Raw genomic sequence first — 269,150 nt, forward strand, 5'->3', positions numbered from 1 at the left:
ACACGTGTGCTGAGTATATAATTTCTATAATTTAACACACAATCAGCACTGGTACAACAGTGTTGGTGTACAATGCAGAGCAATTACAAATCAAATGCAAGATATTTTATAAGATAAAGTCTCTGCTCAGTGACATTCAGCTGGAGTTTTGCTAGAGGCCAGGAATTCACTAGCAGGAAGCACAGGGCAGGACATTGTGAGATAGCACTCTTGACAGTCCAGTTAAGTACTTTGCTTTCAGATACTACAGGATGCAAAATCTCCTTATCTGTCCTTTTTTACAGGTTCCACTGTATTCATTGCTGCTTTCATACTGTCAACCTGGTAGCAGTGTGGCTGTATGGAGAAGTAATATGGATAGAAGGGAAATGAATTTGAATAGAAACCTACAGAAAGGTTGTGTCACGGCCATTTTTTTTTTAAATCAAAGGTAGTACAGATAGTATAGAGAGGATGCATAACTCTGGCCAATCAAATCTGGAGGCTGAGTCATTCAGCCACTTTTAAAAATCCATAACGATGATTCGTTTCGGTGCGAACAGGTAATACACACTGTGAACAAGGTAATTAAAGAGGGTATTTAGCTTACTGAACGGCTTGTGATTCCCTGTGTTGCCCTGCCGCTTTCTCCCCGCTCCGCCGCCCGCCGCCGCCGGCGCTGCCCCCGAGCGCTCGCTAGAGGGCGGTGTTTCCGCGCGGCCGCCCGCCCGGCCCAGCCGGGGCGCCCCGGGGCTGCTGTGGTGCTGTGGTGCTGTGGTGTTGTGGTGCTGTGGTGCTGTGGTGCTGTGGTGCTGTGGTGCTGTGATGCTGTGGTGCTGTGGTGCTGTGATGCTGTGATGCTGTGATGCTGTGGTGCTGTGATGCTGTGATGCTGTGGTGCTGTGGTGCTGTGGTGCTGTGATGCTGTGAGGCTGTGGGGCTGTGATGCTGTGATGCTGTGGTGCCGTGATGCTGTGGTGCCGTGATGCTGTGGTGCTGTGGTGCTGTGGTGCTGTGGTGCTGTGGTGCCGTGATGCCGTGATGCCGTGATGCTGTGCCACCCCTACTTCGCACATGGACCACCCCTGCCCAGCCACCCCGCTGCACACGGGGGTCGGGGACACACCCCGCGGGAGCCCAGGGGCGTTCCTGCTCCTAGCTGTGCCCTGACCGTGCGCGACCGAACGTGGTCTCTCAGCAATTCGCGGCTACAGGAGAGAAATGCTGAATTTCTCGCTGACATGGGCTTGTTTCCGAGAGGCTGAAGGCAAGGATAGCTAGCTGTCTTTTTAGTCTTTTGTTTCCCTCACAGCAAAATGTGTACTCAGTTTTGAGTAGTGCTATAAATAAACAAAGTAAAAAATAATAACTGGGAGGCACTGGTCTGCAGAGTAACAAAGCCCTGTGCTTTTATCTGGGCCCTGCAGAGCTGTGCCCCATCTGCCTCTATTCTACTTTTGAAAGAGAAGGAATCTGTGTGAACTGGAAGGATTTTGTATGGCTTTCAGCCCCTCTGTCTGTTCTGAGTGTGCAACCGCTCCAGGACAAACCTCAGCCCAGCTCAGCTGACCAGTGGGTGAACCCTCATTGCTGCAAACCCTCAGGAATTCAGGTGCTGGCTGTGTCCAGCCTGAGTTGTCTCGAGCCTTTGAGCTTTTCTGCCTTTGGCCTTTTCTGCTCTTTGTTCTCAGGGCTAGTCCTCCCGGCCAGATGATGGCTTAACTCAGCTGACCTTCCTCCCCCAGCAAGGCTGACACCGGTGCAGAGTATTGATCTCACTGCAGTACAGAAGGTGCAGCCGAAATACTGAGACTCACTCACCTTGTACAGTGTAGTACAATGAACTTCCAGAAAGTAAAATTGCTTGTTCAGGAGGCTGATAGAGTAAATCATTAAAAATACCTGCTGTCCATTGTGCCTCTTGACATTCATTGTGCTGTAGCTGTGACTTGTTTTATTGACTCATTATAAGGATATAATGCACTGGGGAGTCAGAAACTTGCAAAGTGAAGTATCTGCTGTCCCATAAATTGTCCCTGTAATTTTGTAACACATTACAGTTTTAAGGCAGGTCATAATGTTCCCAATCAGTTACCAAAAGGTAGGTTTCTAACTAAAAATGTCTTGAATTTGTGAGGAGCTGAGGAACTTGCTTCAAATTGGGGCATGGAAAATCAGGCCAGTTTGAATTAACTGCTGGTGGAACCTAGCTCTGAAAACACGGACTGCCATTGCCAAGTACAGCACTTGCCTTTTGAAACAGATCCAGGGAATGAACAAGCATAAAAATATTCCAGACAACTTCAGCGTGCTATTCAGCGACACTGACCCTGCCTGCACAGGTGAGGGGCATGACCTGAAGGTCCTTGCCTGGAATGCAGACACAGCAGTGTCATCACCACTGGATATGCATCTGCTTGACCCTGGACAGGTCCTGCAGCTGAATCACCAAATCTACACTCTGCATGTTATACAAGAGGAAAAATGGGGATTGGGATAAGCAAGGGTCTGTTTTCTCTCCTCCAAGTACTCTTGCATGGACTGAGTAGCTAACTGTATAAGTAAGCTGAATCATAACATGGGCTGCTTAGATTTTTGAACAGCTGATGGACCTTTTCCTTCCATTTATGAATCTGACACATATTAGCATGCTAATTTCTTTCACAAAATTTTTGAGCTGCAGCATCAAGAGCTGCAGCAAACATTACTTTGAGTTTTGTTTATTGTTAATTTTTCAAATGTCATCATGCACCAAAGGTCTGCAGGAGCCCATCACTTCTCAGGGACAAGAAGACCGCAAGAACCTTCTGATGGGGAACAGTCCGTGCAGTCTTCTGCCTACAGTAAACTTTTTTTCCCAGTATGTGGGCAACAAGACAGAATATCACAGAAATTAAAAAACAGATTGAAGCTCTCATTGTGTTTAAGATGCAGTATATATCAGGATATGGCATTTGTCTAATGATGAGTCTTATGGCTGAGGTGTTAAAAAAGAATTAGTCTGGGCAATTTAGCCACCAGACAGCTATTGATATTAACAGAAGCAGGCTGATTGACTTTGCAAGTCTCCAATTATAATCCTTGCTATAATTATGATTATGCTTCTCTGTAGAGCACTGCTGAGCCTCCACTTTTGACTCATACCAGATTCCCACTGAAGTCAGCAGGAGCTGTGCTTGAGATGGGGCTCTCACAGACAGCACTGTTTGTCCGAAAGTAAACAAGCTGTTCCTGAAAATTGCTTCTCTAAAATGGACTGATTTCCCCTATGTATGTTAATAGCTCTAATTGAACATACAGCTTTTGCTTTGGTCTGCCACAGGAACAAAGTAAGGTTTAAGGGACTGGTGGTCTGGCATATCTTCAGAGTTGTTCAGCATTGTGAAAGTCTTAATAAAACTTCTCACTCTGGCAGAGTAGGGGTTGGCTCAAGTATCCATCCAATAATTCAGTATCAAGGATATCCCGCTTGCCTGAAAATCTTCTTCACATTAGTTTTTATGCAGACAAGTAAAATGTATTTAATTGATTTCATCATCATGATTAAAAGGAGGTAAGTAGATTTACTGCAAGAGAAGTAAGTACTTGAGTTTATTGTGGAAAGCTTACACAGGAAAAATCTATCTTCATCTCCTTACCTGCTATATTATACACTCAGGAAAACTCTTTGTATTGATTGTGGGTGAAGTTGTTAATTGCCTGGCCAGTACTGCAAGCAAGGAAACATGTTTGGGAAGCAGCTTTCCGTTTTTGTAGAAAAAGAGGAAACAAAGACTATAAGCTGGGGAAAACCCGAAATAGCAAAATTAATGAGACTATCATTACTCATGTTAAGATGCACAATGTGAGAAGAAGATCTTCATATTAGGAAGTTTCTGTAAAGGTTAGCTTGCTGACAAATTGCCCCCATTATCTCTGTAATCACTTGCTAAGCCATAAAAAACATAAATCTCTCATCTTGCAAGCAGATCTGTGGAAGTACAATCCTATGGGATTTTGCATGGCACTAAAAACCTGTTAAAGTTGATCAGAGGGTGGCATAAGGCTGTGTTTGAATGTTCTTCTATTTTGTTATTTCTGGGAGAAATGGGATCTTCACCCCTTTGGTATTTGTCAGGGCATCAATGAGCATGTATCTCCACAATCAGAACTATATGGACATTTCTTCATGGACAGTTTCAGAAATATAATTACAGCTGTCCTTAAACACCATGTTCTAGACTTTCCCATGTCCTATATAGTGCTCTGCTACACGATGGCTGTGTTAACCTAAAGCCATACCAGTGTTTTAATCTTGAACTTTTTATTACAGATTCCTTTAATCTCAGACTATTTTTTTCTTACTGTCTCCTCTTTCCAAAATTTGCATTATCAAATATTTATAATCAAGCACTGAAGCAGAATGAAGAGTATCACTCAAAAAGTTCTCCACTGCAGTGGTGGCTACAGCATGTTCCCCTACAGTATTTGAGCACTTGCATACCAGAAGTGCTATTTCCTGAGAGGGCTGGGGGGCAAAGAGTTTTCCTAGTTTCACAGAGAGTAATTTGGGTATTAACCATAATACCACATAAACTGTGTGGCTTTTTGAAAGTGGTGTTAGGTGTGGGGCACAGCATGGCCATGGTCTCATAGTGAGTCTGGGGTCCTGCAAGACCTGGGCCCTGAGCACACCATACTTCTGACAGTCAGCTCAATGCCTTATCTGGCTAATCCTTAGCTAGGCTCCACAGCTCAGAGAAGCCCTTTTACTGAGTACACATTACCTTGCTTCTGTTGTGAGGGAACCCAAAATCTGAAAAGTCAAATCATCATTTTTTCTCTACCTTACTTTTCCAAAATAGTAAGGTGAGGCTTCCCTGATCTGCAACCCCTTGCAATTAATCAGGTATTGGCTGTGTCTGAGAGGTGCTCAGGGAGCTCCCACCTGGAGCCAGGTTAATTTCAGATTTCATCATCTCTGCGACCTGCAGCCACGGTGGGGGTGGCAGGAGCCTTTTCAAGAGACACGAGTGTCATCTAGTGGTAAAACAAACCCAATCAATCTCACCCCAAGGGCCACCATCTGCCCGCTGGTTTCCATACAGATCACTGGTCAATACATTTTGTTTCTGCTACACTTTTGACTACATAATGCAGAATGTATGTAGTAATGCCTGTTTTAGCTTTCATCCTTGCAGGATTTATTTTATGTAGGTTAATGGAAAACAATATGAGCCCAGGACAGCTAAGCAGGCAGTGGACACTAATGGCTCTCTGACTGAGGTTTTTCTGTCCCTGGGATGGGAAACAAAAAGGGTCTCTCTGCTTGGGTACAATGACCACTGGCATCAACTTGCTCCCCAGGAGTTGAGTGAGAATTTTACAGGACAAAGGGCTGTTTAAAACTTTATTTAGTTGTTGTATCGCATAATGTGTCCATTGAAGGAATGGACATTCACGATCTTTGCATTTTAGAGTAGATTTTTCCCAAACGCTTTTGCTTTCTTTCACACATAAATCCAGATTTATTAGTGAAGCAGAGCATAAACACAGTAATTCTCTTGTAATTAGGCAAATACAAAAGAAGAAACACCTTCTCACCAGCAGAGGAACACACAGGGAAAAGTGGCTGAGCCGTTAGCAAAATGCAGTGGAGAAATACTGGCTGGTTATATATAATTTTCCTGATGTAACTTTCTGGCAGTTCATCACAGTAACTGTAATGCAACAAATCCAGCTCAAGGTGTGCTGGTCTTTGAGGAAAAACAGACTTTGCATCTAGTCACCTAGAAACCATCATGTTTTAAAATCGCTGCCAGTAACTACTCAGTGCACATTTTCAAGTGCAGAACTGGAAACCCACCTTTTTTTTTAGGGCAAAGGTGAACTTACCATATTTTCAGTTGATGCCAAGGGCTGAGACTTAAGGAAAATCCAAAATGCTTAAATCATGAGAGTTGAGTAGGGGCTGGTGGATGGAGGAAGGGGAGCTATATGGCCTTATAGCCCAACTCCCACCATGGGCAGTGAAAGTTGGAAGATCCAGATCCTCTCCTAAGGAGAAAAACTAAGGGTATGCTTTGTTTTTGGCACTTCTCACACTTCTACTGTTTCTGCTAGAGCAGGTCTTGGGCAGTCATGCCATGCATGTTTCACTATCCTAAGAGTGAACGCATAGGAAAAAAAAAAGAACCAAAAAAAAAACCTAATAAAAAGCACTGAATCCTTTGCAAAGCTGCCAGCTGGCTGTGTAACAGAGCACTGGGCAGGACTCAGATCAGCCAGGTAATCAGAGGCTCTTGGCAAGCTGAGGGCAGTGGAGCATATGGGTCTTTCCCCTGCGTTGCTCTGTGCCCAGAGCCACTAAGGGTAGGGGGATCGAGAGCCGCCAGCTCTTGCTATTTGCCAACCCGTCAGCCTCCCTCTCCCGCCCCCCGCAAGAGCAGACCCAGCGGGGCTCATGCTCGTGCTTTCATTTGTCAGCCCGCCTGCGTCAGCAGTAATACGGAGCTCAGCTGCTCATCATCCCGTCTGATAATGTCGCGGGAGGAATTAGGCAAGGCATGCTGGTAGGAGGGAGAGAGAGGGTTTGAGGGAGAGTAATCACAGGCACGGTGATGGGAAATAGATGAGATCAGAAGAAAACCAACCCTCAAACAGGATATTCTCAGGCTAGAAGGGAATATATTTTTAGGACTGTTTCAGTTCCAGCTGTGGGGAGCCATGGGATAACAGCAGGTCACCCCAGAATTTCAGAAGGGTTTGCCTCAAGGCTGAAATGAGCGAGTTGCCACAGGGCAATTGGCATTCAGCCGTGCTGCAGAAAAGCTGAATGGGTGGGCTGAGAGGCTGGGTTGTCCCCTTGTCCACAGATGAGATGTGGCAAGAGGCAGCGGAGGGCTCACAGATGCTGTCGGTTTTCCATGGGCGCTGTGCAGGCTCTCGGTCTTCAAAGCAAACGTGGAAAGCTTTTTGCTCACACAGCTTCCGGCTGAGATTCGAAGCACTCTTTCCCCGGGAGGACAGCGATAATGAGGGGTCATGCCACAGACTGTCTGATGAGACCCAGGCACGTCCTGGCAATATGAGCAGCGCTATTCGCTGCACAGCAGCCAGCTAGAGCCCAGTCCCTGGTACCTCCCTCAACAGCAGAGAGAGCGAAGTATTCTGTCAAAAGAAGGCATATATTTAATCAATTCCTGTTGTGCTGTAAAACTCAAATTTACTTTGATTTTTGTTTTTAATTTGACTTGGTATTTTAACCACTGCTAGCACTAGAGCAACATTACGCTCCTCTCAGTTATTTCCCAACAGAATGTCTCTCTTTTCACTGTAATTCAGTAAACATTTTGAAAACACCATGGCAAGGTCAAGGATATTTTGCAAAATCTCTATCTGTATAGCCTAAATGGACCTGGAAACAGAACAGATTGTGCTCTGAAATTGGGAAAAGGTGAAATAATTCATGCCCATCAGTTCTGCGCTTGGTATGTGGCAGTAAATTGAGGCTGACTGTCCATCTCCAAATGCTGCATGTAATCTGTATTTTCAGTGCTTGGATTGTCTGATTTTGTGCACTATGCAGCTACTTTGTTTTCCCAAAAGTCACAAAGTGACCCCTGGAGGAAAGTCTCATGTCCAAAGCACCAGCGCTGGTCTGATCTCAGAGCTACAGCTTAGAAAGCTGCCTTTCATGGGCACCAGAGAACAAACACCAACAGAAGCACCATTAGAGTGATGCTGAAATCAAAAACTTTAGGTAAGATGAGTGACTGAGGGAGAATTGTCAAGAGAAAGGTGTCTGTCCTCTGCATATCCAGCCCCAAAAGGCAAGCCCAAAGAGGGTACACTTTAGTGATTGAATTCTTGGCCAGTGGCTACATTCAAATGTTCAATTGCTGTGATGACAAAACCTCTCTTGAAATTGTTGTTGTTTTTTTTTTTTGCCTGACATTCAACTTAAATTGCATTTCATTTCATATTCTTTCATAAAAATTATCCCATACTATGTATTTCCTTCTGGAATACACCTAGAGTAGTCAGGCATCCTTTGTTAACAAATTCAAGAGGGAAAGGCCTATGTTACACAAGTTAAAAAATATCTGAATGACTGATAGTTTTGGCAGAAAGCAATTCATGCCCTCTAACTGAAGATCATAAACTATCACCTGTCAGCTAGCTCATAAATCACAACATCAGAGTAAATCTGATTATTCTTCTGCTTGTAAGAATGTTTAAAATAAAATTCATTGCTATGTTTTTCACATTATTGGTTAGTCCTCTGTAACTGACTATGCACTGCAAAGCCTTTCACCAGGCAATGTAGCTCTTGGAATGACAAGTTGGGTTTAAGGAACAAAAACATTGGTGACAAAAATGGAAATACAGTTGTGTCCATCAGAAACACCCCTTGCACTAGCACCAGCCTCAGCGCCCGCTTTTGGACTCTGGCTGTTTGTTATTTTTGCTACCTCAGGGGTCTGGGAGCAGGAGACTGTTACCCAGTCACCAGGATAACTGTCCTCCCTGAACAGCAACCTCTCTCAAATTATACAGTGAAGTCTACAAACAATCACGTCAGCTCAGCACTAACGTGCTTAACACTTAAACTCTGCGTTGTTTGTCCTTATTTCACTTCAATTTTTGTTTGGGAAATTCAAGAGCCAGTCCCACCATAATCTTTCAGCCAAACTTCACTTTATTACTGCATTGTGGGAAGTCTTCTGAAGTGCATCTTAATCTCATCCCTACCTAGATTTACCTTGTTCCTCCTCCATTCTGCCCAAGGGAAGAGCTTTTTGCTGCACAGTGCATACATGTCCAGCACAGCTTTTAGTGCACTTGGAGAGCATCTTCCCTCTCTGGTGGTTTTCCCTGCAAGAACTACCAATACTGTTTTTCTTCCTCCATTGGAGCTGATTTTTTTCCTCCAAGGGCTTTACTCACTGCAGTTGCAGTAACTGGATGCAAAGGCAGGATCAGGGAGTAAGGCCCTTTGTTTTCAGCCAGACCCCACAGGGTTATCCAGGGACTTAATTCAACATATAACAACCTAGTTAATTCCCTTCTGTGAATCCAGCAATGTACAAGTGCTCCTAGGGAAGCTGTAACCAGCAGCTCACAGATGGAGAAGGCTTTGGTGGCCTAGAGGTGGATTTCATGGCAGGCTGGTCCCAATACTGAGAGTCAGTTGAGGTTCAGTGGTGACCTTACCCCTCCTCAATACAAACCTGGCATCTATTTGGCTCAGAAGGGACTCTTGTCTAAATACTTCCACAATTCTCTGCTCTGCCTGGGTTCTGCTTCTCACGTGCTGCATCCCTGCTGTGCCCCATGCAGTGATGTGCAGCCAGGAGAGGGAACCTCTCTGGGACCTCTGCCCTGACCTCAGCTAAGAAAAAGCTCAGTCCTTGGATGAGTTAGGGAATTCCATGGAACCTGGGCCTTAACAGGAGAAAGGGGAATGGAGAAAGTGAGCAAGACCTGTGAAAGGACCACATGAATATAGCCTCAGGCCAGCAGTGAATACAAAGTGGACCTCAGAGATTTTTGCCTTGACATCAGGGTATATTTTGGGCTGATGAAAAGACTAGCTCTAGTTAGCTGCTGTAAATAAAAGAGCTTAGACCAGCGTTAAATGATGAGAGACTATTGATGAAGAAAGAAAATGACTGGATACAGGCTGAAAGTCTGAAAAACAGCTTTTTCAGGATGTATATGAGACAAGAAGCAGCTGGTACAGCATCCACAAGGACTGAAGCAATGCCTGCCATAAGAAATGCAGTGATGATGGGACCAGCTGTCATTCTCCTTCTGTGTCACAGAATGAAGATGTCCAACAGCATCCAGGTAACCAGCATAGGGGCTTCTGCACTCAGGGAACAGGTTAGGAAGGGTTGTGTTTGGGCTTTCTATCCCACTGGCTATGTATGGCTAATAGTCTTGCCCTCTCTAAGGAAACAAGCCCTTTTTAAACGTTTAAACATCCTGAAGAGCAGATCTTCTCAAAACCTGTCTATTACATCTGTGCTACCTGCGGCACATCATGAGAACCAGTGCTTGGAGGTCTAACTTGTGTCCATTTGTAGATGAGTGGTTGTGTTAATGAATTGTCCACCACGCTTATTCTTTACTGGAATCTATTTATTCTCACTTTTTAATACCAGCTAGAGTCCAGTAAAATCAGAGTCTGTATATTTCTCAGTATATATCTACACACACAGGCACATGGAATAAACTGCACTCAGAACATGTAAGGTTCAAGAATAACAGGGAAGAAGTGTTATCCATATTTTATAGATGGGGTGCTGAAGGAACAGGAGACGATATGAGTTCCAGATTGTACTCAATGTCTGTGATAGATCAGGAAACTCGGGTTTAATGAGAAAACCATCACTCTCTTCCTGGAATGGAAAGAAAGAAGCTAATACACACAAATAAATAGGATTGTACCTTCTGTAGAGTATTTGTAGCATTAATATAACCTTAATTCCCTGCATGAGACAGTCTCCCTGCTTCTTCATTTTGCATTCAGCAGTCTAAAGCAGGAACCGTGACACTTATTTTGATTTTATTTTTTTTAATTTCTTCATTATAGCAGCAAATTCTACAATAAATCAGGCTCAGAAGCTCTGTGAAGTTTGCAAAGCAAGCCCTACTCAGCTCCAGGCATTTATACATGACGCATACACTCATCAGTGCTCACTGCTGTTGTTTCTCTGCCAATCACCTTACCCAATGTGAAGATGTGTCACAACACTGAGCAAACATGGAAACAGCCACTTTAATCAACCATATTTTCCCCATCTGGTAACTTTCCTTTAACATGGTAGTCCAGCTTTCCCACAGATTTTATAGAGAGAAAGTTTACAAGCAATAAAAATTAACAGCCAGTATACATACAACAAACAAATCAACAACCCCCCCCCCATAGTGTGTGCCTGAGTGGATCTAATTCAAACTGTGACTAAACTGTGGTTGATTTCCATGAGGTATTTTGCCTGGGGATATGCAGTGTGCATAGTGCATGATTCATTTCAGTGAAAACCAGACCAGGGGTGACAGGAAGAAGTTCCGAGGACAAGCACAGAAAAACAGCCATAACAGGGGAGGAAAGCCACAAAGTGAACTGCTTTGGCTTGCCCTTCAAGCACTAACAGGGCAGGGCAGTGGGGGCATTCCCTTCCCATGTGCCTGCAAAGAACTTCCCTGGTTCCCCGTAATGAAAAGGACCCAGACCAAGATGGTTAGATGTTGGGATAGTTCATGTTTCCAAGCACTGTCTCTACTTTGCCTCAGACTGCATCAGAGCTCCTCCGTGCATATCTCAAGGACATTTCTGGAAGCACTTCTTTCCTAGGAGAAATCTCAGTAGGGGTGGAGAGTGGGTGCCTTGCTAGAAGTAATCCCTGCAGTTGTCTTGTTTATGTGCTGTTAATACAGGTACGTATTTCCACTGGTGTAGATTAGAAGTATCAATGGCAACAGAACAATGAATATCTGTGCAACCAGAAGTTGACATCTTGTGTTTATCATGCCACAAAATAGCTTGGTTTCAGATTATAATATAAACAGCTGTGTGGTGAATGGAATCAGTCTGTGATCATTTGTATGTATGAACAATATTTTAAGGCCCACTTGTTTCTACATCTCATTCAAATACTGACAGGATGGATGTTGGGCAAATGGAAGAGCATACACACATTCTGTTTCAGAGAGGCTCCTCTTCCTATTCTTCAGTGTGGCTGATGGATCTGTCTCTCCTGTGGATATTCATTTTCGGTAAGATTATTGGGAAGGAGAAGACAAACCCACTGTGTTTCCCCTTTGCATGTGTATACTCTGTAACCCTTTGCATAGGTATATCTGATACCTGTTCCCCCCGTAAAATCCCCTGAGATAAAGTAGGGGTTTTCCCCATGAGGTAAATCCTAAGACCCCAAGATGTGTTAACCTGGGTTTTCCCCTTATGTCATCCTTGTGAAATGCCCCAATTTTAAAAGAATGAATATGTAAACCTCCTGTTAAATATGTAAACCCTGAACCCTTTAAATATGAAGTTGTGAATCCAATAAACTATTCCAGTTTTCTGCCTCCCCTGGGATTGTTGTAGTTATTGACTCGCTACAGTAGCTACTATGCAACTTGTATTTTTGGTTTAATGAGAACAGGAGAGTATTGTTTCCTCTTAGGTGCTTGGGCAATTTTGAGAGCTAGTGATATCTAACGTCAGGGCAGCAGAGAGGAATGTATTAGGGGCAAATGCAAAAAACTATCTCCAAGCATGAAAGCAGTGAGAAAATATATAACCCTAGGAAATATTTATGGTCCATGATGGGAATACTGGAAAGATATAAAACCCAAGAATTATTATGGTGAGAGCAGTCAGGGGTTACCTGTCACCAATCTGTAGGAACCAAGGCTTTCCTATTTCCATACTGTTGGAATTCCTCATTCTAGCCAAGTTTGCTGGCATGATGACTGCTCTGTTCAGTTGTACAGTGACCAGAGTCTTTTGTTTCTTTGAAACAACTAACCAAAGACAATGGGAAATAACTAGAGTAAATTCTTAACTAAGGAGTTTTCCTGGTATGCACTTATATTTTTGTTCATTGTATTGAAACATACAATGTTGCTAAATGCAGAAATAAAATAAATTTACAAATTTGACTTAAATAATCTCATCTCTTTTGTTCTCTGGAGATGAATATACAATGTATGTGTGATCCAATATGTACTTCATAAGTAGAAATTTAATTGCCAGCTTATTATCATCAGGACTTCTCTTCACCTTGGGATATTTCAGCATTAATCTTTGTAGCCCAGCTCTGCACAGCCAAGATGCTGGATGAGGAATGCTTTTTAAGCAGCTCCTCCAGAAACAGTTGAAAATGCCCAGTGACCATCTCCTGCAACTCCAACTGCACAATCAAAATGTCAGGACATTTCAGATCAGTTTTCTTCTGTGCACTGTTGGTGGTGGTGGTTTAGGTGCAGCTGAAACAGTCGTGCTGTATCTAGACAGAGGAAACCACAGCATTTTTGCAGAGCAAGCAAGTGCCAGGAAGTTGTGTTATATTCTGCTTTGGCATTAATTCCTAAATTCTCCTGTTCGCTTTTCTGATATAATTTTGTCTTAAAGCAATCTAACAAACAACAGGCTTCCTGAAAACTGATAAAGATTTTCTTACTCTTTTGACTGCAGTGGTGCTGTACAGTTCCAGTTCGGCTTATCAGCACAAATGTGCTCACCTTCATCAACTGCTAACCTTTCCAAAGATATCAAAGGGAGACAATAGTTTTTCTTTCCCTGATGAAAAAGATTTATGAGGTTTACCAGAGTGCTGACTTTTTCATTCTCTAACCCTTTTTTCTGGTGTTTGGGGTTTTTGTTTGTTTGGGTTTTTTTTCACCTGGTGATTGCTGGCAGGGTTGAGACCAGCTGACATTTTCAGATGACGAGCACTCCACCCAACATGAGGACCTGCTGTTATTAATTCACACAGGGCCTCACCTTATTCTAGAGATTAATCAACTGAATATGAGTAGTGAGTGATTATCACATAAATAGCCAGCTTTCCAGTAAATAAAAAAAATTTGTCCCAAGATCTGTTAATTAACTTTATCGAGAGTTGAAGATGAATAAACACACCTCAGTATCTAGGTGCCAGTAAGATAATAATTTTTGCTTATAATAATAATTATAATCCTCTATGAATCCTTACCTCCATTTTTGAACCTTAAGTTTTGAACCTTTGTGTTTCTGTCTCGACTTTGTCCTGATGCCTTTGAGCTCACACAACAGCTAATGAAGTTTCAGAGCTGCCTGTTTGCAAAGTCCTTTTCTTTAGGATGTCATTTTAAGCCCACCTAGTTCACAAAACTCCCAAGTCATCCTGCGTCTGGTGGAGGACAGGCTGACACTCAGGTGAAATCTCACAGATGCTCTGACTCAGGTTTTGAGCTCACCCAAATACCTGCATTGAGCAGAAGAGCTCTTTAGTTTTCTGTGGAGATAAGGCCTGAATGCCTGCAGGTTGGTCAGTTATTCTGCCCATCACTTTTCCATTTGGGCCAAATTTTCTGGAAACATGAAGGTCACAAAAATTATGGTTTTCCTATGCTTTCAAAGGTTGTCAGGCAGGGAAGGAGACATTTGAACTGCTACTGAAGGTACAAAGTAGTGGCAAGGGAAGACGGGTTTAGTTTTCTTTTTCATTATTTTATTTTATTTGTAAGCCAATTAATTAAAAAGGAAGATATTAAGTCACGGTAACTTTTTATCTCTAGTCCTAATACATGCCAAATGCCTGTCCTTCACATGGTTGTCATTCCAAAGATAGATCCTACAGCTCTACTGTCTTGCTTTGAAGCACTGGCTGAAAATGAGGCCTTTGCAGAGGTTTCATTATACGAAGGTTCTCAGCATTGCCATTATGTATTTTCTTTGGAACTAAATGGCAAAAAGTGCAGCAGTATGGCCTGTTGCCTTTGCTTAACTCTCATGTTTCCTGAGTCTTTATCAGGACAAACAAACAGCCACCAGCTTTTCCCCTTTTTCATGAGCTGCTATGAAAATTGATTCAGTCAGCCACATGTGCAAGTCTTCCTGTGGTTTCAGAAACAGCAGCAGTGGAGCAACATTTAATTTTCTGCTTCTCCTTCTTAACCTCAAAGGAAAAAGGTGGTAACTGTTAATTGCATCACAGCATGCGTGTGCTGGTGAGCACAGCAGTTTGCTCTGACTCTGAGTGTCCCGGGACCAGCAAACCTAACCAAAAACACAGGCCTAAAGCACCATGTGTGCAAATCTAAGACCAAACCATACTGTAGAATGCCAGTGTTTATTGTTCCTGTGGATTTGGAGGCAAGAAATCATTAACCATCCCTTATAGCTCCTGACTAACACACGCAGATATAAAAGATGTATTCACTGGTGAGGGCAATCACACACTGAAAATGTATGTGGCAGTTTCTAAAAGAGGTTGAAGCTGTCCAGATCAGGCATGTTGCAACAAATAGGTTGCACAATCTGGTTTTGAGGCATCATTTTTTTTATTTTGAAGTTATGCTGGACCTCAGGGATTTTGGTTTTTTATGGGTTTGGTCTTTTTTGTTATCTAATGCTGGCTGTAGGAACACAGTGGGTAGGTGGTGATGGTGGAAGTAGTGGTGCGTGTATGTGTGCATTAGTCTACAAGTGAAGGATTTTGTGTAAAAGGCTGCAGGGGTAAGCCTCCAGGGTGAATTCTGCAAGGTTACAAACTCTTACTGTTGCTCCTGTCAAGATTGACCATTCTCCTTCCTCCCCTTCCCTCCTCCTTTCTCCTCCCTGCTCATTCCTTGCCAAGACTAAAGCTATCACTGTAAGAGGTAAAAGCTGTAAAGGTCTGGGCTGTTATATAGCAGCTTGCAGGGAAGCTGTGATGATGGAAATACAATGAAAATTGAATGTATTCTAATTAACCTTGGGAATAATGCCATCAGGAATGTAGAGTATTCCCCTGGAAAAGTTTCTTTTAAGTGGCTGATTTTGTATTTGTCCGTGAAGCTATTATCAGACTACAAAACAGCTTTAGGGAAAGCTTGTGAGAACTGTTTTTGAATAGCCTTCCATCAGAAAAGGAGGGGTGGGAAGTCAGCTTGGATGCTGAGAGGCAGTCTGTTTCATTTAGGAAATTCAGCAAACAGCCATATAGGAGAGAAAAAGAAATGGAAAAAACCCGACAAGACTCTCTGTTTAGTGTCTCAAAAGCTTAAGGGTACCTCAGCCAACAGAACCCAGCAATTTAAGACTGATGAGTCCTTGATCGTCTCATACTGATGAAAGCTTTCCTGCACCAGAACAAATATCAAATCCTACTGCCATGCACAATGACAGAATCTGGTAAACCATTTCAGCCAAGCTGCAAAATTAATCTGAACCAGACTGACAACAGACAATGATAAGGTATAACCCTGCAGCTTTACTGCTGTTCGTTATTTTTTTATTAGTGAGTTCAGAAAATGCTTCTATGTGATTTTGAGGCGTCCATTTCAGAGAGCATTGCAAGGTGGTGTAGGGTGTTTTCCTGTACTGTCTTGCCTGCCTTAGGGCTTGTGAAACTTGTACTTAAGTCCCCCCCTTCTCCCTCACCCCTTTCCAAACCTAGAGTTAATTTGTTCCCACAACTCAGTTTGTATGAACAGATGCCTCCATTTCTGAGCTCGCAATTGCTGGCTGGGAAGTGATTCAGCTACTAAACAGTTGTAAGTGAGCATGGGAATAATCACTGGGTATTGCTGACATCTGAAGAAATAATCTTGTGTTCATGACTTTGCTAGCAAATGAAAAGGGACAAAAATAGAGGCTCAAGCTGCCTTGGAGCACGGCTGCATCTGAAGTCATCTCCAGCAAGGAGCTGTGCTCGCCAGTTCCTCATTACTGAGGACAACTTCAGATGCAGCCGCACTCTAAGGATGAGCCTTCTGCATGCAACATTGGACCTGGACAGTCAGACAACATCCCCCACGGACAATGCTGCTGACTTTCAGTGTAGGAAGAACACTGAAAGGACAGGGTCAGTTTGGTAGCTGTAGGGGTTGCCTGCATGTCTTTCCACCATGATCTTCTATCTTACCCCACAGTTCTCAGTTGGGAAGTTTGACTTATAAAGGAGCAGTGGATGGTCGTTATAATGGCAAATAGATGGAGCCACAAGGGATGTTGGGATGTGGTACTCCTGTACCTGGGAGAAGTCCTGCCTTCAAAGCTCCACATGCTGCCTTCAGTGCAGCCAAACTTTGCTACAGAAGATGCCATGAAGAAACAAGAACTGACAAACAAAAAATCCCAAACCTGTGGGTTAAATAATGAGCCAACAGAGGGTTGTAAATGTTTCTGACTCACTTTATGTTTGTTATTTTTTTAAAATCTCCAGGATAAGCAGTTAGTTTTTGCAGTCTTGAATAGGTTTTGTGCATGCAGTAAATACATTCGATTCAGTTTTAAGTATTGAGTAGTTCCCAGTTTGAGCAGTTCCTCAGTCAAAGTAACTGAAATAGCTTTTCACAATTTATTAATCATTGTAGATACATTTTTTTTCTTTTTTATTAAATTGTATTCAGTTTTACAAATAGAAATTTGGGAATTAAACTCACACAAAGGTATTAGAGAAGAATGGCAGTTTGCCAATTTTTTATGTTGTATAATCTAAAGTCCAAAAGGATGAATTCAGCAAACACCCAAAAATAAAACAAAATCTTGTGCCAGAACAGGAGCACTTCTGCAGTATATTGACTGTGGTCTTGTCTTCTGTATTCTCTCCACTGTAATATTCTGTTTAAAAAATAGACAACTTATATTGTGATGCCAATTTTTGGGTGCCACAATATAAAAAGAATATAAACCTATTGGAGAGCATCCAATGGAAGGTTAAAAAAGTGCTGAAGGGTCTAGAGAGGAAGCCATATGAGGAGTGGGTGAGATTAGTTAGTTTGTTCAGCCTGGAGAAGAGGAGACTGAGGGGAGACCTCATTACAGTCTACAACTTTCTCATGAGGGGAAGAGGAGGGGCAGGCACTGATCTCTTCTCTGTGGTGACCAGTGACAGGACCCAAGGGAATGGCCTGAAGCTGTGCTAGGGGAGGTTTAGATTAGATTTTAGGAAAAAGTTCTTCACCCAGAGGGTGGTTGGGCACTGGAACAGGCTCCTCAGGGAAATGATCACAGCACCAAGCCTGATAGAGTTAAGAAGCGTTAGGACAACACTTTGAGGCACGTGAGACTCTTCAGTCTATGTTGTGCAGGGCCAGGAGCTGGATGATCTTTGTGGGTCCCTACCAGCTCAGGATATTTTATGATTTCATGATAATTCCAGTTAATAGTAAAGGTGCATAACTCAGAATCTGTGGTCCTCTCAGGCTGATAGATCTAGATTGCACAGGAAGTCATCAAATTAAAAATCATAAACAAAGACAGTAGCCCTAAATTTATTTATCTCTAGATGGGCAAAACTATGATCCAGCATCAAAGTACTAATGTGTGATGGAACTGGAACCTCATATCTGAACTTCCTCAGACCCCCAGACCTTAATTTTCCAATGTACTTCCTGTGAGGTGACTATAACTGTGGAAGGAAATTCCAAGATCTGCTGCTGGGTTCAGGTGAGGCTTTCCAGGAGAGGATGTATTGTATGCTTAACAGTATTTGCCTGCTTTGAAGATCAAAAGCTATTATACAGATATTAGGGTTGACCTGCTTGGTGAGAACTTTTTGCCTCTACATGGAGAAAGGGATTGGGATAGAAGTTGTTCTGCTATATGGGTTCCACAGAAAAATTCTCACTGTGTACAGACAGTACTGAATATTGCCACTCTTACTGCAGATAGATATCTGAAAAGAGCCTGTTTTGTATTACAACAGTAGAACTGCATGTACTACAACTACATTAATTTCACTCCTCATACAAAGCAACCAGTAATAGTCCTGTCATCAGATTAACAGGAGGTCCACAGGGTTCAATTTCTGATTAAAAAAAGGGTTATTAGTTTTCAATTGATAATGATAAAATCCCAGCTATTCATTCAAAGAAAATAAACTATTTTGACCAGTAAAAATTATTACCAGTACCTAAAATCATTGTGATGCTTACCAGTTTCTTGTTAATGTAAATCAGTATACAATTTCATCCTGCAAGCCAACTTTAAACCAGGTGGATTATGAGAAGTGAGTATTGGCAGGGAAAGAGGTATGAACACATCTTACCACTATGAGCAAGTAAGTGGACCACTATAAAAATTAATGTAGAAATGAGGGTTTGTAAGGATTCAAATGTCATGCTTAAGATAGCATTGAAGCTGCTTGGCATAAAAGTACCTCTAGCAGGAAAGAGTTTTCTGTGAGGAATTAAAAGAGGGCAATAAAATTAACAACTCTTTAACTGTCTTTCATCATATTACAATATAAAAAACATAATTATGAATGAGAGGCATCATATGCTAATCAAAGGAAGATGTTGAACATAGACTCCATGCCACTGGACAATGTCCTCAGAACTTTTTCCTCTGTGGGTCCATGGCCAGTCTCTGGGGTACTTAACACATACAAATACAGCTGTAAGAGCCACCTCACACCTGGTCCGCTCACGCTCCTACATGGTCCCAGTAATACAAAGCAGAATGATGCATATATATGTTTCATGAATTTTATCACAGTCCTGCCTTCCTGGGAGGAGCTTGAGAACCATTCTCCTGGATCTATCACAGATCAGCTGAGGTGCCCTGCCACAGTTCCCAGCATGACCAGTATCTATCATATGGTTGTGTGGGCAGAACTGGATCCTACCCACTACTTCCTGCTGAACATGCTGAACAGAACTCATTTCCCGGCCTGGCAGTCCAGCCTGGATCTTTGAAGTGCCAGCACAAAAGACATCTTGAGCAGCATCTTGTCCCAGGCAACATAATTGTAAGTGCATTAAATTCACAGGTTGCACCGAGCTGGGAAGAACTGTGTATATGATGGAGAACAGGATTATAAATAAAAATTAATTTGAAAAATTTGATTAATTGAATAGCCCTTTCAAAATGACATGAAATGTGGAAGAGTAGAGGCTGAGGCAGCTTTCCAGAGATGAATTCTGCTAGCAATTTCAGAGGGTTACAAGTTGACCAGGAGTCAGAAACGCCACAGTGAAAAGAGAATAGCATATTTCATGCTGGAGTGTACTTAGAATCGTAGAGTCATAGAATCAACCAGGTTGGAAAAGAGCTCCAAGATCATCAAGTCCAACCCTTGATCCAACACTGCCGTGTTTACTAGACCATGGCACTAAGTGCCAAATCCAGCCTCATCTTGAAAACCTCCAGGGATGGTGAATCCACCACCTCCCTGGGCAACCCATTCCAATGCCTGATTCTCCTCTCTGTAAAGAAATTCTTTCTGATATCTAACCTAAACCTCCCCTGGCACAACTTGAGACCATGCCCTCTTGTCTTGCTGATAGTTGCCTGGGAAAAGAGACCAACCCCCACCTGGCTACAACCTCCTTTCAGGTAGTTGTAGAGAGTGATGAGGTCTCCCCTGAGCCTCCTCTTCTCCAGGCTGAACAACCCCAGCTCCCTCAGCCTCTCCTCACAGGACTCGTGCTCGAGTCCCTTCACCAGCCTCGTTGCTCTTCTCTGGACCTGCTCCAGCACCTCAATATCCTTCCTAAACTGAGGAACCCAGAACTGGACACAGTACTCCAGGTGTGGCCTCACCAGTGCTGAGTACAGGGGAAGAATCACTTCCCTGGTCTTGCTGGCCACACTGTTCCTGATCCAGGCCAGGATACCATTGGCTTTCTTGGCCACCTGGGCTCATGGTCAGCTTCCTGTCAATCCAAACTCCCACGACCCTCTCTGCCTGGCTGCTCTCCAGCCACTCTGTCCCCAGCCTGTAGTGCTACATGGGGTTGTTGTGGCCAAAGTGCAGGACCCAGCACTTGGCCTTGTCGAACCTCATTCCATTGGAATTAGACCATCTCTCCAGCTTGTCCAGGTCCCTCTGCAGAGCCCTCCTGCCTTCCAGCTGATCAACACTCCCCCTCAACTTGGTGTCATCTGCAAATCTGCTAATGGTACACTCAATCCCCTCATCCAGATCATCAATAAAGATATTAAACAGAACTGGGCCCAACACTGATCCCTGGGTGACACCACTAGTGACCAGTTGCCAACTGGATGCAGCCCCGTTCACCACCACTCTCTGGGCCCGGCCCTCCAGCCAGTTCCTGACCCAGCAGAGAGTGCCCCTGTCCAAGCCGTGGGCTGCCAGCTTTTTCAGGAGTATGCTGTGGGAGACGGTGTCAAAAGTTTTGCTTAAGTCCAGAAATCCACATCCATAGCCTTTCCCTCATCCACCAGGTGGGTCACTTGATCATAAAAGGAGATCAGGTTGGTCAGACAGGACCTGCCCTTCCTAAACCTGTATTGGCTGGGTCTGATCCCTTGTCCATCCTGTAGGTGCTGTGTGATTGCACTTAGGATGATCTGCTCCATAACCTTGCCAGGCACTGAGGTCAGGCTGACAGGCCTGTAGTTTCCTGGGTCCTCCTTGCAGCCCTTTTCGTGGATTGGCATGACATTCACCAGCTTCCAATCATCTGGGACCTCCCCAGTGAGCCAGGACTGTTGGTAAATGATGGAGAGTGGCTTGGTGAGCTCTTCCACCAGCTCCCTCATCACCTTAGGATGGATCTCATCTGGTCCAATAGGCTTATGAGGATCCAAGTGGCTCAGCAGGTTGCTTAACTGTTCCCTCCTGGATTACATTCAGCTTCCTGTCTCTGTCTACCAGCTCCGGAGGCCAGTTGTCCTGACAACAATCTGTCTTACTGTTGAAAACTGAGGCAAAGAAGGTGTTAGGTACCTCAGCCTTTTCCTCATCTTTGATAACTATGTTCCCCCCCCACGTCCAAGAAAGAATGGAGATTTATCCTTGCTCCTCCTTTTGCTATTGATGTATCTCTAGAAGCACTTCTTTTTATTCCTAACAGAAGTGGCTAGATTAAGTTCAAATTGTGCCTTTGTCTCTCTAATTTTCTTTCTACGTGACCTAACTATATTCCTAAACTCTTCATGAGTAGCCAGCCCTTTTTTCCATAGTCAGTAAAACTTACTGGAGCACAGCCTGAAAGACACATGAAGTAACTCGTGGCTGGACTGGAGTGAATGCTCAAGTAGGATTTACTCAATTGGGCCTCTTCAGGCATAAAACTGGTCCTTCCTCTCTTGTTTGAAAGAGCAAGACACGTGGAGTAAAACTGACAAACTGTAATGAATTCTGTGAACAGCAAACAGTACCAAAAAGGGAGAAAGTGAAGCCAGAGATAGGGTTATTGCCTCATTTACCAGCAAAATGATTATGACAGTTCAATCTACCTTCCAAATTCTCTTTTCCAGTCTGAATAGAAAAGCAGACAGCTTCTTTTCATGTTACCAGATGGAAACAGCAATATACACATATGAATGTTGGCCCGGTGTCAGTTTTGCCCTACACCCACCGGAAGAAATTGTGGAACTCTCATTTACTTGAGTGGAGCAGACCCAGAAGAAAATGTTACTGCATAAACCTTCTCCAGTGTATTTGCAGGCTAGTGTGCACAACTACATAGTCAAAGGCCTCTCTTCAATGGGATTATTAATTTCAGTATGTAATAAATTCATATAAACTCTCTAACAACTTCTTAGTTAAGGTTCCAAAAACCTCTGCCAAAGCCTTCAGTGAAATCTCTCTTTGGTAGACTGTCGTGGTTTGAATCTTGTTTTCCCCCAGAGGCTAAGAAAAGTGGTAGACCCCAAGGGGTGGAAACCCCTGGAAGTTTTGAAGTTCTGTCCAATGGGCGCTCCTGCAAAAATGTCAACATTCCACAAGCTCACCGGAAGAGATGAGTTGTAATTCGGGTTGTTGATAGAGAGGTGGCCATGTTGTAGAGCCACGAGGAAGGGGCTCCGAGCCCCTTGGGCCCTCTGGGGCCTCCCAGCCCCTGGCTAGGGGGGGGGGACTGCAAAGACCTGGAACAGTGCTAGACTGGACTAAGTGTCTGTAGTTAAGCCGGGAGATGTTTTCTCCATGGGCGCAGAGCAGCAGCTGGCACTGACCAGAGAAACGGTGGTAGAGAGCCAGGAGATAAGAACCTGAACCGGGGGAGCAGCAGAAGCAACATGCAGCACCAGAGAAAGGACTCCTGGAAGGAGAGCCGGGAAAAAGAGAGCCAGCAGCTGAGAGACAGAGTTCTGGGGGTAAGACTGTACCAGCCCCCCAAAACTCCTTTGAGATCCCTCTGAGAAAAGAGGAAGATGATGGACTCTTACTTGAAAGAGCCTTGAAGTGTGACATGCACTGCAGAAAGGAGCTAGAGAGCTCCGAGAGGAATACAGAGGGGGTGACCTTGACTCCCCCCCCTTGCACTGCTGCCACGGTGGCAGCCTGAGAGACAGGGCACAGAGGCCCTGCAAGGAGCTGAGTCTCCTGGAGATACCAGACTGTCACGAAGACTCCCCTGTGTCTTCGTGATATGACGTGGTGATACGACCTTGTCTGGGGTTACGAAGCCCACGGAAGATCCCTTTGCCTGCGTCAGGGGGGCCGAGAGAGGTTTGGATACCTCCCTCGTGAGTGCTGGCAGAAAGCCAGCCACAGTTGCTGCATGCATGAGAAGAAGACAGACTACTGCCTCAGAAGATGCTGCTGTTCAGAGACTGAAAGGGATCTGTCCTTCTTTCCCTCCTGGACTTTTATTTGGAGGGGGGAAGAGACCTGATCCATTGTAAATACTATATGTCATGGTAGAGATAGTTGTGATCATGTGTATAATGTGATATGGTATTTATTTGTACAGTCATTGTAATATATTCCCTTTCCCCCACTTTGAGTCTGGTGTGTTTTGTCTGGAAAAACCCATCTCACATTAGGTTGAGATGTGGGAGGGGGAATGGAGCTAGGGAATTGGATTTTGGGGCTATCTCAAACCATGACATAGACATAGCTCTCAGAAATTTGCTTTCATTTACTTTCCCACACTCACCCCTACCTATCACTGTGGTCCTTATAATCTCAGAATTTGGTTTATCACACAAAGTCCAACACTGTACAAGCCCAAAACTTCTTAATCTTTAGGAAAGACTTTGTACACAGTTTCCACTCCTTATTTCCTGCATTTTTTGTCTCAACATTTTAATTTACATATGCTTAGCCCATCCAAGCTTTGTCATATTAACACAGAATAAATATTACATAAGCAAATCTGCCTTTCTTGCATTTTGTGTCAGTTTGGGTCTAGTAAATGATATGATGTTATGATAATATTTTAGAAGTGATGATAGCATTGTATAGTGATGTCAACCCCTCAGCACAGGTCCTTGTAGTGTGTAAACTGTAGACTCTACTCAGCCATCTGCAGTGGCAGGAAAGGAACACCTGAGAAAGGAGTAAATCACATCTTCTGTTTGCAACCAGCCCACATCAGCCTAGTAATAGCGGGCTGAAAGGCAAATTCTTCTAGACTGCTAAGAAAGATGTGATAAAACATCATTTGCATGAGGATTTAGGTTGACTCAGCAGGTCTTGCAGCTATATTTTTTCCCCTTACCAGGACCTTTTTTTGTTTCTTTTACCTTCTCTTTTTCTTAGAGGTTCATTTTTAATATATTTCATATGAAAGACAAAAAGCTTTCCCCTGACAAGAACAAGTATGGAATAATATCCTTTATTTACAAAGGAATGCTCCATCAAGCACATTTGGATTGAAAAATAACTGATCAGTAGCTTAAAAATCACAACAAAAATAGTTAATGCGCCTGAACCTGAAGGAGACTACGACCAGGACATTGGAGACTGGCAGCTAAAATGGATTTCAACAGCATTAGTCATTGTTATGTTGGATCCCTTGGGACCAATAATTGGGATTCAGGCTCCTGAGACTAGCAATCTCAGTGTACAGAACAACTAGGATTTTTTTTCCCTTTTTTTTTTTTCAAATTTTCTGAAAAACAACAGCTTCTCTTCTAAATGCCTGAGCTCAGGCACTGCTGCTTTGAGTTTGTCTGCAAACCTCAAGGGTCCTGCTTCCATCTGGAAAGGTAGGCATTCAGTTCATCAGGTCCAGAAAATAACTTAGAGAGATGGCAAATCAAAGAGAGAGCTATGCAAAGCTTTCCAATTCTTTGTGTAATAATGTAAAGTAATCCAAATATCTTACAGATGTCAGAGCAATATTTAATGAAAGACTCTTGTCTCTCAGGTCCATAGGAAAACAGCTGAGGATTTCTTAACTTCAGAAGTCATACTGAAAATTATTTTTACCCCAGAATCCTATAAGATGACTTAAAAAAACCCTAGCAGCTGCTGTTTTTTTGTGAAACGATATTGGATTTTGGAAAAATTTATTACTTAATTATCTAATATGGAATCCTCCCAATATGGTTATAGTGGGAGTCAGCAGATGGCACTGTTACTCATAGCGATAAAACTTCTTTTTACAGCTGTGCAAAACTCGCTACATCTTTGAATAAATTCTGCATTGCTGCTCATTTTCTGGTGAAATGTCCTTGGCCAAAAACTAGGCATTGGCTCTCTGCCTCACCTATCAAACCAAAGAAAATACTTGAGACAGATCTGGCCTTGGAGAACTGTTCAAATTCCCAAAATTTTGGAATGTTTGCGTGCAGTCTCAGTACCTCTGTTGCAAAAAAGGATTAAGTAAGGCAAATAGGATACCTTTTTTCAGTGACCTGTCTGCTGGGAAGTTGATGGTTTCAAAGATGCTGGTGCACGGGCCATATGGAGTCCATCTCGGACGCCATGAGCACTAATGGAAACAGTGAACTGGGTAGCTGAGGTAGAGCTGAGAAACTTTAGAGGAGAGGGGGAAGGCCTTGGAAACAAGAGGAGACTCATCAGCAGGAGGCCTCTGGAAGCACTTGAAAAGCCACGGTGGAAACACAGGTGGAGTGTTGTAGGGGCTGCAACACTGGAAAACAGAGACGAGCTGCAAAAGGTAGTCAGGGAAGTGTGCCCATAGGCAAGGCCATGGTGGCCTCATAGTGGTTATTCATTTTCTGGGAGGCAGCACCTCTCAGAAGATTGCTCATCCAGTTTGAAGTATTTACCACACTGATGCCATGGATGGAAAGCAGCAGTGCATAACACACAGTAATTTTCTCAATAATTGCATCTGTCTTCATTAAGGTTGTTTTTCTCCTAAGAGTCTTGTAAAACCTCTTTGAACAAATTTCACTTGTCAATATTTTGCTCATGTTTCTGACTTCTGTTATTAAAATTGTGATATCAGTCACTTCAGTCTGTCTGTTAATGATGAGCAGGCACACAGATGCAGATACACAGGCCTTTTCCATCTCAGAATGACTGTTCCTAAGGCAAAAAGGATTTTATTATTTCACTGAGGCTTTGTGATGTATAAATCATCAGCATGGTCTATATCTGGTGAGGACAAAAGCTGGATTATAGGAATCTCACTAGGATGTTCCCGTCTGGCTTCAATTCTCTTTGGTACACGCAAACATGTAGTGATCCAGGTCCCACCAGAGACAATCTGAAATACAGCCACAGCGGAGCTAGGTGGATGGAGCTCCAGCTGGGGAGCAGAGAGAGCACTAATAGGGCTCCTTCTTCTCCTTTCTCATTTAAAAATATCTGTCTTGCTCTGTTCCTACTTCTGTCAGTTAATGTCAGCATCCCATCCACAAGATACAATGTAGAGCCTCAATGCCCTGTGGAAATTTGGACAATGCTTTCTTTCATCAGTCTTCACAAAGTGCTCACAACTGGGTAAGTTTACAGGCAATTAAGAAACACAGTGCTCTAAAAATAACAATCTATTTATAGCCTGTTTATAATCTATTGTGTTGGTTCTGTAGTGGTCACAGTTTTCTCTACTTTGCAAGATACGTTGTATGTTTATTTGTATTAAAAAAAGAAATAAAAGAGTAAATAAGGATTTCTATAATGGTTGACTTGATTAATGTTATGCTTTAGGCTCTTGGTTTTCTTAGATTCTGCAGCCAAATTGTTCATCAGCTATAAAATTTGCTAAATCAAAAGGACTAAAAAAGACTTTTAAAACTGCAAGAGGAGCCCAGGCTATATTCTCAATCTGTTTTCAAAAAACTCTTTTGCCTGTTTGTCATCTGTCCTAGGTTTTCCTGCACTAATCAATATTTGCTCCATCATTGATTAGGGAAGGGGTGCACAATAGGAAAAACTGGTAACATAGACTGAGTTGCAATACACAAAAGGAAAGAAAAATACAAGTGTGTAATAGACTTCTATTTTTATTTATAGTGTTTTGCACCCACACTAATGTTTTCTTGCAGTATTCCCACTAAAGAGTGGGAATTGGATGCTAGAGAGATTCCTATTTACAGATTACTAAACTATATGAGGAACACTGCTGTACAACATGCTGAACATATGTTCAATAAGGGCTGCAAGGTTGAAGACCTGCTAAAATCATTTGGAAACAAGTCACTTGCATGGCTTCCTTCATGTGCCTTTAGGCAATTATGTATTTAAACTTTCAACTTCTCTATCTTCTCTTTCAATGAGCAAAGGGCCACAAAAGAAATCCTTTTAAAATCTTATTCTGTCAATGTCCGGTTCTGGGTTTGAATTCGTATCTAGTTTTGGTAGGTTCAACAATTTTTCTTGAAAGAAATGCAGTCTTCCTGTGCATAAAGGAAGAGGCTGGAGGGGTGGGGGGAAATGCATATTTTTATAATTAAGTACTTTTATATATGATGATTCTTCTGTAATCATTTGGATGAGAATTGCAAGGTAATAATGTTTAAACCTTTCAGTCTGTTTTGGAACCAATAAAAAAAAAGACATCACTTTATTATACAGCAGACATTTGATATCACATGAAGCATTATGAATTTGGAGACAGCAGAGTGTATACCACTCTTCTCATCATGCTTGGTTTTGGACTTGATTGTTCAGGCCTTATAAGGATTTCATTGGTAGCACCCATCTCAGCTAGTTATTTTGCCTTTTGCCATAGCTGACAGCTTATGGAGCAAAATCTCAGGGGCAGTATCTGCTTGCAGGACAAGAGGAATGGCTATTTTACTTCAATAGAAAAGTACTCATTTCTGGATTGTTATTTGCTGGGCAATAAAAAGTTGGAACAAGTTATCAGCAAGGCTTTGTCTGGATGTGTATCAGATGTTTCTGGGTTAATGTGAATCGTTCACGGCCAAAGCCAACTTGCAATTTAGAAGGAATTTCTTAAATAATCCTACTTTATCTTCCCTCTCCACATTTAAAGATAGTATAGTATCATAGAATCATTTAGGTAGGAAAAGACCACTAAGAGCACCAAGTCCACCCATTAACCCATCACTACCATGTCCACCACTAAACCATGTCCCTAAGCACCACATCTACATGTCTTTTAAACGCTTCCAGGGATGGTGACTCAACCACTATCTTGGGAAGCCTGTTCCAGTACTTGACAACCCTTTTGGTAGAGAAGTTTTTCCTAATACCCAACATAAACCTCCCCTGATGCAACTTGAGACCATTTTCTCTTGTCCTATTTCTTGTTATTTGGCAGAAGAGACATAATATGTGTAAAAATCATTATGCAAGAGCTCAAGACAAAGCTTTTGGGTGCAAGAGCTTTTGGGTGCAAATGAGAATCCAGTCCTTCAGCTGTAAGGGTTGTCTCTGCACTGAGCAATACCTGCCTGCCTGAGCAGTCTCCATCAGGAGGTTGAAAAGGGCTGGGACTTGGAATTTGATTTTTGCTGTTCTCCACCGATGTCCCTGGATAGCACACCCTAGCTGGCTGGAGTTGAAGTGTCACATATGGCCAGGATGACTGTTGTCTCCTAGCCAAGGAGTCATTTCTGACAAGGCCTTGGGACACCAATGAAGTGAAGGATGTGGATCCCTATGTGAACTGTGGAGACCCAGGTCTAGGGTGTGTAAAAGCCAGGGGCAAAGCAAGCCTTTTAAGGTTCTCCAGAGAGACTATTTTCATCAAAGATATGGGGACAGAGATACCTGTTTAAGTACTGGTAGCACTTTTTACAGGCCTGGCATGGGATTTATCTCCTGTCAACACCTCTGACTGGGATTTCAAAGACATCATTATATGAAACTATGCAAAGTAGAGGGCTATCTCATCCAAGGAGGTGGCTCAGGAACAGCCTTTCTGAATAAATCAGCCAGATCTCTCACAGAGGTATTCTGTAAATTTATGATAAAGGCACAGGGCTTCACTCCCATTTCTGTTGTTTTGTGATTCAGCCTCTTCCCTTCCCAGTGAAGGTTTGGTCACAGCCATTCTGTTTGGCACAGTCTTGTATTATCAGATTTTTTGCAAACCTCAGCCTAAGGGCCTAAGGGTCCTGAATCATTTCTTCTCTATTGAAATATCCAAGGGTTGTTTTAGATAAGAGCCTTGGCTTGTAGTGGGTTTTACAAGAGAGACAAGCAGGAGAGCTGTCCCAGGCCATATTTTGCTGCAGTGCTCAGTTAGTCTGTCTGTGCAATTTCAAAACTGCTGATTCATTTCCAGACTTTGAAATTAGTGACCCCCAACATGGCCCCTTTTCTAACCCGAGGAACATTTTTTTAATGGTATGTAGACAAATGACATGTTAATGTAAATCATCAGACTTAAGCTAGAGTTAATATGATTTGCTGTATGGAAGGCAAAACAAGTAGATTCCTTCAAGGCTGTTCCTCTGATTCAGACTCCAGTCATAGCCTCCTTCTGCAGCTGCCAGAATGTGAGCAGTGGTCAGAAAATATTGTGCTCCAGCATGGGGAGTGTAACAGCTTATAAGAGCAATACCTGACCCATCCCTCTGCAGTCTAAGCCAGTGCATAAAGGCAGCTTTGCTAGGGTGTTTTCCAGACTCTCTCCTTCTCCATTAATGCTTTTGAGTTGGATCATGTGCAGAATTCAGTGAGGCAGAAATATCACCACTTCTCCCTCTCTACATTTTTTTTCCCTCTGGGGTAGCTTGCTAAAGGGAGGTGGGAGTGGGGGATGATCGGGGGTATGAAATTCAAGCCTGTCAGTCATACAGGGAAAGTTCTCTACAAGTCACACAGCTGTACACTGTAACTGAAAAGAGGTGGTTGCTGGCTAGTGAAACAGTTTCTCATCACTGGGGTTAACATACAGTATTATGGTATTATGTAGATGCATAGGAGATAGTGGTACAGAAGCCATGTTTCTGAAATCAGATTAAAAAACAGGTGTGGGGTGCAGTAGAAGCATGGGATTGGTAAATTGCCTTAGAGGTAGGGATATCTGAGCATGTACACGTGTGCATTGCTTGCATGAAGAAAGGTTCAGCTAAGAATAAAGAGAATCCTTAGGAGATGTGTCCTTTTCTTTTGAATTTCACTGCACTCTAGAAAAATGCATAGGGACTCAGCTGCTTCCCTTGGGATGTGGAGTATGTGAGCTACAACTGCCTATAGCTATTTCCAATTATAGAAAGTAGAGATCTTGCAGAATCACCTCTTGACTGCTCACAGGTGAGCTTCTGGTTGGGTGCACTAAATACTTGATCTAAACACAGCTAAGTATATGGTTAAGAACTACATTTTTGAGAAGAGAAAAACACCCAAGTAATTAACATCTAGTAGAGTGCTCTTCTTCTAGTTTCTAAATGTGTATGTTAGCTACCAATGAAGCAAATACTTGCAACTAAATGTGATAAATCTGTCTTTGGAAAATAATCAATTAAGGTAATTTAAATTTAAGCAAACTAAGACTGGACCTTGGCTCCAGGTATCAAATCCCATTTACCTATGCTTTCAGGTTGCTGTAATTTAATCCTCTAGGTTGTATGTGATTTATCAGGAAAGAAAACCCATACCTGTTATTGAGATTGATACCTAAGCTGTTAATGTAGGGTACAGTTCATAATTTTCTGAAAACAAAATGTATACATTATATTCACTTCTGAATTGAAAAATTCCTTTTTCACTCTTCCACAACCACCCATATTTAAAAGTATGGAAAATTATACAGGAAAGGTGGAGAGGATAAAACTTTGAGGTTACTGTTTTGGAGAGAGTATCCCTGCCAGATGACTCAGAATTCAAGCTGCTGCTCACTTTGCAATGCCAAGTGAAAGTCAAGTACCAACTTAGTGATGTGAAAGAGGAGATCGTATTGGTCTGAAATACTGGCAAAAATCTCAGGTGGACCTGTTTAGTTTTATACCACCATCCCATAATTTTTCTGGGCTTTCCTCCAAGGTATGCATCCTGTAAAACAAAGATGGAGCAAGAAAAAAGACATGCAGGGTCATTGTCTACAATTTTTAATAATGAAAAATAGTTTGAATGATCTATTATCCATCTTCTACAGCCTCAGTTAATCTAGCTAGAGCATTAAGTATTTATTGATGAATTTAAGAGTTCTGACTAGACAGCACCCTTTCCTGCCCTAAAAGGAAAGAGGTCTTCTGACATTACTTCACATGAAATTTTTGTAAATCAACTAGGGAAATGTGGACTTTAGGAAATTGGGTTGGATGAAAAATTTTTTATCTCCAGATAAGCTGCTTTCTGGTTGGAGTTATTAATGTTACAGTTTCAAAGTTGATGGAGATATCAAGCTGGATTCTTTGTATGAAAGGGTGTTTTCTTGGTTTTTACATAGCATTAAGGAATAATGGATCTCGATACTTCAAAAATAGAGCAAAACCTTTTGAGTTCATGGAATATTTTGCTCAGTGAGCTTTAATTGCAGCAACAGAGGCAGAGATCAGGTGTTAGGAAAAGAACAAAACTCGAAGCAACAAACTCAAGTAAAGATAGAGAGATATATTCTTAGGCTAGAGAAGCTGCAAAGGTCTTTAAGAACAGATTGGACAAACATTAATCAGAAATTACAAGACTGAAGCTGAATCTGGGCACACACTCTGTGACTTCATAAAGTCCTTTCTAGCCATCTCCTTGTATAGTGCTGTAACTTATGATAAAGCTTACATTTGAAAAGCACCACACACATATTGCCTTTATGGAAAGGTTAACTTCTAAATGGCTGAACCACAGGTCTTTTTCCTAAGAAATTGGAAAATGCTAAATTGATAATGATGTACTGAGTCATTCTTTCCACTGCACCATCAAATGACATGCTTGCATCTGTCAGCCATATGCCATTCCAGTCCTTCCTGTCTTGATTTCATTAATAGCACTGGGCCAAACCAGGCAGAATTCCTGTTTGTGTAGGCAGGTGACCTCTCTCATTAATATCTTCTTGCTTTCTGTTTTACTGAGTATAACCCCAATAATATGACATTTCAAAATCACATACTTCATTAATAGATTCAACTTAGAGTTAGTTCCTAAATGGCAGAAATAAGAATGCCCTCTTTCTTTTCAGTTCCCTGCTTCTCAGACCTTACAAGGTCCCCATTTATTCTATGATCTTCCTGGGATGCTTGTTCTGTGCCTTATCCTACCCAGTGGGATGGCAAATCCTAGGAGGAGCAGTTGTAATACTGACAATGATCTTGTCTGACATGAATATGAACTCTATGCTTTGTCTGGAAATAATTATGCTAGTGAATTGATCCTCTACAAAACTGATGGCTTGACCTCCCTACATTGAGTTATTCCCTTAGAAAAGTGTGGGACATAAGGGGAAGGCTGTTTTTGTAATGCTGGATGATAGCTCAGAGATACGGAAAGTAATTGTTCTCTGGCAAAAAGAAAATCTCAGTAGGACAGATATGCTAATAGACCTTTGCTGCTTTAATGAAAAGGCACCTAAATGTCTGCTGCTGTGCCCAGAATGCTCTTGGAAGATAAAGACCAGGCTCTAAAATACAGCTAAGCAACTTGAATATGACTGCAGATTTGGGACTGGGGGTAAGAGTTGTTTTCTTTGAAATGGTAAATTACCATTCCCCATTTTATCACCTTGCTAAGAAGGCACTGCAAGGGGTTTAATTCTTAAACTTTCTCCCAAACATTTCTCAAGCTTTTCTCTGTGCCCAGGAATTTCATCTGGAAACCCTTGTGATTCAAGTAGGTACTGCAGTAATTACCCCATTGGTGCTGCACTTCTTCAAGCCATGGTGGGTGGACAGGCCAAGGGTAGGTTTCTGGTTTTTAAATACTTGGGAAGTGCTGGACAGTGGTAAAAAGGACAGAAATCTCGACATGTACAAGAAGCTTAGTGGTGCACTGCTGCAAAAATTATGGTGCAATGAGGAAGTTCTTTATGATATATTACTGAGAGGGCTAATTCATACTACACCAAGACACTTCCTCCACAGGTGGAAGAAAAGCTTTTGGATCTACTGAATGTTCTTCATCACAGAGGACACCAAGTCCATGGCTTTTTTTCCTGTTTATGTTTAAATTATTTTCTGAAGGGGTCTTTTTTTTCCAAAATTATGGTTTCCTAAACCTTTCTTAATGTTCAACATAGTCCTGTAGTTTTATAGTCTCTTCACATTACCTTTACAGTAAAGTTAATATGATAGAATGACATTGTGCCAGAATCTCTCAACATTTTTTTTTATTTAAAAAAATACAATCAAAACTACGAAACAAATATTTTGCTCTCAAAAGAAAGGGGATGTTCAATCATTTCAAGACTCATCCAAATGATGTGGAGGTGAGTCGTTTTCCTTTAGGAGTATTTTTAGAAAAGACCTAGTCTCCACTTAAAGCAATTTTTTATACCCTTTCTCAGTCCTCAGTTTCACCACTGACAATGTTTTTTCCTGGCATCAAGTCTCTGGTTAAGAGAGATTTAAAATCCTTTTCCAAAACGGAGTAGACATTTGACTCTCCTATCTAAATCTTTATTTACATACAGACTACTTCTGCCTTGGGAATTTTTCAGCTCTTTGAGAGGGAATGGTATTATTTTTTCCATTTATATCTCAAATTTATTTTTATCTCAGATTTTATTCATCTTTATCCATGGCTGTTTTTCCAGGAAGAAAATGTTGACTTTAAATTTCTGTTTGTTGCAGAAATGTACATAAAAAAAACTCCTTAACAACAAATGTCACTTCCTTTGACATTATATTGCCCAACTGTTGTTTACTTTGCAAAAGAAATAAAACTTCTGAAGGTAGATATAAAAGTTCTTATGCTTACGGCAGAGCTAACAGATTTTGAAGTCTGACGTAATGTGGTCAATTCTATTTGAATCAGTTCCATTTCAGCATTTCTACTTAATAAAACCAAACTGACAGAAAAAAATATTTATTTGACTTTTGAGAGGGTAGACATGATCTTTTCTTTTTTTTTTTCCTTAAACTGACAAACTGGCAGAGTAAGAACTGCATCTGCAAAGAGATTTTGTTTCTGTTCAAGTACAGAAGATGCAGGCTAATGTGTAAAGCCTGCCCTGAGATTAGCCAGGCTATCTCTGGAATGGGAAGAGGTTGAACTGAAGTGGATTCTTCAGCTTTTAAGCAGGGGGAAAGAAAAACAAACAACTAAACAACATAATTCACAGTGTATACTTGTATATGTGCAAAGTAATAGCTCTTGCAAAAAGAGAATTTGCTTGGATTCCCTGCCCACAAGGTTTTGAGTGGCTGTCTTGCTATCTTGACATGAGTTCCTGAACTCTGTTTTAGATATGGACCCCCAGCACCCTCTAGGTTCTCTTCTGTGCTGCAGGGAATAGGGAGGGAACAAATTTGCTCAGAGCAGGTTGCTTATGATGGTGGAACAAGTGAATGGAGTGAGGTCTTGCCCAGAGATAAGATTATATTATTTGTATATATTGGTATATTTTGGAAGAGGATAAATCACTTCTACTCAGGTTAATGTAACTTGTACAAGTGCTTATAGCATTACAATTTAGGAGTGAGCAGTAATTGATAGTATTTTTGAACTACCTCAAAAAGTGTGGATTTTCTGCATGACTTAGCTAGAATATTTGTATTCAAGTGCTGTGTAAAAGGGCCTTTCATCATGTAAAAGTAAATGCCAGATTAAATCATGTGAGAACCACAAAAAGTTCAACACTCTGAATGGCCTCATATGCTCATAAACTGAGCTATGTTAATTGGGTGCAGTTTCCTGAGAACAGAGAACAGGAGAGCCGGAAAGAATCTCAGCTGAGCTGGTCAATGTCCAAGAGGCTTGAATAGGTACTGAGATAACTGTGTCTGAAATAAGGGAAAGATTTCTAACATCCTCTCATGAGATGAGAGAAAACTGTAGCATCTTCACACAGAATTTAGATTGGCTATTTATTTTAAGGAGAAATAATTAAGTTTTATTGGGATTATATTTGTCACAGTTTATATCTGGAGACCATATGTATTTTTTACTTCAGCTATTTAGTGTGGAGTTGGTGGTGTGTGATGTTATTCCTGAAGTTTACTTGATTAACTTGGACTGAACCCATCTTGCTGCCCTTTCTTCTATTTATCAAAGTTCCTATGTTATTGTTTCATTGCAAAGTAACCAACAGAAATATTAATATCATAAACACTTCAGTCTCCATCACATTCAGGATTTCAATTGGATCAAATCTGTCACCAAAACCACTGGGGAGTGTAAATCAGACAAACACACCTTCACTCACCCACAGCTTCTCACTGGCTTTGAAGGAGTCACACATTTCTTGAATGGAATTTCTAGAGGATTGTGGAGGGTGGCAGGGATACTAGACAGCTCCATCAGTAGATGATGTAATCTGTAACAGAAGAAATGCACTTCAGACTGTTGAGATTGGTGTTCTCTTGTCTCTTTACTACACACCAGTGACTTACTGTTCACAGCTGTATAGCTGTCTCCTGGAGTGGGTGGGAGCTGTGCATCCAGCCCTTCCCTGGCCACATGAGCTTTGGGCACACATCATACGTGTTACACAACACGTAGTCTTCAGAAATTGGTGATAAAAGGCAAGTCAGAAATATACTCATTTGGATAGGTAAGTAGGCTGCATACTGTCTATAGGTCTTTTTAAAGTTCTATACACGATACTTCAAATGCAAGGGCAATAGGAAGTTAAAAACTTAGTTCATGGAATAGATATTCACTCTAGAAACATGGCTTACTAATACTTCACGTCTAAAAATACTAGAATATTGCTGAAATTTTTCAGCTTTTCTGGCATTTTCACAGGGAACAACAATGAAAAAATTGGTCCTGTGTCATGTACCCATAGCTTCTTCTGCACTGGAGAGGCTGTGGTAATGTAGATGGAGATGATGTGGTAATGTAGAAAAGAGGGATTTTCAGGATTTTGAGCAGAGCATGACATGTGTGAAGGGCTGCTGTTCTTAGATTGGTTGAAGAGAAAGACCAAAGTGTTTGAGCAACAGGGCTTGCCAGGATACTAAGGCAGAAACATAAGAGAAAAATCTGTGGGATGGAATTTGCAACAGTAGCATGGAATTTAAGCGCAGATTTATGACAGTGAATGTTGACCATCTCCTTTCCACACCGATTCCTTGCTCCCCCCTCTCCTCATTCTTTTCTTTGATGGAAAATTCCTGTCTTCTCCCTCGACCTTAAAGTAGCATGTCCATGTGCAAAGTGGCTTGGCAAGTGTCTCTGGAACATCTTAGGTTTAGAATTGTGCTGTGAGGTTTTGGTATGCTGCTATTTGGTACAGGACCATGGTAAAAAATTAGTGGCATAGACCATCCCATCCCCATTCCCAGGAGCAGTCTCAAGTACTACCTAATTAATGAGGACAGAGAACACCAATATTCATATTCTGAGATTCTTTGGTAAGTGTTCCTGGGGAGCTGCAGGGAAGTGACAGAAGCTCTACTGATATTTAGCAACTAAAAATCTGATCATCAATTGCTAAGAGGAATGTACAGCAAAGAAATTACAAGGGATCCCTCTTCTTTTAAAATCTCTTCATCTGTTACATGCATGTTTTTGTAGAGATGATATTCAAATCCATGCTATCTCCTTCCTAAAAAGCTGTAGGATGTGGTAAATAGTATTTATCATTAAATCCAGATAAGCTGCTGTTCTGGGTCTGTAGTTCAGATGTATCTGGATTAATCCAGAGGTGAGGTGTCATGCATCTTAATATGACAATAGAAAAACCCCTACAAGGTAGACTAAAGGTCTGGCTTACTATCTTAGTTACTGCAGTGGCCACACATGGAGGTATGTGGAAAAGTGAAAACAGTAGAAACATGGGTAACCTTGAATATTCTTCCAGCTACAGCTCTTATTGTCTTAAGAAATGCTTTAAAATGAACCCTATCCTTTTATTTACTCTGAACTTCACTCCAAACATCTTTCTTTAATGCCTCATTTATTTTATTGGCAAAGAGGGCAAACAGATTATCCCTTTATAACCTATCCATGAGTTTCATGATTTTGTACACCTCTGCCATAACCCCCTCTTGCCATCTCTTTTTGTGGCCAAGCAGCCAAATCCTGTATCCTTAGTCTTTGTTGCTTCCCACCTCTGAATCTATTCCGGACTCACACAAGAGATGAGAAGACTGCACATAATATCCATGATCTGAATGAACCATGATATCATGTAGGTCTTATTTCATTCTAAGCCTGAACTCTAAGCTTTTGAGCACTGCAAAGAATTGAGCTGATGTGTTCATGGAGCTTTCTATTACATTTATATAGATATATGTTTGTGGCAGTTAGGCAGGGACCCACCAGATTGAGTGCAAGCTGGCAAATCGTTTATTACCAGTCAAGCACACGTTTTTATACTCCTCGAGGTTACATAATCATAGAGCACGTGCTATTTCCCCAACAATCATTCTCCAATCCTTCCAGTGGGCATATGCAGTCCAGCACTCTCTTCGAGGGCCTGCTACAGAGACTACATTTCCCATCCTTCCCTGCGATAATCTTCCTGTAAGGTGTTAACCCTTTCCCACAAATGTTAGGTTTCTATTTCTGTCACAGTCTCAAGATACCACTTGTGAGTGGTAATGGTCAGCAAAATGGTGAGGACCATTGTTTATATGTGAATCTGGAATAGTGCTTTTTTCTTCTGTGTATCCTTTGTTACCAGGGGCCCCTGGTGGTCTAGTGGTTAGGATGCAGCACTCCCACCACTGCAGCCCAGGTTCAATTCCCAGTTAGGGAAACTCCCCCAGGCAGATGGAGCTTGTCAGCCCTGTAAGGCCATCCATCTAAGAGAAGGTCACTCTAAACAAACCTACATCCTGAGGACCTCACTGCCACTGTCCAAGCTTGCTCGGCCCTGGCAGATGAGCCTCCAGATTAAAGGGTGGGCTCAGTTCAGCACACACTGTGTCTCACCTAAAAAATCCATTGGGCAGGCTGGAAGGGTAATGACCTTTCCCAAATCTTTGCTTGTGAAGACTGGCCATACACATCCTTTATTACCACCTATACTGAATTTTCCCTGCTCCTTTATTGTCCACTCAGCTCTCTGGCCCTGCTGTTTTTCTGTGGGCCTTCATCCTTAATGTTTACAAAATAAGAAAACTTTCTCACTGCATTGCTGAGCCTCTCTCAGGTACTTCACCAGAATGGGAACTAGCATGAGTTCAGGTAGAACCGCTAGTCAGGAAGAAATGACCATTTACTTTCAACTTCTGTTTCTAACTGCTTTCAACTGATTATTTGTCTATGCTATTCCTCTTTTATGCTGTATTTGCTTGTTCCTACCACTTTAATAAGATATCCTTTTGGAAATCAAAGTAGATATTTTCAGCTTTATCAATCTTATCCATAGAGTTTCTTGCCCCCTTCAAAATACAGTTTTGCAGGGCATTACTTTTCTTCAAAGCCATATTGACTTCTGAAGTTGAGCATTCAGATGCCTATTAATTCTGAGGTTTTTTGCTTGAAGTTGCTACTTATTTCCCCACTACAGGTCAAGAGGCCTGAAGTTCCTTTGAAATTGCTCATTAAAAATTGACATCACGCTTTGAGTGTTCCTCAGATAGTGATGCAACGAGAGACTGCACACTATCCTTGATAATTCAGTTATTTCATCCTTGAGTTCCTTTAGAGCTCCTGGGTGAATACCATCTGGTCTTGGCAATTTGTAAAGTTCATTTTGTCAATTTGTTTCATAAATTACTCTACGGTTACTTCAATTTCAGACAGATCCTCTGAGTCACTCATTTATAAAAAACTCAACTCTCAAAAGACCCCCATCATTTTTTTAGTTCTGACACAGGACTCTTCCCAGCTTCTCCCAGAATGAGAGCCGTGCAAGAAATAATAAGTCTTCTCTTCATAGTTTCTGCTCTTACATTATGATCAATTGACTCTGCAATCAGTCTTACATCTTTGTAAATGTATTCCTGATACTTCTTATCAATTGAGCCTTGAAGTGTTTCCATCTGTCTCACTGTGTGTTTAGGTTTAATCTGCAGGACTTCATGATTTTTTTATTCTGTTCGTTCAGGCATACATCTCCAACTTTGTGAAGACTGCCTCTGCTAATGGATCACATGGCAGTATTGGACCCTTTTTGCTCCCTTCTCAAGGATTTTTCTGTAGATGTTGTTTATTGGCCCCAGTCTTTCAATATGGTGGCTTTACACATCTTTCAGTGTGTGGATGTGATTCTTCACTTTACCAAGTTTTTCTTTAATTTTACACAGAATACTGACTTTTTGCAAGTGATTGTTCTGCTTTGAGGAAAAAGAGATTTTTCATTTTTTAATGTCTGAGTGATTGAGTCAGGAATTCCTTGCTTTTTTACCTTCTAGGTATCAGCTATAGTTATGTACCCACTTAGCTCTTCTGTGTGCCCATGGAATACTGTAAACAACCAACCAACCAATCAAAAAAACCCACCCCTGTCTGTGTACACATGTATTTTATGTATATATGAAATATGCATACACATAAATGAAAGGGTATTTGTGTTGTGTTCTGAATCAGTAGCAGCACATGGGATGAATTGCTTAATTCTGGATCATTCTTATGACTTCATATCATATAGCTCCTGATGAGTTTGTTCCATAACCTTATAATTTTTTTAGTAAGTCTCTCTCATTGGATTACAGTGACTGTAATGAGCAGTTCAGATAGCTCATAGTTGTTAAGCACCAAGCAGACCTTCAGCAAAAAGGAAAAGATAAGTGTGCAATTTTAAAAATACACAAGAAATTATTTGCTGCATCATTTGCTTTGCAATTATTTGATTTTGTCATCCTAAAACAGGTATTTAGGAAGAGTAGCGGTCTAACCTGAGCTTTGTTTCCTCTGGTTGTATATGGCACATCTTGGAGCATATCTTTACAGGGATCTTAACATAAAGCTAAAGTGACTCAGTGAGCTTTCATCTTTATAAATTAACAATTTTATCAGTTACTGAAAAACACAAGCAGTATTATCTTATCTGCTGGTAGCAGCTCTCTGCATGTGGGCATCCTGAAATATTGACATCTATTTGAACTATAAGGATCCTGTGCAGTTACATTTTTGAGGCTGATTAAAGCGCTAGAAGAGTTGCATACTAGTTTTAAATGTTATTATTAAAAACAAGTAAAACCGTCTCATTGTATGTCTGCTTTCCTAACACTATGAGTCCAGATGAATTGTGGGCATATCCTTGTGCACAACACATACATCCTCATCTTCCTGTGAAATGTGAGAAAAATGCCTAATAGTGAGATGAGTGAAGGAAGACAGTGATGACAGGTTTTACATCTAATTACATCTAATGCTTTCATCCTACTGGCCCACTGTAGTGAGCTTTGTGCCCTGTCTGTGCACTAAAAGTGGTCAGAATGCATCACAAAACAAGTCCAAAAAGATCCACTTGCCAAAACCAACTTTTTTTCTTTGTTGTTTGGATTCCGTTGAAATGCTTAATCTGAAGAAGGTCAAAACACAATTTAGTTGTGATAAGGTTGAGGCATTTTAACTCAGTTTTATCCAGCAATCTCATCTCTTGTATTCAGTGTTAGAAGTTCTATTTTAGTGTTTGAACCAGCTTTTAATGCTGCGTTGTGTCGTGACCAGAATAGTAGGCAGGGTGTCATGCAGAGGACACCCGCTGCGGGCACCCCTCTGAGAGCAGTGCCAAACCAAAGCAAACATGCCTGAGTCCCTCCAGCTACTGCTGTCATCTGAGACGAAGGAATATGATTGTTCCCTGTAAATACGTCTTGACACAATATGACCAGCACTTTCATGTACATGGACTGTATTATATAATACAGTGTGTAGACATTCATAGAAAACTTTGCAATCACTGTCGTATTTTCTTTGCCTTGATCAGATGTTAATTTACAAGGACTTTCTGGTCTCTTTCAGTGGTGGTAGAATCATAACTTAACATTTCTTCTGGTTTCTAATTTTAATACCAGCATAAATACTACTGCAAGTAAGAAGTTTATTTTTCAGTGAGATTGTTTAATTTTCTGTTGTGTGCCTTAATGGCTTGCAGCTGTTGATAGACCAGTGAGAAACTGCAATGGTATTTTCAGCCTCTGAAATAAGACTTTTCGTGAAGTTAAATTTGCCTGCTTGTTTATAAGATGCTCTATGTATGGTGAAATTGGATTCACTTTGCCTGAACTTTGTTCTCTGAAACTAGTTTAGGCAAGTTGGCTTGGACAAATGTAGTTGATGCAGAGAGGAAAGTATTTTCAATCCTTGAGCCCTCCCATGCACTGAGGCTGCCTCCGTTTGCTCCTGTGGAGCAGGCTTTGTTTATTTATTGGCTACATGTCCAGCTCATAAATGGCTTTAAGATGGGTGCATAAAATCAGAAGTGTAGTTGAAGGATTAGAATTTCAGCAATCCTCTGATAGAGCAAATATATGCAGGTAGACCTCTAGTCTTTCATTTGCTAGCCAAGACATGTTATTTTCTCAGGTGTGGCATAATATTATGCCATCTTTTTACTTTTGATCTGCGCAAAAACAGTGTTGTCCACTGCTCTTAATGTATAATCCACAGCAGACTTCCTTACAAGCTGCATCTTGTTGTGTCAGCCTTATCGACAGGCAAACAGCTATTATTTGTTGAATATAAAATATCTACCCATGTTAATATGCCTGGCTTCTTTAAACACATCTGGTCTGAGCTTTCCTGATACATGACTGCACCATTTTTCTCTTCCTAAAATGCTAAACTGTTTCTGGAAGAAGGTTCTTCTCTCCAAATGAGTGGTATTTCTGAGGCAGTAATTAACAGGGAAAGCTTCTCTCCCTCACAAAGCAAAGGACTTCAAGTGTTCAGAGACTACGCAAAATCATGAGAGACACTCCAAACCTTGTATAAACTGAAGAAATCTTTTAAAATGTAGACTAGTGTGTTAAATATATTGGCTAGAGGCTGCCCCTTGGGAAAAGAGGTCAAAACCACTTCATATAATCTTGGAGGCACTCTAGAGGTAAAAACAAAAAGGCACCTGAGGGAGTCACAGTCCCACCTTGATTGTCTGCCATATAAGCTTCCCATTAAAACACATTTTGGTATTGAATGACACTGAAATGTTAGCACCTGATAGTTTGCTTCCACAATTATACTTTTGTCTCCTCTCCCTATAGTTCTCAAGTTATTTAATGGTTAAATCATTGCTTTATGTCTGTGGTTAAATTGCAGCAAATAATCTTTGAGGTTTAAAAGGGAAAACAGAATATGTCTAACAGTTACTTACACCTGGTTATGCAGAAATATGAAAATATTTTCAGCCTCTTTCCAGTAGAGATTTCAGTGCTCAAAGTGATTCCTGCTTCCCTCTTGATGTGGCACTAATACACCCTTTTGGAAGGCCTGTGAACATCTGAAAGACGAAGGAAGTATTCCTTATTCAGCAATGAAGATCTAATGACCTCCAGCACCTGCCAGCTCTGGGGATTATTGCTTGCTGTGGTTTGAAGTGGTAACAGAAGTAAGGAGTCATTAGCAGAAAATGTTTGCTGCTTTTTGTTTTTGTTGTTGTTTGTTTCCCCCTCGTTCTTCATTTCAGTAATCCCAGCTATGGAAGAAATGTTCACTGCCAAATAGTTCTGCTGGGTTAGGGGTGGTATGTCTGACTGCACTGCCAAAGAGGTTAAAAAAACCCAAAACCAAAAACCCAGAACAGCCTGCATACAGCCATCTCAGAAACGAGGCAAATTAACAGGTGAGAAACCTCAAAAGCAGAAAGTTGAGTGTAAAATGGCGTGAGTTAAATTACTGTGCAGCAGATGATAACATTTCATACACAAGTACTGTCTGCAAAGCATGTTTATCTTGTACGATGATTTTTTTTAAACCAAGTCTGTCTTAATTACAGAGAAGAAATTGCTGAGGAATTATTACCATTGAGTTTCTGAAAGAGGCATTTTCAGTTGCAAGTGGTAATTATAAAACATAATTACACTTAATTTGAGTTACTGTAAATTAAATTGTATTTCATTTACAACTCAAGTCACTCTTTCAAGATTATTACTAAGTGGGCAGAGTGAGTCAGACCTGAAAAGAGAGTTGACTTTATGAACTGGGAACAAAATTCTAAATTATATTTCAAAATTTCAATTTTAACTAAATAATTAGTGTCACAAGAGGACCAAAGTTGAGAAGAGAGAAAGGGCTTTGTAGTAAAGACCTTTAATTTTCAATACACTGCTTGATATATTAGTCATGAATAAAATCTGGCCCATTTAGTAACTTTTCACAAGTTATTTGGAGGGTCTTGCTTGAAAAGGGTGAACAAGATTAGGCTGCTCTGAGTGCAGATACAGTATACAGCTAATTAAGGTCTCGAACACCCTAACACAAAATAACTTTTACATCAGCATCTAAAAACACATTGTATTTAATATACATATTAGAAATATGCAGTCTGAGAGAAATTAAGAGAGAGGGAAGCAATGTGCTTTTAGACTTTCAGGCTCCTTCTCGATCATTCTAATGAAACAAGAAACAGCCAGTCTTCTGGATTTAGAGTCTAATGGGAACATTTCTAGCCTAAGTGTAGAAGAAACATATCCCCATCAGCCAGGTACTTTTTTTCCCCCAGATATCTTTTAAATTAGTAACTGAAATAGCATCTTTCCTCCTTCTGCCTACAGTTACCTATTGAAGCAGCCTGGCACTCGAGATTTTTTCCCATGTTTGCCTCCATTGGGGGATTGCTTGACAGACTTAATTTATTAATATTGCTGCACTGAGTCTGATCACTCCAGCAATGCTCCACGGCAGTGCAGTGGTACCACCCGGCAAACTGCTGCCTGGCCTGTAAAAACAGCTCCAAAGCCATTCATTCCAAGGCAATATAATGAAGTTGTACAGAGAATCTGATTGCTACCAGGCTCTTTGCTTATTAGAATATTTTTTTCTAGGAAAACTTAAAATTGTAGAACTATTAACACTGGAAAAGACCTCTAAGATCACCTAGTCTAATCATTACCCCAGCACTACCAAGTTCACCACTAAAGCATGTCCCCATCCACATGCCTTTTGAATACTTCCAGGGATAGTGATTCCATCACTTCCCTGGGCAACCTGTTCCAGTGTTTGTCCACTGCTTCAGTGAATAAGGTTTTTTATAGTATCCAATCTAAACTTCCCCTGGTACAAGCTGAGGCCATTTCCTCTTGTCTTATTACTTGTTATCTGGCAAAAGAGACACACCTCCACCTCACTACCACCTTCTTGCAGGGAATTGTATAATTCACCTTGTAAATCTTAGCACTTGCATGCATGCTTTGGCCATGTCCCTCTGTGGTCCTGGAAAAGCCCAGCAGAGCTGCTCTGTGACAAAGACAAGAGGACCTGAAAACCATGGAAAATAGCACTGTACAGAGAGAGACACACAGGTGTTCTAGCTGTTACTAACTATAGTTGCAATCTGGTAGAGTGCACATTATTGATTTAAAAAACCGGGCTCTATATTGCCTAATGCAACAACCTTCTCTTCAATTTTTTTGTGACCAAAAACCTTTCACAAGTCACCACAGCTGAGCTCTGGTACCCAGTTTACAGGGAGCGGGGAACCCAAGACTAAAGAATCGGTTTTAAGGAATTCGCAGGAAAAAAAATTATGATCAAGTTAGTTTTTTCAGTAATGTTCAAAGGTAGCTGATCAGAATTATACAATGCATATTACCTGTCTCACTTCTAGGGAAGGAGGCAGCTTATTTTTTTTGGCATATTAAACTCTGATTTTTCCCAGTTTAACTTCCTTTATCGGTTCATTACAGATATGGTATATATAACTAGGATACTGTGTAAGGGTACTGAATCTCCTTGAGTTTATCTTCTGGACAATAGGTAGTGTAAGCACCCTGTTGTGTTACTTGCTGTACTAATTAAATTTTGTACCACTGAATGTAATTTAAAACAAATTATTTTCAAGTACTTATTTCAAATCAATTAAAAATGGAAATAGATAATCATACTTTCTCAATATGAAAAAAAAAAAGAAATATGGTGAGTAATTAGAACATTTTAACGTAGAATTCTACAAAGCTGCTTCTGTAGCTCAAGTTTTTCCCCTGGATGGCTCAGTATGTACAGAATCAGAGTTCTTTCAGCTGGCAAGTACTTCCTTTTAATCAGTTAATGAGAGGCAGTGTTCAGCTACTCTTATATTTTAGCGTTCTAGATCCTGAGTTCCTATACTAACAACGTTTTTCCTAATTGGAAGCAATCTGGGAGTTTGCTGGGATTAGCACTAGGACTGTGACTCCCCAAGTTGAGTTGTTTTGGAACTAAGGTTCAGCACGGCTTCAGTCTTTGTATTCAGCAGTGAAGAGAAGATTAGTGTCTTCTGCGCAAGATGTCTGTCTGGGTTGGATTTCTGTTCCCCCTTCTCTTATGCACTGTTTCTTTGTAACTTTTTTATACAAAATGCTATACTTAAATTTATTTGTCCAAAGGCTATCTGAAGTTGTGAGTTGACTTTTTCTTGACTAGTTAAGGTCAAGAGGTAGACAGCTGGTAAAATCCTGACCCAGATGAAGATAATGGTTGTTTTGCTATTGGCATTGAGAGACAACATTTTCTTTCACTAAGCTTTAGCACAGGAAGGGATACCTGTGTAAGAGATGAAGTAGAGACGGGTGTACTGAATTGTACTGTCTAGTGGTAATAACCAATCTAATCAGCCCAACAGTCAATACTAACAACTGTCCTACTGAACTGGTTCAAAGTATATCTAGAAAGAAAGGGCATCAAGAAGGATTGGGGATTTGGGGGGCTTTGAGGGGGGATTTTAGTTTGTTTGTTTGGGTTTTTTTAAGTTTTGGGTAACAATTCTAATTCATCCCTAATTTTGCTTCAATAGGTACATATAGGCTCACTTATCTTCGTTTTGCTGTATCTCTACTTTGTTTTTCTTTTTAAGCCAATCACATACAAAATTAATCCTGGTATGTCTTTTACAGTCCTTTATTCTGTATTAAGCCGATGCAGTGACGAATGATCCACAGTTTGTTTGCAGGACCATATTAAACATACAGTGTTCCTGTTTCCCTTTATTTGCCATGAATTTTCAGGCTTGGTCCTACAGTTTAAAAAGCAAAAGCAATTGCAAGAGCTTCAACTCCTGTCTGGTCCGCTGTGCAGCTGAAACAGATATCTAATTGCCCTCCACTGAAATGCTTTTCTAAGATAGAATGACCTTTACTGTCCCTTTCTCTCAGACGGAATGCACTCCTGATATCCAGCTGTTGGAGAGTGTGTCTGCAACAGTTTCTACACAAGCATGTCCTGCTTCCTTCTTCAGAAGTCCAAAAACAAAGCCAGGCCTCTTGAGTTGCAGCCCCTAGAGTGACATTTCCTTCCTTCTGTACTACGTGACACATCTGTTTTGTTTCCCTTTGTCCAATCCAATAATAATCCAGGACAATAGCAAGTTCCTACAAGCTAATGTTGGATAAACTGAAATTTTATTTTTTTTCTAAAGAGAATTGTTTAAAGATAAACAACTCCTTTTTCAGTCATGAACTTTGTGAAGTGTGTCCTTTGTTCCTCTTCACTTTACAGAGAACATATTGAGATATAAAAACCTTGATAAGCATTTCCAGAAAAATTGTATTTCTCTTCTCCTAAAGTACCCCATTCTCCTCCCACCTTTCTTTATAAATAGAAGAAAAATATGCTCCAATAAGATGGTTAAATATAATAATGCAATATCTGTGTTGTTTTGGCAATATGTGCATTGTAACTGATAGAGGTGATACTAGACAAAAAGCACTATGATGATATCACATTAATCACACTTTTTCTAAACTTCTTCGCTATTTATGAAGCTCCTTATGATCCGTATGCAGAAACCATTTTCTTTCTAAGACTATATGCACCTGTATTGGTACAAGGCCATCTAAGCAGCCTGTCATATATTCAAATAACTCTTAATATGCAATAACGTTAGAGCTCTATGTAGTTTTACAAGTACTCAAACGTGAGATTAGATGAGGTGGATAGGAAGAGGCAGCCAACTGAGAGCACAACAAGTTGCAATTGATATCCTTCAAATAAATTATTCACATCCCAAGCTTTTAGCTATAATCTCACTTATACAGTACATAAGTGTCTGTATACAAGTTTAACTTTCTCTAGCAGCAGAGAAACTTTTGCAGTACTCCTAGGCACATGCTGTTTTACCACACACTTCTTGATGGGGTGAGATTTGCAGCAGAAATTCAAACGTGCTTAGCTAAGCCTCACTGCCATCAATCCTGCCATTTACTAAAGTATGCTGGTAGTAAACTATCCAAGTATGGGCTGGATAGCTAAGTCAGTAATCGAAGCCTAAGTGGCTGACATAGCTTCAAAGCAGCTGTGTATTCAGGATGTAGAGATTCCCTTTTCATGATCTTTTTCTGATTCTGAAGAGTATGTTGCCTTGAGAGAGCTGAGTGCTAACCTAACATGCAGTAGGCATGTACTTTTTTTAGGGTTTACAGTAATATTTTTGTTGCTGTCTCACTGTAGCAAGACACCCAGAAATGAACACTGTACAAATATGCAAGCTCCTTCTACCCTCGTATGTTGCTTTTATCTTAGATTTTATAATTTCTGTTTAAAAAAAAAAAAAAAAGATAAACAGGGCAGAAGAATTGCAATGTATTGAAAGAGTTGCTACCCATTTTTCGATATAATATAGTCAGGTACTACCAAGGGTCTTATCTATGTATAATTAGAATTTGAATGTGGTAGGACTCTCAAGAAGAGCAATTGGAAGGGGTAGAATCCTGTTTTTAAAAATGACTGGTTTATGTTTGAATTAACCCAAAAAGAGATTGGATATTACTACCGTGTTTCAACAGCAATAAAAATGCTGAGGACACTTGCAAGAGAAATCCTCTTACTTGTTGTGCATAGTATAAGGTCTTTCTTGTGCATTAGAACTACCATAAAGCACAGCTCACATCCAGTTAAACTAAGGAGTGGTCTAGCCCTCCCACCCCTTCCAAGGGAGTGGAGGAGAAATGACCGTTTTCACACTCCACTTTGAAAAGAAGTTTGAATTAATGAATGTTAATGCTAAAGAATCTGGCTAATATGCATCACAAATTTGTTTCCTACAAACAACTGCACAAATGAATATTCTATAATTAAAGCAATATACAATCATTATTATATACTGAGGTGGATAGGAAGAGGCAGCCGACTGAGAATACAGCAAGTTGCTATTGCTAATGATATCCTTCAAATAAATGAATCACACACCAAGCCTTTAGCTATAAGCTCGCTCACGTAGTACAGGTCTCTGAGAGAAAAGGACAGAAATAAATTGTGTTTTGCATCACTTGGCATCTCAGTATAATCAAAGCCCTAGATCCAGGTAAGTATGCTATTGAATTTTAAAGTATTCTTATCCCTTCCCAAAAACATCCGTTTACATGTATCAACTTTGCAGTCCTTGTTCTGCTGCTTGAGCTCTGCTTCCAAGCTACAGGGAAAATTAAAAGCTCAGTTCAAGCCAAATATGATCATAAATGACAGTGATACCAGGATTTTTGTGAAACTTACAACAATAGAATTAGAAGGAATGTCTGAATTTGATAGGTGCTGCTGAGAGGTAAAACTTTCAAACTACTTGAGTACCGAATGAGAGGTATGATCAGGATTTTCAAAGTCATGATGGTGTGTAGACAGGAAGGTAGATGCTAATTTGGGATTTTCAGAAGTATCTGGGAAACCTGGCTTCCTAAAATCAGTGTTTACTCATGTTGACTGTAGTGTTTTGTTCTGCAGGTGTACTGATGATAATTTTTGTGTCTGTATATGAAATGAATACAACTGTCTCAGTTCTAGGTGAAAAGGAGCTCTTTCAGTATGTTTTAGTTTCAACTAAAATTTAAGCACCAGTTTAATTTGTCTTCAATTATCGTTTTCAACCTCTTTCCGATCAGAAGTTTGACTCCGAGCTGACCCATTTCAATTTTATTCTGCACTACCTTTTACAACTGGTAGCTTGTACAGCTTGTTTTACCTTGTACAACTGTATGCCAGACCATGAAGCTGAAACTGTTGTTTCAGAGACCCAGCCTTAAGATTAGTAGCCTGGTTTAATGATAGCTTAGTAAAGTATATCTGACAAATGTATCTATTTAGCATGTTTACCTGGAAGAGGGTTAGAAGCAGAAATTGGACACTATCCCTTATTTTTTTTTGTTGATGTTCAGCTCTTCTGTTTTACCTCTACTGCAGTTTTTCACTGACTTTTTCTCCTCATGACCACGCATAATGCTCAGTAACTCTCTCATAATTGCATCAGTAATGATAATATCTTTTTCGGATTTGTATAAATCTTAGGTGTTCCAGATGCTATTTTTCCCTAAGGTTGCAAGTTATGGTATGTACCATGTAAGTGAGTAACCTAAAAGCAGAAGGAAGTACCGCAACTGGGGTGTGGGGAGGACAACACACCTGAAGAGTGAAGCGACCTTAGAGCTTGACTATATTTTATTTCTCTGTTTAAATTGGCACGAGGCATTCAAAATAGTGATACAGACATGCTGAAATCAGAAGTGGTTCAGAGCCTAGAAACACATAATCTGTCACAGGACCACTGCTAGATATGTGTGCAACTTTGTACTAATCCCCATGCTGCTTCTCTACCTTGGGAAGTCTCAGGAGTGGTGACTTGGGCTCCAGAAGGGGCTTTCTGCTTCTGGAACTAAGCATTACCACCACGCCCAAAGAGGAGAAACTTCCTTACAGGAAACCGAAGTCTTGCCAAGTGCCGTCAACCTTTCCAGTCATTTAAAGAATGCTTTAGGTTCTTGATATCTTACTGTAAGACTGATTTTCTCCCGATTTTTAATAGTCAAAGTACAAGGGGTTTTTTCTTGCTGTAGAACACCAAAAGAAACTTGCCCTTCCTGCCCTGTAGCCCCACAGAGAGCAGCAGTAATTAGAGCTCTGAAACATTTTCTGACCCAAAGTGCACTACCAAAAATACCTGGCGTATTCACAAGTGACTATGACATATCCAACACCCTGTTGCACAAGGTCTGAACCTTTGCTTGGCAATCGGGGTGATGCCACCCCCACCACCCGGGCCTATTGTGATGACAAAGCAGGTAGTGAATAGTAGGCTGCTTTGCAATTTCAGCAGCCTGTTGTCTGGAGAGCCATTCTATTCTGATGCCCAGACATGTGATGTCCCACTGTGCACAGAGCCACTGTGCAGCAGATGGAGCAAAGCTCAGCTCCATGCCTGAACAGCCTGTGCTCTGCTCAGATCTGCTAAAGTTACAAAATTTGTATGTGAGTCTCAGGAAAAGTGTGTCTAGAAGATAAACAGGTTTCTAATTAAACGCTACAGTCATTCTCTGGCTCCCGCTTTTTTTTCTTAGAGTGCTGCTTACAAACCAGATTAATCTTTTTGTTGATTGATCAATTCACCAGACTCTGTCCCTTAGCAGCTGTGGGGTGTTTTAGAAACATGAAGTAATTCATGGGACAGTAGATAAGGTTATCCTGGGGTTCACAGATCTGGAGGACTTTTGATCCTCTGCTGTGGTGGAATTATTTCCAATGAAGGGTGTGTTTTTCTGTTTGCCAAAGCTTCTATCTCCTTGTCTTCTCCTGAACTTGGAGTGCAGCCATGCTCAGGGCCAGATGTCTGAGTTTGCAGGCCTACTTTCAATTTCAACAGCAGTCAGTACCCAGCTTCATTAATAATTCAGGTTTTTCCTTCTATTAGGAATCAAGAGCTTTTCCTCAGTAATCCTTAAATCATATTTAGTCAATCTTATCAATTTTTTCATATTATTCTAGGTGGTAATACTGTCTCTGATTGGGTTCTGAAGGTTTTTTATTCCATAGTTTTCACTTTGAGCATCCTTTTAAAAATGTATTAAGCAATGTGATCATTCCTTTTGAGTGTCTGCTTTTTTTTTCAGGTCCTCTCTTGGGACACAAATGTGTTTAGGAAGCTTCTTGTTTCAGAAGAATGGGTCCTGTTTAGCTCTGAAGTGAAGGAAAAAGTTTTTTTACGTTTCGGGGGGGTATTTTAGATTTACTTGAATTAATAGTTGAATTACCATGTGATTGTGCTATAGAAGACCAAGTTCAAGATGTACCTTCTATTTGGCTTGGAAGCAGAACATTATTTTTTATTATTTTTGTGAGTTCATCTCAGAATAAATGTATTCCCCAGTTTCAGACTGGCCCTTCATAAAGTTTAATGTGGCAGACTTATAAAGTACAAAGAAAGAATTTCTGCTGTGACATTCCTTATCTTTAATAATTTATGAAGTCTTGTCATGAAGTTTGGTTTTCTTTGACATTCTGTGCTTTTACTTAAGCAGGACAAATGAAAAAAATAAGACCCCAAGAAGAATTATTTCCAAGGTAAGCATATTGTCCAGGTGCATAAGATGTTTGGATATTGTTTCATTGAAGGCTCACATTCAGCTGACCTAACACAGAACGACATGCTGGCACTTCTTTCTCCCTGGCACCTATTTCCCAAGAATCTGATTTCTTTCATTGTAAGTAGTCTCTGACATGGTCACTGAGAAAGCTGTAAAAGGTTAATGTTGTTGCCATAGTACTGGCACTGGGGTGCTATGTCTGCTGGCATTTTCAGGAACCTGGGAGAATGGCTTTGCAAAGTATGAGTGCTCCTTTCATCAAAGTGCCCTGTCATGGTGTTGTACGTGCCAGCCTCTAATGTGTTCCTTCTATGAGTGTGTGGAAAAGGCCTGGCAGGGAAAATTCTGCCCTACTGCAAAGGTGGCTGACTATGGCAGTGTTACAGAAATGCTTTTCCTGATCATCAGAGAGGACAACAGTGACTATTCCACACTTGGAAACAATCAGATCTTTCTCTTCTCTCATCACTTCTAGTTGATATCCATGCCTTAAAGGAGAAGATTTTGCTATCTGTCCTGAAATGAATAAGCTTTGTCTGTCAAATGATGTTCGCTAGTGCAATTCCTATGACTCCAGTCTGAAAGGTCATCCATTTCTTCCAATACAATAGTCTAATCCTATCACATCTCTGCAATGCCTCCCAACTTCACAGAATCAGCAAACTTGACCAGCATGCTCCAAATACTCACAAGAACATTATGTAAGATGAGACCAAAAGACCAATTGCTGAGAAGCTGCCCACCTTGTTTCCTTCCAGCTTGATACTCCCTTCCAAGCCACAATTTTAACCCATTCCTTATAATTCTCACAGGTATTCCATATTTTCTCCAGTTTAAGAACTTCCTATGGTGTAGTAATTTAACTATTTTCTGATCAACCATTGTGGCAGTTTGACCTGGCTCTCCCGCCAAGTCCAAGCTGTCCCCTTCCCCCTCCCACTCTCCCAAGCGAGGGGAAAAAAAAAATGAACCACAGAAAAACCAAAAGAAGTCCGAATGAAATGGAATTATATCAAAAATATAAATTTACATATATTTACAATTATATATACAATTTGAATATATTGTACACATGATAGGGAGCTCCCGAGGTGGAAAAAAAAGGGAAAAGGGAGAGTTACGTTAAAGGATGATATAGAATACTTCCTTACATTTCTGACCCCTGTTGCTAAGGAAGGCCTAAAAAATCCAAAAGCCAACCCACTACAACCATGTATTTCCCTGTATGAATACTAATTATCTCAGCAGAGGAGAAAATCAGTCTAATCTGATCTAAAAATGGCAAATTCAAGTTGTCTCCTGTCCCATTTGCTATTGCCGAATTCTTTTCATGTCTGTAAAAATTCTTTTCTTTAAAATTCATTTCAGCTTTGGTACAAACAAAGTAAAATGAGTCCATTGCTGCCAACATATTTTATGTCACCTTTATTAGATTAAAGGCATTGTGTTTGCTGTTCTTCAGTCAGGTAACACTGCTGACCCCCATTTCCCTTGTAAATGTGGCATATTGCACATTGCTTTCCCCAAAACTCTGGGGTGTAAATTGTCCTTTGTCTTCATCTGAAGTGCATTACTTTTGCGAGTATTTTACTTGTACCTGCCTTGAGAGTCTCACCTCATGGCTGGGCTTCGCGAACGAAGATTTGGGGAGGGCTCTACCCACATTTGTTGCAAGCGCGCTGGTGGCTAAAAAGGCCAATACGAGATAAGCATGTCTGGTTGCAAAAGGCACAGCAGAAAGACTCCTTAGGTGGTATATTCTGCAAGGCACGATTCTTTCTGCGTGTACTTCATGTATATATACTAAGTATCAAGTTCTTGCTTTCTCTAAATACAAATTTGAACTAAAATCTTAGTGTTTTGGGACCAAAGTTAAAATACCTTTACCTTTTATGTCCCTCTGTGGCAGCATGGATGGGCTCTGTAAGGGCTCAAGAAAGCAGTTACCCCCTGTAGGCGCTGAGTCAGCTGAAGGGAGGGCTCCTAGCTGGTGGATTTAAAAACCATGTCTCTTAGGGAATATTTCCAGACAAAACTGAATTCAGTAAAAATCTTTACAGGTGAAGGAGGTTCTATTTTTCAACTCCAAGTTGAAAAAGGTATGGAACCCAAAACCTGGCATCAGTTGCTACTTTTACCCAGTTTTAAAGGAATACCTGTGGCAAACATTGCCTAGATTGGTAGGCAGCAAGAGCCCATGTGCTGACCTTTCCCAGGCTTAAAAACAGCAAGGTGATAAAGACAAAAAACATCCATTTGTTTAAAAGAAAAAAAAACACTTGAGGACAGATGTCTCAGAATGTGCCATTGTGTCTTTGTGCCAGTCTCAACGAGAGACAGTAGAGGCATCTGTGCCAGTAAAAATAAGCCTGCAGTTCACTTCCTTTCCACATTTGCAGAAGCAGAAGCTGGAATCTGTTCCAGCATATAACCAGGAGAGACTGCATCTTTTCTGGTGCTCTGAAGTCCCATTCATGCAGGCACAGTTCTGGGCAGAAGTCTGAAGTGTGTCACAGTGAAAAGCTATATGTGAGTATGGCATAGTACCCTGAGAAGCTGTAAAACCTACTACATCTTGAATAATCTTACATAAATTGAGCTTTTAGGCTATCTGTGGTCCACTTAAAATGACAAATATAAATTAATTTTTTAAATGGATGTTGTTGGGGGGTTTTTTTGGCCAATGTCTCAGGGGAAAAGAATGTGGAGAGTAGAAAGTCTCTAACATCCTACTGGGAGGGCAAGATTGGGCTCCTTTCTCATCAAAATGAGAACTAGCAGTGTAAGTTTATTTTCTACTGCAAGTACAAGTAGAAGACTTGTGGGCTCCTCCTGCAAACCTCTCCTTTGCAGAAGCAAAATCTTCAGTAGCATAGCATGATATACAAGAGAATAAGCATGATTGCATTGTTGATCTTCTGTGTGCCTTGCCTGAGGGGACCATGTTGCAATTGTTTAACAGCCTAATTGCAATACTAAAATGTTCAGGGTGGGCAGTGTAGACTGGCTTTATTATAAAAAGTGAATTAATAAACAGAATGGAAAAAACCAGTAGCAGCAAGTCCAGGAAGTTGACCAAAGTGGTGGAGGGTAGCACCTTACTTCTTTAATACCGTGAGATTGATTTATAAGACTACAGTTCTGAATAAATTCTGGTTCCCCATGGAGAGCTTTGATTTTGCTTAATAAAAGATGCCCTTTGCATTTTGTTTTTATCTTAAATTGTATCTAGAATATGAGAGGAAGAGAAGAGCGTGTACATTCTTCTATGTGCAGACATCAGAATAACAATTCAGCATTTTCTGTACAAACAAAGACTCTCAGCCATCACCTTCAAAATAAATTATACCAATTGCTCCAAAAGCACTTTGGCAAACTTTGGGGCCTGCAGCACACAAAATTACTTATTTTAGTGTTCGGTTAAAAAACCAAGACTTAGAATAGGCACTGGATAACAAAATGCTAGCAAAGTGACCTTTTTGTCAGCAGTTATGAGAGCTTATGCTGCTTGACTGAGCAGACTGGACAGTCAGAATACTCTTTGACTGTAGAAAATTGGAATGAAAGATTTAATGGAAGTGGCAAAAGACTGCATTCCTGCATGGAGTATGTGCACAAGAACAAATTTGCAAAGGAGTGATCAGTGGTATAAAATTGCCAGGAGTTTTCTGAATTTGGAGGAAAAATGTTCAGTAGACTTGAAATTTCTCGGCCAAACTGAATTCTGATGTGATAGAGAAATTTTTTTTTGCTCTTCTCTTGTAAGTGTTTAATACATCAGTACTTAAAAAGTTAGGAAACCTCACTTACGCAGTGATCTATCAGATCTCTTCATAACTGGGAAAGTAAAATAATCTACCAGAGGTAATACTTTAGGTGTAAATGCAAGATTTGTGTCACAACAATTATGCACACATAAGTACAGAACGGGAGAGGTGAGCAGAATGCATACTGACAGTCTGACTTGTCCAGAGGAAAGTTCTCCCTGACAAGACAGAGCTACTTTACTGTTAGTTTCAACTCATAATATTGCAGTATTCAAAATCTCAAACATCCTGACATACCCCTGTCTGATACATTTACTTAATATTTCTTCTCCTACTCTTCTGTGGAGCTCATTTTTTCTGAGGCCCTAGGTAGAGAAAGACAGCCTTATTTCAAGTTTTCATCAGTGTTTCTGCTGAATGGTGATCAAATAAGGTAGAAACATTTTGTTGCAGGTGTATGGAAAATGTTTTTTTCCACTGTGTAATGAAAGGGGCACTTGGCTCATTCTAATCCACAGAGCCTCATAAGGCAACCTGCTGACATTAGGTCTCTTCCATGTGTTATAAGAAACAGCCGATCTAGTAGAAATGTTGTTATCTCAGCTTTCAAGAAGCACTTAGCCTTTGAGTCTGTACTTTGCTTTCAGAGTCCAGTATGAAAACTCAAAAACTTGCATCGAAACTCAGCTCTTATCGCCAATTCTTCTCAGTCATAAACCAGAGTTGTTCCTGGAAACGCAAACCTGGTCAAGGTTCACTGAAGTTTAGTCCAGTCTTATCATAACACTGTGGCTCCTGGTGAATCGTAGCTGAACTGTGGAGCTGTGCTGGGACTGTCAGGCATAGACATGAGAGCTTTGGAGATGCAGTGTTTTATCTGTTACCGAGCGTGTGCTGCAACTAACTCTAAAAGTTATTAGAAAAATGTTATTTCCAAATAGGCTAAAGGGAGATACCTCAAAAGCTACTATGAATCATATCAGGAGAGATTTCTGATAAGATTGTCCCAAACAGCCTCATCTGGGGGCAGATGTGAAATGGGGTTTGCAAGCCCTAAGCAAGGACAGATGGCAGCACAATGTCATTCATGGAAAACTGATGCTTTATTGACTGAGCCCCTGTTTAAGGATTAGTTGGAAAAGGATATACATGCCTTACAAAAGCAGATTTTCATAGCTGTGGAGACATCTGACTTGACATTCACAGGCAAATTATGACTGGATCTGTTTTCTTGATTTTCAGTAATGCAGAGCACATGTGCAAAGTGGGTAAATGTACACAGGGAGAATATAACACTGTGTGTATAAGTGTTGGAGACATTTCTGAGTATATAAATTGCTGTGCTGATGAGTGCTTGACAGGAAAGGTACTATTTGTTATTTACATTTGAACATATTACCTATGAGACTTCGTATTTAAAAAGAGGCATGTCATTCTTCTCTGCTGTCTGTGAGTTGGGCATTAAAATGACATCACTTTCGTCTCCAAGTGTTTGATTCTGCAAAAAATGCGTTGGCCCTAGTGTGGTGCTGTTTCCAGAAGCCTGTTATTGGGGCTCCATTATAAAGATTTTCATAAATATTAAGTTTCATAAAATAAAACATTTCCCTTGACAATGTCAAGCTTTCAAAAGAGTTTAGAAACTCTCTTTTCCATTCAATGCAAAACAGAAATATAGCTTTGTTGTTAAAGCCAGATAATAATTGACCTATATTTCACATATCTTCATTTCTAAAAGCTGACAAAGGCAATGTGCTCTTAAAGCTGATAAGAGCTTATATTAGAACTGGGTTTAAACTTTTTGTGGTGACCCTCTTTGCAGAGATTTTGAAGTCCAAATAACATTGATAAAAGCGGCTGTACCTTGAAACAGTAGTTTTAAAGGGGAAGAACAAGTCCTGTTTATTACTGACAAGTTATGGGATTCTATCCTAATTAATGTCCACAAGTAAATAAACAAACTAAAGCCTTCACTTCTCCTTGGCAAGACATGAGCTACCTAAAACGACAGGGAAATCACAAGGTTTCTGAATCTTTGTCAGTAGCAAGAGTAGAGAGGGAAAATCAGAAGCTCACGGTGAATCAAAATAAGATGAAACCTTAAAAAAACAGTTTTGCAGTAGTGCAGAAATTATTCTACCGTACTTCCACGGCCTCCAGAGTTCATATTTTAACCTGACCTAAGGCTGCACAAATGCTTTAATAATTCCAGTCCATGAAAGATCAGACAATCATATCTTTCTTTGTTTATGGTGAGACTTAAAAAATCAGTTTAAAAATTTCAAAAGATCTTCGATGTGAATACAATAAATACTTGCAAGCTTATCTCAAATATAAATAAGTCTGCTCTTTTGTTACCTCTGATTCAGTCTAGCTTAGATTTTTTAGAAAAGTAGTCTCTTCTTAAAAATATCACATTTCCTTGAAAAAGCCATTGGTTTCAGGTGTTCTTGTGAACTTGAGATTGGTTAACTGCATATATAATTAAAACATAATAGAGTAAGGAAGATTGTCTGCATCACAAACAAAATCTGTGCTCTCCTTATAACAAGTCTAGCTGCAGAACTGAACTAAGCGTACACAAGGATGGGTTCTCTCGCAAGGTCAGTGCTCCCTGACAGCCTTGGAAAAAGAAAAACTGCAAAATCATGTCCAGTAAACTACAACCTATGTTAGGAAACAGGCTCCTCCTGTAGCTAGTTTTACAGAATGAATCAGATCTCCAGAGTGTTGCTAGTGAGTTTCCTCTCTCAAGGTGGCACAATCTGTCCATGGAGCATGAGGTGATTATATGTGTAAATAAGGTGTGGGAACAAAGTCTCTAAAGACATGTAAGTTGTATCAGGACTTCTAGAGCCTTAAAAATAGTTATAGGTGGGAATAGGAGGTTTTTTATTTGTTTGTGTTTTGGGGTTTTTTTACTAAATTTAAGTGAAATGTTCCCAATCTGAAAGTGAGCATAGGATTCATGAAAGAGCAGAAGAAGGCTGTAAATGGCTGTTCTTTATGTACCACACTTTATCACAAGATTTGTTGTTTTGATGTGTTAAATTAAAAACAAAATTCTTTCTCCCCCTACTAAGTATTCCAGTCTAAGAATAAAAAAAAAATCCATTAATTAAGGCAACCAATAAGGAAGAACATGAATAAAATTATGATCAAGGAGAGAAATTTGATCTAATTATCAGTCATGAGTGCATATTGAAATGCAGCGTGTGGGTAAAACCTGCTGGCAACTTGAGGCTGGGATACAAACACCCTGAGAGTTTGCTTTGCCAGCCTGTCTCACCTCATTAGGAACTTCCTGCTTAAAAATGAAGCAATTCCTATTCATCAGAAAGAATAGCTAAATTCTTGCTCAGGAGTACATATTATTTTTGATACCATGATGAGTTGTGAATACTCCATATCATAATTTCTTTTTTTCTTTTAAAAATGCATGTTACTAAACTTGGTTTATTACCAGGGAAAGTCTTCCAGGTTATTTTCCACTTCAAACAAAAGGAAAAACATTTTATATTTAAAATTGACTGTAACTGACTGTTCCCTATCAAACTTTCTGAGGACATCCCCAGACACTGTGTGTTGGCATTGTGGGGAAAAAAAAAAAAGGAAGCTGGGAATTTAAAGGAGATCCAACTCAGAGATGCATGTATGTATATTGAACAGTTGGAAAACACTCATATTTTGGTGTGAACAGGTAAATGGTTGTTTAAATATGATTAAGGCTTCAGATGAGTATCCAGTACTGAAAGCATGATTGAGATTGATCCATAATTACTTAAAAGAGCATTAGACTGTGGCCCAAAGGACCCTTTAATCATAGATGTAATCTGTTCTGCATTCACAGCTTGAGGGGTGACAGATATCTGGGCACTGGGAGCATTGTGTCCTATTCTTCCTGATGAGGGCTTCCCCTGCCTCACCTTGGCACTTGGTCATACACATGAGTTGAAGGAAAGTGGCTGTTCTTCCAACTCAAGTGCTGTATTCCAAGTATTATCAATACAAATCAGTCAAACAGTGCAACTGATAGCAGATCACAAACAATATATTGTGAAAAGAATGTATTTCTTGATACCTATTTTCTCACCCTTGAAAAAAGCATATTCCATAAGAAAAGCTTAAGCCTTTTCTCAGAAAAATTCTAGTATTGTTTCTCAATTGTTTTTCTCAGTCCAGTAATATCCCAGTTCTGACTCACTTTCAGTTCTGCTTTAATGCTTGAAACAATAATAGTCTTTGATCTCTTAGAAGGACACACTTCCCAGACAACAATGTCAGAATAAAACTAGGAAAATAGTCTATCACCAAACCTTCCAGATATCTGGTTTTTCACCAGGTCATTCATAACAAGAGACTGTGTTTCTGAGGCAGGCCTATCATCTGCGTCTGACTTTTTACCTCTCTACTCTCCATCTGGCACTAATATAAACAAGAGAATGTTTCTTAAGAGTGCCTCAACTGAAATAATCCTCTCCAATCCCCTCCTGAGTTGTGCTTTTCATAAGATAAACTTACAGGAAATCAGTTTTACTTCTTCCTCTAGCTTCAGTTGGAAAATTCCCCTCAGTTTTGGGTTGGCTTAAGTCTTCGAGTTGTCTCTGCAAAAAAAGCACAGCTTACTCAGATACAAGTTTCTCTTCAAAGCCCTGTTACATCTTTCCTTCTTGCTGGTACCTGGGAATTTGTGTGTCTCAGCAAGTGCAGGTGACCTCCTATCCCTTCAGCCTCCTGGTGGTTTAGTGGGCACTGTAATACTGCTGAGTGCAGGCAGACTGATGATGGGAGTAAAGGACATTGGTTTCTCTGACCCTGTGAATTGTACAGTACAGCAGGAAAAAAGTTTGTAGCGGTAAGAATAGCACATATTTCTCTTCTGGTCCCTAAACTCTTATGAGCCCATTTATAGGGTATCCAAGCTCAGATGCCAGCAGTAGCATGACAGGTCCCTGCCCAACCTGTTGAGCCAGCAGGATGTGATCTTCCTCTGACAAGTGATGCCTGCAGCACTTGACTGTTCAGAGAAGGATGTCATGCTGGTGCAGCCCTGAGAGTGGCCCTGCCAAGCCAGAACCCTTTCCCACAGTGTAACCAGGGCTGCCTTAGCACAGCTGTGCCTATGGGGCAGTGCAGCTGAACACATACCATGGCAAGGGGTCAGATGGCTCTACACCTCCTCAAGAGCTGTTTTCTTAAAGTTAAGTCACTTGTCTGAAGGAAAGAGTTGCTGTGCTATTAGCTCTTTAAGCACCTGCAGTTGGGAGTGGTGTAATGAACTCTGGCTTATTTAATGCCTTGCCATTGTGGGTCTCTTGTACCCGCCTGCTTGGCACTTGCAGGAGGGTTGGCCAGTGGCAAATGCCCAACAAAGGCTTACCAGTGTGTCACAATATTATTGAGGGGAAAGGTTTTTTGCTGTCTCATGCTCATAGGTCATGCCCTATCTCCAGAAAACTGCCAAGAGGAGAAATTGTGAAGATATTGAGGGAAAAGAAGAGAAATAGTGAGATTTGAATCAGTGATAAATCTCTGGAGAGGTATAGACTTCCTCTAAGTTATCTTCTCTAGGTACTAGTCTATTGTGTTTTATTTTTGGCATGATCCAGCTTCAAAAGTTTCCAATGGCTTTTAAAATTCTCTTGCAGAAATTGTTTCTAATATTTCTGGATTACTGGCGCCCTGCTCCCTGCCTTACTGAGTTGACTGCAAGAAAAAATTGCTTCTCCAGGCAGTGACCAGTGCTGCCCCAGCAGCAGTGGTGCCTCAGAGCTGCTTTATGGCAGTTGGCAGGGAATGCTGTGCTTCCAGGTCCTGCTGTTCCTCCACATGTAGAGATAGCAGAGCTGAAGAGGAAACTTGCTTAGTGTCTCAATGCACAGGCAGCACAGAACGCCAAATTAACAAGCTCTGGTGTCAGTGTTGTTAAAGTGCCTATGAAAAGAATAGAGATTAAATGAGCTGCTGATCCCACAAAGAAAATGTCAAAAGGTTTTTTGTGTAAACCTGTAAAATATAAACACAGTGTATCATCATCTATTTGACACTTCTTTTAGTGAAAGCTAAAGAAGAAGATTTGGGAAGGGCTTTACCCACGTTTGTTGCAAGCACGCTGGTGGCTAAAAAGGCCAATACGAGATAGACACATCCGGTTGCAAAAGGCACAGCAGAAAGACTCCTTAGGTGGTATATTCTGCAAGACACGATTCTTTCTGCATTGCCTTTTGTCCTCAAGAGTGATCCTGCGTGCTTTTTCGAAAGCATCAGCAATATTATAGATGGTGTGTCTCCAGACCTCCAGATTGGAGGCCAGAGTAGACCAGTTATGTTGATCAATCTGGCCAACGCTGAGATGTTGTTTCAGGGAGTCCTTGTATCTCCTTTTTGGGGCTCCTCTCCTATGGCAGCCAGTGGCAAGTTCACTATAAAGCAAGATCTTAGGGAGGTGGTGGTCCTTCATCCTTGAGACGTGTCCTGCCCAACGCAGCTGTTCCTGTGTCCTGTGTACAGCCACAGCATTCAGACTGTGCTATGGACAGCATGGGAGAATGGAAAGACATGTCCTGTGCTGAAGAGCTAAAAATCATTATAGGTGCAGAAAGTGGAAGGAGAAGAAAAACAGACTTTGTATTAGACGTTTGCTAAAAGGAAAGAGAGCTCTGATAAAAAACTGCAGGACTAAGATCTTAATGCAAGTAAGTTTTACATTTTCAAAATGTATTTAGAGGTTTCCTGGATGCCTGACTCCTTGAGAAGGGTGACTGTTTACACTGGGGAAAAACAATCTTCCTTAATGTGATGAGTTACAAATGCAGGAATTGTTGGCATCCAAAATCATTGATTTGTTTCACAAATTTTCACTTATGTACAAAGATCCAGATTAAATACACCATGTTCTTGAAAACATATTAGCAATGTTTTAAAATGGTTCTCACTGGTTTTAGCAAAGGATTGTAGGCTTTTAAATAAAGAGATAACACACTGACAAGAAGTCAGTTCATGAACATCAGGGAGAAAAATATTTCAGACTTGACAAACAACAACAAAATGCCTTAAACTCAAACCCACAGGACCTAAACTTTGAACTCAGATCAGACCCGAAGCAGGAAGTCAAACACGTGACACCAGGATGTAAGCCAAGCCAGCAGCCTGATGAGCTGATGCCCTGCCTGGAGGGAAGGCCAGTGGTGCTCATGTCATATATAATACAGGCTGAAGGCTTCAAAATGAGTAGAATGCACTAACCTGGAGCAAATCCGACCACAGCACTTTACACCAGTTTGAGCTGTCAAAGTCTTACTAGAATCTTCCCCTAGAGTATCAGAAGCAGGTTCGCTCCCAGCCACAAATCCAGCGACAGCTCTGTATGTGGCTTGCACGGTAAAAGGGCTAGTGACTGCATGGCTGATGGGGTAAGAGTAGAGAAGGAAAATACTTAGATAAAACAGTTTGGAAAGAAAAAGCTTAAAATATATATGAAAGCTAAAGAAGTGTGTAAACAAAATGCAACCCGCTTGAAGCATATAGGTCCATGACTGTTGTTACAATAGAGCTGTCTCCTCTGCAGCTGCAGAGGAACCAGTTTGCTGCCTCTGTGCTGGAGTGGCCTGTGACCTGCAACTGAGAAGAAATCATCTTACTGGTGAGGGTAGGTGCCAGCCTGCCTAGGAGCAAGGCCTGTGCCTTACAGCCATGCCCACTTCTGGCTCTGATCTTGTTTCAGAAGAAGAGGTCAGCCTTAGGGTAGCAGCCACAGCTATAGCCTGCATACCTACAGATGTCCTATGGCAAGCATGCCCCGTGGGGCTTGCGGGGCTTAAATGTGTGCATGCAACAGGGCAGAAGAACTTTTCCCCAAGTAAAGCACAAGGTTAGTTAGATGCAAACTGTGATACAGTTATATATGTATGCTAATTGCTCCAGAGAGTTATCACCCCAAGCTGCTTCGAATGTCATGCTACAGCCAAGATTTACTTTACTTGTGTCTCTTGCAGGTGTCTTCTTTACCAGAATTTCTGTACCCAGTGCAAATGGTTTTCTAAAGTCTGGATCAGTTGTAACAGCCCAAAGTAGCTCTCTACAACTACCTGCAAGGAGTTTGTAGTGAGGTGGGAGTCAGCCTCTTCTCCCAGGTAACGAGTGACAAGACCACAGGAAATAGCTTCAAGCTGCGTCATGGGAGGTTTAGATCTGATATTAGGAAATTTTCTTCACTGAAAGGGTGGTCAGGGAAGTGATGGGATCATTGTCCTAGGAAGTGTCCAAAAGGTGTGTGGATGTGGCACTTGGGGACATGGTTTAGTGGTGGACTTGGCAGTGCTGGGTTACTGGTTGAACTCTGTCTTAGGAGTCTTTCCCAACCTTAATGGTTCTATCGTTCTATAAAAGTAACCCAAGTAACAAATACTCAGTCTCAAATAGAAAGTTTAGAAACAGGTTCCTGGGAAAAACCCTTTTTTAAGCCTGCCCTTTGTCTTGTATCTATTTTCTTTCTCCAAAAGCTATAGCTCTGGTACTGCTTGTTGTTAGAGCTGAAACTAAGGAATTCACCTTTATATTCTGTTTTTCTTTGTGTGCTCTGGTGATTAAAGAGAACACAGAACTCACTGAAAGCAGAAAAACAGAAGTAGTTTACAGAAGATCTAGCTAAAGTTTAAAAATTCAGTATTTACAACTTTAGGTGATTGCAGGAATTTGCAGTTTAATTTAGCCAGAGACATCATGGCACAACTGCAGTTGCTGAGTGCCTCTTAACAGAGTGCTTTTAGGGTAACAGCTTCTCTTCTTCCCTCCTTCACAAAGAGAGACTACATACAAGACAAGAAAAAATTGGCATCCTTGTGTGGTATTTTTGCACTAGGTATTCAATGCTTTTAAAAGGTCCTGGTATTGCTTGATAGATGTACCAATAACAGCAAACTTTTAAAAGTAGTTTGTGTTCTCTTCATGCTTTTAAAATTTCTGCTCAAGTGTTTTTCATATTTTGGAATATTTCACAGTGAGCAAATATCTGAGAAGGTCAGAATTGCACACTTATGGCTCATATCTTCTTTCTACTGCAGAGGGGATGGTTTAACTCAAAGGAGGGAAAAAGATCTTGATTTGGAAAATACTTGTATAGAAAACAAGTCACAGAAGCAACTGAACACACAGGATTAAAGTACATGCAGGATTGCTCAGAAATGCTACTTAAAAGATAGTGATAAAAGACTAATTAAAAGAGCAGCAAAACATTAAAGGATTATGTAATCTAAAGCTAAAAGAACACTCTTGTTTAAAAAAATGAGAAGAAAAAAAACCTTACTTGTACAGGAAGAGGAGACTCTTCCTTGTAGTAACCAAATAAAGCTAACATTATGCTTTCTATTTTTGCCATATGGTAATGTTTGTTGACTTCCAAACACACACCTCTCACCAAAAAAACCAAAACCAAATAGCTTTTCCAGCTTCCCAACCTGAGTAAGCATTGTTGCCAGTTACTCTTCCTCAAAGGAGTAATGACTACATGTAGTCCAGGCCATCAATTGTCCTCAATAACCAATTTTCACTCCTTTACCACCTGCTATATCTCATGGTGTGTGCACATATAGCATCCCTAATTCTCACTTAAATGTATTACCATAAATGCTGGGAAAATTATAGTTCTACCAAAAGGTAGAGGAAAATGGACCTTCAGTATTCCTTTTAATTTGTTGTGAAGTCAGACCTGTGCAGCCCTCAGACTGCTGGCTGATACTCAAGTTGATGAGATTTTTAATGAACTGATAATGGTTGATCCTTTGCAAAACAAGAGCTGTATTCTTTCTAAGGTCAAACCAAATCAGTGTTGTCTTCTTAACTGCTATCTATTCAGATGAGAAAATTACAGATTATGGGTCATTTCACTTTCCCAGGTTTTCTACCATTATGTCCCTGGATGACCCTGGTTCTTCTGGTTCCTTCCTAGTCAAAATTGAATTATATCCCCTGCTTATGGCTAGTGTTTTCCAACATCCCTACTATTTCTTCAGTACAATTTCCACTGGGAATCCAGCTTCAAAATCAAGCTTTGTTAGAAATAGAGAATCTTTACTTGATATTAGCTTTCCTTGAGAAATTCACCTATGAAAAATTCTAGCAATAACTTTAGACCTTTAATATTTCTGCTCTTTTTGTCTGGGTCATAAATGTTGCAAAGAAAAATTGCCACTTGAAATGTAAATTCATGAACATTTGTCTTGTAAGTTAGAAGAGCACAAAGACATTGAGAAAACATATATATTTTCAAAAAGGGAGAAAAATAAGATTTTCTTTTTTCTAAAAATGTTCCACTGTGCAAAATATAAAATTCTTTTCTTAAACCAGAGGAATTTGAAGTTCTTTTCTAAATGCAAAATTCAAAACAGACTTAATTATATAATTTCCCTCAAAGCTGATACTTTGCATGGCTGAATGGCTGGCAATGTAACAGAGCCTGTTCCTCTGAATCTTCACACCTTGGGGAGTTATTTAAAAAAAAGAAGACCCTTGTTTTCTTCTTTCAGCAAGTGGCTATAAATGACCGACAGGTTTTCAATAATAGCAAAATGCAGGTCTTCCCTTGCTAGTTTGATTTCAGACAACCTGGATGCCGAGAAGAAGTCAGTGAGTTCAGTATATGCATATTTATGTGAAGTGAGAGTTCATTCCTTATCTCTGTGGCCGAGAGACACCTGAACATATAACACAACACCCATATTGTCTCCATTCCCAGCCAACTGCTTTCCTCATGATAACTTTAGTTTTGCTGTGCCCACTATCAGAGGATGAGTACAACAATCTTCCTGTCAATCATGTACTCTCAGAGTTTCTTTTAGGTCAAGTTTATGATTTGGTAAAACCTGAAGTCTTCACAGGACTGGTCTGGGGACTAAAAACAAAATTAATTTCCTCAAATGGCAAAAAAACTCCTGACAAATGCGGAGACATATATTTAATAAAAGGGTGGAGAAAAATCTGCTAGCTAACACTTCATGGTTCATGCTGCAAAGGTAGAGGAATGGAGATGATTCCCATCTTAATCTGAAGTTATGGTGGAGTACCTCAGTGGTGCCACAGATAGCTGATCTCCCAGCCTTGTCTCACTGGCTTGTACAGTGAGAGCAGAAACTGTGGCACACAGGAGGGAAGATGTTGTGACCCCTATGCACGAGGGCTGTTTGCATTCCTTTCTGGCTCACAGAGCCAGTTATCTAGATGAAATTAAGAGATTAAAGTTACTTTATAATGGCCAGGAAAAACAGGCCCCTGAACTAGAGCTATTCCCTGGATGTAGTTACATAAACAACATAAGGCTTGTTTTTTAGCCATCCAGGACGGGCCAAGATTTTCCAACTTGTTTGCTCATGTTGGTCTGCCACTGCTGAGCTCAGCACCAGGCTTCAGTTTTACAAAGTTCAAGAGGAAGTTTAGATCTGAGATTTTGGGTTGGATGCAGTGAGAAGGAAGTCAGATTTTGAATGTTAAGAGTGGTCCAGCCAACTATGGAAGTGCTGACTGCTCAGCTCGTAGCACTTGTCATTTCCATATGCTCTGAGTTTCAGCCAACTACTAGAAGAATAAAAGAGGCTATTGCTATTTGTCATACAAATATAGGTTTGGGTGCAGGCTGGGTGCTCATTAAATATAAACCATTTACCTGCAGTCTTGTGGCAGAAATTAGAGAATGAAGGAAAGAATCCCAGCATCCCAGTATCTTCAGACTTGATTCCTTTCCTTTTAATTTTCCATTCTGCAGGGCTTCACAATAGAACTAATGAGGTGACATCACTCTAATAGATAAATTAATTTAGATTCTCACCAGAAAGCTGGCAGTCAGAACCAAGGAAGACAAAGGACCACAGGAGGAGCAAGAAGGCCACCATCTGCACAGAGAGGTGCCCAGTGCCAACTGGGCCCAAGGCTAAAGGATGGAGGAGAGATGACCACTTTTCTGTGTGCTTGGCTTTTTTTGTTTTCCTAGCTGCAGATGGGACGTACCCAGCATTTGGAAATCATTGCAACTGCTAGGCAAGAGGAAAGACAGAGAACCTGGTACTGCAAGCATGTGGCTGGAATTTGTCTGGGGTACAATTTTCGATGTCTAACCATGCATGATGCAATGAATTACATCAGTCCTGTCCTTCTGACTGTATTTATTTTAGAGAGTTGGAGGGTTTAATGTTGCGAAAATATTGAAGAGTTACTTCTTCGTGCTTAACTTTCATCAATTTGTTATCTGCCACTTTTATCAAAGCAATATTTTCCTAGTCTGAAGAATTCAAGACTGTGATGATGTGTAGGAAATATCAGAATCTTCTCTCTGTATAACCCCATTCAGTCACTAGGAATCTAGGTATCAGGGGAGACTGCTACCATCGCATCTTCAGTTCAGACATAGCCTGTTACAAATTGTGCTCTCACACAGAGTATTTACTTCCAGCTTCTTTTGTTGTTCTTTTTATGTAAAATAAGTATTTTTGAATGTAAATATAAGATTAGGGCTTGCATATGGAAAATGTGATTAGTGAGTGTGCACCTACTAGCATGCATAGTATTTTCATTAATCAATGGTGGCAGTCATTTTGTTTTCATGGGTTTTGGCAATCCATTTGATCTATTCAGAGAGACTTTGTATCTAAGGAGTTTGCTGGAAAATGGAATTTTGCAAGAAGATGCTGGAAAAACACATTCTTTCAACCAGCTAAATGCTGTCACTGACAGTTACTCTCACATTATAAGCAAACCATGTGTGAAAGCACAATGCAAGCCACCCCTCTTCTGTCTGGTGAAGGTTCACAGCAGTATATTGCACATATTTCAAGCTTTATTTCTTTAGCTCCCTAAAGCAAGTTTCTGACTGTTATCAAAGAAGTATTTGGATGCCCTCTAACAAGAAAACCTGACAGTGAGACTAGGTGCTATTACCTAACCTATTGCCAATTATAAACTAAGATTCATTTCTTGCTAGGGAGATGTCTCTGACTTTACGCCTGCGTCATTTGGCTATTGGCCCAAATAAGCATACATATGATTGATGTGTCAGTGGTAGTTTTCTTCTTGATGAAAATTGAGTGTTTGACAGTATTGCCTTAGCATCTCCTCTTGATAATGTTAATCACAAAAAAGTGCGATCTGTCCCTTCTAGTTGTTGCCATCAAAAAAGTTATTCCAGATTATTCACCTAGGCTCTTACCACAAAACATTCAGGTACTTCTTAAGAATAAGTTTTTCAACCTTTATCTCCTTCCACCAGCTAAGGAGATATGTGCATGACAAGAGCAGATATCTAACTTTCACATGACTACCCATAAATGAGGTAGTTCTTCCTTAGAGTGAGCAACCCAGTTCTGTCTTAAAGTAGTGGTTTCTGTAGCTGGGATGTAGCCTTTCATTCCGTATCCTAAACAGCTGGGACAGTTGAAAAGTCACATAGAGCTAAAACTGCAAAAGCATTCACCTTTGGGTTTCCATGATAGTTTGAACCCAAAGTCTTGAATCTGGTGCTTAAACTGCAAAATCCTTGGATGACCTCTTCTCCCAGGGGAAGATGGCACTTTGGTGTGATGTTTCCAAAGGCTTGAGCATTGATGTTGTAAATAGGAAATGCTTCAGACAAAATTTTGGATTTTAAATCTTTACCGTGTTCTGAATCACAGAATATGCTGAGTCTGAGGGACCTGTGAGGATCATCAAGTCCATCCCTTAGGACTATCCCCAAGAGTCACGTCATGTGCATGAAAGCATTAGACCACTTAGCCTAGTGATATGGAATACCAGATCAGTTCTCAGAGCTGAGACCCTAAAGACTCAGGAGGCATAATTCTTTTCTTTTAAAACACCCATCGCCGAGAGTCCTATTGGTTTGAGCTAATCTCAGCCAGGCATGTATTTGATGACAAATAATCAATGAATGAAAAGTATTAACAGGTCTTAGGGGGCTGAACTCAAGTTATTGCTTTGAAACTTTTGAAAGGTTAGATATTTTCTTGCTGCCCAATGAATTCAGGTCGGTGTGATGCAGGTCCACATTCAAAAGTCTGGATGGGAGCACTGTATTAGATGAGGTCTAGTAGTTGGGAGGTTTTGTGTATCCCAAGGCTAGAGACAGCAACTGCAATCTGAATTAACTCATAATTACAATACTCACTGCTACCGGATGGAGTAGATATGCATATGTTCATATGGTAAGGAAGCAATACTCAATATCATTCTCCCCTTTCTTTCTCTGTAGCTTTAAACAAGTACAACTTCCAGCACTTTTTTTGGCTGAGGGTCAAATCTACTTGAGTATATGTTTTCTGCAGAGTGTGCTGAGGATGGCTGCTAGATCTGGTTCATTACGGCCAAGAAGTTTTTGAATTGAGGAGACTGTCCAACTTATGGATTTAAATAAATTTGCTGAGCCTTTGAGATAAAGAACTTTCTCTGGAGTTAAGAAGAAGCAGAACTCCAGGGAACTTAACAATGAAAATATAAAATAGATTTATTTTTTTTTAATTTCTTAATGAACTAAGCACAAAATTTGAGGAGATCCATCAAGACTCTCGAACTCTAGAAGTGACTAGTTGTCACATCTCATGGACTTGCTCCTTTGGCTCTCAATAACATCTAAGTATTAGGAAAATAAATTCTTAAAGTGATGAGTTTTAGGTTCTAGGGCAGTGGGAGCCCCATAAGCACTCAAGAAATACAAAAGAAAAGAAGTCTAAAGCCCTCACTTTGCCCACTCTTAGAACTGTTTTATTAGGTATATCATTTATGACATCTTCTGAATGACTGTTCTGCTATAAGTGTGGAATATTTTTTCTAAATCTAAAGTGTTTTTTTGGCATCACACATGTATTGAAGCCTTCTTGCACTTTGGAAGAGGAACAATAAAAGTGGCATGAGACAACATAACACAAAGAATAAAGAAACCAATTTCTTATCATTTGTCCCTTAAAATAATATTCTGTTCAGGTTCATTCCTCATTCTGCTTGTAATACACTTACAGAGTTAAGAGAGAGGAATACTACTCTATTGCATTTCATAGCATCCCGAGAGGAGTGCCCAATCTATTCCTTTTTCTTACTATAAGTATATTTTTCTCATACTATTCCACCACGCCACAGATACAGTTATTTCACTGAGGTCCTATGTTTCAGTCCCTCTCTCTTTTTATTTTGTGACTTTGTACCAGATGTCAGTGGTTACTGCTAAAGTCAGACTCAGTTTTCTCAATGGTCTTGCTTTAAATCTTCCTTATCTAAAACTATATCTATTCTCATGGTTGAGGGACTGGAGCTGTGACTTTCCTTGTGGCTTTACAGGTATTCTTCAACCTTTTAAAATCATAGGAGAGTCTTTTAGAAGATGAAATTGCAAACGACTTTATTTGGAAAATACACAATATAGTCATATACATAAAAGTGTACAAAATCCATTGCATCAGCAGAGTGGCCCACAGTCCCAGTCTTAATAACTTCTTGGCTTATTGAGGGTCAAAACTCTACTCATAAAACATTCCTTGTGCATCTGCAGCTTTCCCTGTGAAATCTGTTAGGCTCAGTCGGGTTGGCTGGTTGTTCTCCTGTGTGCTTATACCTCCAGTCCAACACAACCCAAGTGTCCAGAGTCCACTCAGCCTTGACACAACCACCTTGGTTTTATTGAATATAGCCAGCCCTGCTTAATTTCTCTGTTCTTGCCAAGACTACGAGGAAAAGGAAACTGAACAAAAAAAAAAAAATCTTCTCAAACTTCTTGCCTTCCAGAAACAGCCCAGTTATTAAGTGGAATTTTTCTACAGCAGTTTATCCAACCTCTAATTTAAAAAGCACTGTTGCTGTAAAGTAATTCAAAAGAGGGTTTCTCACTAGCACCAGCTATAAAACAGTGCAGTTTTTTAATGAGTTCATGGCAAGTGCTCTGGGCACATAGATGATGATTGAATCTCACTGGATAGCTTCCCTTTTAAATTCCTTCTGCCTTAACAATTTTCCCTCCTGTTCCAAGCACAGACACAAAGAGAACAATTCCAAACCCACTAGTAAGCCAAATGTTCACATGTAAGTACCCACCATGATTTTCTCCTTCCTCCTTGTAGGCAGGACCAAATTCACCTTTGATGCCGTTTCATCAGGGTCAATAGAGTTCCACAAGACATTACTTTTAGGTAATTCCCAGTGGATAGCCAAGCAGGAACTATTGACATTGATGCTGATTCCAAAAGCTGTCCCTGGTGTTTTTAGGAGAGAGGCTGTAGTAAGGCAGTTTTGACCTTGAGCTACAGGCTTTGTGGCCTGGTAAAGGAACAAGTAAAACATTATTAAGGAAGAAAGTGTGAGAAAGAGAAGAAAAAAAGCTACAGATAGAGGAATGTGTTTGGACATGAGAAGAGATGCCGATGACCTGTCAGGAGACAGGATGGGGTGTGTGCACAGAAGGTAGAGATCAATTAGTGATGAGATACAAATGCGTGAACAAGAAAACTTAACCAATGACATATATTATATTAGCATGTGGACAGAAGAAAAGCAGATAAAAAGAACAAGTTTGTTTATAATAAAAGCTTTTGCCTGCCAACCTGCAGTCTGAGAGCATCATTTAGGCCGCCGTCAAGAGGCTGGAAAGAAAAGTTTTGATTTTTCAGTATGATGTTTCCAGCAATTATTTCCCTTCTGTGTAGAAAAAAAAATAACTTTAAAATGTGCAAAAAGTGACGTAAACTGTATACAATCTCTTCTGGGAAGGTGGAAGAGCTTCTATTACTGTTGGGAAGCTCTAAAAGACTGGGGATGTGATTGAGCTTCTCTGGCAAGGGTACACCCATCAGTAACTTCTGTTATTATATTTTTATGTCCTCTAAAAATGGCTACTTATTTGCCTTACATCTTTTTTTCTAAGAAACAGTTTGTGGAACAGCTCTCTTTAAAGAATAATTAATTTTAGCTTATATATTACAGGACTCCTTGAAGTTTCCCTGAATAGGTTTAGAAGACATCATAAGTCATTCTCTCTCCATTTCCCTTTCTCATAGTTTATTGCATTGCCTATGAAAAGGAAAAAAATCTTCCATGCCAGTGTGGAACTGATATTCAGTAACAGAATCTGGGATTGGCTCATGAGCCAAGAGTTAGCAAAACAAGGCACTGCTGTGTAGGAACAGCCCACTACCACCTGGTGACTTCAAGACCTTTACTAGGGTTTATGGAGGAGATTTGAGATTCCTATGGCTCATTCTGACAAAGAGATCACCATCAAAGTCGGAACACATATGAGAACAAACAGGTAGGCATTCAGAAAACAAAATACAGCTTCACCTCTTTTCAAACAACAACACCAGCCCCCATGAGGAATGTTCTCTGGAGATTGATATCTGCTAGTATTTAATGAGCCAAAACACAATGTGGGCCATTAACTCCTCCCAGTTGATTATCAATTCCCCGAGAAATGTCCTGCACCTCAATCATTACTGTTCAATTACACCTACTTGGGTCCTGCAGCCTTGCTGTGACATCACATTTCTAACAGCTGTGTTTGGCCAGCCACGAACTGAAACGCTGCATCCCACATTGAAAGTCAGTGGAGGGAGAAGGTCCTGGGGGCTGGTTGATGAGCAGTTGTGGTCGGTCCTCCATACCTTGGCTTTCCATCAGACTGCAGTGTACTGACAGATTTTAAGTGGAGAGGAAAGAAAGCAGTAGTCCTGTTGACTTCTTGGCTTATCTGTGGACAGTGATGAAGCCTATGGAAATCAAGAGCTGCTTCCAAGCATCTGCCCCACAGAACATAATAGCTTAGGTTAGGGGTTCCCAAGCAAATGTACTCAGAAAGCTGACTAGGTGTGTTGCATAGACAAACCTCATCTCTCATTTTGTTTTTTTAAAGCCTCATCTTTCACTTCCTATGAATAGACTGTAGAAACTGCAGCATGAATCTGCTAGCAAAAGGCTTGCTTTTGATACTGTGAAACTTTTTCCATGATGTTAAATCACTAGGTCATTCTAATGTCAGAATATTATCTATATTATATGTATATAACAGCTCATTTAGTATTTAAATGCACAGTCAATCATAGTGGTAAAAGTTGAGATGAATTGTTTTCATAGCATAGAATTGAAATGAGAAGCCTCATTTTTCAAATGGTAGATTTCCAAATGAATCAATGCTGTCATCTTTCTGTGAAATGTGTCAATTTTAATAGAACTCTCTCTTTAGTGGAAACATTATTCTGTCAGAAATTTTCTAACCAGTCATATACCCAGCAGCGACCAGCAAAAATGGCAGTACAGGCTTTGAAGGCTGCCTTGCTAGCCTAGAGCAGTGTGGTCAGTGAGCCAGCCAGCAACCTCCTTTGCCTGTGAGGAACTGCTGCTGCTGCTGTTGCTGCTGCTGCTTTCATGAGAGGCTGCAGGCAGGTCCCCCCTGCCAGCCATGGTAGTGGGACCTGATCCCACCTCATGGTTGCTTGTAAACTCCTTAGTTTTCCTCCTTCTGTGCCACCTTGCACCTAAGTATCATCTCTTCTAGTGTCTCATATCAAATTGCAAATACTCCTTTTTCAGTCAAAATGGCAAACTGTGACATCCAAGGGATTCACATCCTGCCCAGTTGCTCAAGTCTAAAGGGGCAACTAGGAAGGCAGCTTCCAGTCCCTTAGAATATTTTTATTTGCATTTTATGTGAAGGCACATTTGCAATATTCTCTTTATTCAGTGTATTAAGTGAAATGAGTCAATATTAAATAAACTAATATTTAAATACCTGGGGGAAAATTGCTGAAGTTTTGGGGATTCACAAGCACAAGGGACACTAAAAATCAAGAGTTTGTAAAGCAGATGGTTATTATGTGCTTTTAAGGGGCACACTTAAAAAACAAAAATCCTAATAATACCATGAAATTTTAACTAAATTTCATCCACTGAGAACTACATGTACAAGCACAGCAAATAACAACAAAATAATCTCGAAGTGGACTATATGGTTCAAGGAATCAGTCTGGAAAGTTTTATCCTTGTTGCTGGTTATGGATCAAGGCAGAGTACTGTATCTTCTACACATATCAAATTCTCATTAGTTAAGCATGTGTGTTAGCTGTATTTAGTGAAAAAAACTGTTCTGCAAGAAGTCTGCTGTACCGGATCTAGTTTTGAAAATTAAAAATTAAATAAGATTTCTTTTCTCAATATAAAATTGGGTTTTTTGTTCAGATGGAATTGTGCCTTGCAAGCTGTAGAAACAACATAGTATGTGTGTGAAAAAAAAATTGATTTAATTTAAAAGCATCATATTAAGAGCAACATCTGTAGAGTGAATTCCAGACAGTCTCAAAATAGACTTTTGATCTTCTGTTCTCATCCATTGCATAGTGAGAGGCTGTTGCTACAGCAGAATGCAAATAAAGTAGGTAGTCTGTTTCGCTATAACAAACCTTATTAATCTCATGTCCACTTGTACCCCTAATCCTGTATTTTGCTCATAAAAAAATAATCCTTAAGAATAAAGGAAGCTAGTTAAGCGGTGTGAAGAGTAATCGTGCTGAATGAGAGTGTTAGGCAAGCACACAGTTATTGCCCTCCTGGAACGCTGGCAGGGCTGTGCCACAGGCTCGCCCTGTCAGACCTTCATGGCAGCGGCAATGAAGTCAATGCCTGCACAGCTCCTGCCAGGGAGAGGGGGAACTGGGGTTGCATTCAGACAGCTTTTTCTTTGCACAGCTCAGAGGCCACACTTCTGCCTTCCTGCTAGAAGTTGCTGTTTCTGGTGGATCTTTCTGCTTTCTCTATTGCCCTAAACCGACCTTGTGGTTTTCTCTCCCTGCTTTTGTCCCTGAGGCCAAGCTGAGCTGACTGCCTAGAAAGCAGCAATGTTGCCAGGATGGAGTGGAGCTCATAGCAAGTCTCACCCCTGAAACCTTACCCAGTAGATCTCTGGGTCCTGCATTATGTTCATTATTATTCTGTTAGTGGTTTATTTACTGTAGTTACCTCAAAGAGGGTTTATATGAGCTGCAAATGCCTCTTAAACAGAAGTAGCTAGGAAATATTCATTACCTTCTGAACATCAGGTGCTTTGTAATCTGCTTTTCAAAAAAATAAAAACCCAAAAAACCAGAGCTACAATGCCTAAATTTTGACTCCTTCAGCAGTGACTCCAGGAAAGCTTTCTTCTACATGACTGTCCATTAGCATTCTCTCCTGTGAAAGACAACGAGAAGCTTCTGTCATCCTTGCACTTGTAATGCATAAATTGGGCTCTGCTGCTACACTTTGCAGGCTTCAGCAGCAAGGTCCCACAACATAAGCCAAAACAACTCCTCATATATGCTAATGAGGGTCATGTAGATAAGTCTTTATTTGCTGAACGTTAAACTTACCCTGAAAGACAACGTCCAAGACTTTAAAACTTCAGTGAGATAGGGATGGAGGAATATTAAGACTCCCATCTAAAGTCAGTGCCTTCTGGCCAGTTTCATTACTTCCATTTTATTCCTTGCCACTGACCCTTAAAAAGAATTTATGGTTCTCAGTTTTACACTCACCTTTTTATAAGATCACAGATGCTTCCATGCAGAATGATTACTCTCATACAGCCAGAGGAAATAAATACTCTGGGAAAAAGAGCTCCAGGTAAAAACAGGAGGATAAAATCTCTTGGAAAAAATCAAACTTCTCCTCTCTGCTGTAGAAAAGACCCAAAAGGAACTGAGTACGTTTTCAGCTTTCCATATATTATGGGTGCACCTTTGTGGTCAGTATTGCCACATCCAACATTATCATTAGTAAGAACACAGCTTCACAGAAAGAATCCAAAATTCATGGAGGAGAAGTTACACTTGCCAGAGAGCTGGCAGAAAATCATCTTCCATTTACCTGTAAAGATAACATCTTTTCGTGCCATGGGAAATAATATACAGTCCCTGAAGTGCCAGTGTGAGGCAACACAACACACATGCTGTTCTAGTATTATCTTTGACAAAACTGCAAAAATGGTAGTTATACTTCACCCCATTACTATGACTCCTTTATGTGTCACGTCAATGGTGGTGTCGTACTGAAGAAGCATGTTATTACCCTGGGTTGGTTTTATATGTCAGAGGGACTGGCATACCATCCCATCATTTCAGTGAACCCTTCTTACTTGGGTCAGTGGTCTGTTTTCAATCTTGAGGTGCCCTGCATGTAGTGCTGGTCCAATATGTGCAAGCATGAAATTCAGCTGCACTGGATTGGCCCTGACTGGGTGCCAGGTGCCCACTAGAGCCACGCTATTGCTCTCTCTCCTCAGCTGGAGAAAGGAGAGAAAAAAACTATATCAAAACACTTGTGGGCTGAGATAAGGACAGGAGAAATCACTCATCAATTACTGTCACAAGCAAACAGACCTGAGTTGGGGGGGGGAAATTAATTTAATTTATTATCAATTAAATTCAGAGTACGATAAAAAGAAATAAAATTAAATCTTAAAAACACCTTTCTCTCATCCCTCCCTTCTTCACAGACTCAACTTCATTCCCATTTCTCTTTATCTCCTCCCCCCTACAGCAGCACAGAGGGATGGGGAATAGGGTTTGCAGTCACCTCATCACACATTGTTTCTGCTGCTCCTCCCTCCTCACAGGGAGGACTCCTCACACTCTTCCCCTGCTCCAGTGTGAAGTCACTCTCACAGGAGACAGTACTCCATGAACTTCTCCAGTGTGAGTCCTTACCATAGACTGCAGTTCTTCGTTAACTGCTCCAGAGTGGGTCTCCTGCAGTCTTTTTCTGACAAGTCCTGTCAGGAAACCTGCTCCAGTGTCAGCTCATCTCTGTGGCACCACAGATCCTGCCAGAATCCTGCTCCAATACGGGTTTCCCCAGGGATCACAACCTCCTTTGAGCATTTACCTGATCTAGCATGGGGTCCTCCATGGACCTCAGGTGGATATCCACTTCACTGTGGACCTCCACGTGCTGCACGAGGACATCCTGCCTCACTATGGTCTTCACCAGGGGCTGCAGAGGAATCTCTGCTTTGGTGGCTGGAGCACCTACTCTCCCCACTTCTGCACTGACTTTGGGGTATGCACAGCTTCTTCTTCTCACTTACTCTCACTCTTCTTTTAGCCAGCTGCAATTGCTCCTGTGCAGTACCTTTTTTCTTCTTAAATATGTTATCCCAGTGGTTCTGCCACCATGGTCTCAGGTGCTGACAGTGCTCTTGATGGGCTTAGCCTTGGCCAGTGGCAGGTCTGTCTTGGCTGGCATCAGCTTCACTGGACATAGAGGAAGCTTCTACCAGGTTCTCACAGAAGACACTCCTGTAACCCCCCTACTACCAAAACCTTGCCATACAACCCAGTACACCAGCATGTAACCATCTAATCTGATGAGCCAAGGAAACATTGCTGACGGGATGCAGTGCCGTGAATGTACTTTCTGTGAAGAGATTACGTAGTGTCTGTAATGCCTTTTGCAAAGAAAACCCCGCATAGGCCAACAAAGAAACACAGAAATGAAGAGGTTCTTACTGATTTCACTGTGTTTTAAGGATTCAGAACATCAATAATTTCATTCAAATTGGCTGAGATTTCAAAATTTACAGAACTTCGTCCTTCAAAATGAAAGATAACACAGTAATTACTCAAGGAAACTAACACCACAGAACTATCTTACTCAACAGAACAGTAGCTCTTACGAGATTTCTGTTAACTTTTGTCATTGCTGTTTTTCTGAGAAACAGACGTTAGACATGTTACCTACTTATCACCACAAAATAGTTTAGTGTCAAATGACAGAAGAGTTTAAAAAATTTACTGATTCCTTTTGAAAAATTATGTAAAAATATCTAAGGAAACTGGTCTTGATTTTGAGAAATAAAAGTAGTTTTTTGTCTTTCCTCCCTTAGCTCCTGAATATCTTTTGGTCATACTTGAGACTAGATTTAGAAATGTCAGTACAACCGTCAAAAAGATGTTAGGCACTCAGATCCTGTTTCAACTGGAGCTGAGCACTGAAGTACAAGAGGGTCCTTTGAAAATCATGGTTTTCAGTTTTATTTGCAAGGTAGAAGGGATCCTAAAACATTCTAAGGATTGAAGAAGATAGTGGATACACTTTAAAAGATGCCCTCTGTACCTTAGGGGTAAGGTCACTAAAATGAAGAATCTCATCTCCTCAGAAGAAAGTTACACAAAACCTTGTGAACATTTGTCCTTATGAAAATTTCAGGGGATTTTTTTGTGTTGTTTTTGTTGTTGTTGTTTGGGGTTTTATTTGTTTGTTTGTTTTTAAATAACACAAGAACTGTAGAACCAAACACCCACTTATGGTAGCACTTTAAGTGAGGGAGATAGAACTTTTTAGAATTTTTTCACGCTTCTTTCACAATCAGCAGAGGGTTGCAAAGTGAAATGTTGACATATGGTCACTTCTGCTAACACACTTGATAGGTCGTAAACAGCCAGACAATTTGTTTCAAGGATATAGAAATCATTGACTTACAGTAAGAGATCATACACCCTAATCAGTAGCTCCTCTGCAAAAATGTATACCTGTTTGAAAGTGGTCTCCTTCACTAACTAGGGAATATACAGAAGAAAAAATGCTTTGCATGTCTTTCAGAATAATTTATTAGGTAATTGTAAGACATTTGAATATATTTCTTCTTTCATACATGACAGCTGGATGGAAAACAAAGTGCATAGGAAGTTCACAAACATAATTCCAAATAAATAAGCTTCCTATAGAAACCCATAACATACTTTTCAGACACAAAATTTCTCCTGAATAAATTCATACTTCCTTCGCTGCTTGCTCAGATTGTGGAATTAGTGTGGCACTTGAAGACCTTTATGGCAACAGTCTCCATATAAGGTTTGTACTTTTTCTTTGTGTTGTGTTTACACCTATCGTGTGTACAGTAGAGAGTTTGTTTATGGTCCCAAAAGAAATTGGTACTATTTGTATGTGATTCTTCCTGAATGAGTCTTCTCCATTGGCATATCTTTTCTGCCTAAAATGATCTTACTAACAGTCTCATTTTAAAACCAATGTGATAATGGGAAAGCTAGCTGAGCTATACCATGATTCACAGGTAAGAGCTCACTTCAACTGATGGCACTTGTTACTGCAGAGGACACAAATTACTTTGAATTTGAGCTTAGGTTTGCTGGACTGAAAGAACACAGTTAAACAGAAGTCTCTGACAGACGAAGATAAAACCTTCACTAATATCTGTAAAAAAAATTAACAAAACCTTCCTGAAAATATAAAACATATGACGTGTAAAACCAAATTTGGAGTAGAATTCTTTCATGGGCTAAACCTTTTCTGCTGCTAATTCCCCACATACACCTCAGTCTGTAACACTGCAGTCATTCTCTGTGGAGGTTTTGATGGTGCCACGGAGAGCAATGACTGCAGTTTACAAATTAGCCATGGAAGAGGCTAACTGCAGCAATATTCTTATTTATATCACTTCAGCTTGCAGCTCTGAAACTGGACAAATAGCTAGTCGGTGTAATTTCTTCTGCTTACCTTGGTTAACCTAAATTACTCCCTATTTCACAATGTCTTAATGTTGGCCTGAATCTCTGAATCTCTTATAGATGTTCTGTCACCACAGGCACAAAACAGAGCTCCCAACCTCTGCGTGACAAGTGTATTTTTTCTTTTGCAGAAACCACTCCATCTTCCTTGCCAGTTTGCTCTTTACAATAGTTGTCTCCTTGATTCTAAAGAGATCAAAAAAGTTCAAGTTTTCATCATATTTCCTCTATATTTTTGAAAATTTTCTACCTCTCCTCTCCACCCTCTCAGATAAATTTCTTATTCCCCCGCTATTACCAGAAGGCTACTGTAACAATCCTTTTCCTGGCTTGTCGGTACTGTCTTGAGGAGGGTAGAGGAGTTGCATTCACTGGTAGAATGAACTATTAATCTAAAAGGAAATTTTAGCAGCACTACCTGCTACTTCAGCTATAACTCACTACAAAACCTTTCTCTGTCTTTCTTTGTTGTGAAATACCTGCCTAGAATATCCACTTGTTTCTGCTGTTGACCCCTTCCTCAGTTTTGCCAATACCAGTTTTCTTGTGTTTATCTCTTGTGTATGATAAGGCCTCCAAAAATTCCCCTCCTTCAAAACCATCTCTTGTCTTAAAGAAGACAAAAAGCACGTGCTTGTTAATGTTCAGGTAGCAGACAAGCTGGAGTTACTTCATTTCAGGCTAACTAGTATTGAGTCATCCATATCTCTCAGTTCCCCTTCCTTATTCAGCACATTATTCATTACAAACATGACACTTAGGTTTTAAATTGCTAAATAATCCAACCCTGTAGGATGAGGCCCACATGCTGGATTAGTTTCTGACAGCTGTCTCAATACAGTAACAGAAATAATATGTTGCTGCTTAAGCTGTGGAGAGTGAGACCTGCACTTGTCGGCCTGTCAGTCTAATTGGCACCTTTGACAGCCAGCATAATTTACATTAAAATAGCTGACACAGAACAAATTTCTGTTTTACATTAAAACATCTAGCAAACGTAAACATGATGGCTCAGCCGTCTTGGAGAAATTCATAGGAAAGCCATTGATGAAGCAGTACTTCATGGAGTTTGGCATGTGCAGTGTTACACGGCATGAACATTGTGTGAGTTTGGGAGTTGTATAGATACTCTTGAGACAGCAGCTCTGCAGTAAGGCATACTTCTAGTTGGAAAGGCAAAGAGAAAAGCAAATTAACAAACTTTACATGGAAGATGGTTGCCTTTAAAAAAACCCCACTTTCATAAACGAAAAGGCAGTCTTGCTTCCCTAGGCTAGTGAAGCCTGTAAGACCAGTTGGAAAATCATTAGTCCCTCCCCAACAGGGTGCCCTGACATGGCCCAATACTTTCTGGGGTGGAGGAAGTCTCAGGGGAGGTTTCATCTCTCAGCAGCATTGCTTGTCCCTGAGCACACCGGCAAGCCATGGCTGAGGTCCCTCAGGAAACCCCATTCTCCCTTCCCTTGGCTCTCATTCAAGAAGCAACAGGTCTGCCTAAGAAGCTGTGTTTGGTGTCTGAGATGTTGCATTTTGTAATGTGGACACAGTTTGCCCTGGGTACCACTGCTGAGGGTTGCTGGTGCATACCTTTGAGCAAAGGCAGACTGGATAGACCGGTACAAGATATACAATGCTTCTGAACTGGCTGCTTTTCCCATCCCCATGAAGCACTGATAGCTTTGGAAATACATTTTAAAAATAAGCTTTTTATGACCGTGAGTGAACTCAGAGCCAGGTGAAAGCTTGCCATTCAGAACCCATTTTAAAGGGCAAAGCATATGCATAGCTATATAAGAAGTGTTTTCCATTAAAAAAAAGCCCAGGGACTTTCACTGGAAGTGATATAATGAAAAACGATGCCTATAACATGGGCTTATAATTCAAATATACTACCAGCATTTGTACATTATTTGACAGATGTGTTGGGTTTTCTTTGTAGCTTGAAAAAAAATACCTTATTTGTGTTCTACTAATCCACTGTTATGCTCTCCTACATACACACCTTTTCAAGTCAGATAAAACAAGGCAAGCAGTTCTGTCTCCACAGGCTAATCTGCATTGCCCTCATCTTGCCACTTCATTGATATTTAATGTTCTCCCTACAAATTTGCTGATTCAGCTTGACCTTCATCTCACACTTAAAATCCCTTCTCCAACAACTTTACAGCCACCTCGCCAGCAATATTTAGCTCAGACACACAGTCTGGGTCCCTGCTCCTCTACCAAACATTCATCTTCATATGCATCAGTCCAGATTTTCCATTCCTCTGCTTTGGTGGAATTCAGTTATGTTTAATTGAGTTACCCCTGACATGCTCCAGAGTCAGAGAAGAGACCTAGCTGATCATTGTTCTGTCAACTGCAATTTTCAGTTGTAGTTTTCTTAAAACTATCACGTCCAATTCACTGTCTATTTCAGGGTGGGGCTGTACAAAGCTCAATTTGAATGGCAAATAGTACACAAATAGCTGATTAGACCAGTCCCTGGAGTCTCTGGTGGAGCACCAGCCCCCATCAAGCTGGAAGTTGACCAAGCGCCCAAGAGACTTTGCACTGAAGGGCATCCAGTTTAGATAGACAAGAGGGATGATTGGAGGAAAAGTGTTAGCCTAACAGGGATGTGGAACTGAGGAAATGCTGATTTGCCAGATTTATATAGAAGAAAACTCAACATATACCACGAAATTTTGACTTAGTGCCTCTACCTCATAACAGTACTCCTCTTTCCATCCACAGAGACATTTTAAAAACTTGTTTCTTCTCTATTCTTTCAGTTTTTTGTTCCCAGATCAACAGGGTTAGAGTTGGCCAGTTCATTACCTAGTGTAAGTCTTGCTAAAGTAAGCAAGGGCACACTGTTAAATATATCTAACTCATGTTGAGGCTGATGGCATTTATTTCCAGAAAATGCGGCACTGTAGAAATAGTGTCTGTGAGGATTTCTCAAGGTTTTATGGACACTTCAGGTAACATTTGATGAATTCCTGTTTTCTGAGAACACTGTAAGTGCCATCAGAGAAACAGCATGGCAAAGACAAAAATAGTTAGTGTTTTGCCTCTTAAAGATTTCAGAACAAATCTGTGGAGCATATGGAGGAAATACGGATTTGTATGTTTAATCTGAGAAATTAAAATGGTTGGTATAGAAAATTAGCTGTGTTAGAATGAAAATATTTCATCCTGACAACTCCTGTTTGAAGACACTATTAATTCTTTGTCACATAGCTCAGTATGTCAGAAAACTTTCTTCTGCATCTGCACATATTTAAAGATTAGCTGAAGTTCCTGCTTCTTAATGCAAGCAAGTAAAAAGGTACTTTGTATTTTATTACATTACCATTAATAATTGCATTTTATTTGTTTGTTGTCTTTATTTTATTGGTATAAAATACTAAAAGCTTTCAGTGTGTTATGCTTTTTGAGAGGGAAGAATTACTATTTTACAACAAACAGATGTAAACCAGAGGCAGCAGTAAGAGCACATTGGACTTTTAGCAAGAACCTGGATGTGATATCAGGATCAGAGGTTCAGGCTAAATAAATTTGTTTTTTAAATGAGAGATGAATTATAATCTTTCAAAAAGTAAGACCTAAATTTGTCAAAATATTTGTCTAAACATATGTCTTAACAATCGTACCAGTATTGTAAAACAAAGGGACTATACTAGAATTTTTTAAGTCTGCATTTCCCTGGTATGCTCTGAAAGAATGGCAAAAAATAAAATTAATAAAAACACTACTGAAAATCACAAATTCCGGTTTTCTTACATTCATGATATTTTATTATAAGGAATACTGTGATTTCTTTAACTCCTGTGCTGCCACTGTTTATGCATATATTTAACTTTATTCCCCTCAATGGTATCACCAAATTCTCTTAAATTGATCATAGTTTTAGAGTTAACAGTGTAGATGAGAGATTGCAGGACCTGTCATGTACTTTATTCTCCAGTCCTAAACTACCATTAAAAATTTTCTTTTACCTTAAGTAGAGTTCTTCTAGTCCCTTGCAAGATCTTGCAATTTTGCAAGACTAGAAAAACAAGGTGATTTGCAGTTTAGGAGTTATGTATTCTTAAGCACTGCTTTTCAGAGACCTTGTTGAGTTTGGAATAATGCATAATTAAAGTTAAAAATTATCTTTGTCCTCTAAATTTGTCTCTATGGACTTCTAGACTTCAATATTCCTTGACAACTTTTAGTTACTAGAACATGAAAAGGATTTTTTTCTTTGTGAAAACAAGTGTTTTCTGTTTCTCCATTTATGAAATATTTGGAAAAACAAAACCTGTTTTAAGAAGTGAAAAACTAGATTGAGATGCTGATATACTTAGTAAATCATTGTTCCTGAAAACTGGTACTATTTTACAGTGTTTTATACCTTCCTATGTACAAAAATCATGTCATGATAGTAAATGTTACCCAAGAGCTCTCCCTGCCCACCCCCCTGATTGGTTTGGGGGGTTTTTTTATGGATTCTATTCCTTAAGAGGGAATAAAATATACTTCATGTATAATATGATTTTATGCAGAACACTGTATATTAAGTATTTTGATTTGTTATTTGTCCTTTGAGGAGATGGACCTTTCAAGACTGACAAAAGAAAACACCTTTTTTTATCTGATTATACTACTGAATACCCCTTTGTTTTTCTACTTTAAAAAAGTAAGTAAACAGGAGAATCGCAAGATCTATTCTATCATTAGAGTTGTCTCATTTCACTACCATGCAAATGGGACCATTTCCAAGAGATATCTGCTTTTTTAACAAAACTTTTCCTGCCTTTTTCCTGTATCTGCACAGTCACCAGAATTTGTCATTCACTGACCCTTGCATTTGCACAAACCAAAAAATTCAAGACAGTCTTTTGTTATAAATCTGGACTCAAGAATTAATATGACCTGATAACTCTAAAGACCTAATGCAGAAACTGCAATTTACATGACAGTATAGATGTACTCTAGATAGTTGTAATCCCTAACAATTATATATTCATGTACTTTAGCTTGGATACTATTAAGAGTATTAAAATATTTTTTATAATATGTAATAAATATATTTATATTTTTGTATATTATCTGATAGCATCACCAGTATGCATTTAAGGTACGTGCTGGCATGATATATTCTTAGTTTGGACAGAGATACAGATTAATGCCTATGCGTACAAAGGCAGTTATTTAATATAAAATTCTAATAATGAAAAAAACGCATGGTTATTATATAATTCATGAGACAGCACTGATGTGAAAATCTGTCTAATGTCATCTATAAGGCACCAAAACAATTAAATCTATATGTAGCTAATAATTTTCGGAGCACTACTTCTTAGGAAGTTCACTCCTAAGTTCAATTCTTCGTCTTCAGCTTGCACTATGCTGCCATAATTTGCATTACAGAAAGTAAAAAAACCATAGCAAGCTACAGAAGTCCATGGTAATCTAACAGGTCATGGTATAACATTACCATTCCTTACATAAATTTTTTAGTAAGGCTAAACCCCTGTTCTTGTGTTCTAGGCCTGTGAAGAGAATGTCATCTTCAACTTGCCCTGTTCACAAAATTTTCACACATATTTGAGCTGAAAAAAAAATTATATTACATTTCTAAGAAAATGCATTTCTCATCCTCCTCAAAATGGGGCCTTTATCTCATATGCCCGTTCCTTCAAAATCCTTCTCTCTTTCTTTATGAAATGCAGTCTCAGCCTTACTCCCATCCAACCCATGGGCTGCTTGTACATTGACCATTGAGATTTCCCTGTGCACCCCATCCCTGGGTTTCCATTCTTTGTTTCATTGACCACGTTTCTTGATTTCCTTCTAAGACTGCTGATACCCATATGCACTTATTCTTATTTCTTACAAGAATACTGATCTCTGGCCAGACATAATGCCAGCCTGCACTTCTCTTGTTAAACTTTTAACCCAGAGGCTTTATATTTGTTTCTGGCATCTTTCATACTCTGAAAGAAAGTTCCATGATTAGTCAGAAGGCTACCTCATTATATCTTCCTCCCTATATTCCTTATAATTTTCCTTTTCTCTGACTCTTATAAACTTTGGACAACAGCATGCTATTTCTTTACTCTATAAGTCTTTTCACTTAGCCTAAGTTCTTTCAGAGGGAGACGATATCTTGTGGTCCCTATTTCCACAATGCCAAGGACAATGGGTCTTTATACATGAATCAGGGATCTAGATGTTATAATATTTTGAATAGTAATTTGTATTCCCTATGAGTAGGGAATACATGAAACAGACATATAAACAGGATTTTAGAAGCTTGAATTAGGAAGCAATGTGTTCTAGGGCATTTTCATGTTAAACACTTAAGGAAGAGGCATGATTGACTTTCATGCTGGGATTTCCCATTGTACGTTTCCCTTTTATATGCCCAAAGAAACCCTCCTCCACATCAGACTTCAGCGTGTTTTGTTCTGCAAAAATTGCCAGCTGCTTCAGGGGAAGATTAGAAAAACTCCAGAGAGGAAAATAATGTAAAAAATATGATAGAAAGTTTGTTTAATCCTATCTGTTCATCGCTGGCTTATATGCTGAAGCACAAAGGTTCAAGAATACTCATTTTATCAAGGGAAAAACAATTATTGTACGTATGACTATAATTCTGGCTTTGGGGAGTTTAGAGGGAGGGGTAAGTAAAATAATAATAAAAAAAAAAGAAACATATTCCATATTCTTTTTTATACATTTCATCATTTTCCCCTATCTTCTCTCATTAGGAAAAGGCAAAGAACAGAAATAGTCACTGACTTTGGAACAGATATTAGGAAATAAAAGAACATAATTGCCATCAAAGAAGTAGGAGTAATGGCAAAAAGGAAGTGATATTAACCTGGATAAGCTCAGTAAGTTAAAGATAAAACTGTACTCATGACATGAATAATCATTTCTAGATTCTGCAGCAAAGGAGAAAAGTACTCAAGGCAATGATGGTTTAGTAACTCTTGTAAAAAGGAAGATTTTATCTTTTTTTTTCTGTAAGTGAATGGAATGCTACAGGGAGGAGCATGATGGAAAAACCTGAGATTGTATAGCAATAAAAAGAAATGTCTGTACGAATGAACTCTGTGGCACTAGGAGGCAAATACAGACATTATTAAGTCTAAGGGATGACAAATGCAAAATGTCAGCATATGTGGAGACATTCTTGAAAGAAGAGGTCACAAGAAAATGATACATAAAAGATGTGTTTGTTATGAAAAAATATTCTAAGTCAAAACTGAAAACCTATATTTAAAGACAATGCTACTAGAAGAGTATGTTATCCATAATATGGAGACTATGCCTTAGAATTTCCTAACATTGCTTCTTTCCTCATTTGACTCACACATGTGTGTGACCTAGTCACATATGATGTTGTTGGAAGGGTTACACCATTAAGATAAGACCAGTTAAGGGACTTCCTGACCTAAAGATCTTATCTTCGACTTTGTCATAAAATCTGATAACCCTCTGTGAAGAAGTGGTAATAAAACTCCTTCATACTGCAATAAAGTAATGTGGCCAGTGTTATTTGTTTTCTAGATACTTGCAATAGCAGCATATTTTGCTTTTGAGATTCCTGGCACTGTAAGATGGCATTCAGAGGTCCAACATCTAAAGACTCTAAGCTGCCTGTCTGCTTACTCACTACACCAAACTCTGGCACTGAACTCACCTCTGGAAATGCAATGCCCCTGCTCAGAGAGATACGAGACTTCAGACACACTGTTTCTTGCATTTTTCATAACAGTCACAATTAAAAAAAAGGTCTTTGAGCTCTCATTTGGAGAAACACCACCCAAAAAGAGATTAGCTGAATCCTGAAACCACTGCTGATAGAAAGAAGATAACTTCCCTTATCTTGAAGCAATGTGATTTTCTTATTAATATGTTGTATCAGGGTAATTTCTAGAAATATGTCCCTGGATCATCTGAGAGTATCTTGCAAATACAGAAGGAAAGGATACACCAAGGATGACTGGGGCCACCTGAATGCCAGCAACTCATTCTAATTCATGCACACTAGACATTCTCATTAGCCGGTAGCAAGAATGACACGCTTTGAATCCTACTCAGGAGCTGTCATCACCTTCCATCAACACTAGGAGGTGTTGGACACCTGACTGAAGGAAACCATGTGAGGAAGGAAGAAATCATTGTGTGATCAAGGTGTTCCTTAAAAATAAAGTGTGCTAGACAAATAATTCCTGAATAAATATTTCAAGATAATCTGTTAATAGGAGAAACATTAATTCATTTTGTAGTTCTACGCTGCTGTCTTAGAATAGAGCTTAATAATCAAATATTCAAATGCTGTTCTGTTAAGACAAATGCATGTTAATACTCGACAAGTTTGATTTGATAATTTACATCAGTGTTGTGGCATATTGACAGTTTAGTTGATGCCTCTTGCATCTTCTATGCAGTTGTTTGACAACATTGCCTCATGACTTTCCTGAGCTGTCAAACACACTGAGTCTAGATCTTCACATGAGCACACATGAATGGTTCAGCAGCTTCTGTGCACATGAAAGCCAGAATGATGAAACACAGAAATACAGTTAAAGGCATAGATAGCAAAACTCAATTACTCTACATAGTTTTCATTCTGTTGACTCTGGTAATTTTAATTGTTTTCAATCACAAACAAGACAAAGGTCAATATGAACGTGAATCATACTGTGTCATGTGGTTCTTGCAGACTTACAAACAGGTTTATCAGCGTTTCTGGCAAACAGCAGCTGCATGATGGCACCAAATGTTTTATGTCTAAAGCTCATTAGTTTTTTTCTTTTTATGTCTAAAGCTCGTTAGTTTTTTCTTTGCTTTACAAAAATAGAAATCTGTGCACGCTTTGAAATGGGAAACTCTGAACTCAAACTGTACATTACAGTCACTTTTTCTTGAAATGCCTCCTCAGGTAAAGCCATTAACATATTTATATTGATCCACTTAAATTACAGAATGAAAAAGTAGATTAGTTACAAAGAAAATCAATCTATTCCCATAGCAAGAATCAGTCTGCCTGATGTTTTTTTTGACAATACAATGTAGCAATGGGGAGTGAGGGAAGATAACACAGATGTATACAAGCTAGGAACAGAGGTTTCTTATGCTTCCTATAGCACTGCCCTCAGTTTCAAAGCACTCTCCCCCTTCTAACTATAATGAGGATTTTATTTTCATAAACTCAATCTGCAAGAAATGATCAAATGAATGAATGAGATATAGATAGACTGAAAAAAGAGAGGTAAGATATGCTGGCTAAAATGATGCTCCTATTAGAAATTGTTTAGAATTAAAATCTCCATGTTTCTTTAACTTTCTGTATTTGTTGATTACAGAAATAACTGTTTTAGTTTTTGACACATGCAAGGGCTTGTCACACCTCACAATTTATAAGATTTTTTTTTCCCTGTGGCATTGTTTGTACACAGAGTAGCTGGAATGACTAAAAGCTAATGTATACTCTTCTAAAAGTTTCATTTGGGTTACAAATATATCTTAAGCCTGAATTGTTCAAAATATACATGCACAAATAGATCAATGACACAGAATCCTAAAGGACGAAACACCAGAGACTCTGCCGAGAGGCCAAGGGAGTATTCACTTTCTGTCTTTCTCATGGAAGAAACAGGATGGCCTGGGGGTAGGGCAATGCAATAATTATATGGGCATTGCCCAGCAGGAATGGACACAGCCAAGCTAGCCAGTGTATGTCCTTCTAAACTCCTGAAAAAAAATTGCAAATAAAAAGACTGGTAAACTGTAAGCCAGTGATGACCCATTTCTGATTAGCAGAAAGGAAACAGAATTCTTGGCATGACTGTGGCCACACAGACTTTCACAACTGCAAAAATGGGGGAAGATAGTCCCTTTTCCCTCCCCCCCCCCAAAACATCAAGAATAATGACAATGTGCATCAGGGCCCAGGTTTTGCCAAGACACCTTCTCTTCAGTGATGTGATGAAAATCACAGCAAAGTTACATACAGAAAATCATATGCAAAATTAAAGAATAGCAATTCCTATGCCTGTCTCCTTGGACACCAGGAGGAAATGTATTAACTTCCCTGGGCAGACTTTTGCAATTAATTGATTCGATGCCATGTCCATGCTGCCTCTAGGAAAAGTCCCCTCAGGGAGTGGGTAGGAGGTGATTGCGATATACATTGTTATATTTCCAGTGTGTGATATCTGTGCAGTGCCCATTACCTCTGCCTCAGACCCTCATAAGCTTTAATGCAATTACTCTGTATCTGTTCTGTGAAGACATGTAATGCTGTTACTCTTATTTATTAGTGCAGAAAATAATGTGTTGGAAGGCTGAAATCTACATATTTAGATACTGAATTCCAACTAACTCCATTTAAAAAAAAAATCAGTAGGATACAGGCACCTTTGTAGATTTTGTTGAAACAGTTTGTCTAAGGGTACCATGAGGGCTAATGGGATCAGAGGAACTGAACCCTCTGGCATGCCCTAACTACAGATCTGGCCTAGTTGGTTATTTCATGTATTTCAGTATTTAATCTCCTTGAAGGGAAACATGTATTTAGTCTCAGAAATGGAGATGAAGTTATTTACTGACTGTAAAGTCAGTATACCATGTAGCCTGAGAGAATTTATACAAAACTATTATTAAAGAGAATTTATACAAAGCTAGGTGGGTAACTGCATCCTTATAATTAGTTTATGGTCATAATGTGTGCTTATGTGTCCTAATATGTGCTTATGTTACTTTACCTCTATCCATTTCAAAACCTATGAACTGGAATGAAATTAACCTTGTATTGGAATTGGTTTTTAGTGCAGAAGCGTGGCTCAATAACACAAAGAAACCTTTATTTTTGGCATATGCAAAGCCTACTGTTAATCTGCTTGCCCATGGAATACAATGAACTCCACAAAAAATTATTTGCATTTGACTGCTGTGTAAAAGGTTTATGCAGATAAGTGGGAACATTTCACAGAAGATTGTAGTAGATTCTGGCTACTACATTTCTGTTTCAGCTTCTGAGTTGCCCCTGATGTAGGTCATATTCTTATTTTTGCTTTCAGTGTTGCTCACAGGACCATTCAGGAAGAATTACTTTGTTATTAATATGATTGTTTTTCATTTGGACTGCTCATGACTTTATCCAAATGCCTGGAATGGTGTCTTCTCTTTTGTTCATTCTATGTTGTCTTTCTTCTGCGTTTCTAGCCATTTTAATGTGTACTTTATTGTAAGAACAATGGCTACTAGAACAATATCAGCTTTCAGTGCAATGAAAGGTTATTTTTGTGTTGGAGAGCAACACCATTTTCTTTCCTTGTTCATGAATTTCCAGATTAGTTCAGTCTGCACCATGCATCTCCAGACTACTCTGTAGTTCATCCCCAAGACCTTTGTCAGATCATTGAAAAGACAGAAGCCATCTGTAGAATCTGTACCTCTGTGCAAAATTCCTTAAGACTGGAGCCATTCAGATCTGAGGCTTTGATTTCCATGACACACTTCTGAATATCAGCATTTGACTGTGTCAAAAAACATAAGTTAAGCCAGCCCAGATCTTTCCTCTCCACCTGTTTGTACAAAGCTGCCAAGCAGAAAAATTAAATGCTTATATTATAAATAAGAAAGTCTGTTAAAACTCCTGGGTTGTTGAATTCTGCAGTTAATTTTTATTTACTTGGTTCTATAAAACTGCTGCTAACATCTCTTATCAAAGATATGTCTCTGTTCAAGGATGTTGAGAACAGTAAACCCCACCAAGTCTGGCTTCTCTTTTGGGACACAGACTCACAAGACAGCAGAGGCTGGAAGACATTACTGGAGCTAATCTAGTTCTGTTGCTGCAGCTCTGTAGTGGGATCATGTCTAATGCAGACAAGGGGCTCCTGTACAGCCATAACAGTGGTGTCACTTCAACCAAAAGTTTGGGAACAGGGTTTAGGTACTGTCACTATACAGCCCTTGAAGACCTGTTCAGATCTAGTTCTGCTATGTCTGAAACTGTGGGGCAGGCTGCACCTCTACTGTTTGTCTGATTTCAGTCCATCACAACTATTTTACATCACTAAAAAGAGCAGCAAACAGGAACATAATGGGATAGCAGCTGGAAATATAAGGAAGGAGAAGGAGAGTAGTGACTCCAGCTTTGAATAGAGAAACCAATTACAGCCAGTAGATGGGGAAACATCTCTGTTCATCTCTTGCAGCTTAGGGTGACACTGACCTTCCCCTTACCATCCCCTATCACTGCCTGAAAACAAATCTAACAGCTGATGGGCAAGTAGGCAATGGAAGTGATCAAACACCTACCAGTGTGTGCCAAACACTAGACACAGCTGCGTGTTTGTTACTACACTGCTTCCTCTGCAGAAAAAAAGTCAAATGGCATTTGTTTAGTTCTGACTGGGCTAATATTTCACATTTTGCTTTTGACTCTCTTTGATCTTCAATCTGTTGACTGCATTTCCCTCCAAAATAATGAGGGAGCCTGCTGAGGAGCCACAAAACATGTGAGAGCCAGGGGAGAGATCAGCACGGCCCAAAACTCATTGTAATTGCAGTTTAATGGGGCCTCCAGGGATATGTACTTTAAGTAGTTGAGGGACCCCTTAGAGTGTAAATTCTTATTTCCCTTGGAGAAACTGCACTATATAACATTAAAAGAGTTGTAGGAACTTATTGCTATGCCTCAGTCATTATTTCACAGATGTTCATGCACAAAGCATCAAATCATGCTGCAAATCACAGGCTTTGTGACAGGGAATCAGAATTTGGTACTGTTTGTCATTTGAAAACCCTTTTCTAAAAGGTAGAAAACAAATTCTTCTCATTGCTTTCTAAGAGGGGGTGGTTTTGTTTCAGCTGGCATGGGTCTTTTTAAAAAAATACTGCTTCTATTAAACCATCCCCATTCAAGCACCTTCTCTCCCTCCCTAGAGGTTAAGCTACATACTGCCTATAACATATTACAGTTTGTCTCAGAAATGTTAAGCTCAGTGTCTCAGTTCTCAAGATTAAGTGGCACAAGGCCAGTGTGAATTCATTCCTGCAGTGGATTCCTCTTTGACTTAAAAAGTAGCAAATCCTGCTAAAAAAATATCACAGGGAGCAGTGTAACATTTGGAAAACAGAGAGCCTGTGAAGAGGCAGCACTGCCCTCTGTATGACATTCATATTTCCACACAGTGGAAATGTATTATATTCTGAAACTAATTTTCTTTGGAGGATTAGAGAGAGAAAGAAATGGGTGGAGAAGTTGGAAGGAATTAGATTATATTTGTGTGATAAGAAAGAAATCTTGGAAATAAGAGTTCTCTCAGTGACTGAAAGGAGGAATCTGTAGGGGTAAAGATGGGGAGAAAACTCTTGCAAAGGTCACACATCTCAGAAATCACTGGGAGCATTTTGCATGACAACACAAGGAGGAGGAAAACATTTTCTTGAAGTAAAAAACATAGCCCAAAAAGAAACCAGCGGTTCCTGATACACCCCCAACCTATTCCTTGCTGACATCAGTATCTTGAAAGCTGTCTAGTCCTCCCCTTTTCTATCAGACATGCAAATCCCAGGTCCAAGCAGAATTTGGGTCTTACTTTTCCACCAGAAGAACTTGACAGATATTTCATTCTTTTCTTTCCAACCATTTTCTAGATGTAATTTCAGAGCTATTTATCCTTTCAGGCTTAGCTCCCTGTCTTCTCTCTATAAATCAACAGTGATCACCATCTTCTCATCCTTTTAATTAATGCTTATTCACTGAGCAATGTATTGAGGGAAGTTTTACATAAGACTGCTGCTGCACAGCAAATGAAGCTGGGGGGCAGTGGTGGGAAGGATTGGAAGCAAACATGAGCACATTGCCTTCTTTTTTCCTTTGTTACATTTTGTGTATCTCATGTTTGCTATAAAAGACAGTGTTGAAGACAATCTTAGGGAAAAGGAAAGAAAGAGTCAGAAATAGGCAAATACCATCCCTAAGTATCTGAATAGCCAGAGCATACACAGAAAATACATTTATTTGTTCAGGACAGCTTAGCTACAGGCTGTTTCCTGCAGTCCTTTTCCTTGTGGATGCACAGCTTTGATGTTGTCTACAAGGAGTGCCTGGAGAAAAAGTTGCTTATGTTGGGTTAGAAGAGGAGGGAAATAAGAGAAGAGGAGGGAAATAAAAGAAGAGGAGGGAATGGAAGGAATCAAAGCTCATCTGAGCTCTGTAGCTGCTTCAGTCTCTGCTCTCAGCTCACAGACACTGGTTCCTGATCTGCTGCCCCTTAAGAGATTTTTGTTCATATTGGTTGTCACCCATCCAGCAGTTGCCTTTTTATTCCTAGTTGCCATATGTGGCCTCAGTGGCAGCATCCCACATGACCCTGTTGCCTGCATAGCTTACAAACCAGCAAACTCCCCCAGGGTGGCTTCTACCTTTCTATTTTCACCCTAAATCCCAAACACCATCAGTGTACCCTAGCTCCCACCCCAAAGACTATTGACAGCCCCAGCCAATGCCCCATCCTTGGCCTGGTGATGGGTGAATGCAGAATATAGATGAAGAATCCAGTTTCTGTTACGTTGTCTGACACTGGATGTTGAAATATCTGAGAAAGTCTAAGTGTCGGCTTAATAAATTTCATTTCAAGGAGACCTGTGCTTGTAAAATATGAACTCTGAGTGTGTCTTACCAGCAGTGAAACATCTTTTGCTGGACTGTGTCTCTGACAGCCAGCCAGCTGCAAAAGCTCACTTTGAGATAAAAAGAGGATTTCCTGCTGAGGATCAGTAATAAATGCTGATCTGTGAAGTTGATTTGGCTCAGGTTGAGAGGTGAAGGAGCAGTGCATTGAGGACTGGGTTTTTTCCTCTGGCAAAGGAGGTAGAAAACTCTGGGAACAGAAAAGGAACTCTAGGCTGATCCCCGGGATCTCTAGGCTTCCCACGAAAGTTTTGAGAGGTTATTGGCTGATTCTGCATGTCAAGAGGGAAGCCAATTTACAAAAACTGTGAGTTCATGTCAAAATCTGAGGTGTAGTTAAGCACAAAGGGCATAGGTCAGTGGAACACAGCGCTCTTGGGTATGGGCAACAGCCTGCATTTTTGTACTATCCCACACAAAATTATTCAGCCACAAATGATAAATAAAACCCATGATTACAGGAAGGAGGTCCAGGGAAGCAGTGACTCTGAAAAGGACTCAGAGCACTGATGAACTAGACATCTGGGCTCAGCATACCTATATGGTCACCATAGATTTGAGAAGAATAAAAGGGGAATATTAAGTAGCACTGCTGACATTATGCTTCCACTGTATTCCTCATTTGCACAGCCACTGCTAGAATACTTAGTCCAAATTGGGTGTTACAGACCAAAAAATCCACAGATAAATTCGAGAGATCAGAGCAATAAGGAACATGCTGAAGCAGCTCCTGGGAAAAAAGAGTGAACGAACTCATGTATTTAGCTTACAGAGATAAACAGTGACTTGGTTGCAGTCTGTAAGTACAAGAGTAAAGAACAGAAATGGTAATAAGGTCTGAAGTCTAGCAGACCAATGAATAAAAAAATCTTGAGTGGGTGATGAATCCAGATAACTTCATGAACCTTCAAGAACAAAATTTAAATTTTATTAGAAATGATAATTAACAGTTAAACAAAATTTTGTATTTTGCAATCACTCTTCTATCATTGGAAAAAGTTTAGTCATTGTCAGACACTTTTCTAATAATGGCTTCAGCACAAGCAGTAGTTAATTCAGCCCTTAGCTTCTGTTACAGCTAAGGTCATGAAGGGACATTGATCAATTTTAACACCAGGATTAATGAACAAGTATTCATCCCATAGTCCCTGGTATACCCATTTAACATCTGAACTTAAAGGACCAAGATCCTCACCTATTCTGCCCCAAAACTCTCCAACAACTCGAGGAGATGCTCTCTAGAGGAGTTTGAGCCACATTATCAGGTGATTTTAGGAAGGATAAAACATTAGTCAGAAAACCAAATTTTCTTCAAAATCTCCGGAGGAGAAAAGATGGTGAGAGCTATTTAAGGCTCTTCTGCTGCCACATGTCACACGTTGTGACGCATTCTGTCAGTGTGGTTACACAACACCACCGCCTCCTCAGACACAGCCTCCTCTCCATGGAAGGCCTGTGCCCCCCTGCCACTCCCTGGCCCCCCAGCATGCCAAAAGCAAAGTAACAAAACCCTGCTGATATCTGTCACACCCATCAATTGCAAAGCAAGGATGCATTCTTCTCTTTCTAGAGACTTCTTGCCTCTCTTTGGCACACAAAACCCTTGCTATGATCAAAATAAAATTACTATTTTATTATTATTAATTATTTACTGACATTTAATTTGGTTTTCTGTAGAAGTACCAAAGGATGCTGGCATTGCACATGAGAGAATCAATCCAGCAGTCATTCCACCTCCTGGCACTTGAGTATGAAGGTATAGAGCAAAGGCTATAAACTACACTTCCAGTTTTACATGCAGCCTTTCTGCAGCCTCACACTCGTGAGCAGCTCAGGTGAATCACTGTGCCTCTTCATCCAATCAGAACACTGAAGGGCCCTGAAATACTGTTTTGCAGTAGTACTATGGTCAACCAAAACAATTATCAAAAATTAAATTCCAATATGATAGTTAGCAGAAACAAGATAAAAAAACCCATGTAAATAATTTAACAGGAGTATTTTGGCTGGGTTTCGACTGAATTAAGAGAACCAAGCTTAAAATATGTACTGCTGTGGTTAAGATTTCTTTTTTTAAAATGTTTTCAGGCTTTTTTAAGCATGTGTTTACATAATAAGCTACTGGCATGAATATATGTATACATATAAAATAAGGCTATATGAGGCTACCAATAATGTCAAAGTCAAGGCTTCCCAATATTTTCCAGAATAAGGCTGTGCCTTGAAGCATTTATGGTTCCTTTAAACTATAATAGATGTCTGCTTCTGAATGACTTTTTAGTGGGAGGGAAAAACAAAGATCATCTGTTTCTGACCTTGAGACTAAAGGAAAATATTGTGCTCTATCATTTTCAAAGTACATGTTCAACAATTTACTTAAGCAACTTGGACAACCCTGTGATTCTTTGATGAGGGAGCCAACTCAGGAGGAAAGGAGCTGTCCCTTGGGTAAACTCTGCCTGAAGAGAAATTAAAAGCCTTTCAAAATGTGTGTGTTCAGTGCACAATGAGGATTCCATCTAAACACCTCCACCATTCTGTCACACTAAGAATAATCCAGTTTGGGACTCTAAGGCGAAGGTATATGCCTGCACTTGCTCCTTGTCTGTCACGCGTGACTCTGGTCTGAGCCGTGGGAATACAGGAGCCATGGGAATACAGGAGCCATGGGAATACAAGGAACTGAAACCAGCTGTGCCTGCTTTCGTGTCCAGCCACTATGAAATAAAAAAAAAAAGTGACCTGACCTGTGTGCATAGGAAGGGAGATTAAAGAAAGGCTAAATCTAAATTTGTACTATACTGGATCAAAGGCATCTTGGATTTAGGATGACTTTAACTGTGAGGACTAAGTTTAAGTTTCACAAATGAAATTAGTGATAATGCTGAGTTTACAAATTTACCATCCTCTGGAGGAAGGAAAAACACTGAAATTGAAAAGTTTATTTGTAACAGAGAGTCAAGTACTCTTTCAAAGATCTTATCTTTGGTTTTTAATTTAAATTTTTAATCTTTTTTTTTCTGCACAAACCAAAAGGAAAGGCAAACTCCACTATTACTTTGATAATTCCAACCCACTAATGTCTTCCCAGGCAAGCCATGTTTTCTTTCTAAAAGCACTTCATATGGAAATAACTCTTCCTTCTCCTTTACAAATACAAGTGCAGCAAGCATTTCTAGAACTGAAGATGAAATGTGCTACTGAGATCTCTACCCTCTGGGATTAGTCATGTTTTCAGAAGCTGCTAAGAGTTTTCCACCCTTCTAAACTGGCAGAAGCCCAAAGTACACAGGAACCTGCAGGAAGTTCCCAATTTAAAACTACCCAGTGCTGCTACTGGTAGGCTGTCTGAGTGTAATACACAGCTCCTTTGCTTCAAATAAAATTTTCTAATCTCTTAAATTCACATCTGGCCCAATACCCTCCAACTCAAGCAGGATCACCTAGAGCCAGTTTTCCAGGATCATTGTCCAGATGACTTTTTGATATTAGCAATGGAGATTCCACAACCTCACTGGGCAGCCTGTGTCAACGCTTAGTCACACTCACATTGAAAAAGTGTTTCCTGATGTTCAGAGGGAACCTCCCATGTTTCAGTTCATGCCCATTGTCCCTTGCACAGGCACTGCTGAAAAGCACCTGGCTCCTCTTTGCATCCTCCCTTCTGAAAAGATCCTTCTGATCATTCCGTTTGGGCTAAACAGTCACAGATCTCTCAGCCTTTTCTCATGTGTGGGATGCTTCAGTCTCTTTATCATCTATGTGGCCATTCATTGGACTCTATCTAGTATACCCATATCTCTCTTGTACTGAAGAGGCCAGAACTGGAAAGAGTGCTCCAGATGTGGCCTCACCAATGCTGAGTAGATAGGAAGGATCGCTTCCCTCTACTTGCTGGCAATAATTTGTCTCATGGAGGATACTGTTAGACTTCATTGCTACAAGGGTGCATTGCTTGCTCATGTTCAACCTGGTGTTACCAGAACTCTCAGGTCATTTTCTGCTAACCTGCTTTCCAGCTAGTTGTCTTCCAGCATATCAGTGCATGGGGTGGTTCCTCCCCAGGTGCAAGGCTTTATATTTTTCCTTCTTGAACTTCATGAGGTTTCTGTTGGCTTGTTTCTCAGCCTGTCAAGGTCCCTCTGGATGGTAGGGTAACTCTCTGGCATATCGGTCACTCTATCCAGTTTTGTGTCATTAACAAACTTACTGAGGGTAAACTCCGTCCCATCATTTAGATTGCTGATGCAAATGTTAAACATTACTGAACGTGATACTGACCCCCTGGGTATATCATTAGTGACTGGCCTCCAGTTAGAATTTGCTCTTCCCCCTGAGGCTGATCATTCAGTCAGTTTTCAACCTACTTCACTGTTTTTCATCCAGCCTATACATCAACAGCTTGTCTACAAGGCTCTTATAGGAGACAGTGTTAAAGGCTATGCTGAAGTCCAGGTATACAATATCCACTGCTTTTCCCTCATCTACCAGGCCAGCCACCATATCATAGGAGTTTATCAAGTTGGTCAAGCACAACTCACCCCTGGTGAAGCCATGCTGACTATTGCTGCTGATTTTTCTGTCCTTAATGTGCTTGCAAATGGTTTCCAGAATTAGCAGCTCCGTCATCCTATAAGGACTGAGGTGAGGCTGACTGGCCTGTAGTTCCTTGGTTTCTTCTTTCCCTTTTTGAAGATGGGGTGATATTTTCTTTGCTTCAGTCTTCAGAAACTTCTCCCAGTAGCCATTTACTGATTATAGATTATTGCCGTGCAATGATGTCTGGCAGCCCTCTCAGTGTTCACAGGTGCATCCTATCAGGGCCCATGGATTTATGTGTATACAGGTTGCTTAAGAATTCCCCGATCTGATCCTTTTTCACCAAGGGTATATCTTTCTTTTTCCAGTCTTTCTTCTTGGTCTCTGGGACCTGGATTCCTGAAGAGCAGTCTTACAAATAAAGACTGGGGCAAAGAAAGTATTCAGCACTCCAGCCTTTTCCACAACTTGCAAAATCACGTCTTCCATCTCGTTGAGATAGGAAGTTGATCACATTTTCTCTAGTCTTCCTTTTGTCTCCTAAGTGCTTATAAACAGCCTTCTTGTTGCCTTTCATGTCTCTAGCCAGTTTCAAATCTATGTAACTTTCCTAACTTCATCATTTGGCATTCTGCTATGATTCTCAGTAGCACTATGGCCTGGCAACAGACTTTGTGAGAACAGTTCTTAATTATGCACGTCCCGTTCTCATGCAAGAAATGTGAGTTTTTAATAGAAAAGGTTACGTTCATCCATATTTCACTGTACTATTTGAAAACTGTCTATATGTTAAGAGTTTTTCTAGCATTTCAAAGAATTTCAGACCATAGGAATCGCAGTTTTTAGCAATACATCATATTTAATTTTGAAAAAAAATGGTCTCTCCAATAATGTTTGCATGGAGAAGTGGAGGTAATCATGAATGGTCACACAAGCCAACTCAGCAAGTTGGGGCTTTTACTTTGTTTCTTTCAAGAGAAAGCAAAATCGTGGAAAACTTCATAGTATGTTGCAAGCCACTGTGTCATTTCCCATAATTTTAACATACATGGTTAGCATACAGATAATAAGTAGATGCAGTGTAATGGCATTTGCCTGACTCATGCATTAATTATGTTGATATTTGTTTTGGCATTAATGATATTTGCAAACCAATGAAATAATTTCATACTTACTGGTGGCTAAAAACACCCTTTACGTATTATCAGCAGACAAGTGGAAAACGTGGTTAATAGGCAAATACTTGAAGTAAGTCATTTGCCACTGAAAAATTCTACAGTTCTGTCTATTGGAGGCTCTGCCTCAAACTGCAGACTAAAGTACTGGGAGATACATGTGTTTGACACAGGATATATATTCTGACATACTTTTGAAAATTATTCTGTTCAGTAACCAGTTTAGGTTCAGCTCAGCTGAACAAAAGTTGAGTCAAGATTTCAAAAATATTTTCTGTGTGTTTCTGACCAGCTCTAATATCACTTGCTTTCCCTGAAATTTTTTTTCTTTGCTCTTCTCTAAAATACTGTTTTTATTGATTTAGAGATTTGTTCAGCTAGCCCCATACATGTTACTAGAGTGAGCAAGTGGGCTAGGATTTCTGAGATGTCGGAAATAATGAAAATAAAGGTCTAGTTGATAAAGGGAAAGAAACGAGGTGTGAGCTTGTTGAAGAGCTTGTATCAGATCTGCACCCACACAGTACCTGCACATTTAGCTTTTCTCAGTCCATTTTCTTAAGTTTTAAATCCTGAAGTCACTTGAACAAATTAGAGTGGAAAGGGAAAGAAGTGGGGTATGTCTACCTGTGTGTGATTGTATCAACCTAAAAGTGTACAACTGGTTCCTCTGTTCAAGATTTTTACTAGATGGAAGCCCATGGAAATTCACTTCTGCAGTAAAGCCAGCTGTATTCAGGACAGAAAAATTAATGAGGAGGTGCACTAGAACCCAAGGAGAAGATACCATAGCATTTCCCTTAAGAATGTAACAGCTAGGAATGCTGGGGTCCTGATGGTAATACTATGGCATAAACTAAAAAAAAAAACCATGAAATGTCCAACCAGTTAAGAAGCAATTGAGAAGCAATTTTTAAATTGCCTGTGGTAGAAGCAGAAGCCAGCAAGGAGATACTCTTCTATCTTTAAATATTTCTTAAATCTTTGAGGCAGTCCTTCTGATAACTCAAGCAGGTAGAAGCATGCACTTCTATCCTGTCAGAGTAAGGTGTGAGTTCTCCATCTAGATTAGCACCACAGGGGCCTAGGAAGGTCATGGTGACCTTTCCTGTTCATGACCAGAAATGAAGGGAAAGGGCTCATAATTGTGTCTGTCATAGAGGGTCAGGAAAGACTCGGATCTTACATTATATCTTCATAATGATCAAATAAAAGAAAGGAGAAAGCAAAAGTTCGTGTCAGTGTGAGGGCAAGCAGAAGGGCTGAGAGGACTGCTGAAAGCAGTAACATGTCCCGGTTGAACATCTCAGCAGAAGAAAAGCAGACTTCAAACCCCCCATTTTCATCACAAAGGGAGAAAATTACTGCAAACAGACAAAGTGTAACTTATCCAGGAAACACATTCTGTCCCCCTTTTGGGAATATGGCATATCTACAGTGTCAGGTACTGCAAACTACAAGAACGCTTTGTGGATCTCTGTAGATATTACGCAAATATACAAAACCCCCCATATTATTCAACCTGGCAGTACAGGCCCAGACAGAAAAAAAACAACAAAAAACCCCCCAATAAAACATTTAAAAAGCAAAATTTAATCCAGAAATACCAGATTTAAAAAATAAAAGCCATGTGGCTACACAAACTTGCTGAATAAAAAGGTCTTACTATGTTCATATAAGATTTGCACTACATAAAACTCCCCAAAATTGTGTCACTCAAGAAAGAGGTAAGAGTTAAATTCCCTTATTGCTGAGTGCTGACCTTTTTTAATGTTTTTAATAGTTTTAATTTTCGTTGAGTTTTCAAGCTGTATTGAGAGTGCACTTAAACTGCTCTAGTGTAGTCGCCTATATTAGCTGGTAATCTTGTACACTTCTGTAAGAAAAAGGGCAGAAAGCCCTGTTCCAGGAAGTAACCCACCTAGACACAGCTCCTGGTGCAAATAGCCCCATGAAGGAGCTTCTCTCTCCATTAACTCTAAGGGAAGCTGAGAAAGACAGACTGTCTGTTCAGGTGAGTTGTTTCTAATGTTGCATGTATGAAGTAAAATGCAAATGATAAGAGAATATGGGAGAAGAATAGAGTTTTCTTCTATTTGAAGGAAGAAAACTTGTTAACCAGTAAGTGGAGGAATTTCTTTTTTTTTTTCACTGCTGTCCCACCAGCTTACAAGCAACATAGGGAATTACTAACAATGGTGATCCAACAAAGTATAATCTTGACTTTAACTAAAGGATTCTCTACTTTAAAAGTCTGCTTGAATCATTAAGAATATATTTCAGGTCTTGCTGAGTTATGGCCTGTGTTAATCATGAACTATGGAACCATCAGAGTCGTTTATTTGGAGGTTAGGTCTTGATAGAGTTTAGTTCTTCCTGCTCTTATTTTCTCGGCAGTAGTATTTGCTGTACCTGTTTAATACTGTGATGTGTATTATATCTGCATAATTACCTATATGGAATATGTTTACCAATCTCTCCAGATTCAACAGTTTTCACATTCAGCACACAAGTCTCTTCTGCTCTTCATAAAACATATCTAAAGTTACAGTGACTCTTAAGATTTAATCCTGAAGAAATATGGACAGAGCTTTATCAGACTACTCAGAAATAGTATTTGTTCTATGGTGTTAATTCTACAACCTTTCTTGTGAGCTGTTTCTTTTCTACCCCCAAAAAAATTTATTTACTTAAACACAGCTGGGTAGGAATTTTCCTTCAAATTACAGCAACTTACCCTCAGAGAATTTATATAAATCTTTGGAAATTAATTTCAAAAGTCTTGATCTGTAGAATCCATGCTGTTCTTGTAGAAAACACAATTATATTTTAAAAACAAACAAACAAAAAACCCAAACAAAAAACAGACAAAACAAACCACACCAAACCATTTATAAAACAACATAAAACAATCCACAATAAGTGTAACAAGTTTATTGCTTTCTATAGGCTAAATCTGGCTATATGGCTATATGGCTTGTGCAAATTGGTAAAAGACCTAAGTTTTCAGAATGCACCAGTTTATCCTAGTCAGCCAACTGTTTCAAAATCTGAATGTCCTGAGCCATATATTTTATTTTAATATATTTTGAGTAAGTAGTCAAGTACAGTGTTCCAAGTCCAGCTTAGAGGATTGCTGGAAAACCTGCAAAAAGGAGTTCTCAGTTGTTGGGCTAGGTTAGTCAACATTAAATCAATGTGATACTTCACAGTACATTGAGTAAAGCATTCATGAAACCAATGGAGCAGGTCTTTTATTTTATGTAGAAGCAAGGGAAATCTCTTCTAAAAATAATGCCATTCAGGAAATACTAATATCTTCACTATTCATCTGCTGTCAATGAATCAATTTCAAAGGTCATAAGACTTCTATATTGTACGAATGTTCTTCTCAGCCTCATTTATCTCACGATTTTTGCTTTTCTCTTTACTATATCCAGCTTTTCTATTTCTAAATGGACCTCTCTAGAGTTCCTTTCACCTTCCATTGATCTATATCTATAAATATATCTTCCTAGAGAACTATACTGCCTTCCTCCTTTTCTTGGTGTTAGTATGCATGTGTATATGTATGCATACATCTTGCATATGTACAAATGGAGGTGAGATTTTTATTCTGCTGAAGAATAACTACCATTCCTAGATACAACTAATTAATCCATCCATGGTTATTAGTATCATGTTTAATCAAATATAAACTCATTACTTGTGAGTCCCAATTTTATTCCTTTCATTTTTAGCTCTCCAGTCTAATCTAATATTTTATGGGTAAAACCAACTTATTTATAATTAGGTACATTTTTTTCTGTGACCACCTGGAACATGTGAACAGAACAAGTATGCTCTTAGTGGAAAGAAGCCTTGTACAGTTCTCTCTAGTCTGCTTCAAGACACCTGATCTTTGTTTAATTAGCATCTTTATCACTCTTCTCAGAGGAAAATCATCCAAACTGCCTTTTAAAAACCCTTTTATCCAAGTATCAAAGGTCATCCCTTTAAAAGTCAGAACTTCAGCTGAGGATTGAAGGATTGTAAAATCACTGGGGACCCTTACTCAGTTTAATGCTTGCCCCTTGTACCTTCTGTGCTTTCAGAGTTTACCAATCAGTTAGTCAACAAAAAGATGTTATGGTTGATGAGGTGTTTTCATTAAAATATCTGTTGTTAGATCTTATAATTTTAGGGGAGAATTTTTTCTTTTTGCTCTGACTTTGCTCAAAAGCTTATGCTTCGTAAAATTTGGTAAAAGTACTCTTGGCCTTTCTGGAGTGAGCTCAGAGTATAAAAAATTATTTTCATTCATTAAATTCTCTGTGCACTTCTTTTGTGGTCAACAAAAAAAACCACAACAAATAAATATAAACCCTCAAATCCAAAATAAGTCAGTCCTTACAGATTACTGTCTTACCTTGTTTAAAAAATGCTAAATTGTAAATGAGATTATATCTCTTCTATTAAAAAAAAAAAATTAGGGTTGGCAGACAGTAAGCACATAATACCATAATGAAAACAATTCATACCAAAAATGAGGATCCATGTCAAGAGATCTAGCACTCAGCTCAATGAAATAGCTATTTGTTTGCATGTGCTGTGTATCATATACTTCCAAATATGAATCCTTGGCACATTTGACTGCAAAGCACAATAAATTAATCATCATTTGTAAAGTCATTGCAAATCCTGTGTTCAGCAATGTCAGATCCATCTTACAAGAATAAGCAGTGGTGCAAGCCAGCCATAGTAAGGTGTTAAGAACAACAACTGATGTTCTCTCATCAGGAAGATTCTTATATGAAGCTGCTGATGCCTTGGAACAATCTGTGAAAATGTAAGTAGTGTCATGCAACATATAAATTCTAAATCATATTCCAGTCCTTATGATTAGATATCACCAGATCACACAAGCAGGAGTAATTGTGTCACCGTCATCATGGCTGGGCTTCATGAATGAAGATTTGGGAAGGGCTCTACCCACATTTGCTGCAAGCGCACTGGTGGCTAAAAAGGCCAATGTGAGATAAACAAGTTTGGTTTCAAAAGGCATAGCAGAAAGACTTCAGTGTCAATTAGCTAACTCCAAATTTTGATGAGACTATCAGGTTTATGTTAAACCCCATTTTAATTATAGTTTCAGCTGACTGTGTATGTGGAGATGGATGAATGAGAAGAATGGAGAAATGGCTGGCTCACCGTGCCTGCTTCCAATTTTAGGCATTGTATATTCACAAGAGGGAGTTCCACTTGTGCTAGCCAATATATGAATTCAGAATGACAATGATTTTTTTATATTTGTTTTCAAGGGAAAGACCAATTTCTGTTGTTTCTCCTCAATTTCTGTGGTTTCTCTGACAATCGTAGTAAAGTCTAGAGGGGGTTACTGCCAGAGCAACTCTCTGATCTCCATTATCTTTTGAGCTCTGCATTTGCAAGGAATGAGGTAACTGACAAACTCCTTACTCCTCATCTTGCACAGTAATTTGCACTTCACCATGGCATACAGGTCCTTAAATTACCTTCATGCTTGTAGCTACCCAGCAATAACGTACCTAGTCTTTATTCACAGTGAGAATCCCACAGAGATGCAGACATAAAGCATAAAGGTTCCCATGAAAATCAGGGGTACACATATGGAAGGACATATTTTTAATGAAGGGTTCAGACCTAGCAGTGTATCAACACCTATAAAGGTTTGGGTCTTGTTTTTTTTTTTTTTTTAATGGTGTTGGGAACTTTGTAGTTTTATTTCCTTTACATCAGTGCAGTAAACATGAACTTCATCATGTAATGGGATGCTTCATAATTGCCTACTCTGGTGGTTTTTTCTACCTTGGCTGTCAAGTGGAAGTCTGTGTGCAATTCACCTGAGATCTCAACTATCACCAATTCCATGTTCCCAAATAGTAGCCAGCATTACTGGACAATCTGTCTCTGTACACCTTTGGTGAACAGAAAGAATTGATTGTAGGTAACACTACTGCCTCCCGTACTCTTGCAAAAAAAATGAAAACCAAAACACACTTTTTTTCCCCCTAAAGATTCAGAGCTTTTATGCTTGGATATGGTTCATTTCAATGAACATCTTCAGTGAAGGGCAAATAATTTTTGTTGAGAGGCATTTTTCATTTTTCAAAGATTTTTTTGTCAGCTGCAGCTGAAATTACACAGAAATGCTCCCCAGTCCCTGGCCCTTTAGCATACTAACCATGAAAATGTCACACCGTGCCAAGTTAATGAAGAAAAAATTGCTTTGACCAAGTGTGGGGTCCTGTTTTCAAAAGCCTATATAACTCAAGCAAATTGAAACAGTTTTTCACTCAATTTCAGCTTTTAACATCTCTCCATTACAGTTGTATGGATGTTCAAAATAATATTAGTGTCTTTTATATATATATATATATATATATATGTAATGAGAAATGTCTATTTTCTCATGCTTACACTCTGATATCTGAATATCTGATCAAACATTTTAAAAAATCCATTTGAGTAGAAACCAAGCCAGAAATACTCCAGAAAAAAGTTGATTATTATTATTTTTCTGAGTTTGAGAATAACTGAATAAAAAAGGAAATCATTATGCTGCCTCAATCAAAGATTTAGTTGGCAGTACAATCAAATAACAGGCTAGTGTGATAAAGTGAGATTACCTGAGGTATGTGCTCACTGGAAAAAGAGGTAGAATCAAATGTAAGGTTTTATCAAAGTATAACTGTAATCTAGTGTTAAAAGTTGCTAAATCCATTATCAGAGAGTGTTACCCACGCTGTAGACATCTGCACAAAACATTTCAAAAGTTGCAGTACCTGCCTATTCAACACTTGTCTGCAAACACTGTGAAATTCATAAAAGCACAGAAATTCTCCTTTAGTTCTTATGAAAAGTTTAACAAAGCAAAATTAATTTTATATGTACCCAGGAGTATTTTATTTTCAAACACATATTTGGTTGGTGCATTCTCTTTTTGGCATTAAAGAGAAGGTGAAAGTTGAGAGATGATAGCTGCAGAATCTACTGACTATAATGGTGCTAATTAGGAACTTTTGTGCTGGTCTTTTCTTTGTCACATTCATAAATCCCCTGGAATAAATTCTCTACATCAAAGTCCAACAATTATAAAAAGAATTCAAATTTTAAAAATTCTACATGAATTTTCCACCAGAAAGCAAAAAATATACTTTTCAACAGACTTACATAACCATGTTGCTAACATACATAAACACACACCCTTAGCATATCCACACTTATTCTCAATTATTGTGAGCTTTTTTATGGCAAAGTTGATGTTCAAGATTTTAAGGAAATGGACTCCAAAGTTAAAAACAAACAAAATACCCCAAACTGAAAAAAAACAATTTTAGTAAATAAGGCTTTTATGCTTTCAGATGATGATAAAGGGTTTTGAACGCTTCTAATCTCACTCATACTACTCTGCCAGGTAGCAGAGACTGTACTGTGTCCAAATGATGACTAATGGAATATTTCTGCTCCAAATTCAGACTGGATTAAGGTTGGTACATTGTGAGCTTGCTCAATTTAGCTTCTTGTGGCACCGAGACCTATAACTGGTTTCACCAGCCTTACTTTGACTACTTCCCTACTCACTGTGCATATTATCATAAAGAAGAACTTTGTTTGAATCAGTTAAGGCTGAGTAAGTATGACATCCATGCAGAGAAAACTCTTGAAAGCAAGAAAATGTCAGGTTACAGAACTCCTCTTAAAGGCACCTCATTGCCCACACAACACATTTCCACTGACATGAGTAGACTTCACACCTCCCCACAGAACTTCCTTCTGCCTCCTAAATAAAAGGGATCCCATCCAGCTCATTAATTTCACACTATAGAACCCCCACACTGTAAGCCTAGCTCAACACTGATTATTTCATAAAGTTAGTAAGGTCAAGATGATGTGAACGTGCGAGATTTTGAAATAAAGAGGAGATGGGGGTGTTTAAATTTTATTTATGCTTCAAATTTGTAGTTCAGAGCTGTCCAACTAACAAGAATTTTTTTGATTTTTTTTTAAATAGAATAACATGCAGGATCTATTTCTAATTCTATATTTCACACTACCAGCCTGGAGTAAATGTTCTGCATTCATGTAACAGGTGATATAGCAGAACAGTTGGTCCAAAGTTTAAACAAGGATAATAGTAACTGAGGAATTATTAGGTGAAGAATACGAATTGCAACATGCTGGTTGAACACATGCGAGATTTTTAAATAGGATAAAGATAGAACTTGGTTTCTGCTGAGTTCCTTTTGAAATTATCTGCTGCCTAATGAGAAAAAATGTTTAGCATCATTTGATAAGGTATCCAATTCCTGTGTCTTTCATACCCTACACTGTAGTGCTACTCTCTCTTCTTATTGCTGCCAGCTGATGTCTATATATGAAGCAATCTGAAATACATACTTCGTAAAAGCACTTGCTCACATATATTCTGCCTAGAGTAGGTAGCTCACATTAATTTTGGATAAAAATGTAAACTTAATGAGAAATAAAGTAAGCTGTAATGAAATTTTAATCACAGTCCTCAGAATATTTCTACTGTTTTGTAGAAAAACTGGTTCCTTAGACTCATATTAGCAAAGCTTTTCAGGATCTTCTGGATACAGACCGGCACCAGGGACAACTGCAAGTTTACAAAATCCCTTATCTGTATGCCTCAGCAGTTGTGAAATCATGGTTACTTCTTTTTTTTCTAAGTTGTAACAATATGCCTAATTGATAAAGACTGAAGGGCCAAAGACGATGTCCTAGTTAGGACTGTCTTTTAAAGGATTTTTTTTTTTTGCTTGCTTGCTTGCTCTACAACTAACAGTTTGGAGAGTAGTTTCCATATTACTCTGAAGTGTACCTAATTTCAACATCAGCTGCCATTTGTTAGAGTGCAGATATTGTGGGCCAATCCCTACTGAATCAGATGTATCTGGTAAAAGAGAATAGTTGTGAAAGCATGATCCGGAAGGTATCTATAGCAGTTCCATGACACTTGAGTAATCCTTAGCAGTAGGAAAGATTTGAACTTCTGGTATAATGAGAGTTTTTATTTTTCCTTTTGTCATTGGAGCCATGCAAATACTACTCAAAATTGAGTTGAGCTTCGATACTCTAGGAGCTTTTCAAAGATGCGTGACAGTATATCCTTTCCTCAAAACGAAAGAGAGTTCTAAACCAAAGGTATTGAAACCTGAAATATACATTTTCAAATAAGGAACTGGAAGCAAAAATATTTGTAGCTTTGACATGGAGGAAGCACAATAATTCCAGTCCTAGCACTGTCTATGGAACATGGTGGTACAGATTGCTTTTCTGGGCTGGAAAACAGTGGTCTTCCTAAACCACTCCCAGTGCCTTCACAGCTGCCACAGGCATTCAGATGACAGACTTTTCCACATCTCTCTTAAGCCTGTAGCAGAAAACCTTATGTATGCTGCATTGGATTCAGCCATTGCTCACTGCTTTGATCATCCTCTAACAAACACTTTTTGATAGCATAGGGTGCTTTGATTATTTATTTTTTCTTACCAGACTTGATCTTTTTAAGTCTATGGAAACAATAGCTAAGGAAATTAGCACTGATGTCTGGTATTAAATCTGAGAACGTCATATGCAACGTCCATGCAGCTATTGACATAGTTTTGAAGGTTTGACAAATATGGTGAGCCGAGCCTGTTTGTTTGCTACAGGTGAGACTAGGACTGTTTTTAAGGAGTGCCTGTTCAAACACGTATACCACACCCTCCATATCAAGGGGAAGGCCCAGCTCCATCGCAGTTAATTCTTCTAATGCTTTAATGATACTGCTACTTGTTCTAAAGTTCTTAGGTTTTCTCTTTTGCTCAGAGCAATGTATTGGTGTCATAGTAGCTAAAATATACACTGGACTATTCCATCACCATATATGCATCCTTCAACATCAATTCAAACATCTCTTTATGGCATGTTTCATTTTCAGCTGTCTCATCTCTGAAATTCCCACCTAGACAAAAACTACTTCTGTAGCTGCTGAGACTTCTGTTAAAATAGGTGAAAAAATGGAAAGATAATCATTATAACCACAGAATTAGCTTGAAGAAAGACAGGGTTGATTTTTTTATATTACGAGTACAGTATTAGAGTCCCTGAATCTTAATATTCTACAGTGGTGTTTACTGATGGTTCTTACAAACTGTCTGTGATCTTCACAGTCTCAAATGCTAAAGGAGGTAATAGTAATTATTGACTTGGAGAATTGCCAAAAAGATGCAAATGTATCAGTGAAGTTGTGCCTTTTAGCATTTGTGTATCTGGTGTATTGTGCTTACCCTGTTTGCACATCAATATGAGCATCCACAAAAGTGCTTTGTCCCCTTATCTGCAGTATAGCAATCATTTTCTTTCCCCCTTCTGGAAGTTCATAGTTTTATCATGATCCTCTAGTGTCTGGTGTTTCTGTTAAATCTAGTCACCTTGCATATTATGTGCAACTTTTTATTTTAACAAATGAAGATATACTTGACCCTCGCGTTTGCAAAAAAACCCAAACAAAACCCAATAAACAAACAAAAAAACCACCCAACAAATCCGTCTTCAAGGAATGTCAAAATCATACTTCAAGGTTCAAAACATGGCCTGTGAGTACAAAGAATCAAATTTTTCCTCATCCATTCACAAGGATGTAGGGAAAGCTGATGTATTAGAACTCTGTTTCTCAAAATACTAAAGCACATGATTAGCATTAAGCATGAGTAGCACATACTCTTGAGTGTTTCAATTTAGGCTGATGATTTTCTGTTTTGATCAATCAACATTAGTATATTCTTTTTATAAATGGACCCTTACTTTAAAATGAAAAAGTTCAACAAAGAAAATAATTACTACAGTATCCCTCTTTGCTACTCACTTGAAAAAGAACAGTTTAGGAGGCTTAGTATCTGTTTTTTAAAAAGATGAAGTAACTACCACACTGAACAGCTGTTTCTGGCAACAGGGAAGCCACTTAGGCAATTTATATTTGCAGTGTTGTTTACACGTGGGAATAATACTCCAGAGCACAGTATGTGAGTTAAGGAAAGTAAACATACACCCAATTTGTAAACTTTTAATATGCTTGTTTTACCATGAAAATAGACTTGTAATTAGTTCCCAGGAGTTTTGGTACAATAAGATGAAGTCTAATTTCTTACAAGATGAACAGAAGATTGTTGCTTCAGCTGAGACTTAGACAAGCATGCCAAGACCAATAAAATGAATGGGAGTCTTCCTACATGTTTAAATGCATTTACATCAGAATAAATAACATGAATTGAGAGTGACTAAAAACCCTGACACAGATATACAGCTGTATCACTAGACTAGAGGATTTTCTTTTCCTCAGACTCTGAGGCTATGGTGTGAACATAAACATAAATTTTTTACCAATTAAACAAGATAGGATGATTAATTGTTCTGAAAGGGAGAAGGAGAGAAAAAAGTCCTAAAAAGGAACAAAGTTTTAGATCAATAAATGTGTTATGGTATAAAATGCCCTTTGATTTCAGTCTTACTGGATCTAGAAGGCCAAGAAAGCCAATGGCATCCTGGCCTGGATCAGGAACAGTGTGGCCAACAGGACCAGGGAAGTGATTCTTCCCCTGTACTCAGTGCTGGTGAGGCCACACCTGGAGTGCTGTGTCCAGTTCTGGGCCCCTCAGTTCAGGAAGGATATTGAGGTGCTGGAGCAGGTCCAGAGAAGAGCAACAAGGCTGGTGAAGGGACTCAAGCACAAGTCCTGTGAGGAGAGGCTGAGGGATCTGGAGTTATTTAGCCTGGAGAAGAAGAGGCTCAGGGGAGACCTCATCACTCTCTACAACTACCTGAAAGGAGGTTGTAGCCAGGTGGGCATCGGTCTTTTCTCCCAGGCAACCAGCACTAGGACAAGAGGACATGGTCTTAAGCTCTGCCAGGGGAGGTTTAGGTTGGATATTAGGAAGAAATTCTTTACAGAGAGGGGAATCAGGCATTGGAATGGGCTGCCCAGGGAGATGGTGGATTCACCATCTCTGGAGGTTTTTAAGATGAGACTGGGTGTGGCACTTAGTGCCATGGTCTAGGAACCACGGTGGTGTTGGATCAAGGGTTGGACTTGATGATCTTGGAGGTCTTTTCCAACCTGGTTGATTCTATGACTCTATGATTCTAAACTAAAGATCCAGTAATTTATTCATGACAGCAATGAATTACAGTCATCCCCACATGACTACTAATATAAACAAAATACCTCAAAAAAGCAGGCTTGCAAAATTAGGTCCAAATCATACCACAATGTGGTGAGGCTCTGCACACATAAATTACGTTTAAATATTTAAAGCAATTTTAACAATTCAAAAAATGAGTGAAAAGCAGAAACTTCAGTCTCCGTGAGCTTATTTGGTATAAGGAAACCAAATGTCTATATGCAAGAGCTTGAAGATTTTTCTGCCATATGCATTAAAAACAGTTCTGGTTCAGGGTTTTTTTTCTTTCATATTCAATTTAGATGATCAGAACAGATGTTTCAGAGCTAAATTGTCTTTTTTTTGGAATATAGGCATACTCTCATTACATCCTTTTCCCTCTCATTAACAGCTTTGGAGATTCAGATGTAGTTTTGAATAACTTTAAGAAAAGCTTGAAGATTTTTTTTTATTTTTCGATATTTGTAGTGAGCTCCTAGAAGATGTTGCATGCTCAAGACCTCTTCAGTAAACTCCTTTGGGAAAATGTTTCAATGTGCCATTTATATGTATAGATAGCGTATTCAAAATGTATATATACTTCAAAACATACCTTATTCCTAGTTTTGCAATGTCTGATACAACATTTTTTGTGACCTTTTCTCAAGAAATACCATGCAAATTTTCTCTATAAATGAGTTGCTTTCAGTTTCTCTGTGCAAAGTAATTAAATTATTAGCAGTTCTGTAATATATCCCTCTCGACCTACTGCTTTCCTTTTAATGAATTAATTTGATGTATCTTAGTGTTTCCTAATATGGCTTTCAAACTAATAGCATGGATGTAAGCTCTAGAACTAGCGAGCCCTGTTTGTTACTCTACCTTATCTGTAAGGGACTCCTCCCATGACATAGTGGGAAAAGGGTTTCCTGAATGTGACCAGAACATTCTTTATAACAAGGTCTCTAGCTCTACCATATCTATCTAGTTGTTGGTGTTGAATTTCAGAATGGATGGGTTCTTTCTTGCTTGCTGTTTGGTTGGTAAGAAAAGAATGTCTTGTACTTGTTTAATCAAGAAAGATTATTATATAACATCTGTCAGATTGACTTGTACCATATGGGCTCTGGGCCATCTTCTGTAAGAGAACTTACAGAGACATCTCAAAATATCTGTGAAAATAGAACATATTTTTAGAATTGTAGAATACCTCCTACACTGCCAAATGAACCTGTCAAAAGCGCATCTTGATTTCTTCAGCTCCTACAACTCATGCTTGTTTGCAGTGATGATATTTATTGGCCAAAGGTGGGTGGTAGAGGTTTTTTGTATCTGCTTGGTAGAGGGTTTTTGTATCTGCTTTTCCAGATGTGAAATTAAACGTATGGAAAGATTTTTAGAGGTTTTCCTTTTTCTTATTTTGCAAAGTTTTCTAAAAGTCTGGAAGCAGTTTCTCTCTTAATTTTACACAAGAGAAGGAAAGATAAAAGAGAGCAAATAATGAGAACAAAAGAGGAAAACAAAAAGTAACAAAATATATGAAAAGCATTTACATTATCCAGTATTGTGGTTAGGATTCAAAAAAAAGATTACATATTTGACCCTATTCATGATCCAAACTTCCACATTTTCAGTAGCAGTAAGAATAGTAATGAAATAGTAATACTCAGTTTGGAGGTGGCAAAATGTTATCTTGGCTAGTGCTGGTTTCAGAAGAATGAGGAAAATAGGCAGTAGGAGTGCAACTTATCTGTCTGGCTCAGAAGATCTTCAAGAGGGCAGAGAGGACTGGGAGAAGAGCATTTGAGAAATGTGGGAGAGCATCTAGAGGCTCGGTATGTGGATTTTGGACTCCATGGATTTAATTTACCTGGCTAGTGATCTTTGAAGTACAGCACACTCCTAGGCTACTTAATACATTAGAAATAAAATCTGCTACTGCTGAACAGGCAGGTATTCTATCTAGTTCCTAAGAAGAAGGTAATCAAGCTGTTGGCTGCTAAAGTCATGGTTGCTAGAATATGGTGGTGTTTAACAAATGAAGAATCTCAGCATAATCAAGAACAAACATAAGCAAAGTTATAAAGAAAAAGAAAGTACAGTCCCAGAAAGTGTTCTAGAAGTGTATATTGTCATGATATTAACAGTAATTTGGATCTTTCATTAAGAAGTGTTGATGGAACATGACTTTGTCTAGATGTATGCACTCACTCCTTTCTATTGAGAGTATAAGTGTGAGCTGGGAAAGAATGATTCACATGTTGTAAAGGAAGATGTATCAGTGGCCAAATGTGTCCTGTACTGAAGAAAGTGCCTATTCCTGTAGTCATCCAGCTACTGTCAGATATTTACCAACTCTGGAAACCTACATTCGTCTAGGACTAGATTTTTAAAGACAGTAAGGGCAGAATCATAGGTGCTTATCAGCAATATGCATGTACTAGTGTCAAAAGCCACCACTCAGTCACGCCTTTACCCTACCAACTACATAGAATAGAGCTACAGCACATAAGGAGAGGAGCATAAGTGTCAAATCTGTCAAAAGATCTGGTATGGCAATATGGTGTAGCACATGTGCCAGCATACCGCTTTAGCCTCAGGAAGCAGTCTGCCTAGGAAAGGAAGCCAATGTGCGTGAACTAATAAACCTTACATCTCAGAAAGCCTAATGAGCTTGGGATGACACTCTGCTGATATGACTGTAATGCGAACCATGCTCCCGTTTGCACTATGGATATATCCTTTTTCTCCATGCACTGGCATCTGCTTCCACCTCATATCTAAGCTGTTCGGAGCCTGAGCTCAAGTGACAGCCCTGAAGGTGCTAAACGATTTTAAGTTAGTAGAGAGAGCATGTACGCCCATTTTTCAGGGCATACCTGATACCTGTGGTATGTCACATACCCTTGTATTTTGGCACAAAGCCTCATTCTGAAGGCCTGAGGTTAGGCAAAAACATGACAACTCTCCAGTGCCATGTAGCTCTGATTATGAATATGAGCAAATGCCATTAATAAGCAGACAACACTTGACCAACACTTGCTCCAAAAATGCATGTCTTGATATGTGGATACAGGGGCAGGGAGGAAGGAAAGACTGTAATCTTGATATGTGCAACTGGGAGTTGTTTAGGATTATGTTTACTGCCTCTTTGCTTACTGTTCATCTCCCTATAGCTACCCAAGCACCCAGTTTGTTTAAGGCAAAGTCCACTTCAGGGACTAGAAATACTTGCATTGTCTTTCATCAGTTCTTACCCAAGAACCAGTAACTAACAGTTGAGCAACTTCTTGAATTGTCTCCTGATGCAACAGGCCATATTTGTTTGAGGGTTGTACCCTCAGTGATTGGCCTTAAATCACCAGCACTTCGCAGCGATATGCAGTGAAGGGGAAAAATTCACAATTCAGGCAACACTCTCACCTGAGAGGCCACAACAAAAAGCTGAAGGATGATCCCTGAACCTTCCAGGAAAGGTCTTTCCCTGTCTGTGGGAGTGCTTGCTGCCTTCCTCTAGAGCAAACATTGAAGAGCAACATGATTAAGTGCTTGCTGTAAGGAAGTAGCTAAGAGTTTATGCAGCTTAGGGCTACTAGAATACAGTGGGCAGAAGCAGCAGTAAAAGACCATTGACTCAGAGAAGAAGAATGGAGAGTTAGTTTAGGATGCTACTGCATCAATGCTGTTATTGCCTAAAAGCAAAGGTTCACTTAGACTATGCTAAAGACATATTTTGCTGCAAACAACATTGGCATGACCTCTATGTTACTGAGTAAGCTGATAATATTTTAAGATGCTTTTGGAAGAGGTCCTAATGCAGCTGCCAGAGGGCAGAAGGGCAGCACGGCTCTCATCAAAACACAGCTGAGAGGCAGAGTTAGGACAATGCATCTCTGTGAGATACCACATGTAAGGTAAGAGGAATATAAGTGCTGGTCACAGGCTACTAAGGGCTGAGAACCACCCAAACTTACCACAGAATTATCCTGCTATAACAATCCTTACATTTGCTCCTCATGAATGCTACTGTTTAGTTAAAATTCTCTACAACTTTTTTCTTTGGGGCTGAAGGACTTCACCTTTGTTTGTCACTGCTCTGTCTTTGATATATAACCCATCCCTGTCAGTCAATGCGATTTATGAGCTCTTCATGTCCCCTGGCTTTCATGACATTTACATAATGTAGATTTTTAGATTTGAGATCAATAGGGAAGTGCAGATCAATTAATATGTAATGCAACCACGGCTCCTGACTTGGCAAATTAGGCAAGTATTCCATCCTGTGCACTACACAGAACTCTAACCAGCATGCTACTTGCTAAAATCCAATAGGAATCAGACACCTTAGTGGACAGGTGTCAGTCTTCTCTAAAATCACCAAAAAAATCTGTCCCCTGTTTCCTGTCTCTCAAAGAACATACGTGGTAGTGCAGGCAGTCTAAGATGAGTTTCTTAAAGGCACTTTAGCTACACAGAACTGGCATAACTCATTGTCTGTACTCAAGAGCACACCATATATAAGCTTCCAATGCAGAGAGTCTGGGGCATCACCCAGTGCAACAGTCGATAACTGATGTTATCAACGTGGAGCAGTTCAGAGGACCTAATGGTAATTTTGCATTCATTTCTGTTCAGAGAAAGAAAAGAGATTGGCAGGAGTCTACATTGCTCCCAGAAGTCTGAGTGTAGATCAGATGCTGATAAGAGGCAATATCACAATGTTAACATGCAACATGTGTTCAGGATAACATGCTTCTTTTTAGCAGAGATTTGCAGCTTGGATACGGTGTCTTGAAACATGGCTATGTGATTTCCAGAGAACTTGGAAGTCAGTCAAGTACACCTATACCTGTCACATGATCACATACATAATGCATCTAAAGTTGCTTTTTTTTGCAGTTATATGAAATCACAGTGCATCTGCATTGTTTCATTAAAGACAAAGGCAGTATCTACTTTGAACACAGCAGGAAGAAAGCATTGCTGGCTACACCAACTCTGGAAACCTCAAAGTGGTTTTTGAAGCCTGTTTTTGCCTTTGAGGTAGCCATATGCATTCCAAAATGCAGGTTGTTGTCTGATAGGCAATTACAATGTTTTGATTTATTTTCACAAGGGAGAAGATTTGAATACAAATATAAATATTGCCAAAGCAGATTGCATAAATGGCAGACTGCTTATGTAACTCTGGATATGTGTCATAGGCAAGCATTTATAGAAATTCAGCAAGTTTCCTTCATTAAGTACAGATTAATTCTCACTGATCTCTAGCTTCAACTGCTTCAGGTCCAACTGAAAATGAGTTTGCAGAAATGTGTATTTTCTTATGTCAGCTTGAAAGCTTCTGAACCATTGACCAAACAAATTTGGAAGATTCTTGAAACATGTAGCAAAGGGAAAACAATCACGTGTCTTTTTTGAGCATAATTGGCGAGAGGGAAAGGTCATTCTATTGACAGGCTGCAAACAAAGGGCATTTTTTTTTCTGGCAGCTGCAAACAAAAGTCACCGTTCCCTCAGAAGTGTAATATTTGAGAGCTTGAAATACACTACAACAGCAGGCAAAAAGCAAGAAGTGGCTCAACCTGTCCAGGATACATAGGATGTACCCTGTGCCTACCATACCCACTGTTCCTCCTTCAACATCTCCCATAGGAATGGTGCAGCACCTGCTAAGTAAAATTAAGGGAGGAAAAACATCAAATCAGGCAGCTGAATATCTTTAATCTGCCGGCTACCACTGTGTAACTGCTATGGTAACCAACCACTTAGGATAAGAATTAAAGTCTACTAAAAAAATGGTCAGTGTTGGTATTCTGAAATAGTGATATTTGCAAATAAGACATAGTTTTGCGAAATGGAGCTCATAACACATATTACAGCTATTGTTTTAAGCTAAGGCCCTGATGAATGCAACATTATATCCATTGGTATTTAGAATATTTTCCTTACACACACATGTATGAAACAAAAATGACAACTCAATATCCGCTCATGAAAAACAACTTATAAATTTTATAGTGAGAATGGTTAGGGTGCCTGTAATTTGTGTATCATAGGCATATGATGCTGGATAATGTCTTTAGGGATTTTATCAGGCTTGGCAATGGACTGTGGTAAGATTGTGTCTATATTTACTGAGATCATCTTGGCTTTTACATTGCATAAGCTAAAAAAAAACTTCTATGCAGCAGCATTAAAGAATAATTATTGTGAATGATTGGCTTTTGCTATTTTAGAGGTACATTTAAGCATGTTTGCATTCTTTCCCATACATGGAACAGACATTGAAGCTTCCTGTTTTTCAACAGCCTAGTGCTAACACTTATTTGCTAGGCTCAGATTTTGGTTTTGTATTTAACATGAAGTTCTTTGTTCTGTTACATAACATGGGGTATCACTTCAACTGTGTTCTCTGCTTTTAGTCAGGTACATCACATCAATTTTCGTACAATATACATTTTATTTCTTAGTTTTGTCTCAGCTCCAACAAGACAATGGGAAAGTGAAACAGATTCTATATTGCCAATAATTAAAACACTCATTCCATTTTCCTTATGTACTGTGTGATTACAACAGTGCAATTAGAGGCAAATCAACTATTTCTAATATGCTTAGGGTGCCAAAGGGGTGGTCCATTATCATGATGTGTGAGTCAATAAAACATTAATCTTGGTTTTCACATCTCAGAAGTAGTATACTTTGTTGCCAATTAGGAAAGTCTTTTTTGCCCATAAATTTAGCAAATTAAAGAAAACAAAAAAAAGCAGAGTCAATAAACATGCAATTCTAATTTTCAGAACAGAATCAACAAAGTTCAATGCAAGCCTTGAAAACAGAATATTTAAAAAATGTCATTTATTATAGGAATATTAAGGCACCAGTTTTGTTCAGTTCACATTGTCTGTTTAAGAAGTTCATTTTCCCAATATTTTATTAAAGGAAAGGAAGCTTCCTTAGACAAAAAAAAGTTTATTTTTTGTATTATTCTCAGCTGCACATACTGTGAAATACAATTTCCAGTGCAGAGATTGCAACAAGTAGTCTCTTGGTATATTTAGGAAAGTAAAACATGTACAGATATATTTGGGAGGCTGTTCACCCCTCAAAATTTACTGATTTCCTTATCAGCTGCAAGATCCAACTGAGGAAACTTTAAAGACTAATTCATCTTTCATATTATCAGAAAGTGGGCTGTAAATTTGGTACTACCCATAAGACTCCTGAGATTCTTTCACTGGGCAGAATATTAAAGACTCAGTCCAAGTTAAAGTTAATACATCATTTGTCACACAAAGAACTTCTATTAAAAATTTCAGACTTACATCATTATGTACCATCTTACCATCATTAAGATTGTTCTTCATGGATGACTAAAGTTAGCAAAGACACACTAATAAGCAGAGAGATATTACTGCTGAGAATTGTTAATGCCTCCTTTCATGCTGACCATGCTCAAGCATGCAATAGTTATATCTTCCTTCCAGCTATCTTTGGTTACCAACAGGTTCACAAATTGTTGTCCTGCCTGGCACCTATTGCCTTATCACAAATGGTGTTAGGTGGCTAAGTATAGACACATATCTAGACTTCATTATATTTTATCTTAATCAGACTGTAGAGACTAACAGAATATTAAGCTTGATGGAAAGTCTTCTCACAGCAAGCATCAGAAGTAATTGTCCTGATTTTTTAGGTCTTCTCACCATTGACCATAATGTATGCCTGGCCTACACAGATGTATTTCAGGGATTACACTTTGATAAGGGATTCCAGGTGGCTAGAGAATTGATTCATTCCTTGAACCCTTCCCAGAAGAACTATCTGTACTTTCTTTTGACCCTTCTTGTTTGATGCGTTATACAAAAAACTCAAGGGGATTCCTACTATCATAGTGAGTTTAAGCTCTCCAAAGCTTTTTCCTTAAACACAAATTCCAATTTTTCATCCCTTTGCCAGATTTGACAGCAAAAGACAGCTCGGACCAGAAGAGAAGTCTGGTGGTAGAAAGGCATTTGGGGGAGCAGATATTTTTTTCTGCCCTGTTCTTTGACAGCGTACCAGCTTTTACCTCCACACTGAGTTTTACCTGAAGGGTAAGAGAGGAGTTGCTTTTAAGATGTTGATGCTCATTGTGACTGAAGCTCTGAGAAGCCCAGAACAACTCCAGGGAAGTCAGAGGGCTCTCCAGCACAACTCCTGGTTAATTGCTCAGTGAAGCTGCAGACTTCAGTCAACACATAGATCTAAGACCAACCTTTCTATCTCTCTAATTAGGGATTTTATAGTTTGTGTCACAGTAGCATCCAAACAATTATGGAGTTACTCCTGCTTTATATCTATGTTGAATTCAGTCATATCCAGTGACAGGGATTCCTTGTATGAGTGATCCTACCATTGGGAAGCGCTACCCTTTAAGGCCTGAATCTTATATCCTCCAGAGCATGATGCCCTGATTTTTCAGATTTGCATTTGATTCACTCTTTTCCTTCTTATTTTGATTTTCAATCCCCATAACAAAAACACTCATCAAAGCCAGTTCTTATAAATTACATTTTAAAAATAAAAAAAATATAAAATGCATATAGATAGTCATAGTATTTGCATACTTTGAAACAAATAGTTCAAAGGTGAATTTCTTTGCATTATTTTGGGGTAAAAAAACCCATTATGATAATATGAAAACTTGTAGGTGAAATAACCAGTACAGTGTTCACTCTCAAATTTCAACACAGCTGAAAAACTCATACACGGTGTTAAAATTATGGGTCCAAATGGCCATGTTAAACCTATAATACAGTAAAGAATATTTAAAGAAGTGTATGTACATTCAGTGTTCTTTTAAAAGGCTCTTTGAGTGAAAAGTGCACATCCTTCGCAACTCCCTTCAATCCTGAAACACTGCAAATATTTCACAGAAGCAGCCATTTCTTTGTATGCAGTGAGAATTTCCTAAAGATACCCAGGTGTAAGTGCTTCTTGAACTAAAGTGTCTTCCAGGACTCTTGTCCAAATAGTCGTAAGTTTTTAAATGTCAGATACCGTGTTTGTCCAATATATATAAAGTTTAACATGGTTTCTCAAACACATATAAATGATACAGGGAATTTTTCTTACTTATATTACTTATGAAGTGACGAATTGTCCCATTGATATCGTTTAGAGGGCAGGACATGCCTGTTCCAAGATATGAAGGGAAATCACATAACTGAGACAATTGCTAACAATAAGGAAACCTAGATACTTATAAATCTTGTAAACAGAAAGAAACTCAGTCAAAAGTAAAAACCTATCACAACATATATATATAAATTGCCTCATTTGGGAGTAGAATAGCAGTTTACCAATGAAATTAAACCAGTGGTCCATATAATCCTGTGTATAATCCAGACAATACTTAGTTACAGGAAGTTAGAAAAAACCTCCAAACTGAAGAAATGCAACTGGTCCCTCTGTAGAGGCAATTCCTTCCTTATATCAGCTAAATTCTGATTAATTTGGTTATGAATGTCTATATGCAATGTTTTTCAAAGTTGTTAGCTAATTATCAGTGGATGTTCTTACTAATCATCCAAGTATCTACTTTAAAAATCTTTCAAAGCTCTCAGATGATTTTTTTTTTACATTAAATTACAACTTCATTTCGTGTAGTATAAGAGATATAGCCTGTTGTTATTTTTTAATTTGTTAGCTCCTAATTCAATATTTTTCATTTTTTTCTTGGATGACCAAGCATAAAGTAGACTCATCGTCTTCTCATAAAGTAATCTTTCTCCCCCTCATAATCTTCTCTTTTTCACTATTAGTTGTATACAACTGATGCCTCTGATTCACCTCTTTCCTCAACGATGTATACTTACTCTCAATATCTTACAGTTCTCCTAAACAAGTTAGACTCTCCCAACCTATTTTCATTTCCCAATAATGTTTAGCTTGATAAAAAAGTTACATTAGTAACTTTTTAGAAATATATTCCACTGACTGTACACTGAAACAAATTTATTTATTTGCTATTACCAAACATATCTTTTCCCTGAGCTTCTACAGGCATGATGGTGGTAATTTAAAACTTGAAAATAAATATTCATATTTCTATTTGAAATTTTCTCACTCTATATTTTAATTTACAAGCACTTCATTTTGCTAGACATATGATTCTTTTTAGTTTTGTGAAGTCTTCTGACTAGTTCTCTCACCTAGATGCCATTAAGTGTCTTTTCAAGACCATTAATAAATATATAGAAATACATCATCATCATGGCTAGGTTTCCTGAATGAAGATTTGGGAAGGATTCTACCCACACTTGCTACAAGCGCGCTGGTGGTTAAAAAGGCCAATGCAAGATAGACAAGTCCGGTTGCAAAAGGCACAGCAGAAAGACTCCTTAGGGTGGTATCGACAAGACACGGTTCTTTCTACGTTGTCTTTTCTCCTCAAGAGTGATCCTGTGTGCATTCTCAATGGAAGTAGCAGTATTATAGATGGTGTGTCTCCAGACCTCCCGATTGGAGGCCAGAGTAGACCAGTTATGTTGATCAATGTGGCCGAGGCTGAGATGTTGTTTCAGGGAGTCCTTGTATCTTCTCTTCAGGGCTCCTCTCTTGCAGCAACCAGTGGCAAGTTCACCATAAAGCAAGATCTTAGGGAGATGGTGGTCCTTCATCCTTGAGACGTGCCCTACCCAGCGCAGCTGTGTTCTCATCAACATGGCCTCAATACTTGTGACTGCTGCTTGTTCCAGAACAGACGTGTTAGTCACATAATCTGACCAGTGGATGTTTAGGATTGTACGGAGACAGCGTTGATGGAAGCGCTCTAGGAGACGCAGGTGGTGGCGGTAGATGACCCATGATTTGGAACCATATAAAAGAGCAGACAGCACTATGGCTCTGTAAACACTGATCTTTGTACTTTTCTTCAGGTGTTTATTTTGCCAGATTCTTTTATGGAGTTTTCTGAAAGCACTATATGCCTTTGCTAACCTGTTGTCTATCTCTCTGTCAATCTTACTGTCTGAGGAGATGAGGCTACCTAGGTAATTAAACTTCTGGACTGACTTGAGCTCTGATTCGCCAATGGTGATATGGGGATGATGGAAGACTTCCTGAGATGCAGGTTGATAGAAAACTTCTGTCTTCTTCAAGCTGACTTCCAGCCCAAAGAGCTTAGCAGCCTCTGCAAAGCATTAAGCATAGTGGAATATTTTGTTAATATTATTATTGATTATATCTGGGGTGTTTTTTTGCTTTCATTTTTTGTCTTTTACACAGGTCTAGTTAGTGACTATATTTTTACGTAATAGCCAATCAGATGGACATAATTAAAAACAAAATAAAGCAGAGCAAGTTTTCCCTTATCCATAGTTTCTTCGACAATCTACATTTCACTAAATTATTCAAGACAGTAAAGCTGGGGGGGTTTTGTGCTTTTATTGCCTTTATTTGAGGAGAAGTTTTTCTGTGTTAAAGGTAAATTCTTCTTCACTTTGAGGCTGTTCTCAGCATCCCTGATAACGTCAAAAAAGCAAATATTTTTAGAGTAATCTCAGACACTTAAAATAAGTCTTGTATGTATAAAGCTACTTCAGAAAAGAAACAGTGGTCCTTTTTCTTTCAAAAAAATCTCCTGTAATGTTTAAAATTTCCGTGTAAAAGGTATATAAATTCAGATCCATTATTTTAATTTTGATTATGTTGTTGGGGGTTTTTTTGCTACAGTGTATAGCCTGTGTTGTGAAGGAAGTTCATACACTCTGAGAAAAGTGGTAAATTATATGTAATCAGAGACACACAAAAAACCCAGACACCCCTTTTTTAAACTCAGGTCGCATGAAAGGAACAAGACCCCTACACTAGAGCAATAACAGGAACAGTGAGGAGCATAAGTGCTGAATAAAACAAGTCTAAGTGAAAAATGCATTAAAATAGAGCAGGCAGGGTTACATAGTCCTTTGCATAGTTCTCCTTTATGTGATACTGTGGCAGTTGGGATCAGCTGAAGCACTCAGAATTCCACATTCAACTGGGCAGGAGCTGAAGGAAGAGACCTCCACCAAAGGATCTTCAGTTTTAGGATGTGTTTCTCTGTTAATCCAGTGGAGCTCAAAGTCACTGATCTCTAGGTCACACTATTGTTTATCCATTTGCACACTTTGTATCATACAAAAGAAATATCCAGCTTGTTCTGACTGGGGAGAGTGTGGTATCTAAACCCTGTCCAAAGTTGTATGTTTATTTCACAAACACTACACAATGCTCAAAATTACTTTAGAAACTAATTATTTAGTTTAGAATAAACTAAATCAATCATAATTTATTAGATTACTAGATCATAATCTACTACTGTGTAGTAGTAAAGATAGATTTATGATTTTTTTCAATATGTATGAAAAGCAAAGTAGAATTCTGCGTTTATCTATTTATGCTCTTCCTTTAACTTGTTTAATTTTGGTATTTTTCAGCATGAAAATACAGGAGAACAATTTGTTCCTCTTAGATTTTAGCATGTTTTACTTCTACTGGGCATAAGTTTCACTGATTGAACTGTCTTACAGTTTTGGATAACAAGAGTTCTGTGGGGAAAATTTATTTAAACAACATTCCTATTTAAGCATCTACTTATTCTATTTATGTTCTTAGAAGAAAAATTTGTCTCTGCTTTCACCTTTATGAAAGCATTTTTTTATTGTTTAAACAAAGTTCTATTTCTTCACTAAATTAAATTTACAGTTTTGATGAAATATGGATTGTCACAAACATTTTCATTTTCTGCTTGAAGTATAAGGCATATTTCTTTGATCATACTTTATCACGCATAAAAATACAGCAGTGCATATGTGCCACTGACTCTCCACCTCAAAGAAAACTATCAAAGGGAAGCACTACATTGCTCATATATTTCTCCTTAAAGACTGAGAGAAAAGAAGCTACATATGATATATGAGTGCTGAACACAGAACTGCAAAAGAGCAATAAGAACATATGCAGAACAGAATAGGGAGATAAACTTATTTCACTTAATCATTTACTTAGCTCAAAGATATCATGCTTTCAAAAGATGTGAGGAAGAAAGCATTATTCTTCAGCATTATGTGAACAGTTTAATGTACAGGGTTTTTTGAGACAATGTTTGTTAATTCTATGTTCCACTTCGAAAGAGTTGAAGTTTTATCATAGTACAAATCTAATATGCTGTTTTTGTGAGAATACATCTTTTCAATACATATGCCAACACCTGAAAGCTCCAAAGTCACAGGCATTATGAATCCATCTGTTAGAGACATACTTTACTAAATTTATGCTTAAATGAGAATAATTCCTTGAAAATACTATTCAGTGGCCTACGTTCTTTAATCTGAAAAACTGTGTTTTGTGTGGGATCAGCAAGACAGGCAAAAGTATGTCAAAGCACTTCTTGAAAGACAGAGCAGCCTCAAGAATCTTTTAAATATATGGTGGCCACTGGTATGTGGTGGCTACAGCCACAGACTGAAATTCAGTCTGCCTACAAGTGCCTCCAAACGGCATATCCCATAGGAAGTCTGCAGACATGAATATATCACCTGATATATGGAGAATTTCTAAATACCTGGCTAGGAATTGAGGAAAAAGTGGTGGAAAAGTCTAGCCTAGCCCAGCCATTGATAACACCTGATGGATTTACTCCATTTCTAGGGAACAATCTACACTAAAAGCTAGTGCTAGGGATGACACACTATTTCTGATAAGACTGGGGGCTACTGAATAAGAATATGGATTATGAAATCTTTCATAATCACTTCCTAAAGTGCAGCACTTCTTTAATTTTACAATATACGTAGCTGGTTCTCCAAATCTATGTTAGGTTTACAGTCCATAATATATAGCAAATAAAACAGAACTGCTTGTTTGCACTTATTTGTGATGGGCCATCATAAGTCCTGTTTCCTTTCACTGCCACTCATTAAGACACTATGCAGTATTGGAAATAAACAGAACTCTATTTTAGCATCAAAAAACTGTGCAGTCAAATGAAAATATGCAACAAGTGAGACAGTGTGAGTGACAGATCAGAGAAGCCCAGGTTTTATTTGTTCTTAAATCAGCTCTCACAAAAATGATGGACTCTTATGCTTGGAAGTTACAAGACTGAGAGTGAGAAGATCTTTCTAATTACTCCTGTAATAGGAAGTAAGTGACATTGCATGATATAAATCTTAAAACTCATTTTCACATTAAGTCAAACAAAATAAACAGCTTTAATAATATCATTCATGTTACATAGGTATTGCCAGATTTCCTGATTTTAAATTTGTGAATGGAGCAACTTCATACAATTTTTCCCAAAGAGTCATTCTAGGAGCATGTCCACACTTAATATACAAGAGAATAACTCGCTCACATTTGATATAAGGTTTATTTATGAGATACATTTTTATCTTCAAAAAAATTTGCTTTTTCTGAACTTCTAGACAAAAATAGTCATGACACACAAAAAAACATTTCCATGGGATGTAAATTAAGACTGCTCTTCAGACATGAATTGCTACTCTAGATGTAGGCATGAAAATGCCAGGGCCCCAGGGGTAGTCTCAGTTCTGACTGTCTCTGCCAGCCCCCTGGGGCTCCCCATGGCCCAGGACTCCACGTCAGCCCCTGGGGCCATCAATCCCTGGCCCAGAAATGCTGCAGCAGGGCCAGTCTCCAGTTCGCTATGGCCCTACCCAAACTCAGCACATTCCCGTGGAGGTTCTGGTGCCCAGGGCCAGGGCTACCCCCCCAGACTGCCTGCTCCTGGCTAGGGGGTGACTCACACCCTGGCTGCCAGGCCCTGTCCCAGTGGACTACTATAGGCAGCCACCGATGACCCACAGAGCCACCAGCCCTCACAGCACCCTGAACAAGTATGTATTAAACCATCTTTACAATGAAACCTTCATGGCCCATAGTTAGTGCCGTTCAGTATTTATTATCATAGAAAATCATAGAATGGCTTCAGATGGAAAGGACTTCAAGGATCACCTACTTCCAACCCCTCTGTAACAGACAGGGACACCTTCCACTAGATCAGGTTGCTCAAAGCCCTGGCCAACCTGGCCTTGGCTACTTCCAGGGATGGGGAGTGGACAGGGATATTAGTTAAGCTGGACTGTTTTTTAAAAGGTTAGCTGCCATTTTTGTCTTGAAACCTTCACAGTGAAACTAAGGGCCATTCAGGCTCCATGAGGAGTTGTGTGCTGTATGCTGACGAGAAGGACCAAGGGAGTGGGACTGGCCAGGGAAAGAGAAAATGGATCTCCACACCCTGGCTGGGAGACAGAGCTGTGGATACCCTCAGGTTGCGCCAGAATGTTCTGGGATTCTTCCAGACGCACCTCAACATTGTTACAGGGAAGTTACTTGTGCTACGGGCAAGGGGAGAGATGCAAATCTAGTGCAAATTAAACAGCTTGCACTGCAAATCATAATTTAGGCATTTAGGCATAGCTGTATGCAGTACAAACTGTACCAGAGACTTGCACAACTAAACTAGTACAGCTTTATTTCTGTGTGTATCTCAATTTCCAGTTGCTAAAATTAAGACAATCTCTTTTTTTCCCATTAACCTGTCTGTCTTGCCTAAGGGGGGGGGGCACTCCGCGCAGAGTCTTTCTCCCACTGTTTCTCAGGAAACCTCTTTTCAAACTGAGCATCTATATGGTAATGCACTATAAAATACAGGTATAATTAATAAATGTTAGCTATTCCTAAATGGTGCTGTAACCAGCCCTAACTAGAGTGCTACAGAAGAAGGGATGGTGACTCACAGGGAGATTTGCAGGAGCAGATATTAATGACTCCTTACACACCTTGCCTCAAGTAAAGCTCAAAACCGTGATAATATATCAAGTTGCTGAACCTAATCTCAGCAATAGGTCTGAATTCTGGTCAGGACAATGGCATGCACTATAGAGCTTGCTGAGCTGATCTAATTAAAGCTTACCATTTCCTCTAGGCTTTAATTCAATCAGCTACCACATGCCAAAGCTCAACTGCCTCAATTAGGGCTTCAAAATGTTTAAGCCACCAACTGGACCTAAAGTCTATTCAAGAAGCTCACTGATGAGTGTCTTGGAACAGACTCTAGAAAAAAGTAAGGAATGGGAGAAAAAAGAACTGTCAGGATCATTGACTTTAATAAGCTGGAATCTGTCCTGCATACTTTAGGCTTCTCCTACCCATTTGCCTTGTTACTCTGAAACAATTATTTGCCTAGTTAATTTCAAATTATTATGTTGCTCTAAAATTGGAGCACACTAGCATTTTCATTGGAATGTCTCAGCTCTCCTTGTATTTCACCTCCTGTTTCAGTAGTTGGGAGGGAGAGGGGAAGAGGAAGAAAGCGGTACTGTTTGCCATGCTTCAAATGAAGTTAAAAGCAAATAGGATGTTTTTACTTTTATGATAAATATTTTAATTGTCTTCAAATCTGAAATTTTCTTATACAAGGGAGCTAATCATAAAATTTAAATATATATGGTATTTTCATTCTGAAGAAGGGTTTACATGCACAAAAAGAAATGGTAACATGGATGAAAATAACTGTACTAAAAAAAGCCTAAAATTAAATGAAGCATAGATGCATTTTGGATCTTCTAGCTTCAACATCTTTAAAGGGATTGTCCGCTTGCTTGCGTGCTTAGCCTTTCAGTTTATGTAATTCTCTGCTTTTAATTTAAAGTAAGAAGAAAAAATACCAGTGAAATAGTAGCCATTTTTAACAAAGGTTAATGTTTCCATAGTCTTAAATGAGTACTTGTCTAGATCATTAAACTACTGTACAACAGGAATCCCCTATCAACTAATGCATTGTAAGTACAATTACAGTAAAAAAAAAATATAAGGGTAAAAAAAAAATATGGGCAGTCGCTTAAAAAGACTCATTGATGAAAGCTCCTGTCTGAAATGGTACATTTCCTAGAAAATACTGTATATAAACAGACCACTATATTTGAAAGACATTGCAGCACTGTAATTCTCTTTTAAGAATGGATAAATTAGTTTTGTCCATCATATTTTAGCTTTAATTCATTTAATCTAAGAAAAACCTTCTTCACTTGGCAGACACTCATACTTAATTCTAATTTGGCTATTTTATAAAGCTTGTGTTGATTTCTCTTCTAATATTTTGCTGTCTTTTAATGGAGACAGATTGTACTTCATATTTACTTCACTGTTACATGATTTAAAGTGGTACTGTAATAAGAAGCACTTGTATTATACTTGACTGAATACTATGAAATGTTTATGATAAATATATATGAAACAATATTCATTACTCAGTAAAGTATTGGCCCATATTTTTCAAGATAGATAATAGCCTTGTTTGAAACTTGTTCTGAATGTACTACCATTGTTTGTCTGAGGTTTTAATCCTGGCTTAGGCCTAGTATTAATGCAAAACTCAGAAAACAGAAATGCAGCACATGGGATGTGAAACTGTCATTTATATTTTGTAATAATGTAAGAAAAATGGAGGTTACAGAATCTCCATCATCAGAGAGATGTAAAAATTAGACAGGACCCTGAGCAACATGCTCTGACTTTGAAGCTGGCTCCAGTTTATGACTTGAGTAGACCATTGGATCAGATGAGTGCCAGAGATCCTTTCTCATCTCAGTTATTCTGTGCTTATACGATTCTGCATTAATATGTCTCAAATATCCATCAGAATAGATCAAATTAAAGAAGCAATAAAAGGCAAGTAATGGTGTAAGTTATGTACTGGTTACTAGTATGTCATGCTATCAGTTGCATAAACAATGTCTTCTGATGTCGCTTAATCTTACACATACTGTTAATAAGGTGCACAGATTGAATTGATGGAAACATAAGGTTAATTAAATGTTGAAGTGATGGTATAGATGGTGTCAAAATTAGAAACTCCTTAGTGTCAGTATCTGTAATTTTGCTCTGGCATCTTAAGAACAACTACAACACATTAAGCAAACTTAAATATTGAATGTACATATAACCTGCTCCTCCCGTAAATCTTTACAATCCACTAGTAGTATCTGAATAATGAGTTTCTTAAAAATATACAGAGACTGAAAACCCTCCAGTTCAAGTAAGGGATAAATATTATGAAATTAATTCTTACGCAAAAAAGTATCCATAAAAATTATGATCAGTAAGGAATGGAAGAAATTGATGAAGGATAAGATACAAAGTATAACAGATGTGAATTTTAGGAGCCTAAGCACAACACTGCATTTCAAAATTGCTCATTCTATGACTGCTCTAGCTCTGATGGTGCTTATTCGTGAAAATAAAATGAGAATTTTAATTCAGACATCTCATCTTCCACATGAGTAGACACAATCTAGATGAAAAGGTCTTGGAAGAGAATCTATCCTCCACTTTACATTATGACTTTTTTTTTTTTCTCAAAAAATAAAGTAGATAACAGAAGGAGACAGTCTCTGCAGTTTACAGAATATCCTCTTGGAAGGCCAGCATCCTGAATTGTAAACCCTGCTCCTAGGACTGTGGATGCACTATAACCTAGAAAATCATGAACAAAAAAGAAGAAATACTGCCACCAAAACTGCCTGTTTTGATTGCACAGGAGAATAACTTGAACGGTACAGGACAACTGAGATAGCTGTTGTAAATAAAAGCGTGAAGCAGGAGAGCAGAGTAGATGCTAAGGTTGAAACAACTCTATTCTTAACACAGAGCTGGCCCAGGCTCAAGAAAAATGTAGAAAAAAATAGAAAGCAGAAAAAATCAACAGACTATATGAACAAAAGAGAACTGTACATTTTTAGTACAACATAAGAATGAAATTAATTAAGTGCCTGCACTGGCCAAAGAAGATTTGGATAAGCAGAAAAATAAATTACTCCTTCAGATAGTGATAAAAGGAAGGGATTGGCTGAAGCCAAATTGGTAGACTATGCTGCTAGAACAACCTAACCTAGGAACTAAAGACATGGCTGAAAATAATTAAAATAAATTTGAAAATAAAAACTGTGGTGTTAACATCCTTCTTAAATTTTCCTCGTGTTATTCCAAAAGACAGATGGATGCTTAAGTACAACATTTTTTGAAGCATCTGTGTATCATCAGATGAGAATAATATCTAAATAGGTCAACAGATAATAAGTAATATTAGTAATCTATTTTAACTAGATGCAGTAAATTTTTTGCAGTTTAATAGCTGACACTGCCTTTGTCTGGTCCAAGACAACAGGGGTGAAACAAAGGTGCAAAGAAGCATGTGAGATACCGAGCAGGACGCTGTACAGCCCCTTTACCGAGTCTCACATTTCCATCATGTATTGCTGCTGTCGTTCATTCCTTTTGCCTTATGTACTCTGCCTTGCTAGTGCATTGTAGCCATTCACCTCTTGCCACATAGCACTGGCAGTGGCCAGCAGGCAGACACCCACGGTGGTCAGCTGGTAACAATTCCTTCCGTTCTTCCAAGACAGCCATGCCACTTACTTTTGCCATGCTAAAGCTCAACACACAACAGCTACACTGACACTTGTGTATTATTAGCTATACTGGTTGTGCAGAACAATGCTGCAGACCCTTTCTAGTTCATACTTCACCAACTCATGTATGCAACTGGTGTTATATTTGCTGACCTGAGCTGAATGTGCAGGAATCTTGGTGCAGACTCTGTGGCAGTAGGATATGCCCTCTCTCTGCCATCCATGTCCATACAGCCTGATGACATCCATACAGAGGATGTTAGTCATGCTGCTCCATAGGTCTTTTATTAAGGATGCTCCATGATCTGTGTGCCTGCCAAAGACCACACAGGCTTCAAATGAAGAAACTCATCATATCGGTATAGCCATGGTCAATCAGGATGTTTCTGAAATCAGTGAATTTACAAACCATAGAGTAGCTTCCCAGCAGGCAGGAAAGATTCCAAAACTCACTGGAGCTGTGGTTACACTGCCCTGTCCAATACATTTGAGTAGAACAACCTGAATGACATTACTCCAGAAATGTTTCCCAGTTTCTTTCTATTTATAGCAAGGAAATGTTTGGCTAGGGCTCAGTCAATCCTTACTGCAGTGTGAGTGACTAAGCACCATTAAGAAGTTCTCAGAAAAGCTAAGCATCTTTCTTAGTCTTCAAAGCCTGGATTGACTGACTTTCAAAAGCTTTAGTGCAGTTAGAGGCCAAGCAGAGATCCTGAGGACACTTCTGATGGTCCATTTCTCATCTATGCTGAGTATTGCAATAATTATGGTGTGCAAATCACCTGGAGTACACTGCCTTCTCTGGATACAACTGGTAATGCTTTCAGAGCTTATGTACAAAGTATGACAAACAATATGTATGGACCTGTCACTTCATTACCTACCCACTGCTCCGGATTATTCCACCACATCTTAGCATCCATTATAACTGGGTGGGCTTTTACTCCTGCCTCATGTGGGACTACTATAATTCTCTTCCTTCTTCAGGGTAACACTGCTGGTACAGTCACCATGGCTGGGCTTCGCGAACGAAGATTTGGGGAGGGCTCTACCCACATTTGTTACAAGTGCGCTGGTGGCTAAAAAGGCCAATATGAGATAGACACGTCTGGTTGCAAAAGGCACAGCAGAAAGACTCCTTAGGTGGTATATTCTGCAAGACATGATTCTTTCTGAGTTGTCTTTTCTCCTCAAGAGTGATCCTGCATCCTTTCTCAAAAGCATCAGCAGTGAAAACAAACAAAAAACCCCCAAAACCAAATAAAAAACAACTAACCAACCAACCAAAAACACAACAACCCCCCCCAAAGGCTCATAAGTACAGTGATGACTGCACTCTGCAGTTATCTGTCAAGTTATTGTGATTATCTTGAGGCTAAAGACCCAACAATTCTGACCCGCACCAACCATTGGTCTGTAGGATCACATTTGTATCTAGGCCAACACCTCATGTCCCATGAAGAAGTTCCCCATGGCCTCAAACAACTATTAGGAACAGTGGCTATTTATACAGTATCTGTAGAATACTGATCAAGAAATGAGCAGGTGATCCTCTCTCTCCTTTTCTAGCAGTGTTAGCCAATAGGAAGGCAAAGAAGACCAGAGCCAAGTGGATTCATTTGGTGGCAGGGATTTGCATGGTGCTGCTGGGGCCTAAACAACTTGTGAATATTTAACACTGGCTCTGTCACAGTTGGACTCTGCCACAGCTGAGAACAAAAATGTTGCAAACTAGTTGGGTCTGACTGCTTCTTGCCCAACTATGCAAGACACTTGGACTTTGGACTGGGGTATAAAACACTGGAAAGAAATTTCAGACATCAGAGGCCGGAAGGTCTGAGTGGGACACATGAAGGAGGTTAAGCAGAATGGTCTCATCTGTAAACAGGATGTGGTTATTGTGTAAGAACTGGAGGCCCCAAAGAAGCTCTCAAATACAGCAGCTAAATCCTGTGAGATAATGTGGATTTTTGCTGAACTATAAAATTAAAAGGCCTATTACTGTTCCCACTGACATCCCAGTGAACCCAGGGGTTTTTTTCACAAATTTTCTAGAGGAAATTACTCTAAAATTTTTTACAGGAAGAGCTCTGACGTCCCAGGGAGCATTGGTTTGTTGAATGGCATCAACCAGTAAGCCTGAAGAAAGAGAACTGCTGTCCTCTCAAAGTTGTGCATATTGTATCATTTGCCTAAATGTTTGCAAGTATAGATACAATGTTGCAATAATGAATGGGGGGTTCCCCTGGTACGTACTAAGGTAAACAGAAAATCCAATCCAATCTCTCCTCTAAAAATGTACAGTCCAATTAAAGAATGCATTCATGGGCTAAGCACACAGAAGGTAAGAAAAGGAAAGAAATTCTAATATAAAAAAGTGGGCTTTTCAAGTCCTTTAATTCGTCAGCCAGTGTTTGAAAATGATTAATACTACTATAAATAATGAGGTTAGTTGTGCTATCAAAGTTGTAACTAGGAGTGTTTGCAGGGCTTGGCCTAACACATACTGACAAGAGGACTCAAATGGACTATAACTTACATTCTTAAAGTTATACACGTATATGTCTTTACCTGTAACAGTTTGTATTTACAGTCAAACAGTCAAATATGGCCAAGTTCTCCAAGCTTTTTCCTGGTTTATTGCGTTACAATAAGCACAAGTGAGTAGATGGGAAAATAGACATTACACTGTAACTTATATACATTAAGTAAAATATGTCACAGATAACTAAAGACACACTGAAAATGCACACATATCTTTTAAAATTTAAGTTGGTTTTTATATCAGATATTTATTGAACCTTAATTAAGTCTGATTATTTTATTTCTAGGGCTTTTGCCATCTCTGGAAGCATTCTTTCACATTTTACTAAGATGATTTCAGGAGATGTCCAACAGTCCTGGTAGCACAAAAGAACAGCTCTTTGCAGGAATATGTGAACTGTCTTGGTTTCTTTCAAATGCTTATACATGGTATACCTGCTGGCAATATGGCTGTAAATTAACATGGGCTTAAAGGTGTAAGAAGAGTTTGTGGATTTTTTACTTCTAATTATGATGATGGCTGCATCATAGCTGTTTCACTGCATTCCAATTATGCTTATCCCTCTGTGCACTATGACCTTTACTGTGCTAACAAAGCACGCCTGGCTATCAGGCTGGAAACACCATTTGAAAGGACCATTTTACAGTGTGCAGAGACTTTTAGTGCTAAGGCATTCATGCTGTAGCTTGCAGATGAGAGCCAGTGTCTTGAATCACAGCGCTACAAGTTTTCACTCCAAAAGTGATGATTGATCTTCCAGTTGATTTTAGTTAAAAGGAAGTTCAATAATGAGTCACAAATAATAATTATCTCCGCCAATGTAACAACGATTGAGACGAGTAATACTTATTACCTGACCACTGACTAGATAATCCAAAAATGCAAACTAGTACTAAAAGAAAAATAAAAGCCGAGTACAGAATACCGTACAACAGCGGTTATCAGAAAGAAACGTTTGACTCTGTGCCACCGGTTTACATTGGTCTTCCAGTCGTAAGAATGAATGGAAGCGCCTTCGTAATCCCTGCGCTCACCTGGCGACGCCAGGGACGGGCTGTGCCTCCGCCCGGGCGGTGTTGGCCGCTTTAGGCCACTCTCAGCAGGCGCTCCCAGGTCGGGGCCACAGCCCCAGCACGGCGGTCGGGGTGAGGGGTGCGGGGGGCTCACACACACCCCTCTGCTACCTCCTCTCTCCTCGTCCTCAGTCCCGCCGCCGCTCTGCGCTCCCGCAGCCCGGGTGGACCCGCTGCCCGGCCGCCGCCCAGGGCGGCACCACCACGGGGGAACGCCCGGCGCTGCCCTGGCCCCGGCCGTCATCCGCCCCGCCGCCCGGGATGAGGCACAGCCCCGCCGGCCCCGCCGCCGGGGAATCTCTCGCGGGAAATACGCGCGGAGGGCGGCTCCGCGGCAGCCGCCGTGCACCTCCGGCGTCGCGCCAGCGGCAGGGGTGGCGCTGCCCACGGCAGCCGCGACCTCCGGCCGCCACTACCTGTTACCGGATGCCGCCTCCGCCCGGCCGGAGGCCAACCCTCGGCTCCCGCCGCCCCGCCGCGCCCCACTCGCGCCCCGCACGCCGCCCCGGCCCCTGCACGGCGCGGCGGGGCGGGGGGAGCGCGCACCGCCACATCCGGGTGCCGGCGCTCTCAGCGCGCATGAGCGGCCGCCCCGCCGCTGCTGGGCACGGCGCCGCGGTACCGCCGCTGCCGCTGCCGCCGCCGCCGCTCCTCCCCGGGGCGCTGCGCTCCGCGCTGTCAGGCAAGGGGGAGCGACCGCGAGGCGGGGGAGGCGCCCTCCGCAGCAGGAGGAGGAGGAGGAGGAGGAGGATGGTTGTGGGGGCGGGCAGCGGCAGCCGCTGGCAGCAGCCGGGAGAAGCCCCGCTGGTGACTGGCTGGCGGCACACGCAGCTCTGAGGAGGCGGAGGGTGCCTGAGCCTAGCCACGGGGCGGGCGACTGCTGCCGCGGGGGGAGAGGCTGCGGCGGCGGGCAGGGACCGGCACATACACACACGCCCACACACACGCACGCATACACACACACACACACACACACACACACACGTAGGGACAGGTGACAGCGGCGGCCGCGGCTGCCACGATGTGAGGCGGGCTGTGCGGGGGGCGCGGGGGCTCCGCGGAGCGGCGAGGCGAGGCAGCCCGCACAGCTCCGGCGGCGGGAGGGGCGGCTGGGGCGGGGCCGGCCGGGCCCGCGGCGATCCCCGGCGGGCAGGGCGCGGGGCGTGGAGCGGCCGCGGGCGGCGAGTCGGGACCGGCGGTGGCGGCGCTTAGTGGGCTGATCGGCTCCTGTTTGCTTGGCTCCAGTCTGCGTCTCCGAGCCCGCGGGCCCCGATGAGAAGCACCCCTGCGCTGCCGGACTGACGCCTCGCCGCCCTCCCCGCGCACGAGAAGGAGCGCGGCGCCCCCGATCGCGGGCCGCCCCTGCACCGCCCTCCCCGGCGGGGGCTCGTCTGCCGCCTGCGGGGCGGGCGGCGCGGCGGTGACAGCGCGGCGGCGGCGAGGCCGGGGGAGCGGGAGCGCCGCCGCCGAAGACCATGAGGAAATTTAACATTAGGAAGGTGCTGGACGGCCTGACGGCGGTCTCCGCCGTCGCCTCGGCGTCGTCCGCCGCGCAGCAACAGCAGGCGGGGAACCGGGAGACGGAAATCCAGGAGACGCTCCAGTCCGAGCACTTCCAGCTCTGCAAGGTGAATGAATGCTGCAGCCCCGAGCCGGCTGGCGGCCGGGGAAGGGGGCGCGCCGCCGCGATGGGCGCTGCGGGCTTTGCTCCTCCGTGCCGACCCTGCCGAGCCTGCCCGCTGCTCCTGTTTACTTGTTGGATTTCTGTATTTCGGGGGGTGAAGAAGGGAAGAAAGCGGCGGGTGTAGCTGTACAGGTCTTGCTGGATTTCTCTAGTCATCTTTCTTGGAGAGTCTCAGGGTTTGTCGTCTTCTAGTAATACTGACCATGTTCATGAAGGCTTCGTAGAAAGAGTTGGATGAATGGGGAAAGGAGTGATACCTAGCTGTAGCGCAGATGTGATTATCGCGGCATTTGAGTAGAAGCCTCTGCTAATGGGCCCGAAGGACAGGGGATCTGTTGCTCTGCGTTATTTGGAAATGCATTTTTCCTGTTTCTTTACGCCTGAAAAAGGCTGTCGTCGTTTGTGGTGGTTTCACTGCAGTGTGTTGCCGAGTTGCTGATGCTGCTATTGCAAATCTTCTCTAGAGACAAAGTTCCTGTTTATTTATTTGCTTGCGTGTGATACACTAACTGCGATTTGTGTCTGCACATTTCAGAAAATGATGCAGCGAATTAACCACGAGCTGTACCAAGAGGAATAAAAGCTGATTTGAATATCAATGCCCATTTTTATCTTTGCAATGCACCCATGGCCTAGCTTGACATGGATGAGCTTGTTCATGGATTCTCCTACTTGTTTTTTCTAGTATCGCAGACATTTCTGCTGCTTTTGCAAGGTGGTCACAAAGGATAGGGAAGAGAGCAGAGCTGTTGTCAGTTAGATCTTATTTGCTTGGGAAATACAGAGAGTTGTGGGGTATGCCTGCAACTTCAGTTAAGTAGACGGAGTATATCAGAAGTTTGCTTTGTGTTTATGAGATCCTGGAATACCCCTGCTTTTAACTAAAGGTTTTGAAACAGAAAAGCTAGCATTTGTATGGCTCATACTGTGTGTGTGTTTATAGCAAAAGTGAGAGTAGGTGACACTTTTATTATGTTCTCAGTTCTTATGAATTGCAGCCCGAGAAGCATAATGGAGTTATTGCTTGGTCAATTACCAAATTAATCTTGGCTAACCGAAAAGCTAGAAGTGCCAATAGCTTCATATTAAGAGAGAATCCCATTGTCGAGGTGGGGTATTTTTTGGTTTTGTTAATTCTGGGGCTGGCTGTTCTCTTTGGGGAAAGTACAGAGTGAGAATTTGGTTCTGTCAAGCTCAGGTTGTTTTCTTTTTTCCCTGCTGAGAGAGGTTGCACTGTCATATGGAGCCCATTGGATTGAAATTGAAGTGATTCTGAGAAAAGCAACTCTTTAGTAATTTGTAATAGCTCTGATGGCAAGTCTGGCTTTGTTGCCAAACTTGCTAGGCATATCTCACATTTTAATAGTTTAGTGTCTTTGTTAGAGCTAAAAATAAGATTACTCAGGGAATGAAGTAGACGAAAAAATAAAATGCTGAGTTGGTACAATCTTTGTACAGAAGAAATGTAGGATTCAAATTAAGTTTCAGTAAGTCTGACTATCACTTGGTGCTCAAGGATGAATGAGTAATTATGACTGGAAAACATCGTTTATAATTGGTTCATGTAAGACAGCTGATTTTCTCAGTCTGTCATTTAAATACTTTGTAGTTCCTTTTTAAATTGTGATAAACGCTAAATCCTGTTTTCTAACATACAGTATTGATTCTGTTTATTTTTGGTATCCTGCTTGACACATCATTACTGCGATCCTCTGACTTGTTAGACCGTACGCCATGGTTTCCCCTATCAACCTTCAGCCTTGGCATTTGATCCGGTTCAGAAAATACTGGCCATCGGGACTCAGAGTGGAGCACTAAGGCTGTATCCTTTTATATTCTGAAGTGGAATTAGTGCACTTTACGCAAGTGATGTTTTGATTCAGCTGCTGGAACCCTTCAAAAGTCTGGTGGGAACCAGGTATGCAGGAGGGGAGAAAAAAAGCAAGCTCTGTTTTCTGTTTGTGGGTGGCTTGGCTGTTATGGTTGCTTTTTGTGTCAGTTCAAGTTGTGTTCATGATATGAGGCATGGCTGATCAGTCCCCATTATCTCAAGTTAATATATACATTTTGTAGAGGATTACTAGTGTGCTGACAGTTTACAGCAACTGACTGCAAATCTAAAGAGAGACATAGGCTGAGCTCTATTTTGTTCTGCTCTGTCCTTTGGGATTGAAACATTCTGTGCTGCTTGCTAAGGGTGGGTTTTAGAGGTTTTTTTTTTGGTTGGTTTTTTTTTGGGTGGTGGGCTTACTTTTGCTGGGCTTGTTCCTGAGATAAGCTTTGTAATGCTGTAGTTACCTGCTACTAATTCTGAGTAGCCAGATGATGGTTTCAAGTGGTAACAGTAAAGGGTACAGGAATTATATCTTGCTAATAGTTTCCTAGTGACTGAGATAAGCAGAATGAATTTTTGAAATAAGGGCACTAGTAACCTTGCTTCCTTTTGTTCACTAAAAAGTGAACTACCCATATGTTCATAGCCATATGGTACCAGAGCCATATGGTACTATCCAAGCCATGTAACAACATATGTGTTTTAACTTTTATTTTTAAAAGATGATGTCCTGTAGATTCTTTAATCCACGCTGCTATTGCCCAAACCTTTGCTTTTCAGCATAAGATAATTAATTGAATTCTTTGTTGTCCTAAAATTGGCTGAACTCTAAACACTATGGGGAAGGCTTAGGCCATCTTGCTAGAAAAATTGACTTAATCTTCTTTAAACTGTAGGTAAATATAATATTTTCTTTTGCTACTTATATTAGTCTACAAGTACACCTTTTTTTTTTCTTTCTGGAACATCACTACTGTACTAACTTACTGTCTGTAAGGTTAATTTAAGAGGATTGACTTAGAAGTTGAAAAACTAGAACTGAAAAACTAGATTTGTAGTTTTTCTCCCAAGGTTTCTTAATTCAAAGCATGATGAACAGTGATGACAATGCAGTGTTCTTAATGCTGTATTTGAAACTACTCTTAACTCCATAAACTACTGTTTTGAAAAGGTCAAAAAGTTGGTGTAAATAAAGAGTACAGTTCATGTAGGTGATGTTGTTAATAATAATAATAATAATAATAAGTGAGAAAGCAATAAATAAGAAAGCAAGAGACATAAAAGTAAGAATTTGGATTGGAAGAAAAGGAGAGATGAAAATGCACCTATTTAGAGCTTGCCTATTATTTTGGGCAACATAATGTTGCAGTTTAGATAATGATGACTCAACAAAACCTGTTTATGGATGCTTTTATGTGACTAAACACACCTATGAATTCTTGGAGCGTGAATTACTTTCTAAATAATCGAGAGAACAATTGGAAAATTGTTGGGGAAGAAACAGTTACTGTGAGAAAACTGCAGAAAACGTATTTTCTAAAGATAGGGAAGAGGTTGCATGCAGAGGCTGAGAGGTTAGTGCTCCCCTAACTTGATGAGGAATATGCTTCTCAGTACTTTGATACGGTTCTTGATTCTTGGAAGAACTGCTTAAAAGCCCTCAACGTAAGCTGTAAACAGACAACACTGCAAAAGTTGCATCTCCTGTGATTACTTCCTCTTGTCGATGGAGGAGTGCAGGCAGAAGGAATAGACTTAGATTCCCAATACATATTCCCAGTGTAAAACCAGCCCCTCACTTTCTGCCTAATGAAACCAGTTTGAAAAGCACTCATTGAGAAAGAGTAAAGCTTGCAAGAAGTGCTTATTTCATTCTATTGCTAAGAGATAAAAACAGAGCCAAAAAGTACTTGTTGACCCTCAGAATGATTTGCCTGCTAAGGTTTTTATGAGTAATAAATTATGTGCAAAGGTTCATTAAAGTGGGAGCCACTTACTCTTTAAAACTGCAAGAGTATTTTTAATTGAAATGAGGTATGGACTAGAAAGACTGAGTGTCAGTAAAGTGATATTCATTGAGAAATAAATCCAAAAGTGGGATCTTAATTTTCTTCTGTTTTCATACTGCGAGAGTATAGAAGTAAAGGAATGATAATACTTCTTTCATTGCCTACCAGCAAATGGGAGCTGGGTATTAGTGTTTTCCTTGTGTCTTCAAGTATAGGTGAATCTTTTCAAGCTTTCACTGCTTTTCTATTGTAAGTAAGTGACCTGAGGAACTGGGAAACAAGTCTTTTTCTAGAAAGGGTATTAAAGATAAAATATTCTTGAATCAAGGAATAAGAACCTGTTTGAAATTTCATATGAGGAAATTAATGTTAAAGTCCTGATTTGACTTCAGGTATTTATCAGCTAAATAATGTCTTTACAGAGGTTATCTGTATTTGATCAGACTTCAATCTGGGTATTTTAAATTCAGAACCAGTATCGATCGGAACAGGTGGAATTTTCTTAACCACACTTGTCTCATTCTTCTTTATGAGGACTATAACCACTAGTGAAAGAGCAGAGAGACTTCTAATACACAAATACTAAATGTTGTCTCTAGTACTGTTATAGTGATATGTAAAAATAGAACTAAAGCTTTTTCTGAAAACACAAAATCTGTGGATGCAAATATACTATCAGTTCACTGACTTTGTCTTTATCTCTAATAGATAAATATACTAAATAACATCAACGCTGTATTGAGTTCACTGAATCCACAGAATAATTGTAAAAATGGAAATACCTAAACTATAGATGTCATGTTTCCCTAGTTGAACTGAAGTAGAATTACTACTCTGTTAATATTCTTTGCCTCTAGGCTCGATGGGTTAAAATTGGATGGGAGTGTTGTGTAGTTGGTAACTTAGTGTGCCAGAGGTGTGACTGCCGTTCCATGCCTATAAGCAGCAGTTGGTTCAAGATCTTGCAGTTTTAAGAGGGATAGAAGTCCATAAAAATACTAGGAGAAGACTACTTTTAGTGTAAAACTTAAACCTAAAGAGTCATCAAAGGTGGTTTGAGATTATTCACTACCTTAACTTCAGCAGTATATTCCTTGTATTCCTTTTAAAAATCTTGATTCTACTTCCAGAGTTACTTGGGAATATTTCTAGCTCTTTAGCTAAAAGACTAAAAAGTAAGTGTTTGAGGCAGACTGGTGTTACTCAGGTATTAACCTTAAATGGAGAAGTATTTTTTCCCTCCGTAGAAAGGAATACTTTGAGCAATCACCAACAAAGGCTGTGTTCTGTTTTCAACTCTGAAGAACAGCTTGGTTCCTTTAGTGTGTATGAGGAAAAGTTGCAGTGAGTAGCTTAGTAGAATACAAACCTTGGACAGCCAGCTGATGTGACCATCTCCCTGACATAAGGATCTGTTGAAAATAGTTGTTTGATTCTGTTTTCACTGTTGCAGGGGAAATGGAGTGATGAGGTAGGCAGAAGGGCAGATGCACAGTGCTGAGTGACATAAAATCTCAAATGATTTGTCACAAACAGTTGCACTCACCTGGATATGCTGATCCAGTTGTTCCTCTGAGTATGTGGTATGTGATGCTGATTGAAGGACACTTGTTCCAGATGCTTGAGGTGTTTGAGTCTTGGCTTGAGCCTGCCTCTAGTGCGGCACTTCTGCCTCGGGCTCCCCCCTTCTTCACAGTGCTGGATTTTTGTGGATGTGATCCCCACAGGAAGCAGTTGTACTTTCTATTGATTTCAACCTGCTATGGTCAGTGTAAGCTGCTAGTGGCCTCATTTGTCATTGCAGGTCAATATCTTTGGCTTTCTCCATACTTGAAGGGATTTAGCTGCTGTTACCAGGATGGCTTTTGCCTTTTGATCTGCTGTTGCAACTTGTGAGATATCAATTAGTTAAAAGTTCATCTATGCTTTGCTTCTTTTCCATGTGCATATTTGGCTTTGCTTTGTTTTCTCAGCAGATATAAAGCCTTTTAATGAGTTAGCTTAGTATATCTACTCATGGTTTAACTTGATGTCATTGGCTAGACTTCACCCCATGACATCCAGACAAGTTCAGTGTCATAGGTAATAGCCCCACTTCCATGCTGTCCATTGCTGTCTCTCTTCTACTTAACAGTCCCTCTAGAAGTCTAATGTGATCTGAGCAGGGTGGCATATAAACTCTAAAAAGGCTTAAGAAAGATGAAATGGACTTTTTCAGGACTTTTTTTTGTCTTTAGGATGATGTTTCCTCAGAACTTTAAGTCCAGGGCCCTGTACAATTATTAATTTAATAGTCAACTGAGCTTTTTTGTTCGCTTTTATAAGGTAGAATAAACTGTGAAGCTAAAGCAGAGGAAACTGAAGTAATTCTCATGCCCTCTGCAATTTAACTGCTCCATATTAAACAAGTTTCTTCATTTTTCTGCACTTTAATTTCTCAGTAGAAAAACTAGAACAATATATCAAATGAGATGTATTGTGATTGTCTGCCAACATGAATACAATATCTTTATTGATGCTTCATGACTTAAAAATACACATTTACAGCTTGAAGCTCAGCCTATCTCTTGATAGAAGGAATTCTTAAAAGGAAGACCATTGCCACTAGAAATTCTTGAGAAACCTGTAGAATAACTGTTGTACCTTTCACACAGACCAAATTGTGCCTCAGACTCTTTATTCCCAGCAGAATAGGTTATTTAATTTAGCTTTTTCTTTAACTTGGAAACCAAGTTCACAGGAAGGAGAAAAATTAGATTGTTTGTCATTCTGTCATTAAATATCTGAAGATTCCAGTCATTCTGAGTGTCAGTAGCTGTTACTTTCTCCACAGACTTTTATGTAAGAAAAAGGCTGAAGTTTTTATGTATTTGAGGTGTATAAAGCTTGCTTTCTGTGATTTCCATTCTCTGCCCTTTGTGAGAACTCACAACTTACTTTTTTTTATCAAAATAGCCTGGGTGTGAGGTTCCACGCAGTCAGTTTCTGAATTCTCTGGAGCTCTAACAAAATACCATTTCAAACTTGTGATGTGGTTATATCCATTAAATGTACTTTTCCTTTGGATTATTCAGACTATGTAAGGCAGTCTGACTGTGATTTTTTTCATTCTTATGGAAACATGAACTTCAGATATTGTATATTGGGTTTTTTGTTTTGTAGGTATTTTTTTATTGAAGTAGTTCTACACCTGCTCTTTGTAGCAGCTCTACACTGGCAGTAGGACAGTGGCTGGAGTTGTTTACAGTATGCAGAGCAAAGATTTCAGTTTTTCAAACTGAAGTTGACACAGCTTCAATTGGGACACTGGACCAGATGAATGTGGGTGATCCTTTCTGACCTAAATTATTCTGTAAGTCTTTCCTTTCTATGAATATGCCCAAGTTGAACTGAACTACTCTTTTGTGGATTGTCAGGGTCTTTTGTCATTTGTACACTGAAAAAAATGGTCTCAACCTTTGTAAGTAGTGTTCTGGACTTTGAACAAGTATTCCTGTTTTGGGAAGAGTAAGCTAATAAAAATATTGCAGTAGTGTTATGCTGGACAGACTCTGTGATTATTTATTAATAAGAAAATATTTATTGGCTACCTTGCCACCCAATTCACGTAGAGTAGTTTAAACAGGAAAAGTACTTAGCTTAAAGTATATGTCAATCTTGTCACATTTCCATTTCTTTTACCATTACTGCTTTTCTTGTCATATCTTCCAGCACATAATTCATGTGGCTATCATTAGTTCTCTTATATTTTTCTTTCAATGAAAAATCCCCATTCTCTAAATGAAGAAAATAGCTACCTTTGGGTATTCTGAAGTGAAATATGGACAAAATAGCATGATGAGACATGTATGTCTTAAAAATGTATGGAATTATAACAACTTAGTCCTGCACAGAAAAAGCTTGGACTGAATTCTCCATAACAAATAGGATAGTGTACTTTTTAGATCTCTGGTTTTACTTATTGGGAGACTCGGTGTCCTGTTTTTGGCTGGAGTAGAATTAGTTTTCATCACAGTAGCTGGTATGGAGCTGTGTTTTCTATTTGTGCTCAAAACAGTCTTGATAGTACAGCAATGTTTTCCTTATTGCTGAGCAGGGCTTACACAGTCAAGGCCTTTTCTGTCTCTCACTCCACCCCCACAGTGAGCAGGCTGGAGATGCACAGGGAGTTGGGACAGGACACAGCCCAGGACAGCTGACCCAAGGGATACTCTATACCATATGGTATCATGTTCAACGTATAAAGCTGGGAGAAAAAGGAGGAAAATTAGGTTGTTTGGAATGATGGCATTTGCCTTCCCAAGTTATTGCTATGGATGATGAATCCCTGCTTTCCTGGAGGTGGCTCCTGCCTGCCCATGGGAAGCAGTGAATGAATTTCTTGGTTTGCCTTGCTTTTGTGCATGGCCTTTGCTGTACTTATTGAACTGTCTTTATCTTAAACCATGAATTGTCTCTCTTTTCTGATTTTCTCCCCCATCACACCGGGGGAGTGAGCGAGGGGCTGTGTGGGGCCCAGTTGCTGGCTGGGGTTAAATCACAGCAGTCCTTTAGGGCACCCAATGTGCAGCTCAAAGGGTTTGAGATAACAACAGGTTTGACTGGAATTTGCCACATTGAATTTATAGCTGTAATTGCTGATTAGCTATTAATTGGCAGGTGCTTGTAATGAGACTTGCTTGCCTGACAGTATATTAGTCTAGTGCTTGTTAGTGGCTGGTTTTTGCTTTCTCTGCATGCTGTGCTGCTTATCACCTTACTGTGCTGTGCCTGGGTACATTCTGATAACAGCAGCGGTGATGCGCCTGGGCTGGCGGATGGCCAGGAACTCTCTGACGTGTCTGTGCTGACGGACTGGACTGGCTGCAACTCCAGTGTGAACTCAAAGGGACTGTGACCTGTGGATGAGACCATGTGGGAGCAGCTAAATCTTGAAGTGTCTGTGAATAACCCCATGCCAGAGCAGGTACATCTTGAAGTGTCTGTGGCTGTGGCTGTGTCAGTGCAGCAGCGGGAATACCTCTGAAGGCATTGAGGCCCAAGGATAAGTCTGTGCTGCAGCGGATAGAACTTGAAGCGTCAGTGGCTGTGCCATGAGGTCATGCTGGAACACCTCAAAGTGTGTGGCCATGGATAAGGCCAAAACAGAGCAGGTATTCCTCTGGAGGGACTGCAACCATGAGTAAAGCCATGTTAGAGCAGGTTTATTTCTGAAGGGACTTTGGGTAAGGCCATGCTGGAGCAGGTGTATCTCTGAAGGCATTGTGACCCAGGGATAGGGTCATGGTGGAACAGATGCACCTCAGAGCAACTGTGGTTGTGGGGAAGTCTATATTGCAGCAGGTCTTTGCTTTGAAGAATTATTGCCTATACTTTAGTTCTACTAAAGCAGCTTTTAGTAGTAATTCCTTTTGTTCAAAAATACCTAAAGTATAACTGTATTGAAACTCGTACTGTAATTTACAAAAATGAACTTTACAATGAAAACTTCCCTCTAGGTATTTTACCGACAGAGCAGAGGCTTAATGGCTAAAGCCTTGCAGCTTCAAACTTGCTGGGTCATGGTGAGCCCGGGGAAGGAAATCTTTGGAAGGCAGGCAAAGTTTGCAAGGCTGCAGGTTACTGTAGCACTGGCATAGTCTGTTTCCTTGTACATCGTAGCTATTTGTGAAACACTGAGGTGGTATGGATAGTGTGATCTGATGATGTTAGGATAAACTATAATAGGAAATTGGCTGACTGGGACCCAGCTTATGCTCACTTGTGGTATACTGCTAAACTCATCAGGATTTTAATTCAACATTTTAAAGGGTTTATTCTTTCTTGGTCACCGTGGAAGGGCTTTTAGAACTGAGGTAGCATTATTGCTGCAGGAGATGACATGAGCAGTTTTAGTGAAGTTATGTCTGGAAAAGTAGAAGCAGCTTAAGATTTGAGATGTGATAAAGAAAGATTGAAAGCACAAATCAAGGTTGCAAACCCTTCCTAACGAAACTTTGTTTGACAGAAATTTTGTAACTGCATTAGACTTCTAGGTGTCCAGGTCTCTTTGTTGTACAAAGGTTTCTCAAGGCAAAGATAAGTGTTCTTACAAAGTAACTTTAAGGTGACTCGAAGTGCTCTCAATTGTTTTTTTGTTTCCTATTGCTCTTCTAGAACTGTTTTTTGTTTCTTAGTTTAATGGAACATTAAAACATTAAAACATAAAATGCATTATTTATCAGAGTCCCACAGTACATCTTTTTTTTTTTTTTTTTTTTTTTTTTTTTTGGTAGGCTTATCTGTGTAGAAGCTCAGTGAAAAACAGAATAAAACTTGTACATTATTACATTCAATATGAAGTTAAATGTAACTGCTGGACATCAATTTTGGGAACAGTTCACTTTGTCCTTCATCTTAGCTAACTGGTAATGGTTTCACATTTTGAAAAATAGAGTTCTTCGTAGTTTTGAGAGAGTTAATACTATAGTAAGTCTTTATCTTTAATCTCTTGTGTCTTCTCTTTTCCTCTTGATGTTCTCAATGTGGCTCATCTTGGAGCGTACTATCAAACTGGTCTTTATAATTTTTTTGAAAAATGCAGATTTCTAATTCTGAAAAGTACATCTTCTTGAGTAGACAAGACACTGCTTTTTCAGAGATCTAATTCTTTGACAGATAGTAATTTATTTATTTGCCAGTGGGAGGAATAAGTTTGTGATACTTGTGAGGCAAAACCGCATATGAAAGCGCCTTGCTTACCTGCTGCCAGTGTGCTGTCTGTCAGCAGCTTTTGAAGTTACCTTATTTTACTGAACCATAAGTTTCAGTTGTGGTGTTGTAATTGGTACTCCAATGCTAGTCTAGCATAGCCTCTTAGTATTCAACTGGTGATACCTTAGTGACCTTTTTCATGTCAACGCTTCCATCACAGGCACTTGATAATTGTACAGCTTACATGTTTATCAAAGGGAGCACTAAGTTACTACTACTGTTGACTTCCAGTGCAAATACAGGGGAAGGTCTAGTGACATAAATTAAATCTGTCAGTGATATTTGTATCACTGAATTTAGGCACAGTTTAAAATAATGAAGGTTTTGGAAACAGCTAAAACTGTAATATTTCAATAGAGAGGACTGGTAGAGTGGTGTAATTCCTTATTTAGTAAATTTCTAAAATGTGTAGCCTCTCTCAGCCTGTGGGGACTCTTACTGAATCCTGATTTCTCTTGATTTTTACAATACTTTCATGAAATTACTTTTTTCTGTGGCTGTCATTTAGTTTGTTCTGACACACTGATGTTTGCTTTAAGACTTTCTGACAAAAATGAGAACCATTTTGTCTTACACTTAAAATCTCTTCTTATTAAGAGATTCTAAAACTGCTTTTGTGTGTGAGATCTGTACAACTCGATGATAGCCTTGGTCTGTGTACTGCTTGTTCTAACTTAATTCTTGCAAAGATTTAGTCTATTTTGAATCTTTAAGCTTTGCTTAAAAGAAATCTAGTAATTGATAGTGCTTATATTGAGGCAGCTATATCAATTGCTGAATTAAGATTGATTTTAGTACTGCATTAGTAAGATTTTTTTATTAAAGTTCTGGAGTAGGTCCTCCCTAGTCTTTTGTCCACAATAGTTCTAATCTTACAGCTTCTTACTTGGGAGATTTTTGAGATTTTTTCGTTTGCTTTGAATTCTGAGGGCCAAGAGTACTGGAAGTAGGTGAAGCTTGAAATGTGTGTCTGCTAGTATAGAAAACAAAGTGCAAGATGAAATACTTTGAGAAATGCTAGGTTCACAGAATCACACAATGGATAAGGTTGGAAGCAACCACTGGAGGTCATCTAGTGCAACCTCCCTGCTCAAACAGGGCCCCCTAGAGCACATTACTCAGGATTTTATCCAGATGGCTTTGTTAACATGAAACCAAAAGTTTTTGTAGTAACAATGATACTGATAATGTAATACTTGAAAAAGGGCAGTCTGAAGTGTTGCAGTTTACAAAATCAATTACTTGATCGCTGTTGCACAGAGAGAAGTTTATAGATCGATAGAAATAACTAGAGGCTACTTTATTTACACATTTTGCTGAATATCATGGTATTTTGTTTCATAAACACTTTAATAAGGTAGTAACAAAACCTAGTTTCTGTTGGGAAACCTGAAGCTTAATTTCCCTCTAAGATTGAGATAATCTTATTGCAGTGACCATTGCTTCCCTGTTCACATTAAGTTTTAGCCTGGCCCACTCAGCACACAGAGTGCTCTTACAAGCAGTGCTGGTGGAGAAAGGAAGTTAGGTTCTCCACCAAGAAGGCTATAGATCAAACTCACCCTTTTATAAGATATTTCCCGTGGATTCTTCAAGAATTAATTGTCTTCTCCTGCTTCTATATTCTTTTGAAACTCTTCACAGGAGTTTAACTTTGGAACTTTGTAAGCTAGGGAACTAAAAAACAGATACAGATCCAAAGGAAGCAAGACCTCTGTACTTCTTCTAAGTGAGCTGTTTTATTTTGTGTGATTCCTGCTCTTTCAAGCAGGGGATTGTATTGTGTAGCCTCTTGAAGCTCCTGCCAGGCTTGTACTCTGTATGTGTTCAGTTAATATTATTAGATTTTTGGTTCACATGAACATGATAAATTTAACACTTCAGGAGTAGACAACTGAAGAGGTAATCCAGCTGGTGTCCAGTGTTTTTGATAACAGTTTCTACTAAAGACTCTTCCTCTTTCCCATCTAGTAACACTGATTTGTAGTCAGCAGCAGCAGATGGACAAAAGCGATTTGCGTTTTTCTACTTGCTCATTAGGGAAAAATATAGAATGCTAATTTTTTGTGATCACTTAATGTTGAATTGATAGGATTAGCATGCCTGTTTTTTTTAGCATATGTTCTTTCCAGTCATACTACCTTGTTAAACAGAGCAGATGTTCATCTTCACAGTTGAAAAACATTCTTAACTTTGTAGTGTTGATATTAGAAGTACAGTTACTAAGCTTTAGTGATGCTTATTAATATGCAAAATGAGCTGCAGAGCGATAACTCACCTAGCATTCCCTTTTATATGTGTTCCAAACCTGTGTAGTAAACTGATGCGGTGAGATTAGCTTCACAGCCACCCTTAAATATCAGATAAAAAGGAAACTCACAAAACCCCCTCCAAACAACAATAAAACCCAAAAAACCCCAAACACAACCAAAACCAACAATAAACTTGCTGGCACGGTGAATATCCTCTCATTCTTTAAAAGAACTAAATGAGTAACATAACCTTTTAAAAAGAAATCCTGTTACTAACCTGGAAAAAGGGTGGCCTAGCTCTTAAAAGTACAATCTTTTTAGTAATGTCTCCATGTTTTCATAAGGGCTGTTGGTCAAAGGAAATAGTATTCAAGTAGCAGTCACTCACAAAGAATACTACTGTTTTCTTACACATATTTTGTACTTAATTCTCTATTTTTCAGTTTAAAAAAAACTAAATGAAGGCATAGGTCCAAATTTTTTTCAATTATCCACAGTTTATGTGGCTACTTAAATGTGATGGTACTTGTTTTCTTAAAGACATTGCCTGTGGAAGCATTTTGAATATAGTCCTAATTATGTTAATAGTCAAAGGGTTAGTAAAAAAAAGATAAAATGGGATTTATAAGTGTTTTACAGGAGAGGCAGCAGGCACAAACTTGTATAATATTGTTTCTTTTCTTACTGGAGTAGCAAAGGATGAAAACTACTTTTGAAGTCTGGCAGTATAAAAGAATTTTTTTTTTAATATGAATACTCTGCTAATAATTTCCAGATCAAATCAATGCGTTCTGGATTAAAAAAAATAATAGAGAGAGGATGTGGTATTTCTGACTAGACTTTATCAACTTTTGATGATCTGTTCTTTCTGCTGACAATTCCCAGTGAGAGAAGCAGCACATTAGATGCTGCTAACAGTGACGTTTGGTTACAAATTATTTAGAAACTGCAGTTTTATATTTTAGCATATCATAACCAGAAGTTGTTCCAGTACTTTGGTAGTCATGTATTGTTTATAAGACCAGTGCATGCTGTCATTTCCACTCTAATTTTTTGATGATGTTTTTTCACCCTCTTTTACTTCCTGTAGTTTTCTATGAATAAAAGATAGCTTTCCTGCATTAAAAGAGAAGTTTCAGTTATCTATAGCACATTCAGTGTAGTATTAGTGCTAAAAGCCATAAAGTCCTCTGTTAGAGCAGTTTGCAAATATGATTATACAGAGAGAAACTTAACTCCTACAGATCTGCAAGTATGTAGACATCAAGGCTGGTGCATAGCTGTATTTGGAGAGCTAAGTGATCAATACTTGAACGTTAATATATTTGAATGTTAACATTAATTGCTGTTGTAGGAGACACTGCTAGGCTGCATGAACCTCTGACTTGAGTCAGTATGGTGGCTCCTTTTCAATGGTCTGACAGACTCCTGTCAGAGGAAAGAATTCCTTTGAAGTTGCTTAACAGTGTGGTTGCACAGACTTCATTTAAACTCAGTACTTCACATGGTGATAATTTTTATAGACACAAAAATTTCTTAGCTTTTCTGGTTTGTTAGCAAGGAAACATCTTTGCTCCTTAAGCAAAACTTGAGATACCTGAACGAACAGTTGATGGAAATATATTTCTGGTATGGTAAAACATGAATTTCCAAGACTGCTGAAGTGGTGTAGTGGTGAGTTTAATGTCAAGGCAGCTGCTGTGCAAACCGGTGTGGTAATCACACTGTAATCTAGTGATATTCTCTGCCTTCAGTTTTTCTTGTCTGCAATGGAGGTTACTGTTGTAATTAGAAGGGGGTGCTGGGCAAGTTCAGAAAACAATGGCCTTGAGTAAGTTAAAGGAGAAATACTACTCTGTACTATTCTTCAGATGTCATAGTGTGCTACTAGAGTAATTGTAACCAATTTGACAAAGAAGATGCTACTAATGCTTGCTGTTACAGTCTTCAGCATTTAAACTGGTGTTTTTAGGAGTATAATCTCACCTGCCATAGAAAAGCTCATACAAAGAGACTGTTCTTGCAAAATATTTCTGAAATTTATTTGTCAAATTTAGTAGATTTTGGTTACAATATAGTAAAATATTTAAAAACATAGTTTGAAAACTTTGTCCATGTAGTTTGTTCTACAAAAATAGAACCCTAAAAGTTTCAGCATACAGAAGATTCTCTACCCTTCATTGTTTGCTATAGTACAGACAGTAACTGTAAATTATACAACTGTACTTAATTTGGGGGCGTTCACTTCTGATGAAATTATACTCAGGGATACTTGTTGCTAGTATTGTCTTAGTGGTTTAATGGAGAATCTTTAAAGATGATCAGTGTAAGTGTGTTCTGTATGAGTGATACTGAACCACTATAAATATATCATTTTTCAGCTCCCAACAAGTAGCTCAAAGCTGGTCACAGCTATTATTTGGTATGTTACTTCTCTGATTGTCTTTTTTCTGTATAAGGCTACTTATAGATGCCATCCAATGTACTATTTTTGTTTATGTTTGACTGGAATACATGTATTGGTCTATCGTGGCAGTTTTTAATAAAATAGACTTCATCCTGGATTTTAGCAAAAAGGCACTAGTTAATGTCCATTTTTTCACTTTTATTTGAGGAGATTTTATGAAGATACTGTTTCTTTTATAGTTGCTGTTTTGATTTATTGAAAATCATTGGTTAATAGAAATAATTTCTGCTTGTCTTTTGAAATCTCATCTGTATTTATCTTAAACATGTGCAGTTCTCAGTGTCTGTATGACTGGTTTCTTTTTCTCAGAAAATAATTCTTAAAAAGTACTACTTTACAGATTTTCAGCTATGCTTTCTAGTACTGCTATAGTGCTGCTACTAGTGTAAATTATAGGACTTGTCTGTGAATGTATCTGACCTGGGTGTCTGATGATCTGGGGTGAATGATTTAACTCTTTCTTCTTTCTTCTTTGCTTCAAGAGGATCGAGTTTGTGTATATATGTGGTTTGTGAGGAGGGGTGAGGCTTGTTTCTGTTGAAATATTTTTCTCCTGACTCTGCAGTTTTGTTACCTCATGGTGAATTTGAAGGCTGTCAGACTCACAAATTTTAAAGAGTCAGACTGAATGTGTGTGGGAAACTGTAGGTGATTCTTGTTTCGATATCCTAGTTCTTTCAGCTGTTCCTAGAACAACAGCTTTCAGCTGTTGGGAACCTGTGCATTAGCGGGAAAAATGAGTAATAATCAGAGTTCAGGTTGCAATGCTTTAGAGTCATAGAATCAACCAGGTTGGAAAAGACCTCTGAGATCATCAAGTCCAACCCTTGATCCAACACCACCGTGGTTACTAGGCCATGGCACTAAGTGGCACATCCAGTCTCATCTTAAAAACCTCCAGGAATGGGCTACCCACCTCCCTGGGCAGCCCATTCCAATGTCTGATTACTCCCTCTGTAAAAAATTTCTTCCTGATATCCCACCTAAACCTCCTCTGGCACAGCTTAAGACCATGCCCTCTTGTCCTACTGCTGGTTGCCTGGGAGAAGAGACCAATGCCCACCTGGCTACAACCTCCATGTATCAATCAGGAGGTTTTATAGTCCTTTGTTGCAAAAGAAGTTGGGATATGTTGCAGGCGAAACGCGTCCAGACTTGTAATGCTTCAAAGAACTAAAGGGAATCTCCATGCAGTTGGCCAGAAAAGCTTCCCTTTTTATAAGGAAAAATATGCTTAGCTTTTTCTCATAATGTGTATGTGACTTGAATTTAGTTCTGGTGGAATTCTTTACCATCAGGTAGTCTAACTCTTCAATTTATTTTTTTTTTAATTCACACAGAGCTATTGACCACTGTAAATATACAATGGGATTATTTGTTCCTGTTTAAGATTGCCGTTCTGTTCTGGTATGCTAACATTTGAAAGAAGAAATAAACTTTGAATGGTACCTTGTAAAGGTGGTGTTACTCTCTTCAAAGTTTTCTAGCAAAATCTTGGAAATAATATTTTCCCCCATCTTTGTTTTGGTTTTTTTTCCCTAGTAACTGTTTAAGAGGAACATCAAGGTGACTTTTGTCTGAAAGATACTAACTTAAATGCTTACTATTCCAGCTTATATCTGAGCTTCATGTGTTTTTACTCCTCATCATGCAGAGCATATATAAAATTCCAGATTTTACAGCTTCTAATGACTTATAGTAGCTGGCTGATGATTACATCTGTTTTCCTCTTGTATTTTTGATGGAAGGTGTTACAGAAGTGAACTTCCAAAACTAGTTTAATTTTCTCTATTGCTGAATAGAAAAAGCTGTCTGACACTTAAAACATTAAAGCAAATATTTTAATCAAAACACGTTAAGAACTGATTTACACTGTATAAATGCAAGTTCTCCTGGCTCAAAGAAGGTCTGAACAGATGAGGCTTCAATGCCACATTAATTTTAATTATTTGGATTTGCTGCTTAGAAACTATCTTGAGGTTGGGTGAAGAGTCCTGTTCCAGACTTTTTTCTGAGCTCCTGGATATTTTCATGCTATGGCATTTCTGAAGTGCTCTTTTCCACAGCTGAAAACTTCCCTAGAGAAGGTAGGAAACCCTATGTATTCAACATTAAAACCTCCATAAAGGTCTAGACTGTGGTTGTAGTCTACCTCAAACAGTGAGTGCTTGATTTTTTTAATTTTTTTTTTTTGTCTTGTTTTAATTTTCTTTGTGGAGGTAGTGCTGTGACTAGTGGTGATGATAGAGGTTACTTTTTTGGAATATGCATGATTGTTAGGTTTTCAAATATCTTTTAACTAAGCAGCAGCCATTTCACTTTCTTGAAGTGGTTCTTGTGTACATAAGTTGCTGACGATTCCAGTGGGAACCAAATTGCTTCAAAAAAATGGTTCAGGCTTTTGTATTTAACAACAGTCATTTTGAAGGTAGTAATTTTCTGACGAATCTGTATTTTTCTTCAAGCAAATTTTGCATAGACTTGCTCTTTACCTTACCTTCTCTTTACCATTTTAAAAAAAGTGAGAGGAACAGCAGTGGAAATGTGAATGTCTTCTCTTGGCATTCAGGGAGCAGAGTGGTAGTGAAGGAGATGGAAGTGGTGTGTGGAAAGGAAAACCCCTACTGTTTCTGTAGCCCTTCCTTCACTATGCAGCAAGTGCACACAAATACTCAGGTTTCTTTAAACACCAAACCCCTTGACCCTTTCCTTGCTTCTAATAAATTAGAGCTCAAATTATTAAATTCCAGTGCTTGTATTTTTTCATAAGATTATCGTATTCATGCAGAATTATTGCTGGATATTTCTGTTAAGCTACAGGATTGTGGAAAAAACTTAGAAGTGCTGAGCAGCATAAACAGCTATAGCTCTTTGAGGGACTTGAAGCAATACAGGTGTCTTTGAGGGGCTTGGAGCAATACTTTGCTGTATATGGCACTTCCTTCAAGCCATCATATGAAAAGAATGGGGTTTCCCCTTCCCTTGGAACTGGAACAGTTACGGGAAGTGAGTTGCAGTATATGGATATCCATTATTTTGGATACTTTCATCTGGAGGAAAGGCAGACATTTTGCCTGTGAAACCTGTTATCATATGATTCAATCTTGTAGTATTATTACCTGTGTTATGTAACTTTGGAAATGCTTCCTGTGATTGCATGCACCATTTTATACAGAGTTTCTTGTTTTAGGATGTTGAGGAAATGCTTTGGATGGGTTATGGACCTAATCTGGGTTTCTCCCCTCTTATCAGCTTCCTATTTTAGTAAAATTTACAGCAAAGTATTATCTGCAGGAAGGATGTATAGGAGAACTAACTTGAACTGTGTGCTTTTCTGTTGTTGATCTGTTTTCCATCTTGTAGTATTAAACTGGACTGTGTGTGCTTGGAAATCTTGTAACACTGTTTGAATTATTCCCTTCCCAGTGCTAATAAAAGCATTTTGCTTCTGACATCCGCAGCTTGTACAAAACAGAAGCTCTGTGTTTATACTCCCATGGGAACTCTTTAGCACTGTGCAGTAGTGCATTTCTTAGGGCCAAAGAAAGGACCCATCTGAAGTCCTCTAGTACAGAGAGAAATAGCAAACTACAGTATCTAAGGTGGCACCTGCAACAACTTTTAAAAGAAGAGTTAAGATGGAATAGGTAGTGTTATTTTTAAAGCCAGGGTTTACATCTTAATAATATTGATGAACGGCATGTTTTAATGCTGGTGTTTTTTTTTTTAATCTGGCAATGTAGGTTTCGTTAATGACCACTCATCTTTTTGACATTTTTAGATAAAATTTAAGCTAAATAGTACAAAACATTTACAATTGATGTTGAGCTAGTGCATTAGCTTTTAAAAATAAATTACCATCATGCATTTAAGGAGATGTGAATTAAGGTTGCATAAGCAACTTCTGGGGACAATGTCAACCTTTTAATAGTCCATGTCAAGTTGGATTTCTGGTAAACACAAGCCATAAAAATACCGCTCCATGCAACACTGATATGCAGCTGTTTTTGTGATGTGAAGTGGAGCTATATGTAATAGCACAAATTTCTGAACAAAATAGCTAAGTAAAATTACAGGTATTTCAACAAAACAGTAATTTCTTTTAATGTTTTGGCATATATTTTTTCCATGTTCTGTGAAAAGCACAAAAAAATATAAGACACTCTAATGACCAGGCATTGGGTTTGCATATTTAAAATAAGAGTTCCAGCTCCATGGTACCCATTGTTTATGTGAGGACATAGTTTCCTCTTTTGATTTTGGTGGAAGAGTGCCATCTACTGAGTTGTTTGAATTGTACCTTAGTTTATTTGTGATGGTAATTTTGAGCAAACTTATAAAATTGTCACTACTACTTTGATAGTAGTGAAATAGTAAGTTTCTCAGTCCTTTGGTGATATGCAAAACTAAACATTATGCTGTAGTGGAACCTGAGGAGTCTTAAAATAAAATGGAAAATACTTGTCTTAGAAAGAATGTGTTACAAAATACTTAGAGTACCAATTAAAGGATAGCTATTGATCACTTACGTATGCTTGAGGCTAATTTTAAAATTATTTAGTGTCATTTTGAATGAAGAATATTTAAGCTGTCTCTACTTTTGCCTTTAAGCAGATAAGGGAAACTTTCTCTTAAGACCCATTTATTGCATTTCATTTGTATTTTTGGCATTTAGACACTGCTAGCTGAAATACTTAAAAAGCAATAGCAACAGTACTGCCTGTGAACATCACTTTGGGTATTTGGAAGATTTTACAGCTTGTGACTTCTGTGAGTCTGGGGACAGATTGTAATATCAAGTTGGTATAGACAGAAGAGTTAAATTTGTACCTACCACCTTAATTTGGGGTCCGAGTTTCTCTTTGTCTATACCATGGAAATGTTTGTACTTCTAATCTGTGACCCTCTTAGTGCTTCGGCAAGTGACTTTGGTGGTAACTACTTCAAAAAGCTGTGTAAGCAAACACATGGTATACCTGCATTACTGTATTGATAAAACTTCCAGTGATGAAAGAAACTTTCTTCAAAAGGATGTTTAGAAGAGGAAGTTATTTTAGCACCATCATTGGTACAATGCAAAATGGCGTGAGAAGCAGAAGGGTAGATTTAAGCCTCATGCACAAGTTGAGTGATAAAGGTCAATTGGTGTTGATGGACAATAAAGAGTTGGGCAAGGATTGGCAATGTTCTTTGAAGATGTTTAATTGTCCTTTTATTAGATAATATCTATGGTTATTTATGCTTTCATAAGTTAAATAAGTATATAAATTCACTTAGCATCTAGTTCTAGAACATTACATTTGATAATGCTGCTCTTGGCAATGTCTGTACAAAGTATCTGGACTCTAGGAAAAAACATCATTCTTATTCCAAGTATACTTTGGAGTATTCTTGGCCAAGAAGCTGTGGATGTAAGAGGAAAAACCTGGCTAATTATTAATGTTGTGATATAGTAGGTGCTACCAAAAGGATGGATGAGGTAGGATATCAGTAATAACATGTTAAAATTTGACATGAGAATTAAACTGGATTAAATGGATGACAGATGAGCAATACTTTAAAGCCTGCAACAGAATACAAAGATTTTACTTCTGAATTTTGATGGAGTTCTTAAAAAATGCATAATTATTTCCTGGATTTACTCTTGCGTATGTAGTCTTTGGAAAAACTTTAGTGAATTAGCATTTCACCCATTTCACTGCGTCTCCTGTAGTCAGAAGAAACAGTGTAGTCAGAAGAAACAGTGTAGTCAGAAGAAACAGTGTAGTCAGAAGAAACAGTGTAGTCAAAAGAAACAGTGTAACAGAAACAGTTGTAACAGTGTCCTACTCTTCCCCTTGTGTTCTACTGTTCTCCTTCTCTTCCATCCCACCGAGAAAAAAATACTGGATTAGTCATCTTCTTTGCACTGTTAGTGCAGAAATACAGCCTTTAGACTAAAGTAATAGAATCTGTATCAGAAAGTGAAGCAAGTAAAATCAAGGAAAGCCTGTAGCCCTTTTAGTTTCTTGTTGTTTGGTCTAAATTGATGTTTTTACCTCTTCATTTAACAGCATGCTTTACCATCTGTGAATTGTGCATATAGAAACTTATCATTAAAACAAATTTTGTTTCTCGTTTAATTTTAAATCACAGGGTTTGGTTTTTTTCATCCTGTTTGCATTTGTACTTCTCAATTATGTCTTGTTCCAATGAACGATTGCCTCTCACTGGCAGCTCTGAGAAAAATTCTACCAAATACAACCTCTACAGAAAATTTGCTGACACTTTTTGTAGCTGTTTGGGAAATGCTGTATCTGTGCATTTTTATTTAAGCAACTTTGAAGTTTAAGAAGAACTTTGACTCCTATTTGTTGTTGTTAGAAAATGGAAAGGAAGCAGAACAGACCCTCAGTAATACAAGAGGAAGTAGTTAGTGACCTCCTGAGCCATTTAGGCACTTATAAGTCTATGGGACTGAATGAGATTCATCCAAGGGTACTGAGAGAGTTGTTGGAAGAGCTTGCTAAGCCACTCTCCATCATTTATCATCAGTCCTGGCTAATCAGAGAGGTTGACTGGAGGTTGGCCCAGGTAACACCCATCCACAGGATGGGCTGAAAGGAGGCTCTGGGGAGCTAAGGCCTGTTGGCCTGACCCTGGTGTCCAGGAAGTTTATGGAACAGATAATCTTGAGTGTGATCACATGGCACATACAGGACAACCAAGGGATCAGGACCAGCCAGCATGGGTTTAGGACAGGCAGGTTCTGCCTGATCAATCTGATCTCCTTTTGTGATCAGGTGACCCACCTAATGGATGAAGGAAAGGCCGTGGATGTTGTTTGCCTTAAGTACTTAAGGACTTAAGTAAAGCCTTTGACACTGTTTCCCACATTCTCCTGGAGAAACTGACTGCTCATGGCTTGGACAGGTGCACTCTTTGCTGGGTTAAAAACTGGCTGGCTGGCCAGGTCCAGAGAGTGGTGTTGAATGGTGTCATATCCAGTTGGTGGCTGGTCACTAGTGGGGCTTAGTGTTGGGGCCAGCTCTGTTTAATATCTGTATTGATGATCTGGATGAGGGAATTGAGTGTACCGTCAGTAAGTTTGAGGAAAACACTAAGTTGGGTAGGAGTGTTGATCTGCTGGAGGGCAGGAAGGCTCTGCAGAGGGATCTGAACAGGCTGAATCGGTGGACTGAGGCCAATGGTATGAGTTCAACAAGGCCGGGGCAAGGTCCTACACTTTGGCCACAACAACCCCATGCAGTGCTACAGGCTTGGGGAAAAGTGGCTGGAAAGCTGCTCAGCAGAAAAGGACCTGGGGATGCGATCCGACAGCCATCTGAACAGAAGCCAAGAAGTCCAATGGCATCCTGGCTTGTATCAAAAATAGTGTGGCCAGTAGGACTAGAGCAGTGTACTCAGAACCGGTGAGGTCACATCTTGAGTACTGTGTCCAGTTCTGGGCCCCTCACTGCAAGAAAGACCTTGAGGGGCTGGAGTGCATCCAGAGAAGAGAATGGAGCACAAGTCCTGTGAAAAGCAGCTGAGGGAGCTGAGGTTGTTTAGGCTGGAGGAAAGGAGGCTCATGGGAGACCTTATCACTTTCTACAACCACCTGAAAGGAGGTTTTAGCCAGGTGGGGGTCAGCCTCTTCTCCCAGGCAACTAGTGACAGGAAAGGAGGACATGGCCTCAAGCTGCACCAGGGAAGGTTCAGGTCGCATGTCAGGAGGAATTTCATAATGGAAAAGGTTGTTAAACATGGGAATGGACTGCCCAGGGAGGTAGTAGAGTCACCATTCCTGGAGGTGTTCAAGAAATGACTGTATGTGGCACTTAGTGCCATGGTCTAGTTGGCAAGGTGGTGATCTGTCAGAGGTTGGACCTGATGAACTTAAAGGTTTTTTCAACCTAAATGATTCTGTGATAACTGCCTTATGCTAAGTATTGAATTGATACCTACAACTTTTTCAACTGTCTCTGATGTCAGATGGGTCAACCACAAATGAAGAATCTCCCAATATCCCCTAGATTTACTTAGAGTAACTAAAGAATTAAAAGAAGACTGCTCTTCTGTCATTTTCATAATTATTCTGGAATTAATTTTCTCTTTTAAATGTGATTTCTAAGGGCTGATGTGCCCAAAGTTGCTCCCATGTAGCTAAGCTATAAATGAGAGTAATAACTTTTAAAAAAAAGAGTACTTTGCAGAGAAAACTTGCATGTTGCTAATGCAAATGCTCGAAGTATAAGCGTAAGTCTGAAGCTTGTTGGAAAAAATATCTTTTGGAAATGTTGCCTTTTCTCATAAATGAAAGTAAAATCAGTGTTATGTGATATTAAATTAAGGTCCTACTGTGCTTTTCCTATGTATGACCTGCACTTCTAGCAGTTATGAAATGAACAGTGGTGTTAGGACATGAGTATGTTATCTCTTCCTTCTCTCAGGCACAGCTGTTGTCTCTTGTTTTTTTCAGAAAACGTGCAGTGAAGGCAATGAACTACTGGTGTTTTCCAGGTTTAATTTCCAAGTGGCAGTGGGGAACACAGAAGCAATATTCAAAAGTACACCTTGCTATTAATTTATCAAATTTCTTAATATTTGGAACAGGGGTTGAAGCAGAAATAGTAGGATGAACTGCCTGGACGTGAAAGAAGAAGGAATAGGTCTTTGATTAGAAAACTGCTCAGAGCAAAGTATTTCCTCCAGAGCTATTCTAGGGCTTTGGCAGAGAGTTTTTCCTGTCTACAGAATTAAAATGCTTTGCCCATCTTGTCATTATTCATTATAATTTTTGCCTGGTTTGGGAACCACTATATAGTAGACGATCACTTCTTAGCACAGTGAGCTCTCTTGCCTTCAGGACACATACACAAGTATAGAGGATTTGGGCAAACTGCATTCCCTGGCTTGCTGCCTGTTTTGTGTGTTTGAGAAGTGCTTCACATGTACTGAAACAGGCGTGTATTATCCTTCTACAGTCAGTATTTAAGTGACATGCTTTTTCAACTCAACATACCCCGCAAAACTGGGAGGCTTTGCATTGCTTTAGAAAAGAAGATTAATGCTGGTTAGGAGGATGATATTAATTTGAGATGAGAAGAATAATTTTAGCTACTAGGTGAAAAAGTGAAGATGACATAATCCTTCAGCAAAGGAACTATGTAAGAGTAGCTGCAAGGACTTTTTTTTTTTTTTTATAACAGTAAGCACTATATAAGAGGCCAAACTCTATTTTCAGATCTTCACTAATTTGTCAGAGAAATTTACTCTGCATATTTAAAGCTTGTGTAATCTTATTCTCAGTGCTGCATATTTACAGATTTCTGGAAAAACGGTTCAGGTGTCCTGGAAAATGTAAAAGAATTTTTTGTTTAAGGAAACGTTGAAGCATTGTTAATCTTGAAATTTTTACTGACCAGCTGTAACAGTGCTTCTAGAAATATTTACTTCAGAAGTGCTTACAGAAAACATTTGAAGTATAGAATTTGAAGGGGGAAGTAACCTAAGGAATCTTTGGGCTTTCTGCTTTTTTCTGGGTTGTACTCCTCTGGTTTTGAGGTAAGGTAGCTGTAGAGCCTCAATTCCAAATAAACTCTGGGTGGATGAATGAACAAGGTTTACATTTAATTATGTTGAAAGCTGATGTTCAGGGGACAGACTGGGAAAATCTTCTTTTATTAGAAAACTACTTGTGTCAGCACAGATAAATAACAAGAATCAGAATTTCACATTTGGAAATTGCTTTTCATCTATTCCTGCAAATAATTATTAATTCGAGTGAATACAGATGCATGAACAAAGCTGAAACAAATCAGTTCTGAAACTTATGGTATTCTTTGTGGGTTTTTTCCAGTCTGGCAATTTGTGTAGTCAATCCATAGTTAATGTAAAAGCAACGACTTCACATTAAAAGTATCCTGAGTTTGTGTAGGAAGGTATCACTTATGGGGACAACACCCCCTCCGCTCTTTTTTTTTAAAGCTGTAAACTGTGACTGGAATACAGATGACTGCTTTGTAAATAACCATATTACTAAGAATGTAAAATAAAAGCAAAAAAACCCAGGTGAGGCAAGCTGACTCTAAGTCCTTCCATGCCAGAACAAAATTAAGCTACTAATTCTGTTTGGGGAAGAAAGCTGATATTAAGTGTGCTGGATTATTCAGCATCTGTTTAGTGTGTATCTCATCACTTAGCTGGATGTTATGCAGACTCATTAGAATTCTAGAAGAATTATTTAAGTTTAAAAGTTAAAATATCACAGTACATTGAAGCAGACTTTTCCTCACTGTTGTTCTACTTACATTTTATTTCACCAGCTTAGAGGCTGAGCAGGAGACGTGTTTGAGTTTTGATTTACATTCAGCCTAATACTCTTTTCAGCCTTTCAGCTGTCTCTAGCATGAATGCACATATCTTTTGTGAGTATTTGTATCCACGTTGGTTTTGATCAGCAATTTCTCAGAAAATGGAAAACTTGCAGAATGGGTGTGAATTGTACTCTTTTATTAATTTCTATCATATACTGAGAGAAAAAAAATTGTGCATAATATTCCCTGGTTTTAATACAGCTTTGGGATGATTTCCTTTCTTCCAAAAGCTATGATGCCTGTTTAAAAGAAGAGTTGCTCAGCCCTGACAAATTATACCCCAGAAACCATGGGCAAACTATGATGATGAAATACTGACCACTTCGCATAATTCATCTGGACTTATGTTATTTCTGCTCTGTCTCCTAGAGGTTAGAGAACTTACTTAATTTTGTATCAAAAGCAAGTGGATAATCACATTTGAAATACATAATCTTTGCAGCTAATAAATGAATCACCTATGGAGAACTGAAAGAACCAGTGTTGCTGCTACTTCTATGAATACTCATTATGGAAGTATAGGACTGATCTAAGAGTGAGAGAGAAAATGAACAAGCTTTTGTTATCTCATAGCTGGTGTGAATCCAGAAGTCTTGATACAGAGATCCTGGAAGCTTAATTTATACATAATTTTCCATTGACTCTTCTGTATTTTGACTACTGATCTTTTCACCTCTGTTACAGCAGACTTTTTTTAACATGCCTTGCATTATTGAGCTCTTCTTTCTGTAAGTAATGTTTAAAAAAAGGAGAGAAGGATCTTGGAAAGCACTTGAAAAATGTAATAATTTGTTTTATGATGCTTATTTGGATTAACTTCATTTTATTCTAGTTCTGATATTTAACACTGTTCAAAGAACTTAATATTATGTTCTCCATGATGAAGAATCTCTTAAATAACTATAAGTTAAGCATTTTTTTTTGTATTTCAAGGTGTGCCTTTTAATTTCTTTCTATTTCAAGGTGTGCCTTTTAATTTCTTTGTGTTACTTTGTGGCTTTTATGAATTACTGTTTTCATGACCACTCTGCTCTGTGTGGTTAAATATTTTGAGTGCCCTAGCTAGAAGCAGGATGTCAGCTTGTGTGAATGTGATATTAGTGAAAGTGAAAATGTTGCTTGTGGTGTGTGTTTGTTTCTGTTACATGCAACAAATTATTCCTTAATGGTACCAATTCCAGCTTTGGTCGACCAGGAGTTGAATGCTACTGCCAACATGATAGTGGAGCTGCAGTAATCCAGCTTCAGTTCCTGATTAATGAGGTTAGTAAAATGATGTATGTGTAATTCAAAGAACATACAGAATGTATTTTCTTTAATTTGTCATTAAGCAAACATAAAAGTTAGCTAATGCAAATGACTTAGCATGAATGACAAACAGTAAAAACAGTTATAAATAAATTGACTTTTTTAGTTTTAGAAAATGCTTGACTAACTGCTGAAAATATCTTTGTCTCTAGAGTGCTCTTTTTTGTAATAAGCAAGAACTTAATAGGAATATCTTTTCATGTTGTTGAACGTTGCAACTTATCTGTAGAAGTGGTAAAGTACTTTTTCCATAGTACTGCCAGTTTCACTAGGTAGTTCATTTTATTTTGATAGAGTTACTGTTTTAGACATGAGCTGAATAATGTTCCCTCAAGTTCAGGTGTGTGTTTATAGGGATGTAGCATCTGACATCGGGCAGCAGTGCTGTACTTGAGTTAGCTAGGGACAGATTTGAAGAGTGACATCACTAGCTTTGTCAGCACATAGATATTAGCAGTTGAGTTCATTGCTTGATTTCTTTACAGACATGGGCATGAAGGAATTGATGTGCACACACTGGAAAAAGCTCCTTCCCCATCACCTCTCAGTATAGCTCTGAACCAAATGTGAGCAAGCTGAACATGTGATCACATCAGTTACCTCATTCCTACTATATCCTGCTTATAATTTTTTTTTCATCCTGGTGATAAATACGTGATATGTTTCCCCTGTGATGATGTGCTGTTACTAGGGATATGAAAACAAGTTGACTAAAACTTTTTATTTCTCATAGGGAGCTCTTGTGAGTGCCTTGGCTGACGATACCTTACACCTGTGGAACTTGCGTCAGAAGAGACCTGCTATACTTCATTCACTCAAATTCAACCGAGAACGGTAGGGATTGGGTTATTATTGCCTTGCCCCTTAGCATCACACTACTTCCCATTGTAAGATCAGATTTATTAATGCAGTCCAATTCATAACTTCTTAAATAATCGAAACTGGATTTGCACTGGGCTTGAATTTCAGTCTGTTAGGGCCAATAGTACTTGTGAGTAGACACACTAGTCACCTAAACTGAGATGATTTTTCTACTGCTTTACATATTGAAACATCAGTTTTCACATCTTTAAAATGTGGAGGGATAGAATACTTTGAATGTATGACTGCAAAGTAATTTTGGAACAAGAGGAAGTGTATGCACCAACAAGACAACAGGAATACTAGTTCAATTTTTTACCTGGAAGTTTTTCTCCCTTCATGACAAACTGAAGTTCTGCAGTGTTAGAGCTCCTGTGTGTGTCAGAGAAGCTGAAAACAACTTGCATTTCGACTAACACATTTGAGACTCAAGTAACAGCATTTTAAGCATTCTAGGGAGACTTTTAAGATTAAACTTCTAAAATTCTGCTGATTAAATGTCTGGGAAAAAAAAGTCCTCTTTTTAATTGCAAATAGTACTTCCTTTTTAGGAAGCAGCCCTTTTTTTCCAGTATGTATAAAGTCTCAACTGGAATGCTATGTTTGCTTTTGAGGAGTATGCATTAGAGATGGACTGCTTGGAGAGCTCAAAGGATACTAGCAAGAACACAGAATAATCTATGACTTGTATCTCTGTTGAATAGAGCAGGGAGTAATAAGCTTTAAGTAATGGATAGCAATAGAAAGAGGTAAGTTAAATACTTATATAATACCTTCTAATGTAGTGTCGTACATAGTGCTAAACAAACTGTTGGTTGGGTTATGTAGTAACCTTGTAGTTTTAAAGAGCAGGTTATAAACAGTTTGTCAGAAATAACATAAATGCAGATTACTGGGCTTTTTTTGCGTAAAGGACTAAGTGATTCTAAGTCCTTTTTGAAGTTGTTTCTAAGATCACAGTGCATAAACTTTTTAATGAGGTCTTTAGGCATAGGACAGGGGGTAATAGCTTTAAACTGCAAGATTTAGATTAAGTATTAGAAAGAAGTTGTTCACTGTGAGGATGGTGAGATGCTATAACAGATTGCTCAGAAAAGCGGTGGATGCCCTATCCCTTGAAGTGTTCAAGAACAGGTTGGATGGGCTTTGATATTCTGAAAGATGTCCCTGCCCAGAGCAAGTGGATTGGACTAACTGGTATTTAAAGGCCCTTCAGACCCAAAGCATTGCGTGATTCTGAACTGTTATACAGAAAACAGAAAGCTTTGTTGACAGTGCAAAATTCTTTCCCCAAGGGAGTGACAGTGTTCCTTTATGCAGCATAAAAGTCAAATGGAGAGAAATGCAATTTACAACCGCTAGTTTAATGAGGATTGTCCAAGTGTGGGAGACAGTGTATCCAAACTGAATTTTCTCCCTCTCCCTTCCTTTTTTTTTTTAATGACTTTTCTCTTGTAGCACCTACTTAAGTGTCAATATAAAATTATGATTTGCAACCTGAAACATTGGCTTCTAACTAATGCTTTAAGACAGGTATCTGAGGAGGTGATTCTGATTGTGTGCAAATCTGTTGTAAACTGGCTTAGAGTTTTAGATGTATGGGTATCTTTGGTTAAGCAGAGTGAAAGCTTTTAACTGTCTTTTTTCTGTAAATGTGATGATGTCAATAGCAAAACCTGTCACAGGACTTGAACTGTGTCTTATCAGACACAGAACTCTTATCAGAAAGAGGAGTAGGGGTAGAAAGGATTCTAGGTCACTGATGTCACTTTAGTGGCTGTATTAGTTGTTAATTTTGGGCAGAGTACTGGTTTTTTTTCTGGGAAAACCTGTGCCTTGCTAAGGTAGGTAATGAGAGCACCATAGTCACCATGAGTGGTATCAGTATAGTTTGAGACAAGGGCTTATTCTTCTAGCACTTTTAATCTTGACACATCCATTACAATAACATATAAATGTAGCCAGAACACTTAAGATCCCAGATCTGTACGTTGGCATAGCCACTTAGGTCATGCTGGATGACTGTTAAGTGTTTTCAAATATTCTATTTTCATTCAACTAGTTTATAGAAAACAGCATTAAACAATAATATGTAATCGCATTACCAGGAAATTGTTTTGATTTGAACTTGAGAGAACTGCAAAAAATTCACTCTTGAATAATTCTAAAGAGATGCCCTTAAAACACTAGGAGTTCTTAGTGATCAATTATACCTACTAGCTTTTATACCTAATTTATACCTAATTACACCTAAATGTTTTATGAAATTGAAGTAAATGGGCTTTGCTTAGGTCAGTTATGATGTATATTAACTACGAATTTTATTGAGAAGAGCATTCACGAATAAAACTGGGTCTTCTCTGTGAGAATACATCCTTAAGGGGAAGGTAGCACCTAAGATTCGTAAATGCTCATTGGTTGAAAGGAACAACAAAAGTCAGAGGGTCTGCAAACAATCAGAGTTTTGTTAGTAAATTACACAGTTAGCATGGAAATGGGTATATTAGTCCCTGACCTACTATATAAGCACATGGCTGTCAGTTTTGGATATAGGAGTAGGGTGAGAGGGAAGAGAGGAGTTAAAGAGGGAGAGATGAATTAAGAAAAAGGAAAAGAGAAAAGAGACGGGAAAAAGAGAGAATTTAAGAAAGAAAAAGAGGAGAAAAGATAGAAAGAGATCAGCAGTCATTCCAACGTCAATCCATCTGGTGGCATGTCAATCCTGGTTTCAGCGTCAATCCAGGTGATAAGTTTTGATCCAGCTGCTTCGGTCTGGCTGTTGAGACATTCAGGATCCTGGGGGCACTGCCCGGGCTTGGGGGAGTTCCTTTTTATGGACAGGTTTCCCTACCCCAAAGATAGGTTTCGTGCTTTCTATGTAAATTAGTTATCATGCATAGTCTGTTCTTTCAGTCCTTTCTGGAAATGGGTCAGAGGGCTTCAGGGGTCTTTGGTAGTTTTAATCTCACCCTATAGTCCATGTTCACTGCCTGCCACTCATTCCTGTGCTTGCACTGTACTATGCTGTGGTTCTTTCTAAAGGAAAAGTGCTTCTGTACCTCCACCTGGCCCCCCTTCTCCAGCCAAATCTTATTCTTTCTCGTGGTGTGTTAATACCAATAGTCCTTGATTATTACCAGCAATTCTTGTCTGTTAGTTACTAACAGTCCTTGACTGGCTCCACAGCCGTCTGGTTATCAGCATTTGAGACATACACATTAGCTCCTTATCTTCTGGGAATTGAGAGCTCAAAAGGATCTCACTTTGGACTGCTATTTACAGGGTCATTAGAGAGTGGGCTTTAATATACATTAACCTCTTAAAATCAAGAGTTCAAAAGGGTCTCATTTGGGACCACTCCTTATAGGGTTGCGAGAGAGTGGGCTTTACTCATAGTAATTTTCCATCCTGGCTGTTAATTGAGTCGATAACTTTCTTTGAAGATTCAACAACAAAAATATTATTCTACTTGGTTTGTTAGTCACACAAGAAAAATGAATTTCCAAGACTATTTGTTTAAAACAGGTGCTCATTAAATACATGTTAGTTCCTGGGAACAGACAGTGTTTCTGATAAGCTTAAGGGGGGCTTAGTTGAAGTGCACTTCATCAAGGCCAAGGCCTAATGAGCATTTCTCAGATCATAGTGTGGCCTGGGTGGGGGGAAGCGGAGAATGCAGCACCACAATCCATCCCATGACTACAGTCAACTTCTTTTGGCCTCTAAATTCTCAATTCATGAGCACAAAAGTTGTTAGAAACCTAATTAATAAATTTTTTGAGATATTGTATATTGTGGGAATATCTGCTCATAAGGATAACTAACTTCTCAAACAGAAGTTATTTGAAGTATTAAATACTACAACACAGGCTTGTAACTGTCTTCACTAATGATACTTTGTCAGCTTGTGAAGGGAGATTAAATATCTTGGAACTCTTACTATATGACTGAAGTAGTTATTCTAGTTGCATCAGTATTTGCTCTAGGAATCTGTAGATGCTAAGGTTTAAAATTATATACCTGATTGGGATTACCTGGAAGTGTGTTGACATTGCAGAAAAGCAGTATTTGTGTCATGTTTAAAAGGAGTTGAATTTCAGCATGTCACAGGTGAATTTTTATTCGGATTTTATTTCTAAATTGGGATTTGTGTAAGGTTTAGATGTGAATTAAAAGATTGTAGCATTGAAAGTTAACTGTAGCAGTTAGCTACCCAGATGAAAGGATTTTCTTAGTCTTGAAAACTATTCTTGAACCATGTTTAAAGAAATTGATTTAAAAAGTAAATTATAAAGCTATGACTTATTAGTGAATGCTTTATTCTTCTGGCACAGCCTTTTACTAGCTCTGGCTAATTCCCTGCTTTAACCATGTAGAAGAGTTACTGCCCAATGTCTAACAACACAACTTTTAGATTTCATATTTGGTAACTGAGTAATTCCTGTTGGTAATTGAGTTTGGCTACCTTGCTTTCAGGTCTTTTGAACAGCTTTCAGTTAAGAAAAAAACCCCAGGTGTAGCTTGTTTGTAAAAGCTTGTGTCATGTATTTAAGTATTTTTGTATATTTACATGAAAACTGGAGTATTAAATCACCTGAAAATTATTTCAGAATGCAGTCTTTAGTATATGATAGGAAAGTAATGTGAATTCTTGTGTTTCTATTCATTAATTTTAAGAGCAGGGGGTAGGGAAAGAGTTTTTTTGATATAGTTTTATGCCATTAAAGGCTTTGTTTTGATCTGTGGAAAATGTCTTCATTGGGTAACTTACATCTTCTTAGATCTGAGCAAAACATTTCTTTAAAAGCAGTGGCCAAAAATCTTGAAAGATGCTGTTTTCTGTTGAATCATTAAATTAGTTGAGAATCTGTAGATAAATGACCATTAATAGATTGATAAACTCCTGACTGTATTTTATAACAATGATGGTTAGTAATTTGAAGCAAGTCTTCTGAAGCAGGGATTGGTGAAGTTTTAGATGTATAACAAATCAGTTAGCTGAAATTACTGACGGGTGTCAAAAGCAGAGTGAAAAATAAGGTAGTTCTGCACATTTTCTAGCCTTTTGTTTGTTGCATTTGTGAGGGTTTCCAGCTGCTTCATGTTCTGGTTGCCAGACAAGAGTTAGGAGATAGTAAACCAGTGTCATATTTGGCAGCTGTTCCTTGACTGTGGGAATCAGTGTGTAGGGGCCAGGACAAAAATGCATAATGATGCTTATATGGGGAACAGTTGCCTGTGTGACTTGTCATGTGAGTTAGAAGTGTCCTAAGTAGTACCTCTTTTCAGAATGCATAATTTTGAAGTGTGAACTTACTTAGTAGCCTAGCTTTTGTATTTCCCTAAGATATCTTCAGTGAATCACAAACTAGTTTCTTTGTCATCTACATATCTATGTAAAAATATCCTAAGCATAGTAAAATTGTTGTGTGTTAACATGTAATGAAAGCTTCACATAAAATTTGTTTAAATTTACCTAGTAGTAAATATTATTGTTAGGTTAGCTCTGAAATAAATGCAGTTAACACCTCTTATTAGAGTAAATATTGAAAGGAAGTTGAGATAGGTGCCTTATCTAGCTTTAGTTTCCTACAATACAGGAACTGTTAAACAGGATCTGTGCAAGTCCCTGGCTGGTTAGTGATGCATGTTTGACCTTTCACACTACAGATCAACACCAAGTTTTAGAGGGTGGAACAGACTAACTTGATTAAAAAAAAAAAAGTAAAAGTAGCATGGGATGACAAATTTGAGATTCCTTTGCTGCAAATCAGCTTTATATACAAGTACAAAAACTTTGTTTTGTTATCCAAGACTTAACATCCTTCCTGAGCTGACATTCCCTCTTGTAATGCCAAAAGAAATAGTTTACATGTCTTTATGCTGTCACAAAGCAAGAATCAGAATCACGGCATAAAAATAGAACTGAGCGTTTAGCGTGAGTGCTCTGCATATTGATCCCTGAATGCATTGACAGCAGTTTAATTTTTAATATGTCAGCTTCTGTGCTGTGAGATTTAAATAGTTTTCCTCAACATGAAACTGTATAATTCGGAATAACAAAATCATGCTTAAAATATCTCTGATGTTATATCTTGCTGTAAACAGCAACTTAAACATTGTGCTTGAAACACAAACTCTGTCTACAGAGAGTGAAAAATCCCACCTGTATTTACTTCTCATTAATAATAAGACTTTAAACTACTGTTGTCACACATATTACCTTGTTAGATACTGTAATTTTGTACCCAGCCTGTGCATTAGCAGAGGTTAGTTCTGAGAGTTTTCTTCCACCTCACTGAATTTATAAACTGACCAATTCTGCCACTTTGTGGATAGCAGAAGGACATACAGGTTTTCTTGCCTGTGAAAGCAGGTAATGATAGATATTGTTTATGTGTTTCTGGCTGTGGTTTTTTTCTTCCCCTTTCTCTGTATAAATATCACTGTTTCACTTCAGCCTTTAAGGCCTGACTTTTTCCCTTTTGCCCTGGATTACAAATACATACCCAAAACAATAGATCTGAGAAGTTAAATACTTGGAATCTTTGCAGTCAATGATATATCGACTACAAGTTTAATATACAACACAACTAAGTTTCTCGCACGTAACTAAGGTTTGGTTTTTTTTTTTAGCCTTTTTAAAATTACTTTCTTTAGAGTGAAAAGAAGTTATCACAGGGTCTATTTACTTGATGGTGTCATATAAAGCCTTTTAGCTGCTGAGGTTAAAAATTTAACTCAGTGGTGAACCACTAGATGATGTAATTAGGAGTTTGATCTTCTTTCAGGAAATTAGCGGAAGAAGATGAATTTATTGACTCCCTGGGTTTGCTGTAGATGTGAATGTTTGTTTCATGAAGATCAGATTCCTTTGAAAAGTGTTGTCTTGAGGCCATGCGTTTGTGCAGAATTCCACATGCAAGTGTGGTCAATGGAACTGTAATTGCATCAGTTGCCTTCTGCTGCCTTTTGGCACTGAGACAAACCAGTGTGCTGAATCCTGTTACTCAGAAATTTCAGATTTCAGGGTCAGCTTTTAGATTGCCTCTGTTGCCCTGTTAGCTGTTTTCCTTTCGCACTGACTTTCACAGTGGTATGAGGCATATAATGGCCAGCTGTTCTTGGGCAGAATTTGTCCTCTGATCTTTAAGCCCTGCCTATCTGACAGACTTCTTCATCTGTGACAAGCATAGTTTTTCTGTCTTCTGTGGGAAAGCTACATCTCTGAAATGACCATTTATTTATTTCTTTTAAGTCAGAGTTTGTGACTTCCTACATGCCTTTTGAGGCAACTGATACAAAAATGAAAAGAATTTTTCAGTATTGAAGGAATTCACACCAAACACCCTAAAGATCTGATGATTCCTTACCACTGATGAAATACCCTGCACTACATATTTGTGAACTCCTCTTGATATGTCTGACATGACTCAAAAAGTAACCAGACCATGGCATCACAAGACACTTGAGTAACTTTCTCTAACACGTTTACCCATTACTCCATCTTGACACCACTAGTGTCTACCACAACTCAGATATTGAACTTAGGTATTTCTCAGCTGCCTTAAGAGGCAGCTGTTTAAGCCAATATATTTGGAGAAGCACTATTTGGAGTGCTGTTATGGATATAAATGAAACTGGAGTACCTGGTTCAGTTCCTATGATATATTGCATTTACCCGCATGGTCTTTTAGTAGAACAATTTTGAGATACATTGAAGAGGATTTCTTCTTCTGCATGTGCCTTCTGGTCTTTGAGTGCTTTTTTTGTACAGGTAGGTACTTTAAGCTAATTGCAGTTACCAGATGTGAAAAAAGACTCTTTGCAGCAGTCTGGCAGAATCAAAGCTACTGCTTGCTTCCATCAGTATGTCATTCTGACACTGGTTCTTGATTTTCTTAAGACCTTGGAAGGCTTTGACAAGAAACCATGGGTGTGGAATCCATGCTAGCATAAGAATTAAACTTCTTAGCTTCTGAATTTTACATTATCCTCTCTCATGCATGAGAGGTTGAAGATAAAGGAGTGCAGAGTACAACTCTGGTAGCTTAATGCTTTGCTTCTTAGAAAATTTTTATGTTGCTTATACAATAATGGTCAGAGCAGGTAGTATAGTTACAATAACTGCAGACCTATAATGATAGCCTGAGGCACTAGAAATAGTTTTAGTGGCTTAACAATGAAACCTGTTATCAGTCTTTGTCATACTTCATAGTATTTGTCACTGTGCTCTTTAAAGCAGTGGAAAATTCTGAAGAATGTATAATGCTTCATAATGCAGTAGACTAAGGAAAGGTAAAGATGAATTTAGAAAGATTTCTGTTGTCCTAATAATACAGTCAAGATAGCAGCCTATCATTTTTCTATAATATTTCTCTTAAAAACCTAATTTTTTTACTTATATATTAATTTAATAAGTCATATTCTTTAATATTTCTGTAATTCCTCTAAAATGAAATTCTATTATCACTTGCTGTAGTAATTCTTCTGATATATGTTGTGAAACAACAACAATTAAGATTTTTGTGAATGCCCACTTTCACTTCTCTTGATCTTATAATATGTTATGGATGAAGTATATTATTCTAATTTTGTGGCAGGAACATAGGTTTCTTAAAGAAAAATTTACATTTTTTCAGAGAAAAATATATCCTGTCCTTGACCAAGTGTCAAATAAGCAAGTATAGCATCACTACCAAGAAGACTCTAACCTTTTGTTTCCATCCTCCAAAATGAGTTTGAATCTCTTTAATCCTCAGTCCAGTTCTCAGCAGAGCAAAAAAGGCCACCAAAAGCAGCCTGCATGACCAATGCTAGTATATCATCACTGGCCATTCAGATGGTGGTTTTTAGTTTTTAAGAGGGCTGTAAAACTTGCAAGGTTGTTTAAAATCTATATAGTTTAAGGTGAAGCCTTACTCAGTGAAGGGACAAGCTCAGTACATGAACTCTAATGTTGGAAATTTTACTCTGTAAATTGCTAAAATAAATGCAGTTATCTGAAGTAAGTCACTTTGGTCAAGATATAGTTGAATTTCTGAAAGTTGGAAGGCATAGTTTTTCTATTAAGAAAATAAAGAAACAGTAAATATTTTTATTTGCAAATGGAGTATCATTTACTACATTCAAGGAGAAATGTTGATTTTTCTAGCAAGATCATTGTGGCAAATTCCTTTCGGATTTAATTGGTTGTTCTGTGAAAGAAAAGCTCTAAGAATATTTTTTTGTTTATAGAAAAATCATACAAGACTTGTTCTGCTTGTATAAGACTGGGAAAAAGCACACTTTAAAAGATAAGGTTAGGAACCCAGTTATGTGCCTATACTTCACAATTTTGGAGTCTCTTCAACCTCCTGCCTTCAAGAGTTTGTAAATATTTTGTGAAGTTACCTGTTCTGTTCTAATTTACTATTGGTATGGAATCACTTCATTGTTTGCTAACTCTTGACAAAATTAATCTCAGTTGCACAGAGGAGGCAGTAAATTCAATAGGTCTTCATATTCAAGAAGAGTATCAAGATTATTGAGGAGCTGGGCACTTCTTTAAATGTTACCCTTGTGCTATAGCAGTCAAAGATGCAGCTCCAACTTTTATTTTGCCCACTTTACATGTTGTGAAATAGATTGGTTTTTAGAATGGAAGTGTTGGACAATGGTAATCGACAAATATTGACTTACTAATCAAGACAGGCCCACAACCCTGCTCCTGAATACTTTTTCTGGCTGCTAGGCCGTGATTTTTGATCCAACTGATCTGGTTGCCAGCTGCTTCTGGCATATAGGGTGCTGACACGTAAAGTAGTGGTGTTGCAGAGTGCTAAGGGTTTATTTTTATGCTTTAGCTGTATATATAGTAACTGCCTGCTTAGGAAGTGCATGTGCTGATGTTTGTGATTTAGCTTCCATTAAAATATTTTTTTTCAAGGATGTTGGGGAAACACAAGTCTTTAACCTGTTGTTTTTGCAGAATAGTGTGCTTAGTTAAATGTGTTACAATGTCAATAACTTCAATGAATTGGAAAAGCATTTTAGGTCTTTTTTTCTATCAAACATCAATGAAAAAAGTGCCTCTTTTTGGCATAAATGTTCAAGGAAAAGAAATCAAGTTAAAAACAAATAAATTAAAGATTTGCTTGAGATAACTGCATTTCCTAATTAAGAGGGAATTAGTGATGTAAAAACAAAGTGGTACGCTTTTGAATCCAGGCAGTATTACTACAGAAACCTTAACTTTTGAAACCTGCAGTGCAAATTAGCATCTCTTCAGCCATAGCAATTTTTCATTGCTACCATTAGCTTTTCCTTTCTGCTCAAGTTGGTGTGCACGTACGGCATCTAATGCAAAGGATCTAAAGCTGTTCTTTGCATGAAGACTTATTAACAGGCTTGTGAAGTGATGCATGGGTTTGGCAATAAGGCAACCCAACTGGGAAAAAACAAGAACATAAAAAATTGTAAAGCTAAAGATTAGAGCTAACAGAACAATTTCCATTTAATAATTGTTTTACCTTATCACTGAAACATTTCTGAAAGCCCAAGTTTGATAGTCAAGTAGCTTGGTAGTTTCTTTCATATTAGACCTTGTCAGATTAAAGTGGTTTAGAGTTTCCAGAAAGCTTCTAGACTCCAGTTTCAAGTTAGCATTCTGTCAGTTTGTGCAGACATTATTTCCTTATCTTGAAGAAATAGTCAACAATAATCAGGACCCAAGAGCACAGAAATAATTGAGTTTTCAAATATTAGTATTTATGCTGGACCTAGGGTCAAAAAGAGTTCTCTGCTGGTACATACAGTTGGTAGCTCTTGAGTTTTGTTCAGGTACTTCATTCTAGCAAAAGAGAAAACTGTAAGACAGAAAATTAAAACATGGTTTAATTAAAGTAACAGCCCAGAATTTAAACTACTTTTAAAATTACTTTTATAATTGTTTAGGATTGTTCTAAGGCTTACGTTTTAGGGGTCAATTTGGATTACATGTAAACTTATTTTTCTTGTGTTTTATCTTTTACCTTTGAATCCTTACTTGAAAGTAGCTTAATCTGCGTAAGACTATGTCTAAAATCCTTAATTCTTTAAAATTTGAGACTAGGTAGATTCCAAAGGGAGATTTGTAGAATATAGGAGTATTGTATTTTAAGTTTAAAATGACAGAAATCTCGATCAGATACATTAAATATGATAATTTTCAAAGGAGTCTATCTTTTTTTCTTATCTGAATGACTTGAGTTTTAGAATACTTCATTTTCTATTTTTTTATTTAGTCTAAGTTTGTCCATTGTCTGTCCATCTCGTACTTTTGTCTTGTACTACCTTTTCTACTTGAACTTGTCTTATACCTTCCTGTTTGCCTATTGCATTTTTCCTGCCTTGAAGTGTAGGATATCCAAAAGACATTTCTTTAATTTCTTTTTGGTGGCTTTCTCTTTCAGGATAACATTTTGTCATCTGCCTTTCCAAAGCAAGTGGCTATATGTGGGGACCGAAAGAGGAAACATTCACATTGTCAATGTGGAATCATTTACTCTCTCAGGCTATGTCATCATGTGGAATAAAGCCATTGAACTGTGAGTTTAGTCAAGTATTGTCTGTTGAGGGGAGGGAACAGCAGTGTCCCACTTGTTATTAACATGCAGAAATGTCATTATTTAGAGTGGCCTCCATATTAGTCTCAGTACACTAAATATACAATCAAAGTACGTAGTCATGTAAATACTTTCTGTTTTCGTGAACGTGAAGTGTTAATTAGTATATATGTTTCTACCTACCTATAACAATATTTTATCATCATGCCTGGAATACACATAGAAATACACAAAACAGACAATATGGGAATAGACTTAAAAATCATTACATGTAGTGCTAAAATAGAAGAAAAATAATATATATTAAGCTATGATGTGGCTGGTACTTGGACAGACATGTCCCATCTACAGCTTTAGAGTTAAAGACCAAAGTGTAAAGAAATGCATTTTTTAAGAGGGCTGATGATACATTCTGAGTTTAAAATGACTGTCTAAAAACCTAAATTTAAATAAGCCTATTCCAAGAGCAAAATACGTTTTACAGCTATTATCATTGTTCTACCTTTTCCAGTGACAAACTTGGGTGTACAAATATAGTGGGGTTTGGGTAAAAAGATATAGTTGTGTGCTTCTGTTCCTCTGCAGTTATTTTGTTCCCAGTATGTCTGTTTTCAAAAACACATGAAGTCCATCAGTTTCCAAAGCCTGTTGAAACAAACACAGCTCTTCACTAGTCCGTCTTCTTAGTAAGAAGTTAACATAAAGTGTTAATTCTGTGTTATTGTAACAATGGCCACCTTGGGCATTTCATGCCAAAGCTGGTTTTCCAGCATAAAAGTAAACATTTTATCCAACTGTATCAATTGTGTAACAACAGATGTTAAGATAAATTTTGTAAAGGTAATAGCAATTTTCTTTTGTGGATAGGCAGTAAATAAGTCTTAAAACAGAAACTAAGTGTCTACAAATAGGCACAGTATTTATGGGCTTGAAGATAAAAAGTGAAAGTAACTCCACGCTGAACAACTTGCTTACATGGAATCTGTATCTGCAGAGTCTGTATTGCTTACAATAATTTTGAGATGCAGTTTAGAGCAGAGGAAATTCTTTTTAATGGAAATATTTCTTTTTTTAGTTCGTCCAAATCTCACCCAGGACCTATTGTCCACATTAGTGACAATCCAATGGATGAAGGAAAGGTAGGATGTGTTTAAAGACTCTTCAATACCTTATTTTTCAAGGAAGACTTATTTTTAAAGTATAGATACCACTGCTACTTAAGGAAGGATTAAGTATATGAGGACAATGTTAAAAGTGTAAAGGAATTCTAAATCAAGATTTTAGGCTCTGAAAGTAACATGAAATAAGGGACAGACATGTCTGTAGAGCTCATTACTGGAATAACTAATCCTATAATCAGAAGCATTTGAAAACACAGATGAAAATGCTTAGTCCTGGAAGATAAAAGCAAAGAATTTTACTTATGGCGATAAAAGGTAAGATGTTACAAAAAAAAAACCCCAATCGTAACCTGAGTGCTGAAAGCGTGATGGAAAATAATTAAACTTTACCATGCTCTTGGGTGTTGTAATTTCACAACTGTAAAATGCTTATTTATATAGCGTATTTATATGGAATACTATATACTTTATCTTTAGATTAACTAATCTGAGACAGTGTTTTTATGGAATTTGAGGTCTAACTCACATAACCACATTTTAAGCAATTTAATATAATCACTAGCTACTGTCTGCTATTGAAACTGGTCTGTAGTCCAACTAACCACTTCAGAAAAGTAAACTCAACTAAAATACGTAAGAAAGAGCTATGTATTAGACTTGTCATTTCCTTCTTATGAGATAGTATTAACATAATCATCTGTTCCTCTTGGCAAGAAGCTTTACAATACGTGTTCTTGAAGCCCTCAGAAGACAGGAATTTTTGTCCTGCAGCATAGCAACCACACAGAAGTTGAGCTATGAACTCAACGGTCAGGAGTTCCTTCTGTATTAAAGTAAATCTACAGGTACTACCCTTTGCTGTGGGACATCTGTTATGAGGCCCATGAAAAAACAATGTAGAATGCATAACTTAATGAATTAAGTCCTCACTGTGAGCTAAAAAGAGAAAGCAAGGAGGTAAAATGCCAGTATGTCTTCTCTAGGTGACAGCAATTGCTGCAGTACCAAATCTTCCATTCCTCACCTAAGTCATGGTTACAAGGTTAAGTTAGTGGACCTCTTTGCAAGATTTGGGTTGGTGTCACAGAGCTAAGACACTATGAAAGGTTTTCAGATGCTTTAGCTTGTGTGCCCCATATAGTTATTTAGCACATCTTAGTGGTCTACTGCTAATTTTGTTCAGATTACTTGGTCCACATTGAAGAGTAGACAGGAGGGGTTTCCCTTAATTTTAACAACAGGAATAATGCAAAATTTTAAAGAATTATTTGAAAGCAGCAGTGTTATATGAACCTTTTCCAGAACTACATAGACCCCTGGCAAAAGTACGGTTATAACTCAGCCAGAGAGCCCTTGATGCTGCTTTAAACGTCTGCCTTAGTGACACCACTCTAGATTAACGAGGAATAAGCGACTGAGTAGTGTGATGAATTAAATACTGAATTATTATTTTTGTCAGTGTAATGTTGCAAATATACTAGAGTTTTGAACTCCCATGTGTAAAGAGTCTTCAGGGAGAGGGAAAATAGTTTGCTTAGTAGTGTTCTACACATGCAGGAGACACATTTTTTTTGTTTACTTTTTGTTTGACAGGTCAGTGGTAGATTAAATTGGAGACAATCGAAGAGATACTATTGTCTTAGTGGTTTGAATGTTTTAGCTAATTCTGAGTATGAGCTTGTATCATAGACACCTGAAGTTTCAGTCCAATAAAGAGAATTTAATGAGTGGAGTTTTTTCATTAGGGTGAGGCTCACTGCAGTAAGTCCATAACTAATGATTTTCTCTGTAGAATTAGGTTTGAGTCACATTCCAGGCTTATGGACTCTAGAATATGAACACAATGAAGCTATGGTAGTCTCAGAAAAGAAAAATTATTTCTTTATTTTGGTGTATTCCACCCCACATCTAATTTTTGTCCACTGAAGTTTAAAAATGACTGGGTTTATTGATCAGGATATCAATCAGTGGTTTAAGATTCTGACCTTACACTTCTCTTATTTCTCATAAGAAAAATATTGCTGAAAAAAACCCTGTGCTGTTGCAAGAACCTCCTATGTACTCATTTTTAAATTTTGTTCATTCTATTAGCCTTCTAAGCAGTGGGTTTTCTAATGTTTAAGTTAAAATAGAAAAGTTATAAAATATGGCTTATAACTGGCAAGTTGATTTAAACTAATAGTGTGCATATCACTAATGGAAAAAATCGAATATTCACTTTTACTAGATCAAACATGTCTAATTTTTATGGGGTTTTAGTGCTGTATAGCACTGAAAGAGATAAAATATTTTGTAAGCTGATAGGAGATCCTGTTATTTTTCATATTGAAAACAGCTGTACACCCTGAAAATCTTAACATGCTGAAAAGATTGTCCAAGCAAAACATCTAGGTGGGGTAATAGATCATATTGATTTAAATCTAAGTTCATATGAAGGCAGTGGTTTCTGACTTACAATCTGAAGGACACTCCTCAGGGCACATTGCTCACAGGAAATAGTCTGTTTCAACAGAGTAAACTGTAGCAGCCAACTGCTCCTTTTTTTGTATGTCCATGTTGGGGAAAAACTGGAAGTGAAGGCGTGCTACTCAATCCTAGGAGCAGCTTCTGCTGTAGCAACAATGCTCAAAGGAAAGATCTCACAGTAGATCCAGCAACTAGGAAAGCTGAAGCTGCACTGCGTTCTTCCATTAACAAGTGGCAAGACTGTCACTACTGCCTTATGTTGGCCTTGTTTGATTTTTTTTTTCCATTAAGAGAAGTGTCACTTGAGATAGGAGAGCAAAACATGTAGATACTCAGCAATGTGTTAGACCAATTATAGTGAGCAATTTGGGTCTTCTCTCCCTTCAGAAAAGGTTTAATCTTGCTTCTAGCAAAAAGATTATTTGGGAAATTATCTCGTTGAATTTTTCTAGCTTTCCTCCTATGAATAAATAATGGTTTTGGTCTTTCTTTAGCCAGTTATCTTAATTGTAAATAACATCTGGAGAAAGTTTATAGTACTTTCTTTGTAGAAAATGAACTCTTACCTAAAACTTCAGGGAGGGTAGTATATTCTTCCAGCAAATCTAAGCAGAATGAATTCCAGTGAGGAAAACGCACAATGAAGTTCTATTTTTCAACACTGCCACCCGCCCCCCAACTTTCACTCAGGAAGGAATACACTTAACAAGGTTTAGTGTTGATCTTTCTGGAACTCAAAGCAATTTCCAAGGAATCTTCAGAATGATACTTTCATTTTTTTCTAGTTTTGCATGAATGTCCATTGTATTTGCTGAAACTTTAGGAGAATGACAAGTACAAAGTAAACCTTTTTAGCATTTAGGTCTTCACCTCTTTAATTTTTATTTTTGTAACTACTTTCAGTTACTACATGAAGTATGATGATGCGTATCTTTGGAACAAGAACTACAGGCATTGCAAATGGTATAATTTTGCTTTTCCTTATAAAGACTTAACAATTCTGCTTATTAATGCAGCTTCTGATTGGCTTTGAATCTGGAACGGTGGTATTATGGGACCTGAAGTCAAAGAAGGCAGATTACAGATACACACATGATGAGGTAACATTTTTCATCTACATTACTTACTCTGAGGATATCATTCACTACTCTAATGATGATTTTTATTTTTTTTTCATTTCTTATACAGCTTCTGTCACCAGTGGATCAATAAATAGGTTTCTTTGAAATTACAAGTACTTCAATAGTACTTGAAACTATTACAAATTTTCTTTAATAGAGCAGTATAGTTTGGACAATGAACTTCAAATAATTTCACTGAATTTAAGTTTGTGAAGTAGTGAATGGTGGCATGGATTGGATTTCTTCACAAATTTTTTTATGGGTGAAGCTTTCAGATCTTTTTTCTGTTAGTCATGTGGTTTTCACCTATATTAAGAACTTGAGTCTTAAGTTGAAACTACATGGTTTAGCAATTTCTGTAATTTGGAATCTCTTGCATATTCTGAAAACGGGGGGGGAAGAAACTACTAAATAATCTCATTGCAACATTTCTATAAACACACCTTTTCTCTGTAGGATAAGATCAGGGTTTGAAATAAGACTAGGGGAGGTTTAAAAAAACAGTGGCATTAAATGGCATTCATTTCTTTAAAACCTCATTCTTGAGAATAAACTTTTTGAAAGACTGAGATTAAGAAAAGTCATTCAGCATAATATGCAAGTTGATGTACTTTATTTAAAAATAACAAAAAGTTGGTTTCAATTACATTTTATTGATTGTAAAATGGCTGTGTCATTGTTCAGTACCAGCAAGGCCTATTACTTGTTTCACAGCAGGTGTATTTTCCATAGCCCTGTGCTGAAGTTTTCACAAGACACAATTTAGAGGAGTTTTTTGGTGTTTTTTGGTGGCAGTTCTGGTTTGATACTTGTGTGTTCTACCAATTAAGAGTTTCTCTGAAGAGGGAAGTATCTAAAGTAGTCTAAGCTGTAGATCATCAGAGCTGAATGAGGTTTCTTTGTATTCAGAAATGTCTGTATAAGCCTTAAAGTATGTTATGTGAAGAATATTTTTCTCTCCCATTTTCATTGCATGCACCTATTTGTCATTTGTTTCAGAAACTTATGTCTCCATCTTTTTCTAGTCTGAAACTCTTAGTATACCTTTTATTCTTCATGCTCTTCTCTACTTAACTCTTTTTAACTGTTCTATTTTGTCTTATGTCTGTACACAGAACCTTTCTAGATAGTTTCTTGTTGACTCTGGTTTAGTGGCTTTACCAGGGAGCTTCTTTCATACACTGACCATAAGGTCCATGGGCATGTGTGATAACCCACTCATAAGGGGAAGGAAGCACCTAATGTCACAACATATTTTACCTCTTCTCACATTGGTGAAGGCACATGACATTTTGCCCTGTAGCAGGAGCAGGATTTTAAACCTCAGGATTTATGTCCTTGGCTTTCCACTTGTTCTTGGTGAGAGCTCTTCTGAGTGTGGAGTTGACAACTAGTAAGAAGAGAGCTACTTAGTTCAATTTTGTCATACTTGCCATCTTAGTGGGTGGTTAGGCTTTCTCAGGCACCATGAGCTGGGTGGCCAGGCACATTGATGCCATAAAGAATGCTTGCTAGAAACTTTGCCATTGAATTAGTTTCCTCCTCTCTCATCACTTTATAGATTACTTTAGTCTTAGAGCGTGTAACTTGGGTGCTTGTGCAGTCTATCACAATCATTTGATGCAACTTTTTTAACTCAAAACTTTGAATGTGTGAAGGGATCCAAATGTCATCCTTTTGTTCCTTAGCAGAGGAAGATCATGAGGGTCAAACTCTGTGCGTGATCAGAGGTTTGTGAAAAGATATCTGTGTTATTTCCTGAGGGAAGAAGCTGAATCCAATTATTTTTTTGTAGCTTCCTGCTTGGTTTCATTTCAAATGGCCTGACCTTTAGGAGGCTTTCCTGAAGCAAATTCCCATGTTGTAGCGCGGCAGTCTCTTTTGTTGCTGAAACCTAGGTCAGTGGAACACCATTTTCTTCACATGTGTGCCTTTCCAGCACCCTGCTCTAATAGTTGTTGCACAAGAACACTAGGGCAGGAACATCACCACCCCCAAACCGTTTGTAATGGTATTTCTGCTTAACCATAGCTGAGGGAGGCAGCTCTATGTCACGATTAGTGTTGATTGCTGGCATATTCTTCCCTCCACAACATTCTAGTTCATGGAAAATTCAGGGAATTTAATTGGAGTTTGTTCTTGGTTTTTCTATATTGCGAATAATATCCTGACTTAAAGTAGTATATATTTTTTATTATAACAGTAATATTTTGTGTATTTAGAATTAGTTTAAATAATACACAAATATAATATTCTTTTTCAGATAATTTAAAGGAAATTATCTCTACATAGGAGAACTGAAGTTGTGAAGGAACCTTTCTTTAGAAGGTTTCTTTGAAACCCTTTACTCAAAGCATCCTTTTTTTTCCTGGGCAGGCTCAATGAAAAAATAAGACTAAATTTTTTTTGCACCATTCTTAAGCCTTTTATGTTCAGACATTGGGGACTTAAAGTAAGCTTTGCATTTCTTAAATGGAATACACTTATATTGCAGTTATTTCCCAGCCTGTATTTTGATCCAGGAAAGAAATAAAACAAATTTCTCAACTATAAGTTTTGTTTCTAAAAAATACCCCTCAAATGTAACTTCTGAAAACTAAAACTAGTTGTATAATAAAGTCCCTTCTTCAAATAATATTGTGTTTGTTCTGATGTAAAGTAAGCTTTGATAGCATTAACTGTAATGTATTATAGATTACTATTTTTAGACACAACATTCTGGTACATGACTGAGCATAAGAGATTATTTTCCAGCGTTAAAAACATGTCAAAGTAGCCTGTGGAATTAAGTGGACTGGGGAAAGAGAAACAACCCTGGTATGTGACTTGCCAGAAAATGAAGTGTGTCAATGTATTTCATTTCATCAAAACAATCTTCATGATGTATTGTCATGTAAATCTCAGTAGCTGCATTTTTTATTTTTTTTTTCTTCCTTTTGCAGCTTTTTTCCCCTTCTTTTAGAAGAGGGAAGCAAGAGGGTTGACAAGAGGGTTAGCATAGGTACTCCCAAGTTTTACTATACTTTCTTTGAATATTTTGGTAAACCTGTAGAAAAGGAGTCAGTATGATCATCCATTCATTAACAGAAATACTGAGAGTGTCCATGGAAATTAAATGACTGTCATAATAAGACAGTGAAATCTGGATAGGCTATGGTTAATAATCAGTCTGGCTTGCAGAATGACTTTGCTTATGTCTTGCACAGTATATTTCAAGCTAAATTAATGTCAGAAGAAAGTAAAGGATCATGGCAAAATCCAAAGAATTATGAAAGGAATTATCAGTGTCTCTGCATTCCTCTGGGAAAGTATTCAGAACTATTTTCCCACAAATTGTGTTATACTTGAAAAGTAAGCAATAAGATGCATATTAGTTAAAAAAAAAAAAAGGACAGTTTACTTAGATTTTTTTATTTGCCCTGAGTTTTATCAATTGTATTTGCAGTAGTCTAAACTTGGTTTTGGAGAAATGAATTTAAAAATTTTTTTGAAAACAGGGTAAACTACTTAAATTAATAGCTTTTGTATTTACATCAGTGAATGCCTGCATGTACTGGTTTTGGCTGGGATAGGTGTAATTTTCATCCTAATAGCTGGCACAGTGCTATGTGTGTTGGATTCACTATGAAAGTGCTAACACACTGATGTTTTAGTTTTGCTGAATAGAGCTTACTCTTTATTGATGAACTTGTATATTACATTGTAAGATTCCATTTAAATTATTAGTTTTTGTACCTCTTAAAAGAGCCAAAAATAATACTGATTTCTAGGGATATAGACATAAAATGTTTTTAAATGTGTATTAATCTCTTGAAAAGCTAGTTGGTGCAAGAATGTTTCCTTCTTAAAATCAAATATGTGTATGTTCTTTGCAGGCAGTATGACTGTCATTTTTCCATATGGGATAATCCTTCTGGAACAGGTGGTGAAAGTCAGGCTGCCTTTGTGTACAGCCTGTCTCCACATAATACTCAGGGATAGATAGTTTCTACAATTTCTGGTAAAGTTTTGGCATACATAGGACAACGTGGTCAATTGTACTGTGTTTTTTATTCGAAAAAGTAAGATTTGATTTCCTTCCCTCCCAAGAAAACATGACTGTCTCAGAAGTTTTGAAACAAACTTCCTTATGGTCCAGAACAGCTACCTTAAATTTGAATTAAAGGGAAGGGGGTAGGAATACTTTTAATAAGAAACCTTCAGTTGTAATTAAGTAAACTTAAAGATTTATTTAGATAAACTTTATTGCTTGTTCAATAGAGTGTTCCCTGTATAAATTCCTTTAAACTTCACTGTATTTGGTTCAGGTTCGTAAATGGAAGGATTCAGAACGTTAGTTGAGGTCAGGACTTGTTTTACCTGTGCAGACAATTCTACCTGATACAGATGTCTTGTGCCTTAAATATAGTAACAGTCCTCTGTGGTACTTGTATACGATCTTGTTATAAGGTATTACTTTCAGTTTGGGATCTGTTTGACAAGTGATATATTCCAAAAAAATATTTGAGAGACAGTTGAATCTGCACCAGCTGATAAAAGCATACTGCTGCATTATGGTACCAAAGGGGTAACAGGTGAAGTTCGTATCATGATGAGAATTATGACTAAAACTTCGAGTTTTATTCTGAATCAGTAAATTTTTTAAAAATATTGGAAAAATATATTACTTGTGGGGGCCTTTTAATGTCTGAGAAGCTATGCATGGATTTGCAGCCTCAGTGGATTCTGCTTGATCTTTCTGTTTTATGCTAACCAGCCAGTACTACGTAAGTTTATTGTACTTTTTTCATTATAGCTGACTTGTCACTGTAGATATACCAGCTTGTTGTACCTGGAGATTATGCTGCAGCTACTTACAGGTTTGGTTTTGTTTTTCAGGTTTGCAAGAATTTGTGAACTGTGTGATAGCAAAGGACAGTGCTCTGTACAAAACTTTATCATACCCAGCCCATAGTATTGTTAGTTGGATTATTTTATAGAACATAAAACATGTATTTTTGTTGCAGTTTAAGCAATATTTAGCTGCATTACTAAATATAACAAGTGGTTCTATAAAACTAACAATAAATAGCCATAAAACAAAAGACTCATCATTCTCTTTCAGTGATTTTTTTCCATCCCTTCATGTTCCTTGCAGAAACTGTGGTAGCAGTCATCCTTCTCCTTTGTGCTCAGTTTATCAGATCTTTTTATGTTCTTAAGCATTAATGCTGTTTCAACAGTAACAGGTTGTTGCGTTCTTTTCCTATTGAGATTGTTTTTCAAGAAAAGGAAGTAGTGTTCATTTCTCAGATTTGTCCTTCCTTCCTTACTTCTATAAAGCTTGCTTTCTTACTAGTTCTTAAGACCTATTTCTACATAAGTATGTGTCAAACTGTTCCATTTGCACTGTGGGGTGCCTACTATTGTCAGAGTGTGGGAGAGTATGTAAAATTTACTGATTGGATTGTATTGCTAAGCATAATATAGATATTTTAATTTCCTAGTGTCAGAGCTTTTTGAAATGAAACCTTCTCTTTACTGAGTCTCTTTACTGTTGATCTCTTCCTTTATTTGGTACTATGTTGGTAAATAAAAACAAATGTTCTCTATTTATGCAAAGTTTCTTTTGTAAAACCTTTTTTTGCTAAACAAAAACTTCATGTACAGAATGAGCAAGACTATTTCACTTTGACACTAGGAGACATCATGTGAATCATCTAGGTTTCTGAGCTACATGTGCAGATGTGATATTGGTACAGACAATCTGTATTCTAGCAAAATCTATAGTGATTCCACAATACATAGGGAACAAGATTAAATTTCACCAAGAAATATTAAACTTAGTAATCTGTAGTTTACATATATCCAGATCTTCTATTACTTTAGACTGGAAAAATGATTATTGAAGACTCCATGCATTTACTGTAGCCATTTTCCTCTGTTACTTAAGCTCTGGATTCTCCCAGTCATATTGCTGGAAACTGTCTTGTTTCTTTGTATAACTGTATGAAATATGAAGACCTGATCTGTGTATAATCAGTTTGGGCAAAGATGACTTGGATTTGTCTCGTGAGATTTGCTCTTCACCTAATAGTTATTGCTTAAGCTTTCATTGCTAGTTACAGTTCTTTACTACTCATACATCCACGTTTCCTCACAGAGGACTTTATTTAGTCAGCTTTTTTCTGTAGATTTCATGTGGCATGGCTTAATCATTCCATTCCTAATTTTATGAAAATAAAGATGTTCCTGTATATTTGAAAGATTTTTATGAAAGATTTACTAGTAGATTTCTGTACTTTCCTGCACCTCAAAACTGCCATTGCAATGTTAGAGTATTTTCTTCAATAATACTTTGTTTTCATCATCATAATTTCAAAAAACCTTGCTACCTCTATTCTCATTTTGCTTATATTTTCAGCCCGTGCTTGCCTCTTGTGCACATCCATATGGACACCTCAAAATGTCATATAATACTTGGACATCATAATCCCATCCCATGTTTTTTGTATGGACAGTATGTTTTTCCCAATAGTGAAAAATTTTGGTTAGCAAAGCTCAAATAATTGCTTGCAGTTATTCTCTGTGTGCTACCTTTCATTGAAAAATGCTTCAATACTATGCTGAGGAGGATGATTTTTCCCTCCTTAAACATGTCACTACAATGAAGACAGTATTTTTGATGGATAAAGTATGACTGAAGGTACTAAACTTGCCATGGGTAAATTAGTACATACTAAGAGCAGTATATTTAATTAGTAATTTCTCTAATTTGCTTATGCTGTCTAATGTCGTTGAGGAAGATGTAAGGATAAAATGATAAGGTACACAACTTGTGCTGTTCTGTTTTTTCTCTTCTCTTGCATAGGCTATCCACTCTGTGGCTTGGCATCATGAAGGAAAACAATTTATTTGTAGTCACTCAGATGGTACCTTGACCATATGGAATGTAAAATCTCCTACCAAACCATTCCAGACAATCACTCCACATGGTAAGATGAAAATGGATACCAACTGTGTTTGGCAGCTCTTAAAACACAGAGGACTTGTTTTTAATAGCAGTGTGTTTTGCAAAAAACAAATATTAAAAGCACACTTGAAATGCAAGTAAAAAGCTTTCTCTGTCCTATGAAATTCTGGTAGATTTCATTAAAGAAAGTCTTTATGAAATAAGAATCCAAATTAGTGTAGTTTTCTCTAAATCTCTAAACTTCAAGCTTGCCTTTCACACAGTGGCATTGATCTCAAAGTTAACTAATGCATATTTTGCAGGGCTTGCTTTTTGCTTGACATTGCAATCCCATATGTTGTTTAAAATACATATAAGGAAGCATCTGTTTTACGTGTAAATGTGTAGATTACCACGTCAATTTCTGGAAAGGTTTGTAACAGAATAAGACCAGCATCTGGTAAAATGTTCCCGCTTCTGAGAGGTCTTACATTAATGTTAATTTAGGAAATTAACATTGCATGTTGTTATTCTGTGAAATATGCTGCTGCTCTTCAACTAAGTTCTATAAAATCCTAAGGTTACAGGGTGTGCATGTCTCTAAGTTATGTCTTAACAATTTATTTACTTCAGTAATGTAACAGTGAGGATAATCTGTGAGGTTACAAATGTAGTGCAGAATGCTGTAGTTATGTGTCCTGGTTTATCTGTCTGAGCCTCTAGCAAGGCCATGTTTACTGTACTGACCATGGACTAGAGTGGAAAAAAAGAAGCTGTGGATTTCTATATGATCCTGTACCATTTTTCCTGTCGTTGAAAAAGAAACTGTTACTGTAGTAGTAAAACTACTTAGACAAGGCTAATGTTATTTTAATATGTTTTGACCTCTTTTAATAAATATTATTTTTATTATGGGCTGGAAATTAAATTTTCTGCAGAACTTCATAGTTGTATCGTATTTTATCAATGGTCAGATAGAAAAGATGTATAGTTACACCACACCCTTAATTTCTAGGACTCTATGAAACACTGTATCTATAGTAGCTTCAGTTGCCAATAGTGCATGGTTGAGGAAGAGCAGGGTTTCATGCTCAATTAAAGTCTTAGTCCTGAAGGATAACACTCAGGATAAACCTCACTTTACTTGTAAGCTAACCGATTTTAATTGCAAAATGCTTGACACAACTTAAACTTTAAATCTCCTAGTGCTACTTAAAACAAGGCTTTAGGGGATGATTATATGTTTGAAAATAAATATTCTGCAACATTTAGGTATAGGATTGGTGGTTGGTTTTTTTGTAAACATTCTAGGTTGGTGTATTGAGAGTTTAACAAATTTTTAATTATATTATTCCAAGACATACTCAAAGTTGTTGAATATATGTTTATGTGAATGTTCTACTTTTCATGTTGGATAGTGAATTCCATTAATTGCCATAATGAACTGTAAGATTAATATAAGAAAATAATTTACTTTAGGAAAGCAGCTGAAGGATGGAAAGAAGCCAGAACCCTGCAAACCTATTCTTAAGGTGGAATATAAAACTACTAGAGCTGGGTAAGACTTCTTTTGTATGCAAAATGAACATACATAAAAGAAATGTAGTGCTCTGGCAATATACATTGTTTCCCAGTTGTTGGGATGAATATTCTGTTGCTACTGAGCTATGGTAAAATAGCTTTGTTTTAGTTTTGACAAATCAGGTATTGATGAACAAACTACAAAAACATATATAGGAACTAATTAATATACACAAACCTTAACTTAGGTAAAGATACTGCTAATGCATTATCTACATGCTTTTCATGCTACTAAAACTTGTGTGTATTTTTGCTAAATTTTTGAGACTATTTAAGAAAAGAAAGGCTGATAAAGCGCAGAAGACACCAAAACACAGACATGATAAACTGAACTTCAACAAATAATGGTCTGATGCAAATATTCTAAATTCTGAATACATGTTCTTCCCCAAAAAAATGTTGTTAAGAGAAGCTTTTCTAGTAGAGTGCAGTGATTTACACAGTGAAATGTGCCTAATTATGCACATTGAGAATGTAACAAAGCAGTAATTGCAACAAGAGGCTCAGATGGAATTATTTATCTATAGAGTTGCGTGTTTTGTTACCAAGACTGCAATTAGGACAGATGGATTTCATGAACTGTGTGGAATTTCTTTTATTTGTGGTTGTAAAGTGCTTTAAAGTGTTAGAGTGAAAAGTGCAGTGTAAAGAAAATATTCATGAAAACTTTTTTTTTTTGACTGGTTGGTTTTTGTGTTTTTTTTTAATTTGGTTTTTGGGTTGTTCGGGGTTTTCGTGGGTTTTTTTTATTTTGGTTTTGTTTTTTTGGGGAGATTTCTTTTGGGTTTTTTTGTTTTCTTTTACTGTTGGGGAGGGTGTTTGTATCACTTTCATTTGTTTTCCAGGTGTTCAAATCTATAGATCATTGTTATTGATGCAATATAGTTTACTACAAATTGGTGTACCCATACTTATATCAGTGGCCTTATGTATTTTTATTTTTTGCTCAAAGTGAGCTAAATAGAAATTTCAGACTGTGGCTAGCTCCCAGATGTATGAAAATCTATGATCAGCTGGAAAGCCATGTTTTGCTTGCAGAAGTCTACATCTGTCTGCATAATCCTTTCTCAACTGAAAGATCAAAAGCTGATCTAAAGAAAGAGAAATAATCAAAAAATCTCAGCTTCAGCAAGTCACAATGTCTGCAATCAAAAGCTTTCTATTCTAAATAGTCATTCTGAAGGAGAAGATTAGTTTGAAGCTTGTTCTGTGACATATTACAATGTGAAAACTAGTTGACTTTTCACACAGTTTAAAGAGGAGCTTATTCTAGTATAACTTCTAAGAATACATGGGGTTTTCAGGAGGCACATCTTTCCTAGTGTTGGGCTTTTTCTTTGATTACACCTCTCACTTGCTCACTTTCCAGTGTTTCTCCAAACTGAATGTTTTGCTATATTTCAATTTAATATACTCTCTAATGTTTGCTGTCTTCAGTGTACTGTTAAATCTATAATTGTTGATACTTATCCTGAACTTTAATTAAGAAAGGGGGTGAAAAAAAACTCACAACAAACAAAACCCCACCAGTTTGCACTGTGGTGGTGAAGCAGTGCACTGAAAATCTCTGTTCATTTGCCTGCTACATGTACTTCAGTTTGGAGTTTGTTTTCGGTTTCACTTGTAATCTTAAAAGAATTTTAAGGTGAGGCAGAACTACTTTTCAATACTTAAAATTTTGATAGATTTTCTTTTTACAATTTGAAATTGGTTATATATGAACAAGATAAAATTTTAACTTTTATGTAAAGCACTGTCATTTCTTGTTCATAGTTTAATTTCTGTAGCACAGAGGAGAATCACTTCTGGACAGGACAATTTTTTTTTCTAGCTACTGAAACGATGTAAGAAACAAACCAAATAAATTTGTTTCTATAGCAGTCTGCTATAGCTGTTCTTCAAAAAGAAAATAAAAAAAAATCACAGAAGAAAATGAAACAAAATAGCTTACATTTGAGGTACTATTTAATTCATATTTAAGTTATATTTCAATTCTTTATTGTGAAAAACATTCACTTTTTCCATGCTTTATATTGAACCTCTAACATCTTTCTGTCACCCTTTTCTTATTTCCCCCTATCTAGAGCGCTCAAAGATCTAGGTTGTTTCAGTATCTCCTCCTGTGGAAAACACTCTGTTGATATGATCTTAATTGTTTTCTTTACTGCTTCTAATTCTAATAAACTTTTTTTTTGAGAAAAGGTGTTTGGAACCCCACAAAAGGAAGGAACATGACTGCTGGCAACCTGTATTAAGGGCTACAGACACTATTCTTTTTACTGTTGCAGCTCTTATTAATCCCTTCTCATTTTTTTTTTCTCCATTATGTTCTCCATATTGCAAAGCTGGAGTCTGGGAAATGGGAGGACATGATGCTTTTTCTGGTTTTTACAGACTAACTATTTCTTTTCTAACTTGGTGGCTTTTTCTGTTGTGGGTTTTTTTGGGGTTTTTTTGGTTGGTTGGTTTTTTTAAGTCTAATGCAGATACTGCCAGTGAAATCTTCAGAGCCAAAGTGGTTTACCCTACAAGAGTTGTATGTCTGTGGCTTTATCTCTGTGAGAATACATTTGGAAAGGTTGCTATTGACAGCTTGGGAGTCAAAAAGGCAAATTCTTGTTATATTCCTTGAGCAAACTGGTATAATTTTACAATCCCAGAGCATAAGGTCATTGTACTGCAGCTATTTTTCATCTAAAACGCTCCATCTTGTTGTGATGCAATGAATTCCAAAGGTAGATTACCTTTTGAGCTTTCTGAAATGGCTTCCACATTGCCATTTATGCATACTTTTTCTGTCTAAAGTTTATCTAGAGAAGCTCTTGAGCTTCCTAGTGCCACTTCCCACCCCCCAGAATTCAGTCCTTCTTAATGCCACTTCTCACCCCTGGTGATTCAGTACCTTCTAGTATTTACTCTGGTTGATATTAGCATTATAGTAAAATTGCCCAAGCTTATTATTTTCTACTAGAGCTTTGTCTAATAGAATTTAGAGCTCAAAAGTCTCCCCATAAAATGTAATCAAAAAAGAGTATTGTCTTGGCAGCTGATGCAGCTGTCATTGACTGACTGTAGAGCAGTACTTTTTAGCAAGATGGATGTATATAATTGGGACCTAGAGTGTACGTAAATAATGATGTCTCCTGCTAAGTAAAAGTTCTTGATCTGTTAATTTAGTTTGAATAGTACTATTTTATTGTGTAAGCTTGTCAGTTCAAAAACATAATTCCCAAAAACTAATTGGTAATTTATCTTTACTACCTCAGGATTGCCAGTATTAAGGCAAACTAACTCTCAAAGTCCTTTCCATCTTTATAATAGCATTAACTTTTTGACAAATTTACTTATGGTTTGAAAAGTAATCCGGATGGTACCAATGGCTTTATTTCTGTACATACTGTTCTCTCACACCTCTGGACTGCCAGAAACTGGCTAGCATTTGACAGTTTACTTCTAAAATTTACTAGAAACATTCTCCAGGGTTGTGAGCCATTTGGCTCTCCATTGTATTATGTTTTCATATACTGCAAGACCTAATTCTGTGTTTTCTGAGTTTTTTTCAATGAAACATTGCCCCCCTCTGTAGTGAATTTCTTATAGTGTTCTCCGAGAGATTTTTAGAGATTTAACTCATGAGGAAATTCGTGTAAGGGGATTACTTCCAAACCTGCTGAAGCAGAACTGTTTCACAGAATCTCTATATGAGCAGCTGCTAAAAATGCTACATAGCAGTTCTCTAAGACTTGAGCACTACTTTTTGTTAAATTACCAAAGTTGGTTCAATCGATGTAAAGTACAAATCTCTTTAGCTTTTCTTTTAAATTAGGTATTTCTAATAACATTCATGTGCACTAACCTTTTAACACGTATCACAGCTGAAGAACAGCCCTTTAATTAGAAAATAAACAGCTTGTGCTCATGGTAAATCCATGGTTTCATGAAAATATGAAAAATTCATATGGAAAGCTGTAGCCGTCTTTCTGGCAGACTAAAGTCAACTTTAATCTTTGATTCATTTTGAAAAATCCGTGTGACAGATCAGTGTAATCTATTCGTATCTCCTCCATTCCTTGCTTCTTAAGGACATGGACTGGCAAGCCTGCCCAAAGCAGTCTGATTACCTGGAGAAATAAAACCATGAGAATCCAACACACTGTCATGTCACTGTGTTGTATGAAAATTAAAAACTAAAATTTGTCACTTTAGTATTGTCAGTTGATCTCAGTGAAGGTGCAAGTCCATTAATTTCTGCAAATTGTCCTGGCAGCATTACTGCTTAAAAAACCTAATTATTTCTATGGACAAAAAAATACTGCAGTAAATCATTCCAACGCAATGAGATGTTGCACATACATCACACCAGTATTTTTCTCTTCACTGACATCCTGAAAAATATCAGGTTAAATTCAAGTTTGTAACTTTCTTCAAATTATTTCATGGACCTGACCGTAAAAGATTGTGTGAAATTTCAATATGAAGAAGTGAGATTGAATGAAAACTTGGAAAAAACTTAATCCTTTTCTAGAAATACACTTTGTGCTACTGTTGGAGGCAGGATATTTAACTCAATGGATCTATGGTCCAATGTATGGCATTCCATTCAGGTCTCTTCCTCAGCCAGCAGTACTTTTTGATCTTATTAAATCTTCAGTCACAGGTCTTTCTGGAGGATCAGGCAGATTGTGAAGTAATTGTAGAAGCTGGAAGCTTGTCTCAGTCTGCTTTGCCTTCAATGCTACAAACACAGAGCACATTTCAGCCAAGCCTTAAATTCATGAAGACCAACATGTGCATAAACCAGACGCTTAATAGACATCTTTATTTCAAGAATAAAGATGTATCTAGTCTCACATTAGTGTTTCAAATGCTAACTAGTGAAAGCCATTTAGACAGTATGGGAAAGATGGTGTTATAGGAAAGGATAAAAAAAAAGTTATATCTCTTCAGCCTCTTTTTACAATATATCAGGATGGCTTTTTTTACTAGAAATTTTCTCCAGATACTGACATACTAGCTGCTTCTAAGAAAGACACAAATGAAGGGTAGGACTTCTACGTAAAGTGACCATAAAAGTAGATCAGAGATAATTGTTAGGCACTCAAAGTGCCTATTTTTCCTTCAGAAATATAATGTGGAATTTGAGGCAATAGTCAGTAATGGGTAACATTTATTTCTTGAGCTATATACTTATAAACACTACTCTTTAAAAGATATTATGTCCTATTTCAAACATAAGAAGTATTAAAATGAGTGACACTTGATAATCAGGAAATAAAAAAAATATGGTAAAATGAATATATTTACTTCATCTTGTTTTTCAGTAAATGAAATAATAAATTATATGTTATGTGCATATTTGAAAAATATGGGTGTATTTAAAAATGTGTTCCTCTAAAGGCTTTTTAAAAATCTTTCAGGGGAAGCATCTAATCTGTTCTAAAAACTAGAAGAAATATTTTTGCTCTCTACTCAGCTATTTGATTATGCAGTAGGAGTAGTCTGTGACATAGTAGTTTCCTGAATTTTGTGCATTGCAGTAGGGGGGGAAATGGCTAAAATGTCTTGAATAAATGTGTGATACTACTTAAAAGATGTTAGGTCTTTGAAACTTTTCAAGCTTCTCCAAGGCAGTCATATTACTCTATTTCTTCCTGATTCTGCTAGACTGTTTTATATTATGGATGAATGGGACTGTTGGCAAATCTGACTGCAGTTCAGTAGAAGAAAAGTAATTCTAAAGTTGTACAAAGTTTTAAAAAATCTCATTTTGCCAAGCAGTTGCAAAGATTGGTAATAAGCAATATGGAATGAAAGGTTTGGAGAAGATGTCTGACTTAAAACAAGAGTTTGAAGACTATAACTTAAGTTTTGAAACTCACACTCAAGCTGTATATTGCATGGAGAGCTGGTTTGCATTATTTTTACTCTATCTCTGCTTAATGATATCTCATTGAACTTTGGGCAGGTTTTGCAACCTTACAATAATATCTCTTAGTATATTATCTTGGCTTGATCCTAAATGCCTCTGCTTTATTCCAGGGAGCCTTTCATCATTCTCTCAGGAGGCTTGTCGTATGACACTGTAGGAAGAAGACCCTGTTTAACAGTTATGCATGGAAAAAGTACTGCTGTGCTAGAAATGGATTATTCTATTGTTGATTTCCTAACCCTCTGTGAAACACCATATCCTAATGGTAGGCTCAAGATTTTTCTCAGTACCTTGATTTCCTGTCTCTGGAGTTTTATCCCATGAGAATATTCTTGACTATTTCCTTTCTGTTTTGTTTCTGGGGATTGGACTTCAGAAGCAACATCTGTTATCCCTATTTATCTGAAGTATGGTTTACTTCCCAAAGCATCTTAGTAGCATAGTTTATTATAAAGCCTGTTTTGCTACTAGAAGGAAGCAAGTTATGCAGTACATATTTTTTTTTCTTTTTAATCCCAAAAGCATGTGCAGATAAAAAGTAGCATTACAACTTAAAGCTGTAGTTACTGCAGCAAATGTGTTCACCAGTACATATTTGGGTGGAAAGATAGTATGTACTCAATGCTAAATCATGAAGAGCATTTGTGTGTTATTTTTACTTTTAGTGACTTTGTTCATTTCAATACTTACATGAAGTTCATCACTAACCTATAATCTCTTTTCTGCAGCAGGTGATTTTTTTTATCATAGTTTAGCTAGTTGTCCCAGATGAATAGCATTACGTTGCTGATGACTACAGTGTTTTTAACTGTCAGCTTCTATCAGAGTATATAAAACTGCTTAGCTTGGAATATGAGGTCTGCCTGAAAGAGGGGAATATGCACTTCACCGACTGCTTAAAGTTTCTTACTTTACTGTCAAGTCAGCTGTCTTTTAATCCATTTTGTAAGTGCTTAAAACTTAAACCCCACTGAATATGAGGCAAAGAGTTTGGGGGTGGAAGGATGTTACTGTTGAGAAATTTGGCTCTATCATATAACCTGCTTATACAAGTTATTCTGCATGTTCCTTTTTCTGTTATTTGAGCTGTTGAAAATATTGAATTAATGGAAGAGCAATTAACTTGGAATATTCAGGAGGGTGAGTGTATAAAATATCTTCAAAAACTGTAGTGATCTAAGTGGCTTTTTCTGATTTTAACTGCTATAGTGCAAAGACTGATTACATTATTGAGGCTATACATGCATGAGCTCCATTTACCAGTAAGTAACTTTTTCTTCTTTTGTTTTCAGACTTTCAGGAACCATATGCTGTAGTTGTTCTCCTAGAAAAGGACTTAGTACTGATTGACCTTGCACAAAATGGGTAAGAATCTTGTGTAGTAATGGTTGGCTGTGGTGATCAGCCTGTTATTCTGCTCTATAGCTTTAATCTAGCATAATAACTCCCTGTCCAGAGCATAAAATTTTGAATATTAAATATAAAATTTCATCAACTGAACTGAGAAGTTTAATATATCAACTTTTCACAGCTTAATATGTAGTAGATGAGTAGAATATCATGTGACTTTTTCCAGGCTTGATTGACTAACAGAAATTACTCATAGATCACTGCTGCTTTTTAAGTATCACAGTTTATTTTGAAGTTGGTTCCTTAGTGCTGTGAGGGGGAACTTGCAGTTTTGGGGAAGGGAGCAGAGAGAAGAACTGATCAGATAAGCCAGGTAATTTTAGCTGTTGTCATCGCTTAAATATTTGCAGATATTATTGCCAAATAAATTGCTATCAGTATTGCTTAAAGAAACTCAATACTGATGCAATAACTATCATATACATAAAATTTGAATGATAACATCTACTCCCTGGTTTACAGCTGTGGTAAGAAGTTGCTTAAGAGTAGTATCCTATTACACTTTTCACAAATAATACTTGCCTAGCACATTTTGAGTCTCTTGTTTCTTAGTCTGTTGACAGTCCATACAGTCTTAATAGGTGGTGATTAAAAGTTCAGGATACTACAAAAATTTTAAGAATGGTTTTAAAATTAGTATAGGCAGCAACAACTAACCATTAAGGGATTAGGAGCAGAGGGACTCGATAAGATGTTGGTAGTGTTTCTGATTAAAAATCTCCAATGGTCAATGAAAAAAAAATCCTTGTGAAGAATATCCTTGTAGGGCAAAACTAAACCCTGTAAATATTTATCCTTAAAGTCAAGTGTGTGATCTAAGGTGATACCTTAGATAATAAAGACTGTATGGAATTCAGAAGAAGATCAGGTTTTATCCTAATATCTCTCCAGGTACTGAACAATCTCATTTAGCTTTTCCCAGTGTTACAGCCATAAGCTGTATCCAGAACTTGTTTCTGATATACCAATAGCATTAAGCTTCCAAAATTCATATTTAATTCGCAATGCCTGAAATTTGAAATTATGGTAAGGCTTATTCTATTTCATGCTAAAAAAATCTTTAGCAGTTGAGTTTTTAGAAGACTTATAATGGTCTTTGTTATGATTGACTTGCAAACAATTGTTTGTCACCTAAAAAGGCAAAAAAATTAATGCCAAAATAAATCTACAGGCTTCCTTTTACCAAATCCAAATATGGATTTGTCATATTTTGTTAAAGTGAAGCCTGGTCTTCATTCAGTTTTAAAAGATTGTTGCAAGCTTTCCAGATAGCTATGTATAAAATTCTTGCTATGCAGTAAGTTTTCATCTGTTCTTGCCAATTTTTCCTTTAGATGGCTTGAGAAGCTGTGTCTCTTTTCACCTCTCAAAAACGGGGATAAAAAGGGGGGAAAAAACATACACATAGCATGCATTTCTCTTGAGATAAATGTTCTTTGAACACAGATATATTTACCTCTATTAGTATTATTGACTTTTTTCCTCATAAAGGCTCTGTCACTTTTCTGATGGAGATGGTGGGGGGAAGCATAAGTGTTTATATTCTTCTAACTGGTAACTGAATGTTGCTATCTGTAGCTTTCAGAAAGTGATCTTGGAGTTGCAAGTAGACTTTGAAAAGCGCTGGACAGCTTTCTGTCTCACAATGGTATACTAATACAAAGTGAGACAGGACTCTTCCTGTCTTTTGCCACGGAAGAATAGGCTGAAGACTTAGAAATAAATTCATATCTCCACATTACTACAATTAGGACTTGGTAACTTAATTTTTTCCACAGACCTAAATTAGTAAGCTTTTAAAAATATAAAGCTATAAGGAATAGTGCTGTTCTAGAAATACTCTATAAACAGTACAAACTTCCAATTCCATCTATCTTTATAGTGTATTAGATGAGCAGTAAAGTTGCATATTTGTTCATAATCTAATTTGATATGCATTTATTTTTCTCTGTACAAAAAGAATGCCAACCTAGTCTTCAGTACTTTACTTGTGTTGTGCATTTTAAAAAAAGGTTTTTCCTAGGTTAACAGTCTTCCCCTTTCTTCCACTGAAGGTATCCTATATTTGAGAATCCCTATCCTTTGACTATACATGAATCTCCAGTTACCTGTTGTGAATATTTTGCTGATTGTCCTGTGGACCTCATACCTGCACTCTATTCAGTTGGTGCTCGTCAGAAACGTCAAGGTTACAGTAAGAAGGTACAACATCTACTACATACATATGTGGTTTAAAATACTGAAAATCAGCAGGTCTAAATAACGATTGGCCATACTAAGACCAGAGCTCCATCTGATTCATCCTGTCAATGGCTTAACTTTGCACTGTATGATATTTTCTTCCTCAGTGTTTTTGTTAATCTTCCAGGAATGGCCTATCAGTGGAGGCAACTGGGGTTTGATCACTCAGAGCTATCCAGAGATAATTATTACAGGGTAAGTGATCCCATAGTGTACTAATAATTTTCTTAGCTGATTAAGTAAAATTGAGACTATTTTATTCATCTTTTAGAACATTGTTTTTTATGAGTGGTTTGAATGATTAGGAAATTAGTTCACCAAACAAGTCCTTGACATAATGTCCTTGAGGCATTACTGAGAAAGTAAGGCAGAATGTGGAAGGGAAGGTAGTGAGTGTTTTCAGAGATTATTATTATGATGCGGTATTGTGATTATGTGTGTTTCTTATCTAAGTATCCTGGATCAAACTTATCGTATATTCTTTAATTCTTGGAAAATATTGAGTACTGTTTTAAAGCATCGGAAGTCCATTAAGTAATTATTGAGTTCAGTTCTAAAGGGAAGCCAATTTTTTATTTCAGAAAGGAAAATCAAATACTTTTGAGCTTGACCCTTCTAATACTACTGTAAGGAACAATTTAATAAGCAACATTTGATTTATTACTGGGCCGTGCGTCACTGAAATTGAGAGCACTAAATTTTAGAACAACCCATTAGCCCTAACGAGGATTACTGTCACTTTATCCTACACCTTGGAGAGAGTTTGAGAGACAGTCCTGAAAAAATATAGTCATCTGATTCTTCATTTCAAGGCTAAATAAACAAATTAGGTGACTCATTTACAGTGGGATACTGTATCTTTAGGTGTCTTCTTTACAAGTGTTGCTCCTAATATAGGGCATATTTTAATAAGCTGCACATGGTAAGGTATGCCTCAGTATTTAAAATGGTAAATCAGTATTAATACAGTGGAGACATCAGGGAGTTAGCCTCCAGATGTTTTTCTAATCCCTTCCATCCAAAGTCATTGGAGCACATGTTGGTAAAATGTCAGCTTCCAATAAATTGTGAAAATAAAGTGTCACTAAGAGTACTAATAAAAATAGAATGTTAACAGTATACTTTCCAATCAGTAACAAAGAGGTCTAGCACTCCAACTAACCATTTTACTGTCTTATTAATTTTTTAATATTTCATAGGCATGCTGATGGGTCAATCAAGTTTTGGGATGCCTCAGCAAGTAAGTGTTTTCAGTAGAGATTTTTTTCCTGTGCAGTAGGAGTTTTCTAAACTGATTTCTTTATTGGAATGTAATTGCAAACTAGTCATTGTCATTATTTCTTGCCTTCTGTAGAGTCAGTAACTTCACAGAAATTTTTTATTTCAAATTAAGTATAATTGACGTTATTTCTTAGGTGCTTCACTGTTTCTTACCACCTCAGAGTAAATGCATTGGTAGTCCAAGGGCCAGTTAATATAGAAGAATTCTAAAATTTTTTAGAAGCACCTTAAACTTTATTTTTGAACATGAAGATGCATGACAGGGAAATGCATTCCTTTTTAATACAATTGATTTTCAGTAAGTTATTTCTGTCTTTTTGGACAGGAGAGAGGCATGTGTTCAAGACATCAACTCTCCATAAATTACAGTATCTAAAAATGAGAATTGGAACCAGTAGAAATTTGTGCTACTAAAATGATTTATGCATTTGTGAAGAAAGGCAGGAGAAGAGTAAAATAAAGAAACTTTTCTTTGGAACACTGAACAGGCCTGAAGAGTCTGATACTATTTTACATTTCTCATCTTCAGTCAAAGGGTCAATTGCATCTGATGGCCTACACAGCTCACAGTGAGAAATGCAGTAAGAATTCAAAGTAGAAATGACTGCATAGAGTTAGATGTTTTAGTTAATCTAGTTCTGACTAACCTTACTCTTGGTACTTAAAAGTTGTTTAAAGCGATCTTGGAATCGTCATTAGTTGTCTTTGAAAACCTGTGGAAAACTGATGAGATTCCAAAATGCTAGGGCGTGTGTGGTTGTGGGAGGGAACAGATGCAATGTATATGTTAAAAAACTGGGAGGAGGACTATTTGGAGTGTAATAGATCTTTAATTTCAGTTTGGGGTGGGAGTAGAACCTGGGAGAGAGAGGAGAAGGAGGTTAGCCAGAACCAAGTGATTCTGTGTGCTTAAAAGATCTATTCAGCATAGATTTGTCAAAGGAGATTCTCTTAAAGACACTTAGTTTCTTTCTAAAACAGATACATAAACCTGTTAAGCGAGAAATTGCAAGTATCCTCTATTGATTTTAAATCTCTCTAATAGGACAGTCTTACAGGTGAACTAGGGAAATGTGATTCAAGTAAAACCACTGAAATATGGAAGAGGAGAAAGGATGCTATAATTTAAGTTTTCCTAATGTTCTGATTAGTATTTATAGCAGTGACTTGGGCCATTGACTAAAGGATATGCCTGTGAAGTTTGAAAACAGCATGAAGGTATTTGAAAGAAAACTTAATACAGAATTAAAATTACAGTTGAAAAGGATACTATTCAAGAGGTAGCTATATCAAAGACAATTTACTTGACTATAGTATGAATGATGTACACTTAGTACTTAGTTTCTGGGGAAAAAAATTGGACATCTCATGAATTGCAGTCTGTGTTGCATGGAAAAAAATAATCACTGCTATAAGGAAGTGGGTATGTCTGTAAAACCAACATGGAGTAACTCACTATTTAAAACTGTGGAAAGGCATCACTAGAAGAGTTCTAGGAAACCTGTTATCAACAAAAAGTGGACTGATCAGAGGGCAGCACTTTTGAATGATCAGACAAAATAATATGTAAATTGGAGGAATTGGGGCTGTTACATATGAGAGCACAGGTGAGAGGCCATGGATTTGAAATACTATGGAAAGAAAGAAAAGGAGCTTTATTTCCTCTACCATAGACACGACTAAGTTGTAGATATGGCATATGTAACAAGATGATGTTGTAACGAGATCCTGAGGTACAGTAAAGCCTTGAGAAGCTGTGGAGGCTTAGTTTATAACTGTAGCTTAGTATATATCTCTCAGGATAAGTGTTGGGGTATTTCTTTTATACTAACTGATACTATATTGATCAAGTGGTGCACTGTGTGGACAGAGGCAACACAGATATTCATTGCTTCTACTCTGCCCTCTTTTGCTGAACATAATATCTTTCTCTATGAAGACAAGTTAATAAATTAAAAATTGAGAAGAAAAAAAATCTGTTCTGATCAAAACTAATTTTTCTCTTTTACTTTGTTCCTAGTAACGCTGCAAGTACTCTATAAGTTAAAAACAGCCAAAGTATTTGAAAAATCACGGAATAAAGATGACAGGCCAAACACAGACATAGTAGATGAAGATCCATACGCTATTCAGATCATCTCGTGGTGTCCAGAAAGTAGAATGCTGTGCATAGCTGGAGTTTCTGCACATGTCATTATTTACAGGTTCAGCAAGCAGGAAGTGACAACAGAAGTCATTCCGGTAATTAGTTATGACCATTTTTGAATTTTGTAAGATTTAGCTATAAGAAGACTGTTCTAGCAATTTACTGCTTTGTTATCTTTTATTTTATTAGTGAAATGGACAAAAACAGTTGTCTCAAAACAAAGAGATGTGGTTTTTTGGAGGAAAAATGATTACTTTTGTTGAATTTTGTAATTAAATATCGCACACCAAGATAGTGGTTTTCAGTGAATGAGATGTGGAGTTGAAGAATTTCAGAGCTTTTAGGGAGTAGATTCCTTTTTCCTTGATTTCTAATAATTATCATCTGTCCTGTTAAAACTGCAGTGTGCAGAGCTAGAAGAGTACAGGTGAGCCAAACATTCCCCATAATCTGTTAAGGACTTTGGTGTGTTGCTATTTTATTCTATGTAAGATACAATGATTCTATTACAAGAGTTTGAGAAGTCCTTTGTTAAATCAAACACACACATACAAGTTTATGTATTTGAATGTATGGGCTAGAAGCTCATATTTAATTATAAAATATTGTATGTTATAAGTAAAATGTTAATTGTAATGTAGTTGGTTTTTCCTCCCACCTCCTGCCCGCAACACACACACACACACAACATAAACCCTGTCCCCTTCCTATTCTGCTCCCTTTGAATAAGTCTTAGTTTAAGGACCTGAGGCACAGGGGTTTTTTTCTTCACCCTTCATGGGGTGTTTACTTGTGTACAAGTACATTCCCTTCTGAGGAAATAGTTTTTTCTAAACAATTTTTCTGAATCAGTCCCTGGCAAATTATTATTCAGTACCAGGAAAGTTTTAAAAATACTATATATTCTTTGTTTCAGTCCATGAATTAAGTTCTACTTTGCAGACGATGAGAATAAAACAGTGGAAAAGTTTCTTTTCACTGCACTGCAATTAATACTAATATTGTTACTGATCCAGCAGAAGAAAATCTGAAGTCATGATGAACTTGCAGTTCTTTAAAATGTATGAGCTAGTTGAGCACATCCAATATTGAACCAAGTCCCATGTGTACAGTGTTGCATCAGTATAAAGGGTAGCTGTCTATGTGCCTTTAGCTCTCGGTTTTACTATTCCAGAATTACATAAACCAAGTCATCTTCATAACTGAGAATGTATGTCAGCAGAATGATAATTAAATGGGTTTTCTATCCAGTATTTAATTTCTTTCATTATTAAGATGCAAACTTTTAAAAAATGGGAAATATATCAGACTTTCAAGTTTCAGTAATCTTCAGATATTCAGTCTGTAGTAGTTACTAAGACTCTATTTCTAAAGACTACATAGGTATTTAGGTTGCACTGTTTATTAACTTAGTGTTGTCTTTTAAAAGATGAAAAAGACCTGGATGTCACTTATCACTACAATCTTCTGTTGCACTTCATTTATTTTGTATCCAGTTTTTTTGAAAGGCAGACTTTACTGATTTTTTTTTTTTTTTAAATTTTAATTCACAGATGCTGGAAGTACGTCTGCTCTATGAAATAAATGATATTGAAACTCCAGATGGTGAGCAGGTGCCACCTTCATCAACTCCAGGCGCAGGTTCCAATCCTCAATCCATTGTTCCCCAGTCTCACCCATCTACTAGTAGCAGTTCATCTGATGGACTTCGTGATAATGTCCCGTGTTTAAAGTAAGTATATTCTGTTACACTGTCATTGAGGGTGAGACTTTATGAAAATATGTCATTAGAATATATGTACTTTGATATTATTACAGATATGTAATTGCTGGTGAGAACATTTTATTTTATAGAGCAACATTTTCCAAATATATGAAAGTTGAGCTCTGTTTTAAGAAACGAATATTGCTATCTCAATTTCTTTAAACTTCATAAGCTGATTTGGTAAAAATTTGAAAATCCTTATGTTATGATTTAGGAAAATTTGGCACAGATGTTAGTATAGTTATACGTGATAACTCTTTAGAGCAAACATTTTTTAATAGCAACAATTTAATCACTTTGTCTCATTGTCCATTGAAATGAATAGGAAACTTGATGTTCTGTGGCTGAATACATTTCATCTGTTGGTTTTCCAGAGCCTTAGGTTTTAGAGCCAAATCAAAAGTGGTGAAAATTCTTACAAATAGCTAGCTGATGAGTGGTAACTCTTTAGGCTTATAAATATACATCTTTTTTGAAAACTCTCTAAGAGAACTACTTGATATTTTGAAAACGGAATTAAATAAACGTCCCATTGTCAAAGATCTTCACTTTGCATGATGCCTCATAGTGCTTGCAATATAGGTCTTTGACCACTTTTTTGGTCTTTTTAAATTGGGAATTTTTCTATAAGCTTCTTTGTGTGAGCTTCTACTCATTTGAGAAATGAAAATTAAAAGAAGGCAATCTTTTTCTACTCTTCTACAAGAGTGTATTATGAGACCTCTTGGCCATCACTTTTTCTAGCAGAATGTATATATCTTACAGATATAAAGTTAAGTATGTACTTTTTGTTTTCTGAAGTTTTAAGGTCCCAGCTTGGATTTTAATTCTTTCAGTGTGTCTATCTAGAAAATAACTAATTCTGATGCGGTTACTTTATCTGAGTGAGGATTTTCAATTGTATTGATTTTGCCGAGTTGCAGTGGTGTATTTCTAAAGAAAATGTTATACCTTGCTCTGAAGATGGGAAAAATGAAGTATTTGTGATCACCGTTCTATTAGTTTTCAATTAGGCAGTGAATCAAAGGGGCCCCTAAAAACATGAATTAACAATTTCAATGTGGATTTTTCTTCTGATTGCTTTTATGTGATTTTGATCATATTTTTTATGATTTCCCGACTTTCTGAAGTCCAGTGTGGTGTAGAAATTAATGAACTCTGAGCCCCTAAGTTAAAAATGGAGACTATGGAGGGGAATAAAAAGACACCATGTTTTGTTTATTTTACAGAGTTAAAAATTCTCCTCTCAAGCAGTCTCCAGGCTACCAAACTGAGCTAGTTATCCAGCTAGTGTGGGTGAGTGGAGAACCTCCTCAACAGATAACCAGCTTAGCAGTCAACTCAGCATATGGCCTGTAAGTATATTCTACGCAGTTTTTTCATTATGCTGTCAAAGGGGTTTAAAATTATCCATTAAAATTCAGTCTCTATGTGTGTTCACATGAGCTGCACGGCAAGACAGAGAGGTAATCAGCCTCTTGTACTTAGGAGATAATTCCTGTTGGGTCATGGCAGATCCTGATTATGCTAGCAGCAGAAACAAATCATCATCACTCTTTCTCAGCTGCCAGTGTACAGCCGAGAATAAGTGTCATTTAAGGCTCTGTCAGATAGGTTGGCAAGTACAATGACAATGATCTGTTCTACTCAGTGCCATGTTTTTACAAGAGAACACTTAAGCAATACTGCACTCTAAAATAGTAATTTATAGATATATTCGATCTAGGATAATTCTTAAAAAGTAGGAAGTCTTCAAATGCTGAACAGTAAAAAATCTTTATGTGAAAATTTACCAACATTTAATTAGCACTGTCTTTCCTTCCACTTGTCTTTTTCCAGAGTAGTTTTTGGAAACTGTAATGGTATTGCCATGGTTGATTACCTCCAGAAGACAGTGCTCTTGAATCTAGGCACTATTGAACTGTATGGCTCCAATGATCCTTATCGCAGGGAGCCACGATCTCCCCGAAAAACTCGGCAACCGTCTGGAGGTGAGCAACCCAAAACATGTTTTAAACTCAGAAGAAAGGTACAACTGGTCATCTAGTCTTACAAATATACTTTTTTCTACTGCAGTTACATTCTTTCTCCTTGATCTGTTCCTAATAGCACTATTTCAGGTTTGTTAAATCATGTTTCCTTAAAAATTGTTACTGAGTGGAATCTAGTGATGCTTGATATCATTACTTATTTTTTCAATGTAATGTTTGTTTTAAGAAAACATAAACTGGAAAATACTATGTGTAAGTAGATATAAGTATGTACAGTGGATTTATGCAGTTTATAAGAATTTAACTTAATAACACAGCATGAGGAAGTACCTGATATGTCTGATAAAGCTAGTATCCGTTTCATATGCTTGTATAAACCCATTAATGTTTGCCAATAACCAGTGCGTTTGCTGGGAGCTTTAACTTCCTGTTTTAAACTTTGAATAGGAATGTCCCTGATAAGCTAAAGCATGTTTTGTTGTTTATGCTGTTATGTTATGCTTGAGAGGAAGCCAAATAAACTTCCACATATAAACTCATAAAATAATCTTTGAGAAAAAAAAAAAGTACTTTGAATTAAAAATATGCTGAAGAGTGTTCTTTTTCAGCTGAGCAGGAAAGTGGTTTTTCAGTCAAAATGCCAAGTTTTTTGAAACCTAAATTTTCTTCTCCCTGATATGTCATGGATACTCCTAATTTATTTTAGGAAAACAGCTGAAGACAGAATGATAAACAGTGTAATTGCTGCCCCAAATGATTCTTTTTTTGATGGAAAATCAACTGTTCTTCATGCACTAGTGTTGATTTCTTTGACAGATCCAGAACAAAGTCCTGTTAAATTCTTCAGATTATATGATATTCAACTGGAAATGTCTAGGATGTATTTCAGCAAATGTCGGTTTGAAAAAGATCCAGTTAACACTAGTCAGCTTATTTCAGCTCAGGAAACTTATCTAAAAATCATTAATATAGAACAGAATGTATGCAGTTTGTATCCTGTCAGAAAAAATATTTTCTTCTATGAAATGAAAAAACAAGTTATTTTGAGAAAAAGAAATTACTAGTTAACTGTGTTAACTTGTCTTGGGAGTAAAGGGCTTAAATTCTGCTTCACGCACTTAGATTATAAACTGCCTTTTGGAGTGCTAAACATAACTTACCTTTGTTTTCTTAGCATTCGTTATTTTAATGTATTGGATCCACATAACTGTTTCAACTGTCTCTAAGATATTCACGATTAAAGTCCTTTTTGTTCATGAAGCTGTTACATGAAGTCATATTTTTTTCACCTTAACTTTTAATACTAACAATCTGCATGGCAAAAGCATTTTAAAAACCTGGTTGTACAAGTTGTTTGGCTGGCTTTTCTGTCTCAAATGTACTGTTAGTGTCTCCGTCTTTCCTTTTCTCATTGCTTCATAAAGGTATGCTGACTGTGGCTTCTTGCATGTGCGGCCTTTCTAACTTATATTCAGAGTCTGTGAAAAAGCTTCGCACCTCTTATATAAGTAAGTCATCTCATGGCATTCAAATATTTTTGAACATCTGAATTTGATTTTTTTTATTTGTTCACTCACCATAAGTATTTTTCTTAGTCCATTTAAAGTAATTGTTTTCCTTTTGGAAACTGATTTTAATCCATCACGCATCTATTGTATTTCTTGTTCATGATATCTTTAAAAGAAACTTGAAGAAAAAGGCAACCATAATAGTCTCTGTATTTTGTATTTTTAAAGAAATAAATATCAAAATCAAAAGGAGATTCTACCTTTAAAGTTACTGATGTTTACAGACCTAAGATCTTAGGAATTTAGTGTTCTTTTACTATAAGCTTCCCTTGCTTGGTTCCCTTTCTGGCAGAAAAAGTTTCATAACTCTAGTTAGACTATTAGTAGTAGTGATAATAATAAACATTGTGATAAACAGTGATTTTTCTACTAAAAAAGAAAATTTACTTCTACAAAGATGTTTTTTATAAGGATTAAGAGTGGAGGTGTTTGTGTGTTGCACAATACTGCACAGAACCTTCCAAGCAGTTTTGAAGTTCAGGTGTCTATGTAAGGGAGGTAGCCCATCAGAACTATGATTTACCTGAGAGATTCTCTGACTTACAACATCAATTACAACATCTAAGAAATTGGAGAATGTAAAGCTTATTTTTTTAAAGCATAACACTGTTCCTTTCCATAGGATGTCAGTTTTTTCCAGCCCTTGGCAGAGGTAGGTAATCTCACCCCATTTTTTAATGGAGTAGAATAAAACTAAGCTACAGGAAGACTGAACTGGAGTTTAAAAAACAAACAAAAAACCAAAAGAAAAACAAATAAAAAACACTTGATACTGTAATCCAATTCATAGTTCTGCCATTTTTTCCCTGAACAAGAAAAAAGAAATACATCTCAGAGAGTAGTCTTAATAGCAAAAACCTGCTTTCTCTATAGTCTTCAATCCTCTGCTGCCAAGGCAGAAAGGGAACTAGGCATAAAAGAAATGCCTTCACCTTAAGATGATACAGAACTGAAAAACAGAATCTGGCACTGATTGATTATTGTTTTGAAGAAGAGCAAAAGATGATTAGAAATCCCAAAACTAGTTTTTGAAACCAAATATTGTAAAACTGAATTCTGTTGGACTATTTTATTTAGGAATAGGTTAAAAAAGTTTTGTACAAAAGAGTTAATTTCTTAATCATGTAGTTCTCTTTCTGTTTACCATCCTGACAGTATCTTGGTTAGCTGGAGCTACATTCATTTTAAAAACTGAAAATAATTTCTCCTTCATTTAAAATTTCTCATTATTTGTAGTTCTTTCAATATATGTGTTGCCCAGACTTCAATAATTTAAATAATAAAGTATTATTACTGTGTAATTTTCCACAAATAATAAGTCTTAATATTTAAGCACTACCCTTTGATATATTTATGGGATTGGAACTGTATGAGATAGTCAGAACACTTTTGGATTTTGCATTCTCCCTTTCTTGGACATTAGTATCTGCATTTTCAAAAATGCAAGGAACTTATGCTTCCTTGGTTTTATTTTGAAAGATATGCCTTCATTGTATTTTTTATCTTGAAAACATTTATATTTTAATATTTCAAAATTAATTTTTCTGTGAATAAGACATTTTCACACTTTTGCAACTCTAATAATCTTCAGGGAGTATTAGTACTTAATATCTAAATTCTTTGAGAAAAAGTACTTAGGTAAGTAATGTCATGTAGTAGTTTTAGAAAATTCCTGTATTTAACTATATTTAAGAAAAAAAAAAATCATACTAACCTATATATATGCATTCAGACAAGTTCTTAATTAGTTATATTAAATTCACATTCAGACAACATGCAACAGAGCAGAATATATTGTACATAGTATCACAAAATTGGCTGAACTGAAAAATTGTTTCCATATGAGGGCAGGGAGGGGAGTAGGAAAACATTATTCTCTGTTACTCAACCTCTTCAAAAGAATGAAGGAAGGATTGGTCCTTTCTCATTAAAAACCCCAATATTCTGTATGTTTCAGCATAGAATGCCAATTCAGTAGATCATCAATATCTGCTAACATATTTACAATTTTGTAAATGGCATGTCCTTCATCAACCAATTGAAAGTTTACAAAGGTGTTTTTTAAAGAAATTCATACAGTAAGAGTTACGTATCTTCTAAAATATGAATGGAAATGCAAGATTTTTCCCTTCGCTTATGTTGCAAGAATATGATGTATGTTTCTGTCATCTTATTTTTTCTACTCAGAAAAGAAATTCAGATTCCCGTCTTAAAGCAGCATCTAATTAGAGACAAGGCTCTCTACACTAGCTAGACTGTAAACTGTCATTTCAGGCTAGCTCTACAGATACAAGCTCCCAGTTGGGATCGTGTTTTGGAATTTATCAGTGATTCATACCAGGTATACTACTCACATGTTTTGGGTGGAAATTTATAGTTTGTGAAGCATGCAGTATATGTGTTTTGTTAAGGCCTGCTAGACAGTGTCATCAGGTGCTTGTCAAGCTTAAAAACAAAATCAACTTTTGCCTTCAGACTGTAATAGTAAGGGAGGGGTGGAAATCAGCTTTTTCATGCCAAAAGACATGAAATGTGTAAGTAAAAGCTTTACAGTGTGATGAAAATTCTGTATATTCTATACACAGTGGGGGCTTACACCAAGACCTTTGCTTGTACTGTTTGCTAAATATGACAGGAACCATCAAGTCAATACTAATACCAAATGATGAGACAAGTCATAACTTCATGATGAAACACTAAAATTTAGACAGCTGTTATTTTTCCTTCTTAGTTACTTAAGTTCATATAGGACACCAATTTTAACTCTTTTGCAAATAACTGTTGCAGAGGATTGCAAGATTTTATGTGACTTTTTGATCAGTCCAGTATAAAACAACTCTATAAGTTAACATTTCTTAGTTCTACCAGAGACATTTTAGGTTTATGACAAAATTGAAGCAGTTCTTGCATGCATGTGACTTTTCATAATTTTTATTATACATCAAAAAGCCTTCTTTTGCATGTAAGCTACGAGATATTCAGAACTGGAATTGAGGCAAACTGGAAGAAAATACATGCCTAGAACTCTTCTGGGGTTGCTCGGTCATGCTGTTTCCCCTATCCCCTTTCATGACCTATTTGAATTTTAACTTAAATGTCACAAGACCAACATCAGCTGTAACTGACATCAGCCAAGGCGAGAACTGTATCAGAAAGTTTTATTATTGGGTTTGGGGAGCTTTTTGACTCTGTTTTTCAGCTTAATTGGTTTTAGTTCTAACTTTTACATCTTCATATCAATCTAGTTTTAGTTGTAATTTTTAATTAGACCTATTTCCAGTCCAGTTGTAGGTTCTTCAGGTACGTCTGTCTAAAGCTTATGCAAAAAACTGACAGGGAGGTTTTTAATGCAGCATGGTAATGTTTATGTCTTTGACATTTGATTTTATTTTTTTTTCCAATTTGGAGGGTTTTTAAATTTCTTGCTTCTGGAGTTCAGAGAGATAAATAAACTAAAAGCTTATTAGAAAGTCACTTGTGTATACCTTAATGTCATAGGAAGTTACAGTCTTTGCAGTTCTAAAATGGAAACTCTTGGATCAATTTGCTTTGGTAATTTATAGCAATTTGCATGTGTACTGTAAGCCCAAAACCAGAGAACTTTTCCAGAAGAGCTGCGTTGCTGCCAGAGGTTCTGTCAGGGTACCTGGGGATTTAAGATGAACAGCAATAGAGACTGTCATGCCAGTTTCTTCTTGTTGGTCATAGACAGACCCTCCTAGTTCACAGCTTAACTCAGATCATTCTTGTTACTCTCTGTTTAGTTTAAGTACTAATATAGTCATAGGTAAAATTACTTTTCATCTATTCCTGTTCCTTTTCTAGATGGTTATGATTAGATTTCCAAGGTTTACATGCCATAATGATTGCCATAATGCACGCTTACACTTACTGTTCATTAAGATGTATATTAATCAAATTATAGCCTCAAGACATCTTACAAAGAAATCAAGTATGCATATGTATAACTTCATTCTTGGCTAAAGACTATTCCTGTCAATTCATGAGTTTTCATAAGAGAAACAGTGCAAGTAGTTAAACTCTTCCTTTGAAGGTAAAGAATTGATATTTACAGAAAAGAGAAAATTGAGTTCCTAAACTGTATGTTTGGATTTGTTTGGTTTGGCTTCTGAAGGAGCAACTACTTCTAAGAGCACAGTACAGGTTTATCCTCCTAGGAATGTTACTATCTAAAACTTGTATTGCTTGTTGTGAGAGCAACATCAGGATTTTTGAAAAATCTTTTTATATAATCCTGTCTAGTTCAAGACATTTAGACTCCCATGCCTATTTAAAACTTTGGTGCTTTCAGAGGTCACATCATATTTAGAGAATATGTACCAATAATATCCCATAGTATTCATTGATTTACTGACAGATAAATAACAAAATAAATTGCTTTTTTCTTTCTCCTGTGTAGTGGAAAGACATAGCTTTCACCTGGAATTTTGCTTGACTTTTTAAAATTGAATATGGTTCCAGGACTCTCAAGTGTAGGGTTAATGAAACCTTAAGGTCATTTGACAACAATTCTAGTGACTGAGTTTTTAGGTTTAAGCTGTACATGCTCTTAGTAATATTAAAAAAGACTATTTAGGATAAATGAAACTGTTAATGCAACATACTTTCAGTGTGTTCCAGATTGATATGGTATTTCAGGAGAACCTTTTTCCCTTAAAACTATTAAATTCTCGTTTAGTGTTTGGAAATTTTAAAACTTTGATAGAATAGAGCTGTTCTTATGTTTTCTATTTCTTCACAGATGCACTTGTGAATGTGTAGTGTACAGCTGTATAGACAGGCTTTCCATGTGATGCCTTTGTTGTCTTAGCCCTTACCATTACACTTCTCAAACTTTTTGACTACTGGGAACATTTGTGTGCATGCAAAAACCTTTAAATTTAACAAATATTTCTTAACTATTACTGTTCAGTATTCCATGCTTTCTTGCCTTAGTATCATGTCATGAAATTTCTGTAGGAAAACTTCATGATATAAACCTGAAGACGCATTAATAACCTTAAAATATTGATAAAATTCACTTTTCTTAATTGTTGACAGCCTAGACAGCAATTTCATGTCAAAAAGAAAAATAGAAAAATTCCTCGTGTACTTCTAATTTGTGCTATGGAATAATACTTGGAGGCTTATGAGGCAACTTACATCTTTGGCATCTGATTGTGGACTACTAGACTTTCTTTCCTTCACTGGAATGAAAGGAATTAGTTAACATGTTAACATACTGCAATTATTCCAATTGATCAAATTTGATGATGTAAAAATTCTGTTGAAATTCCTCCATTCTAGGAAGAACACCTTTGTAAACACCCTAAGATCTGAATTCTGTAATGACATCAATAAGGAGTTTTTCTGGAAAATGAACTTGGCAATGCAAATTGACAAATATAAAGCATATCACAGTATCAGTGGGAAAGTAGTTTGAAAAAAGGCACTGTAGTTTCACATATGTGTTTGTAATCTTCAAGATCCTCTTTAATCTGATTTTTCTTTTGCATTTAAACTTTTAATATAACTGATTTTTTCAAAACAAATTTTACTTGTACTCAATATATATCTATAGTGTGTAAATAATTAACTATTCTGATAAGTCTGTCTTGCTGAATATATGGTGGTTTTCAGTGAAATTTAGTGAGAGTGTATTTTGTTAGTGACTCTACAGTCACTGGGTAGTGTCAAAAATAATATGTAACAGAAATTCTGTCACAACTGGCTTGTTTGTATCTAATAAAAATTGAAGTTCCTAACTGCAGTGGAAGTAAGAATAAAATAGCAACTGTGTTTATAATACTCTGGCTTTGTGTTTCAGCAGGTCTTTGTGATATTAATGAAGGTACAGTGGTGCCAGAAGACCGGTGCAAGTCGCCGACATCAGGTAATCATAACTTTCTCTGATCTTCAGCTTCTTATTTTCCTATGCATTAAGTCAACATTTACTAGTTAAGTAATTATATAAAACCTGTTGTCCTCCCACAAACTCTTTGAGCTGTCATAAATTTTGCTGTGTTGCACAACTGCGTTTTTAAAACAAGGCTGATATAAGAGATGCAGTAGGAATATGTCATAAAGATGAGTGGCATCTTTAAGTGGCAAATTACTATTTTTCTTTGGAATCAGAGGTCTTCAGAAACCAGCATCCTAAACAAGGAGTTGTTTGATTTTTTTCAATTGCAACTGCTGTATGTGAACATTTAAAATTATATTTTAAAGATTTAACATTTTATTTCATATTGGCTAGTTGAGGCTATAGCCATGTTAATTCTTAATAGTGTATGTAGTATTAGAGGTGTATATTTTTTGTAGTAGCCAAAAATTGTCACTTATCTTCACTTCTTACTCTGAGAACTTTTAAAGATGTCATTTTGTTTCATTCAAAACTACTCAAAGTTAGAGTAAAGGACTAAACTTCAGGTTTAAATCAAGTATGTAAAGTAGTATGTGCAATGTAGTGCAAAATGCTAATCAAGATAGGAATCTAAAGATAGATTCCTTTTCTATTGTAGCCTGTATCTTTCAAAGCCAAGTTGAAAGCATTATAAAACAAAATATTATGTTTGTAGCTCTAGAAGAAAGTTTAACAAATTTTAATTTCTGATTTGACAACTGCTGTGTTTTGATGTTAATTTTAAATTGTGCAAAACTCACCTCTAGATCAATCAATGTCATTTTTGCTAGCTCTTTCTAAAAGTAAATTGAATTTATTTATAATTAAAGCAAAAACTGGATGGGAACTTTAATTAAAAGTCTTAACTGAAGATGTGATTTCATGACAAACATCTGTAATGCTGAGTACTGGCATGCTGAAGTTGTTAATTTCAGCATCATTTATAGTGAAAACATTCTTTTGTGGTGTTTAGAATAAAGTGCATCTTTCCTATTTAGTTTTGATGTCTGTGAACAGTTTGCTGTGCAGTGCTGCAGTTGCAATAAATCCCTTTGTCTGTCAAAGTTGAGGATAGTTATCAATCTCACTAAGGTGTTTGAATTTGACCAATTTAAAAAGTCCAGGCTAAGTGTGGTTTCTGGTAGACTACTATAAAATGTGTGCAATGAACAACTAATGAGTTGTAAACCCTAATGTGTATCCTCTTTTCCCCTTGCTCCAGCATCACCCAAATATCAGCCCCAACTACTCCCAACTCATACTGCTTAAACGTAACACCCTGTGTAGTATGAATTAGAGAGTTTCTTTCCTAAGTTGGAATTCAAGTAGAGTAAACCTTGATTCACCATTTCCACTAACAATGAAGGCAAGTCCAAAGATGAAAATCAAGGAAACCCCTAAATTTAACAATTTGCTTCCCTTCCTCTGTTTACCCCCTCCCTCCTGTCTGAGTTCTGTGAGCTGTAGTAGGTTAAAAATTAATTAAATTTGAATGTTTCTTTAAGAGGATCAAATAAGGAGACAGCTTAGAATAGGTGAATTCAAATGTCCTGAAAGGACACAGAATCAGAGGGAAATTTCCAATCCTCTAGAAGTAAAAATGAGTCTCCAGTTTGGGTTGACTTTCTGAGAACACTGTTTTGAACTTAGTTCATTTTAGAATAAAACCTGGAAGTTTGGAGAGCTGAGTATTCTGTGAAAAGATATGTAATTTATGATGTGTACATGCACAATACTGTGGATAAGTCTAAAGTACCAAAACCAGCAAATGATGGAGGACAAATGGAACTGTTGCATTCTCATGCAAAATATAATCTTGAAGTAGTGAGGCTGGACTGTGCCTTGCTTCCCTTGATTCTGTCCTCTACTCCCAGCTCTCAGTGAATGAGATTAAGGTCATGGTAGGCTTCTCAATTTTTCCTTTGAAAAAAACTTGGAGGCGCCTCTTAACAGGGAAATAATTTGAAGTTTGTGAAGGGAGAAGAACTGCAATTCCTTAGGTTTGGTTTAAGTTTTATATCTTTTCTGGACAAGAGCACAAGACAAACTTTAAAATTCCATCTAATTTTCAGAGGTAAGAGAGGACATTTTTGAGATATTTGCTGCAAAGGGTTGGTGAGCTTGTGAAGGAGGATGGAGGCAAGATTTAAGTAAATTTTTTCCAATCTAGAGGCTCTCTAGTTAAGAGGAAAATACAGAAGCACAAAATGTTTGCATGTTCCTAGCTTTAAGACTGGAGGATGGGGTTGGCAATTGAGTCCCTTATTGGCTTTGATTGTTACAATGGGATCTATGAAAGAGACTAGTCTCTGTTTGGACCGAAGTCTAAATTTGCTCAAATGATCTAAATCTTCCACCTTTCAATGTCCAGGTAAAGAGAAGTGGAAGCTAACTTCCATTAGACTTCCTCCAGTGGGTAGCTATATAGTTGAGAGGACTGTGAAAGGGACTACCTGCCTATGCAATTTAGGACAATATCCTACAGTTTCAGTAACACAGAATTGTAGAAATACTGTGAAAACGTCTCCCACTTTTTCTATAAATGTCAAGCAGTAATAGGCCGAGACTCTGGGGGTGTTTATCTAACCTGTAAAACATTATATAGTGTTGTAATCTGACAAGATTTTGTCTTCAGGAGTGCCAAAATGCTTGTGTTTTGTTCTTCTTTTACACTTCAGCAGCATAAAATCCAATGAAATTTGGATGATTTTAGTTAAACAATGTTTTACTTTCCTGACAATATTTTAATTTCATGACAACGGTAAACCTGAAACTGTGATCTGTAGCCACCACCAGTATTTCAGGGTTAGGGATACAGAAAAATCCCAGGTGGTAGCATTGGCTCAGAGTTGTCTGCAGAATAGTTGAAGAACTGTGGTCCAACAGTGACTTTACTGCATTGAAAAAAGACAAAGAAACAGCTGTATAGAACTTGAGTTTATTGTTACATCAGTGTTTTGTGAATCATAATTTAGGTTAATCATTGTGTCTGGAGGAATGATTAGTACATCTATTTAGTTATTCAATATAAACATTTAATCAATGAGGGAAATACTTCTATCAATAAACTTGCTGCAATGTGCAGCATTGTACCTTGCATTATAATTTCTGTGATTAATCCTGATATGGCAGAATTCTTGTCATACCAAAATAATTTGTACTTTATAATATCTAGTTACAGCTACAGAGAAGACCAGTATCAGTATTTGATATTTTAATACCTCTTTTTATCTTCATTAAACTCAAAGCTTGTATTCATACATTGATTTTGTGTCCTATATCCACTTCATTCATGACAAATGTATATCCATTTCATTCTGTCTCCACTTGTAGGTTCTGGTTCACCAAACAATTCTGATGATGAACAAAAAATGAATAATTTTATAGAAAAGGGTACAGTATTTTTCTTTTCTCTAGTCTTGTTTTTTCTTCAGTTCACCTTTTGATATACTTAGATTGATTTTTTTTTATTAAAATATTATTTACAGTGAAGACCAAAAGCAGAAAGTTTTCCAAGATGGTAACCAATGACATAGGTAGGAACTAGAAAAATTCTGCTCTTTCTAATCTAGCGCCTTACTCTATGCAAAACTAACCCAGCAGCAAAAAAAAAAAAAAAAAAGGCAAAATAACAGTCAAATTTCAGTGCATTAAGTTATTTATTTTTTTATTTTTCATTCTTTATGCTAAGTGGTAATTTCTATGGGCTGCTTCTGTACTAAATACACTGGGCACAATAATTTTTAAAAGAATCAATGGTATTGGTGGTTGAAATTCTCTGATTTTACAGTTGCACTTCTCTATTTTTCCGGATGGGTGAAATTCTAATACATAGTAAGAGTTCAGTCTATGCAAGTCACAACATTATTCCACTGCTTTTGCGAGAATCTTTGAGAACATGTGGCTGATATAATTTCTTTTTTATATGTTGTATTCATAGCCATATGGTCAGATTTCTATATGGCTATGGTCAAGAAAGATGTAGTTTTGTGGTTTCAGTTATTCATCTGGAAGAGGACTTGTTCATATATATAAGTATACCCCATAACTGTTCCAGACCTCCATTTACTTTTCTGCATTCAACAGCGACACAATACCCTCCCTACCAGCTCTAGACTTGTGTCTTAACAATTTGGCAACAAAATTGCCTTGGGATATGTTGTTTGCAGGTAGATTGAACGCTTTTATGATTGGCATGGAAATAACTCTGCTTCTGACAGCTGGGTCATTAAATAAATGAAGGTGAGAGCTGTATGATTTAATTTTGGGAAAGGGACTCTTCTGCCTTAACTGGGATATGGTTACTTTCATTGCAAAATCACTTTGTTAATGGTTCATTTTGTTTTCATTTAGCAAATTAGTATATCATTGTAGGATAATTTCATTTTATCTCTTCAGTCAGTTTAGATTGAAATGACTTTAGATAGTAAAACTGTTTGCTAAACTGCTATTTCATAGGTTGGGTAGAAGCATAGAGTAAGACTAGGAAGGAAGAGATTTATTTTCCTGCAATCTCCTTTGGATTATTCTGTTTGACAATTTAACTTCTGTCCTAAGTCATTAACCCCCTTCATTGCAATTCAGTAATTAAGACAAAGAATCATTCAAAATTCAGTGAGACAAATATGAGTATGATGAAGTGGTCCTTGGAATCCGAGGTACAGAATGAGGAAGAGCAGGAATATGCCCTTTGTACAGTACCATATTGAGCCCTTCTTGGAGCGATACCAGAAATGGTAGGAAAGATGAGTTCTGAGGCAGCAGAAGCCTGAATATAATTCCAGAAAGCAAATGGCTGTCAATAATATGTTATGTGACTTTGTAATTTAAAAAAAATTATTATCTTTTACATGACCCTTAATATGCTTCTCTAAAGGAAATTTAGGGTAACTAGAACCTAATGTTCAAGTCTTCTAATGAGAAAAACAACACTTGTGCATGTTATATCAATGTCTGTTGACGTAATGTTTCCCTTTTGTCTCTTCTGAACGTAAGACACCGTCTCATGCAAAACACATGGAAAGTTTGTCTGTGACCTCTTTTTTCACTTCTTTTCAAAGAGTTATGTTAGAGCATTAATAAAATATGCTAATGACAATTCTATAGAGCTATTTACATCTGTTTCAGCTTGAAGCCTTTCAACTGAAAACATTGTGAATGTTTTTCTCAGCTAAAGAAAGAAAAGCATTTATTTACAAGTAATGCATTCTTCATGCTCTAAGTTATAGTATGATTTCTGTAACTTACAGAGTTTATTTGAACTTTAAAGATAATTATTTCTTTTGCATTCTCTTTGTTTTGAGTGGTTTGGTACTGTATACTGAATGTGGATGTTTCACTGCCATGTTTACTATAGCTTATCTGGCATTTTTACTCTAGTTCTTTCTAAACTTACATTCTAAGCTCTTTCACACAAATAAAACACCTCTTCTGTGTTAATAGTTGCATGGTTTTGCATTTCATTTTTTAAACTGAATTGCCAACCAAATGTGAATGGACAATGAGTTTTGTAAATTCTGTCACTGTCATTAACATTACCGTGTTGTATGAAACGAATTACTTACCATCAACTGTGTTCTCACGGAAGAATTTGATGTATATAGCATGGTCATAGCTCTCTGCTCTGGCAATTAGTGCAATCAGTTCAAGTTCCTTCTGTTCTTTGTCAATATGTGAAATACAACCTGATAAATGTGTTGCAAAATAGTATAAGAATCGTTTACATTGATAACTTCAGTTGCTGTTAATATCACTCCTGTGTTTGTCACATGGGAACAGGGAGCAAGGGAATGCTGCTAGCAAAGTGTGAAGTAATTTCATTTCAGTGATAGGGCTGTAAAGTGGTAACGTAACACAGTTAGAAATATGAGACATTGTAATTTCTACAGATTTCTGTAATTAGTGTTAGTACTAAACAAGGAGTCTCTGATTTGTTAGAGGATCAACACCCACATAAAATGAAACAATAGCCTAAGAAAAACAATATGCAAATGCTTCCTGTACCAACATTCTGATCAGTTGGTCTGTTTTATTTGTTGAGTTTTTTTAAACTCAATTGTGAATGCTCTGTGCTAAGGAATGGATAGCAATTCAAGTTAAGACCTATTGTGAATATGTTGCTTCTGTCTTGTGTTTGCCTTTTATTTGCAGAGATGAAGTTTGAATAAGTTATAGTTATTTTGGAAATAGAGATAGTTGATTTAACTATTTCTAGAAATTCTAGAAAGTACTGTGGCCATTACTGAAAGCAACCCATTCTCTTAGAAATGTCAAATATTTGAAAGTATAAATAGTATGCTGTAAAGTGTTTGTAGAAGCATACTAATTGTAGATGAATTTAAAGAAAGAAGAATGGTAGGAAGTACCTAATTTCTAAGGCTGTGTCATTTTTATAGAAGGATATTGGACTCCAAATTCAGTGGAAGCAAAATCTTAAGCTGTTTTACTTGTACTTTGGTTAGTTAATTATTGGCATGAAGAGATACAGGTAATTAAATATTATAGCTAAAAATCATGTTGAAAGTTAAGATGTATTGTAATGGCCATTTCTGGGAAAAGCTTTCGTAAAGGTTATTGCAAAATGTGGTAGATTTTAAGACCTATAACTGCTCTAGTAGCCTACATGTCAAATGCTTCTCAGGAAAATTGGTCTTATTTATTTTCTGCAGTTAGTAAATTTAAAAACAACTGCAAACATTATTAGTAGACAGAGCTGAGCAGGGTAGATTTAATTCCAGACTTCTGTAATCCCTGCTGCTACTACTGACACAAAGTTTTTCACATTTGTTACATTCTAAGTGTACACCTAAGTTTTTCAAACATTACCAAAATAATTTTCATTGAATCAAATTTTAAGATGCTCATAATAAGTTCTCATTTGCCCTATTGTCAGACTATGACTGTTTCTTCCAATGTGTTTTTAATACTTTGATCTAATTTTGGAGGTACCCAAGTACATGTTTTCTTACACTCTCTTATAAAATGGTTTTATTATTCTTATAGGAAATTTAGAGATTTCAACATTTGGTAATTGGTAATATAAGTATTTCACTTCTGTGTAGTTGTCAAATATAGAATAACTTGGGAAGTTTGGTACGTGTAACAAATTCTAAGCTGCTTAGTTATTTCTCATGTAATGTTATATGAAATAGGCTTCATAAACTGTTCTCTTGGTTGTCAAAACTCCAAGGCACTTGTCTCCTTTATAATCTTTAGAATTTTATTTTAAAAGGTTTAGACTATTTTCTTAAAGAAACTGAGGAGAAATTGCTGTAGTTTTCAAACTGCTATACATTGTAAAGTATAAGCTCAGGATAATGCACTGCAAATAAAATGTATGTTACTTTTAAGCCATAGCTTCCTATTGATAGTTCAGTCATGTCTCAACCTTCAGGTTTTCTTCATTGAATTGAAGGTTGCACCTGCCAGCTACTGACATGTAACATGCTATGCTAAGGCAACCTTTCATATTTTAACACCTGCCCTCCCAAACCTGATGTTTGAGAAATGTCAAGAACCCTTGGTTTTGGACAGTTCTCTAATATGATGCCTAATCATATATAATAACAGAAAGAATATGGGTGGGCCTGTGTATTACTCAAGGTTTTCTAATTTAGAGGAATATTAAATGTAGGTCTAAACTCAGGCAAAATAGTCACTGATGCCCTGAGCAGTAGTATACCAGGAGGAGCAAAACAGCTCCCTGATCTGTCTTTGTCTCACACCAGCAGCAGAAGGGTAGTCTTGGCTGTAAATGCTGCAGCAACCACCACCCACAAGAGAGGTGTGGAACTCTGATATGACAGCTACTACTTGAGGTCAGCCAGGTACAGCAGGAGCAGTCAACATCACCTTTGTCCTGTTGTACAGCTGGAGTGAAAAGCCTGGCAATGAATGCTCTCTCTGTAGATCTCCATCCTATATATTCCATTTTTCTGATTTTTATATTTTGCTTTGTAGAAGGTGTCTAGCATATTGCTAGTTTTCATCTGAGGTGTAGCAAAACTGAATCTACCAAAAGTATTGTAAACCATAAGCCAGGTATGAATACAAGCAGATTTTTTATGCTGAGTAATGATAGTTAAAAGTGGCTTGTCTGGCGAAATAGTCCTATTTTCTTACTGCACATTTAGGCAGTTTTTTCTTTAAACACAAGATGGCATCATTGCTATTGAAATAGGTTCTTATTTCTTATTTACATTTGAATTATTGGGAGGTTTGGCACATTAATATATGGTTTGAAATGTTTTGGGGTATTTTTTGCATAGCACAGTAATTCACAATTTCCAGCAATGATATCCTTTTTCACAGTTCACGTATCCTCTCATCCTATTTATGAGGCATAGTTCAGTGTATGCTGAAAATTGTCTGACAAATTTATCTTGTCAACCTAATTCACACAGCTGGCCTTTCACTAAGAAACAAAAAGCTAAAACTGTGGATCAGTACTCAGAATCCAACACACTTGCCTGTACTTTTATTACCTGCTACATTATCTATTACCTAGTATCTTCTTATTTTTGTCAGTTTTCTCCAAATTATTAAAATTGTGCCAAATGTTTCTGTTTGAAAAGCCAAAAGTGACTACTCTGGTCTTCAATGACTAAGTTAATTAATCATTTTTGGTATTCATACATGGTAAAAGCTGTTAAAATCAAAAAATAACTCCAGTTATTTTCCATGTACGAACTCCAGGGTTTGTTCAGTATCTCAGCTCTTATGATTTAAATGTCTAACACAGAAAACAAGTCTGATAAGAAATGCCCATCTTGTAATTCACTATTCCAGATGAGAATGATCTCTTTGCAAGCTGATTTAAGTTCAAGCTGACAGCAAAAAGATGGGCTCCTGGTCACTAGTGCTGTTTTGTACCATGGTTTTCTGTTTGTATGTCTGAACTCTGATTTGAAACATGAGATAATCTTGCTCGTATACAACCCTTGGCAGAAACTCCAGATGAGTTTTGGCCTCAGCATTAAGCTAGGTATGTGCCAGTGTTAATGCAAGGATGAGGGTAGAAAACATGCAGTCAGACTGCCCTTTTCAATTTCAGCCTGCACTAAAATAAGTGACTAGCATTTCCATCTGAGAGTAAGTAATTTCAATTTAATTTGAACATACTTTTAAAAATTGACACATGCAGGAAATTAGAAGATTATTTCTGGAGTCCTATTTTCAAATTTTTGTAATGTATGACAGGAATAAAACTGTTCAACTATTCAGATAACTAGCATTTGCAATATTGATGAGCATAATTGGTGATACAGTGAAGAATTACACTTTTTGAAGGAGTAGAAGTAACTTTAAATCACATGCTTTTCTTCAGGGTATGCAGAAAATGGAATGACTTCTATTAAAGTGATAATTAGAATGAGTTAACTCCATTTTTAACAGAGAAAAGCAGCAAGATTCAGGGTGCTTTATGAGTGGTATCCATTGCAGGGTACTTCTAGAATTATGAGGCTATTCTCAACATCTACTTTAGCAAAAGAGGTATTATCCTTGCAAGATGGTGAATAATTAATTGCTATAGCAAAATTCAAGCATGTGTGTGGGAAATAAATTCAGAGTGTAGTCCTAGTCTAGTAAGCTACATCAAAATAATTCCTTCTCCAGTAATTGTTGAAAGAAAGATGGAAGAGGGATGTATATGCTACTAGTTGAGTTGGTATGTTTATTATAGCAGCATTTTTAAGTATTTTACTGCAGTTTAAATGCACTGCAAGAATTCCCTTCCTATAAAAGGAATTTTTAAGTTAGGAATAAGTTCAAGTGCTGTTTATCATTTGAAAAGTATTATCAAAATTATCTATCTTTTTTTTTAATGGTGATGTTGCAAGTGTTTGTATGCTGCTGGTTTTGTGATCATTCTAAGATTGTGGGTTGCATCTCAAATTATTAGCTTTTTACGCATTTGCATTACTGTTTTAGCACCTCCGAGTTCATGTTTTTCTGTTTTAGATGTCTCCAGTTTGATCAGAAAGTAGTGCATAAGAAAGGGGGATTGTGTCTTAATTTTATGTAAACTTAAGTGCGCATCTTTGCAGTGGCCAAGAGTCTGTATTCTGTTCTCTCACCTGAGATAAAGCTTGGGGTTGAACCAAAGTCATCCAATCTATCAAGTTCTACCTGAAGCCTGAGGAGAAATCAAGCTCAGCAAAAGTCATAAAATGATGTATTTAGGGATTTAGCTGTCTTCCATGTTTTACTTTGCACCCCTCACTTGTGGAAGTGAGGCTTTGCTTTAGTGGAAATCCTGTAAAGTACTGCGATTAATGTAATAAACAATTATATATTAAATATTGGGAAAGAAGCAAATAAAGGCCAGCAGAATTATGTTTATTCTTTTTTAAAAAAAAGATATACTTCACTTTTCAGCAAAGATGTCCAGGAAGCTAAGTTTGCCAACTGAGTTAAAGCCTGATTTAGGTAAGTTTACAGAGTTAATTTTATTTTTACTAAAACTCAATGCAAGTACGTTAGAGTCCTAAATTATGTAAGCTATCATGACTTTATGTTGCATTTATCTGAAGTATAGAACTAAAATTTTAATTCCACTCTTTTTGGGGACTCTCAGGCACAAAATGTCTTTGCCGTCATCTTAAGGTAAGCCTATAATTCCTGTATATGGCTTATCACACTTGGGTCAATTTTTAGGCATCTGTCACTCACTTTATCAGTAGTGCTGTAATAGCAAAAGCATGACAAGCAGACAACATAAGGAAAACTGCTGCCATCTGATACATTTAAACTGAAAAATGAAATATTTTAACAGGGTATGTTGAGGTCCTCTCAACAAATAGTTGGCTGTAGTTTTATAAACTTTAATTGTCTTGTGACCACTCTCTCTAAATTAAAGGAACATACAGCTGTTTGGATGGATGACCAGTCTGAGAATTTAATTTTTCTTGAAAAAGCACAGTAACTTTTTATATAGGAAGCAGTTCAGTTTTGAAGTCTGTAATACTAAAGGTCATTGTGTTGCATAAGTAAAACAGCATACAAATGAGTAGACTATTTTTTAAAATAGTTTGACAACCAGCTTGTAGGTCATATCCAGCTCCCCTTGCCTTGTTCTCTAAAGAAGTGATGGGGAACAGCTGTAGACCTACAGCAGTAGATGCAGCTGCTTTCTGCCTGCCACAGCTCACTCCCCTTTTTGCAGCAGAACTGCTACCACAAGCCCAGCAGAAGACAGACCAGGATCAGACTGGCAGCTGCAGCACTGTGTGTGTGACAGCTGCTGCTGCTATTGACAAGGAAAAAGTCCATGACACTGGGATATTCTGAAACTGAGCTGGACCACCCTGATTTACAATTACAGCTTGCCCCACTCAGAGAAATGTGAAGTTGGAAGCAACCCTCAGAGATCCTTTAATCCATTGCTATGGCAAGGATACAGATGTTTGACAGTTAAACCTCTGATCTATTCATGGACCTCCAGAAAATACAAGACAGTTTCAATGCTTTATAGTAATTAGACAAATTTTCTGTTATTTAATCAAACTTCCTTGCTTTCATATGAACTTTTTCTTGTCCTTTCTACAATGAACAGGGGTAACAAGTACTCCCTATCTTTGTTAGCCATTTTATGCTGTTGAAATCTGTCGTCATATCTCTAATTTCATTTTTGCAGATTTTTTTTTTTTTTGCAGAATTCAGCTCCTTCTTCTTTAGTTTATGTTGTCTGAACCTAGGATGGCTTCTTTTAATCTTCTCTGTAACTGGAATTTTTTCTTCTCTTTCTAAACTCAGTGCCCAGAACTAGAGGGATTTAACTGTGGCCTTTTTTGCACTAAAGAGCAGAAGAATTTGACTTCTCTTTTTGATATGTTTATGTTCTTCCTTACTGTGTTTACTCATGGTTTAGGGGTAATTTTGGCACAAAGTGAATTTTGTCATACTTTGCAAGCTGGAACACATTTGTACTTAAATATTATCCAACTGTAATTCTGCTGTTTTACTCCCAATTCTTTGGTGGCAATAAGTACTCTGAAGTGTTATTTTTTCTAATGAAGACTGGAGAAAAGTGAATGTTGAAGTTTTTTCAGCATTTTCCAATCCTGAGAGAGTTGAAGCATTTTCTACATCACTTAGTATTTGCCGTTCTTTCTACTGAAATAATGGAAGGGGGTTTTTGTCACATCACTTCTGATATACTCATAAAATAGTGTGTACCTTCTGAATTGTAATAGCCTTTGACTGTTTTTATTTTTTCGTGTGTGTAAATATCTGCACTTAGGTGCCTCATTTTGTTCTGCATAAAATTCTTCAAGGTTTTCAGGTCTGTAAATAACTTCCTTAAGCAATCATAATCTTTTTTTTTATTATTTCTGTCTTTTCTCCTAGTGGGATAGCTTTTGCATAATATTCTTGAAAGACTGTTGCCTTGCTTGTTTGGGGTTTTTTGTTGCTTATGTGGCTCCATCTACTGCCTGTAGGAGACAGCTGAAATGCCTTTCTCCCAAATTCATTTTCCTATCATTTTCTCTCATTTCTTTCCATGGCTTCTTGAAATCTACTCTTCCATGATCTTGTTCTTTCAGATTACTTTTCTGTCTTTAGATCTTTAATCTACCCCTTTTCCTTTCTGAATACATTAAAGAAAGTCTAAAGTGTGTTTCTGTATTTATTCTCCACTTTCTAAAACAGAAGTTTCTTGAACATACCCTTGTCAGCATTATACCATTGCTTTTCAATGTTCTAATCCAGTGATAAAGATACTATTGCCACTATTCTTTGGTTTAGTTGCTCAAAAGAGCCTCATCTTTCCATCTTTCTGATGAAGTGGTGTGTAATGATTCATCACACTGTTGCACCTTCCTCTTCACCTGAACCTAATCCATTAACAAATCATTGACTTCTTTCTTGAGTTCAGGATAAATAAGATGCACTAAAACAGTTAAACTGTTTACCCTTAGTTCTCTCTTCAGAATGAATTGACCACTCTCAAAAATGCCCATATTATCTGGCAAGTTAATTTTTATTGGGTTTTTTTCCTGTCCATTCCAATGCTTTTGGAATTTGTACACACGTTCTTCAAATATTCAACCAGCTAGAACTCAGGAATGCACATTTAATGTTATGCCTATTGCAGTTACTGTATTATTATATTCAGACTGATTAATCCATGTTAAAGTTGAAAAAAATGCATTAAATTATTAAATATTCAAGCCTGAAAAAAAACAAGTATCATAAGAGGTGGTGGTCATTAGAAGAATTATAAAACCAAATAATTGTTTTCATTGTTTTACTCTGGATTTAATTTTATTTAAATGGAAAAATGATGTTAATATCTGAGTGGTTGAGTTAATTTCTTTCTATAATCTATGTTTTACATTTGACAGCTAAAATTCAACAGGACAATAATTTTTTTGTATCCTTGTTGGAATGAGACAATTATATCCTGAGAAGATTCACTGTTTGTGTTAAGTAGATGTGTGTATTTAGTCACATGAAATCTCGTATGTATGATTTCTAAATGCATGTTAGATGTTCTTAGTAGAAAGTTTTGCCATAATTTAATGAAACTAACATAGTATTACTTCCAAAAATATGTGGTTGAATGTTGCTCTTTAGCTCTTAGTCCTGCTTTAAAGATGCCAAATGTATACACCCTACACAAAGATCTAGACCAAGAACTTGATTTTTTTATAAAGTCATTATATAAATTGCATCAAACTTTTACTGGTAAGAGCTGTCTTGTGCTAAAATTCTGCAATTATGAATTAAGAAAGTAAAGCAATAATTTTTGAATGCACAGATAAAGTCAGTGTATGCGGACGTATTAAGTGTTGCCACACCCACAGACAGCACACGGCTAGAATGGAGCAGCACATTTATTCATTTGAGCTTTTGTTAACATTAAAATTCGTTTTTTTGCTAAGCAGCGAGCAAGACATCCTGAAAAGTTTTAGAGCCATTACTGGCACTATGGTACAACATTCAAAGTGGAAATCTTCAGCTTTGCATACCAGTACCAGGTGGCATTTGGTAGCATTTGTTGTTTCTTTTACTGAAATTTTGGGGATCTGTAAATAGCCTGTTGGATCTCCTCCAACAGTTTACAGTTTCCTAAAGTGGGACAATATTATTATGAGTCATTACAGGTTCCATGTTACCGTGCTGTCTGGATGTCATTGAAGTTCCTAAAGTAAAATACTTGTTTCTTCATAAGATTAGTAAACCGTGTTCCATGGAAACCAGTCATTTTTAATCTGATCAATGAACTAATTGGCAGAGAGGTTTGTAATTCAATTTTTTTAAGGAGTCCTGTTTAATGACTGTTTTTCTCTGGCCCTAGAAGACAGAAATATGCATAAAAATTGTTCATGATCATTATCTAATGACAGCCTCTGTAACAAAGATTTGCTCAGATACAGAGTTGAAAACCGGGCCAAAAGGAAACATGACTAAGGAAGAATACAGGGGTAGTAATCAATAGAATGGTAGTTAGTATACAGTTGATGCTAAAGAACACACAACAATATTGAATTCTCTCAATACCTGCATTTTGCCATTCTTTTTAATTAATACTGATTTATTTTCAGATGTCAAAGACAACTCTTTCAGTCGATCCCGGAGTTCTAGTGTAACTAGCATTGATAAAGAGTCACGCGAGGCAATTTCAGCTCTTCATTTTTGTGAGACATTCACAAGAAAGGCTGATACATCACCTTCTCCATGCCTGTGGGTTGGGACCACGCTGGGCACAGTGCTTGTCATTGTACTGAACTTACCCCCAGGAGGAGAGCAAAGACTTCTTCAGCCAGTAATTGTTTCTCCTAGTGGTATGTACAAAGCAGACAGGCTAAAATATACTTTGATAAAGTATTGTTGTCCTTCATCATATTTTTGTAAGAAATTTTTTTTTTCAATTATAGAGTAATTAAGAATATATATTCCATTGATCTAGCTCCTAAGATAACAGTCTAGACTGTTTAGTTTATTACCAGAGTTTTAAAGTTGGAAAAGTTGAAAATACAATCTCATAAAATATAAAAAATACCACTTTAGTGTATACTTGCTGAGAAAACCATGTTTGCAATTGTTAAACGGAGATAGCAGAAGAGACGAGTAATATCAAATGCTCAGTTTATTTTTTTTTTTTTTGTCATGAGGTAAGAACCCTTCAGTTTTTCTTCATGAAGAGAATGGAATGAAAATTAAGGCTGTATGTTGAACAACTAGCTTGAAATATTAGTGACAAAATATTCCCTTAGATTACTGTAAAAAGTCTTGTATCTTTTCTGATACACAGCAAGTGATTTGGTTGAAATTATGTATTAGTGGTTTGTTGGATATGCTGTTAAGCATAGATTCAGCTTTCCTACTACCACTGTCTCATGAAAACATGCTGCTCTAGTCCATTTTGCTCACACAGGTCATATCATACATACAAATTGCTATGCTATTTGATTGTAATAATGATTAGAAGTGGTGTAATATCTAGACTATATATGTAATTTATGCCCAAATCAAGTAAGTATTGGTAGCAGTAGTCAGATTTGGTAACATTTGATCATAAAGGCAAAGCTGCAGGCTAGACAGTAGGTTTCATCACTGGATCTGCAGCGTAATCCATTAAAGATATTGCCACATGCGTAGTATTTTTTTGTACTTAGCAAATGTTCATGTTGTTACTTATGTGTGAATATACTAAGGTAAATTAAGAAATCTATTAAAATCTGGTCTACAGATACAGTGATTTGAACAGTAAGGAAGGAAAACTTTCCTCTTTCATTTTATGCTAGAGAGATGGATTCAAGAGTGAACTGCAGGGGAGAAATAAGACACACATTGCTTGTTTCTGAACCAGTTGAAGGAAAAAGTGGTGCTTTGACTAATAACATTTACTGTTGATATTAAGCACACTTGTACTTCTCAGGAGAGAGTGAAATCAGGTGCATTTGTGGCACTGAACTTGAATACAACTGTGTATGGCAGTCTGGTTCTCTTACTAAATGTATACATTTCCTGGGAAGTTAATGGAATAGAATACATACACCCTTGAAAACTGGTCTAAAATTTTCTTGAGTACCTATGTGCTTCCTTGGTTTTTAGATAAATGTACAAAGTTTTTGGTACATCTGTTTTGCTACAGAGGCAAGCCGAAGTTTTTGGTTTTTTTTCATTCTGCTAGCTTCTTAAAGGAATATTTTGTAGCTTGAAAGGCAATTTAGGAGAACTGTTTCAGAAATGTGCTCAACTCCTTTTTCCTAGGAACCATCCTGAGGCTAAAAGGGGCAATCTTGAGAATGGCTTTTTTGGATACCACAGGATCTTTGGTCCCACCAGCACATGAACCCTGGAGAGAATACAATGTTCCTGAAGATAAAGATGAAAAAGAAAAAGCAAAAAAACGACGTCCTGTCTCAGTGTCCCCTTCTTCCTCTCAGGAAATCAGTGAAAACCAATATGCAGTGATATGTTCAGAAAAGCAAGCAAAAGTTATTTCACTGCCATCCCAGAACTGTACTTATAAGCAAAATATAACAGAGACTTCTTTTGTTCTTCGTGGAGACATAGTGTCATTGAGTAACAGTATCTGCCTTGCATGTTTCTGTGCCAATGGGCATATTATGACTTTTAGGTAAGACCTGTTTGATAGTAACTTAAACATAAAAAGAAGTAGTAGCCTTCTGCTACACAGAAAGGTTCCTTTTCCATTAGAAGATGAATTTAAAAAAAAAATCTACATTCATTCAGGGTTAATGAATCTCTAACACTTGGGCCTGGATAATTTTGTTTACACATTGCTATTAGTTATGCTTCTAACACATGAAAAAGTTTACCATTTTAGCTCAAGCTACCCTGGTTCAACACGTTGTTTCAAACGTGATATAGGTCCATGAGTTGAAGTTTGTCTCAAAGATGAATTTACTCCCTGATGGAGAAAACTGCCTTGAGTCAGAACTTTAGCTTGTACCTGACCACAACTCTATCGATTTTTGTGCGGCTGTTTGCATCACACTCATGCCTCAAGCTTACTGATGTTGTGTAGCTTGCTCATGTCTTGAAGGCCTTAAACTCGGGCTATAAAGGCAAGATTAACTGCTAGTAGTTGTACAGGAATTGCTACAGTTGTACAGGTTTAAGTTATGAGTTTAAACATGTAGTAGTAGTTTTTGAATATACTTACTTGTCACTTATGTAATTTTCATGAATTTTTTTTCTTAATGTTTCTAAATGCTATTTTATTCTGAGCAGCAGTGTATATGCTTATACCCTTGCACCTGCAATTTAGTCATGACCTGATGCTAGGATGAATATGGAACATGACATTTTAAAATTATGCCAGTAAAATTCCTAAAATGTTATTTTTAAGGTTGACAAAAGAAGCTCTCAGCTTGGGAAATACTTATTTATTAAGTTGTCATATATCAGCTTTAGTTTTACTCCTACTACAGTTAAAAATAAGTTTTGATTGTAAGTCTGTAGCTCCATTGGTGTGTATCCCAACATATATTCTAAACATCTCCACAAGATACTGCTCACCTTGCAGGGCAAACACTGTTGTTTTTCCTCATTAAAACTAAACTTAGTAATGTTCAGGTACCATATATTGAAACAAATCCTGTCTTACTCAGGATTCATGTTGTTTTCTAATGAGCTCTTCATGGGTGCTAAATTATAAATACTGAATTGTTACATCGTGTGAGGAAGTTGGACTCCCAAGGATTAGCTCCGTTATGTAAGCATGAATTGCTATTGGGAAGTGGATTTAATATGAGGTTTGTGTAAAGCTGTCAGTATGATACAGCTATCATTGTATCATACTGAAGATGCCCAATACTTATCTACTGATATAAATTTAGATAGTACTTAGTAACAAATCTGTAACAAACTATGAAAATGCTATTATGGATGTCACACTTGTCCTACCTGATCTAATGGTTTTGTGTTTTGAAGCTATAAGGATGTTTTATGCTTCCATTGATCTGAAGCAAGACACTTCCCTGTTATTAACTCTCTCTTAAGAATATTCTTATTTTAGATACATGCATGGCAGAAGTGTCGTTTCTGGGTGATGTGTTACAAAAAAAATATTGCTTTTTATTTCTCACTTTTAAAACTTGCCTCCAAAGCCAATCTCATTATTGTTCAAAAAAAAACAAACCGAAACAAACCCCAAAACAAACAAACAAAGGCAACCCAACACTTACCGTTGTGGTTATTACATCTTTCTTTGATTTTGACTTCACTTTGCTTCTTTTGCTACTTCATTTAGTTTCTAGAAATAATCTTATGCAGGTGGTGTCTGCAGCAGAAGCTGTTTAATATATTGTTGGGACATTTGCAGCTAACAGCTTGTGTAAGTTCTTTTACAAAAACTTCACAGAGGATGTTTTAGAGACAGCAGTTTATTTTGGCTTCTTCTTGTCAAGAAATCAGGTGTTCTGTCACTCACTCACATTTATTGTTACGTTGAGGGAGAGGAATGTTTGGTAGCATGAACATTGTTATAGCCCAAGTGTGCTGTGTCTGTTCATCAGTAGATTGATGCAATAAGTACTGCAGTTACATGTGCAGAATCAAAAAGTACAAGGTAAGCAAACTTTGCTCTAAAAGAACTTTCTCTTAAGTATCTAGTCAGACAAAAAAGGTGGACATAATTAATTGGATTGTTTGAGGCTACTGAATTCTGTTTTCCTCTGACAGCACACCCTTGCATATTTCTAAGTGTTCTTGAGGAGAAATCTTTTAGACTTGTATTTTTAGTCAAGGAGAGAAGAGACAGGATGTTTCATTGTAAACTCTTGGTAAATGCTTACTGAAATACTTAATTATTAAGTAATTATTAAGTAATGTCTAATTCATTAAATAGGGAATTTGTAATTTACATGCTCAGAGTATCATTTAAATAATGCTTTTAAATGCATCTGTGATGCAGGTGCTTAGATTTCACTTTTGAGCTGCTACCTTGAAAAATCTCACGTTTTGAGATTCTGTAATTGCATTTGATGAAACCCTGTTTATGTGGTACTCATGCAGATGAAGAGAAATAATAATGTATTGCAGTGAGCCATTTGATCAATAATAGACATTTCTGCTATATTTAATGGAGTTTAAAATTCTTTTCCTTAAGTTTGCCAAGTTTAAGGCCATTGTTGGATGTATATTACCTGCCACTCACCAATATGCGGATAGCCAGAACATTCTGCTTCACCAATAATGGACAAGCACTCTATCTGGTCTCACCAACTGAAATACAGAGGCTCACCTACAGCCAAGAAACATGTGAAAATCTTCAGGTAATGAATTTTTTCTAAAAATATTTATTGGATATATTCTGAGATTCTTGGTTCTAGATTCATGCCTACAGTAATGAAGTTTGTCATAAAGCCAAGCACTTTGGCTTTTGTGCTTTGATTTTTTTTATTTTTTTTCTTCACTGTAGACTCTGATTTAGGATGAATCACTTCTATCCTTAATTTTTTCTGTTCCATCCATGCTCTTGTACTTGAATCAGTTTCTTACTTAATTTCCTTTTGATCAATAGGAAATTTCCTTTTTTAACATGCAGTTAAAATTCCCTTGTTTGATTGATGCTAGTGGAGGTGGGTGTTGACACAAGAGGGGAATGCCAGGTCGGGATACTTGAAGGAAGCTATTACATTTCAGGGGTATTAACAGCTTGAAAAGATTCTTGGTCATGCTTCAGCTTGGTAGTTGTATAGAATAGTGAAATAGCAGAGATGCAAGCTATAAGTTCTACTTTGGTACTGCTGAATGGATATGCATATCTGTAGATACAGTTTCTGTAGAACAAAATCAGGAGTCTCACCCAAGTTGTTGAGGGGCAAAACCAACTTTGAATGCATTTCTTTACTTCTGAATTCCATGAGCTATAAGCTTTGCAGACATCAGAACGGAAGGTTTGATCAGATTTCTTACTGTGTTATTATATTTCCTAAGTTGCCTTACAAAGGCAGATGTCCATTTAAGCATATTGATTTTGAAATGCAAATCAGTTAAATAAATCCTGAAAGTGAGAGCATTACATTAATTTTAGTAATGTATGCCTTGTTATGTCCCTTCTTCATTGCAAAGGAAATGTTGGGTGAGCTCTTCACTCCTGTAGAAACACCAGAAGCACCAAACAGAGGGTTCTTTAAAGGCCTGTTCGGAGGTGGGGCACAGTCACTTGACAGAGAAGAACTGTGTAAGTTTTTATTCTTTGTTATTTTTCTGGTATTTCTACCCAAGGAAGGCAGTGATCCTTGATAAATGTATTACCTGTGTAAATAGAACATAACATTTGTAAAGAGGAAAGTAAAAAAGGCAGTGACAATTACTTTTTTTGTATCTTTTTTGTTGTACACCTTACCAACAAGATCAGAAAAGCTTGCTTTTTTCACAGGCTCTTTTACCTCATTTCTTCAGGAGCAGATTATAAGACAAGAAATGGAACAACTAATCTTATTTTTCTTCATCTTTGTGAATTGTGTAGTACTGACCGTGGTGCTGTTTATGCTGGTAAACTGAAAGGGAATGTTTTTGGAGAATGCTGTTCTGGACAGTGGGGAAATTAAGACTCCACTCTAGTTCAGTTATTTTGCCAGATTTTACTCAGTTGATTTGTGCAGAGATGCCTTAGGAATTGCAAGGAAGGACAGAAGTGTTTGATAGTTCAATTCAGTCCTCTGTTTATAGGACAGTAAAATTCAGATTTGGCAAAATTTTCATTGCTTTATCATTTTCTCTTTTTTTTTTTATTACACCTTTCTTTTTTACTGTAGCATTCAGCACTTTAATATATTTAAAGAAAAAACCTTCTACTTATTCAGAGATTTGCTAGGTGCAGCACCATATTATGCAAGTTTATTTATAAGAACTGTTTCCTTATTAACATGAAACATATTTGTTTAAATGAACATGGTGCCCTGGCAATCCTTTCTCTTATCTTGGTTCTTTAGATCTCTACAATAAAAATTCAATTAGACTTCATTGCTTGTTCCTGTACATTTTTAACAAACATCAGATATTTAGAGGTCACTTTCTGTGTTAAAGATTTCTATTTATATATATAATACTTCAGAAGGTTGGTAAATTTTCTAGGAGAGAAGTTGGTGTGCACAAATTATAGTTTAATAATATGACTGGGACAGGGGAAAATACCTTATAACTTTAGAAGCTGCCTCTTTACATAATTTCAAGTTTTGGCTTGGATCTTCACAAGGAAAATAATATTTAATGGAAGAAAAAAAAAGCATAATGAATTGTAGCCTGAAATTGAGTTTAATGACAATTCAAAAGATGTCTAAGAATGTCTCTAGAGTGAGCCGTATTTACCATGAGGGTCACAGCAATGTCTGTAATAAGTGAAATGAGTTCTCTTTTTTATTTACGGAAATTCACAGAAAGATGTTTATAGTGTTAGTAAATGTAAATCATTCTTAATAGCAGCATAAAATCAAATGAGAATCTTGAAGTACTGCCTCAAAATATATTAACAATATTATTTTTCCTAGAGCTGAAAAAAAGAAAATATTTAAACTATATCTTAATGTTTGAAAAAAAACCCTCAAGTTTTTGTAGTGTAAACAATTCAGCATGAGATTAGCGCATCCATTAATGGTCTAGAATGAAGTAGGGGGCGGATGTCCCATTAGGAGCAAAGTCAATGTAGTCAGTGCCAGCACTGGAGTCTGGAGCTGTTCAGCTGAACAGCTCACCATTCATGGGTGTTTACTATAGGATGAGGTGGTTTGTTCTTACAGTCATTCTATATTTTTATGGTTTACATTGCTTTTTTTTTTTCAAGATTTTTACAATAGTTAGAGCATAGATACCTAATCTTCAGGTGTCTGCATCTAAAATTGAACTTCCATCAGAGCAAACTTCGGCTGGTGGAGTCATACTGGCTGACTTACACACCAGCAAAGCACTTCCAGAACCGACCACAGCTTGTATTTTCAAAATTATCCTGTTTTGTCTGTTGAACTCATAACATGTTTCATGTGAAATAAGCTACATTGTTAAAAAACACTTCACCAGCACAATTCTGTTGATGGCTGTGATGCTAGCACTGCTGAGCATTTTAATTTCACACTTGAGCTGCGAAGAGGTTACAGTTTTATAACCTGCCTGCAAACTTGGAAAAATCTGTTTTATTAAGTAGTAATATCTAATAACATTGTGTAGTCAGTGTTGCTCATAGTCACACCTACAATTAGGTGTTGGGTCTCCATGCAAAGAAATTACGCCTCTGCATAAATGAGTTTCATTGATATTTATGTAATAATGATGGAAAACCTTACTGTTCTGTTTTGCTGTTTTGCAAATGCCTCCAGTTGGAGAATCAGCATCTGGGAAGGCATCAAGGAGTCTTGCCCAGCATATTCCAGGACCTGGAGGTATTGAAGGTGTCAAAGGAGCAGCATCTGGTGTAGTTGGTGAACTAGCACGAGCCCGGTTGGCATTAGATGAAAGAGGACAGAAACTAGGCGAACTGGAAGAAAAGACTGCAGCTATGCTTTACAGTGCTGATTCTTTCTCAAAACACGCTCATGAGGTAAGTATGTTAAACTGAACATGGATTGTCAAATAAATGCAAGTTCTGCAAGTATCTGAGTTCTGCAAAGGCATGTTAGAGGTATCTAAAGAGAATGCAGTATCATTGATAAAGGATACTTCCTTTTTATCTATCAATTGTTAGTCCTAATAATTAAGTACTGACGTGAACAGCTTTGTCTTGCGGCACATTGGTGTAGAGCATGCAGTCTGCTGGAGTGGCACGTAAGCTTCTAAAATTGTAACTCAATTCCCATTATTGAAAAAATTTTTGCTGAATTAATAAGAAGAGTAGAATTAATAAGAAGAGTAATGCTCTGTCAGATTCCCGCGGTCCTTAAGAAAGATCCAGTTGTACGCAAACCCCACGAATGCAAGTTAGTCTTTCTCCTCAGTAGCTACATAGAATGGCTGTTCTCATCCATTTTCATGTGAACTCCTGAACTCCTGTGCAAACGTCCTGTTCTCTCAAATATGCCTTTTTCTGAGACCAGATCACCAGCAATGCTGCTACCATTAAAAAAATTCATCATGCTAAACCCTCACTGTTCAGCAATGTTGTTGCTGTAGCTTTCAGAAGCCTTACTAGAATCCCTCTTTCTCATGCTGCTTTGTAATCATATAATTTGTGTCATTGTATGTTTTGGTACATTATAGAAACAGTAATTAGAAATTGTTTTTTGGTTTTTTTTAGATGATGTTGAAGTACAAAGACAAGAAGTGGTACCAATTCTGATGACGCTCATCAATTACATCTGTTTAATTTTGTCCTGATGAAAAAAAATCTTGTTTTTTCATTAATTTTGGCAGGACCACTGAAATTTAAAGGAGTATTCACCGTTGGATACTGTTGTTTCCTAGCACAAATGACACACTGTTTTACCTCAGTCATGGCTTTAACTGAGGAGCTTTATATCTAAGAAACACATACACAAAACAAACTTGAGTGTTTCTTAGCTGTTGGTTAGAAGAGAGGTGGAACTGAGAAAGTAACTAGAAGATGTGGAAAAGAAAGTAAAGGGAAAACATAGTGTGAGATGGGCAGGGGCAATGCAGGGTCAATCCTGTGTTAATATTTCATATGCCAAAAGTTTTTGTGCTATTGTAATTGCTGTCAGTGTTATACCCTCCTGTGAGGAGAGGCAATAAATCAGGGGTCCAAGAGCTGGAATCAAGTGGTTTGTCTTGCTGGACAGTACCTGACTTACACTTACCATCTCTGGGACTCACTGTATTTACCATTATCATTGAAGAAGAGTTGAAGTTTGCTGTCACTTCTTTCATCGGAGAAACTGGAAGCTTGGGAGATTCCTTGTTGAAAACTGTACACATAGTTGACCTGTGCATAGTCTTTTCTTGGACCCCTGATCTAGTATTCTTGTATTCACGTCATATTCTGTGAAGTGCAAAACAAAAGAAAACATAATTTTTGCATTAAAAAAGTCAAGTGAATAATATGACTGGAATGTGTCATGCTGGGAGTTTTCATTTGTATTATGGCCGTGCAATGTGAAATGTGGTAACATCTTCATTGTGGTAAGAATACTTCAACTTCTGTTCAGTTAAATGCCATTTTTTTGCCAAAAATAGTTATTGGTTAAGGTTGTGTAACATTTAGAAATGGCTGTGGGTTCCATTCATGCTGTGAGTTTTTATAAATGTTTAACAGAATGTGTCTTTACAGCCATTAATTAAAATAGCTGAGATAGTTTTGCTCATTGAGTTCTAGATGCCCCTTTAGTCCCTTTACTATGAAATCAGATAACCGTGGACTCAGGTTTTCAAACTTTTACATGCCATGGAGGTGCTGATGCATGAATAATGGCAAGCAAGCATCTAATATTTACCAATTGTCAATATGTGGTTTAGCAAATCTCTAAGTTCTGCTAGTAGAGCTATTTTACAAGTACCTGTCTCAGCCCCACTCATCACTAAAGGCAGTTGGCCTGAAGTTTGGATTTAGTCTCTAAAGCAGTGTTGTCAATATAAACAGTGGTAAAGTGTGCACAGAAACTTTAGGAATTGGTGAAATAATTTCAGTTTGGGTGAGGTAAATAATACAGCTGAGCTAACTTGTTAATGGCTACTGCACTAAAGCTGATATCGTGGGAATGACCCAGGGCTCTTTTTGAGAAGATTTCTTAAAATAAATGCTTGCATTTCACAAATTTATTTAGACATTTTTCCTCTAAGTAGAAATAGTTACTGACTGGCTTTGTCTTATAAAAGGGAGTACTTAGAAGCTGATAGGTCTGCATTGTCTGAAATTAATCATTTCAGTTTGCTTCTCCAAGCATTGTTTTGTTTGCTTTTTTCACAAATGTTTTGAATGTTCCCAAAGCAAAACCTTGGTTATATTTGTATTGTGATGTTGCAGGTACACAGATAAGGCAACCTTACAAAACACCTAAAGGATGCAAAATATTGAAGTTACTGATGGTTTTTAATTTCGCTTTTTAAATGAGAGGCCAATATGTTTGGGCTTTGTAGCACAAACTGATAAATTTTCCCGCTTTATAGTAGCATTTAATTTAAAAAGACAAGTGAATTCTTTTGCCAATATGAGGGCATGCCATAGCACATCCACTGTTCAAAGGACTTATGAGAACGTGACAATTTGAACAAGCAACACTGGTTTCTTGACGGCTCTCTCCCATACCTACTGAGGCAATGTTAACTCCAGTTGCTTAACTCAGCTTGCCATGCAATATTTGCCTCTGCATGTTAATTTATTTTTTAGTGTCTAATTAATGCATATTTAAATTAACACCATTTTGTTAAAAATCCAGGTAGAAGAAAACTAGATAAACTCATATCCATACCCTAGCTGACACTTGTTCCCTTCCTTATCTCAGCGTTTATAAATTGAGATGACTGATTATTATTTGACCAGGTGAAGATAAACTATATTTCAAGGCAATAGAATCCTTGAAATTAATCTGGCCAGGCTCCAGTTGAGAGGATGGTAAAATTACTCTTCAATAAATCATGGTATCATTCAATGGAAGATGACCTTGACGTGAAAGGAAATGTACTTAACTTTCTCATCAACACACATTTGACAACCACCAGCAAGCAAAAAAATAAGAGGCAGTGAGAGACCATCTGCCAGTACAAGAAGAGTAGTGGCTTATTTGATATTATAGAATCTATCATAGTTGAATCTCTTTTGTTGGTTAAGTTCAGAGTATGCTTCTAGATATGAAGACTAATGAAATGATTGCTCATGAGATAAACACACAAATGGTTCTTGGTCAATAAAAGGGGCTATGTACAATTTTAGTCTAAAATGTTCCTTTTTCCTTCCCTATGGAAGGAAGTTTATCATAGATACATCATTGCATCTTATTCTGCTATTGGTGGTGCACCTTTTGTACAGCAAAGTAAATTGAAATTCTTGTGGGGAAGCACCCCTGGTATTTTCACTAGCATTTTAGTTGTGTGAAACTTTTTCAGAGTGTCTGGAAAACTATAAAATACAATTGAGCTATTACTTTTTTTTTTTTGGATGAAAGTAAGAAACTGCTGCTACCTATCTGTTTATATGTAGTGTGTCTCGTTAGGAACTGTCAATTGAAGAAGCTTTTCTTCACCTTAGTCCTGCCAAATTGTAACTTTTGAATCCTGGTATGTGTAAATATGCGTGTATTCGAAATCAGTCTGAAAGTGTTACACCACAGGCATCTCCAGTGATTTGTTCTTCAGCAAACAGTCAGTTCTAAAATATAGTAATATATAGCTGTGTTCCTTGTCTGTCTTTATGCAAGGTTTTTGTGCCTGAGGTGGTACTTGCATGGCAGGTGATATTGGAAAGCTACATCCAAAGGAGAATTTTTGGAAGCAAGTTCATTTTCTTTTTTTTTCCCTTCTCTTTTCCTTTGGTTTTTCTGTTTCTTGGGGGGGGAGGGGGGATCTGAGGGAAGGGGGGGTTGGGGAATTTTTGTTTGGCTTTTTTGGTTTGTTTTTTTTCTTAATTAACAGCACTGATCTTACCTGAACTTTTAAACTTGAATTTTTCCTGCACTTTAATTCAATCATGGTATTTTATTCCTTAATTTTTTTTCTACATTTGTGCAGTTCAGGTTCATTATTTGTATATAAACACACATGTTCAATAAAGACTTTAAAACAGATTACTTTCAGGCACCTTTGCTAATCATGTGATTTATTTAGAATGTGTGTTTTCTTAGCAAAATATGTATATACAGTATAGAGTCTAATTAAAGGCACATATCCTGTGTCAGCATTCAGTTTATAAATTACTGCAACACTTTCACATTTATTACTAGATAATGCAAAAAAAATCTGTTATATTTATACATACTGCTTAAGAATATACTTTTAGTTTTAAATAATTTTTATATGTACACTTCTACCTTTAATTTTAGAAAGACTTACGTTCAAGTTTTAAGTCAAAGTACTTAAAGTATGTATATTATCCATAGAAGTTGTTTTAAGCTTATGAATACATTCATATCTCATATCGAGATGATACAATTACTAAGCAATGAAAACAAATTGCCCGTTTTGCTTTGCAGAAAATAATTAGTTATTTTTACCTCCCATTTTGACATTCTTTAACAATTCCCTAAGTATGGAATGAGAAGATAGAAAACTAGCCTAATGTGAAAGTTTTCTCAATAGCTGCAGTCTGTGGCTGACTGCTGTTCTCTGTTTTGGTTTTTTCTGGTAAACACAAGAGACTTTTTTCAGCCGTATTTCTCAGACTTTTAAAAATCTCCAAAATTGAAGTGAGGTTTGTCCAATAAACATTTTCTTTGATTAATCTGTGTATCTTGATTATACATCAGCTCTTTACATGAAAATCTGGGTTGGGTTTTTTTGTGGATTAGGGTTTTTTTTGTAACCCACATATGTGTTGGAAAATTTAATGGCCTGTGGCTGAAGTGCCCTCTACTTTCTCGTCATGGTTTAACATCCCAGGGCAAGCATTGACTGCAGCCAAAGTCCAGTTCAGGAGTGAAGGAGTGCAGTGCCTTGCCTCCCTCCAAGTAGAAAGGTAGCTTGTCAGTTGAATCTTTGCTCATTCTAACCAATTTTCTGGATAATTTATGTGAATCTTTTTGGGTGGATGTTGATACCTTTGCTACTACCGCAAAATCTTCAAATACTTTGTAGACAGAGATTAATCGTGTTTGAGGGGAGGAAGTAAGTAAAACCGAATAAAAAAAAATGGGTAGTGTAGGTGAATCAGCTAAACCGATTTTACTTAAATTTTCATTGAAAAGCTAAATTAAACTGGGCCAATTTCTTCTTCTTAAGCCCATTAAAAAGATGTGCTATATATCTACTCTATTACTGTTTCAAGCCAGATGAGTGTGCTGCGTTTCTGGGTTCTTTTACATGTTATGAAGTTCAGGCTTAAAGAAGTGGGCATTCATCTTTAACAAGGGCTGGGGGGGAGAAGAGAAATGAGGCAGAAACAATGAACAATCAAATGAAAGGTGTCAATCAGTATTTCTTTAATATTTCCATGTGCGCCTAGAAATGTTTAAGCTAACCTACTGCTGTAGGTTACCTTTATACTTGTATTTCTTTTTGTTAGTATTTTTGTTAGTTACGTATTACCAGGCAAATAACTAGAAGTTAAACTGTTTCAGTTGAAAACATTTAAGGAGTTGTATGTGGATTACCACTACCATTCAGTAATAGGTGATGCAAAGGGAGAGGGGTGGGAACATGTTTTAAATATTCCCTTTTAAAACAGAATTGTAAATAAGCAGTACTGTGTTTATTTTAGACCTGAGCTCTGCTATCTGTAGTGGTTAGAACTAGGAAAACTTGCTGCTTTCTAGTTACGCTGCTGTTTCATTGTACCAGCACCATGGAGGAAAAAAAACAACCATCCGTAAATTTTTCTAACGTTGCCCACTCATGGGTAAGCATGCTTGATGTGTAGCAGTTCTCGTTTATGTATATGTTAGTGTGTACATGTGTGCTTTCTTTTTCCTTTATGTTCATTGCAACTTATTCTTCAGTTAAGTCTTGCTGAGCCCCACTAGCTCTTCTGAGGATGATTACTGGAATATGCATTTTTAGGTAGGGTTGCAAATCCATCTGTCTACAAATATAGTTTCATATGAACTGCAAACTGTACTGTTACAAACACAACTATGTTAGATTGCATAGAGTTATTTTACTTACATGTACTTGGACTGAAATATGTCATCATAATGAAGTTAAAAAATTAAGTATGGAATATTTTTGTAAATAAAAATACCTGTGCAGCTGGTATTTTAAATTTAAAATGTATTATACATTAATGTTTCAGAAAAAAAAATGTTCATATATGTGTATATGAATGTGTCATTATGCTGAAGGGCTCTTGATTGGGCAAAATAAACTATTCGAATCTCTCCTGAAATGAGTGGAGCTTACTCCTTTTCTTCCTAAGCAGTTCTTTTCCTGCTGGCGGGAGCAGCAGGAAAATGTGAGATGTGCTTTATAATGAGCAAAGCGGTGGATGCTTGAAGCACCAGCAGGGAGGCTGACGTTGAGTAGCCCTGAAGGAGCACGAAAGGTGAAATGGTTTATCTGCAATGATGTTCTCAAGCACATCTAAAACCATTCTGAAATGTACGTACTGCTGGTGAAGATGTGAAGTCCTGTTATCCTTTTAAGCTACCAGAAAGTTCAGGTCATTCATTGCACAGACTCAGTAAAGCAAAGTATTTTCTTTAGCTGCATTTCGACAGTGTTTATTAAGCTAAAAGTCCAGAGTGTATGGGGAGAAGAGATGCAACTGATATTTTTTCTTTACCATATTTATGGCACAGCAGATGTATTATGGCTGAACTTTGCCAATTTCTGACTTGCAGTCTGTTAAATTTTGTCTTTTGCTGTTGGGAAGGGAGAGGAACACAAACAACCCACCTTTGTAAACATGCTCTCCCTGATGCGGAAATAATGAATCCAAAGAAAGGCTGGGGCTTTAAATCTGAAAGGTGAAGTTGCTGTACCTTGGTGAAATTTTTGGAATTTCATGATGTCAAATGGCAAAATATTTCAGTGCTAGTTATTTTAGCATGTGAGGATGCAGTTTCATCTGTGGGAAAAGTCTGCTAGTTCCAGACTTCTTCTGTGTTCCTGTTTTGTTTTTTCTGTAATATCTGATAGTGACATATTATGACCTTGAAGCTCTGCAGCACATGGAGTTATAAATAGGACAATGCATTGGAATGAAAAAATTATTTTATCTTCAGTTTAATTGGACTGACAATATTTGGAGCTGTCACACTGCCTCCAGCCACTCACTAGCTCTGGTAGTCTCCAAAAAACTTAAAAAAGCTAGTGGAACTAGCTCCCTTCCTATGGGAGCTGTGGGGCTGCACTGAGCATCAATGGACTGACAAGGTGAGGGGGAGTGCCAGAGTGAAGTTGCAAAATGAAGCACTTTGATTTTGTAAAGGTCAGGGTTTGATGAGACCTATATTAAAACTTGGTTCCATCGCACTTCATGTGTTCCAACAGTTTTGGTGCTAATGTACTATTAATTAAATGCATCTAAATGCTACAGTCGCATGCTTATGTGCCCATCAGTATTTTTCTTACCCAGATTTTTTAATTGGGAATTTTCATCCAGGCAGGGTCACTGAACCAGCTCCTCCGTGTTTCCCATTGGCCTGTGGGTGCTCAGTGGTATCCCTGATCTTGCTTGCTCTCTCCTCCTACTGTGGTGCACTTAGACTGCTCCCCTGACCACAGGTCAGCCGAGCAAGAGGCCTCTTTTAAGAGGAAAGGTTGCAGGCTTGCTGGAGGTATCCTAGTCTGGCCTAAGGAAATGGGATGTTTTCCCCCACAGTCCTGCACTGAGATAAGCCCATGAGAGCAGAATGTCAGCAAACACCAGTTTCTCACCTTCTAGTTTGCTGGCCGATTTTTCACAATGTGTAATTAATGCTTCCTCAGTAAGGGCTTAGGGGCTTGCATATGTAACTCATTATAGTAGCAGAGTTCTGCTCAGTGGCTGTAGCAAACAGTTTTTTGTATTTTTCAGCCATGGGAGACAACCTGGGCTAAGGCTTGTGCACAGCCTGCTCAGAAGGGGGGATCTGTACCCACCCCCACCACCTTAGCTGAGAACTGGGGGGCACTCCTTTAGCCTCAAACACTCATTTAGAGCTGTTTGATTCCAGCACTACTCAGAAGGAGTGATGGAGGACTGTAAAAAAGCCACAGTCAAGATAGAAATGGAAAGGTTGATGTGTTTTGGAGCAGGTAACAGTGTTTCTGTATCTTGCTGCAGTCATAGTGTGAGCAGGACTTCACAAAGAGTTGAGTGTTTGAAGAAGTTTGTAATGAAAATGTCAGACTGTGCTTATGTTTTGATAAGTTTACCAACTCCTCTGCCTAATTAAGCAGACATAATGAGAAATTTGATATAACTGTGGTTTCTGTGGTGCAAGGCACTCCTGGGAAGAAGAATGTGAAATGCAGTCTCCTGTGTCGGAGTGAATAGAAAACAATTTCAAGCTGGTATCCCCTAATTCTCTTGTGCACCTGCAAGTCTCTTAGCAGCACTTAAGTACCTTTTATCTGAATGTTAGTGTCACCTATCAACTATGGCACTTTTCCTTACAGGATCTTGAAGGACACACTGCAGTTGGTCCAGGCCCTACTGAGACTTCTTTTCCCTATAGTCACTTCAGATTGAAGTATGCATGTCTGTTGTTCAAGATGCATCTCAGAACTTAACATTAATTTATGTAAGGAAGGACTGTTTTTTGGGCTGGGTTTTATTTAATTTTTTTAATCTATCTCCTATGAAATGGTTAGAAAAAGGACTAATCAAGGTCATATAAGGTTTTCTTCTTAATATGCTCAAACTCAAGACAATTCTAGCTGTAAACTTAGAGGTCCTTTACCTCCCATTTTGTCTTTAAGCACAGCACTTTCTGTTTGGGTTTTACAGTTTCCAGAATCTCCTGAAAGAAATCTGTGAGGTTCCTGGGAAAATAGAAATAAATTCTTTACTCTTTCAGTTAAACCCCATTAAAAACTTTTTTTTATAGATTTTTGAATGTGATTTGTTGCCAAAGCAGGATTCCTGGAAGTTGCATAGACCTCTAGAGCTTTCCCCTGGTTGTAAAAGGCCAGTAGTTGGTTTGGCTCTGTCTAACATGCAACTTCTTGTTCATGTTAGGATTCTTTGGAAGCAGCTGCTTTCTCTCCAGTAGTCTAGTTATGCTGCATGAACCGGTTCTGGCAAGTAGCTTGTGGGCTGTAGTCACCAATGCAAACTTTCTCTAGGTAAATAAAACTGAAAAATACCTGAATATTGCTAAGCCTATGAGACTCTGACACCAATATCACAACTACTTGAAAGTATTTAGCAGATTATGCCCTAAGGGACAATCAAAAATCTCTCCCTGTGCCCTCTGCAGGGCACAGTGTAATTCCTTGAAACTTGCACTGTGTCAGACCTGGAGAGCATTTCATCCAAGGCCTTTCACTACCTCAGGAAGGGGGATGGCTGAAATGGATGCATGGTTTACTGTATATAGACAGTGACAGGGACTGGCCACGTCTTGGAGAGCAGATTTCAAACCTGAAAACCCCACTCCTTGTGATTTAACGTGGGGAAAAGGCAAAACAGATGGTCATTTGCCATAGTCCCCCGTTGGACTGATGACAAGCAATAACCTAAAATTTCTTCTGTAGCTATTAAAAGGAATTTCTTTACATTTGCACTATAAGCTATAAGGTTATCATTTGCTCTCAGTCAGAGTGTGGATTGCCTTACTGTTGAGCTGCTATTGTTGGTCTACTACCTTATTATTACAGTCACTGTAAAAACATTTGAACAAACATGGATCTGAACCTGTGGCTCCTTAAGCTTCAGCCCAGTAAAAGAATATCCAGCATAGCTCAGAGAGGCAAGGAGAAACAAGAAAGAGATGTTTGACTGAGCTGGTTGGCACACTGCTGATTCTCTTCTTGCTATGTTTGTGCAGCTATTGTGGCAAAGAAAGGTTTTTAAGAATGCATCTAAAATGAGAAAAAGTGGCTGTTTGGGCATTTACAGAGCGCTGCTACCTTTTATACACAGCATGGAAAAAGTGAAGCTGGGCTGTTTGAAAAATCTAACCAGAATTGACAGTGTTTAGCATAATTGGCCAGTGAGAGATCTGGCATCCCACTAAAGGAGCAGGGATAGCTCTGGAGGGAACAGAGCTGAGAAGGCAGTGAACGTGGAGGCAAGCTCCTTGCATCTGCTGCTCTCAAGAAGGGGAAAGCAAAAGGAAGGCAGCACAGGGGGAGGCGACAAGCACAGCAGCAGAGTTTGAAATTCCTCTGGTTCTGACAAATGCGCACAACAGAGCCACAGAGGTAAAGTATTTAAAAGAGCACTGCTGTGAAGCTTTGTCATGGGGATGTATACAATAGGATTTTCTTTAGAAGAGGTGCACAAAAAAAGGGCCAATGAGGCAGAAGGCAGCCACATTGTCAGCACCTGAAGAGTGCAGCAATCAACAGTGCCTGACAAGACACCTGCTTTACCAGAGGACCCATGTTATCCCAGGCATCACTTCACATATGGACCCCACCAGTTATGGGCCATGTGTTTCCAAACACAGTCACACGTGGAGCAGCCCTGTGGCTTATGACAGCCTAGGAGGGACTGGCCTCAAATTTGTCTGGCAGGCAAGGCAAGGAGACCACTGACCAGGGCTCTCCTGCTGGTGGCAAGGAAAATGAGAGCTGGAGTCTGACATTGCTGCCTCCTCCTCAGCATCCCTACCAGGATCTCTGTCCTCCTCAAAATTATACCAGTGAGTTTCTTTTCCTTTGCAGTTGGTAGGAGGTGACTCAGATACCCCTTGTAGGGTCCTGCTGGCTGCTCTGATGCTGACACTGGGGCTCTGACCCCCAAGGTTTTCCAAGGTGACTATGAACTGAATGTAAAAATACAGCCTTTGATTTTACAGTTCTTTTTCTTTAACAGAAAAAAACCCGCCACAACCTGCCCCCATTTTGGGCCAAATTAACTGGCAATGTTGTCCAGTGTAAGCAAGGCACAAGATATGCAGCTTCCTTCAGTGCACTGATACATGGCCACATCTGTCCATAGAGCATTGCAGATGCAAACACCCTCTGGTGCAAAGAAATTACTAGTTTTCAAGTGCCTACCCTTTTGGCTTCACAGTTGCTGTTCTGCAGGTCTGCCTTGCCTTGGGACACTTGCTCCCTGCAGGCAATGCACATAACACAGGAGCAGATTTTTTCATTCATTCCCAGGGTTTTCAGTAAGTGTCACATTTTGGCTGAAAACTCATGAGACAGGGCTTCGTGGGCATGCCAGATTTCTGAGCTTCAGTGCCAGGTCTCTGCAGCAAACTCACAGGCTCAGCAGTGAACGTGCCCTGTAATAATAAGCCCTGTGGTTCTCAGGCACCAGATGGCTGTTCATGGGAGGAGTACCAATAATATTGCAAATTAATAAGTAAAGAGCCATCCCCTTCTCATCGTTACCACCCATCCTGCTCTGGAGTGAAATAAAAACTCTTCCTGCTCCATAGTTTTAATTAAAAGCTGTGCTGGTACATCATAGGGCAGCAAGAATGACTGAAATTGCAGATGTCTCTTCTCCTGTGTGGGAAGATTTACTGTGTAGGCAATTGAAAGCTGTATGTCTTCCTGACAGCATTATCCTTTAGTCCTCTGCACACAGGAGTAATACAGTAACTAGTACATGCTGTAGTAAAACCTCCCATAAAAAGTTCCTATATAACTAAAATATGGGTCTCTAGAAACTTTCGCTTTGATCGAGTCACTTAAAAGATTCACACACTCAGCTAATTTTTATTTTAACTCTTCCTACCTCTGTGTGAGCTACAGGAAAATCTTTTCCAAAACCCATCCTCTTTTTTTTTTTGTTGTTTTTTTTTTTTGGCTTTAACATGGCGGCTCCTTGCTTGCTATGCCAGGGAAATAAATGCCACTGGGCCATGGGAGTGGAGGAACGGCAGGCATACCTTGAGGAAGAGGAAAGCTTCTCCAAGCAGCCACCCTTTTCCCATCAGGTTGGTGAAGAGGATGGTGTTATGCTGTGAGAAGGAGAAATGAGAGGCAGCAGGACAGGCTGTGTAGGGTCTTGGGTTTTGCAGGGTTGTTGCTGGCCAGCCTCTGCTTTTTGCCCCCTCCCAGGTGAGGTGACCCCTGGAGCAGGATGGGAGGTATGTAGGAGCAAGGGGAGTAATTGAAGGGACCTGGACTCAGGGACAGCATTTTGAGTTCAGGAGGAGGCTGGGCAGGGTCCCAGGCAGAGTGCAGCTGTATTTTGGACAGATGAGGGATGGAGAGAAGAAAAGCCTGTGGATTGCCAACACAGTGGTGTTTTGGGCAGATGGCGAGTTCAAAAGTGGAGAAGGTGGGGCTAAGGATGGCAGGAAGAGAAGGTCTGTGTGGGGACAGTCAGTGCTCCACCTGCACAGCAGAGATAGAGGCTTTGCCAGCCAGGACCCAGTGTCCTGTTTAGCAAATACTGGGTAACCCCAGAGACCTGTGAGAAGTGGCCTGGCTTCTCTGACTCTTCCAAGTCCTGCTATTAATTTTCATTTTAAATTCATCCTCTAACCAGAAGAGCACAACAGAGTGACTAGCTGTGCACACAGTCTTTTACTCTCTGAAGCTTTGAGAAAATCTCCTAAGGACAGGAACAGTGGCACCAGCATGTGGGTCACCCAAAATCTGGCTGAATCAAACACTTGGGGATGCTGCACTGTGTATAATCCTTCTCACCTCTAAATTGTGTTTGCTAGGAAAATCTTGTTTCTCAGAGGATGCTTTACAGAGACCTGTGAATACTGCCTGCTTAGGGGGCTGAGAGGCAGAGCAAGGAGAAAAATTTGCCTCAAAATACATAATAAAGGCAACAGTGTGGATTTTTTACATAGGTCTGACTGTAATGAAGTGAACCTTGGGTCATTTAGCAATTACTGATCAATAATAAGCACTTTATGAATTAAGGTACTCAGCTCCTATACAAGATAAAGTTGTTTCAGATAGCAACCTTTGCCATACTGCAAAAACACTGATATGACTGCCCCAGTCTTTTCTAGAACTGAACAAGTCAGCTTTTGTCAAAAGCACAATGGGACACTAGGCTCCTGCTCTGGGTTCAGATACATCAGCCCTGTGGTTTCTCAGGAGTTTTTTTAAATAAAAACAAAATGCCTTTACTTAGTGTAGGCTGCTATTATAAAATGTCATTGTGCATAGATTACAGATTTTGCTAGAGTCTAACAGTCAATCTTTTCCATATGAGTGCATGCTTTTGGCTGGGAAAACTATTATCTGAATATAATGGCTTTCCTTTCAAGCCAAAAACTAAGTATGGAAGGCACAGCCAACTGAAAGGAGAAACACTGCCTTATTTCAGTTTTTGTAAAACTGCTTTTATTTCTGACAGTGGTTTTGCTGAAGACAGTGGTTTTGCAGAAGAGATGCAATCTTTCTTAAATAGATGATAAATAATGGCTAAAAACTGAATTGGAAGCAGAATAAATAGAGACAATTAATTCAACTGAAAAAGGCTAATTTTCATTCTGATTACCCATGCTAGCACACAATCATCACTTAATGCTGTTACTAGACTGTGGGATAAGGAACAAATCATAGAATTCAATTGATAAAATAAATAGTACAATACTTGTACTGTTCACGTCAATCCGTCAGTAATTACTCTCTACTATGCTACACAAAAATATGCCCTTCCAGTTTGAACACAGTTTCAAAACTCCCATTAGAAATTTCAAGACCTATATGTGGCCAATGTGGGTGATGCTCCATCCTCGGTTCTTCAATGCTGTGTGTGCTTTTCTGCTTTCACCTTCCAAATATATATTTGGAAACTTTTCTCTGATGGCTAGTATGTTCATGGATCCCCTCTATATTCTGAAATATTTCACTGAGGTTATTCCTCAAATTTCAGACAAATCTTGCTGCTTCCCCTCATTCAGTTAATTTCCCAAGCTACACCACAGTTAATTAATTTTTTGTCATCCTACTGTGCTGGACACGTTTCATTCCTACTATCAGATGCCAGATGAAGTTCCCTGTAATTGGCAGCTGTCATGCAAAATTGGATCTGGAGGAAAGTCCATGCTGTGGTCTTCTGGGAGGACCCAGAGGAATGTACATGCAGCATTTGATACCTGTGTTGGTTTCACACTGCAGTGCTGATGTCCCCTCAAAACCTGTTGCAAAAATGCCTTTTAAACGAAATTCCTCAATTGTATTGGTGGGATCTTCATTTTCTGTTTTAAAGCATCATCTTCTAATTTCACTGTAATACTGGCCTTTCCTGTTCTCACTCATTTCTGCCCAGACTAAAAACATTTCTACCATGGAGTTTGGGTGTGATAGTACAAATATGACTGCATTTCTCATTCTATATGTTGATGACCAGAGAATGAATTAGAATCTAGAGGGGATTGCTTCTAGTGTGATGTGAAATTTAACAGAAATTGTAAATGGAAGTTTGAGTTCAAAGACAATTTGCTCAGCATAGGCAGCTAGACTGTATAAGCACATCAAACTTGCTTTCCTGAGAAACTGGCCTAAAGACCCAATTTGAAACCTTCAGTACATTTGGATCAAACATTATTGAGAAATCAGTTCAAGAAATCATATAAACAACTGTACCTTAAAAAATGGAATTTTAAATATTATTTCTAACTAGTGCAGCAATGTACTCCTAAAAAAATTCTGTTAGATGGCTGAAAACTTTTTCAAGCCTGCCTTTCAGCTTATCTCTCATCTTTATAGACTCTGGAAAGGCATGTTAGTCTCTAGGCGATGAACATGATTTGTTTACTCAAAGAGCTTCCTGAAATCACAAAGCAGCATTACTGTATGTTATTAAAAGATAAAAAATGTATTACTGTCAGGTGAAGGGTCAATGTCAAAACCCTGTTATATCTGGCAACTTCAGATTTAAAGCTGAAGCAGTCTTGAAGATGCTCAATTGAAAGTGTTGTATTCAGCAAAAATATCCCATGATACCACATTGTTTCCTATGTCTGGGTCCATCTAGTGCTGTCAGGAGAGAAATATCACCCTAACATGCAACTGCTTGTCAATTTACCTCTCTGGATACTTGCAATAAATTAGAAGTTGTGCAACAACAACAAAAAATCTTAGAGAAAGACCATCTTTATAGTGCATGTGCCCAGGCAGGGGGAGAGGAGAGCCGGGCTGGGCTGAAAGGGCTTGTTGGAGTCTTTGTCTCTTTCTGGCTGCAAGAGGTGGTTCTGCACTGAAAGGAGACTTATAAAATGGCATTGATACATACTGTATCTCAAGGGGAAGAGGCAATAAAAGTAGTTTCTGTCAAACAACTAAGCAGATGTGACTGGATATTGTAAGAAGCTATTCAGTTGGAAATCAGAAGTCATTTTTACATAAGTGCATTCCAGAAGAAATATTCTCTAAGTTTTTACTGCAGGACTCAAGCGTGTCCTCTCAGTTTTACATGGATACTCTCATCATATGTTACTGTAACATATTTTGTGGAAACCATGATTATAATCTTCATAATTATTCTTGCCCTGGGAAATTTTTAAAAATATATAGAAAGTCTGCTTGAAGTATTTATAGTCACAGCGATGTGATGAAGTAGCTCAGCTGTAAGTCTTTATTCAGAAACTAAACCAAAATGTCTATTGAATTGGGGTGGGAGGAGGGAGGGGGCAAGGAGCAGAGCAGTATGTTAGGACCATAAGGCAATCTGTTCTTTCAGCTAAATTGTAGGAATCCATCACATTGCAATGAGGTTCTCTGAGGCAATTTAGGTAACTTTGTTTGATATACATCTCAAAACAGTAATGGTAACAATAAAACACAGAGAAAACAATTTACCCTGTTTCTGGCAATTATTCTTTCAATACTGCAGTGACCCCATTAACCAGCCATGTGCATTAGGAAAATCCAGCATTTCAGTTAAGGGGAAGAATAACAATGTTTAAAGGGTTCATTCTAAATCTAATAGCCAGTTGAAAAACCTATAAAGTTTTTATCAAGCGTAGAGATTCACCTAAATAGACAGTGTTCTTACTTATTTTTCTACTACAGAAAAAGATGAGATCCTTAAGTCCAAGGTGTTTTTCACAAAGGGCTTAAATTTCTATTACAAATCTTAGCCACTGGAAACTGCCTTTGTATTGACATTTTTGCTGACAGCAGAGGATCAACTATTTAAAATGCCTAATTTATTGTTGCTCACATGCAAACAATTTCTCTCTTCTAGAATGAACAAGTGCAAATAGTTACTTATGCATTCCTGACAAAAGAGGCACATGAATTTTTCCCCCCACATGGTGAGGCCATGGACCCATCAGGTATGTCTCTGGTAGTTGTTCTAAAAAAAAAAAATTATGTCTTTCAGCACCTTGGATATGATACTGTGTAACATCAGCAGCTTATGATAAACCCTATTCTCAAATGATTTTGCTGAAACGGGAGTTCTGCTGCCTTTCCATATGAACAATACTCTGACATATTTCTGGCATGAGCAGCTACTACGGGTATTAACAAACCACGTATCATCCTTGCTTCAGTCTACTCAGATATTTTATTTGGGTTGCAGATCCCATTTATTAAAAGACCATGTTCTCATAGAGCCGCTTGTGTTTTTATTTCGGAGTGTCCCTATGCAACCCCAGCCTCATTTCCATGGTATTGTCCATTATGGCAGAGCTTCTTGGCTGGTAGAAGACATACAGAGTGTAGATTCATTAATGCCAGCTGTAAAGTAGCAACTTGTTGGTTTCAATTCTTTTGGTACATAAAAAAAGTTTTAGATGTTTCCCTTCAAGTGCAGATGTGACAGAGTGTGATTATTTCAAACTTCAAATTCTACCACAAAAAATTATGAAGCCAACAAGAACAGTGTGCCAGTCAAGCCAAGTGTGGTCTACAATAACGCTTGAGCATATGGAAATCATTCTGGAGTTTGCCTGTTAGCACTCTGTACACCACTAAAACAACTAGTCACTGCTAAAGAAAACGCACAGCAGCACAAGCTTAGGGTCTGTCTCCATCTTATGCTGGAATCTGATGTTGTAAAGCAGTTAGAACCTTAAAGATATTTAGCTCTCTGAAATTAGGGGAAATCAGGTCATGCTTACCTGTAAAGCTTTGCTTCTTGGGGAATTTCCAGAAGCACTTAAGCACCAAATTTTCACAGCTTTCTTAGGAAGCTGTGAACCTGGGATATTGAGTACCTATCCACATGCTTGGGTATTTATGTATCAGTAAGATTACTGCCTATGGAGCTGCGATCCCATTAAATCATGACAGGTAAATGGTATCACAGGTAATAAGTACTTCAACAATTTCCCTGACACGCCAGCTAGCAGCAGCAGCTCTCTCATGTTAGAGATGTTTATTTGATTGCTTGGGATCATTCATAATCCCATGGCATTTTTCACAAAAGTCCTCAGCTTGCAATTTAATTGCAAGCTTAAGCTGCAGCACCAGTACAGCTGCTGTTTGAAATGGTGGATGAAGACTTACTGGGAGCCAGGCATGAATGAAGCCATCTTCATGTGGTGTCATGAGATGGTTTGGTCAGGCTGAGGTGCTCCATTTTCCTCTCTGGGGGAGAAGGACAGGCATGGGGTCTGGGAGCAGAGCAGAAGGGCCAGACCCTGCTCAGGTGGGTCTGGTTTTCCTCCCTGTTGTGGTATAATTACTGCCATTATAAGAAAAGGAATAAAACACCCCAACTTTAAAAACTGCAATAAATTAATCAAAGGCCCTTGCTGAAAAGCAAAAACACAATCAGGACCTTTTTTCAGATACAGATTCCAAAACTGATGCTTTGTAGCCTCCACTTCTTTTGTTTCTCTGGATTTGAGGCACTACATTAAGTCTTCATGTCAAACAAAGCAGTTGGTTTTGACCCTGGGAAAATGACTGTACAGGCATTTTATGTTTTCATTAATGCTTTCCCTGTGTTTCAGAACACAATGTCTGTGGCATGGTGGCATAAATGCTGCACTCTGTGCTGGAATCTGCACCCCTGGTAGGACCAACCCTGAAAAATGCAGTTTCCCCCAGGGTAAGTGAAGTTTGTCAACCCATGGTGATGTGTGGGATCTCATACAGCTGTTTTGCACTTCATATTTATAAGCCAAGAGTTGAATGTGTTGGTTGTATGAGGAGAAGTTTTTTCCTTAGAGTTGTCTTCAAAGTAGTGTGGTGGTCCTACTGTTTCCTCATGCTTTCCGTCTGATGACCTACTTCAGATTTCTGCAAAACAGAGACAGGGAACCAATTCACTCACAATCCTTCTTGTCACTCTCATCAGAGAAGTCTCTTTTGTGTCAGGCTGAAGGGTTTGCAGTACTTCTTATCAGTTTGGTTGCCATATGCATATTTGTGTACTATTTATTTTACTTATAATTACTCATTCAACTGTTAGGAGTATACATCTGCAGCTTGGACCTTCACAAATAGAACTAATGGTAACTAAAATTTAACAGTTTATACTGAATTGAAAAACCAAGGAAGGAAAAACCCATGTTGATAGAACAGCTGTGTCTGCTGTCCATTTCCCATCAAAATTCCCCTGAAATCTGTTGATCCAGGAAAAGAGCTTGGAGGTTTTCTAGTTGCCATGTCCTTTTTCTCTGCTTTTAAAAATTTCCAGGAAATTTAGTAAATGCTGGCATAATGACACGTGGAAAACTAATCCACTTCATGCCACAGAGATCTGTGGGCAGATGGGTCAGAACAGCTTATTCTGAAGTAAATTCATTAAGGGAAAACAAAACAGCTTAAAACAAGTGATTTTTTTCTTTCCTTTCGAATCTTGAACAGAAATAGAGAGAGCTGTGATGGAAAGTTGCATTTTAGATGTTAAGTTTTGCTAATCCTTTATCTTTTATGCATATAAGATTTATATGTTTTTATGCTAACCTGAAACATGACAAACAGGTCAGAACAGATTGCATTCTTATTTTGAAAAGTGAAAATGTAAGCCACTTAAGGCAAATTAGCTTTGCTTTGTATACACATTCTAGGAGCAACTCTGGTTGCAAGGCAGACCTTTTCTCCTTGCCCCTGTTCCCACACATCAGCTTTTCAGCAAGTGCCCATCCCCACTACTACTTCTAGGCTGGCCTCTGGGAACTGCTGGGGACTGGAGACCCCCACCACAGCAGAGATTTGTGCCCATCACACCTGTCCTGCTGCTCCTTTTGCCCTGCAGCACCTCACACCTGTCAGCCATGCCCTCACCTCTTCTGCTTATGTGCTAGGACAAGCCTAGAAGGTCCAGATAAGATCCTATTAACCCTGCTTTGCTGTTGCCCCCAGATCCCCCAACATCTGTATCCTTACCAGGCTTTGCCCTTTCTTCTAGGGCAATCTACTCCCTCTCTACTCTCCTACCCTATCACTCTTTTACATTTTCTACCAATCTGACTTCCTTCAGATCCTGCCATATTCAAGTTTTGTCTCCAGTTCCATAGTCTGACACTGGCTTCCCAGCCCCAGCTAATCCTCCTGAACTAATAATTTTCTGCCTAAAAATAAACAAACCTTGATAAGCATTTGCTGAATTGAATAGACAAGGTTTAGCAAATTATTTGATTTTCACTAATTCCCACAGTGTTCCCTACCTATAAAGACCAAAAAGAGGATTAAGGCTCACTCTGAAGAATGGACACCCTCCTTTCACCAGAGCCTGTTGCCAGGTATAAAATGTTCTGTTCCCTCCTTCATCCCACAGCTTTGCACAGCCCCAGTGATGGGTCTAAGCTGACCCCTGTGGGAAAATCTGCTTTTTGTCCACTTTAATAATTGCTCCATACTGCTATATCCTTTCAGTCACCAAGCTGTATAATCGTTTTTGTTATTTATTTTATAAGAACACCTTGAATGCAGCCTCAGCAGTGCTTTCTGTGCTAGATGGTTGGGTATTTTTTTTTTCTTTTTGCCTTTGTCTTGAACTTTATTGATTGAGGTCCTTACACAGATGATTAAAATCCCAGCACCTCCCAGAGCTACTGAGTGTGAAAAAGTTGCATTTACCTCTTTCTCCAGAGAAGAAGTCAAAGAAGTGGCTTGTGTATTCATCCCTGAATATGGCAAATGTTTTGGTCATGTCAGTGCCATTTTGTAGTGAGCTACAAACCTCAGACTCCTGAACCAACTGACAGGGAAACAAAACAAAACATGGGCACTCCCCCAGTGCCACTGCACAGAGCTGAGTGCCCATTCTTCTAATCCAGTTACAAATCCCAATTCCAAAAGCCATTCTAGGTCATGAATAAAATGATCTACAAACACAAATTACAATTTGTTCACAAAAGATGAATCAAACTCCTCCTTTGATTTGTTGTTAGATATAGAATTGCTGAAGACAGCAGGACTGGGGCGATATTGTTTTGATAACCTGTGTCCTTTGGTCAGCAGTGCTTTTCTTGTTGCAAACAATTTACATTCATATATCAAGCTTTCAATTTAAAACAGCATTTATCATACAGCAACCTGAATTCAGTAGAATAATTGCTGCTGCCTTTCCAGCTGTCAGTTGGATTGCAAAAGCATCACCCTCCTTTCTACCAAACTCTCCTGAGAGACTCTTTCAAAGCCTGAAAAGTATCTTAAGAATTTTGATGGACAAGTAAAGCAGTAACTATATTTCTTTCCATATCATGTATTTACCAAATATCATAGTCATATCTTATTAGGAGTAAGCATTTTAGAGTTTCTGTCACAAATGATGAGTCTTTTAGAAAAAAAAAGGCAATACAAAACATTTACTTTCTGCTATTGAATTTCACCTACCAGAGAGCAGGATATCCACACAAATGCATTTTTTTCATTCCTTGCTTAAGAGTCTTTTGGCAGTTCAAGCTTCTCCATTGTCTTCCACCAAGGAGGAAACATACCTGGAGGCCAGGTTTGGAGGTTAGGATTTTTAAAACCCCCGGCGAAGTTTGCAATGTCAATTGCAAACCCAATTTTTTTGTCCTTTAGAGCACTAAAATGTGTGACTGTAAGGCTACTCATTGGTTTGTCCTCCGTGGTTAGAATCCATTGCTGTCTTCTAGTTTGGTTGTTTTCTTTTTCAAATGACACACAGAAGTTCTCAGATACAACTAAGTCTATGCACTTAAACTTCCCGCAAGGATTCAGATATATCTTTGGTCTAGGTCATGAATAAAATGATCTTAAGAATGTAAAACAGGCTCTGGCCATCCTCTGAGTATTGTCTTTTCTTTTAGACATTAGGATTGGGTTCAATAAAATCCCTGAATATTACCTGTTCTTTCAAAAGTCCAGCAAAGCTTAGTTCAGGGAATTTTAGAGTCCTTGGATCAAAGAAAAGACCTGAGCTAAAAGAAAATCAGTGTTGGGCTATTAGAGTGAATAGGGAAGCTGTTGATGGTGACAATGGCACAAAGTCTGGTCATACCTCCCTATAAGGTAGATGATTTGATGTGTGAAGTCTTCAAGAATCCACTAGACTGAGGAAGAGAAGAGAGGAAAAAAAATGCCCTGGAAATGATGTTTAGTGACTGGTATAATGACTATTTGTTTTGATATTTTGTCTGCATTTTGTCTAACCACTAAACTGCCCCCAAGGTTTCACATGACCTTCAGTTTTTCAGGATTAGGAGGCGGTATGTTCTTGTGAATGCCCTTGGTGCAAAAGTTTCTGTTCTAAAACCTCAGCGCTTTTTCTCTTCTAAGCATTTAGGGGGCTTTTTGTATGCTTTTTGAAGTTTGGTGACCTTGTGCCACTCCTAGTCTTCAAAGCAGTATGAACTGATAGACACTGAAAAGGCCATACTTTGGATCTGTGATTTACTTTTGGAGATCTGTTATTACTGTGGAAAGTTAAGCACAAACAGCAATGCTGAAGTCTTCCTCCCCTTGCCTCCCTCCTCATAAAGAAACAGCTGTGACTTCAGAAACACCCAGCACCAGATATTAATTCAAGTTTGAGGAGTTTCATTTCAAATAATTACATGAGCAGTGTTCCAGGGTACTGTCTACATTTCTGAGCTTCATCCATTTAATTTCTTCATTCTCAGCACTAATCCACATGAAAAGCAGATGACATGCAGACTTTGCAGTAGTCTTGTTGCTCCAGTTGTTTTTATTTAATTAGTCATGAAAACCATCCTAATAGTAAAGTTTTCCACATTTCTCATCTTCTCAGCTTGAACTAGCTCTTTGTCACTTCCCCTCTAGCATTAACAAAGTTTCTACAGAAAAAAAAATCAAAACCAAAACAAAAGAGAAAAGCAAAGAGAACTGCACTAACCTACCTTGGAAAACAAAGAATAGTAAATGGAGAAGGGCAAGCCACCAGTGGCATGACTTTCCTCTGCTTCAAAAGAAATACTTGTGGTGTTGATATCCAGAGACTTCATTTGCACTGGCACTGAGGGAAAAGAAAACCTCTAAATTCTATGAAAATACACCTGGCAATTCAGTAATTATTTCTTAACTTTTTTTTTCTGTGCAAATAGTTATGCTTGCCAGCATATATTCCAATACAAATAGTCTGACAGGTTGTAGGTGAAGGACTGGAATTTCACAAGTCAGTGACTTTGTTAAGTTGTGGTCACTGTTATGAAAGCCACTTTTCCATGGCTTTGGCACTCTGGCCCTTCTTCCTCTTGCTACCTTTCAAAATATAGACTTGAATTTAAATCTGTGTTGGGTTTGATTCTTTCTGTTGTTTTGGGGGTTTTATTGTTTTGGTTTTGCTGTTATTGGTTTTTAGTTGTTTTTTGTATCAACTGCACAGATTAAAGAGTATGTCACTGCTGCTGATATTCTAATCTCTGGACTGGAAATTTTGAAAGATCTTGGGGACACAACTTCTTAAGGCTGAACTTGACCTTACAGTGTTTCCATCCACTGCTAGGGCTCACTTAAACAGAGCCCCTAGCTGTAACTTCCACTCTCCTGTTGCCAATAGAGTCCAGTCATAAAGTCATAGTACTTAAAAGACTTCAAAGAAAACAGCAGATTTTGTTAGCAGATATAACAAATGTCTCAATAAAACAAACAAACAAACAACACCCCCCCAAAAAACAAACGAACAAACAAAAAATAAGAGCTCTTAAACCCCCTCTTCCTTGTGCCCATGTAAGCTTCCCAGCCACAGAAAATAAATGTCTTGTAAAGACTTCAAGTAAATTCAGGTTAAAATTTGTTGCGTATATAAACGGGGATGTATTCCCCAAAATACTTGAAATTACATACATTTGTACTTTTGAAGAAATGATCATTTGTTTTTCTCTTAGTTACATATAATTAGCACCAAGGTGCTCTATGACATTCACAAAACTCCCGAGTGAAGGTATCTTTCTTGTAGCTCAATGTTTTGTTCCTTTTAGCCACTCACACAGGAGCTTGTCCTTTGTTGTTCTTCATTTGCTGTTCTTCATTGTACCCAATATGAGCTTCTAAGCCTGTTTTTCAAATCTCTTGTGATTTAACTCTGACCAAGCTAACTCTGGCTCAGCATCTTGTGGAGAGCAGGGGGTGGCTGACTGCTATCACAGCTTTTTTAATGTAAATATGCAAATGACCTTCAGTTTGTCCTCCTTCAAGTGCCTCTAAGCATAGTATGAATTTTCCCCAATATTTAGACTGCTAATACCACCACTTCCTCCAAATCTCTAATTAGTATTTGTTTCTGTGTTGATGCCTGCTGGAATTAATTGATATTTGTTAGATGCTGAAGGGCAGGAACATATGGTGCCACCTTGTGTGCTGTGCTGATCTGTATGAAACCCTGCTGCTCTGACTGCTGAGTCAGTTCTTTCCTTTTCTCAGCAATAGGAGTAGCTTTAAGATTGACAAGTAGTGAAGGTGAAAGCATTTAACCCACTGTCTGAGCAGTGTGGCTACAGCTGTATTAGAAAATAGTAATAGAAAGATTGAATAGAAAGATAGAAATATATTTGTAGAGAGAAACACTCAGTGTTAAATATCTGACTTTCAGACTATACCCATGTCAGGAAGGTTGTTTTGGACAAGGTTGATTCTGGTCCTCTGGGCTGAACTCCAATATGCAGGTGAAGTACATCAATGTGTTGCTAGAGCACATATTTTTGTTTGGTTTTGACAAGAAGGAAACCAGCTCCTGTGCTCCAAGGCTGCTCTGTGATGCCCACCAAGCATTTACTGATCTCTACCAAGTTTATAGAAAAAAAAGTGGTAAGTGTTAAGCAGAAGAAGTTGGGAGATAATAACCTTATACATGCTGAATTTGTCACGTGTAGCAGCAATGTCCCATGTGTGATCGAATATCCAGTTAATTTTCCTACAGATGTCCAAATTGTGAATTTTTATTTCATACCCTGGCTTTGAGGTGGTTTGAACTAACCACTTCCTTTGTCAGGAAAACATGGGTGTGATGAGAAGGCTGCCTGTAGATGCAGTGCATATGTAAACAAAACTTTTTGGCTTTCTAAGACTGCCCTTATCATACAAAAACCATCCCAGCAACCTTTGTGGTCTTTCCCTCATAAGCCACATATAGGTCTCCATATGATACACGTGGACACAACACGTTCTGTAAGAAGTTGCCTGTGGTGGGCTGTGAAGCAGCCAGACATTTCTGTACTGATGGCCAAAGGACACGGGGTTCAGTGACTTTAACACTCTGGTTTGCAGTTGTTGTGACTTGGACTTTGCTTCAAGCAGCAATATAAGAACAATATAAGAACAATCCAAAAATGAAAAGGCAGCCTACCTGAAGCCCATGAAGCAAAACAGACAGCACAGCAGAACATATTGCACTTGTTTTGGCAGAGAGACCTTTGGTATGGAGCCTGTATCTGAGGGTCTGGTCATACATGATTCACTGGGGTTGAGCCTAGGCTCCATATAAGCCCATGTGAGACTGAGATTCCAAACACTCCTGTGAGTTTCTCAGTGGCTGGAGCAGCTCCTGGGCATCATGAGCAAGCCCTGCCCAACAACCTTAGTCGAGAGTTACTGGGACCTCTACCAGGGAGCATGCCCCCCTGCTGCACAGGAGTTCAGCTCCGTGGAATATTTTGTCCTAGTTTCTGTGTTTTGAAGAGAAGGAAGAGGGTACAGTGGCTGTGTGTAGAAGGTGCAAACATTGTCTGACACTGCATTGTGGGCAGTGAGGTGTGAAGAGAAAAGCCACAGAGCTCAGAGGCAGAAGAGGTTTTGAACCACTGAGACATTTTTACTCCTGCCCCATGACAGCTAAACAAAGTCTGAGCTGCTCAAGCTACTGATCTTCATGCCTGACAGGCCAGGTGCCAATTCTGCATTGCACTAACCCACAGCACAGCTCTGCTTCCCAGCAGTCTGCTGAAGAGCTCAGGGCACACAACCCTCCTCAGGAAGACTTGCCTTTGTAAGGATCCTTGCCCTACTGTATTCCACTAGGTAGGGATGCTGTACATCATTAGGCAAATGGTATTTCTTAGAAAGCAAGGTTGGATTATACATTCACTGACATGCTGCTGCAGGATTAAGGCATCTGCTTTTGTACTGCAATTGCTCTGGGTGTTAGCTTTGCTTTGGTTTTTTGTTTTGGTTTGTTTTTTTAATCACCCTATTAAGGGACTAGTCTAGTAATGTAAACATACAGTATATTACTGGCCTCCTGACTTCATTGTTCACTTTCTTTCCTTCAGAATAAAATGAAAATACACTGAAAAGCCCTAAAAGGGAAAAAAAACCAAGTGTACCTCCAAACCTAAAACTAAAACTAACTCCCCATTGCAAAAAAAAGGTGGTGCCAGGGAGCCAGAGGTGCTGAAAAACTAAATGGGCCATAGCTTTTAGCATTGATTTGGTACAGTTTGCTCCCAGGTCTTCAGCAGATGATAATACCAAAGAATTAGTGCAGAGCTGGGGGTGCAATCTAGCTTTCTTATTCCTAAACCATTCAGCTTAATCCCTTCTTAGAGAGAACACATGCATTGAATAAAATTTTATTCATTTAAAGCTACACTGTAGACCCATCTATTGAGATTTTTATTTTGTTTTATAAATTTATAGATTTAACTACATACTGGTAGAAAGTTGCATACACATTTTTCTCAGCTAAGGAAAACCACAAATTGGCTACATTTACAGACAGAAGAAGGTGCTGCTAAGGCAAACATTCTATTTCCTGCTGAGAGGCTGTGAATCATAGCTCACAAAGCAATACACATGGAGTTTTTATTCTGTTGTAAAAATACTGGAGTGGATTTGTTGCCTGGAAGAAATGAAATGAAGTGAGATAGTGTGAAATGCCTTAATTTGTTGCTTGCTGACATAATGTGTTTTGGATAGCTTTCCATTATATTACCCTAAACAGCTGGACATTGGAGTTGATGAGATTTTTTTCAATTTTTCATAATTAATATAGTGTTTTTATCTGAGGCGAATGGCATTTCTAGCACAGCAAAGGGTTATTTTGTTTTTCTTATTTCACTCTCATTTATCTTCAGATGTCTCTCACGGACTTTTTATTTCAGCACCTTTTGCTTTTCATGGGTCTTTAGTTCCATTAAACATCCAGCGCTAATTAGACTCTGTTGTCTAGACTGTACCAAACACTTCACTCAAAATCAAAGAGCATTTAATTAGTTAGTCTACAGGTTACACCCTATCTTGCAACATTAACACAAATGAACAGTTGAAATGCTTGTTACAGCCTAGCAAAAATGCAAAAAAAATCTTCTTAATGGCAATCAAGATTTCCATTTAATTATTGATGAAGGCAGGCATGACAAGTCCCTGCTACTCAGATGACTGCTGGGCTGTTTGTGGTGGATGAAAGGCAGGGGAGTAGTAATGCTTATTTCTATCCTTTCCTAGGAACAGCTACACAGGTAAAGCCCTGTGTTTGTGTTGAACATATATGGGGTTAAGCCAAAAGTGGGGTGAAGACGCTGGGTAGCCTTGGCAGGATCAAATGTTCAGAGTTTCACTCCTGCAGCTCTTTTGGATCTCTGAGAATTTTTTCTGCCATTCAAGTGGGAAGCAAGAAAGTTCAGAAACAACTGCTAATATACTAATATCTGTTTCTAGTAAATACAGCAATAGAATGCTAACTATATCCTGGGCTGCATCAAGAGAAGGTGGGCTGCATCAGGGGAGGTGATTCTCCCCCTTTGCTCTGCTTTGCTGAGAGCCCACCTGTAGTGTTGCATCCAGCTCTGGGACCCCTGAAATAAGAGGAACATGGACCTATTGGAGTGAGTCCAGAGGAGGGCCATAAATATAATCAGAGGGCTGGAGGACCTCTCCTATGAGGAAAGGCTGAGACAGCTGTGGTTGTTTAGCCTGGAAAAGAGAGGGCTCTGGGGAGACCTTACAGCAGCCTTCCAGTATCTAAAGGGGGCCTACAGAAAAGCTGGAGAGGGACTTTTTACAAGGACATGTCATGATAGGACAAGGGGGAATGGCTTCAAACTGAGAGTAGGTTTAGATTAGATATTAGAAAGAAATTCTTTACTGCAAGGCTTAAGCACTGCAACAGCTAGCCCAGCCAAGACGGGGATGCATAGTGCCTGGAAGTGTCAGGGATCTGAGGTTGTACAGGTCTTTAAACAACCTGGCCTAGTGGAAGGTGTTTTTGCCTATGACAGTGGGGTTGGAACTAAATGATTTTTAAAATTTCTTCAAATCCAAACCGTTCTATGATTATTATGATCACTGCATGTGCTACCATGATGCTACCCAGGTTTTCTATTTACCTGATATTTTACTCAGTTTTGGGGAGGGAGGGGGTGCATGCCACGTTTGGGGTAGATTGACTACAGTGGCAGCTCACTGTTAATGCACCTGCCCATACATTCTAAAGATTTGCAGGCATAAGAAGAGATATTAAGTCCAAACAGACATATCAGAACAAAATAATTAAATATCTTAGGTCTTCTTCTTTTCCAGCTTGCACAGGGCTACCATGTACTATCCAATAGATTTTTTTCAAAATCACAGTAGACATAAGGCAAACTGGATGCCCACTGGCATCCAGTAATCTTTTCACTGGCAAAGTTTACTAAAATTTCAAATCCGCAGAGCAAGCGATTTTGTGAAAATGTTATATTTCTTTCTAAACAAAACAAAAACCAGCAACAAAAAAGAGGAACAAAAAGGACCTCTACACTCTCAACAAACAAAGAGCTCTCATGAAAATGAAATTAATGTCATCAAACATCAGACACAGTTCATGATTTCTGAATATTTTGGATTGAAGGCACAGTGGTTGCTACAGAAGCAAAAATAGTAGGCAGTTCTCTTAAGGAGTTAAATCTCTTAAGCAACTATTCTTCAACTTCTCAAAAACATGAATAATAATTAGTTTTGATCTCTAGTAAAGCTGTATGTAGTGGTGTGAATGTTACACTGACAAAATGGAGATAGCTAATCAGAGCCAAAAACTTGATCTGAAAGTGCTTTAAATCTGTATGAATTCTGGAATGCTTGGAAAAAAAGATCTGCTCAAGTGAGTGAATAATTCTTTTCAAAGCAGTTCAGACCAGTGACCAGCAGTAATGCTTTCCAGGCATGCTTTACCCCTCCTTCCTTTTCTGCTCAATAATAATCATCTAACACTATTTAAAAAGAAAATTAGTTCGGGTTCAGAGTCTGCCTCTATTTTGCAAGACATTTAAATGCTTGTTAAAGTCAAATTCCCCAATGAGCTTGTTCTTGCAGATGGATCTACATAAGTCATCTTTTCAAAGAAAACTTGTGCTGAAATATGCAGAACTGCTCAAGATGTGCTTGAGATAATTTGCCGATGACATTGGGTTAGGCAGTGCAGTCTGCAAGAGCAACTTCTGCAACAAAAAAGGAAAATAAAATTAATTGAACTGCTCAGTTCCCCCTTTAAAAACTGGAAAAATATTTTTATAAAGAAAATAAAATCATTTGAAGCAAAACAAAATTGAATTTATAATGCTTAACTCACCTCAGTGATCTTCAGAATGCTACACGTCAGTCACTTGCTTTGGTTCAGCGGTATTGCTTTTAACAGAGACAGATGTATTTGTGGTGTCCCTGTTGTAAAGTATAAAAATGATATTGCCATTACCAGTTTCTAAACATTATTACAATTTTTACAGTGCTCTACTGTCAAGAATGATTGCTGCAAGTCCTCTCTCTTTCTTGTTTATTCTAGGAATAAAAATCTGAGGAAATAAGGAAGCTTTTCCATTCTCCCTCATGAAATTAAAATCCCCAAAATTAGGCTGAACTATGCACTGCCAAAACAATAGTAAATATTCCTGTTCAATCTGTTCCTTTTTGTTGTTGTTCTATAATAAGATCTTACTTCAGCAACCTTTTAATACAATTACATTAAATGAAGATAGGCATGTACCACATATACTGCTGGGGTTTCTGCATGAATACTTCCAAGGGATCTGCAATTCCATAAGTCTGAGGTGTCTGCTACTCCTTGAGGGGGAGGTAAGTAAATAAAGCAACACGTCCTTCTTTATGTTTATTTTAGCATATAAAACGGCATGTCTGATGAGCAGTTATGATATGTAAATGGAGTAATATGTCTTTAAACAACAATCAGAATTAGCATTAGAAGCCACATATTTGAAAACTGCTGCAATGTTTTAGGGGAATCGCAGAGACTGTTGGACCAAAAGCCAGATTAGACAATATTAAAAGAGTAGCACTAAATATTTTCAGTTTGCAGTGGAAAAAGACACAGTTTCCATTTGTACTTCAGGCAGAGGCAAAATTAATATAATATGGTGTTCCATCTTTATTTTTCAGAGCTCTGAAACCCCCTAGCTTCCTTGGTCTGGCATCTAGAAACACTGTTCATTTCTATACACCACAGTTAGGAGTAAACAAGTGTTCAGATTTAGTTTATTCTGGAAGCTTAGTGAAGCCTTCTAGCATAGCAAAGGTTTATCTACATGCTTTGTAGAAAGTGCCTTCAAAATTTCATTTAAAATTTTTATGAAATTAATTATTCATTAAAATGTACATTCATGTGTTAAGGTTGAATTACTACGCAGACCATAGAGATATAAATGTTTCACTTCTACAGTTTTCTTTCATCTCATTAATAAGATCTTCCATTTTGTATTCCTTACCTAATTCACAAAAATCTTTAGCATCTCTCTTGTTCTTACTTAGCAACATGCCACTTCCAATGATCCCTCTTGCAATTCCAGTAGATGTGCAGTGGGTAGCTCAGCATAGCAATGGCTAAGAGAGAAAATATGAAATATGGACTTTAGGAATTTAAAAGCTCTGATTGAAAGCATCTATAGAAGACTATCTTTTTCTGAAAGAGCTCATTTATGTGAGACGGGATTTTGTTAAAAGCTTGTAACACAAAACCCATGAGCCCTACACTGGAGTTAGGATGTTTTGCCTGGACTGGAGCTGGTGAAGTTTTCTCTGGTTTGATTTTTGTTGCCATGAGAAAGGCAAGTTTTTACTATAGAAAGACAGGGGATGTTCACAACAGTATCTTATATGCCTGATAATGGAAAGGTAAACTACAGATTACCTCATAATTTATTGACTAGCATCACTAGAAAGAGTTGGCTTTCTATATTAAGTGAAAAGAGGAAAAATTATTCATTACAGCATATCTCTGCTGGATAATTCTGACACTTCAGCTGACCAGTCTGAACCAATGCTAGTTTCCTAAGGCTGAGACTGCTCAGAGGTAAAGATGCATTAATCTTCCACCTGGACTTCAATTGGGCTTGAATGAAACAGGAATTGCTCTAATTGCCCTATTTGATTAATCCAAATTAAGTTAATCCATCATTATGTTAGCTTTAGATCAAACCTTGAATCTTAATTGCAAATCAGAGTCTTGAACTTTATGAGGAGATGATTTGACCTGTCTCAAATCATTACAAAAATTGCAGAGGCTTGTTAGATGGAAAGGTGCTTCATGGCATACTTTGGACTCCTGGTCTCTCAAATATCTTAATCAAGGTTTTGGTTGACATCAGCAATAGCTGTCTTCCAGACTGTTTGACTGCAGTTCTTATCATATGAGTTAATTCAAAGATAACTACCTGGACCCCAAATTCTATTCTGGTAAGAGGTTGCAACACAGCTGGAGAATTCACCTGAAAACCTGGGAGCTCAGAAATGTCCTTAGTCCATCAAGCTGAGATAGAGCCTTTCTCTGATGCTCAAGACGTAGCGCTTTAGACTTAAAACTGTGTTTTCTGAATTTGGCCACCTGAAATCATGAGAAATCAGGAAGTTGATAAATGCCAAGGTTGTCAATGAGGCTGTTTCTGGACAAGTTTTGATCCGTGTCTAGATCAGACATGGATATGTACCATTTACATATCTGGTGTCACAGCTTGGATCATCTTGTGTGCATCCCTTTTTCACTTCCACAACATTCCTGCAATGCATACTCAGCTAAAGTGGGTGAGATGTAAAAGTCTACAGAAGCCTGGAAGGGAAGAAACCATTTCTTCATTCCCCCAAGAACACTTCCAGAGTTAAAAAGCATCGGTGATTCTGCACATATGGTATTTTTTTAAATTTGAGAGTTACTGGCTGTATAACTCATTTTTCTCCTGTCTTCTCCCACCAGAGGTGCAGAGGTTAATCCGCAGATCTGTCTAGCTTTCTGCAGCCAAGGTCTGAACCCTTTGACAGTCTTCCCAGATTCACTTCAAACGTAAACTGATAATTAAAGATAGATGATGGTTCGCTCTAATGGAAGTGTTTGTAAATGAATGGAAGCTGCTATAGAGAAATGAAGAGCCAGTAATGCAAAGATAAGAAAACTTCTGTTGAGCTATTGGTTGTTGAAAAAGAAATTAAAATCTAAAGCATCAAAAATACAAAGACGGATGTGTTCCCTGGAGAGAAAAAAACCATCATCCTGATTCCGTATCTACGGAAAAACTCAAGGTTCTTTTAGCTGTCATGACTCAGGACAGAAAACAGTAGTTACTTCTTCCTTTTTCTTACTCACATTTCTAATTATACTGTTATATCAACTTTAGCAGAAATATGTGTAGTGTAAATGAATTCATATGATTGTGAGAACTTTTAATTCCCTGACATTATATTCTGCTAGACTTGTATTTATTCACCTAAAGAGTTAAAACCCCATGTATGCATCAGCTGTGTCTGCTTGTGTCAGGAAGATACTGGATATCAGCTGCAGGACGACTGGAATCAACACTGACTTAATGAAGAGCTGGTGCTGCCTGATGCTGTGGCAGTCAGTGGAGGCAAGGAGGGTGTGATGGGTTGGGGTCCTGTGATGCGTGATTGACTCCTGACACACCAAGGAATAGCAGAATGAGTCCCAGAGAGAAAAAAAAAATAAAGACTACACAAAGGGCAGGAGCTGGGATGCAGCACTGTCTTTTGGGAGACCTAGTTGAATGACTGACAAAAATCTATTACGGAGAGAGGGGAGAGCATGACTAAAAGGTCTCACAGCATTTATTTTGACAGGATGATTAATTTCTTATTACTCATCCAGAATGGGACTGTCCTGGGGGAATTCAGGGAAATATTTGATTCTTTCAAACATTGATTACTTGGAGAAAACCTTTTGCATAAATCCGAACACTTTATCCTGTCTTTGTTTTAAAATGGCATAGTGGGAGCTTTCTAATTTCTTGGTGGAAGTTCTTCAGCATTTCAGCACTATCAGGACACTTTATTTAAAATCCAGGAGCCAAATCCTTAGCTGCTTCAGATGGTCTAATATACTTGGCCTGTGCTGTACCCTTTCATGCCAGCTAATTCCTTCTCCTCCTCCAGGACTATTGGTCCTGCTGATGTGATAGGTTCAAGTCCATAAGAGGAAAAATCCCAACCACTAACCTGCAGTGCTGCTTCACTCCAGGAATTTTTACCTGATACTCACCTGGATAATAATCTTGACTTCTTCCTGCAAGAAG

General features: G+C 38.1%; 3 protein-coding genes across 15 annotated transcripts; 2 read left to right on the forward strand and 1 right to left on the reverse strand.

Annotated features, from left to right (window-relative positions):
- Positions 1–71,025: 71,025 nt before the first annotated feature.
- LOC127481693 (uncharacterized) lies at positions 71,026–135,406 on the reverse strand. Its single transcript, XM_051811256.1, has 5 exons — positions 135,124–135,406; positions 122,805–123,260; positions 76,855–77,021; positions 76,106–76,252; positions 71,026–71,265 (listed from the first exon to the last, which is right to left on the reverse strand). The coding sequence occupies exons 1-5, from the start codon at positions 135,404–135,406 to the stop codon at positions 71,026–71,028; spliced, it is 1,293 nt and encodes a 430-aa protein (XP_051667216.1).
- A 17-nt stretch (positions 135,407–135,423) lies between these two features.
- LOC127481685 (uncharacterized) lies at positions 135,424–136,586 on the forward strand. Its single transcript, XM_051811247.1, has 2 exons — positions 135,424–135,844; positions 136,408–136,586. The coding sequence occupies exons 1-2, from the start codon at positions 135,424–135,426 to the stop codon at positions 136,584–136,586; spliced, it is 600 nt and encodes a 199-aa protein (XP_051667207.1).
- On the forward strand, positions 136,314–237,701 carry STXBP5 (syntaxin binding protein 5). 13 transcript variants are annotated; one of them, XM_051811198.1, is made up of 29 exons: positions 136,314–136,790; positions 138,571–138,668; positions 163,701–163,782; positions 164,561–164,661; positions 176,121–176,255; positions 177,349–177,412; positions 180,877–180,960; positions 187,832–187,955; positions 189,392–189,470; positions 195,533–195,687; positions 196,715–196,787; positions 198,887–199,034; positions 199,201–199,268; positions 200,273–200,313; positions 202,375–202,595; positions 204,054–204,232; positions 205,495–205,620; positions 206,105–206,256; positions 207,681–207,764; positions 213,652–213,717; positions 217,060–217,119; positions 217,215–217,262; positions 224,104–224,154; positions 228,276–228,515; positions 229,948–230,317; positions 232,814–232,979; positions 233,779–233,890; positions 236,022–236,242; positions 236,936–237,701. In XM_051811198.1, the coding sequence occupies exons 1-29, from the start codon at positions 136,638–136,640 to the stop codon at positions 236,975–236,977; spliced, it is 3,543 nt and encodes a 1,180-aa protein (XP_051667158.1). In that variant the 5' UTR covers positions 136,314–136,637; the 3' UTR covers positions 236,978–237,701. The 13 variants fall into 13 exon arrangements, with proteins under 13 accessions (XP_051667158.1, XP_051667159.1, XP_051667162.1 ...); XM_051811199.1 differs by lacking the exon at positions 217,215–217,262; XM_051811200.1 differs by lacking the exon at positions 207,681–207,764 and having other exon boundaries at positions 136,315–136,790.
- The last annotated feature ends 31,449 nt before the right edge of the window (positions 237,702–269,150 follow it).

This window comes from Manacus candei, unplaced genomic scaffold, assembly GCF_025592945.1.
Source record: "Manacus candei isolate 608988 ecotype Guabito, Panama unplaced genomic scaffold, ASM2559294v1 h1tg000081l, whole genome shotgun sequence".
Taxonomy (NCBI): Eukaryota; Metazoa; Chordata; class Aves; order Passeriformes; family Pipridae; genus Manacus; species Manacus candei.

Coding starts and splice junctions, on each gene's coding strand:
- LOC127481693 (XM_051811256.1), bottom strand. CDS start 135,406: ATGACGGCCGGGGCCAGGGCAGCGCCGGGCGTTCCCCCGTGGTGGTGC. Junction 123,261..135,123: donor CCCGTCCCTGGCGTCGCCAG/GTGAGCGCAGGG, acceptor AATGCTTTGCAG/AGGCTGCTAAGCTCTTTGGG. Junction 71,266..76,105: donor AAAACAGACCACTGACCCAA/GTAAGAAGGGTT, acceptor TTCCTTTACCAG/GCCACAAAGCCTGTAGCTCA.
- LOC127481685 (XM_051811247.1), top strand. CDS start 135,424: ATGAGGCACAGCCCCGCCGGCCCCGCCGCCGGGGAATCTCTCGCGGGA. Junction 135,845..136,407: donor GCTGCGCTCCGCGCTGTCAG/GCAAGGGGGAGC, acceptor GCTTGGCTCCAG/TCTGCGTCTCCGAGCCCGCG.
- STXBP5 (XM_051811198.1), top strand. CDS start 136,638: ATGAGGAAATTTAACATTAGGAAGGTGCTGGACGGCCTGACGGCGGTC. Junction 176,256..177,348: donor TGGAATAAAGCCATTGAACT/GTGAGTTTAGTC, acceptor TTCTTTTTTTAG/TTCGTCCAAATCTCACCCAG. Junction 217,263..224,103: donor GATGGTAACCAATGACATAG/GTAGGAACTAGA, acceptor TTCACTTTTCAG/CAAAGATGTCCAGGAAGCTA.